We start from the raw sequence: 284,203 nt of genomic DNA, 5'->3' as shown, positions 1-284,203 counted from the left end.
AGGAATCCTGGTCCCTGGTCGTTCGTGTGACACCCATTGTACAGCTCCCCACTCATGATCCGTTCAGACTGAATACAACGTACATTTTAGAGGCTGCATTATTGAGGTGCTAATTGAGGCAGAGAGACTGCATCGCCACATCATACAGAAATAAGACGACAAGCTGAGGGGTCTGGAGGTCATTAACAAAAGAACTGAAGGTTCTGGTAAGTTTTGAGATCAGTCAGTCTGAGCTGGTTCATCTGTGTGGTTACTGGATTGGAACTCTGTGTGATCTTGACAAAACATATTTTTCGCATTTCTATCCAACATTCTGGCTGCCAACCTACTGAATCACACTTTGGATACCCATTTAAAATCAACTGCATGTACTTTGAGTCTTCCATACATTTTAATAGAATAACCGAATCATTTCCGTTATATTCCTGAAAAACAGAACATTTTCCCATGTAACATAAGGCGGCGGGCGCCCACTCACGATGTTTGTGTGCCACAGACGGCGTTACATTTCTTCAAAAAGAAGAAAAAAAGGTAATTCTAAAAACAAGAGGCGAAGATGTGCTGACCGGCTGACAATGCTGATGGGCGCCAACCAAAACACGAGGCCTTAGCTCGGGAGTTTGGTGTAAAAAGACCCGACCGTGCGCGTGAAGGGAAGACGTACCGATACCGAGCGGCGGGCCACACGGTGCAACCTTAAGTGTTTTTCCAGCTTGGTAAATACAGGACACAGATCTGACACCAGTGAAAGCATTAACAGGCACAAATTGAATTATGCTGTTAAGATTCCAACACGGCGCGTTCTGCCAGCTGGTCCTGAGGTCTGACTGATTGAAATCTCAGTTTTCGTTTGCTCACAGACAGGTTAAGGATTCTATACCGCAACATGCACAGAGGACTTCCCTTTACAGGGGCAGGAAGCTCTGGTGGAAACTCACTGCATGTTCTTAAACAAGCAAGCATGTCTGCTGTTTTTACTGTGAGGCAGAGGTGTAAAATAAGAGAGAGACGGGAAACAAGGTGACAGAAAGCGGGGTACAACATGCAACAGAAGGTCCTTGGCTGGAATCAAACCTACGGATATGTGGTTATGTGCCTCATTCGTTTACTGGTATGTACCACTTCTGTACATTTATCTGAAGCCTTTTCTCGTGGGGTGCTGACTCATCTCGAACTGAAAAAATAGAAAAAGAAAGATTGTATCATAATTGCTCGACCGCCACTGTCCTCCTTCAGAGGATTTTACAGTCAACATGAGATAAAACTCATATTGTTGTACTAGCTAAAATTACTAAAAAAGTTTATAAACATTCATATAGTAATTCTTCCTGGACAAGCTGTTTTAACTTTCTCTCCTTTGTCCTTCATCTTTTCTTTATCTTCCTTCCTCTTTTCCTAGGTTCCTTCTGTTCCAACCTCAACTGATCTGAGATCTTTCACCAGAAAGCCAAACTAAACTCTACTCTTCTTCACCGTTTGTGATATTGGAATTATGAGGTTAATCACTGTCCTCTCCAAAGTAGCCAGTCATATTAAATAAGTAACATTAATTAATGAACTGTGTAATTAAATAAATAACTCTAACAAGCTAGCATTCTAGCATTGCATCCAATGTTAAAACATAGCTTTTAGCCTTCTCTTGTCGGGCCACTAGGGCACCAAAGAACACCACAACCCGCTCACAGACATACAACCCTTACATGTTATAGTGTTTATAGCTAATGTGTTAACAAACAGTGGCCTTTTTACACAGCCAGCAGACAACGAGCAACATAAGCATTCATTTGGAGTCATGTCTCTGTCCATCTTAACCTAAGTCTAATATTCACACTCTTTTTGTTTTTTGGTCTCCAATAACTTCTGAAAAATATATCATTTAACTGCTTAACTGAACAGTAGTACACAGTGGATTTATTTGCAGTTTCCTGTTATTGCTGGAAGAGTTGGTGAGAGCACTGAAACTAAGTCATACAGAAGATATGCTGTAAAACCAAAACAATGAGCAACAATAGACTAAAAAACCCACACACTTCCATTGCCTGTTTCCAGATTTCCGAATAACACCTCGAACAATTGGTCAATCATAGCTTTGTAGGCGGAATACAGAATGATTACGCAACCTTCCTACATAGCTAGGTGGCTACCAAGCTACATCAACGAACCAGAATAACTGCCTCACAGGTGATGCCTCCGCCAACCAGCCATGTTGCAGTTCACATCCATGTCTGTCCAAAATGTCATCACTTCATCGGACATAGACATGGACAATTTTCATAATTAGCACATGAATTCCCCAGTTATGGCCAAAAACCTGTGATCACCAAATTCTAATTCCATTCAAATTCAAAGAAATGTGCTCAGGGCGTTCATGATGTAATCACCAGAATGCGACAGATGTAAGGTCACAGCGCCCTTGACCTTTGTCATTTGTCTAAAAATCTACCCAAGTAAGAGTATACCTATGCTGCATTAGAACTACGCTGACAAGTACAACTTACTATAAAAATTACAATTAACGTAACTCTTTAAGACCCAGCTCTGGGAAAATGCCCCCCTCAAATGAAAATAACCCTGGATGAGATTGATGCAGCTGTACATATTACTTCAAGTATAGTGAACAATGTAAGCTAATGTCACCTAGCAACCACTGCCACAGCCTCCATGTTAAATGAATCTAATGTTTTTTTCCTTACCTCTGGTTAGCACAAAGGAAAATTAACCCCTGTTGTGAACACTGGGCTGAAACACAATTGCAATTCAGACCGATTACGAGGCTACTCCTCTCACTTCATACAGAGCTTTTTGATCCACTGTTGAAATAATAATTATTGTTTATTGCTGTTTATTGCTGTATGTAAAGGATTGTATTTCCTTTCCTACTGCACGGAGGGAAGCTATAACACCAACTGTTTCCTCCTGGTTATTTTTCTTGGATCAGTTGCAGGGTCGTCACATGTTCCCTATGGGCATAATGGCCATGTCTAATCTGTGCTCTGAAGATGACAGCGATGGTACACGACTCCAGACACACCTTGAAGAGCCCAAAGATGAAAGCCAAACACTGCTTTTAGCCATTGGATGGCAGAGGGTGTCAGAGTTGGTCTGATGGTCAGGATGTGATTGCAGGGGAAGATGAAAGCAACAAGATGAAAACTGATCTTGGATCTGGTGCTACATCTCAGGGTGATTTGGCAAAAAAACACCAAGGGTATAGCGCTCCCACAGAAAAGTGACACCAAAGCAGACGGCCATGGGAGCTGCTTGCAACCGAGAGTCCAACACATTCAAATCTCATCAATATATCTGCAGAGATGCTGGTAGTCATGGAGATGGTTACTAACATGCAATCACAATGTGGTACAGAAATAGAAACATCGGGTCTCTGTGTGGAGACGGAGAGATGTGAACGAGTTTCTCTCAGCATCATGTTTTTCGACGGAGGGTGGAATAATGGACGGGAGAATTTGGAGAATCTGATCCCCATCAGTGACCACACATAAGCCACAATGTTAATGCTGTCTGGGGGGAAAGTTGCTCCGAGATGCTCCAAGACGTTTTAGGGATGATTTACTTGAAAAGCACCTCATGCACTTTTGCTCTGGGAATAAATCCAACATCTGGGTTATACGTGTATGTTTTTGCATTTATTGTTGTTGATTTATTCATTGCTGTTTTTTTTTGTATTCATCATCTGTGTGACTGCTGTCTATTCCTCTGCTTCACTCCACTCTTCTCTACACAGCTGTTGTTTCAACAACATTTCAAGGGCTGCATTTCAAAAGTGTTGCTAGACGCAGTTTGTATCTCATGATTACATTTGAGTCATAGATTAGCATTAACAACAAGGTCACTCACTGCCGTTAAACTACACAACTAGGAATCCTCTATCATGAAAGACTTTTAACCATGTACCGAACAACAGGGAAAATATCTTAGCCAAGCTGCAACTCTCTTTCCTCCCTTCAAACAAAGACATTACACATTTCCTTGCTCACTTTGCAAAATATAGACAGTTTGAGTATGAAATGATAATGAAAAGTAACATTAACATACAGATATAATGTGTACTATCACAGTTTTTTGTACAAATTGAGCAGGCAACCACAGCATGGCATTCCTGGCCACCATCTTTGTTTAGCTTAGGAAAGAGTTTGTATTATACATTGGATTTGTTTAATCTAGAAGGTTAGAAAGGTCTTCAGGATTCTGGATAAACCTTCAGAACAGCACTAAGTGTTGTTTAGCCTTCTGGACTTTTGGAATGGATAAGTATATTCATACTTATTTTTCAGAAATCGGATGCTTAACTCTATGACTACATGAGAGGCACAAAAAGTTCATGTATTTATTTTCCCTTAACATCTTGTTTAGGGTTAAATTTTTTCAAGAAAGAAAAAAAAGAACACATATAAAAAACAGAGACACACACAAGCGAAATTCAAGAGGGAAAAAAATAAAAACATTTAAAAAGTACAAATTTGCTCCAAGGCCTTGCGTTTCAGAGGAATATTGTGTTTCCTGTATCAGCCAATGATATAATAAAATATTTGGAAAGAAAAGCAGCATAAATATAAGCTAAAATTACTTGTCGCCATAGCTACCGCCTACTTATTCCTGCTGAAACCTTAGAAAGAATCTGCAGAGCCTGGAATTGTCCTCTGATTGACAGAACGCATGTGAATCTGTAGCATTCAGTGATTCCAACAACGTATTGTGTTTCACATCTGCATGCTGTAGGCCTGAGTGTCCGGTTCATTGTAAAGGAGGAGAAGCACTCTCTCTCTCTGTTTTCTGTCCTCATAGGTTTTCTTCATTTTCTTATTTTCTTCAAGGACAATAGCAAGATATTGATAGCAAGACACGAGGTGTAGGAAGAACGTGTGGCTTTCTCTTGCTTAGCATCATTTGGCTGCAGTGATAGGAGGTTGCAAAACACAACTAAGAAATGATAGAGAAAGATGAATAGAGATGGTAAAGAAAACAAGCTCCACAGTCAGGCAGAGGCAGGGTGAGGTAAACATTTTTTCCTGGCGAAGTAGTCAACTGGTTGCAGAGAGGACGAAACAAAAACACAAGTTGTTTTATCATTTCTGTCACTTTGGATTTAATCTGAAGATAATAGGATAACAGTGATATTTTGACCAGCTCTTATTTGAGCAATTTGGTCCAATTTAGCATATTCTTACTACTTCAGTGGTTGTCTTTTGGTGTTCGGAGCGTGTGGCCGGGTATTTCACATTGCACCTTTAAACATGAGGATTATCTGATGAAGAAAAAAGCATAACAAGATGGGGGAGGAGAATGAGGAGCAACGCAGCTACATCTCTTATTTTAGTTGTTGTTTATTGGTCTGCTCTGTGTGTCACTGTTGATGCTCTGGGTCACTACTGACCAGAGTTACATACAGAGCTGACTCATACACTAAAATAATCATCTTCAGAAGGAAAAACATTGCTCAATTAGAATCATAAATGTGCAAATATCTCAGTGTGTTTCATTAAGTTCAGAGATAGTTTGTCTGCTATAGAATTATCTTTATTTTTTTTTAAGGGCTGAAATGCTGCCCTGCCATTGCCTTCACTGTCCTCCACTACAGAAAATCCTGTACTTGTTTTCAGATTTGACGATGGCAGCTAATAACCGCCTTTGAGAATAACAATAACTTTTAAAATCGGACGCAGACATACCGTCTCAGTTATCGGGTGGGAGCTCGATTTCATCAAGCCGCTCACCGATTGGTGTGCTGAACAGGGCCGACTTCCTGAAATGTGTTTTCGGGATCTGTGTGGCTGTCACACCCTGTGACGCAAAAAACAACACGAGAATAGTTTTAAAACGTGATCCATTATTTTGTGAATCTTACTGCACATGTAATGTCATACTGCTGTGTCAAAGACTAAAGAATATCACTCAACATAATAAAAGGAGGACACTTCACTAAAATACTCCTCCTCTTAACCCATTAGTGACTGAATGTTATTTTTAAAGACGGGGAAAAAAACTGCAATCTAACTCAGAGATGAAGCTCAACCATACAGTGTTCAGCATCAAAGAGAACATTACTCTGATCTCATTTACATTTCATTTGGCCCATAAATAATACACTTACAATTAACTGAACAATCTGACACACCTGTATCCGCTGGCGATTTTCACTCCAAAACGTGATGGCCTGGTCAGCTTTATAATCATGAACCTGGAGGTCAGACAACAAGAGCACAATGTCAAAGGAACGGCAGCACTGTGAGCTTGATTTTCTACGTTCTGCTCCTATTTTTGAAGCCGTGTTGATATTCATAATTAATTTAGCTAAAAAATTAAATTGTATTTGAAAATGAAAACCATGAAACATGCCTTTCAGAAGTTCCCATAACTCAAAGTGAGGTTTTAAAAGTTCTTTTAGACCAATCAATGAATGCAAAACCCCAAATGATTCCATTTCCACTGATCGGAGACAGAACAAAAAGTAGATCTTCACATTTGAGAAGCTGGAACCAGTGATACATGACTTTAGACAATTAATGGACTATCACCTTTGTCATTGATTAGTGTTCTACAACCTAAACGGTGAACTCTTTAGCTTTTAGATACACCATATTCTGTGTCTTCTAGACGTGTTGACTTTGCCAGCTTTGCATTTGGCCGTCTACGGTCCAGCCAAAAATGACTATGTTTTGAAATCAGGCCGAGCCGTCACACAGACACACAAACAGCTACATCTGAACAAAATACAGCTATATCATCAAATCAGTCTGTGCACTGGCTGTTTGGGATGAATATACACATGCTGGGTACAACAGAACCTCTGACAGTCACACGGGTTATAGTTTATACTGACGGACTAATGATGATTATAGTTTACCACACTGACAGCCCAATAAGTGCAACAAGAGCATAGTAATTACTATTTCAGTGACGGTGCTGACAGCGTTTACACTCTGATTGCATTACTGCAGCTCAGTAGTATACTCATGGTTTTGATGATTTTGTCTGTGATTGGCCTGTGATGACTTCCAATCAGCTTCAGGTTATCGTGGAACACCAGTGTTTAGCTTAGTGTAGACAGACTGCTCAGATAGACGATCACACCGAGATGCGTCGCTACAAGTGAGGAACGTACGCAAGGAAAACAATGGTTGCAGGTGACATGTTTCTGGTGATGTGAACTTGCTTGGTGATGAAGGCCTCCAGTATTTTTAATGTCACACCTTAATGTAACGGGGCCATAATAAATGTTATAGTCACACAATTGATTTTCCTGCAAGTGAAAATGTCATCAGAAAGATTGACGGATTAATCATCTAAACTTTTCATAACTGTAACATAGTCAGGAACGTATTTCTTTAGTTCATCCCACAACTGGATCTGGAATCTAACGGCAATATTACAATATGATTAATGGTGCTGGTTTAGAGGCTATTGGCAGGAGGAAAACATATCAATCACTCTCTGTATTCAATTGGCAGCTAATTTGAAAAATATGCATGTGTTAATTGGTGAAAGCACATGCAAACAAACAAATAAATCACACAAATATACAATCGGTGCAACATATTAGCCACAATATACAGATGTTGTAGTTCTGGCACTTAACAATAAACAGCATATTGCTTTAGACTCAACTCGGGGGATTTGATCTCATCACTGTTTGTGACTTTGCAGAGACACATACTTTCAAGTACACATTCATAAACACACGTACTTGGGTTGTTTTAGGGGTGAGAGGCACAAATCCCTCAACACAGAAATCCTTCTTGGTGGTGGAGCAGAAGTCAGTTTTGGGACTCGGTGGGTTCAGTTCAGCATGAATCTTCTCTCTGTGAAAACAAGAACACATCAGCCTCACTATTTGGCAGTGTTTGAACAAGTACTCGGAAATACTCAAGAAAGTACAAATACCTCAAAACTGTACTTAAGTACTAAGTTACTTTCATTTGGCTATGAGTACCATGCTGGACATCTAATTCTAATTCACTAAAATTGTGTCTCCTCCCTTTCTCTCTCCTTGCATCTTTTCCATCTCTCCTTTGCCTAAAATGAGAAGGATTAATCCCACATTCACGTCACAGCATTCAGACCGTAATTACAAGCTGCAGAGTGGGAAAAAAGCAATCACATCAGCCTCCTAGTTTAATTTAATGTCTGAGATATTTTCTGCTACAATATATCTGACTTGGTATAAAGAACTATAGAAGAGTCAAATAAAAGTGTCTACAAACATTCTTACAATGACATTCCAGTCAATGTAAATACTCCACGTCAGAATAAAGGGAGGATTTTCTCGATCTTTGCATTCTGCTGCCATTGCCTGATTGCAGCAAGTGAAGGGAACAAAGATACAATTAAGTTAAATGGCATGTCCCCACAGAAATGGTAAAGTTGTAAGCTGTCTAGCACTAACAGGCGTAAAAAGACCACCAGAGGAGCGAGGCAGGTCTCAGTAAAGCACAGTCTGTTTGTGCCCACACAGTCCTGAGAAGAGCTCTCATACATGCAAACTGAGTGGCTGAATCAATGGTATACTGCCTTTAAGAACAGTAATGTAAGAAACCCATTATCCTTGCACATGTCATTTAATGTCACTCGGTGGATTGATGGTCATCCTATAGTTTGGAGTAGATTTTCCACGTTGTATCAATAGAGACTGCTTTGATATTTACAGTAAGTCATAAAAAAACAAAACCTATTATCCAAACCTCCAATTTGGATAACTTAATGTATCCAATGTATTCAAAATTACATTATATTAACATAACAACCAATAAGATGAAAAAAACTGGGAACTGCGTATGAATGAAGCAGTGTTGGTATGTACTTATGAAGTCCAGGATATTTAATGTATGGCTCAAGACCCAGTGATGAGACACTGTCTACTGCCGGATGAGTCGTTTTCATCAAAGACTTGATGCTTTTATTCTTTACGGGAAGTTAACTTGTGTGGCATATTAATAACCTCATCTGTGGTATAGACTATATAAACCCCATTAGGTTGACTGGCCTCCATGTATAATAACATCATAAAGTCTGATTTATAAGGTATTACAGCTGTGATTGAACAGTAAAACAAGCCCAGACGTGTAAATATTACATCACTTTCCTCAGACATGTTCCCCTCAAGACATGGTCAGGCAGTGTTCTCTCTCTCTCTCTCTCTCTCTCTCTCTTCACATAACACCACCAACACCACGTCCAGCAATAATTCATTTAGCATCAAAAGACTTGTGTCATTCTTGATTTACCTTATCGTCTGGGCGAGATGTTTTTCCAACAGCTCCCCTCTGATGCCTAAACCATGGGAATTTAAGAAGAGATGAAACAAGCATGCATAGCAAATCATCTGAAAACGATTTATTGAACAGTGAAGGGTTTTTTTTTTTAAATAACGGAAGGCAAATAAATAAAAGGGCAAAACAGCCGCTAGTGTCAATGCAAAGGCTGTAATCTGGTACTCTATAAAGACACCTCCACCTGAATAAAGTCTTGTCAAATCGGCCAAAATGCATGACTAGTCTGTACATGGGTTATACCGTAATGGTGGTTTTGCACTGTGGCTGGTGAAAGGCAGAGACACATACCCTGCAGCCTCACTCCTGGAGCTTTCGGTGGGATGTAAGCTGCTTTCATTGTGGTGACAGTCTCCATTTTAGACTCCTGGTCAATTGTGAGAATGTCTCTGTGTCCATTTTTCTGGATTTGTGACCTCGTCTCCTGAGTGTCAAGAGCAGAAACCGGCCTCTGTATAAATAGACATACAGGGTTTAGAAAAAATGTTTGGGCCTCAATCAAAGTTACTGTCTTGCTTTGACAGAAAACATCTTAATTTTGCTCCATGCTATGCTACCCATATTCTGCTGAAATTTGATGATGAAAAAAAACAAAACAATATCCAATATCTGAATATCTCAAGAAAACACTCCACATCAAGTAGAAGTAGACCAAAGTTATGTGTGTAAATATACCAGTGGGTCCACCAGATACAATCGATGGTGAGGTTTTGGAGGACTTCACATATTAAGCTCAGAAGCTTAACCAGTGACAATGGGGCCCAAAATGACATGGAGGCCAGGCTTCACAAAGCCAGAGATGCTTAGAGTCGTCTCATCTGGAAGCCCAAACAATGTAGCATCAAAACAACGATCAGGCTATAACAGCAATGGTGCAAAAGTCAGTGCTTCTATATAGCTTTGAGTGCTGGCGAGAGGTGCAGAAAGACACGAACAAGGTCAATGCCTTCCACAACAGCTGCCTCAGAAAGATCAGCAACATTTAAATAAGAAATTATCCTTTGAGGACATGTACAAGGAGACAGGCTGCAAGAACGTGGCCCTGAAGATAAAGATGAGAAGGATCAGCTGGCTCTGTCATTTCCTCAGGATGTCCAGTGATAGGATCCCTAAAGCTGCGCTGAGATGGACTCAAGCAAAAGAGGGGCAGGCCAAAGATATCCTGCTGGAGAACGGTAATGACTGAGCTAGAGATGGGTCTGTCATGGGACGAACCATCAGCCACGGCACAAGGCCAAGGAGGAAGCTTATTACAGCCATATGTCCCACAGGGGTCAACGTGTAAGTAAGTCAGAATATCTGTGCTTTTTTACCATTGTTTGCACAAGCACCTAATGAACCAATAGCTTGAATACCTTTCATAAGCAGCTTGAAAGCCACTCTATTTATAACTGATTTTTCAAGGTGAAGTATCACAGCCATTATGCCACATGCCAATGAAAAATAAACATGACTACACGTACACAATCACTGTATTGAAAGACATACCATTTGACAAAAACACACCACAAACTGCACTCACAACTCATCGCTGAGTCTACACATGATTTGAACATTGTGTTATAAATGTATGGTCTAGACTCTAGAGTGAGGACAGACACATATATTCACACATAAGTATTAGTTAAAAGACATTATTTTGTCTGCCACTTCTTAAATCTATCAAGAACTCTTTAGAATTATAAACACTGAATCGGTGGTAGAAATACAGTACAGACAGTAGAAATATGGAATATATCAACTTTCACCTTAATCCCAGACTATTTAAAATGAACAATTAATAATTATTGCAATAATTAACTTCTACATATAACGTTGACCCTGTCTTTGGCAAATTACATTCCGTGGTTGAAAACAAACAATCATCTTGGGCTGTGGAAATACACCTTGACTTGTCAAACACAGGTGTATCTAATTGCATTTATCGTGAATGACTTGGTGTGCTAATAACTGCTCGTTCACAGTCTATATGCGTTATGTAGTCATGGTACACTGCATAACACCGGAGGCCTTTAATAATAGTTATTAAAAACAAAATTAAAAAAAATACATATAGCTACATTTAGAAGTTATACACGCAGTCTGGAGTGACGTTTGGCGGCAGCTAGCTAACATTAGCGAGGCTAACTGCACTCACCTCTTCTTCTGCCCGCTGGTGCAACATATGACTTCCGGCTTTGTGCTGTTCGGCCATTGTAGCACACAGACTGCTAACCTTAACGAGAACGGGCCACGTGTTATGTTAACAACAAACACTGAAACGGGAAGTTTACCAGCCTATACGAAACCTTTTCTCTGAAGTAACGTCGCTGATGTCGCTTGGCAACGGGATTCTGTTGGCGGAAGTGTCGCCATGACAACAGAGCAGCGCCAGCCCTCGTTTCAAACAATGTACAAAGCCAAGACAGAGGAAACGTTGATAAAGATGAATAATCGATATAAACAGCAAAGGTGGAGATAACGTTTCAAAACGTGCATACACATAATGGAAAATGATAAGGATAACACTATAAATAAGAGGGAGAGATTCAAAATCATAAAGTAAACAAAAAAGACAAGACATGTCAAGACTTGTATGAAGGAAGGATTGGATTTGAAGAATTTTCTTGCTATTTCCAACAATTTCATACATTTCTTAAAGTGCAAAATCCAAATATTTTATACAAATATTCTCCTAAATATATTGCTGAAACTATAACAATAGTATTATTGCAACAATATTATTATAGTATTCTTTTTCTATTGCATGTTTTTTCTCCTTCCTTTTGCTGTGGTTCTAGTATTGTCTGGTTTGTCATTTTTCTGTGCATGTTAAAAATAAAAAATATGTTCCCCCTTTCTGAGTTTTAGTGGCTTATGTGAAATACCAGCCACAATTATAAAAGAGTTAAGAGGTTTCTTCGGATTGGAAAGTGATGAATAATCCTTCTCACATTCTTTCAGGTGAGCAGAAGCACATCCTCCGGTATTCGAGAGACAGCTGTAGCATTGTCCCCTGAGGTGCAATTAAAGTGAGAACGATGACACTCCTGTCCCTCGATCACCTGGTGATGAAATGTCTTTACAATCATGCACTGATTGATCCATCCAATCATCCTACTTTTACATCCATCCTGCTGTGGAGGAACATCGCAGATGTTTCTTTTTCTTTTCTTTTGCTTCTATTGAAAGTTCAGGTTCCTCCCTTACAAAACCATTTCAACCATTTGAAGGTGAATGTTATCTGCTGCCAGCTATAGGAACAACATCATCGTTTGGGGAGGGGGGGGGGGGGGGGGGGGGACTCAATTTGAGAATTTATATATTTGCTCAGTAACCTTGTGGAGTCACTTGTTCATTGAAAATCACATTTATTCATATCAATGCAAACCCTGCTAAATGTATCACTCAGTGCTTGTTACCGTGGATATGACAGACAGAAACAAACCACCGAGTCTGTTGCTGAGAAACAACAGAGGAGGTTTTCACTGTCAAACAGCCAGAGCGTCTGGAGCAGTATACAACCTCAGCATGAAGTATTACAGTAAGAAATCTAATCACTGGTTTATGGACGGTAGACGGACAAACAGCGCCGCGTCATGCAACAAACTATAGGTGTCCACCCATTATTTTATAGTCATCTGTGTTTACTTATATTTGCTGTAAATCACACATGCACCAGCGCCTGCAGGTCTAAGTTAGGGGTGGCTAAACATTTTTATTGTGGGCCACAAAGAGAAAACTATAAGGAGTCACGGGCCAAAAAAAGTGAATGTGTAGTTTGCATTGCAAGAAAACCACCAGAAAACCCATTCTATGTGCCATAGAATGGGTTTTCTATCAAAATAACTTTGACATTACAGTTTATTGGTGTGCCCACATATTACAAGGTATTGCTGTATTTGCTGTACGTAGATTTAATTTAATTCAATACTTTTAAACTCTAATACGGTTCATGTTGTTTTCTGTAAATCTCTCTAAAAAAAAAGTACATAATGTTTATGGCATAGGTTCTATGTTAAAACCTCATGATGCCATAAATGTATGACATAAATATGTTAGTCTGATATTAAGATGTAACAAACAGAACAGGGGGAGATGATAAAATATTGATATAAGACAGAAATCATTTCACTAAAAGGACATGACATGTACATACAGTGCAATTCATTAAAAAGATGCTCAAGCCATATTGTATTTTAAATCTGTTGAGAATGTCCTTAGTTTAGCATTTTGAACTGACGATGCTGTTGAATGAAAAGTGAGGGCATCATGAAATGTACTACAATTCATCCTGAGGGGAGCGTGAGAAGCTGGTACAGAGCGCTGCAGGAATGAGTCCTAAAACACACTGGAATCGGTGGTTTTTAGTTTTTAGGTTAGATGCCTGGAAGAGATTTCAACGTTCAGTTCTATGATATAAAATATTTCAGTGAATTATGCACTTGGGAATTTAAGCTTTTACATCTTTTAAAGGCGGTTGCTAACAAGCTGCTAAATGAGAATTCATAATTGTTTTAAATTTGAATCAACTACATAGTAAGACCACTTAATTAGCCCCTATTTAAATCATTAGGTTCTTAAAGTTGTAAAATGCAGTATTAGCCAAATCCATGGTTAATTTCCTTCCTTCAAACACGTGAACAAGTCTTGACCGAGGGAGGTGTTTGACCACGGATACAGAAGATTTTATACCCAGAAGTCAAACGTATTTTGGCAACGTTCATAGGAATGAATGGTGTAGAATATTGCAGGCACCTCAATCAAAGTCTTCCCAGCCAGAAGAAGAGCGTGTCTTCCATCGAGATCAGCCTTCATTGTTGTTCTTTCAATGAAGGAATCATCTCTCTCTTCACTGGTTGCTCATTGTCCTGATTCTGGATATCTTGCGACATTGCAAATCCAGCTGTCGAATTATAGCGTCAGATGTGTGCGTCAAATTTAATGGCCTGTCACTAAAAAGTATTGCCAAAAAAATACAGAAATGAGTTGGTAACTTAGTCCCTCCCAGCATTATTATTATGTTCCACCCAACATGATGTTCTGTCTCCTATCCTGTTTCACTCAGAAATACGCCACCACATGGAAATTTCAGCTCGATTAAAAGTCCATATATATAGCCTACACTTGGTTTTTAATTTCACGTAAATTATAACAGTAAAAACGGGAACAGTAAAAAAACAAAAGAAATGAAGGTTAAGTTAATAAATCTCAAACAAACCATCCATTTATAAACCCAACAATTTAAGATGTTCTGTTTATTTGAAAATTATTTTGAAAGTATTTGATGTATGAACATTTTTTTTTTTTGCAGTATGCTCAGAGGCTTTATTTATATACTTCAAGGTCATCAGCTGTATGAAAAATATAAAAAATATAAATCACAGAAGAGAAGGCGACAGCCAGCCAGGAGTGAGCGGGTCAGCGTGGGGTTCAGCAGGGACCGTCACTGGGGCTCGAAAAGGCGGTGGTGTGTCACTGTGAGTAGGTGGGTGGTAATTACAGCCGTGCAGAAAGGGGATGATGTTCTCCTGCAGAGATGAAAACGTACAAGCACACATAGCCGCACATAGCCACACATAGCGGCCATGCCTCCACAACTGGTAATGAGCATCTAATGAGCAGTGAAGTCATTACAGCAAACACACAGCTGCCTGCTACTCGCTTTTCTCTCCCCTCATCCGTCCACAACCGCTTGCAGTTAATTAGGCTGCACATACTTAATGCTCACTTTCTCCACGGCACACTTGTTATATATTTTTTTTAAATGATAATGTAATTATCCTGGCTGTGTTGTGAATTGTAAAGTGACAAGGCGATCATGTCGCCTACATCAGATAAACCGGATTTAATTGCCAGGTCTGGTGAGAGGGAAAGGGCAAAGCTGATGTCTAACACAAGATAAAAATAGAGAAGAAAATCTTCAAGGTGCAGCTTCTCTGCAACAGAAGTTCCTGAAAGGTTACACTGGGTAGACTTTCCCTCTGCTGGCTTCTACACCTGGGTTACCTGCCTTTTAAATGTGCATTTCTAGCGGGACAGCCAGTACTTTGGTAGGGGGGATGGAAACCTTTGGATGAGTATTGTTAGGAGAATAGAGCCTGGATACATTCAGAGAGTTCATATGAACACATTTACAGGTAATGCATAAAAAAATAACAGAATCATTGGGGTTCTCATGTTACACCCCTATATCAATAACTCACCACGCTCCAAATAGCAAGAGCATTAAAATACTGCTTGCTTCATCAGTGAAAAAGAAAAAGCAAGAGTGTTTTACTCAGTTTATTGAACAAAATATCTTACAGTATCTTGGATATACATATATACATATTATCTTGTACTGTGTAACGCAGCGTATGAGCCCCTGCAGTGACATCATTGTAACGCTGTGCCTCCAAACTTCAATGGATATTTCAAGGAAATATTAATACATCATTGACTTCCAAACACATTATACAAATCTTAATATAGAAAGCACAAAAAATAAGAATTTATCAGTGAAAAGTACTCAGGACAGAAAGGTTCTTTATACAAAAAAACAGCTTTTACAATATTTTGTCATTTTTTTTTCTCTCTTTTTTTTTTTTTGCAGTTCCAGTATGCAGGTAATAAATATACCTGGAATTCCCTCTGTTTTATGTCGTATGTTGATGTTCTCTTTTCCTCTGCGCGGAAATCACCAATAAGGACTTATTCTAGAACAAATAAAGTAGTGGCTCGGCCACCGGAGCTCCTGCTGTCGTCTCCACTGCTGCTGCCACATTATCAGCAGGCTTCTCAGATAACATACACATCAGTCTTCTCCCCAAGAAGCCAATACGTTCTCATTTTGCCTTTGCCCTGGAAAAACACAGAAATCAATAAGTTCATCAATGGAGATGAAGTTGGGGGTGGGAGGTGGGGGGTGGTATCTTCTATTAGGCTGCCCGTCATTTAAGGGTGACCCTGATGGCGACTGCAGCTCAGCTTACACCTCCACCGTTCCACATAAATGGAGCATTTACACATAATCATAGGAGAATTAAACACATCGTCACATTTGGCATTTCAAAATGCTAAAAGCTTATCGCTGTTGTTGAGAACCTTGATTCGGCAAAAGTTCACAATTTGTCTTAATCTAGATGTTATGCAGCTTTTTTTAAATTCATGTTTCACAAGTCGCACATTCTTTCTGTCCATGCAGGAAACTTTACTGGAGCGTTGTGATCCTGATCCACCCATGAACCTCATTGGAGCAACAAGCTCCTTATCTTCAGCTAGTATGTATGAAAAAGGGGCTGTTTTGTGTGGAATGGTGATTGCAAAAAAGTTAATTTTGTGATTGTGGATAATGGACTCTACCTACGTATGATTTGTGGTTGAAGGAAATTGCAAACACATTAAATCTGGAAAGGCTGAGACTTTATAACGAAGATAGAGGGGGTGTGTTCGATAAGATCTGGGACCCTGCCGAATATATTTCTGGGTGAAGACTAGTGTGTTGTGTCCAATATACAGCAATTTATACAGCAGAAAAATTGCTGTATATTTAATAACCGTGGTCTTGTTATTACCTAGAATGTGCTGTGTCCTTTTGTGTGTTTGTTTGTATTCCTGCTATGCTCTCATAAATAATAAACACATTAAACAAGAGTCGCAATCTGGCTGACAAAAATACTATTATTAAACTATTATACTATTACTTTCCAGTTATAGTTTGTGTAAATGTAATCTCCTTACATGATGATCTAAATTCTGTTCTAAAGAATATCAGAATCAGCCTTTAAATACCATGTCCAATGTGTGTAATTGCAAAATGTAAACTCCTTTTCAGGTTGTTAAAATCCTCCTGTTCCCAGAAACACTAGGACATAACCTTAATGTCCTCAGTGGTAGCTACAGCTAATTCATGGATTAATTAGAATAATACTCTTAGACTAAGATTGAAAATAATTTGTAGTTGCAGCTCAATCCATGAAGCAGGATTCTTCAAGTATAGTAGTAGTTCTTCAAGTATAAGTGATCACTAAAAGGCATAAAAATTAGATATGGTTTTCAAATGGCAATCCCATCATGCAGTAGGATGTTAGTTACACACTTAAAACTATAGAAAGTATTTTCTTAATATAAATCATTGTTCATTTTTAGTCTTAAATGAAAAGTCTCTTTTCTATTGGACACCAACGCTTGTCTTCTTCACCATCTGTGTGTGTCATCAAGTTGCTGACATAAAGAACCACAGAAGCTGTTAGGAGTTTTGCCAGGTGTTTATCTTTTGTCAGCACAATATAATGACGCAGTCAGGGAAACCTCACAGGTGTGTAGTTGAGATCCAAACGAAGGCTGAGTATGAGGATGGGTGTGGTTCACCGAGTCTGAGACCAAATAAGTCAACTGTCAGTGCTCTCTGTCTTGCTTCAGCTTGGTCAACTGTTAAAAAGCAAAGGAACTCTCACCTTCATTTCTACGTCTCCTCGTAGCTGCAGATCAAAGTAGCCAAACTCATCCAGCACTTCTTTGGTGGCCGAGGACAGGTGAATCTTTAAGGCTGTAAAAATACACGGAGAGCAGAACAAAGGTTGAAATTTCCACACTGTGAATGACAAACGACAACTCCAACATCAGCATCACCACCACGATGCTTTTATCGCCGGCCTCAAGATGTAAAGCAGACGAGGAAACTGAGGAGCGAGAAGAGCCAACGCATTCAGATGCTAACGGGGATGAAAATGGGTATTGTTTTGTCCAATAAATGCACACAATGCAGAGATGTGAGACGAGATTCCTGCCGGCGATGCTTCAGGCTGCATACTTTAATGCTGCCTAAGGGCCCTTAGCTGTAAGTGCTTTAAATTATTTACCAGTGGAGGCACAATACAGGAAGCGACTCAGTAGTTAATCAATACATCTTGTGATTCGCTGGCAAACTATCCAACCACAGTTTCATGACACTACTTCCTGTCCCTGCAGGTTGAGAACAGAACTCAGCAGGTCAATACGTCTTGTATTCAGATTTTTACAATCCTATTTTTACTGAAGATGTTTCAATCCAACCACATCAGAAATTAAATAACAAGTTCAATTCAATCACAAGCTGTTTTCTGAGTACAACATTTAATTAATTTAACTAGACGGCAGAGCTCTATCGTCCAAAAACTATAAACACACATCAATGAGCCTCACTGTGACACTGAGTGATATGTTCCTTCATTACTATGAACACACACAATGAGAACATCAGATGTCTAATAATCCGCAGTAAAAAATAGTCCCCAAAAAATGAACCTTAAAGCATGTAAACATGTTCTAGTAGAAAAACTAAAACACAAGTATGAACCTCTAAATGAACACGATATGTGCAGCAAAAGTTTGGAACCCTAATTTAGACTCTAAAATAGGAAATGTTATAAACACGTATGGCGTAAGTGAATGAAAAACATATAAAACACAGCAAAGTGACGACAAAAAGGATGAGCTGGAAGCTGTTGACGCTGAAGGAAGCATCTGACTCAGAATAAAAAAGTGTAACCAGAACTGAGACACTCACCCTCCCCGTTGGACTCCATACGGGATGCTGTGTTGACGGTATCCCCGAACAAACAGTATCTGGGCATTTTCAAACCGACCACGCCGGCACAGACTGGACCTTTAAACACAAGCCAAAATACAGTTGTATAATATGTTGAATGCTGGGAAGTGCAGTCATTATCACACAACCACCACGGCAGCGTAAATGTTTTTAAATAGGGCGACAGATGTATGAGTGAATTGATATTGTGCTCAGACGATGCTAAGCACTGGCCCGCCCACGCTGGTCCATTTCTGTTGCATGTCAAGTGTCTGATTAAGAATATAAACAGTGCGCATGAGCTAATACGGTCTAAATACTGTGTAGCCTCTCAATGCATCAGACTAAATGCTGCAGACAGGTCAAGATAAAACGTCCTGAGTGTTTATGTCCAGTACGTTGGTATCCGGAGGTGGGAAGTTACAAATCACAGCTGTCCTACAGTTGATATACACAGTTGCCAGTTTATCATGTACACTTAGCAAAAACTAATAGAGGATAATTCAAAATTCCTTAATAATAAATAAATAATTAATAAATCCTGCTTTTATGTTTCAGTTTTTGAGAGTAGAGTAAAAAAAAGAAAGAAAAGACAAGTTTTACTGGAAGCATTTTCACAAGCAATCTATCCATTATCTAGCTGTCGAGCACGTTCATTGTCACATTGTGTAATTAGAGTTTATCTGAGTCAAACATCCTCCTTTGACTCACAGGAACACAGACGTGTTGATAGCTAACATGAAAGAGGAGATGGAGCTTGAAGTCCTTTGGTTAGTCCAAAACAAAATACACACTTGGCAGGCTAACAGTTCCTCCTGATAATGGCAGCGACAACTGAATAAGTTCTCATAATTACAATGATCAAGGAGCCCGGTTCAGCCCTCTGAATCACTGCCTGCATCTTCGATTTGTTCAATAATTCAGAAAGGTCTGGCGCTGTGCTCATTACAGGCTGTTTTCTCACCGGGAGTCAATCAATTGTTGATAGATACGAGGCGGAATGGGCTAATCATCATCCTGTGCCAGAGTGAGAAACATAGCTTCACCCACGACAAACAGCAGAAAACAAACGACGAGGTTGACACAACAGTGTTTTCCCAAATCTGGGACCACCTCGGTGCACATGTGCCGAGATCCGGCTCAGACAGAGAGTTCAGACTCACCTGTGTGTATACCTATCCTGAGTCTCAGCTGGTCGTTGGGTCTGTGTCGGATCTTGAACGTTTTGACCTGCTCTAACAACGCCAGCGACATCCCGGCGATCTCTCTGGCGTGCAGTTTCCCGTTCCGCACTGGCAGCCCTGACACCACCATGTAGGCGTCGCCGATGGTCTCCACCTGAGGGTGAATCGCAACGAACGAGAGAGTAAAAATCAAACCTAGTTCATATCATTTTGCTGTTGTATTCCCAGGATTACTGTAGAGGACCAGAAGGCACGTTATTGCCCTCAAGCTATAACATGCATCTACTCAAGCAACAAACAATGTGCCATATTCTTACATTATAACCCATTCATACCAATCATCCTGACTTACCTTGTACACATCAAAGTTATCAATGATGGCATCAAAACAGGTGTACAGGTCATTGAGCAATGTGACGACCTGTAGAGAGAGACAGGAGAGATTTAATGATTTGACAACAGTTAACATCTGTAAATCCAACATTTAGCAGCAGACAGATTGTCTCCCACATAATCTCTGTTTTTCTGTCGCTCTACGTTTGCCCGCGAGTCTCACTGATGAAACACATTTACACAAACACAAATCAAATCCACAGATGGAATATTATAAACACAGCTTGCATTTGTGTGGCGCAATAGTAATGGAGCAGTAATGTCAGAGGTTGGACGTTTATTCAAAGAAAAATGTATTATTTCGTCTTCATCTTTAATGTTTTTTTTTTTATATAATTGTGTCTGAACAAAAAGAAACAACCTTCTGCCTCTTTATCTGTTCGGGAAATGTTGTGCTTTAAGAGCTTGCAGTGTTAAATTAATGAATCGTTTTAAATGTGATGGGCGAGCACAATGGACGTGCCTTGACATCTACATGAGTCTATGTTCTGTGGGTTGAAAAAAAACAAACATATTATCTGTATTGTAATTTAACAATTAGACAACATTTAACTAATTTTACCAATAAAAATACTTGAATCATTCATTAATACTAATCTAACCATGAAGCAAGAACCCCTGTCTGCATGTATGTGGGTGTGTACCTCCTCCACATATCTCAAGAACCGCTCATCTGCTTCACACATGGTGAGCGGCTGGGGATCCGAGGACGCGCAGTGTCTACGAGCATCACAACAATCACCCAAACTCAGCAAGTACTACAGAACAGTACAGCTAGTACTGGATAATTGTAACAGCAAGGTATATTTGTTTGTACTGTATGCATATCTGACCTCGTCTAGTACACTTGGCTGCTTCTCTCAACTTGAAAAGAGAAAAGAGTTCTTTACATCTGAAGGTCTAAACATTGTCCAACACTCAAGAGCCTCTGCTGGATGCGACATCCTGGGAATGTATTGCTCTAGAAAACCTCCCTTTGGAGTGAGAAGTGAGAGGAGATATGTGGCGGCTCAACGTGACTCAACTCTGTGTCGACACTCTGGTCCATCTCACAACTGTACTATTTTAATTTGCAGCTCATGTGTGGGAACACACACACGCACACTGAAGGAACTATGAGACACACTGTAGGTAGAGGGATGATACTGGCAGTGAGCACTTTCATGTATGAATAGAGAAAGAGAATTCACTGCGACTGTGATCATGAACATAGATTTCTTTCCCATTTTTGTACAAGCTTTTTAGACTACAGCTCAGCAGATGTTGAGGAAAGTCAGAAAACCCACAGTGAGTTGCAGAGTGGGAACCATTGACTGGAGGACTGGGCATACTGGTTGCTGCGTACCTGTAGTGGCGTACTCTCCGCAGACATGGACGTGAAGCCCACGATGTCGCTGAAGTAGATCGTGACACTGTCGAACGCTTCCGCCTGCACCGTCTCCCCTCGTTTTAGCTGCTCTGCTACTGAACTGCAGGGAGAGAGAGAGAGAGAGAGAGAGAGAGAGAGAGAGAGAGAGAGAGAGAGAGAGAGAGAGAGAGAGAGTGTTTTCTTGACACCATGTCCTCGAAGCTTCGTCTTTCTAAACACAGCCACACAATGCCTGGCAGCAGCTTCAATTATAACCGGATGATGAAGTTAATATTTGCTCATTCTGCTCACCTTAAGTTTTCTCTAAATCAAATAACACCAAAGGCAAAGACACACGTGGCAGAAGTCAGTTAGTCTAATTCACAAGTATTGTGAGAAATGATATCTCCCTGTTCTCTCAGGCTCCCTCTGTCTGGATTTTTCAGCGGGAAAGGAGGATGAATTGGTGAGAAAGAGGGGATTTGCTATGGTGGCGTTATCCAAATGCCTAAACTCACTATCATGTCGTCTCCTCTGTCTCCCTTAATGAGCAGTTTGCCCATCAGCTCTCTCTGTTGCCTTTCATCTACGGTGAGATCGCACCGTGGGGAAATGCGTATCAAAATGTGGTTTCGGGACGGATTTCAGTCTTTAATTAATACAGGGATTTAACACGTTTGACAGTGTCATTGAGCCATGTGGGTAACTCTCACCCTCATTCAAGTTAATTGGAGTTTCAAAATATACTTCTGGGTGGAGGGACAAAAGTGAAAATGTGATTGTGGTTTGTTCTTACTGTGGTAAAATTTGATAGAGGAGGTTTTCGGCTTTCCTTTTCTCCTCCAGGTAGGCTTGTGTTCGCTCCTCCACCAGGTTCTCCAGGTTGTTGGCGTACTGCTCCATCCTGGACAGCAGGTTGTTGAGAATACTGGTGCTGCCCTCCCTATGGAAAACACACAGAATGAGGAGATAATAAAATATATATTAAGTGTAACAGCACTGGCACCCGTACAGTTAGCATATCAATATTCTTGGTTGTTTTTCTTCAAGTAGAATCTGGTGAATGACATTTGAGGAACATGATTTCCTGTCCCGCTGGGATCGGCTCCAGCCCCCCCGTGACCCTCAATACAGGATAAGCGGTAGAAAATGGATGGATGGATGGATTTCCTGTCCCATGGCAGGATTTAGTGGCAGTTTGAAAATGTAAAAAAAGTAAATATATCAAGGTAAAAAATCAAAGTCAAACCCTCTAAATGTGAAAAGAGGCCAAGGATTGACCCTTGTTGAACGCCTTGTCCCCAAATTTAGTTGGACTCATCAGTATCAGTTGGTGTGGTGTAAAGTTAGTAACGTGTGTTTTTAACATTCAATACATGAAAAACAATGAATGATCCAGATCTATTTTTACTTTACTGCAACTCCTTCCTGCTGCTGTCAGACTGCACAATCAACACAGCCCCCAACAGACCGCACATACCAACAACTAATTATTCATCCATTCCTTCCCTGGCTCATTCATACAATAACAATGTCATTGTAAGCCACCGTGTACTACCAATATTCTACGCAATATCAACATTTCATATACCCTATTTAATTTGTCTATGTTTATATTTACAATTTTGTTTTATTATCATTACATATTTATAATATCTGTACAGTTTCTTATTCATCATAATTGTTGTTGCACTAACCCCTTTGCTGCTGTAATACTGTAAATGCCTCGCTGTGGGTTGGGTTAGGATTATCTTATCTTATTTTATGTGCCAAACTCCAAAAACTCAAGATCCCACGTTTCCCATAATGCAACAGCATGTATTAGTCAGACCTTTCCCATTAAAGGTCCAGTTTGTAACACAGCTTTCTATGAAAATATTTTCGGTGTCCATAGCCCAGGCTGAGATAACATGGATGACATCATCAGGATTACTTTCTCAGACTTGACAAATCTCCTCCAGACCCACAACTGTTTTCATAGGCTGAGTAGTATTAAGTCTGACGAGTAGAGTTCAGAGGTAGTGTAGATGATTGAGGTATAAAATCTACTCACTCAAAGTCCTCACATGGCCACCTATGACCACTGGCAACCACTTAAAAAAAACTCTCTTTGTGCGCCGTGGTAAAACTGAAAAAACACCAGGAATCCACTATGTTTTTATTAATCCATCCAGAAATGAGGTATTATGTTTTGTTGTATTCAGTAGGTCTCGTATATGAACACACAGATCAGCTGCTGTTTCCTTCCAACACGGAGGAAAAAATCAGGCTGTGAAAGGTCTCTTTTTACGTCTCCATTGCCGCGGTGGCAGCATTTCACATATTGTGTAATTACATAATACATGTGTTGTATAATGTGCGTGTCTCCGGAGATTTCTACATTCATATGCTTACGCACACACATGCACGGACACGCATTTACTCCGGCTGAGCAAGAAGGTGAGTCATCCACACCACCGTGGCGGCTCCGAGCATCAATGCCTGGCATCCTGCCATGTTCCTTGTGGGTCATGGATCCTACACACGCCCACATGTTGTTTAAGTTTAAAGAGCAAAAACATCAGAGGGAGACATGAAAGACGGTGATGAGTATCAACGCGGAGCACGCAGCCAGTTTCCCACCATTCATCCAAACCGAGAGCAACGGTGGAAACGGAGAACTGTCTCTTTGCTGAGCAGGACGTGATCGGGCATCCTGCTAATCCTCTTCAAGCAAATGGGAAAAACATCTCTGAGATGATCAGATTAAGACCGAACATTGTCACTGTGACGTCACCCTCAGGTGTGTGGACTGCCGTTTTGAAGCCTCCAGTGCGTCATCTTGGTTTTTGCCCACTGTGATTTTGTTTTTTTGGTCTTTGCCATCTTGCTTTTTCAGACCTCAAAGTCACACGAGAGGGTGAAGTTTAATAAGACATGTTTAGGCAAATAAACATTGCAATTAACTTTCATGAAGTGAAAACACACAGTGAAATGGATAGAATTTCACGGTAGAAGGTGGCCACGCCCTAAAGCATACCCTGCTAGTTGATTTGACGCTAAATGGACCATAATTTAGTAAATGAACAACTGCTGGATTGAAGAAGCTAGAGATTGAGACCATAAACTCATGTTTACAATGGTTACTGAGATAATAAATCTAAAATAGGGTCATTTTCTCATAGACTTGAACACAGTCAGACTTCTTTTGGCAACCAGAGGAGAGTGCAAGTTTAAGGCGCTTCAGCTTTGGCTTCACTATTCAGAACTAGAGGTTGCAGCCTGGTTGATAGAAGGACATGCTACAAGTTTGACCATTTTGCTCAATAATGGTCATATTAGTCTCTTAGACACAAAATCATGGGAAAATAGGATTCAGATTGAAAAATATGTCTAAGAGTGTCTAATAACTCGCTCAACTTTTGACCCCATTTCCCCTGAAGTTTGTCCCAAAGTCCTTTTCTATCCGGGACACTTCCTATTATGAGAATATTACTCACTGAATTCAACTGCTAGAGCTCTTGAACACATGCACGTATGAGATCTGAGTGATCCTGGCAACCTGATGAATATAAATAAAAAAAAACCCAGATCTCATGAGTCAGGGTTATTTGTAACTTTCCCAAAGAGGATTTACAGTTTGAGGGAATCATGTCGTCAGCCAGTCAGCATGTTTGTCTCTCACTGTGTATTTGTAGACGCAGGTCTGGATCCAGACGCTGATTAAAAATTAAAACATTTTCTACTATTTATAAAACAAATGTAGAGGGCTGTGCAGTCTTGGCGGACAGAAGCGCTCTCTGAGTGCTTTCTTGTTTACAAAGCGGCTAAACATCCAGGAAGTTACATTTTCCTCGGATTGATCTGCCAGTCGTTTCAGAAAAAAACAGTCGAGAATAAAAAGTATTTTATAATATGTAAATGAAAAAAGGAACATTTTGATGCTGAACACAAAGTGAAATAAATACATGGACAGTGAGAGACTTGATGGGCACGGGGAGAGGTCAGCTATTCATGGCGGGTGTCAGCTCCCTGTGTGGGATAAACCCAGCCGTTTAATGCTGAATGCCGCGCCCTTCAAGCCCAAGCTCATACACGCAGCAAAAATAACAGCCCATCCATCACGTCATGTCAACAAACATACATTTACCTAATGAAAATAACCGGCAAACAGAGCATTAAGGCACAGGCCTCAGTGGTGAAGGGCCCGGCACACAGGAGGAGGTGCTTTGCATGCCGCTGTCAAGAGCATCCTTGAGTGCTTCTGAGGATGTCAATCATCGGGGCTCTCTGCTCCGAGCCGCCACAAATGGAAAGCTATACATCACCGGGCTCGTCCTGCATTGACTTACACGGCCAACGGAGGAGAGGTCAGGCTGAGAGGAAAAACACACCAGCCACACGGACCTGTTTATAGAGTCCCTTCCACACCACCTGTTTCGTGATCGCTGCTCCAACAAAATACACACATGTGGAGTTTTGTACAGCTGTCATGCAAATTCTGCAGCGTTTCTAACTTAGTCCATTTATGTGCTCTAACTGTTTTGGAAACTCTTCCTCGTTTGTGAGGTGAAAGTCTGGCATCCACGACTCCACTGAGAACAGCAACCTTATCATGTAGAAAAAAAGACACTTCGCAGTCACATCTCTGTGTGAATATTGTTTGTCCTTGAGGTTCAAGGACCAACAGTCAACATGCAATACAGTATCTCACAAAGATATGCAGCATATGGTTATGTTGATTTAACAACAATGTAGCTCATGAATGGAAAGGTCTTTCACAAACAGCTCTCACAAACCTGACATCAGAGCGGCCTTGAACACGCCGACAAGGAGGCGACATTAATGTACTTCGATGAAAACAGTAAAGGCAATGAATGAAATCTTCACTGTGATGGATTACTTGTTTTAATCTCCTGGCAAATCTCTGCTAGCTGATTTGCTTCGAGACTCTGACTAAACAGCCCAGTTGAGTGTTGTCCTGTGCTGATTGAAAAGGGCCCTTAAAAGATAACAGTGAGTTCCTTTGAAATTATGAATAATAATTCAATTGCATAACAAGTTCCAGCAGGAATGAAATGTCTGGTGCATTTACAGGCTGAATCAAAGGTAACCATATGATCGAGGTCCAGTTTGGTCTCCTGCAGTCTCTACAATAGAGGTCGAGACTAAAGGAACTGTAATTGGTGATCTTGGGCTTCTTGTGATTTCTCCTACGGTCTCGGTGGAAGTTGTTGATTGTGAGGTCGACATCGGGCACGGCCATTTTCTCCTTTTCAATAACACACGTCTAGCAAAGCCATTCCACTGCACGCCTCCTGCTCACCGTGATTGTCTCTCTCTATGTCGAATGAAAGAATGTCAACATGATTGCTTTGGCTGTTGATTGAACTGCAAACGGTGTCCGACAATGCAAAACAATAACCATACAGAACCAAAGCTCAACATAGCCAGTATGGCACAACTGTCCAGTGTCAACGAGGGGAAAGCGGCACTAAAGTAAACAAGTATTATTACGTGATACAACCACACCATGTTGGCGGCAGAAAGCTCAGAGATGCTATTCAGTGTAATGGACTGTGAACAGTGTTTTGATGTGCATGTCTCAACTCAGGAAGTTACAGGAAGGTCTACTGCAGCTCGCAGAACATAACCTGTATTCTCAGCGCTCTGCTTTGCCTCCTCGACTCTGATTTTAACCTTTAAATGGGTTAAAATCAGGGTTCAAAAGGGTTAAAAAAAATGAACCCTTTTCCCCCAACATTGTATGTGTAATTGTACGTACAGTATGGCGTTGGCTCGTATGTCATAATTACATGAAAAGACCTCACAATTAAGAGGAAAGATATCATAATTATCAGTCACTGTTTCCATTGTGTCTGCCTGTGTTTGTTTGGTATTTTTACTAAATAATAAAACTGGGAATACATGACTTCTTTATTTTGGTATTTCTTCTGGGGTTTCCTAACACTTTTTATTATTACATCTGTACTTATATATCTGTATTTTACCCTTTCCCAACAGCTCCTACCAGCATCATGTGTTATACATTGTGTATTTCCATGTGGTGTCACTTTGCATCAGCAGATGCTTCATACAGTAACTCTTTCTGACAGAGCTGCCCTACTCCAGGGAAAACATGCCTCCCTTCCTGCGTCGGTCAATCTAAAAGTCAGAACCAAAATATGCAGGAGAATGATTCATGGTATCACTGAAAACAGTACCAGAAACATGGACTCACACGCTCCCTTTTCATAAGCAAACACACGGGGATGGAGAGGCAGCTAAGAGCACTTCCTGTCAAGAGCTGTCTGTCAGGAATTACAAACGGCCTTTTATCTTAAATTGCCTCTGCGGTTTCCAGAACATGATTCGTTCTCCTGTTTGTCTTTTTGAATCTCTCAAACATATCAACTTGCACGGCAGTCAGAGGGACATCAGGTCCTCAGCATGGTCTCCATGTTGAGATCTCAGGGAAGAGTCTGAGAAAGAACTCAACTGTCAAATTATTAAGGATGGAAGTGTTAAATTAATCCTGTGTGCTTCCAGCTCCCCATGTTTTGGAATAATTTAATTCGGTCACAAAACGGCCCATAAAAACGATCAAGGTCTTTCTGAGGTTGTTTCACCGACTCTGTAAGGAGAAGCACTATGAGCCTGTGTGGAGTCTCACTTGTTGAGTTTGGCCACGTAGATCTTGATGTGGCCGAAGTCGGCCCTCTCTGCAGGGTCCTCGGCCCAGCAGCCGTCCATCAGGATGGTCAGCTCCTCCGAGTGGCATCTGCTGTCTGTCGTCGGCCGAAAGTACGGCTTCTGACCGTTCCTCACCTTCTGTACGATCTCTGCGAGGAGAGAGGACATTCACGCTGTGTCAAATGCATGTATGTGAGGTGGACAAAATAACTGAAACACCAACATCCTCCATTGTATGTGCTTGAACTAATTACAATATAGTAATATAGTTTACAATATAAGTTTGTTCAGGGCCATGTGAAGTGGCAACATGTTACAATGAGGATGGGCCCTCCCAAACCAAACCCTGCTGAGGGCACCCAAAAGTCAAGTACTGGCTCTCCGGCCCATGTGTTGTGTTTCCTGCCACTGAAGAGGAATAAATCTGGTTCATGGACTATGCCGGCGGTTTTCAGGCTTGCTGATGCTAACGCAACCAGCAGCCATGTGTGAGAGGCACAGACGGGGCTACAGTTATCCGGTGTGCTGCTGTTTATACGAGGTGCAGCAGCTGACATATGGAATAGACTTCAGAGTCTATTTTGTTACCGTTACTGACGGGCCAGAGAACCAAACTGTCCAACTGTGAACAGAAAAGGCTGTTTTTACACACAATATATGTAAAAATACTTTCCAATAGGCTTTATCTCATCTTTTCTTTGTAATATTTTCAGTTTAGTTAGTTTAGTTTTGAGGTTTCTTCATACACAAATTAAAAGTCTGACTAAAAAGACATGAATGCTGATTACCAGCCGTGAGAGCGTGTTTCAGCGTGTGCGTGTGTGACTCAAGTGTTTCTATATTTACACAACATCTGCAGCTGAAAACAGTTAGTGAGCTTGTAGTTAACTAATAACTGCTAACTGGTCTCATGTTGCCATTACAGTGTTGCTTATTTCTCTGCAGGGAACTCTGCATGGCATCTGAATTTCCCTCAGGTTTTTGCTGTGCTATTCTCTGTGACTGCTGAACCCAGTAAATATTCAAACCGAGATTACTATTTTCAGTAATATTGATATACTTTCGAAAGCTCTGCATTTCTGTTAATGTGCTATTTCTGCAGGATGAGCATCATATAGTCAACATTGCAGATTTATCCTCTTTGATGCATTAAACATATACATTGAAAAGATTGAGAGTTTGCTTCAACATGCTCTCCTTTTCTGTTATTGGTATAATCAGAAAAGTAATTTTTAAACCACAAAATTACACATCCAGACCCTAGAGAACAGGTGCAGGCTTTCGCTGTGCTCAGCTTGTTAATGGATAATTATCAGGCCCTCGTACAATCAGGATCGAGCGTGACAGTGAATAAAAGGCTAATCAAAGGCATCACATGGAGCAAGCGCCCGGGGAGGGTTGAACTCCTGATTTTGCATCGCTTTAGAAGTTTTTCCCACTGTCACTAAGCAGAAACAGCAGTAAAAGTGCACGCTGGTGAAGAAACCACAACATGTGTGCAGGAAACTGAAGAGCCAAAGTGTCAGAACTGATTAAGCTTTAAGCTTTTTTTGTCTTAGTTAACTTCAGAAGATAACAATGTGTTGTCCAGAGAGAGAAAGCTACTGCAAATCATAAAATCTCTGAAGAAGGCTGTTGACCAAAGATATAACATTCAAAATAATTATGTCGTATTGGCATTAAGCCCTGAGCAATCATGAGCTACTGTCTGGCAGTGGGTTTTTTTAATCTCCACCAGGCATGAATCCTGGGGGGATCAAGAGTCTGTTTGTCTGTCTGTTCGAAGCTAATCTCGCATACTATTACACCCATCAGGCTAATATTTTATTTGCTCATTTATGACTGTATGCTCAAGATTCACAATGTTTGACTGATGACTCCTCTTAACCATCAATGTGTATAGAAGGCATCGTTGGTTTCAATCGTTCTTCAAGTCCACACACGTCAAAAACAGAGACATTTCTAAAGGGAATTTGATAACGAGGGACAAAATCCATTATTTCTGTGTAAAAAAATAAATTCAAAAGTTCATCTTAAGTCACTGTGATGCTTCAACAGTAAAATCACAAAAATCAAGAGGATATCTTTCAAATCATCATTTAATTGTCTTTATAGGACCAGATGTCCTTTTTGTGATGGGTGTTTTTTCCTCATTGCTGACAAGCAGAGGAGGGACAGCAATGAACGTTTTGGATGATACCCATTTGTCTAACTTAGACTGCTGAAGCCTCAAATTAGCTTTGGTCGACCTCTTGAATTCATATTTCATAGAACTATTTCGCTCCATTTTGTCCCCCAATCACTTGAACGTGCTTTAGGATGGGGAGTCTTTGCAGCCGAGGACAATAATCAAAGTGACCAACAGGGCTTTCTCTCTACATATATGGTGAGTTTTAATTTGCAAGATGAAAATGTGAACCTATCCTTTAAGGTAAAGTGGGCAAATACCTGGCGGCCAGACAAGCTGTCATGGAGGGCCTTGATGTGTCTGACCATACCAAGGTCCCCTTTGAAATCTCAGTGAAAAGCCAATGAATGAAGTTCCTATTATCCAGTCTCCGTCTGCACAAACACTTCTCAGACTGGGTTCTAATAAAGAAGCTTCATAATGTTACAGAGATATGGTTTACTCCGTGAATTTCTGACACAAAACATGTTTCTGCCGATTTATTGGTGTGATTAACTTTTCTTCAGTGTCGATGTTTTACATGTTAGTCAGCTGCATGTTTGATTTCCTTTAAATTGTGTTTACCTTTGGGGCTGAGGTCCATGCCTTCTACATAAAAAGGTCCATTCCTCAGGGCGATTTCCTGCAGTATGATGCCAAAACTGTACACGTCACCCTTCTGAGTTCCTTGAGGAGGATGGCGGTCGTATATGAGCAGCTCGGGAGCCGTCCAAAGCTTCTCTGATAAATCAACAGAGAGAAAGCACTCGTGAAATATCTGCAGCGCAACAGCCGACGTTTTGTGAATGATAAGATTCAGCGCTGGAACCGAATACATGAACTCCACTTACTAGCATAGAGTGCGTGCGAGTCGTCGTTTTCGCAGGACGAGCGGAAGCTGGCCAAGCCATAATCCGTGATTTTCAGAACAAATCGACTGTCCACCACGCAATTAGATGACTTCAGATTTCCATGGCAGCCAATGTAGCTGTTGTGGAGATAGTTCATTCCCTGGTGGAGAGGAGCGTAAGTCAGGCATTAAGGGGTGTTCTCTCTCTCTCCGATTTTTTTCCTCCACAGCAAATCATACATGAAAACACACAAATCCAGACATATGGAAATAATATGCTCTGACAAGTGGATGTATGCTGAAGGTTTAGAAAAGAGGCCGCGTTTCAAGGACGCCACGGTCACGGGGGAGTTTCTGTGAAATTACTGTTAATTCCTTTGGGAAAGGGACGGTGGGTAGTGAATGTACTCGTGTTCAATATTTAGTGGAAACGGTGACTCAAACATCCCTCAGAGCTCCACCACTGCCTCTTCTCTGCAGAGCGCTGCTATCTGCGTGGAGAAGTTTAGCCGGAGCGCTTCGTCACACACAGAGTTCAATATGGAATCCGTCCGAGAGACAATGAGCTTCTCTGTGAGGACGGATTGAAAATAATCTTCTGAAGTAAATCCATGATTAGTTTTGATTAATCTGGAAGGAAATGTTTACCAAAGTTTATGATTATGTTTCTCTCCTCCTTTAAACAGCAGTGTTTACTTCAAGCACTGTACTGTGTGTGTTGGTCCCTCTTAACACTGCCTCAACATGTGAAACCATGGCAACCGATTTTTAGTGTTAAAGGAAGCATCTTATTTAACATTGAAAAGGGACTTCCACCCACAACATTTCTATAAAATCATCATATGAATTGATCGCCACGCACCTTCACTATGTCATTGATCAGCGAGTAGCGGAACATCCAGTCCAGGTTGATGCTCTCATTCTCCAAAATGTCCTGAAAAAACAAATAAAAATACAGATAAAAAAGAGTACAAAATGTCAAATCTTTTCCAAGAGCCTCTCATCAGCCAGGACAGCCCCAATATTTATTTTGGGCCTGAACACAGATCCACCTCCAGATACCATTCTTTTTCACCCACGGGGTCACACATCTGGCCCGACAGGACGTTACCCTTGAATGCCCCGCAGCCGCACAGTTACTGGAATCCAGGTCCAGCTTTGACATGCAGCCACATCAGCTGCAGCTAGCGGCCTTTAACAGGCTCTCTTTAAGTGTGACTGATGAAGACCACGGCTGATTTTCCCATCGTTCTACAGCTCGTCCATTTTAAGAAGTCGCTGGCATGTCGGGAACACAGAGTGCAGGCCAACATCAAGTTCACTTAAGACATCAAGCGCTTTGTTTTGGAATTAAAATATATACAAATGGCAAAAGATTGAATGTGACACAAAGACAAAAATGTGCCACACTTTGAAGATGAGCTCCCCACGTTACTGTAAGCTAACTAGACTAAATACGGTGAGTTTCCTTTGGTGCTGCAGAGCTCGGGACAAACACTGCCAGGAATAGCACTTTGATGACATTCACTATGCTAAAAACAGTTCACTCTCAGTGTGCTGCAACAAGAAAAGTCCATTAGTTGGCTTATGTTAGAAACTTTTCTTTCAGTGATTAGTTAGGATGCACATTAATGTGTCAAACACTTAGCAACTTCAGTTTATTTCCAAGTACAAAACTCCCGCATGACAAAAGCAAAGCTAAGGACATTGTATTACGTCATTACAGAAGTTACATTATGAATGCTTCAAGTCAAAAACTGTTGAATGAAATTGAGTGGGAAGTTTGGTAATGAGCCACAAAATGTGCTCTTTGCTTGAATGTAAAAGCAATAAATATATATAGGGCTGCAAATAATTTTCATGACAGATTAATTCATTCTTTTGAATCTGTAAAATAGTGAAAATGATGTGACATTTAAATTGCTTGTTTTTTTCCCTGACAGTCCGTAACTCAAATATACTCTATTCTCATTCATATAAAACAAAGAGTTTATCCTCACATTGTTGATGACTTTCCTAAAATATCAAACTATTGCTTTCATTTTCTTTTAATTGACTGAATTCTAATCCGTTATTTAATCAACGTAGAAGAATGTGCAGCCGTTTGCAGAGGGAGGCTTTTAATTGGCTTTTATTTTTTTAAGGAGACGTTGCCTTGTCATTTATTTATCGCCTGATTAAGGCAGAATATCATTATATATACATATACAGATACTGTTGTTGTTTTCTTCACAAACACATTACCTGCAGGCTGCCTCTGGGACAGTACTCTGTTACGATGCAGATGTTGGGAGGGTCAATGCAGGCTCCGATGAACCTGGTTAGATGGTTGAACTGAACGTCTCTCATCTGAAAATAACCACACAAACACACTGCAACTGTGAGTGAAACTCTTTCCAAACATCACATTCCCAAACCCCATGGAAACAGAGGACGGGGGGGAGAGGACTGACGGTCCATTTATATACAAAGTTTTGAGAATAACGCTGCCAGGAGTTCATCAAAATAGTCTATTTGCAGTCGGCTAGCTGGCACGCTGTCTTTTTCTACGTGTTGAGGCGCATTCCTGCTTAGGGCACCCTGTTGAAACATGTGCATGTGCATAAATTGCCCTTGGAGGTTATGAATGAGCCTGTGTGCTAAGGATGATGAAAAAAAAAAAACACACGTTGAGGTGTTGAGAGGGTGTTCAGAGCAGGAATATCAGAGCGGAGCCGACAGAACGTGTAAAACTTGTCTACATGGAAAATAATCGCTAATCACACACTAGTTTAACGATACAAAACATGTTCGAGGCCAAGTGATTAAGACAGAACACTGTTTTATAGAAACAAGCTACACGGACGGCCTCCTCCGAGAGAATCTTTCTGCAGCCAGCAGGAAGCCTCAAACAGAGGTTTTCACAGTTAAACGGTGTACTTTCCTCCTTTGAGCACACACTGAGTGACAGCCGCTCTCACACCAACACCGGGCAGTTAGTCGCTCCTGTTTCATGGCTCCAGAGATGTTAGCCTACCCTTTGGCCTATATAATTTCCCCTGCTGCACACTGGGGTGGAGGGGGAGGAGACCCACCACGGGGGAGGAGAGAGCGCTGGAAGACAAGTGGTTAAGTTTCCACTGGCAGGCCCGTCTCTTCCCCCATCTGGTTGGCTTTTGAACGAGCTGAGGTTTGACAGCCGATCAGGCCCCCGGGGCGTCTGAGAGGCTGCCAGCTCAGACAGCAGCCCCTCTCCCATGTGAGCCTGCTGACTGACCAAAAGGCCACAGAGGCATCCAAGGAGCCCAAACTGCCCTCAATGGCCTGCAGCTCACACGAAGGAGCAAAAAACACAGCAAGAGATGTTAAAAGTGAAGAAATGGCCAAAACTCTTCACCACAAGCATCCATCTTGTTCATGAGCACCCATGTAATTTCCGAGTTATGGGTTTCCCTGTGCCACACTGTGTTTCCATCACCAAACCACAAGCATTTCTCTCTGTCAGCTTCCTTATCGCTCTCCCGTAAATATTTCAGACCTTTTCATCACCAGCTGCTGTCGATGATGTTGATGAGTTTAAAGACGTTTAAACTCATCCAACATGCTCATCAGGAGCTAGCCCCCACTTCCTGCACAAAGGTCTAAAATAAAAAGCTCTTATGTCCTCCTGAGTCAAAGGAGATATTGTATGCCAATATTGTGAGACTTTTTAAGAACATGTTGAGAAATCGAACCTCGTTGGAAGGTCTTCCCCCTGCAGGGTTAAGTACAATAATGGTGGTTTAAGTGAGTGAATAAATGATTTGCTGGATACAACTTGTTGAGATGGAGATGTTTTTTTTTTTTATAATTCATCCCCAAGGTCTCTGCACATGGCTCTCGTCACAGAAAACACGCATCAAGTATTTTGAGTGAAATGCCAGAAGTGGAGCTAAAAATAAAACGTTTGTCCCATAGACGAAAGTTCATGAGGTCATTCAAAGAAAAGTGTTCCTCCTCGGGGCTGCAGTAATGAGCTCTGCAAATGTAATTGCTTCCAATTAAATGCTGATGTTTGCTTTGTATTCACTGAAATCTGAATTCATCCTCTGGGGACCAGGATGCTCCGTCCTGATAAAAAATGCCGCTCTGGGCTTAGAGCAGTGTCAGTGCAGGGGACAGGGAGGGGGGCGGGGAGGGGGGACAACCGGGCCTCAGCACGGTACAGATCAACTAGCCCTAGTTTGAGTCCTAAACCTGTATTAACTGATCTTTTGGCCACTTGGGGGAAGCAACATATTGACATATCATCAAATTTTAAATTGAAATGGCGAACTTGTTAGCCTTTTTAATGTCAGTTCAATATGCATTCTCTTCTACCTCTGTTTTTGGTCTCCACCAACTTCCTTTAGCTGCTAAATGCTTCACTGTGTTTTTAGAGATTTAGAGAAGAGTTCTGTAACGTTGTGGGCCATAAAACCAAACCAATGAACTGAAAGATGCAGACATGCTTTGTAGGTCTGAGGGGAACTGAAGACTTGGGGGATAATTATTTTGGATTCAACAATCTTTTGCATACAAGTGATATTACTGATTATTGTAGATCTGAGTAAGCAGATGTATAAGCTGTCTGATGTCACAAATAGAGAAAGTGGCCAGTAGAGTGGTACTAACCATAATATGTAGAGGAATGGTAACAAAGTGGTGTAAATGTCTAAATGAAAATAGAGAAATAGCAGTGTGGATTGAACAGTCTAGTTGCCATGACAGTTTGCTCATCCTTGGTAGCAAATCTAGAAGAATCCATTTGATTCTTACGAGGAATTTGATCCATGTTGAACTGTAATTGTAAACCAGTGAAAGGATAATATAAAAAAGCCTTGCAGCTGCACATTGGACCTACTACAGATGATTTAACGATCAATATTAACTGACTGTAAACAGAGGATATTACTCCTTTAAAAACATTCATCAGTGGTCAAAAGTCTTGTTTGTTGTAAAGAATGTAATACTATATAAATGGCTATATAAATCAAATTAAGACAAGGTAATTAGTACAAAATATTTCACTCAACCCTGTAAAAGGATAAATATGGACACTTACATGTTTGAGTTCCAATAAAACCTGTCTGGTCAGCTCTATCCTCTTCTTGTTGACATGCTTGATGGCCACCAGGTTCCCCTGTGTGCAGAGAGAGCCATGAATCCAGTCTGAGGACTAACGTTCACTTTATACAAGGCTTTTTATGAAGACATTTTAGACCACGACAAGAATGCAATTGGCACTAGATGTAAATAAGGCATGAGAAAAAAAAAAGAAAATCAATAGCGACATAAATAGTGGAAACAAGGACCATTAAAATGCAGAGAGGGAATCAAGCATCATTCTGAGGAGAGAACAGCATCTTGCAGTACAGCCTCCAGGTACATTCGGGGCCTATTTCAGTCAGCTGCTGCAGAAGAAGAATCGTATCTGTCGCTTTGATATGTGAGGATCAGTAACGGAAGGAAGCAACGTGAATATCTCAGAGCAGCAGACGTGACGCTGTTGTCGCAACGATATGAAACCAGTTCACGTGTGAGTCAATGTGGCGGCTGTAACTTCTACTCAAAAGGAAATACACCATTGATGATGGTCGCCATATGTATGAGAGCACATCCATTTGCCTTCTGACTGAATAAAAAACATTTCAGAGGTGATTTTCCAGTATTTGGTTGTCGATGCTCTCTCTGTGTGAGGGTGTCAGATTTAATTACTTCGGCCAGTATTGAATTTGAGAAGTGTACCAGTACCCTTAATGATCCCTGAGGCATTCCAGCTGTACCGTGACATCAGCATTTATTAATAAAACCTGCATCATACAGCTAAACACAAAGACAGCTATCTCATTATTCAGCAGGCTTATTTGTCACATTCCCTCACAGCCCCTCCATCTTAAGCGGATAAATTAACCGCAGCAACAAGTTGATGGCCGTGTCCAGACTGCGAGGCGGGAGTGTAAAAAACAAAGAAAGAAAAAAATTGACGCATTCTACAGCTCACATTAAACTCAACTACCTAAACTCGCCCACACTCCCTCTTTCTCTCTCCTCTCCAGCTCTCCGGCTTTTCTCTGCGAGTGTGCACATGTGTGGGTGGGTAAGGAGTGCGCAGGAGTTGAAAATGTCAGAACTCACTAAGCCTTACCTTAAAATAGCCCGTTTTTGCAAATAGCTGATATTTTCCATGGGCAGTTATCAAGGAGCCATAGCTGGAGCCTCTCTGAGAAGGTGCAAAGGAGTGATGAGAAGAGAAAAAAGTCAGTTAGCGTCGGTTAGATTAAAGCAAAGAGGATTAAATATTTTACATTTGAGACCATTTCCACTTCACTGCAACACAGCTTCCTAAAAAGCATTCGTCCACTGACATCCTCCATCCAAAACACCTTCCTCTGTCAAACACAAAATTGCCTTTCACTTATGTTTGAGAAAATAAACGTGTTTCCAGTTTTTATAACACCAACTGAAGTCCTTGGGCAAATGTCTGCAGTGCAACACAGAGTGAATAAAAAAAAAATCAAGTGGGCGCAGTGTATAACAGACAGGCAGCACAGTCAACTACACATTTGTATAGAATGCTAATGTTGGCAACACATGGAGCTGGAAAATACATCGGTCTGGAAAATGACTGTGTTTTCCACGTGCACATGAGACCGGGAATCGGACGGAAAAGCAGTAATGAAAAAGGTGTGTGCATGTGCTTTTCATGAACGCTTGCACGTGTGGGATGAAAAACACAAGCCCGAAGGAGATGCATTAGCCCTCAGACAACAGAACCTGATACTGGAAGAACGTGATGAGGTATTATATATGTAGGGACCGGAGCCAGACGGGGGCTTATTTTAACAATCATTTAATATGTGTCTGCCACCGCCAAACCCAGCCACCTTCAATAAACCACTGGGAAAGCTTTCAGGAATGTGTGAACCAACAAAGGATTTGGACTCTTCTCAGGGCCGCAGCTTTGCTTCTTTTTTTTTTAAAAGAAAAATCTCCAACTGCATTTTGATACACAGCACACAGCGTGGCGTCAGGGTGAAGCTCTAAACTTCAAACACGACGTTGGCGTTCCTGGCGAGTCTGATTTTACAACAGCGACATCTCGGGACTGATAAACAGTCCCGTGTGAATGAAAGCTGAGGAGCCTGTTTTGAGTCTTTCCTGCTGGCAGACATGACAACGTCACCTGCCAGAAGAACAACAGCTTAGTCTCACGTCAAGCCAGCCGCACTGATGGAATAAAAGGAGATATAAAGCTCAGTGATGCCAGCTTTAATATGAGTCTTTAATTCTCTGAAGCCACTTTGGTACGTTTGTGTTCTGTCACCTCACCTGCACATTTGTATTATATTTGGTCTTGGAGTTTGAGAAGATAATCTACCTGCGACAGGGTGAGCCGACTGCCGGCTCGCTTGTGGTATTTATTGGGGCTCTCGAACTGAAGGTCCTCCCACCGAATCCTCCACAGCATTCCAGCCAGCTCTTTCTCCAGCTTCAGTTTCCTGCAAAAAAGGGGAAAAACCAGGTGGTGAGATCAACAAGGACAGCAGCACAAAGAACAGAGGAACAATCTCACATAAAGTGTATTGGGCTGACGGTTGTGGCGGAAGCGTGAGCGAGCTGATGTTTTTACCACAGAGTTGTGACTTTGGGGACTTGAATCTCAACCCTCTGCCGACAGCTGGGCCTTTCTCATTTCACTTTTTATACACACGGGATAAATGAATTAACATCGTTCAGAGGCGAGGTGGTCCGTTGCCTCATGGTTTTATTTTTGAGGAATAAGTAATAATTTGGATTTCATCTGGCAAGTCACCTCAAACCAAGAATGGATTGCTCTATTTGTGCGGTATCTCCATCTTTCGGGCAGCCCTTCCTGAGATAGCGGTCCGATAGCAGATCTGATTACAGAAGCGTTTACATGCAGTGACTGTACGTGTGTATATTTATGCAGACTTGTGTGTTTTAGATTTTAATTTCACTGGGCCGTGCTCTACTTGTTCAATTTTGATGTGTAAAAACACATTTTTTTGTAGTCCCAGACAAAGGGCTCTTTCCTTTTAAATACATGATGGAATATGCAACAACATTACACTGTAAACACCCATACTGGAATAAACAGATTTAAAATTTGTAACTTTATAAAAGAAAAAATCAAATACATTTTCAGTCTGAAATCATTATTGGAACTGAAATCAAGAGTAGATAGTAAAATCCTTCTTCCTTCTTCTACTTTAAATGAATAGTTTTTGAATCGGTGGTCTTTTCCTCCGACCAAAGTGAAAAACAATGAGGAAAATTAGAATCCACTCACACATTCTTTATTTTTAACAAACTCACTGGGAGCGGACTCAGATGTCCTAACATTATCTCCGTGCTGCGAACACTGGCACAAATATAACTCCCAACTCAATCACTGTAAAAATAATGTTTCCTTTAAAACTGAGAGATTGGAAGTTACTGCAGCAGTATGATCGGTCATCATAAATGTTTTAAATTTATTTTGCGGTATTCTTTCATTGTTTTATTGCAAAGAGCTTAAATGTGCAAAAACAAGCACAAAACAAAATAAATGTGGCAGAAATGTTTGGCTCTAAAACTCATATAGCATGAGATTGAATATAGAGGAAGTAATGCACCGTGTTTATCATTTATATGTGTTCGCCATTGAATTTGAATCCTTTTTCAAACAAATCGTTTCCAACGGCCGTTGCCTCAAAGATACAAATAGAATAGAAAAGAATGCATTTATTGTCATTGGAAAATGTACGACAGGATTTGCTGTGCATCACCAAAACGTAGACTCATACACATAAACACACACACACACACACACACACACACACACACACACACACACACACACACACTTTATAAATAATACAAATCTAATGACAGACAAATAAAGGGAACTGTGCACATAAAAGCTGATAAAAGCTGATACCAATGACACAACTGTGGAACTGACACAAAATTCAGTATTTCATGTTCAGACTTGAAGACATTGGGACTGAAAATACAATAAGTAAAATATGGTTAACCAAAGTTTTGACTACAGTAACACAAACCTTGGCATTTTGAAATGTATAGCAGTGGTGGAACACATGCTGCGTTGATTTATGAGTGCGTACGTCTTGTAAAAAGAACTTGAACTGTGTTTTTTATTCAGCGGCTTTACTGAGTGAGCAGGTGATTTAGTGTTTTGTATGTAAAGATGAGACACTTCTTTGTCAAAAGGCAAACATTTGGTGAGTCAGTGTGACTGTGTTTTTGTAGTTTTGTAGATTGAAATCTGTTGTGAGGCAAATAAATCGTAAAACAAACTTGTTGAGTGCAGAAATGTTTTAAAGCTATTCATGAACAAACTGCAGGAGGCTAAAGTTCACATAACACGGTTTAAAGTTTTTGTATTAAAGGAACTTTGTGTAGCATTTAGTGGGATTTTATTGACAGAAATTGAATATCACATTCATAACTATGTTGTCATTAGTGTATAATCACCTAAAACTAACAATTGCTGTGTTTTTGTTACAATACAACGAGCCAATAATAACTGAATAGGGAGCGGGTCCTCTTCATGGAGTTACCCTTTTGCATTCAACAACCGTGACAGTTGTGTTGTGTTATTTAACATAATATTGCATTGCTTACATTTCAAATTATTATTACAGTATGTTAGATAAGGTCATGGCGTGTTATAGAGCACTGCAGGAAGTAGTCCAACCCCCAGAAATTAGTTGAACTTCCTGTTCCATCGTCTTAAAGTCAATGTTTTTTTGGTTAGATTTCTGAAATAAAGGTCTGTGCCCAAGCTGAAGTGCTTTTATCATTTTGGGCTCCAATAAAATACGTGAGTAAAATCCCTTCTTGAAAACTTTGAATCTTTTACATTTCTTGGCTAAATAAGACGTCATCACAGCAAATACTTTAATTTTGGATCCAAATCCCACATTATTATTAACTCATGGAAAAGGCAGAGGTCTGTGAGTTTCTTACCCCGAATGTTTTTACAGTACGTTAATGCTATATCAGCATTATAATAATATTTTACGCTGAGTTAGGTTATATTATGTCATGTAAGGTCCCATCTTGTTTACAATGCATTGTCTAAGGTTTGCTATGTTATATTAAGTTGTGTTGTTAGGTTAGTTTAGTGAATGCTATGCTGAGGGTTATTAAAAAAACACAAAAAACAATAAATTAATTAATTTAGCCCAGTCAATTTTAATTTACCATATGAAGCAATATTATTATTAGATCCTTATCTCTCATTCACTCTGTTTTTCCCCGCTGATCACCGCTCTATGAATCAAAGTGGATAGGAACTGCTCCACAACTGCAAACAACCTCCAGCTGTCTGCACAGCCAAACCAGATGATTTAATCTAGTCATTGTCATTGTCTAGTCAGTGATATTTTCGACACTTTTCAAGTGTTTTTATTGTTTGTTTATCATCAGTCTGACTGGCAAACACAGAGCACCACAGAGGGGGAGAGGCGTTCTGGCAAATAAACATTTCAAAAAGGAGCTGCTGTGTCTGTAAAGCAAAATATTAATCTATTAGTACAGAGTCTGGACGTGTGTGTGTGTGTGTGTGTTTGAGGGGGGGGGGGGGGGGGGGATTTTCAGTTTTAAACACTTGAAATGAAAAACGAGCAGAGGCCATACATTCCAACCCAATCTAAAAGGTGTAAAACACTTCCAGATGGCTGCAGGAAATTATTGCAGCGTCCGCATATCACCGCATTTTAGCCTTTCCCCGAACCATCTCACTCGGCCTCAAAAGTGGCTCCTTTTTTTAAGAATTAGTTTTTCACCAGGGACAAACTGTGTAGTTGGACAGCCCTGGACGTTAAAGGGGATTCTGATGCTTGTTTGTTTCTACAAATACTCAATGCCATGCTGATGTGCAACCATTTTGAGGGCAGGAAACACCATTTAACCGCTGGTGCCCTCCAACCCCGTCCACCTCCACCACCAAAAAAAAGAAGGTATTTTTCTATTTAAGGAGCCTCGTTTAGAGACCTCTGGCAGCCAGAGGGGCAAAGTGTGGGGCTCCACACTGGGCCTATTGTTTCATAAGTCCCATATGTGAATACCTCAGCTGGACCAACCCCTCCATTAAAACAACAGAGCCACTGCTGCTCTGCTCAACATCCCCTCACACTGCTGCCGCACTCCAGACTGCAGACTCTCACTCAAGAAACGGAGAGCTGCCAAACATCCAGGTTAAATCTCCTGAGTGCTGCAGGTTGATATTTAGAAAAGGAGAGAATTATTTGTATTAGATGCACATGTACGCTGTACTTTTTTGCAGAGTAAATAGGCTGAGAAATCACCTGTTTGTCATTGAAATCAACGTTTTGCAACAACATGGTACGAATGCAGGTCACCTGCCTTCAGTTACATACTGGCACTCTTGAAAAGATAATTTTTTTGTCAGGAATTTTTTTTTCATTTTTAAGAAAAAAAAAGACATAAAGACTACAAGACGGAAGACATTCAAATAATTTGTTGCAGCACTTATCTTTTGTTTTTTTTAACCACAAAACAATAAAATGAAACTTTTTTGTTAAATTGTTTATTCATCAAATCTACTATTTTGTAAATTTTACACAGGCAATATTTAGAAGTTGTAGGTTATCATGTCAGAAGAGAGACATATCACCAAAACTACCCAACCAGCGACCCATTTCTGATACAAAACACACCAATAACTTCACAATGTTGGGCTGGCTGCCTCTTGTTATTGCAACTTCTGCCCTGTGAAATAGACTTAAAATATCCCTTCCCCCAGATATTACAAACTTAATTAATACGAGTATAAAATATTTCTCTTTATTACAAAACACATAAGCAGCAGCAAATATATCATGGATAGAACCAATTATATATCTTCTATTACATTTTTCCTATTAAAAATATATAAAATATATAATCATATATCATTCTTAGAAATTGCAACCCCCTATGCATATCAAGTTGAGCTCTGGGTGATCAGCTGATTGATCTGAGAATAACTATTAACAGTGACAAAACTCCAAAGGGTTTTAGTGGTGTTTTTACAGGTCAAGAGGTGAACATGGAGGCCTCTCAGCGGCTGGATGGTCTTAAAGACGGTGTAAACAGCTCTGCTGTCGGCCTCTCTGTCCATCAGCAAAGCTCCACTGGTGTCTGCAAAAACAGGAAGTGATTTGTTAGCCTTTGGTATCAAACAGAGCCGCCACAGAGATACTTCTAACTTCTAGCAATGGTGTATTTAATGCTTTTTACTTGAGAAATAGCTTTCCATATATAAAACTGTCATTTATGTAAATTATGAATCGTTAGACTAGATCGAGGTCAGAAGCAAATGTGCATCACAGAGTTTGCCTGTGTGGTTCCCATAGCAGAAATAGATGCTTGTTGTTGCATCGAATGTCAAACTTGGATACCAGATTTCATTTTAAAGAACTCAAAGAAAAGAAGAGAATATTTCACAAAACTTACTGGCCAAGAGTCCAGGAAAACTAGCTAGCTAGTTAGGAAATCATCCTGTGCTTGTTGAACTGGGAGCTGAAAAAAGAAACAGAGAAGAGAATGTCAGTGTTCAGAATTAAGTCTGCATATAATTATCTGGTAGTTTTATGATATTGCACATGATCATCTCAGATTCAGGTTAAGTGGATTTACCTCAGGCGAATAGCTGCTCCTCCGTCTTTCTTCCACCATTCCTCTGATCAAAATCCATTCTGATTGGCTGGTGATTAACACTTGTTTGTGTTAATAGTCAGTATTAGACAATTGATCAGATAATCGATGTGATTTGTTAGTTAGAGCTGTGTAGTGACACATAAATCATCTCCTCCTTACATAAAAATCATTGTTTACAAGTCATGAAGCTCAGTAACAGCCTATGAAAAGACACCTTTGAAGAATTGATGAAAAAGTGAAAAATAGAAACATGAATTATTTTAATTAGACGCCAATTTCACCCATGAAATTATCCAGAATAAAGTGATCCTTAGCTTAATTGCTAATGGCATGCATGATTAACTTCTTGTGTAATTAAATGAGGCTCAATCTAGCACTCGCAGTGATTTCCATAAACAACACGTAGACTGGGCCACTTGGGACGCAGTAACAACTTCATTTGAATTTGTTTTTACAGCTGAATGCAGAGCACAATGTTACAACCACTGGAAGTGAGGCAGGCAATTACTAATAACTCAAACCTACAACAAGGACAACAAACAATGACACTTTTAAACGCTGAATTACATATAGTACATTTATATTAAATGAAACATTCTAGCTAGAGACAATCTAGATACAGTGCCATAGTCTGTATGGCTTTCTATTAAAGATGAAGCCACCTATGTAGTTACAGTTCTCAACTGGATCTAACTAATGACTCCACTGCAAATCAAATCCATCTTATAACAGTAAGAAAAAGGTGAAAAATGTGATTATTTGAACCTGTCTTTGAATATGAATCTATATTTGCGAGGCTTTAACAAGGATTTAAAAAATACTGAGGTCATGAAGGGCAAATAGATACTAGACTCCAAACAACCTTTTTCCACGTTACATGAATTCTTAAAAGGCCCAGGATTTGTCAGGTGCGGTGTGTAAATATGGCCGAGGCCACCATTTCCATAGCTTCCTCTTGGATACGTCCTTACTATGTGGCGCCTGGACGCCCAACTTAAATGGAAGTTGACATCCAGAAACGTCCCAAACACAGTAATGACATAGTTAGAGGGATTCTTTTTGTATGAGTCAATGCATTGTTTCTCACATAAATCCTTCTCATAGTGCCTGTCATTGTTCGGTAAGATTTTGTAAGTCACATTTAAAAGATAATGAAAGAAAATCTAAAAAGACATGTACGACCTACATGTATTTGTAATTCTAGAATGTAGATAGGAAACAATTCATGACATGACCAAAGTGTCCACGGTCAAGTCGCATCAATTTGATTTTTATAGCTCCATATCACAAATTAGCCTCAGGGCTTTGCGATCTTCACAGCACATGGCACCGTCCATCCTTAAACCCTTATTTTGGATAAATCTCCCAATTCCGTCTTGTCAATATCAATCAGGAAACAACAGAATAAAACACTTGACATTTGATTGACCAAATGTTTGAAACAGTTGCTCTGCATTGGAAACACATTAAAATTACTTCACTTGTCACAAAAACTATGACTTTCAGGACATCAGTAGTGTGTGAATTATTGCAATAGATTGTAATAGTTAGATTAATAGATTGATAGTTTGAAGCCAGCACAAATAAAACGTAACTTAATGAATGTACCAATGATCATTAAGTGAGAATAGCCGAGGAGGTTGTTCTAGGCGTGTATATGAGCTCACTTGACAGCTTAAACACCCTTCGCTGCTGCTTTAACACCGTCACCTGCTGAGCCGTTGCTGTGGCAACAATTGAGTAAATACCACACTGGCACCTATAGCAGCACGACCCATAAATTCTGTTTCAAACATTTCTCTCTCTCGCACTCAGTCTCTCTCTCTCTTGAACTCGGTCTTCAAGAGGAATAAAAAAAAATATCTCTGGGTTTTCAGCTAAAAGTAGCACAGACAGGAAGCATCAGCTCGGCGAATCAAACTCACCTGTAAATGAGGAAACTGGAGATTCCAAAAATGATGAGCGCTAAGCCGGATCCCACAGCTACGATACCCAGAACAGGCAGATGACCTGGAAAACAAGAGTAGAGAGATTCCACACTCAGTTGTCTTTCATATGTTCAACAGATGTCCACATTCATATCTTTGAAAAGAGAGAGAAAAAAAAACAAAAAAAAAAGCACGGTGCTGTTATAAAACACAGCTGTGACTTCCTGAAGTACAGCTGCGGTGCTTCAGCAATCTGTAAACCAGAGTCACACATCTCTGACGTTCCTGAGATGTCGTTAAAACCCTAATGGAGACTATGGAGATTATTCCACCTGCTGAATATCACCGGATGATACTCTTCTGCCACTAATCAACACCTAAAGATCACTTCATTCATGAAATAGTGAAATGAAGGGTGGAATTTAGTCCACATTTTGTGTAGTTGTGTAAATCTATGTTTGTTGACAATAGATGACAATGTAGTTGTAGTTGTCAAATGATTCATTTGATCTTCTCTTACCTAAAATTCCTTAATAAAGCAACCACTAAAGGATTAGTTCAACAATTCTGAATGCACGTCTTTGCTTTCCTTCAAGGTTGAGAAGACTGATACCAACTGCAGTATCAACACAGCTGGAACCCGTTAATATTACATTCCCATACAGCTTAACAGAACATTTCTCTTAAAGAAGGCGACATCCAGGCTCTCAACTCTTCATGACCGAGTCACATTTATTGCTCATCCACTCATTATCCCTCCTTCCTACCAAAATACATTTTTAATTGCAATGGTTTTCCTCTCCAGTTTATCATCTGTGACATTTTCCTCTCAAACTGTCATTCTGTTCATGCAAGACTGTTTCCAGCACTTACTTTTCACGCCACTTGTCATTCAAGCAAATAGTACACCACATAAATTTGCTCTTTCACTTCATTGAGGGATAGAATCGGGATGAAATTGGAGAAAAACAACACATTTATCATCACAGCATCAATGAAAATATCACAAGCCCTGTAGAGATGACAGCGATTAGTGACATTAGTCCATTATAATGTCCATCTAATGCGCAATTCAATCTTACTCGAGTCAAGAGAAAAAAGTGTGCCATTAAGTGTGGCATAACGCTGTACGTGAACTTCCTGTCATAATTCTTTTCATGAAATTTCCAGGAATCGGCATCAGTCAACCTCATATAGCTTGTTTCTAGAGAATCTTTCACTTCAGAAATGGTCTCATCATCCGTAGGTAGGTTAAACTATTAAGTGTGCTGTTAAGACGGATGAGACGGAGTTGACGTACCATCATTGCAGGAGGGGTCGTCTGTGGAAAACACACAGGGGGGGTTATCCAGCGGTGGGCCACCATTGGGCCAGTGGATTCTCTCTGTCTGGGACCAGATGATGTCTTTGGTGGTGCCGTTGTAGTACGCAACAAGCTGCACACACAGAGGGAAATGCTCGTTTAAACAGGTGAAATAAAGCTCACTTCACCGCATGTTCTGAGCAATCTACTATTACTATACATGTATCCATTTATTGTTTAGCTATGATTTGTCGTGCAACCATATTGCCTGGTAACTTCAGAATAAAGACTAAACAAGAAAGTTCATGAACGTATTTCCCAAAAGGTCATGTAGGATATAACTACAGCAGTAATCAATTATCTCAAGATCTCAACTTAATTATGTTGTTACCTCACATTTAAATATTTTCTTGTAATCACAATATTTCGAGAGAGTCATTGAATTAACCCAAGATGATGTAGAGGTCAAAGGTCTTAAGTCTCCATCATTGCCCTTACTTCTACGACACAAGCAGAGTTTGACCAACATCCTGAATAGCTCGTATGTGTGCAAGTGAGCTTTATTTTGACGGTACAGCTTCACAAGCAGCATCTGTTGTCCTGCAGTGAAACACGACTCCTGTGTTTCTAACTAGCTGGAGGGGTTTTTAGGTTATCCAGCCATGCCCCCCCGTCTGTCGTCTCATCTCTGCTGAAACCTTGAAGGCTGTCACCTGACGGAGGGTCGAGGAAACAATGCAGAATGTGGCGGGTCAAGGGGAGCTCCTTCTGAAATAGCTGTAGCATCTCAGCATCTCAGCTCCTCCGTCTACTGCAGATCTCCCCCGACACCTCACTTCATGCTAGTGCTCACTCTTAAAACCTCTATTTCCTTTAAGTCTGTTAGCTTCATTATATACTGTAATATACAGTAACTCCACCAATTTACACACACGTTGTTTACAGGTCTTGAGGAGTTTAATTTTGGGGGGCTGTGGAATTAATATAGAGCATGTCCACATTTTGTAGGTTAACTTTCGTCCTCACAGAAATAAGATTTGTAAACTGAGATTACAGAATCGTCATGCCATGTGTACAGATGTGTAAAACACATGTTCATCCACTGTGGAACAATGTAGTAATGTCATAACATTTCATTGTGGTTATCATATTATTTAGCCATGTGTCATGATTGCAGATTTGTTTCCATCTCAGTTGTTATGATGTCCATAGTAATGTCAATCAAACAGCAACGTCTCCATTTTGAAAAGGAGCATGAAGGAGTGTCTTTCTTCTGTAAATGTTAACGTAAAATGGAGTCATGAATTTAACAATTAACATGACGAGGACAAACAAAACAAAATGTGTCTAGACAGTTTTCCATCAAAGTAATTTTGATATTGATATTCTATTCTATTCAGCAGTCTGAGATGCTGAAACCTGAAACCAACCTGCAATGTTTTCCTCTAAGCTGCCGGCTACTCGGGTCAATGGACCATATAAATGGACCAATTAAAAACCAAGGATAAATTAGACCAGGAAGTCACGCTGACAGCCTCTGAGGGCCGCTATGAAATTCTAACTGAAGTCTAAAACTAACCCACTTCGTCTACCCTCAGAGGTAAAAAAAAAAATACACACTGGTGCAGTTCACAGCAGTGTTTGCAGAGCGCAACATACACAAATATTTTCATTGGACTGTGAAGGAAATTTGAGGTTTTATGCATCTTATCATTAAAGAAGTCACGACCAACAGAATACGTCCCAGATAGTAATATCCATTTGCTTTCATTGCATCAAAGGCGAGCGAAAGCTGAGGTTTTAAACAAATATGCTGAAAAGAATTTAGACATTTAAATTAGTAAGTAGAGGCACATTAACTGATTGAGATCTGCATTGTTTTCCTGTAGCAGTGAGCACTGAAAACTGTCAAGCACCAAAAGCTGGCATTTAATGTTAAGATTTGTAGCCTTGTTACCTGTTCAAAATCAAAATCCTTCCACTTTTAGACAATTTTATTGAGGTAAAGTTCTCATATGACTGCTTGTGTTCTTTCTGCATCTATTATTGAGGACACCTCTTTTGAAAATGTTGTTTGTGGGTGTTTTATGCTTGAATTAGATAGTAAAAGTACAGAGATGACATGAAATGAGCGGGGAGGGAGACACACAACAAATGTTCCCCGACCAGACGCCAAATAGGGATGTTGTGGTTCCTGGTTAGCAGCCTTATCCCTTGCTCCTTCCTTTCGTAAAAAAAAAAAAAGCATTTCATATTTCTGTAAATTGGTGTTGATTGTGAAACTCCAGTAACCCCTATCAGCACACATGGTAGTAACTCTGGAAGAATAACATGGTATGTAAGACAGATCTGCTTATCAGCCACAGCTCTCTGTAACAATCTGTGTGCTCTGAAGTCCATTGTCTGACATTACAGTCCAAACACAGGTTTGAAAAAAAACAACAACACATAAATTGTACACACTTTTCTATTAAAATCCCATCACTTTCCAGCAAAATGTCCAAAATTTTGTCCATGACTCTTCTTGTACCCGTGTACAGTTCTGAACATCCAAACCAATAAAGTGTGAGGAGAGATTTTGACTTTCAGGTCTTTACCTATTCTATTTCATAGAATATTCTATTCTCTTTAGTTAATATCAGTGTTTATTCAGCAGCCTTTGACTCACTGACTTTGCTTTATTTAAATCATATTAGGCATTTTCCGAACTATCGGTATCTGCATTTATAATGGCCGATAAATGAATATTTTAAAAATAAAATAAAAACGGACGAAACACCCTTATAGAACTTAACAGAATTTGTCTCCAGTCTTGTTCGAAGTTATATTTATGAAGCTTACCAAGTCTTTTAATACTGGTAACTTTGTGTTTGGTTGTTGTTGTTATTGTTTTTGTTCAAAGGACTTTAAGTTTTATATCTTAAGTTTGTATTTTTATACATTTTATTCATCAGAACTTTAATATATTTTGATGTTCTGCTGTTCCGTTGTGACAATAAAATAAACAAGTTTATTTTTAAACTGCATTATCATATTATTTTAGTGAAGACTCATAAATAACTACAAATAACTAATGTTAGGGAAATCTGTTAATGTTTTGTTACGCGTTTCTGAAATAAAAAAAATATCGGCCGATATATCGGAATATCGGTATCGGCCTTCAAAATCCTTTATCGGTCAGGCTCTAAATCATATTGACATTAAATCCTCTACAAAACCTTTCCTCTGCAAAATAACTGTCAGTTCAATCATCTACTTACTTCCATATAAAACACTGCTGAAGATCACAAACACAATAAACACAAAGCAAATTATCGACGGTAACAGTGAATGTACGACTTACCCCATACTCTCCTGTCTCCTGGTTGGTCATCGCCCACAGGTTGACGTCTATATCTCTGGCATTTTTGTGGTCTGTGGTAACGAGTCCAGTCACTCCTAAAAACACAAACAATATCCACATTAAGGTTCTGATTCAACATCACATAGAGTATGACTGAGGACTTTTAAGTCACCATAAATGTGTTGTCATCCCGTCCATCAGTCCAGTGCTTTTGCTGTACTGACTTTAATAAAGCCTGCGTCTTTCAGTTCTGTTTAAGATCACTGTATCACCTCATAGCTCCGCTCTCTGCATCTTCTCGTCTCTTAACTACTGAATGTTGTAGTAAAAGTAGGAAAATAGTTGCAACGTGACCTCTAAGTAGAAAAAAGCCAGTATTGGATGAAAAAGTGTTTCCTTCAGTAAACCCAGTAACATTGTCAAAACATTCACACAAGTTTCCATTATTTTTTTCAACATTGGCCCTGTTTTCCTTGTTTTTTTCCGCCATCATGCTGAGCAAAACAACCCTCATCAACCCTTTTAATCTGAGGCAACAACATCCCATTGTTCTGCTACTTCCAATACGATGTGAACGCAGATCATCTGTCAGCCGGCAAAGTAAACAAGGAAGTGTGTGAGTGCCCACATCAAACATCAAATGGACTATTCACTGGAGTGCTGTGTGATAACTGTTCAATAACACTATATTTGTTGTGTTAATCACATTTTAGGTTCAGCGGTGCTTCCCAACAACAGCCAGCTGGGTCGGTCACTTGGCCTCACTGCGTGTTTATTGGAGAGCACCGCTGCCTGTTATCTGAGAGGCAGCAGCAGCTTCATGGAGAATGCCTCCAGCATTCATCAATGGCAAATTAACATTATGCATGAAGTCATGTTCATGTGCATCCAAGTGGAATTGCACATGAAAAAAAATAAAAAGTAGCAAATCTACCTAAAAGAGTAAAAATACAACAAACATTTTATAGTTTTTAAAAGTTAAAGCACATTCCCTCACCCCAGAATCGGCGGTTCTGCGTCCTCATGGTGATGTTGATGCCGTCGTTCTGGGCTCCTCCCTCTGCCAGCGTCTCCTCCAAGGCCATTGCGTAGAGCACAAAACCATCATAGAAGCCGCCGGCAATGTAGTCCATCTGCGGGGAGAGAAAGGTAATTTTCAACAACCGGCCACAATGGGAATTTTTTGAAAATGATACAATTTGGACCGCTAAAAGCGCTAAATACCAATATACACAATAAATTCTAATTGTTTTAAAAAGTACAGCCTAATATACTTTTGGGAAACTTAACAGCTGAGATGAAAGAAGCAATACAAGGAAAAGTATTAATTGCGAACATTGTTGTCAACATCATTCATCATTAAGTTTGGCCAATTACACAGCACAGTGGGGATTTCTTTTGGACTGAATAGCTTGTAAAAGATTAAAGTGTTTGCGCTGAGAAAGCATGCTGTTTTCATGGGCTGTAACCTACCAACGATGGTTCCAAATGCACACCGAAATCCCTCTGAGCTCTGGCGTGGAGTTTCCTCTGGAAGTCCTTGTACTCTGGATTATCAGGAGGCCGGTACGTTATGACGAAAACAGACTGGAGGAGACACAGATCAGGTGTTTGGATGGAGAAATTAAATATTAAGCAGCAAGCTTCAATCCAAACATGTGTTTCAATGACCTTTGATTCTGTTGATGTACTTGCTGCTATCACAAAAACAAGATAGACGTTTCTAGGAAATCCTCTCACATCATTTTTGCACGCTACAACACCACCACAAACTTCCACAAGCAAGTATTGCTCTGAAGAAAGCACGTTGCCATAATGAGCCCTGTAATGACTTGCAGACAAATTAACGGCTTGCATGATCGCAGAAATGGCAGCAGAAATGTAGTTCTGTAGCCAAGGTTAGAAGCAGTTCATATTGAGATAAACAGATATCACTGTGTTTGATGCCAAAGCTGTTTTATACACCATCATTGGTTTCAACAGTGCCATAAAAAAAAACACTGCAACCAGAAATCATGTCTCCGATCTTAAAATTACTCAATTCTTGAAATAAATTCAAGCTTTGTGAAAAGGCATAGGTATCATAGCACACAAACGGCAAGATATTGAATCTGTGTAGGCTAATTCAAGAAGCTATTTGAAGAATATTTCATAATGAAAAATGCTTTATGGGAAACGGTTTCCCCGTGTTTTTGTGTCTAAGTGACTAACAGAGAGACACATACAGACACATAAAATAACAATGTGGGTTCTTCAGTGGCAAAAACAAGAACTTTAAGTTGACATACATTGACAGTGAGGAGTTGCTCCTATACTGTTCACAAATAACACATTTCAGAAGGACAAATATTCATATATCCAAATAGAATAAAAGCTGTGAAGATGTGTGAGGAGTTACACATTAACACCTTTAGGTCCTGCAAATGGAAATCAAAGCATTTAATTGAATATGCAGACCATTATGACAGAAAGTGCCATAATCAATTCAATATTATGCTAGAACACTGAATTAATGAGAATTAAGAGAAGCCAGTGGGATATTTAGGGAGATAAATCTGACGAGCAACACATCAGTGTACACTCTATTAGGTCTCAGTGCACTAATTTGTAGTGCTAAATAGCTTCCTGTGAAAACACATCCCACCATTCACTCATGTCAAGTGAGAATTTCAAGCCTTATTATTGTCAAAAGGACCATAATGGGGAGATCCTTATCCTTTGGGAGAATCAATTTGCCCACATTTTGGCAGAAATAATAGTCTCCTAAGATCATCAGTTAGAGTGCACACATAAAAGTGTCATTTCCATAAAAACTTCCCATAATTTTGATTTGTTTTAAGAAACTTCTTGGAACAAGTGATATTTAATCTGAAACAATTGATTCTGAAAGTATTTGACCCAACTGTCAGGTTTCAGCTGGATTTAAGGACTTCATTCTGTGTAAATCAGTAAGTAGAGTAGAAATATGTGTTGTCAGAGACATCCATTTCTAATGCCCAATGCTGGTTTTGGTTTTTTTACATTTCCTGCCTCCAATTACAACTTTGAAACTGTGACAGCAGCACATTCAAAAACTCTACAAAGAATATGAACACGGCCTCATTTATCAGGAGACGCTACATACTGTTACGTGTACATATAAGCATTTATGAGTACTGTTGTGTGTTCACTGTACCTTAAAGACCTTGATGGGATCGGCCCAGTCAATGTCAGAGTTCTGCCAAGGTTTGCGATCCGCCAAGCTCTCCGCAAACACATCCAAGTAGAAGATGGCGTAGTTTTCTGGGTCCTGGATCTCGCTCTGAAACAGTTTCATGATGTTCAGGAAAGTCTCCAGGGGCCCGCAGATGTATACAACTGCAGACAGAACAACAACAGAAACACACACTGTTTATCGTGAGAACTTACTTGCTTCTCTGAAATATAACAAGTGTCTTTGGATTCAAGTGTAATTTTTCTTCATTCTTGTGCATTATTTTGTCTTTTTGATACAAAATAATCATTGGCACTACTCCATTTAGTGTTTGTCAAATCATGTTTGTCACATTTTCACCACAGGACTTGACACACTGTTTAGATTTTTGTGTACATCTGAATTTGTTTGGCCACCTGTTGATTTCTATTTTCATCGGTTAGCCATATTTGATTACTGACACTGAAAACTAGTGGTAAGCACACACAAATAAATCCCAGATGTAAGGCTGCGCAGAGCCAGAGCAGCATCTGCAACAACAGGCACAAACAAGACAGACATAATAAGCGAGGCTGGAGAGCAGGAGGTGGGCTAACAGCTTGGAGGTGCACTGGTCTGAGGCTGGAGGCTCCCCCACAGCAGTGGGAGGAGCCTGTAGCAGGTGGGCGGGCCTTTACAGACCCAAATCCCCAAATATCCTTTCAGCCAGCTCTGGGTTGAGGTTTTGAGCCTCAGCTGTAAACTGTGTTGAGTTTCTAAACATCCTCAGAGAGCTGAGAGGACATTTGAAGGTAATCTGTGACTTATTTCAGTTAGAATATTGTAATTTTGGCTGCTGTAAGACATTCAACTCTGCACATCGACTGTGGCTGGACTTGCTTCTATGTGTTTCAGTTTAATTGCTCACTAACTATTGATATACTTTATTCATCACAAAAACAAGCTTTAGACGTTTCTTGGAATACCTTTAGCTTTGTTCCTTGCTCTACAACTATTGCAATGTGTGATTCAAATAAATGTCAGGGTCTGATACAATCTTCTGTTACATGTGCAAAAATGAAAAAACAAAACAAAACAATATCAAACATAGTGGCAGGAAAGAGCCCGGAGTGGGGACAGAAATCATTTAAAGACGAGGGTGAATATTGGATCAGCTCATTTCTCACAGTGGAAACAACCAGGAAGGAAATTGATTCAAGCAACGCTGTCTTCCCAAGAAAATCATCCAGCAAATGCCCCAAAAAATATTATTATCTATGTATCTATGACATTATTACCTAGCAACAAAATCAGCAGAAAGAGAAGGTCGAATTAATGGATAAGCCAAAATGTTTAACTTAAACACAGGCCACCGCTGTTCATTTCCTGTTTCCAACTGCAATCACTGCTTCAGTCACTGTTTTGACGATGACCATGGTCGTTCCCCGACTGTAAACATGTAAGGATTATTACAACCAAGACAACAAAAATCCTAAAAGCCTAGCGATGTACTTATTTCAACTCAAGCCGTGTTCTCTCCCTAACCATAAGCCAGGTGTTTCTGTGCCTTTACCAAACATTAACCATGGCGGTGTAACATCAGAATACAGTGGTGTTGTCCTGCAGAAGCATGAGATCAGAAAACGCAGCATAATAAATGTTCTCTCAACACGAGCAGCCGTACTTGACTTTAACATTTCAGATCCTATTTTTGCCAACTTTACTTGACATTTTTGGATCCTTGGTACTACAGACACATTTTGGTTGGCAGCAAAAAATCATTTCAGCACCCACGCCTACTGAAACGTGAATAGAAAGTTAGACAGCAAACTAAAGTGAGCAGGCAGACACTACCTTGCTCAAAGACTCTGCGAAACTTAATTGTTTGCTGTTGCGGGAATCGAACCCGAGACCTCTGTTACAGGCTTGGACAGCATGTCCACCCACTACCTTTACCCTGACACCTCCACCCTTCTGCTGTTGAGTCATGAATAAAAAACGTAGCATTATTTCCATTCGTGGCATATGTCAGAGCGGCGGCTGCCAGCTGCAAGGCAGTCCTCCCAGTTAGCAGACATTTCCTCATGTGTTACACCAGAGTCGGCTGCTGCTTAGACCCCAACCCTCGTCTCTTCCAACATGCATCGCCATGCCAGGGAGTCCTGCTGTCTCCTGGACCGCTCCCAAAATAAATGTGCCGCACAGCCAGGGGAAAATGTCCTCCTGTGTTGTAGCAGTCGCACAGTGTAGAAGGGACCTACGAGGCTCCACTTCACACAAAAGCACATTAAATTGTTTGGTACAAGTTGTTCGTCTTCACACACAAGGATGGTAATCAGACCTGCTCCCGATCGCTGCGCCACAGAAAATATCCTCCTCATATAATTTAGCCTGTTATTAAATCCCATATACAAATTTCCATTTGCCATGTTTGAATATTTTTACATACACTCAACAAAAATATAAACGCAACACTTTTGTTTTTGCTCCCATTTTTCATGAGATGGACTTAAAGATCTAAAATTCATTCCAGATACACAATATTACCATTTCTCTCAAACATTGTTCACAAATCTGTCTAAATGTGTGATAGTGAGCACTTCTGCTTTGCTGAGATAATCCATCCCACCTCACAGGTGTGCCACATCAAGATGCTGATCTGACATCATGATTAGTGCACAGGTGTGCCTTAGACTGTCCACAATAAAAGGCCACCCTGAAATGTGCATTTTTTTGCTTTATTGGGGGTCTGGGGACTCAGAACCAGTCAGTATCTGGTGTGACCACCATTTGCCTCATGCAGTGCAACACATCTTCTTCGCATAGAGTTTATCAGATTGTCAATTGTGGCCTGTGGAATGTTGGTCCACTCCTCTTCAATGGCTGTGCGAAGTTGCTGGATATTAGTGGGAACTGGTACACGCTGTCGTATATGCCGGTCAAGCACATCCCAAACATGCTCAATGGGTGACATGTCCGGTGAGTATGCTGGCCATGCAAGAACTGGGACATTTTCAGCTTCCAAGAATTGTGTACAGATCCTTGCAACATGGGGCCGTGCATTATCTTGCTGAAACATGAGGTGATGTTCATGGATGTATGGCACAACAATGGGCCTCAGGATCTCATCACGGTATCTCTGTGCATTCAAAATGCCATCAATAAAATGCACCTGTGTTCTTCGTCCATAACAGATGCCTGCCCATACCATAACCCCACCACCACCATGGGCCACTCGATCCACAACATTGACATCAGCAAAGCGCTCACCCACACGACGCCACACACGCTGTCTGCCATCTGCCCTGAACAATGTAAACCGAGATTCATCCGTGAAGAGAACACCTCTCCAACGTGCCAGACGCCATCGAATGTGAGCATTTGCCCACTCAAGTCTGTTACGGCAACGAGCTGGAGTCAGGTCAAGACCCCGATGAGGACGACGAGCATGCAGTTGAGCTTCCCTGAGACGGTTTCTGACAGTTTGTGCAGAAATTGTTTGGTTATGCAAACCAATTGTTTCAGCAGCTGTCTGAGTGGCTGGTCTCAGACGATCTTGGAGGTGAACCTGCTGGATGTGGAGGTCCTGGGCTGGTGTGGTTACACGTGGTCTGCGGTTGTGAGGCCGGTTGGATGTACTGCCATATTCTCTGAAACGCCTTTGGAGACGGCTTATGGTGGAGAAATGAACATTCAATGCACGAGCAACAGATCTGGTTGACATTCCTGCTGTCAGCATGCCAATTGCACGCTCCCTCAATGCTTGTGGCATCTGTGGCATTTTGCTGTGAGACAAAACTGCACATTTCAGAGTGGCCTTTTATTGTGGGCAGTATAAGGTACACCTGTGCACTAATCATGATGTCAGATCAGCATCTTGATGTGGCACACCTGTGAGGTGGGATGGATTATCTCAGCAAAGCAGAAGTGCTCACTATCACACATTTAGACAGATTTGTGAACAGTGTTTGAGAGAAATGGTAATATTGTGTATCTGGAATGAATTTTAGATCTTTAAGTCCATCTCATGAAAAATGGGAGCAAAAACAAAAGTGTTGCGTTTATATTTTTGTTGAGTGTAGTTACGTTTCTTTTTTCCCTCCACTATCAATTCTGTTTGTTTTTCGGTCTGATTTGGCAAGATATCGACATCTTATTTCTCATGAACCGTTTCACAAATAAAATGGTGTCTGTATGATCAAGTGAGTTTCTGTATAAATATGTATTTTTGATGACCCAGATCTCAATACATCATGAACACTTTTAACTAAAGTAGCACTTAAGCACACAAAGATGACGGATATGTGAACTCTTTCGTTTCTCCTTGATAACAACGCAGTCTGCCATGTTTCAAGATAACAACACTCCAGAGTTGTGCCAAGGAGAACAAAAAACATAGTTTATCTCATCCCATGAGAACAATACTAACAAACCATATGACGTCAAAATAGGGATTTTTTCAGCCTTCCACTTGTTTTTCTTTTGTGAGGGGAAGGCCATAGCAATTTGCTGTTAGCCTAGCAGCTAACGTTAGCAGACCTTTCCTCACTGCTAGCTCCTTTAACTTACATTTGCTTAGTTTACGTGACTGCATCTCCGCACAGAACGCCATGGTTAAAGTTTTTTCCAAGTTTTTTATCCAGTTTCAAAACCTTTGAAACAGAGCTGCTATTATTTGTAGCACTTGAACAACGACTTGCCTGGCAACCATCGCTAACATCACTGCCACACTACCAATGCAGTTAGCTTGAAAGATTACTTTAATACTTAAATCTTGAGTAGGTGATTCGATTCAGAAACACTTTCTGTAATATTACTCGTAACGGTCAAAATGCCGTCAAAGCCGTAGTCCACAAACAACTACGTCCACTTTACAGGCACTTCTGGGGTACATGGGGTAGACAAACATTTCAGTACACAACACAATTAAGCAAGCCGCACAAACTACATACTCCATAATGATAGTTGTCTTAATCGATCCAACACGTCTCTCAACACTTTTCGTTAAAATCCTGAATATAATGAAGTTGCTGGACGGAGAACTGCTCTGCCTCAAATTGTGGTGTTCATATCCTCCAATTTGTCCATTATCTTCTACACCAGTCTCACTTATGCAACACACTACCCTCTTGTTTGTGGAAGTTAAGATTTTTGGAAAAAGGCAGATTTATTTTCACACATTTTACGAAAATATTAGTTGAAGAACAGCAAAATAATCACATGCAAGTGCACAAAGAGAAGGTAATTACTGCCCTCGACGTGTTTTTGTCACCTTCTTGATTGGATTGCGTAGGATTCTCTAATAAGACTCTGTCATGTTAATCTTGTCTGATTCAGTTTTTTCTTTTTCTTTAAAGATTATCCTCAAGCTCTTTGTTTCTTCATGCTCTAATCTGTCCGGGGGGCTTTTACAACAAAATAGACGACTTAATGCTAAATCTGTGAGAGCAACATAGAGTTTATCTCTCCGTCTGCTATTGTTGCATCCTCAGAGTGATTTCAGAGGAAACAGGATTCCTGTAATTACACAGAGGCACTACCTGAGCTTCACAATGAAGATACACACTTTTTATCACTCACTAGGAGATAGAAACTGCTGGCATTTTTACTTGAAAAACAGCCTGATATATTCTTCCACTCATGCAGCTGAAATGTCTCTCTTGTGTGCCATTAATGGACTGAGAAGTATCAAGGTGAGAGTGTCACCGGCCAATGTGATGGGAGCTGGAATATGCTGCCGCTTTCATCTCACGTTGCGCCACAGTGAGGAGAGGGGCTCCAAACCTTTACTTAAAGGATCAGACCACCACACAGACGGGTTTGGGGCTTCATCTGTCTCAGCTTATATCTGAGAGTTCTGCCTCCACACCATTATGATCCACTTGTGATGCTCACTGCATAGAAAAATTACATAAAGAAAAATATGGATAACCCTATTGCTCACATACACAGAATACAGGTTTCTTTTGTAAAAAAATGTGTATTAAAAAAAGGAATGAAGACTGTGAAAGTGAAAACTGGTCTCTGTCAGAGATGGGAGACAATGAGATAATAATGAAATAGATTTTCAGATCAGCTGAAAGGTTACGTTCTCCACTACGGGATGAGAAAACACTTTATATATGCCTAAAATGGATCCTGGTATCGACTTCAACGGCAGCTTTCTGAAATGTTGACATTTTGGCTGGATTAAGTGGTTAGGGGACCCCGCTGCACAAACTCCCTGTTGGGCCTCCCCACCAGGCACCGCCTACAATCCACTCTGCATTATGTATGCACCCTGCCAAATTCACATTAAAGGACAGGCTCACATGATTTAAGTCTCTCTTAACACAATATTCACTCATCCATACGTATTTTAAAGCATTATTGGTTGCTGTCCAAAGTTATGGTCACCTCAGTGCAAAATGTCCTCATTCTGAATTCCCGGACGGCGGTTCAAGAAATAGGCCAATTCAGGAGTTATTTCTGAAAGGGGACAATCATGAATGACATTCATGATTGTCCCCATTATTGTGTCAATTTTTCTGCTGCCATTTTTCTGACTCAGGAAGATAAAATCCTCAATCTTAACCCCTCCGAAGAAGCTGCGATTGGTTTGATTGTTTTGGGCACCTGACGTGTCCCTGGGGCCAGCAACACTGGTCATTAGATGGATTAGCAGGAGATTTCATGGCCCCAGAGGATGAATCCACCCACTGGTGATCCCTTGACTTTACTTTATAGCGTCACCATGAGGTTGTCCTGATTGCTTTCTAGTGAAATAGCTTTACAACTATCGGATGGATTGCTGTTGCAAATTCGCTTACAAATGTGCAATTAATCAGACCATACAACTAAACATGGACATAGGGAGAACCTGGGAGTTTGGGGGCCACAGAGGGCCTCGAGATGCAGGGTGTTTTATTATAATAAGCTCACTAATGCTGAATGCGAAATCAGCACTTCCAGCTGTTAGAAGCAGTAAACAGAATACTGTGGAGGAATATACAGTCTCACATCAGGGAAATACTTAACTCCTGAAAACTTCAGTAAGTGTACTTAGTTGCGTCCCACATCTGCATTTTCCAGGTATTGAAATGAGGAATTTGAGGAATTAGAGGTGGTGGAGGGAGAGGCGTTTAACTCGGCAACAGCACGCAATTACTTGGTCAGCTGTCAAAGCTCCAACGAGGTGTGCCTTCACATTAAACGCCCTAGATTTTCTTTCCCACCTCGGCTCAGCCTCTAGCCGTTCGATGGTGACATCACAGCGCTGATAGCTCGGAGGTTATCTGCTGGTATAAAAGGGCGCTGAATGCCGATCCGGGACAAGCCCTGACAAAACCATTAGCTTCCGTGACCTCCAGCTCACTGTGGCAGCTCCATAATTCATTTGGGGAGGCGGGGGGTTGCTTGGCGGCTTGAACCTTTCACCTCTCCCCCTTCCTGCACCGCCCTTTAATTACCTTTACGCTGTTTATTCCATTATTTGTTGACGCTGTTACTGTAACAACAGATTAAGCCGTTTAAACAGTTCTTGTTTCAAAGTGCCAGAAACTATATTACTCCAAGATTTAAGTTTTGAAAGCCAAATTTGAATTTGTGATGTTAAGCTGGTTCCAAAAATGATTCCCTCCAAACGTTCCCAGTATGGAAGATAAATATCTTTTCCACACGCCCATGCACTGCAGGCGAATATCAGGTTCAGCTACACGTTTCTGAATATTCTTACAAAAAACATTCAGATTTGACAACAAAAAAAAAGGTATTTGATTGACATAATTGTATGTAACAAAAATGGAAAGGTGGGAAGCGAAACACCTTTCATAGAGAAATATAATATCACCTGATGATTGCAGTTACTGGTTTTCTTTAAATATAGGGGCCAACGTGATCCGATTGCAAAATATTTTCATTTCTCGTTGCCCAGAGGTTTTTTTTTTTTCATCCAATTATTTTATTGACTCCTCAATTTGGGGATTTTCATTTTTGAGGGCAACACTAATGCTTATTTATCTGCAGGCTACTTCAATAAAAACTGATTGGAAGACTTACTTACATGTATTTTACCATAATAATAGTACTTTTTGGATTTAAGAAATCGTTTCAGGGCTGCAAACACATTTCTGACCCAGCGTACAACTTTTTGTTTGACACGTTGTGAAAAGGAATATTAAACGAAGGCATGTCTGTGCAAACATGGGGAAACTGCTGGCCTGGCTCTCCAAGTACAAGTATATTACCAACACCTCTTAAATAGCACATTGTATCCTGGTTGCATAATCTGTCAATGAACAGATTTGACTGTGTTTAGGGGGTGATGCTGAGACCATCTCATGACAAACAACGTTTTATCAGACTTTATGCAGCATCTCCGTCGGCAAGGTTGTCAGATTCGGCCTTGATCTCTTCTACACACACCATCATCACCAAATAGTTCCACTAAATTCCTCTTAAACATCACAGACATTTTTGCTTTGCTGTCCTTCAGACATGGAAGTGCGTGATCTCGTCAGATGTTTGGGTTTTTACTTTGATGGAAGCTGGTTACCCTGCCACCGGTCTTTATGCTGCTAATCAGTGCTGCAGGGATGAGGCCTAAAACTGGAAATTAGTTGCCTTTTTTTTTTTTACTTCTGGTACCCTCGTCTACATGTCAGTGTGTTTGATTAGATGCCTGAGATAATGACAACTATATTCCACCTCAACAGCCTCTGTATGGAGACCCCTGCTCATAAACCTGCCTACTTCGTTTATAGATTTTTGTTTCTGCTGATTGCAATTTGTGCTTTAAAAATCACAAAAAGTAATGATTTGTGAAGAGCATCTCGCAGAACAAAAAGCATGAGGCGCTTTAACACAATTTCCTCCAATAATCCAAAATCCAATGGAAATGTCCTTTTGGCTTTTTGTCAGGGAACCTTGACAACAATTCTAACAATGGAAACAGAAACCGGCAGGGACATTTAAAAAAGAGAAGAAGCCAAATGTTATTTTTCACAACCTGGAAACCCAAAAGCTGCTTCACCACTGATAAAACACTGGTCGCCAACAGTTACAAATGATTTTTTTTTAAAGGAGTCATCACCTGGTTTTATACGTATCCAGCCCCCCTTGGATCGCTTTGGATCAATTCGTAAAACTTATTAGAAAAAAAAAAAAAAATTTTAATCAAACATTGAGCTTGTTCTGACCCTTTTTCGTACCGCGATTTTATCACGCGAGATTACGCGCGAGGTTTTGACTGGTCCGGATGTGCATTGTATAATATGTAATGAGGCGCGCGTTGATTCGCCGCAGGAAGGACAGAGCCGGGGGGGCTTGCCTGCATGCAGACTCCAAAACATAATGGCGGCGCTTCGGCGATTTCAGGTAGCGGACGGGGCGGGGTTGGGTGGTGAAAGAGGGGTGGGCTTATGCAAGTAGCCGCCACGGTGACGTCACCGAAGGCGCAGAATCAAAATCTCGTGCTTTAGGAATGCACACCCTTGTGTGCTATTCCTGTTCGGAAAAAGAGCAGAAGCGAAAAAACGGCGCCACTTTCAAACTCCAGCCTTTCAGGCAAGTTTCAACTGAGGTCAAACACAGATATGCATGTTTTAACAAGAGAAATTGCGATTTCCGGGTGATGACTCCTTTAATACAAATTATGCACTTCACCAGCTCTGGTAGGCTATTCTCCTCGTGCACAAACAGACGTGCAGGTGCGCGCACGCACGAGCCACCATCCACGCCCTCAGTCACACAATTAACTTTTCACAGCAGCAGTGATGATGAAGTCGGCCTCGCAGCCTTTCCAGTCAATTACCCTTCAGACGAGTGATTTAACAGGCACGCTGCAGTGGGATTTACGCCTCATCAGCAGAAACAGCGGCGATGTTCACGTGTTGAAATGAAAATGACTGTTTTGCAACTTCATCAAACGTCTCAAAAATCAATTACATTGGCCTGTATCATCTTGTCAAACCCACGGTGAATGTCTGCATCATTACATCAAATATAGCCTACATCTTAAGGGTGTCGCGTGCGTCATGTTTACACACACGTCCCTCAAATTCATCCTGACACGCTTGGTATGTAACTTTGGCGTCTCCACTGAGACATTTAAAAGCAAACTGTGTGGTTTTGAGCGACGTGTGGCTTCACACCTTGAGGTTGTACTGACATACATCCAGAGGACTCCAGCAGCAGCCGCAAGAATGCGTAAAGGGAATCACACACTCACACGTACAATGCAGGCTTAGGCTGAGAAGGCACCCGTACAATCACAACCTCTCTCTCTCTCTCTCTCTCTCTCTCTCTGTAAAGAGCGCAGGTGGTGGTCCTCTGTAGGCAATAAACCAGCAGCAGACAGCCCACAGCCTAAACATTCCTCTGTAATAACTGCGGGATAAGCAGGCTTTCCCCTGCACGTATTCCAGCCCGTCTCTGTCTGACCTCATTGTGCAAGAGCGGAATCTCCCATTGCAACCTTTATCAAAACACCTCAAATCAAATTAACTATACTTTCCGATGTTTAAGGTCTACCTATGCACGCAGGTCATTTTCATCAAAGATATTTTATAACAACGTTAACTGTCTCCCAGACCATCCAGTTAGAGGGAATGTCCTTATCTATCTTTAGTGTAACCAGTTGGGCATCTGCTGTAGCCTATTTCTAAATAATGTCACACACTTCAAAGACTACCTTGTGCAAAAAGGAATCCGGATAAGAAATCACATTTGTTTCGTGCGCTACGCAGGATTTCAAACTTTCCAATCACACTTTGAATGACACTTTTCCCCTCAGCATCGACTTACTTCTCCCGCGCTCCTTCATGAAATTGATAAGTTCCTTGTAATACTTGAAGTCGTCCTCGTACGGCTGGGCCTCCACCGTGATGTTCATCTCCTCCTTCAGGTTCAGGTAGATCCCCTCCGACAGAAAGTAGTGCGGCCGGTCGTCCTGCCGCAGGTCGTGGAAGATCACCATGGCCCGGGACGTCCAGTTGAAGTGCGTGTGCAGGACGTTGGCGAAGTCCCCCAGCTTGGTGGTGGACGGCCCGCTGCGCACGATGGTCCGGTATTCGTCCCGCTTGTCGAAGCCGTACGCGGGTCCTCCGGCGGTGATCAGCGGGAGTTTCCAGTGGGACGCGAAGCGCCCCACGGAGGCCAGCGGGTACACGCACCCGGGTCCGAAGAAAGCGTCCGGCTGGATGTAAAGCTTGGCGTCCACGGCCACAACCTGCGCCCGGCTCTCGGCGCACGAGCCCGCGATGGGGTCCTCCGTGCTGTAGTTCAGGATGTTGATGAAGCGGCCGAGCAGCAGCCCGTGTTTGCCGTGCAGGTCCTCGTGCGCCATGAGGATGGCCGGGAGGACGCGCGGCAGAGCCCACGGGTACTTGTGGTGGTTGTCCGGGAGCATCACCGCCACGGTGATGTTACCTCCGCAGCCGGGCAGGAGGCAGCAGGACAGCGCCGCGAGCAGGCAGCATCCCAGCGCGCTTCTGCGTCCCATTTCGCGTCCCAGCCGCTTGGAAGTCCCAGAGAGGAGAGTACGGCCACGGAGAGCGCACCGTTTTTGGAGAGGAGACACGGCCGGCTGTGGCACCCTGACACCACACCATTAAGTATCCGTCCTCCTTACTCCCTGTCTCCTTCTGTCGTCCTCAAACGACAAACAAAGTCGGTAAAGGTATCATCCTGTCGTGCCAGCCCGGCGGTGCCATGCGTCTCCGCTGCGTAAATCCACGTTAAATGAAGTTCCCGTACTTCCCAAAGCGACTCGTGCAGCGCAGCGTGGTCCTCGCTGGTCGTCTCTCGGAGAGTGATAACATCCATCCAGATGACTGCAAGTTAAATCAGAGCAGCCCTCTGCTCGGCCCCCACACGTCACACACTGCAAGAAAAGGTCCACCTCCATTAATCAGTTGACCATTGGGTTTAAAACGTCTGTTTCTGAGGTAAATATGTTACCGAATGTGTTTCAGTGAACTTATATTATTTCAATGTAGATCATATTTGTGTGAATGTTGTTACCAAAGAAGAGTTTTTTTTGTTAATCGCACCTCCTTACATAATAAGGCACATCCGGACAGACATGTGTGTTTCTAAAAACAAACGCACAAATAAAACTGAACAAACTAAGAGAAGAAGAGCACGTGAGGACATGGAGCCAAGTCGTTGTAATGAAACACGTGAAAGTAAAGCAAAGAGCGACAGACTGAATCACGTGTTAAAATATTTGACAGGTCTACTTCTTTTGCAGTGTATGGTTAAAGTCCTCCAAACGGGCGTGAGTCGCCCCCTGCCGGCCGTTTCAGTGAGTGTAGTTTGGATCTGCTACAGTCTCTACTTCTCGCACGTGCAGGTGTAGTTAAGATAGGTGAAGCAGGTTGGATTGAATGGATATTGTTATCAGCTGCTGTAGTTAAAACGTGTGTGCCGGCGCTGTAGGCTGATTGATTGATTGGTTTGATTGCTACACATGGCAGCAAAGAGACTGAACAGCGCCCCCTGCTGGCCGAGCATCATGGCTGAAGTCTATCTTTGCTTTTTGTGAGTTTAGATGGATATTTGAACTTCACTGTGCAGATTTGAACTTTGTGACATCACAACTGGTTTAGAAGCCAGTTCAGGGATGAGATAAAAATAATCCTTTATTAGTTCCACGGTGGGGAAATTTACAGTAGGCCTATTACAACAGCAATGAGGGTTGGTGCAACAACAAGAGGCAAAACAGATAAAAAAAAAAAGAAATAAACATTAAAAACGAAATATATAAATATATAATCGTACAATTGTACTTATTGTAAGTCGCTTTGGACAAAAGAGTCTGCTAAATTACCTAAATGTAATGTAATGTAATGTACAATCAAGTGGTTGAGTTTACATTATTGCACATAAGAAATGGGATATATGAAATGTTGATATTGCATAGAATATTGGTCTTGCACATGGACCTTTATGGAGGATTTCATAGTAGTAGTCTGTCGTCTCAACAGTAGCTGACAGAATTCAGTCTCCAGAAAATACATAAAAATAAAAATGATCAAAACAATTCTCGTACTCCCGTGAATTATGGCTGTTCTTCCATGAAACTTCTCACAACAAGGTCTGCGGATGGTCTCGATTTCTGTATAGACATTGCTGTTGAGGTTTTTTTTATGTATTATTTTGGCGCTCTGAACGAATGAGTTGTGTCCTGTCATAAGATAAGGTAGATATCTCAACGGCCAATATCTTTAAAACTACTTGCACTAAAACAATCTAGATTGATAAATAGCAATACAGGTAAGAGGAAACATGTATTTTTGATTTGGGGATGAACCATCTCTTTACGCCTCTTTGTGAAAAAAGTCAACCGTCCGAGAGCAAAACGGGGACCCAACAGAGGTTATTCAGAGTTGTATAGGTGTTGCTAACAACATTGGTGGTAAGCCATGACAGTGTGACAGTGTGACAGTAAGCCACGGCAGCAGCTTATTTACACCTGTGCTTTACCAACTGTGACATGACAAAATATCTTCTTCAAACAGAGGCTTATTAATTTATTATAATTAATAGCCAAAGTCTGACACCATTTTTTGTTTGGTATATGAACCAAAATGGTGGACCAGCCTACCAGCATTTCCATCCTGCAAGAGTGGCTAATAAAAATAGTTGAGATGGAATGTCAATTTAGTTTTGTCCAATCCACAATGTGTCTTCAGAAAGGTCAGAGGACAGTTTGGGCATCAGTTGGTTACAAATCTGAAAGGATGTTTTGTAAAGATATGTGAAAGAATTCACTAATAAAAAATACCGTGTGCCTGGATGCTGCAGATTGTGTGTTTTTCTTTTCTGTCCAGCTGTAATTGCCTCTGCGCCCACACAGCAACACCTTGAAAAGGGCATTAGTGATTCATCGTATTAGAGATTTTCTAGAATCCTTCAGATGTCAGCAGTCACTGCAGAAGCGTCCACCTTGTAACTCATTAAGGTTCGCAATGAGTCATCTTGTTATCAACAGAGAAATAGTCCAAGGGAGTGTGGGAGTTCATCTATCTGCAGCATATAGATACAACTGACCCCATCAAAAATGAATAAATAAGTCTTAAATTATACGTATTGCTGTGGCAACATATATTCTTTTTAAAGGAAAAGGGTCTTGAGTTCCAGCACTACAAACACACTTACTTTTACTGCACTAAGTGCAGTTTAAATAATTAAATATTTATTATAATAATTTTATATTTAATTTTAAATAAGTAGATACAAAAGAAGTCATACTTTGATCTACATTAAGTCTATTTAAATACGGGAAAATATAACATAATGGTAGCACAATAGCAAAAGAGCCCTGCCAGTATATTTTAATTTGCACTGCATATCATTAATAATCTTAGAATGAAACAAGTACATCCGTAATAGCACTATATGAAAACAGTCCATTTGTAAGAGTGAATATTTTGTGGTAATATTTTCTGAGCACCACCTAAGATGTACAATGTTAACACTAATAGAGCAGAATCTAATATGAAAGCCAATTTCCATTTCACTTGATTTGAATCCAATAAAATTAGCCCGAGACATGCACAGCAGCAATGTTAATACTTCCATAACATACTTAATGAAATGACATTCAGGCTGTTCAGACTGCCACTCTGTGATGCTGCGTAACACACAGGAAGAGCAAAAAGCCTTTTAATTGGTAACATTGTTTTACACCTTAAAAAACACTCCCACACACTCGTAGCTCTGAATGAATGATTTTATTCCTTTGGGTCAATAAAAGCTTGTTAGGGGGTGACAGTGCTTAAGTTGAGGCAGCAACATATATATCAGATGTGTTCCCACGATTCATACAAACATAAATCCCATAATGCCGTTCGCGAAGAGAGAAGACAGACTTCATTTAATGCTGATCCCAATGACACACAGGAGACATTTCCTGGAAGGAAACACCGACAAGATCAACTTTCACATTCTTATGTTCAGCTTCATATTAGCCCTTTAAAGAAAGACATATAACTCTGATAAAAAAATAATCACTGCTGCACAGATAAAGAGGTGCGTACTGATATGTTAATTGTCATCACAAAACAGAACAACAAAAAGTAAGATAAAGGCAACAGCAGGTTTGTTGTTTTTAAAAGGAATCGGCCTGTTGCTCCGTCTCTAGGTCCATCCATCATTTAGCTTCAGATCTTCATTCTTTACTCCTTCAGCCAGCTGAGCAGCTGAGGTGTGTAGTAGGTGATGATGATGTCAGCACCTGCACCACAAGCATTCAAGTCAGATACAGTCAGTCACATATGGGGACAACACTGTTTTATCTTTTTAGACACTCATATATCAGATCAGGTGTGTTTTCATTCTGCCAGAAAGACACCGTAGTTCTGTGACACGCTTGGAAAGGGAGGGGTTTTCAGCCGGTTGCAACACACACGGCTGCTTTAAAGGACTTTATTAGGGCACCATGCTTTGGCAGAAATGTTCCATATGTTCCTGTCGAGCCGACTAAATATACAACACCTGTGTTAAACGATTCCTCCACTCTCACTTTTTGAATGTTTAAAAAAAAAAAAACTTTGCTCGGTGTGGAAGGTGAGCCAAAGATACGTTTCAAATTTTGCCTTTTTAGTGTTGGACATGATTTTTGTTCAGGTGATCTGAGCGTCAACTCTCACCCGCTCTGCGGAAGGCGGTCATGGCCTCCATCACGGCGGCCCGCAGGTCGAACGCCCCGGCCTGCGCTCCATGCCACATCATGGCAAACTCCCCCGACACATTGTACACGGCTAGAGGATGAGTGGGGAACTGAAGAAGGGGAAAAACAAAGATACACGACACAATGTGGACAATTTATCTAAAAGGAGCTGTGATTTGTAAAAAATGATGGGTGAATGCATTTCTTCTTGATAACTGATTACGTTACCTTGTCCTTGACTTCTCTCACGATGTCCAGATACGGCAGACCTGGTTTCACCATCAACATATCAGCTCCTTCTCTCACGTCTCGCTCCTGCGGCACAGAACAACAGTCACATCTCCCACAGCTGCTTCACCACAACACCTGAAACCTCAACGCACGCAAATCAACTGACCACGGCTCGAAGGGCGAGTCCCCTCGCTCCAGGAGGCAGCTGGTAGCATCGTCTGTCCCCAAACGCAGGCTTGGACTGAGCAGCATCTCTGCACACAAACGCAGCAGAAAGCTATTCAGTCTATTCTCACTTCAAAAGTGCCGTTTCACCGATCTGTTCACACCTGATCGTGGAGCGCTCACTTACCTGAAAGGACCATAATAACAAGAGGCAAACTTTGCACTGTAGCTCAGCACCGAAGCCTGGAAAAGAAGAGCAAAGAGCAAAATGCTAAGAACCTGTATCTTACAACAAGTGTGTGTGTCGTTAAAGCCTGATTTATATCGTTCCTCTGTGACACCAGATCACATGTTCTTTCATTATCATGGACACTCACTCTGTTGTTAAATTCAATCCCAAATATGTCATCCTGCTGCTGTAAAAACACGCTTAAGCACCAAATGTGTATTAATCCGCCACTGTAAATAGTCCCCAACAAATGCACGTTTTTCCTCCTATTGGAGGAAACCTAAAGTACCCAGCTCTAGAAAATTACAGAGCTTTGAAAAGAAGCTGTGATTTACATCTCATTTGGGCTTTTGTAAGAGTATGATCTCATTTGAGGTATGCTTGATTATAAATGTTTGTACATATGTCTTTTCTTCAAACTGCAGGAGTTTTAAGGCCATTACCTGGTTTCCCAAACCATTAGACATGAGGGCATGTTTTATGGCTCCGACTCTTCCATCCATCATATCAGAGGGAGCGATGATGTGACAGCCTGCAGAGCAACAGGTGACGGAATCAACACGATTAGGGACGCACCTATACACAGTCAGTCATTATTGTTAGCACTGTATTACACAAAGAATGTCTGAAAAGCTTTTTGTTCCACTTGCACGGACGCATAAAATCAGCTTTTCTATCAACGGATATGACTGAATGAAAATATTTTTAAAATAAAGGCTCATTAATTAATTAAGGTGCATTCCTAACGTTCATAGATCTTTAAAACCAAATTGGGTAGAACAATCGTGCGCATTTCTTAATGTTGTTCCCCAAAAGTGGAAAAACCTTGTTGAGAAACAGGATTTACCAGCTCGGGCGTAGGCCAGTGCCACTTCTGCCAGGCGCAGACAGCTGGCGTCATTGTTCAGAGCACCGTCATCGTTCAAGATACCTGCAGGAAAAAATAATAATGTGCTCATTATTTCAGTCCTTTAATGCTGCCGAGTTCAACAGAAGGTAAGTTGTTGTCGGAGGCACTGACCACAGTGTCCATGTGATGTGTAGGGACACAAGCAGACGTCGCACGCAACCAGCAGCTCCGGGAACAAAGATCGGATCTTCTTCACCGCCAGTATCGCCGGCGTGTCGTCTGCGTCGGCCCCTGAACCCCTGTCGTCCTAGCGGGGAAGAGACGAGCCCTCAGTGTCTTCGAGTTCATTTACAGGTGCAGCGTTAAGTAGAAAGCCAAACATTTGCTTATTTATGAGAGAAATTAACATTACAAAAATCTTTATTTGGCAATAATAGTCCCATTACTGCTTCATCTAAGTACATCAAGATAAACACTGAGCAAAAACAAACAAGACGCAAAAACACATTTCAGTTGGAGGATTAAATACGTCTTTTTTCATCCTCTTTTAAGTTTAAGTACCTTTTCTATTTTTGCAGGGACGCCGAATATCAGCACACATTTCAAACCGTTCTCCACAAGCGGCCGCAGCATTCCCTCCACCTTGTTCACCCCATATCTGTGGACGGGAAAACAAACAATATGAACGTAACATCAAAACACAAAAGGGCCTTTCAGGAAATGTCTTGAAAATGATTCCCCTTATCAGGTTTTATTTAATAAATGGAGACTATATCAATTATACATATTGACAGAAAACACATTTCCAACAGGACTGTGTGTCCCTGTGAAATTCAGGACAAAAACATGAAGGCGGGTTTGTTAGTTTGGTTTTGTTGCGTGTGAAATAAAGGGCTAACGGATTCTCTTCTTATCTTGGTCCAGGTCCAGCGTTTGGCTCTGGTTCCACCCTGCCTGACTACCTTTATCTTAAGACAACACCCTCAGTGCAGCTGCAGGGTGACACTGTGGGTGTGTGTGTCTCATGTGATTTTTGTTTAAATTAAAACCTCATTTATGTTGTTGTTGTAAAGACTTGAATGTGACTGCTCTGATTTGTGCTATGAATCCTACCTGGCCTGTCCCGGAAGGCTGCCAATGGGCTCCACGGCATCCGCACTGTCTCTGTAAACAAAAAGACCAAAGATTAAGGTCTAAGGTGTAGCATCAGAAATATTACTAAAGTACAATATTCCTCTCGTTGTTGACCCCTGACCCCATCAATCAAACTCCTGTACACTGGTTTTATTCGTCCTTTCACGCCATTGGAATTTGGATACATTTGTAAGAAACAGAGGCATTTCATTTACGTGATGAAGATCGGGTAGATGAGATTGTCCGGTCTTAAATCGGTGGCGCAGGTCTGCCAGTATCGGAGAGTGGGATGGAAATATCCACTGTGGAGGATGGACTGAACCGGTGTCTGCATCTTCACTCTGAGACAGAGAGACCGTTAGTGATCAAACACAGAAAGTAACACAGGAAAAGAGGTCAGACTTTGTTTGGACTTGAGTCTTTCAGATGGCTGCGCTTCATTAGAGCTCAGTCACCATTAAAACTGACCAGGCATGCGTGACACTGCTTCTCTAAACAGCAGCTTGGCTCTGTGCTGCCTCACGGCACAGGAGCCAGAATATATACAGGTTTTCAATCTTTCACATGCATTTTATGAGCATACTTTTTATTCCTTCATAGCAGGACAAAGATACTTTTCTTCAATTATAATTACATTTCATGAAAGCTATTTTAAGCCTGGTCAATAAACCAATAGTATATTTTATACAGTGTTGTTATAGTAGATCCTGCATTTTAACGTGATGTGATCTTACCCTTGCTGCAATAATGTAATTCACATAAATATATGACCTCGGATATGAAGCACGGTGGCAGCAGCAAATGCCAAAATGCAACTTTAAAAAGACAAGCCAACACACTACTGACTAGTGATCGTTAACAGGCACGTGTATGTGCTTTAAGCACAGCAGACTACGTTTAAATTATAATATGTCATTTGTCACCTTGGCTGGGAAAATCCCTTCATACTAACTGTAGAGTGTACGGGTCCGTTACGGCCGCAACCCACAGCAACTAATGTGTTACACGTGTCATAGTAATCCCGAAAAACTGTATTAATTCGGCAAAAACTCAGTGTACTTACCTGTCAGTGTAAGGTCCCGCGACTTCTCCACAGTTGAGCCAACTACCAGTGTTTCCTCTGTGGTGTTTCCGACAGTTCACTAGTGACGTGACGACACACTGCCGCCACCTAGTGACCGGAGTATTATCTATATTTAATCGCGCTAAACAAAGAATCCACCAAAATGGATAGTTATATTGATATCAAAACTATATTGTAAAAGAAAACATAAAGCGTCTTGTGATAATTACACGTGCGAACTGTTGGAAAACACACGGATATCTTAAATAAATAATTGCAAACTATCCAAAGACTAAATTAGTCCTTTCGGTCGCCGTACCATCCGGGTTTACTCTTCTCGCGATATTTGTCAGAGGGCGAGAAAAGAAGGCGAAGCTACGATGCTAACAGCTTGTTAGCCTTGTGTAGTGACACTTTCGCTTCCAGCTGGATGGAGGAGAAAACGCCTGACCGTTATTAAGGTGAAGTAATGTGTGGTCACAGTAAAATACATTTGGTTAAAGCCTAAATGTGCGTTGTGCTGGTAATTAGATGGTCTGTATCACCTCGGCTGTCTGTGGTTAGCTTATGAAGTGCAAGGCTCGGCTACTGTCTGTATCATCGAGGTAATTGTAGCTCGACTTGAGCTCTATCGTTAATATTACTCAGCATGTCATTTTAAACTCAGTCTGCCGGTATGAGCCGGTGTGTAACTGAGGTGAATCACTCTGAATATTGAACTGACAATGTGAGGAAATAATGGAGAAAGGTAACTGGAAGCACAGCCTATCTTCATTAGCTGTTTACTAATTTAGTGAGATGTGATTTTGGGCCCAGTCTAAACTACGTTATAGACAATGTGTGGGCGTATGCCTAGATGTTTTCCTAATCAGTTCTGTTAGATACAACACATTGCATCTTCTTTTCTAATGCTGTTTTTTCTTTATCATACATAAGGAAGGGTTTCCAGAGACTGGGAGCACTTCCTGCAATCCCCTTCCAGATCATCCTCCTCCTCCTCAGGGTGGATTTGAAGATGTAGCTAAGACTGAAGTGGGTCATCTCTGCAGTACCTCACTATTCCTGCCCAGGCATAATCAGTGACTTCTCACCTCCGCCCTGTGCTACCCTAATGCTGGAGCACTCTGGCCGCTAAGCAGGGCTGCCTAGTGCGTGACTCGGCCATCCTCATCAGTCCGTCCCTGGTTGAAGACCCTGCTGTCCTCAGCTATGCTGTTCTCCTTGAGGGAACTGGTCCAGTGGCTGGGCTTTGCCACCTTTGAACTTTTCCTCCACCTACTAGCTTTGCTGGTCTTCAGCATGATGGTTGCTCTGCGAGCTGACATGTTCACACCCACGCTGAGCTGGTGGCTGGTGTTTGTCCCACTGTTTGCTGCCGACGGCCTCAGCACCTACTTCACGGCCATCGTGTCCATCCGTCTTTATCAGGAGAATGAAAAGCGTCTTGCAGTGTTGCGGCTCCTCTGGGTGCTGACGGTGCTCAGCCTGAAGCTGGTGTGCGAGGTGCTGCTGTGCCAGAAGCTGGCGGAGCAGGAGCAAGCCAGAGACCTGATGTTTGGCCTCATCGTCTCCCCGCTGTTCATCCTGCTGCAGCTACTGATGATACGAGCATGCCGCGTCAACTGAGGAGAGAGACAGTTAGTGGTCGTTCACATCACCGACATACCAGGAACAGAGAGCAATCTTCATCTGCCATTAGAGATTTAAAGCATAACAATGGTGTTATTTTTGTTTTGGCTCATTGCTACATTTTTTTTGTTTACACATTCCCAGCATAGAGTTTGCATACTTTCTTTGTTTCCAATAGCTTTGAAATGAAGAAAACGTTTTATTGCTTGTTTGAGTTTTAATGCAGTATTTCTCTTTCCAGAAGAGCGGAGGCTGTTATAGCAGCACTATTATTTTGGTATGAGAACAATGATGTATGACAATAACGGAGGGACCACATACTTTTGGCTGTGTAGTGTAAACATTATTAATGGCACGAATAAGTGGATTTTAAGTTTATTTTGAAGACTGAATGGATCTAAATTGTAACTAGACAATAGTTCATATAAATTAATTCATCGCTTGTTCCAGTTTTTCTGAGTCCACTTTTCATCAGGGTGGATTTTAAACGTTTTTGATACTGTAAGGAATAAAAAGGTCAGATCTGTAAATGTGTGTTAAGGACATAGTGTGCCTTTACATTGTGCAATTAATGCTAGACAATGAGCCATAAAGAAAATGTATACCAGAGTTATGTTTTAATGCACATGTGCACAGAACACATGTACATTTACAATAAACAGGTGAAACCAGGCACCTTTTTCAGCAACTGTCATGGGTAATAGGGCTCAATGAGTTGCCGCAGCTTCGATGCGTTTTCTCCCAGAGGAAGACATTGCTTGCCTACACATTTTGGTTTATTGTCATGTGTCTCACGTTGTTGCCTGTACAAGGAGTGTTGCTCACACAATCTCACCCACCCTAAGGTGCCGAGCTTGTCAATTCCATCAGTGAGTATGATTTGAACGGTAAGAAGCTGGTTCTGAAACTTTGTTGTCAGCTCACAGTCTTGCTTCAATGTAGAAGAGCTGAATGTGATTTCTACAAGCAGTCCATTGTGTGCACATGTTTTACCCTGAATATTGCTGTTTATTTGTACAATATGTAATGTATTTGATCTGAGTTTGATCCTACCTTGTGTATGTACTGCATGTATTTAAGGCCTCATTTAAAGGTAATTCCTGATGTGAATTATGTGTAATATGTATGTTGATTTTTTTCAGAAAGAAATTCACAGAATCTTATTTATGTTCTTATGTTCTTGTTATGGCACCCATATTGTCATCTGTATATACATATACATGTAAATAAATCATCAACATTTATCCAGTGTTGTGTAATGAATATTTTATTTTAGTAGAGCTGTCTAGTAGTTACTGGACCTTGATCTCCCTGGCCACAAGGAGGCGCCACTGGCCTGGACCGGACAGAGATTTAGCTAATCTTAAAACATTAAAAAAAAAAAATGTTTGACTGTCACGTTTCTTGTGTTTTACATTATGAGTTGAGATCATACTGTATATCCAATACTTTTCTCTTGTGTGAAAGTTCTGTCAAAGATATCTGAAAGATTATATACAAATTCAAAGTCGTGGCCATGTAATAGTACAAATTAAAACTGGGAACACTTAAAATATTAGCCACAAAGAAATATGCTAAACTGTCAGAATGAGAGAGAGAGAGAGAGAGAGAGAGAGAGAGGGGGGGTGTGTGTGTGTGACGCAATGGAAACTCCTTTTGACGTTTCCACTAAAATTCACAGAATCATTACCGAGGAGGACGTGACTTATTTCTTTTATGCATTTGATTCTTTCCCTATACGTGATCTTTGCTGTTCTTAATTATGTCCCGGTGATAAATGTTTGATGAGGTACACTTATCGCTTGTAGTACCCAAGAATAGCCCTCTTGTGCTGATTCAACGTGCAGCAGGCTGCTTCTCAACGTTGTTTACTGCAGCCGGATTATCGCCAGGTGGCATCACCTGCAAATGCTGAATGAACACTCGTCGGCCTTAGAACCGGTACTGGATATTCCCTTCTTATCACACGAACAAAAATATGAACAGCTACAGTATCAACATACAGCAACACCGGTTACAGGAATGCTGTAGGAGGTTTTTAATATGATTTAAACATATACAAAGACCACTAGAAACAATATATTAGGAACATTAAGATCATTTGAAGCACAAAGAAACACAAAGAAGTAAGTCTTCAATAGGTCACATAGATACAATAGAGACAAATCAAGTGTTTATGGAATTTAGCAATAATAATTTGAACATTTGTAATGTGCTAGATTACCTCAGCAAGTCTCACTCGTTGTTAGGATTGCAATTAAATAATGATTGCTTATAATAATTAAATATTAAATGTAGCTGGATGAGTACAAACAATATCAGCAAGGCTATATTTAATCAACCAATTAAAGACTCCCTCCATTTATACTCTACTATCATTAATAGTAGGAAAAAAAGGGAGTGGCGAGTCGAACCTGAACGCAACACTTGTGATTGACACCCCTTGCTTACCCAGTCAACAATAGAAACGGGCGTGGTTTGCGTCAGCGTGCGGCGGTCCACAGAGAGAGAGGGGCGTGTCCGTAAGCAATGACGACCAATCAAGAAGCGGATGGGACTGCCGAAGCCGCTCGTGCTGCTGCGGATGGGCGGGGCCGCGTTCAGGGGCTGTGTGGAGCCAGGGAGCGAGATAGCGGAGGGAGAGGAGAGAGGAAAAAAATAGACGGCGGGGATGTCTGTGAGTGTGCGGTGATCGGTGCTGCAGGTACAGTCGGAGCCGGATCCAGGTTTCATAGTCGCACCGGACCGTGGCGTAGCGCCTCCGAGCCGGCCTCTCTCCTCTTCATCCCCTCAACAACCCTCCGCAATGTCTGGCGGAGGAGAGATCCGCGTCCTCCGCCAAGAGCCCGGGCAAGAGAGCCCGAGGATGCCGGCCTGGAAGCGAGAGATCTTGGAGAGGAGGAAGGCGAAGGGCGGCGGGTCTGGAGCAGCCGGTGTCGCGGAGACGAGCCCCGGCGGTACGGGCTCGCATACGCAGCGGGTTAACGGCGACCAACCGGGAAATGTGAACGGCAGCGGCGGCAGCGGACCCAAGAGAGACGGCGGACCGAGCGGCGGGTCCGGGCGGAGCTACACCATCACCACAGCCAGTCAACACTTCGCCAACAACAAAGAGCCGCGGCCGACGGACGCGGAGAGGACGACCCCGGCGGAGGACGACAGACGCGAGAGCCTGGTGCTGCAGGAAAGCCTGGGCCCGCTGGAGGAGAACCCGTTCATCAAGCTGGAGAAGGAGCGGAGGAGGCGACAGGACCGGGAAAACGCCGCTCGTCCTGTCCAGCACATCCTGGAGCTGTATGGAAGTGTACCCGGGATACGGACTATCCGCGCGGACAATATCATCATAATTGAGTCGGACCCGGATTACTTTCCGGAAGCTGGAGGGCTAAAAGCAGGGTCCAAATGGCAGCAGAACGGTGTGAGTACCTACAGCTCTCTGAACGACCTCCTGGACCGGAGAGGGAGTGCTATTACTGAGATAAGAGCCAAGGAAGTGGTCATTTATGACACCACGTTAAGCAAGAGCGAGGAGAACCTGAGCACCCTGGGCCGCCCTGATCATGAGGCCCCATCATATGAGACCGGTGAGGGCCAGGGCAGGGTCAGTCGGATGCTGCAGAAGTTTGACAGCAACTATGGGAAACTGCAGAAGAAGTCCCACAGCACGGAGAACCTGCTGGACCTGGACAGTGCCAGTTGCAGGCCACGACTCTGGTCCAGGCCACAGCCAGATCTGGTGCCAAAGGCCAGGCCAGGCCCGTCGGTCAGCAGCCAGCCATCGTCGCCCGTCTTCCAGAGTCCCTTGTCTTCCAAACCAAAGCCACAGCCTGCTGTCTCTGAGCTGGGCAGCCCCCAGCGCCTTGCCGGGGCCCCTCAGCCCGTGTCTTCCTTCCGTCAGCGGTTTGAGGAGGGCGGAGGTCACGGTGCAGCCGGCATCCCTGGAGATGAGCCAGACAGGGGGCAAACCAAACCCATCAGAGAGAGAGACTCCGAGGGCTCTGAGGTGCCACCCACACCCAAGGTGCCATGCTCTCCAGAGACTCGTCGTGTCTGTGCCGAGTCCCCCAACAGCCCCATCGTATTCAAGGTGTCACGCTCCTCGTCTGACTTTGAAATCCGTCCCTCCCCAAAGCCAGACCTCACCCGAATTCCTGAAGGTGACACCCAGGCACGGGCCATTGCGAACCTGCGCCTGCAGTCCCGGAACTCCTTCACAGTGATCCCCAAAACTCTTGCTGCCTCATCTGCAACAAGCAGCCCAGAACGGTCCAGCCCAGTCAAGTCTCCCCCTTCCCACAGAGTGGCAGAGGTGCCCACACCAGGAGTGCCAACCTCCCACAGCCCTATGCCCACCGTGACACCCTCAAAGAGGAACGAAGAGAAACTGCAGGAGGAGAAGGAAGTCGAGAGGCCAGAGAGGATATCCAAGCCTCAACCATCTCCTTCTATTGCCACAAGTCCTCCGATCTCAGAACCACTGTCTCCATCTCCTGCTCTAACCCCGGCTCCCGACTCTCCACCTGCTCTGTCTTCACCCCCCTCTTCTCCAGCTGTCCCATCTTCACCATCCTTCTCTCCGGCTCCTTCAGACTCTCCAGCCCCGTCTCCTGTCCCTTCTACCCTCTCCCCGACTCCAGAGCAACCCCCCGTGGACCAGCTGCCAGTAACAAACATAGACGACATTGAAGTTGAGGCCCAGCAGCGTGTCCCTGTTCCCAGCCCCATGGTGCAGAGGAAAAAGGGAAACACCTTCACTGTGGTCCCTAAAAAGCAGCCCAAGGGCCAGCCAAGCTCACCTGAGCCCCAGCAGGAAGCCTCAAGTGAGGCCCCACCGGGTTCCACGCCCCCGCAGGCCCCGTACGCTCAGCTGGGATCCCTGCTGAAGAAACGCTACCCTGCTGTGGAGGACATCGAGGTCGTCGGTGGGTACCTCTCCCTCGCCAAGTCCTGCCTCTCCAAGACGACCTCCATGGGCAAGAAGGTGAGAGCAAATACTGAACCAAACTGTGGCTTTGTTGTTTTACACACACACACACACACACACACACACACACACACACACACACACAGACTCCTGCTGAAAGATGATCAAGTGATCAGTCAAACCGTTTTAATTGTAGACTAATAACAGTTTTTTATCCAGCAAAAATGCCTAGCAGAAAAAACAAATCATGTGAGGATATTAACTTTGTCTGTGGTGGGCATTCTGTCATATTTTCATTTAAAAGATTGTTAATCAAAACCATTTTCTTGTGGCCCTCACTGTAATAATTCCATGGATATATACATGTATACCCTGCAGCAAATAGTAGGAATATTATTGTGTCCTGACAATCTTATGCATAATATATGCAAAACCTTCCCAGGGGGATAATGAAAGTTTCCTCTGATCTAAATTTAGTAGTCAGACGTCACACAGGAAAAGCTTTATCTATTTGTGTTAGATTTTTTTTTTTATCTCAGTGCATCTCTACCTGCACTTTATTGTCCTTTTGTAATCAAGCCAAGTGCTCTCCGGTCGCCTCTCCTCATGGATTCAAGCAGCATTTCCCCCTCACAGTTAAAACCTCCCAGTTATTTCCATGTGCTGGATGGGAGTGTATCTGCTACTCTAAATCCCCGTGTCCCATCACTTGACCTGCTCTTGGGCCCGGATGCCTAAGTGGATTAAAAGTGTGTGTTTACACAGCCACTTGGAGCGACACACAGCGTTTTTTTTCTCCTGCGGATTGCCACCCCACAAAGGCATGTTATTTGTCACAGAGCGCATTATTGGGTTAGGTGGCCCTCCAAGCCTATTGACTGAACAATCTCATCAAGGCTGTATTCAGTTCTCAGGATTTGCCTCGGGGATTTGGGCCAGCGCTGACCTGTCCCAGACTCTGAGGAGCACGTTTATTGGTTATTTTATGGGCAAACACATCTGTTATTTTGCCCAAAGCTGAGATATTCACCAGGCCTGGTCGAAAAATCAAAATTAAATGATAACAAAGTTTGTGTTGTTGGGCATTACAGTTATCTAACAATCATAATCAGATATCTGGTGCTTGCTCGGCGAAGGTCTTGCTGCAAATCGCTCCTGGATCTGGGATTAATTGGATATCAGAGAATGTTTCTAATTAATTTTAAGAGCTGCTACAGGCTTTTTTTCAAATTCTGCTTGAGATCAACCCGAGTGATGAGCAGTATTTTCAGAGCAAAACATCTCAGTCTGTCTGTGGCTTGAATTCTTACCTGTGAGGTAACGCATTATTAGGAGCACCGTGTTGGTTCAGATGCTCAGGATGTGGAGCATGGAACCGGTCCAGCCGAGGCGCATGCCGTCCCTCACCCTTCCTCTCCTGGCTACTGTACGCCGTCTGCCAAAGCGGAAATGTTTTAAGCATTCAATTGCATCACCGCCGTACCCTTTGTGGTTTACAAAGCACCGCATCACCTTTAATGCTGAATATTTCGAGCCTTTTGGCAGCTCTTCAATCTCGGCCGGTGTCTCAGCTTGTTGGCCTGCAGTCCGTTGTTTCCTTGACCCCGTAATCCTCTCCTCTCCAAGTAAATCCAACTAGCTCTTACAACTGGGGCAGAAAACTCGGGCTACTCAAGATTTTATCGAGTGGAAACAATGACCAGCAAATGGAAAGACCCTGCAGTACCATTATATCAACTATATCACGATTGTACTGTGCAGGGCGGGCTTATTGAACTTCATTACTATTTTATGTGGACAAATTATTCCAGAAATGTGTCTTCTTTTGTTAAATGGAGAAAAAAAAGCATTTTGGAGAAAAGCCTTTTTCTGTTTCTCAAAGTAAGACATCAGTTAAGTATTATAAAAGCTTCTGCATCAGGACTGAAACTCAGCTATCACATTGGCAGTTGTATTGAAACAATTAATGTTTTTATACAACAGCGACCGGCATCAGTAAACACTCAAACCCAGAATGCCATTGTTTTTATTGCTGCACCATTGCTTTCAATGGGAACACGGTTTCTTGTAATTCGGTTTCGTGTTTTTGGCAGAAGCTCTTGGATCTTCGCAAAACATTTCAAATAAAGTTCTGCGGGTTTGAGCGATGCTTGCTTGCAGATGATGGATTTATAATGACGGACATTTAGGCCGCCGACTTGTGTAAGCGAGCTAACACTCACAACCTGGTTGTGGTGTACAGTTTTCATTGCGTGCACACGACGTGCATGAAGATTACTGGCAGCCGTGAGACATCAACACATCCTGTCTTTTGTCCTTGTTGCTCACAAACCAAACACTTTCTCCTTTTGTCTGTCTGCTCTTCTTGGTCATTATCAAGGCCCACTTTTTCTCTCCTCCCTTTCTTTTCTGGGCAGGGCAGCGCATACAATTACAAAAGCATCGAGGCTTGGCCAGGCCTGTATAATTTGTGCGGAATTTTAGTTCAGCGCCGCTTCTGTGTGAGAGCAGCCTCCGAGAATGGCCTCGGCTCAGCGTTCTGGTTTGGGATTGGATTCTTTTTTGACCGCTCTTTTTCCAGCAAATCCAAACCAATTTCTTTTCTTTTTTTTTTACGAGGAACTTGGCTGAAAAAGAATGTTCCATTATGCACGTCGGTACTTGAGAACCGCAACAGATCATCAACTCTTCCTCTAGTTTTTCCAGAAAATATTCCAGCACATCCATCACACTCTCTTGCTGCATGTTCTGATTTTTTGAACCCTCTCATGACTTTGTATGAGTGCTCAATGCTGGACCACATCCAGCACCATCTCATATGCTCCCGTCTTCTTTATCGCTCCAGAAGCACCACTCTGCTTTGTCCCCCCCCCCCTCACCCACAGTGCACTGCTTTATTCCTGTGCAGTGGTGGTTAATAAGGCCTGTCCCCTTGCTTCCAGCTTCCTGTGATCTCCTCCTCTCTATTGGGGAAGGAATTGTGGATGAGCTATGTAGGTCAAGTGCAGCTTCTTGTACCGCATCACTCCTGCATTTGCATAAAACCCACTCTGGCTTTCTTGTGAAATACACAGGCCAGGATTGACTCTTCTGCAGTTTGATTGGATTGGGCTCTCTTGACTTGACCAATTTTGATTTATTTATTTATTTATTTCCTTGCGGTCGACGACGCCACTGTATCAATGAGAGATTCAGCTGGCAACAAGACACGGGAGGGAGGGTGGAGCGGTTTGTTTGTGAAGTCTCAGCTCCCTCTGGTTATTATGGGAAAAGGGAGGCGGACCCATGTGTTTGTCAGCGAAGCATCCAGAGAGATGCCAGAGAGCCTTTTTTTCCAGGGTTTGTTTGTGTGTATTCACACAGAGGAACCACTGATGACTAATTGGTGGAACTTAGCACTGAGCGATCAGGATATGTTTCATATCTGGATAGCTATATATATATATATATATTTACGGTATAAAAATTGTTCTTCATTCTGACCATTCTGGTGGTTTGGTGAAGAGGATTGTGTTTCATTCAGATGCTGTCCGTCTAATGGAAACTGGGATTTTATTAGATAATCTGTTAAGTTTTTCTTTTTAGATGTTTTCTCTCAGTCACATGCTGTAGATTCCATTAAGGAATTTGCGACTCATAATGCTCATAATCACGTGTTGGTTTTTAAACCCTTTATGACACATAAAGACACATAAACACAGTTAAGTCACTGGAATTCCTTGATTTTCTAATGTAGCACTTCAAAACCGTCCAACCGTTCAGTTACCTGATCATTCATATGACTTCATGTTTACTCTTCTGGGTTTGTCTGTAGTAAGTCAGGTGTGGAGGCACCTGCTTTTGTTTCACTCAATTCCTGAATGCCTGCAGGATAATGATTATGTTATTTGATCTCTCAACAGTTGAGCCAAGATAACCTGATACAGCTGTTTCACATAACTTCAGACTACACTGAATACACAAAAACGGTCTGTCCTAAGGCTTTTATTAGGTTTGGAGTCTGGGGAAGTGGGAAAAACAGTAAAATTAATTTAAATTAATTAAAACAAATCACACCCATTTAAGATATTCTATGTAAATGTAAAATTTATATATCCACATGTTGAGTCTCCCCTGACCCCTTGCAGCCTGCCCACCTTTGGATTAGAGAGAAAATTTAGCTCTTGTTTATGATTCTTATACATTTTCTTCAATAAAGAAAATCTTCACAAATGAACACTACTTTTGATTTTTGAAGCGTAAATATAATTGGCAGAAGTAACTACGTTGGGCTATAAATGAGCTGCACCACGGTCGCATGAGCACAAGTAAACACAATGAGGCGTTTTGTCTTCTCACGTAGCAACTTGTTAGCAACCGCCTTTCTCTGTGTTGACTGAATTATTTTATATTGTAGAACAAAACCACAGACCTTATTTCTGGCATACAAAGAAAAACCCACTGACTCAGAGACGATGGAACAGGAAGTGCAAACATCTAAGTACTAAGTACATATTGACACAATGTATTGATGCAACGTATTGGTGCAATATTGAAGATACAAGCGAGCTTCTCCTACGTGAATTATTCTTACAGAGTAAAAAAAAGCATGTGTGCTTTATGAGAAAGCACACATGCTTCTCTCCCTCTACACCAGTCATATCATAGTTATGTTTTTGCAGCATTGAGTCCCTTCCTCCACTATGTGCATGCATGTAAAGGACACTGTCTTCATTTATGTTGAGAGAACAGAGTTTTTTTTAAATGGTTAAACGGCATGCATACAGCAGGTTTAAAAATACCCAAACGCAAATGGTTAAAAGTTCTCTGTAACACAGGAAGGCCAATGAAAGGGCACACTCCTACATTTACATTGTGCGCCTGGACTACAGGTGTGAAAGTCCATTGTGTTTAATTATTTACCACCCAGTAGACATTCCCCATCTCTCCTCCCTTCTGCTTCCTGAAAACCAACCAACCAACCACCCCACCCCTTTTCCTTTTTAAAAAGAATTTCAAAATAAAAGCAGACTGGCCTCTATTGCACAGTTTGATTTCTGCATTGAGTCTGAGGTGAAGATTGCGAGTATCTCCAAAATGAACCTGTTTAGAAACAACAACAAACATACAGTCTATGAAACTTACGTGACTCTTAAGCTGCTTAAGGCTCAATCTTTTTGCCAGCTCCTTGCTCACATCTGGTGCCGGGCATGTAGTTTACAGTGGGTTCATTAGAGCTGTTGTGGCTAAAAATAAAGTTGATGAGATACTCAACCTGAACAGTAAACTTGTGACGTTAAATGAGCTGAAAGAGGCTAAAATATGTGGACCTGTGAGGAACTGCAGAAACCCGTGATTACATTACATAACATTAATTTGTATCCAAAGCGACTTACACACTATAATAATATCAATAAGTGCAGCTTCAACTGCAGTTTTTGAAGTCTTAAAATGATTCCGTTTCCATGTGTGCCGTTCTTCTTTTCTTCTTTTCAAACAACATACGGGCGATTGATCCTCTGGTGATTGTTTGAAGTTAAAGATGCTTTCATTTTTATTTGGTCCGAGGTGCTAATTTTCTTTTTATGACTTATGTCACCTATGGTGCAAACGTGGCTTCCTCTTAACAAGCTTGTCATTTCTTCTGAAGCCTCTGTGGCTGCTTGATGTGGACACACATACATATATATCACAAGCACACACACCCCAATGTCTAATTTCTGCCCCGCATGAACACAAACTCACCAGTTTCCCGCACAGGCCTCAGGCACATGTGCAACCCTGCAAAGTCAGTGTAATTAGAATTCAGCCAGCAAAGCCCCGCTATCATAATCATGTTTAATTCAGTGTGTGAGTGTATGTGTGTGTGTGTGTGTGTGTGAGTGTATCTTTGGAGTGCATGAGTAAGAAGATGAAGAGACAAAAAGCGGAGGACGTTAACAGAAGGGGCTTTTTGAAAGTTTATAAAAAGAACCAGAGTGGGCGAGTGACAGATGCAGGTAGAAACCACTGACTTTATATAGCTGTCATGTTTTATTTCCACCATCTGCTGTAACGTACATCTCACCTGGAACAATTTGTTTTGGTAGTATTGTCGGTAAACTTTCAAAAATGCATCTTTTAGTAAATACATCCAGCTCTCTCCCTCCTTGATTAAAAATGCAAAACAGTTGGGAAGCTGGGGCCGTTTGTGGCGCTTTTTGTGCGTTAATGTAAATTTTATTCAAATGCTCTCTCTATGGAGGCTGTGTGCGATCCACAGGACTCAACAGTTTTCCTGGTTAGCATTTCCTCGTTCCACGACTGAGATGTGCTGCATCATGTGAATCGCATTCCTTTTTTTGTGTGAAACATTTATGCACCTTAATAATTTGTTTCCCTGTTTACTTCATCAAAAGCCGCTTGTCTTACTGCCATAGTTGTCTCTCTCTCTCTCTGACTGTCTGTTTCTACGTCCACTCTCCCGTTTCCCTTTGTCACATATCCATGGCGCCTGTCGCCGGGGCAACATGAGTCAGGGCCATTCTATCCTGTCATTAGGATCTAGGATAAGGACACACACACACTGTTACATCAAGTGCTGGTTTTGTAGATTTTTTTAATTGGATATGTAGACGTCACAAGGAGTGTTTTGACCGGACGGAGACGCAGCATAAAAATTGAGACATCATCTAATAAAGATGTTTGAACGGGTTTCCTGGTGAGCGTGTTCTGTAATCAGCAAACTTAAACCAGTCGTTCTGTGGGTGGAGACACACACGGCCCTCTGATGTTTCAGAGACGACTGCTGTGTTTTCCTGAGGCCCAAGGTCAGTTATTTCAGTGCAGGGTTGGAAAAGTTTTCATTTGTACACTTACCAGATTGTTGGATGTTTTTATTAGAACCTGATGAATACTGGATTTGTAAAATAGTTACGTTTTTATTGATAACAATAAACATTTGAAACTTTATTACAAAGTATTTGTTTATATGAGGAAATAACAACAAAAGTAGTGTTTGCCAGTAATGCTTCAAGGCTATACTGTAGCGCAGACGGTGTTACTCATGAATGTTTATAGGAAGTGACTCGAAATGAACCATAATTTACTAAATGAACATCATGCTGTATTGAAGAAACTAGAGATTGAGACCAAAAACGTATGTTTAAATAAATCAAGCGAGAAGTAGGATCATTTTCTCATAGACCATTCCATGCAATCAGACTTCCTTTTGCAACTAGAGGAGTCGCCCCCTGATGGCCAGCAGAGAGAATGCAAGTTTAAGGCACCTCTTTATCAGCTACGAGGTTGCAGCGTTGCCTAAATTAAATTCTGATGCTAGCATGGCTGCATGCTAATAGTCACAATGCAACGTGCTTGCTGATATTTATCAGGTACACCTTGTTCACCATCTTAGTTTAACATGTTAGCATGCTAACATTTGCTGGTTTTTGAGGATCCCATAAATAGGTTTAAGAATTAACAATAACTTGCATCATTCTTCTTCTCTTCAACAACAAATGTCTTTGTTTCCCTAAATGTCACAGCGTATGTTTGACTTGGAAATTCTGGATTTTAGTTGGTCATTTAACAGTTTAACAGACAATAACACAAATCAGACGAACCTCGATATCAATGTTATGAGCTGTTTATTAGTTGTTTATTAGGCTGGTGGTTTTCAAAGGGTAGCCTGCAGACCCCGAGGGTCCTTGATTTAGGCTGTTTTAGGCTGACTTTGTTTCTGGAAGTTAAGCTAAAGCATTTTGAAATGGAAGGCCGTCGTCTAATCAACACTGTGCTTACATTATACCACCCTCCAAGAAAATATGTTATTTACGTTTGAACATTCAAAGGAAAAAGAAGTGGTCTACTCTGCATACAGAATATTGCAAGTGCAAGCCCCCCTCTTTATTGGTGCAACAGTTTGCGAGGGCTTCTTCCTGCTGCTGCTCATGTCCTGGAAGTGCACACTAGCCGCCTTATTTGGTATGTGACATCTTCACCATGTGCTGCCTTGAAACTGTGTCGATCATTGACTCATCTCCGTCCCAAAGTTCACTGAAACAATAGTCTTATCTCTGCCTGAAATCCAATTGACTGGACAGCCGTTCACCATCAGCTGAACTAAAGGGCAATGTGAGGCACACCCATTCTTTACTTCCTAAAGGTTAAAAAAACATACACTTTTATATGATAAACCCCAGAGAATATCTTTGATTCAGTCACGCCTGATGAGCTTCACTTTGATTCAGACCAGAAGTGAGCGTTTCTGTATTCAACGCCCTGAACGCTCTCATAATGACAGTGTGTGGATTGCTGACAGGTTTCGATCTCCACCCTGATGGTATCACCTTACATATACAATGTGTGCAGTCGTATTTGCTCAGTGCCAGGCCAGCTCATTCTTTATCAGCAGTAATGCTCTTAGATGGGACAAAAATATTGTTATTATTGGCTTTGCTGGTCTGGGGCAGATCAGTTTTGGGGCTCATGAAGTTTTTGCGATGTGTCTCCTCTCCCATCTATTTCTTATCAGTCAGATACTCCAGCCCTGATAGTGCAGGCAGACAAAACGCACACGTGGCTACAAAGGGCATACTCTTACACCGGTGACTCACAGTCCTGAGACACGGCCGTGTAAACACAGATTTTCACATGTTGCGCTGCTTGCTGCCCACACGCACCAGAACTACGAGCAGCGGCCTCCCACGCTCCAGAACCAGTTTCCATAGTTATATGAGTGTGGTCATTGATGGGTGGAGCCCGCTGAATGGTGACGGGGAGTCTCACAACATCCACACAAGCAGTGTGTAGGTTTGTGATGTTTTGGATGACTCACAGCTCCAGGCGTTTGCGGTCGGCGTGCCGTGGTTCTAGCTGCACTGACCTTTCACTGACGTATACTGATGGTCTGATTTTGGAGTTGGAGCTCGACACGGCAGGTTTTGATCATTGCATAAGTGATTTTGGTTGCAGTTTGTGTTGTTAGCCTACGGAGGACAATCTGCTGCTGAGGTGTGTCCGCGTAGCAGCTGGGTGTTGTTGACATTCAGCAGATTACTCATAAAAACTGTATAGAATGTGCTTACAGGTGTGATCACTATGTTGCACCAACAGAAGTTAATGATTGTAGACAAAATCTGTGCTCCAGTCTGGTTGAAATTCATCCTTCAGGAGAGCGTTGTGAGCTTATTGTGTTGTGGCATTATTGTACAAAAGTAAGGCCTATAAGCACTGTCGCCTCACAGCGAGAGGGTCCCGGGTTCGATTCCCGGGTCGGCCCCGGGTTCCTTCTGTGTGGAGTTTGCATGTTCTCCCCGTGTAAGTGTGGGTTCTCTCCGGGTTCTCCGGCTTCCTCCCACAGTCCAAAGACATGCAGGATGGGGATAGGTTAATTGGTGACTCTAAATTGCCCGTAGGTGTGAATGTGAGTGTGAATGGTTGTCTGTCTCTACATGTCAGCCCTGTGATAGACTGGCGACCTGTCCAGGGTGAACCCTGCCTTCGCCCAATGATAGCTGGGATCGGCTCCAGCCCCCCCATGACCTTAAATACAGGATAAGCGGTAGACAATGGATGGATGGATGGAAGTAAGGCCTATTTGTGGTGATATATGTTGTATTTAAGACACACCTGTTTTATATTGATGAGGATAGTTATTTACTGTGTTGGTTTATTAGTCACTCTCCTGCATCATCATTTCAACAACCACAATGTAAAAAAAAAGTATTTTACTTTATTATATAATCATAATCCTACCTAAGTATTGGGCCTATTTGAACATATAGAGATAATTGATACTGATAAAGAAAACAATCATGTATTATCTCAATGTGCGAATATTATTTTACACTTATTTTATTGTTGCAGCTGTTAAAAAAATAAATAATAATACACAAGTCATTTTATAAAAATAGATCAAGCTGTTTCTTAAAACTACAAATAGAAGTCTGATATAAAAAGTTTTTGGTGCAAGGGTTTTTTCTCATCTCTTAAATGTAGGTCACAATAAAAAATGGATAAAAGGAAGAGCAGACTTTTGGAATGTCACATGAATATGTTCTCCATCTGATCATTAATGATGCACCCACCACGTTGTCTCTCCAAATGAGGTCCTCTGGTTCACACTAGTTATCCCAATTTACCAGCACAGTGGAGAGAGGTACACCACACGCTTTGTTTGAGTACATGTAGGCTTTATTATCCCTTTACGGGCACTAATGCAGCTGCAGTTAAACTCCTCAGCCGGTTCATTGTGGTGCAGTTCTAATATTATCTACCTAGCTGGAGATTAGCTCTAATCAGCTGGTCAGTCTCCTCCGAGCAGGTACACACCGTTAGTGCTTTTAAAGGGGCAGTGTGTAGGATTAACAGGGATTTATTGGCAGAAATAGAACAGAATATTCATAATTCATTGGTTTTTATTAGTGCGTCATCCTCTAAAACTAAGAATCTGTGTTTTCATTCTGCCAGAAGGCCATCGTAGTTCTCTGACACGCTTGGAAAGGGAGGGGTGTTCAGGACTTGATTAGGCACCATGCTTTGACAGAAATGTTGAAATCAAGAGGGTTTTACAACAACCAGATGCTTTTCTACACATACTGTAAATGACCCAATACCAGCATGTCCGTCCACACCACGCCCCGGGGCTACCTGCCCCCACTTAGATAAATAGGCAAACACATTTTAAGGAGATGCACACCCAGTCACACACACACGCATCGTGTAAACACGAACGCTCACATGCTGCTTCACCCTCAGTCGTTAGCAAGAGTGGCGCTATTGTGTCGCAGCTCCACTGTAACTCAGCAGATTTGGAGTCCGACCTGATCAGCACTGCCAGGGAGCTGTGTGTGTGTGTGTGTGTGTGTGTGTGTGTGTGTGTGTGTGTGTGTGTGTGTGTGTGTGTGTGTGTGTGTGTGTGCGTGTGCGTGTGCGTGCGCGTGTGTGTGTTCATTCAACCACTTTTCACCAAACGAGGACACGCCATGCTGGGTGGCCTGGAAGAAATTCCTGGCACTGCTCCCATCTCACCGATTGGCCGAGGCACATTCATGAAGACATAATCTCATCTGCTGACTCTCTTCTTCCTCCCTCTCCCTCTGTCCCTCTCTCTGCCTCGCTCTCTCTCTTTTTCTCTTCTTCTTTTGTTTTCCCCGTGTCACTTTGTGCCTCATATACAACATGCAAACAAAAACAAAACAAAACAGCTGATGAAATTTGTGTGAAAACAACTTGTGGTCTAAATTTAATTTTCTCAGCTCCTCATCTGATGTCTCAGTCTGGTCTGCGGCAGCTTCAGACTCCACAGTCCTAACAAGTCTTTTTTTTATTTTGTTTTCAGCTTCAAAACACTCTTTTTTTTTTTGTCAAAGCAAGCAAAAAAGAGCTGAAATTATTCTAAAAGCTTCCCGAACAGTTTAACTCTGTCGCACGGATTCCTTTTATTTAATTTTATTTCATCCCTTTAATTCCTCTCTTACTTTTAACTCCTTTTTCGTATACAATATAAAAATTGAACTTTAAAATGTTATTTTAACCCAGACACTGAATGAAAGTTCAGGTCAATAAGTCACTTTGCCTGTAATAATCAATGAATGATGATTATTTTGCTCTCAGCTTAACATCTGCAGGCTTTTATGAATCACTTCCACAAGATTTTCTTTAATTATGCGCTAACATGCACAAGTCTCATATACATTTATTGAAATGAGTGATATGTTGTATATGAAGGTGCTGTCTGCTCATTTAAACTAGCTAAAACCAAAGCATACATTCAAGACCCCATTTAACATCTCCATCATTATGGAAACTACATTAAATGCTTTTAATGGTAATACCGACCTGATAGAAACCTACTAAAACAATGCAATGTTTTACCACACATATGCACACGCATACTGTTATACACAGTCAGTCTTTGATGGATATAAAACAAAGCCAGAATAATTAGTCAGTCGTTGGCGGCCTCAGCGTCCTGTCTGAGCGGCCTGTGGTGAATGAGAAGGACAGCAGGGCCGAGTCGGGCGCCTGTTGACCCGTCCCACAGCCTGAGGACAGAAGACGAATCACTTCTGCCTCCATGATGCGGGCTTTCATCACAGAGATGAAAAAGACCTACAACTGACTGGAGCTCAGACACGACCAGCAGCAGGCTGGGATAAATAAAGAACGCAGTTCTGTTTCTCCCCCGTTTTCTCTTTTAGCTCTAAGTTGGATCAGGGCCGCAGCGATAGCGTCAAGTCAGGCAGAGGACACGGACCGAGTCTCATCTAACAAGAGTCTCATGTGAGAAGAGTGCTGGTCGACCACAGCAAAAGAAAAGTGAAAGAGGAAGCGAGCCCAGCGGCTAGAATGATTTATTGATAGACTTGCTTTTGGCATCCAGAGACTTCCTCTAAGACAGGATGCCAGTTAAGCAAGGAAGCGTCTTTTATGGTGTAAGATTGAATACAGGAACTAAAAAAAGGAGGTTTAGGGGCTTAAAATAGGCGATGCCTGGGACTGAGGGGCCCTTTTAAAGACTAACATAGTGTCAATATATACACACACACACACACACACACAGGATGTGATTTGTTTCGTGGATTGTACCGTAGCTGAGTCCTGATGAAGAAACCTGGTCTGGCTGTCAGGAGGAAAAGATGCTGTTGTTTCGTTGAAATCTCCAGTGACTCTGTCCGGGGAAACATGATTGTTATTACTATGATTGTGTTCCTTACACCTTTTAATATTTTCTAATGGAAGTAATAGTGCGTGACAGGAGGACAGTCTCCCTCTTCATCATGATTATCTTCACTTCTTATCTTCTCAAACAACAAGCCCTCATCCCTGAATATTTGATATTTCTGACATCTTCATTTTCCAGCCTGCAGAAGGTTGATAATACGTTACCATGAACCCCTTGAGAAATTTGAGAAAAATATGTAAGACATCTGATGTAGCTGAATATTGTCATGTTGTAGGTAAGACCACATTAACACACTTCTCATTAAGTAAAATAAGTGATATTTGGTTGAACGTTACCACTGTAAAGGCTCCTTGTTTAGTTCACAGACTGAACCATGCACAAAGCCAACTCAAGTTTCAGGTTGTTTACAATCAAATGCACAACTATTACAGAGAAGGAGTCGTTAGCTATAACAATCTCGGAGCTCAGGCTCCCTCCAGTAATGCTCATTAAATATGTATAAGAGGAAAATCATGGTTGGAAAAAAGGGAAGCTAAGACGTTGAATAGTGCAAAAATAAATATATACAGATTAATATGAATTTGTGGCAATCTCGCGTTGTTAAAGGTGAAGCCAAGACTGTAGTGCCTTAAACTTTCATTCTCTCTGCTGGTTGCAAAAAGAAGAGAAAATGACCCTTTTCGTCTGGTTGGTTGGGGTGTCTGATAATCCGGTTGGCCTTCTTCCTCCATCGTCGGGTGTAGAAGTCCTCCATGGTTGGCAGCTCCGTCCTGTGATGCTCTGTGCAGTGTGAAAACAAAAGCATCCAGTCTCCTTTCTGATATCCTTATCTCAATAGTCTGATTATTTTTATGTATTTTCTTATCAGGCCTAATTATAGGCAATGATATGAGCAACAATTAAATCATAAAAACGTAACAAGGAAGTTCCTTGTTAAGTGAAATACATATTTCTTGAAATGTTCCAGGCAGTATAAACCAGTATTAAAGGTGGTGTCCCATAAGTGCATGTAATGATTCTAGGCTGAATCTATGGGTCTTTGTCCTCAATCTCTAGACCCCTAATCAGTCGTCTGTGGACCCTTGTGTTTAATGTTTAGTACTGAACCCAAGTACCCCAGTCCTGAATCTATAGGCCCTTGTTCTTGGTCTATAGACCATTTTCTTTAATCTGAAGACTCTATCCTGACCAGAGCCTTCATTTATAGGCCTTCAGACTTTGATCCTTAATTAATAGACCTTAATCTGTGATCAATTTATTCCCGAAAAATGTAGTATTGCTGTTAAAATGTGTGTTTTTATTGGTAGGTATTGTGTAAATAGTTACCCCAAGCCTTGAACAGTACAGCACTTGTTCTTTGTGCTAATCTTTTGACTCTATGATGTCTGTAACAGTGACAATGTTTTTGGCATGCTGACTCAATAACTCATTATGTTCCAAAAATGCCTCCACTATCACCATACTCTCCCAGATAGACCGTTAAGGAGTCGTTAAGGACAGAGGCAATGAGTGTGAACCCGGACTGGTCTGGAGTCGGGGGTGGCGTCGCTGGCTTGCGGCCTTGTGACGGAGATTAGGGCAGATTTAGATCATGGCCTGCAGAGTAGATGGAGCCAGGTACAACGCGTTAAGAGCAGTCAGCTGATGGCCTCTGGGTCAACGTGGACAGACGTTTTGAGTTTGCAACATCCACTTGTTGCCAGAATACAGGATTTAGAAACCATTTGTGGGTTTTGTTGTCATCATTTCGTATAGAAACGGATGCATGATGATTCCTCAGCATTTCAAAATGGAATTCAATTCCCTTCAAATGTACAGTTAACTTAAATCACATCCTGAGAATGCATTTGTGGCAGTACGTTCTCAGAGAGAACATCCTGTTGGTCTTCTAAAGGCGGCGAGAATCTCCTCTTTGAGAATACATGCCAGTCACCGACAGCTAAAACCGCTGGAGTCTCCGGTGGCAGAGTTGCCATTCATGTTGGATTACACGGCGCAGCAAAGTGCGAGGGGCCGTCTCACCCCACGGATCCATGTTTGCAGACCACTGAAGCGTCGCCAAACAGACATGTCTTACAGCGGGCGCTCTGAGACGATCCATCACGGGGGCCCGAGCTCATGCAGAGGCTGCCACCTGTCCCACTTAAAGGACACGTACAAGCTCACCAAGAATCCCAATTAAAAGCCCTGTTGAATAAGTTATGAGGTCGTTGGTCGGTGTTTAGCTGGCATTTTTGAAGTGTGATGAAAAGGGCTGAGACAACACGCAATAAGGAAGTAAGGACCTGTTAATGTTTACTGAGCTCGTAAAATGTAAAGAGGAGTGTGTCTTATGTTAGGAAATGTGAAGATATCATAGCATACCAAAATATGTTCAAAATCGCAATAAGATTGTATTGTGAATTGAGTACTGCGATAATATCGGACCGTGGGACCTCTGCCTAATGTTTATACACAGTATATATACTAAATAAACACCTGAGCCAATACCAGCCATTGATGAATACCATGAGAAGTGGTTGAGAGCCCTGGAAAAGGGCTTGAGCTGAGATCATTTTGTGAAACAGATAAATTAGAGGGGAATCTTGGAGTTACTCATACCAAGTTGGGGGATTTGGCATCATTTTGAGTAAACTGTTGCTGTGTACGCTGTGATGGTGAGGAGTTCAAGCTTTCATGGAGCCCTGTGTAAACTGATCAAAGTGGCTGAGCTGTAAACTGTTGCCTTTGGGAGTCAAATTCATTTTGTCGCTCCTGTCTGGAAAAACTTCACCTTCTTGTCTCCTTTTCTTATTTTCCAGCTAGTAACATAAACAAAAACCCTGTCTGTGTCTTTTGCAGCTCAACATCTCTTTCAACGAGTCGAGTCTCCATAGTACGTATGAGTATCCGTCAGAGAGCACCGCGTGGGACAGCGGGGATGAGGACGAGGAGGAGAAGGTGGCGGACGAGCAGCCGAGCATGGTGGGACGCATCCACATCCCTCGACCCAGTTTCACCAGTTCACCCACGCACACGAACAACGGTAACGGTGAGACAACGTGAAATGTGACGGAGGGGAGAAACACGGTGGTGAAAGAGTCCAGATTCATCCCCACTAGCAGCTTTAAAATGTCTTTATTTTGATGTCCATCACACTATTTGAAATGTACTGCTATGTGATTATTCATGGCCCCCAAAGGATGATCCCTCATGACTTTTTCTTTGAAACAAAAATCTAAGTTTCTCTCCGTCTAACACTCACAACAAGGTAGCTTGATATCTAACAGCCTAGTTTCTCTTTAATGTTGATTGTCATGGTCCCCAGAGGGTGAATCCCTTGTAATGTTTTAGCTGGTGAGCCCCATTAGGTCAAAAGTTGTACTTGTTATATGCAAATCTAAATTTGCTGGTCGCATCGTCATTCAATTGAAATGCTCCTCAGAGGATGAACCCCTTCCATTTTGGACACCCCATGTTCAGCGTTTCTCATTTGTATGGAAATAAATACAGCTCATGTAATGAAGTGTATTTATGAAGCACTTAAGTAAAAGCACATCTGGGACACATTAAAAACAAAATAAATAATGAGGGAATACAATCAGAAGCATTGGCTAGAGGAAAAAAAACCCCAGAACATAAAAAGGAGGACAATTTATGCAGAATAGATAAACAAGAACCAATATATTAATAGAGAGCAGGATCAACAGCAATTACTACTCATGAAAAAGTGCATTTGAATGACAACGAATGACATATTGTGTGTGTGCAAGTATCGAACCGTATCCAGTGGTATTTTTAGTCTGCATTTTAATAAGGAGAGGCTCCATTTCTTTGAGGGACGGAGTGAAGATCCCACTTTGCATTTCTATGATGGGCCATTGAGGACCAAATAAAGAGATCAGCGAGGCGGTAGAAACTTAATTTTGGTGAAAACAACTCAATTGTTTCACGTCAGAAATGTGTGAAAGGCCTTGGATGAGGGGAGCAGGGATACTGTATTACCTTATTATTTTATTTCTGAACAGTTTCCATCCCATAACACCTGCCTCATAACGTTGTTAACGTCTAACTCAAACTGAGGCTCAGTCACAGGGCCTTTAAGTTGTTTTTGAGTCTAGTTCTGTGGGAATTTTAAATGTCTTCAGACTTCTTCTGTGTTTTCTCTTCACAATGTCTTGAAGTAAATGAAGCATCAGCTCAGAAAATCAAGGGAAAAAATATATATATAATGGATGAATTTAAAGAAGAGACATTTTGATTGAAGCTACATAGTTGTCTGATCAGGTCTTTGCTTCTTGTTATTCAACATGAGTCCCCTCAGGGTGCAAGTGTAACGGATACATTAGGTATGATGACAGAGACCTCTACTGGACAGATTGTGGATCACATTTATGAAAAAATGTGTTTGTAGCAGTCGTCTCCCTTTTCCCGATTAGTTTAAGATGAACGTCACCGTTCCCCTGAGGTGATTGGAGGGTTGTTCAGGTCACCTGTTGTTCACGTTGTGGGTACAAGCTCCTTATTAAGAATTCAAGCAACTTTCTTGTCTTGGCCAATCAGGCTGCGACAACACACTTTCTATAGGGGTTGAAAAAGGTAAGGGACTGCACAGTCAGCACATACCGATCCTTTCTCAACTTAACGTAAAAGTAATTTTAGCACATTTAGCCAGAAACTCTGGCTTTAGGTCCTTTTCAGATTACTTTGCTGTCTTAACTTTTCTAATAGAGAGGGAGTTTGAGCTTCTGTTAACCTAGCGGGGTGGAATCAGGTTACCTGCATCAGGGCTTTGTGCTCTTAGCATAAGAGTTCATGCTCTCCTGACCGCCTCCTATTTAAAAAAAAACCTTTTATACACATTTTATGATTGAAGATTTGTTTTCATTGTCATTAAGGCATTATTTTGAAGGCATATTTCTGTGTTTGAGGACTGATCCTCGGGGAAATCAGTGACTCCACATGTTGCTCTTGGTTTACTGAAAACATTCAAAAAAGTATTGTCTCACGAATCATAAATGACTAAATAATGTCATCAACATGTTTCTTTTATTTACTGGAAAAGGGAAAGGTCAGTATACTGGATATAACATTAAAATGAATAACAAAGAAATACCAATGACATATTTGTTTATTGTCTGCAGATCTTTCCAGCTACATTCCCAAGCACTCTGTGGACTTCAATGCCTGGCAGGAGCACAAACATGAAGACAGTGTTTACCAGGAGGACGCCACTTCCCAACAGATGACGGAGGAAGTTATGGTGAGAGCAAAACGCCTCCATTCATCAAACTGTTTGTAAACCGTCGAGCACCAAATGTCTCCTTTTGCCCAAACAACATTTCAAAACCAAAATACATCCATTCATAATAATCTACAATGGAGAAAAGCAGCACATTTTACATCTGAGAAGATAATGGACAACATTTTATAAATAGATAAAGGCCGACTACTGAATGTTTTCTGTGAGGCCAATATGCTAAATCACATTTCCTAGGCAATGCACTTTTGGGAAATACTGTCATATTGGCTTTTATAGAGTTTAATATCTTACTTTTGGTTTTCACTCATTCTTAATGTACCTTAGTGACTTTGAGGCAACTCTGCATGAAAATATGACCATTTTGGGCGTATTTAGTCTCACTGAACATGACAGCAGATTCATTGACTGGCAGCAGGTTCCTGTCTTTTTTTATTTTGGGTGGTGGGGCATCTGTATCCTTTGCATTATGGATTATTTATTATGGGTTGTGCCTTTTAAGAGTGCAGTTTTATGTCTTAATTTTGTGGTGCAGTGTTCTGGTGATGAGAAATTAGGAAAAACATGCTTTTTACTGACATTAGCTTTTAAGTTGCAGAGCACGTACATTTTCAACATCTAAACATCTCTCCTCAGCTCACACCAGCAGACAGCTCCTCCCTGTCGGACTACAGCAGCGAGCCAGCTCTTTACTTCTGATCAGTCGGGCCAGTCAGCTGTACAGTAGCATCACACCTGTGGGACCAGAGGCCAGCGACGTCTGTCACCCCCGGGCCTGAACTGCCTCCAGCTCTACACTCCAGCCGTCTCTAAGCACATCTTCCTGAGCAGACAGGAAACAGTATTTTGTTTGTGTGTTTGTTTGTTGGCTGATTTCCTGCCACGGAACCGCCACACGCCACGTTATCAACCACAGATCAGCTTTTTTGCCAGGTGGCCGGTGTTTTTTTTTTTATTTCCACCTTCTTCCTGACCCGATGAAACCATTCCAAAAAGCAGCTGGACTGTGTTTCCCCCCACACGATCCCCGACAGTTGAGCTGTCGGCCACAAAATATCAGACAGAATCAAATCGATTGTCAACAATCGAGAGAGACGACTACCTTCCTCTCCAGCCTTGCTGGCTTCACGCCCCCCCCCTCCTGCTCCTGTCAGTCTCTGCTTCCAAGTCTTTCATTTGCTTCAGGGTTTTGGGGAGATGTTGACAAGCGAAGGAGCTTAAAAAGCGAGCGACCAAACTCCTTAAAAAGAACAGGAAGCCGCCAGTGCCCACATGAAGGAAACGCCACAGCGTCGGAGTTCAGTGTTAGCACGGAAACGTCATTAGGACGTCCAGAAAACGTAGGGCGCTTGTGTAGATCGCTGGCACACTCAAACACACAAAAACAAAAATGGTGAAAGGGTGCCACAATTTTAGTTTTCTTTTTTTTTTTTTGGACTTGCATGTTTTGATTTCAGCCAACGGCTTGGTTGGTTATTTTACTGTAAAAGCTTCTGTATGCCTTGTTAGTTTTTGTATGTTTTCTGGCAAACTATGCTGTATTGAAGCTGCTGGACGTTCAGTAGAAGTGTCTTGACAGCGAGCAAACTTCAACACACTTCCCTCCTTTTTGTGACAAGGGAGGGGAAATATGCAGCCCAGGGAAGATTTCTGTCAATCAGCAGCCACTCTGATTTCTGATTACACGCTTGAAAAAAGTGACCTTGGCCAATAATGTCTGTACGTCCGTATTGCTGGTGACAAAACAAAATCATACTGTAGAATGTTTCCGTATATCCACTATCAAGGTGTCTGTGTCACATTTATCAAAAGCTGTTAGACCGCCTGACACTCTTATTTTTCTTTCTTTCTTTCTGGCTTCTTGTGTATTTATTCCTGCTTAAAGTTGAAGTTTGCATGTCTGAGACCTGCTCATGTACAAAACAAAACCATTTTTGTAAAGACAAGTTTGCTGGTGTGGAAGGAACGGCCCCACCGGACGTTTTTTTGCTGTTGTTTTCCAGTCGGACCTCATGTACTTTCACATTCCACGGAGAAAGAAGCCGGTCCATCGACGCAATGAAGGAAACAATTATTATGATCATTCATAATATGCACGTTTGTGAGAGCGAATGAAAGATTGTGTGTTTTGAAAGAATATGTATTGATTTTTTTTTTAATTAAGATTGTTTTATATACAAGAATGCACCAAGTTTCCAGATTTTTTTAAAACTCATAAATGCCAAGTGATTAAAGTGTTGCTGTAACGGCCTCACATACATTCTTCACCTACCCGGTTTCCATCCTACGGCCAGTATTGTTGTACAGTTTCCACCATATTTTTCAGAAGTATGAAGATTTCTTTCTCACTCCTGTCATTTCTTTCACTTCTTCGATCAGATGAAAGTTGTTCGGTCCTCGAGGTTTGCTGTTAGGAGATGAGACGTTTTGTCTTTGTCTGATGAATTTAGGAATTATCTGTTTTTGTCTGGAGTCTTGGATGTTAAATGTCTTTGCACTGTCTTTGCTTTTAGCTTTGTTTTGCACCTCATGAGAAGGAACGGAGTAGGCGACAGAGGACATGTGCACTTGAGAACGAGAAGTCTAGTTGAAGAGTTTTGTTCGAAAACAACACCTGTTGTTATACAACCACTGATTGCCTGTCAGATACAGAAATGTGATTTTGGCGGAGTAAACACCCTTCGGACTGCAGGTTATGATTTTTTTTTTTTTTTAACTAAATGAATGAATACTATTTTGGAATTGAACGCTTCAACTGTACATGATGAATGCACTGCCCACGAATGCCATGTCGACATTTTCTTTGCCACAGCCTTGCATCAAGTCCTATGATTGTCAGCCATGTCGCTGTGACCACAAACCGTAGACCACGTGAAGTTTTCCACACGGGTCCAAGTCATCTTTGTCCTGAAGTTGCCTCCCAAAACAAATCCTTTTTATTATTGGCCAGTTGAGCTGTCGTGTCACTGATGTACAGTTGCTTTCAAGAACCATACTAGTGATTTTGCATGTTTTAGCCCATTTAGTACAAATCACATACTTTACTGCAACTCATTTTGCAAACCGTGCAACTGTGTTTTAGAATCGTATTTAACCTCTCCACATGGTTTCCACTCAATTTCTTGTGGTATGAACGTTAACTACTGTACAAGTCGCCAGCAGTGAACATCAGGTCCCATTATCATTGCATCATAATGCAAGAGCTGGGTATGATTTTAAGTAACCTGTCCTTGCTATAGTGATACTTTTCTTTAAATATGTAAACAAGATTATATTTACACAGATTATGTTCTTGACTCCACACTTTGCACTATGGCCACACTTTTCAATATCCTGCCCTATAATGTGCAGTGCTGACTTTTCAAATTAATCTGCCCTTAAACTACATACTATCATAACGTAAGGGTAACTATAATGGACCTGACAAAAGTAAACGCTGACGTGATATTCATGGTGATGTATGTCGCAACTCAGAGAGCCGATTGAACACATTTTCATACCATGAAGAAATGAACAGGAACCAATAGCCGCTTGAAACACTAGCACTGCAAAAATGTGAAGTACGCGTGATTTATAATTAAGAAGCTAAACATGCCCCCTCCCCCCCCAATTGGTATGGTTCTTTAAAGGGCCAGTGTGTAGTATTCCATGTGTATAATCACCTGAAACAAAGATTACTAGATGCCACCAAATCCTACACACTGTCCCTTTAAGTTGACTTTGGCCCGTAGACAGCTTCTCTTGGACCTGCTGTGGAGCCGTTGCTAACGGTCACACGACAACCCTGTGAATCCATCTGTGGTAACCGCTGCCTTCGATGTCCAAAACCCAAAACGGCATGTCTCCTCTTTGTGGGAATCTTAAGCTCTCTGTCCTGCTGTAAACTGGGGGACCAAAAAGGCAGAGTGAATTGTGGGACGCCCCACTAATTGTCTTAAATGACAGCGAGGACTTTTCTGATGGCCAATAGTGGGACATATGACTTGACTTCTCAAATGTAAATGCAGCCTCTCGCCACAGTGTTTTTCCCCATCTGCCTACTCCTGTTTGCGAAAGTGAGCGTTGGTCACACTGTAGCGACTCTGTGGTAGAAGCTCCATCTTGTTCGCCCTTTATTTCCCCCCCTTGTCTGTAAATCGACATCGCAGCAAATGTGCTTACTGTAAAATTATTGTCAATGACTTGGGCAAATAAAACAAACAAAAAAAACTAAGTGATGTCATACTTGTTCAAATGAAAGCTCAATAAATAGAAGACTTGAACAAATGTAAATATTGTATGTGTGTCATTCAATCGGAGAAACACCATTCTAAGCTTTCTTTATATTTGACAGGTTTGAGAACACTCAAATGTCATTTCCTCAACCTAATGTTTATATTAAAAATCTACACTGAAAAAGGAAGAGACACACCAGTGATAAGAAACATATTTATTAGAATAAGGAACTTAGAATAAATCAATCAAATGTATACCATTCATCCAGATTGGAGTATGAACTGTTAAAAGTGCTGAGTCAAGTGTTGCTGTTGTGGTCAAAATGAGTGCAGTGACCTTTCATTGCCGTTAGTGATCCTTCCTCCGGGGCTCTGTGGCTTTACTGAGGTTTCCTGCCTCCTGCTTCAGGACGCTCAGAAGAGACTGGGAACTCTCCAAGATCTATAGGAGGCAAAAACTCAGATCAAATATACTGCAGATACTTCAGAGTACAAGTAAAAACATTGCTGGATATACTGTATTGGCAATTTAAAAAAGGCGGACCAGGCCCTGCTGACTGTTGTTGTTCTTTAATAAGAACAGCTTTGGAGTGTTTGTGTGGGGGATGATTAGTGGGAGGGATCAGGGAATTCGGGAGTGGGATGTGCCTGCGTGAGACGAAACTGCTGCATCAGGACAACTTTATGGTTCGTCTCCAAAAAATAATATAATAAACTACAATCAAACCTCAAAAGCTGTTCCTTTCTAAGTCCTGTGGACTTGAAGATGTTGTTTGGTGCAACTATTAAGACACAACTCACTGAACTCGCTGCTGTTTTGGCTTGAAGCTGAAATCTAGCACGATTATCTGCCACTGAACAACCAGATAACTTGAACGTGTACACTAGAATATGATCCATCATACAGTATGTCATACGTTGAGGTTTAAACCCTTCATTTCAACATATGACTTATGTGCCTGCATGGACTACAGCCATGCTCTGTGGATGTGATTTAGCAACCATATACTTTAAATCTTTAAAACATGCATTTCATAAATCCCGTCTCTTGATTTGACTCTCTGCTTAACCCAATCAGGATTTATTTTATAGGGAAATATTATAAAATGAATTCTAAAAATGGTCCAAAAAAGGTTAAGTGTTACACAACTGACACATTTCAGTGAAGCTTCCACAATGACAACTGTTGGACAGTCAAGACACACACCTTGGTGTAGGCAGCCTCGGTCTCTGCGATGGTGCGGTCGAAGGTGGCGCGGGCGGCGAGTCTCTGTGTCAGGCTCTCGTGGACTCTGCTCAGCTTCTCTGAGAGGATGCGGATGTCATGCTGCAGCCGTTCCTTCTCCTCTTCCTCCTGCTGGATCTGCCGGTTCAACTCCTCTCGCTTGGAGCACAGGTCCTCAATACCTGATGGAGACAATAGGGTTTATTACACTGGAGGGTCACTGGATCAGCTCAGGCCAGTGATGGATCATTATTAAATCTGTAGTGCATGTACATTTCTTTTATGGAGGTACATTTGTTATTTGTATTAAACCGACTCCAGGTTTTATAAAGTAATGGTTTTTTAACAGCGCATCAGTTGCACTAATGGAGACTACTGTAGGTTAATCAGATTGTACAGTAGTGTCCTGTTTGCCTGTAAAAGTAGCATCTCAGGGAGAACAGAGACATCTCAACAACGATACTAAAGTTAGTTTGTACGTTTGGTCAAAAACACACCTGTCACCTGCAGTTAACGTTCATCACTAGCATCACACCATTTTCAATCACTTACACTTGACAAGTTCATTGTTGTAGGTCTGCAGGGCGGCAGCTTGCTGGGTCATGTTGGATTTGAACAACCGTCCGTCTCACTGGAAGCTTCACCCGCGGCTAGACGCGGCTAAAGCTAGCTAGTTGCTGTTCTCTCGAGTGCTCGCGAGCTTGTAGCTTAAGGTACGCGCGCCAGGGTTCAGACCTGTATCCAAAGATACGGACTACTTTCCCAGTTAATGCCTTTTAAGATAACATTAAGCGGATGTACAAGCCGGGTTTCCAGGACAACTGAGGCACCACCAGGTACGTTTCGGACCAGCCGCCCGTTCAATGAGTTTCTTCTTCTTCGTCTTCTGATTTTAGGCGCTGCTTCACATCTAATATGGTGCGCATGCGCCCTCTTCTGACCACTGAGGATTATCTTCTAGTCAGGTGTTAAGAGGACAAGGCGAGGCAAGATCTTTTACTTAAGCAAAAGAAACAATACAGCCATGTATAAATACTAAAAGTATTGCATTCCCCTTTACTTGAGTAAAAGGACAAAAGTATTAGTATTGAATGGCAGGCGAGTTAAATTCCAAAAGTAAAAGTACTCATTATGCAGAATGGCCCTTTTCAGAATTATTTGATCATTGATACATTAATGTGTACATGACTTTAATGCTGCAGTTGGTAAAGGTTTGACTCATTTTTATTTCTTTATGTACCAGTCCAAGTTCTGAGTTTTTTGTTCAATACATTTGTATCTGAATACGCAAAGTAACTCCAAAATAACAATATTTGCCACTAAATTGTAGAAGTATAAAGTAAAAGAAAATAGAAACACTCAAGTCAAGTACTGTAATCTGTAAGGAGCAAAAGTTCCTCTTACATGGTCAGGAGCAAATTCCCCCTTTTCTTTCCAATATGTCAATATGAATTTATATTTTACAGAGCACATCGAGTGTATTTTGAGTTATATTGGTGGCCACAGCCACATGTGTTTAAGTCTCATATCATTCAAGCTGTTTGTATGTTCTGCCTATATATGTCTTGTCCACATACGTTTTGTTCCAGTTGTGAAGAACTGAGCAAAAACACAAAATGAAACACGCATAGGGCATAAATACTGGGAAGTGGATGGACACGAAGTAAAAGGAGGACATCTGTTGGTGTAACCACACCAAATGTAACAGGAAAGAGGTGTGCTTCATGGAGCAAGATGACCAGTTAAACCAGATTAACCGCAGTAGGTCAGGCCATTTATCAGGAAATTTTGTTTTATGAAGCAGATTTAAATAAGCCAGACTTAAAAAACGTAATTTATCCCCTTAATAGCTCATGCCAGGGGGTTCGTTTTTTTAGTACAGATGCAAGTGTAATAACATTATGTCTTATCCATCCATCCATCCATTTTCTACCGCTTATCCTGTATTCAGGGTCACGGGGGGGCTGGAGCCGATCCCAGCTGTCATTGGGCGAAGGCAGGGTACACCCTGGACAGGACGCCAGTCTATCACAGGGCCGACATGTAGAGACAAACAACCATTCACACTCACATTCACACCTACGGGCAATTTAGAGTCATCAATCAACCTATCCCCATCCTGCATGTCTTTGGACTGTGGGAGGAAGCCGGAGAACCCGGAGAGAACCCACGCTTACACGGGGAGAACATGCAAACTCCACACAGAAGGAACCCGGGCCGACCCGGGAACCGAACCCAGGACCCTCTCGCTGTGAGGCGAGAGTGCTACCCACTACACCACCGTGCAGCCCATTATGTCTTATCATAAAAAGATTATTGTAGCCTAATAAAATAGAAGTTAAAGGAAAAATGTGTGCCCTAAAGGCAACGTAGCAGTTATTTTGATTTGCCATAGTAGAAGCAAAGATGTTATTAATGACATTACCTGGCTCTGCTCTAATCGAGTGTCATTTTTTTGCATTTGGATAATAGATTGTACCTTTAAATGAAAGATGACTGTGGCTCCATTATGCATCAGATGTATCTTATTCAGTGTGTTTGAATGCTATAGTCCGTTATCACAAAGTCCACTTCTCCGTGATCTTAGTCTCTAATGTTTTATTAATAATATTACTGTTATATTGACAATCAAATTCCCAGGTGTGAATTACACCGGCTGCAAATCAATATGTGTGACGTAAACGCGGGTGGGCGGAGTTTACGTTCAGGCACCATGGCTTCGGTTGGACCCGAGGTGAGTGTGTGAGCGTTATCTACGCTAAGCTGTTTTACTTTTACAGTTTTATGAGCCTTTGGAAACGTGTTACGCCCCGGCAGCCAGAAACCCGCTTGTAAACGGGTGAATAGTCGGTGTCGGGGTGTCGTTTTGTCGTAAATTGCCCGCTGCCAGCCCGCAGTCTCTTGCTTTTGTGCTGGACCGGAGGGCAACTGAATGTGCAGGAAGATGCTGCGCCCCGGAACCTGAATGGTCCCGTCCGGGCGCGCTGTTATCATTGCCCTGGCGTTTAGTTATACATGTTCCTGACTCACGTCACTGTCCTGCTTCTGTCCAGTTTTAGCGGTTCAAAAATAAATCGCAGATAAATATGCATGCGATTTTAGCCGACGCTATTCACGGTTTTAGCTGTATTGTCTGTAACCGGCTCACTGATGGCTAATTTGTACACACTGCTGTTTAGCTAGCTGCTAGCAACCGCGCTAGTTAGCACACAGTGCACACTTTCTCAAACCATCACACACAAAAACTGATTCTCGAGGTTAACATCGTTAAACGAAAGAGGCTCGTCTCTGTGTGATTCGGAACAACACGCATTGTGCCCGGCTGATGGTGTTATCTTCCCTCTAGTTGTGCGGTGTGTTAGCTAAATGATAATTGATGCAGTCAAATGAAGGCACCACTGGCAGTGCTGCCTACAGCCTCCCACTGTAAACATATGGCGCCAGCCCTGAAACCGGCTTCGGCTGTCTTTGCATGATTCTGTTTTCACATTAAACTTTTACTAGGAATGGTTCCACTGGTGCAGCCTTGTCTTTGTTAGCCATTTGCTGGTGTGGTCGTGGCTTTCAGTCGGCGTAAACCAGTCCAGGGTTGGCTTTAACAAGTTTTTGTTGTTTTATTGCGGTTTCATCGGTAAAGATGGGCTGCTTGGACTGATCTGTTTGCTGGAATGGCACAGAAGTGTGCAGATGTATGAGTCCTTCAGTCTTTGTTTCTTCTGGTTTTTTTTTTTTTTTTTGAGAGACAGGATCCAGTGTTGTTCGGCAGAGGTCGCTCGAGCAGCGTCCAGACATCTGCTCCTCAGTGCTTGGTGAAGAAAGAAAGGTGTGGGACGCTGAGCTATGCAGCGACTTCCGTTTGCACTCATATCTTGGGTCTGATAAGTTGATGTATTTGACAATAAATACAATGGCCTTAAACACATTCCTCCATCAACCTGGTCTTCCATAAAATTACGTTCTCATCCAAAATAATTCTAGTGGTATCTAGCCATGAAGGTAGTTTTGGATATATCTGCTATTTTCAGATATGGGTCCCTTTTTTTTAAACCATGTCCCTGAAATCAACAGACCTCATCATCATCAGTTTTCACTGGAACTACTTTTTATCAACAAAATTGTCCCAATGGAAGATGTTGACAAAGAAGTGGGGGGATGACGAGTCCTGCTGAATTAAAGGAATACTTCACCCATTTGCATTAAGCTTTCTATTGTTATAAACCCGGTAGTGTTTTTGAATGGTCGTGCTGCATTCCCTCATTTCCCCCAGAGCTGGGAGATATCCGTATCTCTATTCTGAAAAAGAGCCTCTAATGACGCAAATATTGTCATTTTGCTTCATCGGAGGCTGCTTTGGTTAGAGGGGGTAAGACTACAACCCGGTGGAACCCACTGAGGCTACAAACCTATTACAGATGGGACCTCACTTCGGCAGAAGCCGAACTGGACCGGCCCTTTTTATAATAAAAATGCTCTCTCTAAAATTCGTTGGACTCCCGGCGAGTAGCCTGGGCCGGCCGAGTGTTTACTAGAAATATGTGCAGACGTGACTTGTTGTTAAAGCTTCAGCCATGTTTTCTTGTTGATGACTTTGAGACGGTGCTGTTGTCTTCCATCCATATGCGGCAAAACACTTACATTTCGACTACATAAATGACCCACTTTCAATACAGATTCATCTTTCCACCCATGAAGTAGTCCTTTAATTGGTCAAGTTATAGATTAGTTATTTATGAATAATTATTTCACATTCCAGTTTTTCAAACGCTGAATTAAATGATTGTTTTGTCAGGGGCAAATGCCAACAGATTATCATATAATGCAAATCAGTTTAAAACTTACTTCTGGCTTGGCCTTCAAAATACCTCATCCCTCCAGAGGCACATTTGAAACACATTAACTGCAATTATTTCACAGTAAATTGACAGTACCATCCTCAGTGTTTAACAACACACCACCATGCAGATGCAACCATTTACCATAGCAGTAAATCATAATTTCACTTCAAACGGTAAGCAGCTTGAGTTAAGGTAGTATTAACTGCTGGGCTCCTCCTATAGCTTTTCACTACATCAGACAGGTGTTTCTGATTTCCTGTGTGTGTGTGTGTGTGTGTGTGTGTGTGTGTGTCTCTGTGTGTGGTGTGTGTGAGTGATAGAGAGCGAGTGTGTGACTGAGTGAGTGAGTGTGTCCTTCAGCATTCAGTTCATGTGTGCGTTCAGACAGAAACACAGCAGGAGAAAAGGGTTGGTGGAATGTCAAGCAGTTCTTTGGGCTCCTGTAGTTGAGTACATGAAGACGAAATGGCCATGATTGACCTTGTGACCGATATCCTGCTGATGTTGTCCCCTCTCGGACATCTCCTGAGAATTGTACCTGTATGATAATGCTGACACTTGACTTGTGCAACCAAACTACTGCCACAAGTTATTTGTGATAATTGCAAAAAAATCGGCATGAAGTTGCTAAAGGGAGAAATTCTCATAAGAATCACAATTCTTATTTTCTATGATTCTGAATCCACGCTCAGATTTAAAAAATGAGGGGCTGCTTGTATTATGAAATTGTGTAATTGTGACGTTTTAAGAATAGCTTTGCTTAAGCAACACACCTGTTAATATTCCAATATTGTTATTTGCATTATTGTTCACTTGCCACTAAAATAGGAAATTGTTGCTATTTCTAACTGCACACGTTGATGCTACTCTTCCCGTTTCTTTTCTCAATGATGACAAATTATTTCTTCTATTTCTTATTCAACTGTTGCTCTGAGGGATCTTTCTCTTTCTGCTCTTTCAATTCTCAGTCTGTAGAAACCCTCCATAACAAAATAGCATCTATTCGTAAAGAGTTTCCAGGATCCTAAAATCATGAAAGACGATTAAAGAATATAGCGTACTCCTGTCAGCCACCTCACTGTAACAAATCAAGCATTTTTCGCAGGTGACCCCCCAAAAAATCAACAATTAGTCTACATACAGAGAATGAATACGTATAATATAATCCTAACCGAGAAGGAGTTGCTGACATTTTGTTTTTTGCGCTGGTTAACATTACTGTGCATGGTGGAAGTAGCTAATGAATGAGGCATCTTGCTTCTTTCCCTATGAGTAACTTCATAATAGCAAAAAAAATATTTTTATGAATCTTAAATTTAACTTGGCTCTTGTTGTGCACTCAACCAAATATCATTTGTGAGGGAAGACTGTTAACACAACTGTACAATCAAGTGATTTTGTATGATTAGGAGTGTGAAAGTAGACATTCACAGATCGGTTCATTGCCAGGTTTAAGAGTTATGGTTTTGTGGTTTGGTACAAAACCCCCAAATGCATAAGGATATATTTATTTTCATTTACTTTACCTGTTGCACGCTGGCAACTTTGGTAAACTATTTTCATTAATAAACACCTATTCTACACATTAAGAACACTGACTAAACACTTTGCCAGAAGGCATCAGGTAAAACTGAATAGTATCTCTTTTGCTATTAAAAAATGCCAATAACATAGAATGATAAAAAATAATCTTGTGTGTTAGAAGTGTTTCAGTAAGTTATATTGTGGCTTTATTTAAAGATTCATATAGTGTCCAAACATTTGTCTTCCCGGTGATCGGCACATCTGGATAATGCTGTCGAATATGTGTTAGCATGTTCGATGTGTTTCCATGGAAGGGAATTGTGTTGTCTTCGTACTTGCACATGACTTTATCAGCCAAGTGGAGCAGCAACTTCACCGTTCACCTTTTTTGCTAGCATACACAGCGACGCTGGGGTTTGCGCATTAAAAAGATTTCACTCTGGAACTTGGTTTCAAACGTTTTTGTTTGCAGCCCCCCAAAACTCCTGTTGTCATGTAAAAGAAACCTAAAAATATTGAATATTAAGTTGAAAACGTTGTCATGTAATGGCCCCTAAGAGACGTAAGTGGTCAGTGTAAAAATGCAAACCTAAAGGGGCATTCACACCAAATCTCATGGTTTAAGGCAATATGGAAATTAACTTTTAAAATGCTTGATTTGGCAATGGCGTTTGACTTGCTCAGAGCAAGGCTATGCTAATACCATAGCTGTATGAAACGTAAGATACTATCGCAGAGCTCTGGGAGACCATAGACCGCTACGATGTTTTTCCTTCATTACTGATTCCCTGCCAGTGACGACATGAGGAGAATTTCAATCGCTGATTGGCTTTGCGTCACAGCGACGCACGCAAATTATGTCACTCGAGTTGAAATATTTAAATGAAAACTTTTCATTCACATCCAACGCGCCATTCGCCCAAAGAAGTCTCGTTGCACGAATATGCCACAGGCTGTGCATTGACTTTACATGTAATTTGGTCATGTGAAAAATCGCATTCGTTGTGAGCACCCCTTAAGAACAACAAAAATGATTTAGGGACTTTAAGCTTGAATGGAAATCTGATAGTTTTTGGTCTACAGAAGCTGCTGTATCTGTATCAAGGTTTCCTCTGAATAGCTGTCCACATGGAGACACGCTGTCCGTTCAGAGGGAAAACATTCAACCAATCACAGCTTTGTAGGTTTACTGTAAGTCATTTTCCTGTATAACTATCTAGCTACGCCCATGAAAAATAGTGATGAAAAATGTGTATAAGTGTGAATGTGGTTGACGAAGCTGTAAAGGTTTTTTAAGTTGACTAACGCAACAGGCTGAAGCTATATGCCACTTTTATATTGTCATTCATACTAGCGTTTAATCCTGGGAAACCAGATGCCTGGGCAAACACATCCATTTCCAGTTTCCCAGGACATATAATAACGTGAAATAGGGAACCACCAGCACACCAGGATTAGGGGTGTGAATCTTTGGCTTCACTTCGATTAACGATACACTAGTTGGTAACGATTCGATTCGATTCTGTAAACCACGATTCGATTCAGTAACTTGTAACCAAAAATCTATGTCCATGAATAAACATGCAATAATGCGAGTGAGACTATCTGTATTCTTCTGAAAGGTGAAAAAATAACATTTATTCTATAAAAAAGTAAACCTGCATAATATTTTATGCTGAATACAAAAATGTAATTAAACATTGCTCAGTTATTTTAAACATTTTCAGTAGACTACATGCTGGCAGGGGAGAGAGTGTCTTAAATGTATTAAAACATTAATCATAAGTAAGAATCACGATTCATCCGATTAAATGCATTTATATCAATTACTGGTGAAGCCAAAACGATTCATTCTATTTATTTATTTTAGCAGATCGATTTAGTTGAATCTATAGGACTGACAATCGATTAATCGATGAATTGAATGAATCATTACACCTCTAACCAGGATCCAACCAAGCCTTGGCAAAACATAGGACACCGCAGCTTAATCTAATGTTGACTAACATAAATGCCTAAAACGTAATTTGCATTACCAAATAATACACTGAAGTGATCAGGTTGGGAACCCATAGCTTTATGCATGTTTTTCCTTGTTGCATGACCAATGTGCTTTGACTACGGCAAAAGTTATCTTATAAACGGGTCAATATCCTGGGATTCCCGGGATGGTATGTCTAATTTTTGTGGAAAATTTGAATCTCTACTTGGTACAGAAGAATTGGCTCTGGTGATGTTCCTAGATGTTGAGACATTTCACTTAAACTTTGTATCTCAAACCCATGGTGGCGGCAGAGGAAATCCAGTCATTGGGTAAATTATCTGGGTGTCAGGGATGTTGAAATATTGTGTCAGTCCATATCATAGAGGCCAAGCTACTGTATTTCAAAGTAAGTGAAAACTGTGACCACCTGGGTGTGCTAGAAGAAAAATCAGGGGGATCATCATCATCTGGGGACATTGTCCTACAAGTTTCATGGAATCCATCCAATACTCCAATAGTAATTTCACTTCAAATAGAAAATGTTGACCTCATCTTGGGACAAGTCAGGAGATGACCAAAATCGGTAGGCTGTATCCTCTGGGGACAATGAATATCTTTAGCGATATGTAATGGAAATGTATCCAAAAGTTGTTGAATTATATCAGTGTGGACCAAATTAGTGGACCAACACACAGACCGTTTCTTTATTGTGTACTTTTTAATCTGTGCAATCATGATGCAATTCAACTTCATTACAGTGCATAATGTTTGAGTGCTGATGGAGGCTCAAATAGACACAAATGTGTTTTGCTCTAGTTAAAATGAGTTTCACATAATGGTATACAGGTGTTCTTTGCTTATCGGTGGCCTCGTTTTTCACCTCTATTTCATATACAGTATCTGATACTGATATCTATCTTTACTTTATTGCAATTCTGCCATTGTTGTAAGGATGCTCTTTTTTTGTGCGTTGAGACCTGAAAGTTGAGCCTGTATGTGAAGACGAGATTGTTTTTCATTGTTTAGTTGTGAAACGGGAGAAGCCACTTACATCTCTGCGTTTCTGAATACGTCCCCTGAGGAGAAAAGGCATGTCACTTTGCAAACTGACAATCTACTATTCTGATTATCAATTAGTTTGAAAAGAAAAGTAAATAATGAATGTGAGGGTTTGATGGGTTTTTCTTCTTCGCCTCTTTATGTTATTGGATTTTGGGTAGATGAAGTCAATCTAGGAACTTTTGACCGTTTTGACTGCTATTTAATGAAATGTTATAGACTAAAGTATTGAACAATAATCAACTGATTATTCTTTGGCAACAAGGACAACAGTAGAAATACTTAGTGATGTGAAATAATGCTTAGTTGGTACTGTACATTTATACTAATTTTGTTTGTACTGGGGACCAGAGCAGATAAACCAAATAAGGGCTCTGTTTTTACTTATTAAGTTGTTCTTTTCTGGTCATTTTTTGTGGTTGCTGTTGCTTTTTTCAAGCCTTTCCCCTCAATAGCAGCATGGTCCGTTATTTAATTTGTGACGTTGCAGGGTCTGGCAGCATCTGGGTTTTGCTGCCTTCACTGGCCCGGGGCTCAGTGAAGCTAAAAGACACTCCTGTTGAGAGGTTCGGATGTGGCCTGATGTCCACGATTAAAAATGCTTGGCTAACCAGGCTCCTCACTGACATCCGGTTTGCTCCTGTGGCTTTTACTCTTTTACCTTCTATCATTTTTTTCTCCTTCTTCTGTTGGTTGCTATGCATACAGTATCCCCCCCAAACATATTTCCATTTTACACAAAGAAAAAGAACATTTTAGGGTAAAGTTGCCATAAATAGTAGCATGTGTATAAAAACATCGTTGGGGTATATTATGGATCTGCAGTATTTGTAAGGTGAGCCTGTTCCAGTGGATCTCTTTAGTGGCCTCCAGGTCTTCAACTTTAAAGAAATGGTGTGGCGTTACAGTTTGAGCTGACTGAGCATGCTCTGTGAAGACCCTCTGTAGAGGAGGACCGACAGAGGGAGCCACCAGGTCACATGACCGGCGAGGTGAATGTGCATGCGGGGAAAGAAAAGGAAAGAGGAACAATCTGTTCGACACATTCTCGTGCTCGCGTTCGCTCTGTCCTCCCCCTTCTCTCTCTCTCTCTCCCTCTCTCTCTCTCTCTCTCTCTCTCTCTCTCTCTCTCGCTTCTCTCGCTTCTCTCTTTCTCTCACCCACACCCTCCCTCATGCACTGTCTCGCTCTCTCTCTCTGACGCCTTCTTCTCCTCAATGGAGGCCATGAGAAGAAAGCAGGTATGATGCTTCCTGGAGGCAGACTAGGGTAAAGACATGTTGGCTTTATTGTCTTCACCCTTGGTTGGCTTTGCTCTGAGGAGAAGCAGAGTCTCGCTTCTCAGTTCCTGTCAGCCATTTTCTTTTCTTTATACAAGTTACATTCTTTTGGTTTGATCTCCTGTTGTCTTCCCGTTGAGATGATTTCTCAGTTTGTAAGATGCGCTTCTCGAGACAGTTGCTGCTGCTTTATCAGCAGCTGATTGCATTTGATTCCTGAAATCAAGGGCTTAATCTTGAGGAGCAGCGGTTTCTATTTGTTGTTTTTGGTGGCAGTGCTGCTGTATCAAAGAGAGATTTAAGCGTGGCTTGCTGGATCCTGTTGTTGGAGGGAGCTTCTCTACTGGATTAGCACAACAGCTGTATTTAGAGCATCACGGCATGGGAAATATGATGTTACTTGATATATGAGAACGGCTGAAGTTCTGGAAACTATCCCTACAGTAGATTTTTAAATCTCCCTTTGTCATACCACTTCTACTATCCTGCCTCTTTGCTCTGTCCCTCATGGTTGGTATGTAATGAGGTCTCACAGGACTGGAGGTTTGTGCAGCTTAGGCTATGTTATCAGGAATATACTGGAACATCAAGCTGCCATCACTGCTTATCAACCCAAAATGCACGTTTGCCTGCGGTGTGAGCTTCAATGTTTACCGGCTTTGATCTCCTGAGCTGCTTTCTGGCTGAAGGCCCGGCCTTGCATGTCTTGATCAGTCAGTTTGCACTATTGGTCACTGGATGGGAGTTAATTTGAAATTTTAAGCTATTGTATTTAATGATTTTTAAATGAGCATTTTCCAATGTTTTTGCCTTCTATGTAGATAGTGGACTGTTGAGATGTGACAGGAAATGAGGGCGGAGAGGAAGGATGACATGTCAGATGCAGACTGGGATCAATGCGATTGCACATTCAGCATGTCAGTTCATTGGATAGGCAGGAAGCCCCATCTTAATGATGTTTGTGTTGAAAGAATGCCAAACCATGAATCTTTTTTTAATTTTTTTTAGCAAATTTCTTTAGAACAGTGGTCTATTTTGAGGTTGGGACTATTGAAGAGTGTTCTCAAGAAGAACATTTCTGCTGCACAAATTCAGTGTTATGTGGCAAAGAATGTTATGTGACTTTTCCCAGTCTTTGCTTTTTTTTCTTGTGAAATACTGGATAAATATACCTGATGAGGCCTCTGAAATTATCTGAGAAGGGGGAAAATCCCCCTTTAGTCAAACTGCACACAGTCAAAAGAAGAGGGTTCACAAATAGCTCTGCTAGATATCCTTTGACATTGCGGGGGCCATGCTTTAGAACTCATCCTCTCTGAGGCTGTGTGAAATTGTGTACCGTGATATAATTTTGGGTGTTGGCACCTCGCATGTGTCATTAAACCATCAGCTGATAGACTGCTAGTCTATCAGCTGATGGTTTAATATGTTTGTGCTTCGTGTTTAGGCAGCTCTCACTTGTTTTCAGGCCTCCTGCTGTCGATCTTAAGGTCACGCAGTGCGAATGTCCAGACCTTGTCACATACAAGGTCCACATTATGTTGAGGGTCAGCGAATGATTGATGCATGAGAAAATGGCAGTAGATACATTACATATAATATATTTATATTTTTTTAAAAGGTACTATCTGGAATATTAAGTCTGGAACATTGGATTATTATTTTTAACATCTTTCCATTTTTTCAATGTACTACTAAAGGTTCCTGATCAACACTCAGCCTTGGCTTCACATTTGGAGCTTCTTTTAGCAGCTCGCATTTCCCCATCCATGTGCCTCAGACCCCTACGTTCCCCATCTAGTGGAAAACCACTGCAATGGCCGCGTTGTGTCAGTAAACAATCTGGTTGCGAAATGGCGGAGATCTGCAGGCAGGCTTCTCTGCCTCCCTTCCCCCCCTTTCCTTTCTGTCTCCAGCGTGTATGTTCCACTATCCACCACTAGGAGGAGGATGAGGCTGGTGCTTTTTTTGTAACTGGCTGTCCTCAATCCGTGGAAAAAGGGAACTGAAGGATTCTTCTTCTCTTCGCCCTCACATGTGCTCATGCGATGCCTTGAGCTCATACACCACAGAGGATTGTCCCAGAGTAGATGTTCTTTGGGAAACACCTTCAGACATTGTGCTCACAGCCTGGCTCTTTGGCTGACCTGGTTGCTGTTTGACAAGGTGCATGTTCGTGTTCGGTTCAGGGACTCAGGAGCACGTGTTTGGAGAATGATTTGGGAAATCTCTCCTGGTGACTCATGTCGTTGAGGTCTCGGTTGTATGCAGGTTTCAGGGAATGTGCTGTCTTCTTAAATCGAAGGATTTGACTGTTCGAGCCCTGGATGTAGAGAATTTAACCGTCTGAATCAGTTTGTTAAAATGAAGCGCTCTGTGTCTCTAGCAGGTCTTGGGATTGGACTATTTTGGAGAGAAAATGTTTTCTCTATTTTCTTAAGACAATCAGACTCGGTACCTTCATTTATCACTCACTAGATATAACCCCAGGCCCTAGCAGCATGTGTCTGTATAGCTACCATTATTCTGCTCGGTATGAGCGTCGCATAACGTCGTGGAGACTATAAACCTTCCTGTTCTGTGCTTAAAGAATGCTGCTCTTCAGAGACAAACTGACCCAGGACCACTTCCCTTTGACATTTGGTCTAAGCAGGTCTACGTGTGAAGACAGACAGCGTGGCTTTGACAAGCAAAGGTGGACCCAAAGAGAATGCACAAGTGTGGATTCATGAGGTTTTACTCCTGGGCCTCTTGTGTATCCTGTCCCATTTTCCCAGAGTGAGCACGAGGTTGACGTTCGGCTCAGGAGGAAGAGAGCGTTTTACATTTCCTGGTGTTACCTCTTCAACTGTTTCTTTCTGTGAGATATAAAGATGAATCTGTGGGTGGCTGTGATTTCTTTTGAAGCCTCAGCCGTGCATCTACTGCATCTACTGCTCTCCTGGTTGGCTGGAGCAAAGAAAGAGACAAGACAGACGATGACAGTGCATGGGGGTCGCCCTCATTCTCTTGGCTTACTCTATAGTCTTTGACTCTGACAAAGGCACATTACTGAAAAGAGGTTTTTACCCGGCATTCCATATGTAGATGAGATATAGTTTTATTCAGATATGCATTTTTTTTTAAGATCAGGAATTCGTGAATTATTTGGTTTGTCAGTCAATAGATAATTAATGGACAGCGGTTTTGGCAGAAATACCAGATATTTTGGTGCTTTTCTCAGATTTCTTTATCGTTTACTCCTCCAACAATTCTTTTCATCATCAGTTAATCTGTCAACTATTTGTCCAACTAATGCATTGATTATTTATGTCTTAAAATGTCTTGTTTTGGTAGAGCAACAACATTTTCAGTTTACATTGATATAAAATGTACAAAAAAGGAAAATCCACACAGAGTATTTGGCATTTGTGCTTGATAAATGGATACCAGGACAATTAATTAATTATGAGAATGTTTAACTTTTCAGTCAAACGACTAATTAAATCAAGTAATTGTTTCTGTGCTGATATGAATTAAATGTCTTTGGGTTTTGGACTGTTGCTCAGATTAAACAATTCGTTTAAAGAGGATACCCCGAGCTTTGGGAACTTGCATGGAAATATTTAACTATTTTCTGACTAACCGATTAATTAAAAAGTTATTGATTGACAACAAAACAATATCATAGTTGTTAGTTGGCATTCTAAATTTGGTTTTCCTTGACATCTATGTGTTTTTTTTTTCATCAGCCCGCTGGTCTAGCCAAAGGCAGTGTGGATAAGGGTGCATTCACAAAGAAAGAGGAACTCAATGCAGCGAGCAACGGAGAGGAGAAACCAGGTATTAGTCAAATTAAACCATGCATCACTTCATTTCTGAAAAATAAACTTTGCACCTTGTAATTTGCATTATTTTCTTTCCCTTCCATTGATGGAGACAAAGAGCTAGCAGCCAGACTCTCCTCTTCCACTCCAGCAGAGACGATGCTAAACGGCACCGAGCCTGACGACACGAGGCACAAGAGCCTGACACACAGCTCTGTGACGGCCAACAATAAGACTTTACTGCTGGTGAATGAAAATGGCACGTCAGACATGGAGCCACCGCATGGTTCGGTTACCGGAAGCAATGGATTCATTCTCACGAAGCAGCAGCAGGATGGCGGCTCTGCATCGATGCAGGGTTTGGGAGTTTCCCCTCACAGGACTAACTGGTTGCCTTCGGGCTCACCGACAGGGGGACACACAGCAAAATCTCCCCCGGCCTCGGCGTCTGGGTGCTCACAGAGTTCAGGTGCACTAAGGACTGACTACAGTACAGGGACTACGTCGGGACAGGAGACACCAGACACTAAAAATGGCAAAGCCTCGTCTCCTGCCCCGGCTCCAGCACCCGTCACGATACACAGAGCACGCAAGACAATGTCCAGACCTGCTGTCAGCCCGGCACAAAAGGTAAACCTTCAGGTGTATTTTCAGCCGCTCATTGGTGGTTTTCTCATTGCTATCTGTTAGGGGGATGTAGGTGAAATCATCTTCATAAGACTGATATGAATATTTTTATACACACTAAAAGACATGAGACTCCTATTATAGTTGAACATGTCCTTACAAACCAAGGCCATTGATCTGTTTCTGTAACCCTGTTGCAGGAATTTGCTTCCATTCAGTCACAAGAGCATTAGTGGGATCCAGCACTAATTTGGTTCCAGTTCACTTTGAAAGTGCTGGACGGGGTCACGGCTCTGTGCAGGACAGTCCAGTTCTTTCTACATTCTTCCAAACTGGGAAAACCATCTCTTTATGGACTTGTCTTCCTGCACAGGGTCACTGTCATGTTGAAACAAGAACGTTGGACAAACACTGTGGTCTAGAACATTATTGTATCCTGCAGCATTAAGATTCAAACCATGGTAAACAACCCCAGATCAAAAGCACACAATTTGTCCACATTCTTTTATACATTGTTAATTGATGAGACAAGTGTGTGCAAAATCACTTACAAAATTATGAAATTATTACTTAATGCAGTGAACACGATGCATTGTTGAATCACAATACAATTCAGCTGAAACAATACTTGAATTACTGCATTTACTGCTGTGGGTTTTCTGAGCTGGTGTTGTTGCAGGAGGACCTTGTTTACTGTAACACACAGTGGTCATTGTCTTTTCACAGCTTGACACATGACACATGTGGGTGAAAATCAAAGGAATCGGTTCCCTTCTGTTAAAAGAAACAAATCGGGGCATTTTGTGGTGTCAACTGGTGCAAACCAACAGACAATGAAACTCCCAGTAACAGAAAGACTTAAAGCAAATCACTCTGTAACACAGTGATCATAACTAATTGTGAATCTTGTTACTTCCAGCTTCTGAACAGGGAATTAAGAGAAGCAAAGAGTGCCAAAATGGAGACTAATGCACCCGATGCCGTGAAATCTTTGCAGCAGTCCTCCACTCAGAACCATCTACCTCAGAGTCCACCGGATACGCTCGCTTCAGCACAAACCGCTTCGTCAGCCTCACCAGCACCTCCTGCGGCTCCCATGACAACTCCATCTCCTCCAGCTCCGGAGGCTCCTCCGGATCCTCAGGCTTCTGTGGCTCCTCCAGCTCCAGCCAAGCTCCAACTAGGTCAGACAGACTCCTGTCACACATGACAGAAACTGACCTACTGTTGAAGAACTTGACTTTGTTGTTTAGTTTGAGTGTAATCAGTGGGTCAGACCAGAGCCTCGTCTCTGTTGATAGTCTTGCTGTAAACAGGTGTGTTGTTCTCTCGTGCTGTAGGTCATTACTCAGGAGGGTTGTCATCCCGGAAGAAGAAGAGGAGGATGGGAATGTACAGTCTGGTTCCCAAGAAGAAAACCAAAGTGCTTAAGCAGAGAACTATGCTGGAAATGTTTAAGGAACTACAACAGTCTGCCAAGAGCCAGCAGGTCTGTGCTCCTCATATTTATCAAAACAAACACAATTTAAAGGCAGAATGAGCATTTTCCTAAAAAACTATGCCACGATTCATTGACATTTCGATCCTGCTTGGATGCAAAGTTAGCTTTTTCATCAACCTATAAAACCGTAGCGATCAGGTGGTATCGTTAGCACATATCCAAGAGGTTGCTGCAGAAATGGACATATCATCAAAAACTTGAATACAGCGAGGCCGAATGCCAAACAGACAACAAACAAGTGAGAATCTGGGGTTGGTTTTCACCCGCTGGCAAAGCACATTAACCCTTGTTGAGCTGGGGCCACAACGGACTAATCCTACTAATGAGCTTTTAGTTGATGTCTTCATTTAGCCACTTGAATGTCATCTAATTCTCATACAAAAGCAAATCAAAATCACTTCATATGCCAAGTTTAAAAGTGCTCTCTGGCAAACGTTTATTAGCACAAACACTTTCTACTCTCGCACATTTTGTGAACCTTGAATGTCACCCTGCCAATACTTCAATACTTCAATAATTCAAGACTTCGAGAGAAATAAACATATGTTTCATATAGATGTGGTACGTTTGCTACATTCCCCAAGCTCTCGTAGCATTTTATTCTAATAAGAAAAACTCAAAATGTAAAATCTGAATTCAAGTTTCTCTCTTTCACCAAACTAAGACTCACTTAATTGCCTTGTTTACTAATGTAAAACACACTTTACTTTACAGAAACAAAGTAAAACTCTTCCCACTGTTCCAACTCTGTTTTGGTCAAAATAAACCCCTAATTTACCAAATTAGATTTGAAAATATGCCATCTCTGCATGTTGTTTCTCCCCACTGTGCATTTTGTTTTAGCGCTTTGCCAGTCGCCGCTGAGCTGCTACTCACACTCGTTCTTCAGAGGCAGCTCATTAAATTAGCTAAATAAAGTTGCTCCAAAAAAAGCAATATCTGTTGAACTCAGCTAATCGCCAATATATTGGTCCAATCGCCTAACCACAACAAATCTATTTTACAGCATAGTTTGAGATTGCCATGATGATCCTCTGATCCTCTCTTGTCTCACAGAATACAGAGGCTGCAAACATAAACGGCGAGAAAGTTGAAAATGCTTCTGAAGAGGAAGAGTCCGAGGAGATGGAGTCTGAGGAAGAGGAGCGACAGCAATCACCAGAAGAACCTGTCGGTGCTGTCCAGGAAGCAACATCTCCACCCATCTCTCAGGTTCGGAACACAAAATAAACCATTACATTTTATGCAGAACGTAAAGGCCTGTTGATGTTGGTCCTGTTGTGTAAAATGTTCTAATTAAAGTAGAAGGAGCTTTTATATTTTTTGATAATAGGCGGGGAGCGACTGTGTTGGGTCGCCCTTTTGGGAAAGCGATAAATCACTTACAGATTTAATAGGATGTTAAAAGATATCAGCGTTGACAAGACGGACTAAAGTGAAACATTGAAGGTGAAAACAGTTGTTTTACGGGCTGTCTGTGAAAGCCAACTCCCCAGGTGAGTTAATTATTAGCTGAAAGGTTCCCGAGGCCGAGAATAGGAAACAGTTTTTTCCATCCAAGTATCACCGTGTGACTCTAATGTATTAGAATGAAGCCTGAATGTCATGTTAAACGCCGGTGATGAACTCTGTTTGCCGTTTCCGATGCAGACGGGAGATGAGCAGGAGTCCGAGGAGTCTGGAGAAGAGGAGGGAGAGGAGGAGAGCACAGAGTCCGACCTGGTAAGACCCATCATAATTACTCAGCCGAACGTCTACAGCGTATTACATCTCAGCTGGCATCATCTCTTTTGAGTGGAGACGGAACAGTTTGAAGTGTTCAAAATCATCTCTGTGTCCGTCTGCCTCAGAGCACTGAGTCCAGCCTGAAGAAGAAGTTGAAAAAGAATATGAAGAAAGACGGCCCGTGGCTCAGGCCGTCCAGGAAACGGAAGATTAGGATAAAGGCCAAAGGTGATGGCCGCTCTGTCACACGTACACCTCTGTCATACACTTGCTCACCTTACTGTTTTTTCAGTTCCCTTTCCCTTTGCTTGATGGTTCTCTCATTTTTTCTTCCTCTCTGCCCAGAACTGGAGGTGGTGGATGAGCCTCAGGCTGCAGCTCAGGCCCAGACAGGTGATGAGGAGAGCACACAGATCTCCCCACCCGAGTCTGTCAACCTCAACGAGCCCCAAGAGCCGGCAGTTCCCTCACAGAACAAAGGTGAGACTAGAAGAAATTAGGAAACTTGCTAATGATAATCCTTTCCATGTGGGTTGACCGTTCCAACACTAACCATAATTCTGTTTTGATTTGATTTATGATGTGATAATTGTTGTGGGTAGAAGAAAGTTTCCAGGCGTGCGTTACACAGTTACAGTTTTCTACATATTTTGTTTGTATTTAAAGTAAGGCTGAAAAAATTATCGTTTTAGTAACTGTACAATATATCAGGTATCACACTGGCAGTAGTATCAATTGAATCTCCTGGAGAGGTCCATTGCTACTTCATCCAGCCAAAGATTAAGGACAGTGATTCTTTTCCGCCGATTTATCTGAGATTATTTTAATCTGATATTGAGTTCAAGTCCAACTTTGTTCCTTTGCAGACGTTTCAGGGTCGGCGATCGAGGAGGCTCAGGAGCTTCCGCTCTGTAGCTGCCGCATGGAGACGCCCAAGAGCCGAGAGATTCTCACCCTGGCAGACCGGAAGTGCATGGCCACGGAGAGCGTTGACGGACAGCTGACCCGCTGCCAGGGCGCCATACTGAAACATGAAATGATGCGTCCCTCCAACTCTGTTCAGCTGCTGGTTCTGTGCGAGGACCACCGCAACAGCATGGTGAAGCACCAGTGCTGCCCCGGCTGTGGCTTCTTCTGCAGGGCTGTGAGTACACACTCACTTCATTGATGTCCGGCCTTCGGCTGCAGGATCACTAAGTGAGAATGTTATGTATGAATACATGTGGTGGTCTGTGGAATGTTTTACTGTAAACATCAAATTACGACTAAGAATTTTTACGATTTTTCTCTGAAAAAGTCCAGACGCTAGCACAGTGTGCAAACATCACCGCCCTTTTCACTATTTGTTACAAAATAAATAACTTATGCTGAGCTCCACAAAAGTGGTGCAGCGGCTCTTCATGGAATTTTGTGAACATGTTCATGTGCAGCTGCAGAGACGTGTCGCGCGTCCTCGTGAAAAACGGTGACAACCACAGAGGTTTGATTGGGCATTGGAGCTGAAACGTGGAATTTCTGGACGAAGTGCCTCAGATCTGTTTCAATAATAACCTTATTAATTCCAGGCAGAGGAGCTCCTCTTCATCTTCTTACACTTACGTGATTTTTTTTTTTCCAGCCATGGAGATGTGTGCAGACAAACTAAACTATTGAATCACGTCTAACTAATAAATCAAAGACGCGCAGCCACAGAATTGTAGATAAGCATTAATATAACATTTGAAATTGGTAAGTTTCAAGTTTGGAACATATCTGAAATATGGGATTGCCTCCTAATGGCTCTCAACATGGTGGTGTCTAAGCCACCAACTAGCAGCTAATGCTGCTAATGGTGCTAACAGTACTAACAGCACATACCATGGCAACAGAGCTAACAGTGTTAATCTGAATCAGAGAGTTGGCGCAACGCTTCCTTGATGAGGACGGCGATCGGGATGAGGTCATTAGCGTTAACCACCGTATGAGCACAGAGCACGCTGGGGCAAACACACTGGGACTCACATGCACTAACATGCAAGATGGGGTCTGCCCAGCTTTGTCAACAAAGCACAGAGAAACTCGGATCACAATACAAACAGAGGGAGAGTGACATCATTCTCTGCTCATGTTGACATTATGACACTATATATTTGCATAGCAAATTAATGTTTGTTGGTATTTGTATGGCTTCACCCTACATCAATAATGTGCAGTCCTTTTTTTTCATTTAATAATAAATAAAAAATAATGAACAAATTAATTGATAATACAACCAGTAATTACAGCCATAAAGTTGCGTTTTAGTAAAACCTGACTATTGCAGCATATATGAAGACGTTGTCTGCTTTCCTGACTTAACTTCTCACAGTATTCTACTTTCACGTGTGAACATGGTAGTCATTGGAGGCTTTTTGCTTTTCATTGTGTAGGGGACGTTCATGGAGTGCCAACCAGACCTCAGCATCTCTCACCGTTTCCACCGTGCTTGTGCCTCGGTGCTGAAAGGTCAAAGCTTCTGTCCCCACTGTGGAGAGGAGGCCAGCAAGGCCAAGGAGGTCACCATCGCCAAGGCCGACACCACCTCCACCGTGCCGCCCGTGCTTGCACACGGACCTGCCACACCTGGGGTCCCTGAGGGCCGAGCGGACACCACCACTGGCAGGTAAAGTACCACCTGATGTTGATCCAATGAAATGCATTCATGCACGGCACAGCTGAAATACTCTTTCCCTTTTGTTTTCCAGCTCTTCTCGTCTGGCTATGGGGGCTGATGTCAGCGGCAGGGCCGACAGCTCGCTGTCTATTCGTTCTGCACACGGACTCGACACCTCTGCTGTTCCTGGGTCCTCCAGGACCCCATCACTGCTCACTGGGTTGGGAACAATGGTGCCACCTACAGTCCCTCAAGGACCACCGAGAGAGACTCTAGAGAGCATCCTGGTGGCTCTCGACACAGAGAAGTACGTTCAACCATCAGCCATCTTGATTCTTGAATCTGAATTACCTAAAAGCCTGGAGCTTTTGACACAAACATAACCACTCACATTGTTTTTGTTTTTTTTGTTTGTGCTTGTTTTGATCAGGCCAAAAAAGCTGCGTTTTCACCCCAAACAACTTTACCTCTCAGCCAAACAGGGAGAACTCAAGAAGGTCTTGCTCATGTTGGGTATGTTAACCCCGGCTGTGCTGAACAGAAGTGTCTCTTCAATCCAGATCTGCATGAAAACTTTGTATGCACCTCACATTTGTTTTCATCCAAATGCTTTTTAATCCAATGGTTTCCTTCTCCCTTGACCCCCCAGTGGACGGTATCGACCCTAACTTTAAGATGGAGTCTCAGAACAAACGCACTCCGCTCCACGCTGCAGCCGAGGGAGGATACAAAGACATCTGCCACATGCTCGTACAGGTAAGAGTCCTTTACTGATTAACTTTCAGTCCTGCCCTCTACTTACTCCTGAGCTAATGGATGAGTTTGGTTTAAATCCCTAATTTCATGTTGAGAATGTCTGACTCACTTAAGATACTTAAGATGCTTAGGGATTTAAGGAGTTCTATAATGGCAGAATTTTACAACGGTTGTCTGATGTGTGCCACTTCAGGCCGGAGCAAACTTGGACATGTGTGACGAGGATCAGCGGACGCCACTGATGGAGGCCTGTGAAAACAACTACATGGAGACGGTCCAGTACCTGCTAAGAGCCGGAGCCAGCGCCACGCACAAGGTAAACCTGCATCTAGTTTTATTCTGGGTATCAGCTTTTCATCAGCCAGATTGAGTAAAATCAGAATGTAATTTGACTTTTACTTTTTTTGTCAACTTGTGCTTCGTTTGTATTGTTTTTTTGTCCAAATTGATAATTAATGATTGATCCTTTGCTGCTCTCAGGATGTTGAAGGATTCACGTGTCTCCATCTAGCAGCGAAGTCTGGCCATTACAACATCGTTGAGTACCTTCTTTCCACAGGATTAATCAACATCAACTGTCAGGTTGGTACAGTTTCACATTTTACATTCAGTCATTTTGATCCTCTCTGTGAATTCAGATGTGTTATAGGACTTTTTTCAGTAGTTATTGTGAGTTTTTACACAGTGATGTCATCGTGCGGCGGTCACCATCATTCAGCACATTCCATGCTGCTGTCCAGTCATGTTCTCGTCCAGCTGATCACATGTCTTGCTGTCTGACCATACATTCATAGATGCACATGTCTGATTAGGTTGTCGTACTACTGGTTATTGATAATACCTCAGCAGAGTTTAGCAGTTGTTGATATTTGCCCGTCAGGCTTATGACAGTACAGCTTTCATTCAAAGGGCTTAATTAATTCTTCATACACGATGAGCTAAAATACGGAATCATTTTACAATCAAAGTGATTGGCAAAAATGCCAGAAGATACTTGCATGAGTATAATTCATGTATACGACATATGATAGATAATATCATGACATCCATCCATCCATCAGTAACTTGAGCTCTGCAGAACTAGAGACGGCCATGAGGTTATCCTGTTTCACTTGGAAATACGTACGGAAGGTAGATACTCTTGAAATGCCGTTTCAAATCGACTTTAATCTTAAAACAATTTATTTCACTGAAATTGCTTTAATAATGAGTCCAACCTGGGTTAAAGATCTGAGATTTGTTATCATAAATGCTCTGCACGTAAAAGGTTAAAATCTTCTCAAAGTTGAGTTCATCACACATTATAAAAACACTTGGCTCCGAGGAAGGATCTCCAGTTGGACGGAACTGACTAAAAGAACGTAATTAGTTTGGAGAGTCACTTTTTCAGAAGCACTCAATGTTTTGTAAAGTTGTACAATGAGTACGGTTCCTTCAAATGCACAGTGGTGCCAGTAAATTAGATAAAGACAGAGCTGAAACAAAGGACTGCACTGTGTCTGATGCATCTTTGTTTGAAATGTCAGACCTTGCTGTGCCATGAGGGCAGCTGTGATGTAACGACATGGTCTCTCCTCGGATGAACCAAGTGTCTAACAGTGCTGCTTCCCGTTTCAGCTTTACTCAGCTGATTGGTTTGCTGAGCTTGAAAGTATTGTTTTCCCCTCAGGATGACGGCGGTTGGACAGCCATGATCTGGGCGACGGAGTACAAGCATGTGGACCAGGTGAAGCTGCTTCTGTGCAAAGGAGCCGACATCAGCATCAGGGACAAGGTTGGCGAAGGAGTCTGTCAACTCTTGTGTTTCACACGCTTCACAGAAGAATTAAGTATTGTTTATTTGCCGGTTTGCATTTTGTTTTCTAGGAAGAGAACATCTGCCTTCACTGGGCAGCGTTCTCAGGCAGTGTTGAGATCGCCGAGCTGCTCCTGAACGCCCGCTGTGACCTGCAGGCCGTCAACATCCACGGAGACTCTCCTCTACACATCGCTGCTCGGGAGAATCGCTTAGAATGTGTCACGTGAGTTTCTACCCGAACCGTAGTTAAAACAAGAGGACAGATTGAAAAGAGCAGTTTCACAAAGTTGTTCAGAAGTGGCTTGTTGTTGGTGATCAGAAGAATGTGTGGTCTCCTCAGGCTTTTCCTGACTCGAGGAGCAGATGTGTTCCTGATGAACCGCGAGGGAGAAACTCCTCCAGACTGCTGCAGCCACAACTCGAAGGTCTGGGCGGCCCTGCAGGCCAACAGGAGGGACAGGAACGCCAAGAACACCAGGCTCGCTCGAGTGGATGAAAAAGTCCTTCAGAGGTTTAAATGATACTGTGGAAATAGTGGCGTTTAAAAAAAAAAAAAAAAAAGGGGGCTGCTTTGGGGCGGGCATGTGGTGTTGGATACATATGGAAAGATAGAATACTATCCAAGAAGGCTAGGGTCAAAACACAGCAGTTTTGACCCTAGCCTTTCTTTTTTGCCACCACCTCATCAGAGTTGCTTGAAACCGTTGCCAGCCCCTGACCACTGTCTGCTCTGTCTACAGTGACATCGCCTTGGGGCAGGAGAGCGTTCCCCTTCCATGTGTCAACTCCGTCGACAGCGAACCTTACCCAGACGACTACAAATACATCCCCGAAAACTGTGTCACGTCCCCCATGAACATCGACAGGAACATAACACACTTACAGGCGAGTTATTGCAAACCATTTCATATTTTAAAGGAGACAGGGTTTGTCCCTTTCTCTGTGATTAGCAGTGTGAACTGACCAATGTGATCTTCTTAATCCACAGTACTGTGTTTGTAAAGAAGACTGTTCGACAAGTATCTGCATGTGTGGACAACTCAGTCTGCGCTGCTGGTACGACAAGGTAAGAACAGATCTCGACACACACACACACACACACACACACACACACACACACACACACACACACACACACACACACACACACACACGCATACACACGCACACACACACACACACACACATCTTCCTTTCATAAGGTGTATCAGAAAGCCATGAAAAACAACAGCAGACCATCAGTAGTATTATAAATCATGCAGTCTTGACGACCACACAGACTATACATGTGTATATTCATATATATGTATTTTGGGTTGTGTTTAGAGAGGTTGTCTTCTCCCTGAATTCTGCCGTGAGGAGCCTCCCCTCATCTTTGAGTGTAACCATGCGTGCTCCTGTTGGAAGACCTGCAAGAACCGCGTAGTGCAAAATGGAATAAGGTACGCAACGTTAATCTCAATGCGTATAAAACTGAGAAAAATCGAAATGAAACTGTTTTCAGCGGAGCAGATTAAAGGTTATCTGTGAGGTGTATAAAGGTAAACATCAACGGGATTAATAGTAAAACATGTTGTGCATCTTTCAGGACCAGGCTTCAGCTCTTCAGGACCAGTAAGAAGGGCTGGGGTGTCCGTGCAGTACAAGACATACCAAAGGGGACCTTTGTATGCGAGTAAGTCCCATTTACAAATCCAATCCTGTTTATATTCACACATCACCTTTCATTCATTTACATTTTCAGCCACAATATAATGCAGCCACAGCTTGCATCCTTGCTGATCTGTCAGCTGATGTTATTTTATTTTTTTTTTATTTGGTAATTGGGCACAACACAGAACAGGCATATTGTCACTTTTCCTCCCCGATTTGAAAACCCTGCTCCTCTCACACATGCAGCGTCGGCATCTCCTGCCAGATGGTAGCAGCTCAGACTGCGAGCGCAGCATACGTGAGAGATGCGTTCTGCTTTTTCACGTTCAGAGGTGCTGTCGGTGGCACCCAGGTGTTTTGCTGTCGTGCCAGTCACTATCCTGATAATGTATTGTAACTATTTTCGATAGCTTGTTTTTGTTTTAAATCACAACATTTAGGGTTCTGTGTGCCGTATTGAAAATGTGTACTAACACCAATAAAACATACCTCGGTTCAGTTACTGATGTAAACGCTGGTTGGATAAAATGTTGTCACTGCGAGCTCCAGACAGTATGCTGGACCTTTTCTTATATAAACTTGTACATGTCTGCAACAAAGTACAGTCACTTCAAATATAATTCTTGTCAACTTTTTTTATTTAACACAAAATTACAATTTTGCTTCAAGTGGCATTAAAGTGGTGTTCGACCACCAGTGGCACCAGTCTGTCTTTCACCCCAAATCCATAATTTCTGAAGACGTAAATCTTTTAAGCCTCCTAGTAATAAATAGTTTCAATAATACAAATTCTATTCAGTATATTTAAATAGCCCAATATCACAAATTTGTGTGAAATTGGTGGCTTGATAAACTGAATGTGAGAGTAAAGGATCTTTTAGTAAAAGGTAATACAGATGTTAGTTTGGGATTGTAAAATGATTATTAAAAAACACTAATGTGTGGTGTTATTTATTTGATAAAGAACAACCTTTTGGGTTAAACATTTTATAAGATTCTAAAATAAATCAAAGGTTTAGCAGAAGGAATATTAAATCTTTGAAGCTCAGTATCTCAGAGCTGCAGTCCTCCCGAATAAAACTTTCATGTAATGTTGACAAGCTGTAAACAACATGAGCATTAAAATGCTTCAGCGATGGCGTCTGCAGCTACTGACGGCTCACCTGCTTTTGAACAGGTATGTAGGTGAGATAATCTCCGAAGCAGAAGCAGAGATGAGGCAGAATGACACTTACCTGTTCAGCCTGGATGATAAGGTAAAGTACCAGCAATATCTTCTTCTAAAATGGAAGAAAAATAATTAAAACCATCACTCTTGACGATTTCCTAGTTACTACTTAAACATTATGTTTTCTTTATACACACTTTTTCTTCCCATGCAGAATTCTTTCAGCTTATTTTCTTGTTTGACTCTTTCACTTCTCTTCCCTCACCAGCCACAAGACCTATACTGCATCGATGCTCGTTTCTATGGAAACATCAGCCGCTTCCTCAATCACATGTGCGAGCCCAACTTGTTTGCCTGTCGAGTGTTCACGACGCACCAGGACCTTCGTTTCCCACACATTGCCTTCTTCGCCTGTGAAAACATCAAGGCTGGAGAGGAGCTTGGGTAACACTTGAATTTGTTAATAAATTAATTTATTACCGCTATAAGACATGTCTTTTGGACACAAGTTGCAAGAAGTTTTTATTTCCTTTTCCACTCTGGAAGATAAAAGGCCGGCTTTGATTAACTTTTATAATAATTTGCTTTCTCGTCCCCTCCCCCTCTCAGATTTAACTATGGCGACCACTTCTGGGAAGTCAAAAGCAAGCTGTTCAGCTGCGAATGCGGCTCCTCCAAGTGCAAGTACTCATCAGCGGCCATGGCGTCGCTGCAGGCGGACAGCACGCCGGAGGATCAGCAGCAGCCCAGTGCTTCACCGGACACCAGCTCTTCCAACAGCCCCTCCAGTCCTTCCTAAACCCCCTCCACACTAAGCTTCGCTAGTACGCACGACTGACAGACGCACAAGGACACTTGTGCAATGCACCCGTCTGAACTTTTATCAACAAACAAATCTTCACTTCTGATTAAATACATTCGTGAGAACCCGTAAAACGTTGTCACAGAGAACCACATGCACAATCAAATTCTGGACGAACTTACTGCTCCTCTTTTCCACCTTGTGTAACGTGAACAGCAGGGGGCAGCGACATCACGCACAGCAAATATCACAGGGACAGTAAAAACATGTCATACAGAACTTTACTGGGAAGGAGAACTGTGCATTTTGTCTTTTTTTAAGATTCATTGAAATTGTTAAATGGCTTTTCTTATTGAGTCATTATCAAGGAACTTTGGGGTCGGGGACGAGGGAATCATTTTCTTTTGAAAAGACAACCTCCGCATACATCTGGGTTTAACTTGTTTGACCTTTTGCGGTCATTAATCATGAACCATTCCAGCAAGACTAGCTGATAAATATTGAACTATGTTGCCACTTCTTTGTCACTTCATCTTTGTTGCAGTGTTTGAACACGGACATGTCTGACATTTGCCACTGTAGTTGACATGAGTTGATGAGAAAGATGAGGCAAGGCAGGGAGCAGAAAGTGGACTGTTTTTTTTTTTTATTTGCTACTCAAGTGAGTATCAATTGTCTGAGAGAAAGATGCTGTACCATTCCTCCAAAATGAGGCATATCATGAATAAATTGGTTGACCTTTTTATTAAGCATGTTGCCACAGTTGTGGGAGAATGGACTAAACTTAAATGGAGTTTAAAAAGTGACAAGAATATGGTGCTGACAAAGGTTTTTACTTTTGTTTTCATTTTTATTACCCAAGTGAAAATAGTTTGTAAGATAAGAGAACATTTTACGTTTTTTATGTTTTGATTTTAACTCCACTTTTCTAAGCGTAGTTACTGTAGTTGGGCTACTTTTGTTTAATGATTTTGCCGACAGAAGCCAACCCGTCTTTTTAAATGTTGTTAGTAAAGCAGTGACTGTTGTGCAAAGTCTTGAAAGGTATAAATGGAAAAAAAGGTTATAAAAATGCAATTCATAACTTTCTGTTACATATTTCTGGACAGTGAACCATCCATCTAATTGGTTGTATCTTTTTCAATAAATTTACTACTAATGCATTTATTCTGATATGCTTTAGTTGTTGTAGTTTCTCATGAAAGACAAGCCTGTTTGCTCAAATATTGCCTGAAAATGTTGTTGCCAGAATTTAAATATCCCATTGCCTCTTTCTCCATCTCCGGCATTTTGCAGATTTTCTTCAGGTTCAGTGAGAGATTGCTTTTTAGCTCCTTATCTTGTCAACCACACAAACATTACTGAAAGATTTTCAAACTGAAGCCCGCAGTCAGTTTGACCCTGCACGAACCGAGCAGCAGCACGGTTTTGACAGACGGGCCCAGGGCCCAACGTTGAAATACTGGAGCAGCTGTGGCCTCAAAGCTGCTGACACTTCCCACACTGTTTGCTTTAATGACTTTCACGTTTTCAAAGCTTCTCGTTTGTGCTGTGATTTTAGAGAGAAGAACTCATTTCAAATGGATACAAGCTACAACTAAAAACGATGGATTCACAACTCGGTTTCAATTCAAGACTAGGTTTTATGTTAAACTGCAGTTGTATCGAGCTTAACGCATCTGGATTTCAGAGTGCCTGAAAAGTCATGAAAGTCACTATTAAGTACAGCTGATGGAAAAATGTAGAGAAGTAAAAAGTACAATGTTTTCTCCAGAATCTGAAGAAGAGAATCCCTGGAACTACTCTGATGAAGTGCATTGCTGTTTAGCACAGTACCTAAGTAAATATACTTACACCCGTCTCTGAAACTGAGCTCGGTCAAGGAAGAAATTAGTAAAAACATGAATCCAATCAGCTGTTGTAGAAACAAACACCCAGTGGGTTTGGATTCTTAATATCCCCTGTGGCACCAATGTGAGAGAAACTCCAGCAGGAAGTGAGCAACTGTAACATCTGCAGGCCTTTTAGTGCTCATAAACTGGCCAGTGATTGCTCCCTTCCTGGTTACCAAGGGCGGACAGCGAACACGGAGCCGATAATTGATTCGGAGAGATTTCTCCTTGATCATTGAAGAGGTTTGGTCTGATAACGAGGTTCTTAAGTAGCAGGACAGGAAGCAGCCTTTCCGCATTCCAAGGTTGGAGAAACTTTTTCTTCTTGTTTGTCTTGGTGTCCCTGCAGGCAGACACACATGAAGCCTTATTCCACTGGTCAGCTGGATTTCTCTCAGTAATCCCGGAGAGCAATTATGAAGAGAAAGCTTCCTAACGACTCCAGATGGGCAGAGAAACAATCTACGTTGGTTTATGGTACGTTCATTCTGGTTCTTTACCACCATTGTTTGCGTTTCTTTAGCCTTTCAGTAACCCGAGTAAAGGCCGTCCCCCCAAACTGACGGTCATGGCCTCTCCTCAGGGGACAGAAAGCTACGTCTCAGGGGTGACGAGGTGATCAACAGGGTAGTAAAGCAGAATAAAATGCATGTCTGCAATACAATCTCTGTCTTTTAAATATTGTTTTAAATATTTTTTTCATGTGAATTCATGAGTTATAGAGGTGGATATTATAAATCACAGATTTACTTTTTAGTTGTTTTTTTAAAATCCAATTCCATCTCATCACTGTCATAACACATCAGTAAAAGTCTGTGAATAGCCTCTTATTTGACAGGTCTAAATGATCTATTTGAGAGGAATTGGCAGTAAAACAAAGTGCAGTGGTTAGCACTGTCGCTTCACAGGAAGAGGAGTCCGGGATGGAATTGTGATTACTAAAAGAGATTATAGAAACTTAAATATTTCTTTTTTCAGAGGAGATATTTAACTTGTCATAGCAGGAAAAGCATGTGTTGCTTATAATATTAATGATAGCTCTATTATTCAAATGACCCACTAGGCCTAAACCATGATCGTATGAGTGCAGCGAGCATACATTTTTTTTTATTTTTATTAATTACACCTGTGCTTTTCAACGTCAACAAGTCTGTAAAAAGGGCAGGGTAAACACGTGTAATTGATCTAATCAATTATGGCCCCATTCCATTTAGTGTGACAGGACAGCCAGTGAACCAGCATGCACAACACTTGGGCCCTGACGCACTTAAATGGAATGGGGCCATAATAACTCACGTTATACCTACACCTGTCTTTACATGCAGTGACGTGTCAAAAATGGCTGCTGGGAAAAAAAACCCAGAAGATTATATATATATATATATATATATATATATATATATATATATATATATATATATATATATATATATATATAGCCTATATAATCTATTATACTTGGACTTATCCCCTATGAATATGAAATCCCCCCTAACTGAAATTTGTTTGCGTATCAAACACCAACTGTCACAGGGTGGTGTGATGGCAGCTAACCATTATAGCATTTCAATACATTAAAACTCACTTAACACGTGTTGTCTGCAGGTAATGTGACTGTTTGTCACTGTTTATCCGTATTTGGCGCAGAGTTAGCGTAACTACTTTTATTTAGCACTGCTTTGTTTTGAGAACGGACTTATTGAAGTAGGCCTAATTGTTTTGTTTTGTAGTACAACAGTAGCTTAATTGGACATCCACAATCCATCACACATGTCACGGTGCCTCCTGCCTGCTTTACTGCTATCTTTGCCCCACCAGCGGTCCGGGCGGCCACGTTGGGCTCCTGGAGGATGCTCACCCTCGGGGCGGAGTACGAGGACACCTGGGCTCTGTCACCTGCCAGTCCGGGCCGCCCCGGCCCGCAGCGGGTGGAGGAGGAGCCGGAGTCTGTCGAGGAGGCAGACGCGGGCGCTGGAGACCCGGAGGAGTCGTCATGGAGGACCGTTGACGCCGACATGCAGAAGTATGACGCAGTGTTGCACCTGGACGGGCTGAGCAGAGCGGGAAGGAGAGACGGTGTGCGTCAGATCGTCAGGAAGCACGATGCTCTGGACGGCGCGCCGTGGCCCCCAGGGTGAGTCGGGCACAAACCTCCTTACGACGTATTAACACGCGGAAATGTTAATCCCCCTGTGGACAAACATGAAGAGTTGGTTAACTCCTCTTCTTCCTCTCCCCTTGCAGTGTGTTTCTGTGCTGAAGCAATACCTGGCCCCATATGAGCCTAGTTTGTACTGTTTGTGCAGTACATTAGTTGAACCACTAGATGGCTCCTCAGGCATATCAAGAGCATTAAATGTGTTGATGATTTAGCTGCAGATGTTAACAGAGAGCTACATTAGTTTTTTAATAAGAGGAAAGCATCACAAGACTGGATCCATTTATAATTGGCCTCTGGATGTGAATAAGTTAACAACTAGTCTCCTCTGCTGTGCAGTTGTTTAATTGGATTGAACATAGGCCAAACAAAAGCAATACAATAAGTCTGAAGTCATAAAGGTTGGACACATATCGTGCTCTTCATGAATAAAAGTATGTGGTATCATGTGTAATAAGCCCAAATAGAGACTTAAGTTTGAGTAAACTTTCTGGTCAAAAGTATGTGGACACCGTTGGTCTTTCATGTACATTTTGTGTACTGTTGTAATATTTGTGTGTCCACATACTTTTTTAACACGTGTTATTGAATGGAATAAAAAAGGAAGGGTTGCACGGTGGTGTAGTGGGTAGCACTGTCGCCTCACAGCAAGAGGGTCCCGGGTTCGATTCCCGGGTCGGCCCCGGGTTCCTTCTGTGTGGAGTTTGCATGTTCTCCCCGTGTAAGCGTGGGTTCTCTCCGGGTTCTCCGGCTTCCTCCCACAGTCCAAAGACATGCAGGATGGGGATAGGTTCATTGATGACTCTAAATTGCCCGTAGGTGTGAATGTGAGTGTGAATGGTTGTCTGTCTCTACATGTCGGCCCTGTGATAGACTGGCGTCCTGTCCAGGGTGAACCCTGCCTTCGCCCAATGACAGCTGGGATCGGCTCCAGCCCCCGCGACCCTGAATACAGGATAAGCGGTAGACAATGGATGGAATAAAAAAGAAATGTAGAACGATAGCCTATGATCTACTCATTGTTTATCTATAATCCCGCCCAATACACCATGTTGTAAATCTCTACATGCAAACAGGTTGTGCCTCACAAAGATGACTCGAAATGGAAACCTTTAATACTAATGGAAGCAACCAAGTGAAAAGTTTTGTTGTCACATCTTAATTCCTTAAATCTAATTTGAAAAGCATGACCATCATCTCCGGTAAGTGGCACGCACAAAATGTTCCCAATGGTAATTAACGTTCATCTCAACGGGCCATTACATAAATTTATATTGGTCTGTGATTCCTTTTAGCTGCCGTAAACATGGCTTGTTTATTTCCTTCCTGTGAAAAATACACAGACACAAATAGAGCAGAAATAGAATAGTCCTTTAAAACACACACACACACACACACACACACACACACACACACACACACACACACACACACACACACACACAGCGGTGTGAATTAAAATACAACAACAAAAATGGAATAGACAAACTAAGAATTAAAATTGAGCGTTCAATGGCCACCTTGCTGCTCTGTTTATGGACACCATCGCATACTGTGATACTGTTCAATCAGAGGGCATAAGATAAATAAAATAAGTCATCTAGAGGAACACATAGAACATAAGGGGGGTGATTGGCAGACATGGAATATAATATTAACAAGGGTGGTTTCTTTAGTGTATAATCACCTGAATTTAAGAAAAAAAGTTGTTTTCATTGGAATGACCTGTTTATATTGACCTATGACCCGGGTCTTCTTCATGGAGCCCAGAAACGGACAAAAACTGTCTCTAGATGTAGATAGTCTTCCACATTTTAGTATTGGCCAGCGCCGTTCTCCTCCATGCTGGGCACACAGGAGAAGTTGCAGTTGGTTGCATTCTGCAACCTCGCCCCTAGATGTCGCTAAATCCTGCACTGCATCATTTGAGGAAATAAATATGTTGCATGTGTTTATTTAAACATGATCAGCATTCACAGATACATAGAGGTTATAATGTGTGAATATTTCCAAATAATTAAGTTACCCGTTTAATCCTGTTTAGAGCAGATGATCGAGTTCAGTGCACTTTGCTGACACCAGGCCTGGAGAGCAGCCGCATGTTTCATAAAGGTCTGTGTTTTTGTCTTGTGTCTTTCTCCAAGTCAATTACAGAAGAGACACAACCCCTGAGAACCTTCTGTGCTAATTATGCGTTTCTCAGAGACGCACTGCTTTGTGCAGAGCTTCTGTTAGACAAGACTTGCTGTAGTCAATAATGACCCCAGTGTGCTGTCTGGGGTCCTGGAGAGCCCGGACATTTTTAACAACCCAAAAATCACGTTTTATCACCGCTGAGACTTCATGACTTTTATGAGTTCATAAACATGATTTTGAGGTCCACCATATAATATGTGACGCCTTGCCTTTTTGTTTTGGGACTCTGATACCTCCGCTGTAAAACATGGATAAATACAATGGATTTTGCACAATGGATCGACTCGGCACTTGCCCCCTCTAAAATCCTTAAAGGGACAGTTCAGAATTTTGGACATAAGACCTATTTTCCAAGTGAGCAGGTGTGTTTTGAGACGTTTTCAAGAATTTTCATTCAGTTCTTCTAGTTGCAGAGTTCGCTTATGCTATGGCTAGCGCAAGTCAATCGTTCTAGCTATCGACTATCGACGATGTACATGTGTGTTGATAGAATGTTTGAAATAAAACCAACCTTGCATTTTTAAGGATTTATGTCTCAGCAGCAGCGTGTCATACTTCCTAGTAGGTTATGGCAGCGGCGGAGTGATATCACCTAGCGCTTATAAGTTACCGGTTCTATAATAGTTTGTTTACCTGCTGTCATTGCTACAGACGCAGAGTAGCCTGCAGTGCTAGTTTCTTCAATCTCACAGAAATGGACACTTTTGGAGAATATACTGAAACTTTTGAAGACTCTGATGAGGAGTTTTTTTCCACCCAAACCCAACCGTACCTGTACGAGCCTGAATATACAGAGGAAGAATTGCGCGAGAGGGATGCTCAAAGGGCAGAACGTGAACGAGCGTCTGTGGAGACCGAGATAGCCCCCGCTGGAGCTGAGAACCGGGACCTGGTGGTGCCAGGAGGGAATCCCCCGCAACGCGTCCAAGTGTTTACGGTTCTCCGGACGGAGCAGAGGTTCGGGTTCGCGGTGCGTAATTGTGGCTTCGCATGGCCGTGGACTGGCCGGTGTTTGTGTGAGGTCCAAAGGTTTTTCAGACAGCCTTGGGGGCATAAGTGCCAACAGTTCGGCGGTGTTCAGCTGGGTATTTACCGGCTGGATTGCAAGCGGCGTGTCTTAGAGTTTTGAGTCCGACGGAGAGTCTGCATGTGTGGATTTGCGTGGTCCGAGCTCCAAGGGCTTTTAGCAGGTCTGAGAGCACGAGCCCCGACAATTCGGCGGTGTTCATGTGCCATTTACCGGCGGGATTCCCCGCAACGCGTCTTAGAGTTTTGAGTCCGACGGAGCAAAGTATAATTCCGCTGCTGCTGAGAAACTAGTCCCTCAAAAAATGGATGATTCATGCGATGCGAGGTTAGTTTTGTTGCAAATATTATTCTATCAACACAGATATGTACATCGACAGTCTAGTGTTTCAATTGATTTGCCTCGGGTGAGTCGGTATGAGTGTTTTTAATGCCATGCTAGCTGGAACGATTGACTTGCGCTAGCCATAGCACAAGCGAACTCAGCAACTAGAAGAACTGAATGAAATTTCTTAAAAACGTCTCCAGACGTCTCGAAAACACCGGCTCACTTGGAAAATAGGTCTTATGTCCAAAATTCCGAACTATCCCTTTAACATGTTTATTTCTGTCAAGTCTAACTGGGAGAGGTCTCCGAGGTATAACTGGCCAAAACCTTCACCATGTAGGATAAATATGTACATTTCTTTGTCTGTGGGTAGAGATCAGAAGATATTGGATTTAATCGCGGATCTGGATTAAAAAACACAATAAATTGGTGTGGTGAATTTCCATTATCGGGATAATCTTAAATATCAGGACTTGAAAAAGCTGTCTAGCTCTCTGTCATGGTAGGAAAGTGAAAAATGTACACTGATTTAAACAAAAAATGTTGGTATATATTTATCCTTTATTTATGCAGGGAGACCTTATGATTCATGATCATTTTATTTAAGATGATAGATTATCACACTTATTTTTGCCCTGTTAATCGTGAAAGGCTAATACTTATCTGTTGGTTACATTTTGCAAACCAAAGGAACATTGATGTATTCATGCGTAGCCAATATACAACATAAAACCTTATTTGGTCTAATTACAATGCTTTATGGCTTTTGAATATTTTGTAACCTTCATCAAATGTTGGTTTGTAAGGAGGGAATACATTGTTTATTATGATTTGTATTATTTGTATTATATTTAAATATATTATACATATTTACATATACAGGCAGTATGCACTGTGGGATCCAAATCAATGAAGAGGTAAAGCTAATTTTGCCAAAACTAAAAATGTGAACAAACTAAGACAATGTGAAGACTCTCCCTCTATTAGTGTCTTAAACGTGTCTGATACATGAATGTGACCACTTTCTAGAAAGATTGCTGGACGTCGATGTGTGAACTCTATTAGTTTTACAGTTTCTCATATTGGAACCAGCCAACAGACTGGTGAGCGCGTCTGTGCGCTCCAGTCACCGATAGGCCCGTTCTGGTCACATGCGCTCTTCCTTATTCCACCGAGGACTTGCTATATAGCCGTCAGCCCCCGTACAGCGAGCGATCAGACGGGGATCACGGGACGACCGCTCGCGTTGGATTGGCTCGTCTCATTGTTGCGTTCAGCTGGGGGAAGGAAACGCAGGAGCCCCGGTGTTCTCTGACGCCCTGCTTATTTCCACGGACGCCCTCCACGTTTCAACTGGTGTTTGGAGGCTGACACGATGCTGTCAGGGTTTTGGACAGAGACGGGGTGATCGGGTTTGATTTCAGCGTGATTTTTTTTTTTTGTTCTTTTCTTCCTCTCCACGGAGAGAGCGGCTTGTGAAGATGCAACAACCTCGGCGAAGTGAAGCATTTTCCAGCTGAAGTGCTTTATTGCTTTAAACTTTTCTCTTTTTTTTTAAATATCTCTGAAGATGAGTGAATTGAAGGGATCGAGAGAAGATGGTTTTCTATGAGGCCAGCTTGTTTTTTAATTTTCTCCCCAAAAAAAACGCAACGCTTTCTGTGCACACTAACGCTGAGCTGTGGTTTGGATGAAGTGTGTTTGTTGTGATGCGTCTCCCCTCCATCTCCACTGACACCAGTTTGGATTTACCCTTTTGGATCTGTGCGTTTCCAGGATGGCTCGCTTCGCAGAAGATCTGCCCACCCGCTATGGAGGAGGCGCAGGCGGCGGAGGGAGAGGCGGACCGGGCGCCGGGAGAGGGGGAGCCCGGGGTGGTGGCGCTCCGGGTGGCCAGAGGGTGTACAAGCAGTCGATGGCCCAGAGAGCCCGGACAATGGCCATTTACAACCCGAACCCTGTCAAACAAAGCTGCCTCACTGTCAACCGCTCCCTCTTCATCTTCCGCGAGGACAATTTCATCAGGAAGTACGCAAAGCGAATAACAGAGTGGCCATATCCTTCCCGAGCACGAGCCTCCCGCACCACGCACCCAGCAGGTGCATCTGTAACCTCTCTGTCCTCGCCTGGCAACCACACAGGCCTGTTGTCAAGCTCCAGTGTTTAGATACTGATGTATAGATTTATGTATATTATATATGCGCTTTCAGTTTCAGCAGTTATTCCCCTGTGTGGAGCGGCAACTAGAGTACATTGTGTTTATTGCTCTCCGCGCAACGCCGCCTGCACCTGTCGCTCCGCTTCTTATCTGCGTTCAACACAAAGATGTTTTCTCAGGCGGTGCGGGCAGTGAAAAGACTTCACACCCGCCTATTGTGTCGCGTCTCTGTCCCCAGCACACTTTAGAGCCTCTAGGCGTCCGCATAGACCGATAAGTTCTTTTGTCCAAATGTCAGCTGTAAACTGTCTGCCGGACATGGACGGCGATCCCGGCGTCGGTTGATGACGATCAAACATCGTTATTGATCGACGCAACCAGAAGTCAATAAAAAAAGAAGGGGGAGAAAAAAAGGAAAGCTGCGTGCGTAAAAGGGCAGTGGTTAGTCAGTGATGTGGCTGCGTACACTGACTGACCTCCTCATTGTGTCCAGTCATGTAATCGTGAGGAGAAGGCGCGGTGTGTTCTGGTCCAGGCTTGCAGCTCCGCCTCGGCGTCTTACTTGGGAGCTCTCCATGGTGCTGAAGTCGCCCACGCTCAACTCTCAACGCTGCAAAAAATGTCCACTGGTCACCGTTCAGATTCCAAGTCATTTACCTTTAAAAATAAGGGAAAGATGATTCCAATTCCATTATTGTCTGAGGCAGTTTCTCGTCTTTGGAGACAGGAAATAATAAAAAGTACGTTTAAATCCCATCTAACAATAGCACAATGACATAACATGTAATTTAGTCAACAAGTTAAATAATTTCTCAGTTTTCATGAAGAGAAACAAAATAGAGACTCGGTTGTACATTAAAATGGACTATCATTCAGCTCATACTGTCTTCTTATCGACCAGTAGATTATCCAAAAACATCCAGTCCCTGCATGCTTTTTGCCGTGAAATAACAAAGGCTTGAAAGCAGTTCACGCAGTCTTAAACAGGAGATTTGGATTGAAAATGAGTGAATTAATTTCAAGTGATCAGTATATCCACATTTTAACGCGAAGAACAGGAATAAACGACTCATTAAAATATCTTTTTAGCAGTGAAATGGCTGGAAAAGCAGAGCCTGTGTGACTAACACAAGAAGACAGCTGGATCTACACTGTGGGTGTGGGTGAGCATTAGCAGTAATAGAATAACAATAGCTTTAATTTATCTGTGCCATGAATGCGTTGAACCTCCCTACTACTCCACGGGTCCAAACAAATTAAAATAAAACCCCTCAGGAAACGGAAAATTGCAGCTGGAACGATGAAAGTAGCCATTATGCCCAATTCCTTTTTAAAAATTCACCGCCAGGAAAACAGTGTTCTGGTTGCATAATCAGGTTGTCTTATGGGTAATAATTCTACATCTTGGCTCTAATGGTCATAAGCTCCCTATTCCCTCTCGTTTCATAGGCTCTCAATAGGCCCTGACCCGCGGGCAATGACCCAGTGAAAATGGATTGCGGAATGGTCACCCATCTGGAAAGATCATGAGCATGTATAGGATGCTTTCTTTCTAGAAAGCCTTCAACCAGAGCCTGATGGACGGTTTATGCTTTAGTGGACAGAATGCGTCCACATTTGAGTGCATTGCTGTTTTTCATGCGGCAACATGCAGGATAATTTGCTTTTCTGTACAATTTTATATAGCTGTCTGCTAAGATCAGGGCCCCTTATTTTATTAGACTACGGAACAACATTGAGTGGTTAATCATACTCCTGGTAAACATTATACTGTTTGAATCGTAGGTCGTTAAACATCCCATAAGAAAATATATATGTGATGATTCAGCTGTAAAATGAAATGAATGCAACTTTCTCTCTGTATCCACTGCTCCTTAACTCTCTCACTCCATTTGAGTACATGATCCTAGCTACAATTATCGCCAACTGCATCGTCTTGGCCCTGGAGCAGCATCTGCCCGCCAGCGACAAGACGCCCATGTCAGAACGCCTGGTAAGTGCTTCAATAGCCTGAGGTCACTTCCTGCAGACAAAGGGCTTCTCAACAGCAAACAGCTAGTCACACATGGAGAGTAATCAGTTAACAGTATTTGTCTCCTGTAAGTCAGCTAGCCACAGTTCCTTCAGCAGAGAAACACCAGAATCAGAACCCAGATGCCTGCTGCACGGGGAGGTCAGGACGCATCTCACCCTCTGTACCAGGGAAAACAAACACTGAAAAGCACGTAGCTTCATGGTTCAGCACTTTGCTATGTTTTTGCTCTTGAGGGTGCTGTAGCTCAAGGGAGTTTGTCTTTAAATAGCAAGCCGGAGAGTGTTACAAAGAGCAACAGCTTGGTGCGAAGAAGCTAACGAATGAATCTCATATTCAACCACCTGCTCCGGGTTCTTCACATAAACCCAAAGGCCGTGATGCAAATTCACTGCCGATGACGTTACAACCACGACAAAAGAAAGGTAGCATTCAGCGCCTGAGAAAAGCGATTAGAGCGGCTACAGAAAGGAGAAAACAAGCCTCCGCTCGCTGCCTCCTCCACCTCGAGGATGTAATGCAACAAGAAGCCTTTTAATTAGAACAAGGGATCAGCTATTATTTATGAAGCTCTGTCAACAGAGTAGGTGGCGTGCTGTAAGTGGAGGCGATGATAGAAGGTATTCAGCGAGTGTTTCAGATCAGTTGCTGTTCTTTAGCACCGAGGTCCTTGGGGATTTCTCCTGCCGTTTTATGCAAGTGTATTTATAATTCAGGAGTATTTTAAATGTATGTATAATAGATGTTAACACACTGCTAATACAGACATTTATCCAGGCAGCCCTCGGCCCTATCATTACATAACTCGTTCAATTGTTTTGTTTATAAATCTTGTCTTTGTATAGCATGCTAAAATGGATATACTGTGTGATGCATTAAGTGCTTGTTGCAAGCACCTACTGCTTTTCTTATTGGCCACAAACAGTTTATCTGTTTCTCAAGACAACAGTGTCATTATTTAACCACCACAGCCTTCCCGACACCCCCTACATTCGTTATCTCTGGATGTTCACTGTAGTCAGCCAGCGCTATCGAAAAAAAGGTCACATTTCTTCTAGTGCTCAGGCCTGTCACACTGCTTTTACATGATTGTATATGTTGGAGGCTGGGTGATGCTGGGGGTTGGGGACACTGACTGTCAGGTTGTAGTATGCTGGGAGCGAAGGAGAAAAATGGAGGGGGAGCAAGGTTAGTGTAGGCGTGTGATATCTTCTGCTCATGCCCTGCACATCGCCCCAGGCACTTGCAGATATTAATGGAGGCAAAGGAAAAAGTGTCATGTCATACGCGCCTGATCCACCTCCCTTTACTTCCAGCAAGGCCCAGGGTTAACATAGCTACAGAGCGCAGATGATTAGTCCGTAGAGCGTTTGACACTTTTAGGGAGGAACGCCGAGTGCCAAAATCAATCGTGTCCAGTCATGTGTGTTGTGCATATGCTCTCAGTGCCAAAGTGCCCTTTCAAAACAGGAAGGTCTTTGTCCTATTGGGGTAATGTTGTGCTTTTAATTGCACACATTTCACACTTGAGCAGCACAACTCCCCCTCTGGCCACGGAAGGTAACGCCCAATTCCATTATTCCATGGCCCAAGTATCCCTTTGTTCTGGTTGGCCCAACTGCCTCATTTTTACCCGTGTGGTCGCCCTAATTCTGTGCTGGCCCTCGGACCGTCTTCTTCCACCCTTGTTCAGAAAATCAGATCAAAATTGTTTTCTCGTATTGAATGTTTTGTATGTATTAAATGAGCAGGCTTGAGGCTCCATTGCCCTTAAGATCACACTGTGTGTGTGAATATTTGTTTTCACTGTATTTACTCTCTTTTCATCCAAAGAAGAGGGCTTCACTTCTTGCACTTCTGTTCATGCTGCCACAAGAATTGAAAGGAGCTTTTTACCCCCCCCCCTCCCCCCCCTTTCACTTGGCGCTTCATTAACCACTCTCTTATCTCTTAACAAAAAGATCTTCCTCTGTCACCCTCATCCTCTCTCTGTCTTTCTGTAGGACGACACAGAGCCCTACTTTATTGGAATATTCTGTTTCGAGGCTGCCATTAAGATCATCGCCCTGGGCTTTGCGTTTCACAAAGGCTCCTACCTCCGCAACGGCTGGAATGTAATGGACTTCGTGGTCGTCCTCACCGGGTGAGTCCCTCGCCCGCTCAGCTTGAAATGGAAGTCGCAAGTGAGAGAGTGGTTTCTTTTGTGTGCATCTGTGAGCGCCTTGAGAGAGTGTGTGTGTCGTGGAATCACCTCCTTCCCGTTAGAGCATCTGCCTACAAGCATCTTTTTAAGTCATTCAACAAGTAACACAAGATGTGAAAAAGAGAGTCACAAGGCATTTGTTGCTTTGGCCTTCCCGGTACTGTCCTTGAGCTCAACGCTGTTGCAGTGTGGACACGTACCTTACAGCTTCCAGTATGATGTGGTTGAACTTGATGATGGTTTTAGAATGATCACCAATCACATTTAGGTGTTATGTTCGGGTGTCCACATGCTATATTACCCAGCTGTACCGCTTGATCGCTGCATGGCAAATGGAAAGGACAATTATAAAATATAAAGTTTTGTATTTGATGCGTGTTTCAGAAAATACGTATTAGCTAAGTGGACCACAGAGTTCTGTGACGGATGCTTTTATAGTTCTTCTTGAGCAGCATTTAGTGGGGCTCGGACAAGAGTGGTTGCCTGGCATGGAAGCTGTCACACTCTGGGTTTGGAGACATGTAATAGCTTGTGGTTCTTGTTATCAGAAAGGAGGAAAGACAGACAGACAGAGTAGCAGGCAGGTCAATGGGTCTGTGAGATTACTGCTGGATTTAAATGTATGTAGCACTGTAGCTTTGCCTGGAAGGTGGTGTGTTGTTCCTTTTCTGCTTTTAAATTGGCAGTCCGTAAAATTTGAGATGCGCTGCTTCTAGCGGCCACTTTGGTGGTAGATGGAACTGCAGGTGAGCCTCTGTGACATCATCTTCCCTCGTTGGCGGTCACTTTGCTTCTTGATGACTTTCCTTCTTCACTTCATTAGTTTGTTGTTTCTTTTTCTTGGGACTGGAAGTTCTTTCTCTCTCTGCCTGTTGATCCTCCATTGTGAGTCAGCAGTAATAAAGTGTACCTGGTCAAACACTTTAGACTAGAGGGAGCCTGACTCAGCAGCTGGAAGTTACCGATGTACGATTACAATGAAACGCAGCATACTTCCGTGAGTACCTCCACCTGGGCGGACCAACTGCTGCTGACTGACGTAAAAAGGGTCACTAAGATCGCCACAGACATGGAGAACCTATTCCTGGACAAAGCAGCAAGTACAAGCACTTTTTTAACATTGTTTTAACTCACTCTTTGATAGATCACTTAAAAGACAATTAAATACATGAAAATGTTACGGACTGCCACTTTCACAGTTGATGGCAATCAAGAGTTTGAATATTAATTCATGTTTTGGCTACACATTGCTAAGTTGGAAGAGGAAAGAGTTAATTTCAAGTGAGCTTTTCAACAGCTCCCCATGCAAACGTTAAGTTATTTCCTCTCCTATCCTTCTAACTGCACATTTAATGTGTCTCCTGCTTCTGGCTTCAGCACACGTCCATTTTCTTTCTATTTCCGTATGTCCTCTAAGAGGCAGGAATCAGTGTGTGTGTGTGTGTCTGTCTGTGTGTGTGTGGCTTTTAAAGGTGGTATCCATTATCATTAACATGACCATCCGTGAGTTGGAGTAAAAAGCATTTACATTTATATTGCAAAAGCATTGTGGTTAGAAATATTGATCTGCTTGTCAAGTTTCCTGTGTCCTTGTTGACAATAATTTACCTCGTTTTTAGTGCCAAAGTGCCTATAATTTAACCACAACTTGTCTCTGTCCACATGGGACACCATTTTTTCTTTTGCTGTATTATCCCACCAGAAAGGCAAGTATTTTTTTTTATCATACAGGCACCTAAGTACCATGGCAACCATACCCTTTTTCCTCTGAAGGTGCAGCCTGATGGGACGCTAGCTTTGTTTTTGCCTGAATGTCCCTACAATTTTTAAAATTTTCAATTTAAAAGTGAAAACGTTTCTTCTTCTGCTTCGAGTCATGGCCAGCACTTCAACAGTTCAGTGTTGCCTTTACCTTTTCTCTTGTTTGGAGCTGCGATCGGATCCAATGTTACCCTGCAATACCTACTCATGTGGAAAATGAAAGAAGGCGTTTGTTAAATGTAAGACTGAGTTCACGTAGAGGCATGTTGCTCGGAGCACTTGAGCACTTGAACTCTGCTATCTTCATGTAAAAAAGACACGCCAGCTGCTTTCAGGATGCAGGATGCATCTTCTGCGTCAAACAGCAGTGGTCCTAAGTGCTTAGCGTTTAGCTTTGCATCGTGGTTGCTTTATGAGGTCTAGACAAGAGGCTTCTTCATGTGTTAAAAGCACGAGTGTGTTCTGATTCATCCCAAGATATTTAATAAGCGATGTTCAGATAATGAAATTAAAGGAATATGTCCATTTTGTATTGTTCACACGGTGCCATGTATCTGATATCAGAGTTTTTCTAGAGAAATGGCTCTTCAGTTTTGGCTTCCCGTTGCTGACACAGCTGGATACAAATTAACCATCATGTTGCGTATGTGACCGTCTCTGCTTGGTTGCCAGGCAACCGCAGTTGATAATGTGCCTCTGCGTGATCGGGGGTTTCTGTGTGTATGACGCTGTGTTTGCATTGTGCTTGACATGCTCCTGTGGGAGTTGGTGGGGGTGGGGTGTAGGAGGGAGGGAGGGGGGGGGGGGCATCAATTCAAAATCAATCACATCATCTCTGGATGTGCTTTGGCTCACTGGGTCGCAGTATGAACACTATCTCATCCTTGGATAAAAGGCAGAGATGACACGTTGGGCATGTCCTGTACAAGTGAAGAGGTTTAAATGGACTCTACTGTTCACCCGGGTGTTGAAGTCTGTTTAACAACTACTGATCATAATTAGACTTAAGTATGGTATAAAACGGGGTTTCCCAAACCTTTTTTTCCTGGAGAACCACTTGTTTTAAAAATGATCAGCCATTTCAAAGGGATGCCTATTTTATAAACCACAACTTCCTTTTATGCATGTTGTTGAAATACATATACCTGTTAAATATTTTACAATTAAGACCAAATAATACTTTGTTTATACCTCTCATGACCAAAACAAACAAAATGCTAGCCGTTCATATTCAGTGTTATAATTATGCTACAATTTCCAGAACTATATGAACATTCAGGCTGCCTCGTGTGGCCCTAAGATATCTAAGATCTAAATGTTAAATAAAATAAATAAAAGACCTCATTCTCAGCAGTCATTCTTTTAATTTATTTGGCGACCTTATATTGTGAGTAGCAAAAGAATGAGACATTGGTTTGTCAGAAACCCACAGACGGACGTTAATACTACTACAGTAGGATATTATCGATCCGCGAATGATCGATTAAAAAAAATAAATAAAAATAAAATAATATATATATATATATATATATATATATATATATATATATAAATGCCGTAATCAATCAAAAGTGGGGTTTTTATCGATCTTGGTGGTCAGAAATCTAATTTAGGTTCTCTTAGAAGATGTGACTGTGGCTCTGCTAGGAAAGGGACAATAAATAGTCCTGCTTTTGCTTGAAATTAAAACCTATTCAGTTCTGCTCTGTTAATCATCTTATATTACATACGTCCATAACGTTTTTCCAATGAGCTCAGGAGCAGTATTAGTTCTCTGCCTGTTGTACAATTCCAGTGCTTAGTCCTTGGTTTAATGATGCCGATACACCCATCTGATCCTAATGAAAGGATCTAAATGATAGTGTAGCTGCAGGCAGCCGCAGACCTTTAATCTGTTCTGATCAGGCATTAGGAGCCCCTAATAAGAGTATAAATCTGCCCGAGTTGCCAAAGGCCTAATCAATAAAACACCAAGTCGGCCAGCCCAGAAACACAGAGCAGCCAGATACGTCCAATCACACGCTGAGCATCAGAGTGTCTGTGACATGAAGAGACTGGGTGAGAAGCCTGCTCTCCTTTTTTGAAAACCATTTTCCTTTCTGGAGCATTCATAACGTGAAGCATCGCTCTCACAGAAACCAGCGAGTCATGATTCGGTGGCTGAGAATAAAATGTAAAAAATCCCCCAAAAAAGGTATTAAATGACTCTTAGATTTAGTCTTATTTTAGAGGCCAAAGTCAATAGGAGTCAATTTAGTCTTTAACATGAAGATTTTCTCTCCTGAAACTGTGAGAATCCTTTCAGGTGACATCATCTTTAATACCAGGCAACGTGTAGAAAGTGGTTTCTCACATTCTGAAATGTAGCCGTTATCCAGCAAGTCAAGAAAGTGATGTACAATTATTTCAGGGCTGTGGGGAGCAATCAGTCCTGATTGGCAGTTTTTAATATCGTCTGTGGCTCTGGAGAAGCTTTGTCTGGGAAAAAAAAATGCTCAGTGAGAAAAACTGAAAGCTTGTTTGACAGTCTGAGGGGATAGAGTTGGAAAAATAGTGGAGTTTAAACTAGAGATGCAGGAGGCAGGGTCTAAATAAAAATGTTGAATTATGGTGGACTCAATTTAATAGAAAACAAGAATTTCCAATGTTTCAGTCCTCCAACGTTCATCCGATAAAGTTGCCTGATAAAGATCTGAGGAATGGAAACCATTTAATTTCACACAAATGTCTAATGGGATGAAATGATGAAGTGATTTAATTCTGGACAGAAATGAATGTCAGCTGCAGCATGACTGGTTGGTGGAGGCACACAACTGCAAGGCGGTAATTCCTTTATGCACATTAAACCCAAGGTGCATGTATTGTGTAAGCAGGTTATACAGGATCTCCTTCTCATTCCTTCTGCCTCCTGTGGTCAAAATGAGTATTACAACAGAAATACTTTCTAGGTTTTACTGAAGAAAAAGGTGGCGCTCAGAAAAAAACCCCCGCTGGGTGCAGCTCGTTCTCTCTCGCTGCGCTGCCTTTATTACATACGCCCTCTTTTCAATGGGAACCTATGTGGACACAGGCCTTTAGACCAGACTTCGAAAACAGATAATAGTTTTTCTCTCCCCACTAGCCTCTCAGGGCTTCTGTACAGGTATATTAGATCTACCTCAAGCCTATGTTTTGTTGTTGTGTGCCACTCACCTCTGAATGGTTCAGTGATGCTCCATTTAACCTCCCTTGCCTCTTTGATTGCTGTTATTGACCAAAGCCTCAAATGGCCTTTTACTGCCCGTGCAAACTCTATGGCAACCACAATCTCAGGCGGGTGAAGTCACAGAGAACAATAATCCCACTGTCATCTCCGGGGAAACAAAAGCTTTTATTTATTTATCTGTATGTTTGATTTGTGAGTCTCGGCTGTTAAGTGGTCGGGGCGAGAGTCGGCGCTTGTGTCGACTTCAAAGTTGTGCCGTCCTTTCATGTGCCTCTCAGACAACGGGGCCACCGCAATACGAGGCCTCAAAGAATAGTCACAGAGACTACAGAGGTTGGGTCACTTTAGCGTACGCCTGCACCCGGCAGCATGAATAAGTGTTCCCTTTGAACGTCTGCCAAAATGCTGCCGTCTGATCATGTAGGTCTGACGGTCCCGGCCTCGCTGAGGTTACAGAGGGGCTGGATCTGGGCTGCGGGCGGAGGCATGCAACCATGAGGCTGGGATTCTAGTTACTTTACTTTTCATTGCGATAAGCAAGGAACAGTTGTTGTTGTTGTTGTTTTTTGTAAATGCCACAATGCAGGTTTTTTGTCCATATTTGTGAAGTCTACAATGTTCTGCCAGTCTGGTAAACATCTGGATCTCTGAGTCTGCACATACCTGTTGCATGTCACCATGAGTGCGAAACACAAACTGTTCTGTTATCTATTTGTGATGATAACGTCGTATTGCCAAGTTAATGTGCTTAGATCTGGCTTCGCAGTAACGCACACCTTTTGTCAATATTCCGATTTTTGGCTGATTCTGACCAGTTGAGGTCAAGTTTGGAGCAGCGGGGTTTTGCAGTGCATGTTCACTCAGCTGCATCCTGAGTGCTGGCTGTGTGGTAGCAAGGAAGGATGGACGGACGATGCTTATTCACTTAGCGACATTAGGCCCGTCTCTTATTAACTTACTCCTCCCTTCCCTTTTCTTGAAGTTGTTTTGAATCCAGATGCTGGTTTTCTCCGAGGTATTTCAGTTTGATCCCAGAGCTTTCCTCTCTCTGATGTTATTGATCCCTTTTCTCAACATCTGCTCTAACTGACAGCCGTGGTCAGCGACCTGAGAGCTGTGAGGTTGTGTTGTTTTCTTCTGTGTGCATGCTGGGGGGTCGTGTTCTTCTCGGTACAGGCTGTGCTGTTTCAGGTCTCGGAGCCACTTGGCGACCCCTTCAGTGGGTGAACACTGCATGTTCTGTGAGGCTGGCTGAGTGCTGCTGCTGCCGATGCCATGTTGTCCACATCACAAGCAGACTGATAGCAGCTCTGCTCTGTCTGCCGGCGGCCACGTGAAATGGCCTGCTGCTTCTCTTCCCGCTCACGCTCACACGGGAATGTGGTCAGGAATACAAACATGGAAGAAGAGCTGGAACCAACAATTATTTTCATTATTCACTAAATAGATCGTGAAAAATGTTTTTTTTGCTCCATTAATGACTTTATTAAACCATTCCAACCTAGACCCATTTTCCATAAAGGGAAATAAATGTTATTAATTCATTAATTTGACATTATTTTTAGTTTTGCATTCGTTTGAATGTGCTTTGAATTCAACAGAAAATATATGAAATCAAAATAATTGAGCAGATCATTACTATTTTTCTTTTTGTGATGTTTCTGTCACAATGTTTTCATAACTTGCTTCATATAAATGTGAGAAGAGCTTTTTTAAATGAGCTAGGTCTGTCTGATGTGCATGTAGATGTCACTTACACACTTCATGAGTTGACATCTGGGATGAAGCTGTCTTCAGGTTATTTAAAGTGTTTGTGGAAACTGTCACTGTGGGCGCTTGACATAATCAATAGTTAAGATTGTTGTCGATCGACTGTCTGTCTACTGAATAATCCTCCGTGTACATTAACTGCAGAATAAAAGTAAAACGTCTCGGCTTCGGGCATCTCAAATGACACCAATACAGTATGAGGATAAGAAGATGTATCACGAGTAGATAAAAGGATTATTTTCACAGTAAAGGAACCTGCAGGAGTGTTTTCTTAGAGCAGTTAAGGCTTTGGCACGGACCAAAGACGCATCGAGATTTAACTGTTATTTCTGTTACAACATCTGTCCGTTGTACGGACGTCTGTCTTTCTAGTCTGTTCTTGAATCTCAGGAAGGCCTGGAGGGAAATCTTTCTTGGCACAAACATCCACTTGTACTCATGATTTAACCGATTAGGATTTTAGTGGTCAAAGGTCACTTTGAAAATACGTTCTTGGCCACAACTCAATAACTGATATGCTAATCCAACCCAAATGTTTTATAGGATAGAATGATGGAAGTGATGATGTTTTAGACAGACATGGATGTAAAATCCAACACGACTGGTTGGTAGAGGCATAAACACACGGGGGGAATTCTAGTTTTGGCTGTTTTTCTGTTGCCTTCCTCTGGCTCTGGCACAGAAAGATGACGTCTCCTGCTCTTATCCCCACAGAGCACCGCTGGGTGGTTTTTGCTATGTTGTTATTTTGTTAGCCAACCATGGCCATCAAACCCATCACCCTGTGTTTATCTCCTTCTTCACCTACTCTGCACCAGCAGTCAAAGATAAGAAATCAGCCCCAAAATAAACAGATTATTGTAATTATTATTTTTTAAATAATTATTTTATGGCTGATGACAGGAAAGGGAGAGAAATGTCCTGACTGACATTCATCAAATGATGCCAGCCTGACGTGAACGTTGCAGCCCCTGGTTAGTGCCTTGGTTACCCAGGATTACACCAGGGTATTTCTAACCTACTGCAGTCTATATGTGGATGTGGATATCACATTAGCATTAGCACGTTGCTAATGCACGGACATGACAACCGACTAATAGCAGACAAGCCCCAGCCCATGAATATGTATGAGAAGAGTAAGCCAAGGTGACTCAGTGTAACACCGGCTCGGTGTCTGCATCTGTCCCTTTGCCATCATGCCGATGTATGTAACAGTTATCACTACGACATAATATCTGGCAGGTTCTTGGTGAGGTGACTTTTTTTGCATCCTCTGAGCCAGTTATGACACAGAGCCTCCAGTAGGAAGTCATCATGGCGGCTCATAGTATAGAAGCTTTCCATGGAGAACGTGACTTCATTTGAGTGGAAGGTTGGCAAGGACACGGAGACACGCTATAGCACACATTAATCACTGATTTGTTGGCCCAATTGATGCACACACACACACACACACACACACACACACACACACACACACACACACACACACACACACACACACACACACTATCTCTGTTGGCTTGGCGCCAGTCTAGCGTGACTGAAAGTGATGCTTGTCATTTCCTGTAGGCAGAGGACCTGCACTACACCACAGCTGATGTGGCAGACTGGCAGGTTTCCCTCTTCACACATGAGTCATTCTAGAGCTAATTACAAGCAACGTGTTGTTTCCTGGCAAACATCAGTCGATCATCAGGTAATCCAACTGCATTTCGTAGGAAGGAGGATGTTACAGTGATGCACCGGGCCAAATGAAAAGGACATAAACAGTAGCTAGACCTATAAGTAATGGTTATTTTCACTATGGATTCATTGTTTTATATTATTAGCATATAAAATGTCAAAAAATGCTCACAAGTTCTCACGGTTATGGCTTCAGTTTGCTTGTTTTGTTGAAAAAAGAAAATGGAGAAAAGTAGTAAATCCTCATATTTAAGAGTGCAGTGCCATTACACATGATGTCCACCTCATTACGTTGCATGGAAACAACACACCTACACACACAAGACAAAGACCGGAGCCTTCTTTCCCACTTTTAAAACCTTGTTTTGCCTCCAGTTCAAGTTTTATTCTTCAATAGCCTAATGGTGCACACGCTGCTCATATGATGTATTTACAACATTACATACATAAGTTATGAATGAAATAGCGTCCTATTGATGTGATTATATTCACGACTACTGTTCAGTACGCGACCATGAACATGAAACCAGAACATTTTCTCTTGGATTTCTTTTTCGTACAGGAAGAAGATCTCCAGCAATGAGTTTAAGTGCAATTTCAAATCAGTCTAAGAATATATTGAAATAAGGAGAGATGCCTTTTTCATGCAATGTCTTCACAACAGTTTTATTGCTTTTGTTGTATTTCAACAGTTTAAAGCTTATGTGGTTAAATGACGGATATCTCATTGGGATATGAAAGTGCCAAACACACAAATACAGTGGTGATGAAATAGATGGAGGCAAATCCGATACATATGTTGACTGACTGGCTGACTCTAAAATAATTTAAAGGGATTTTCGGAGGCCTGGACGCCAAATACCTAATGGGACTTGAATATATATGTAAAATGTATCTTAAATATATAAAAGTGCGTGAAGCCCCTCCAGCAGCGACGGGGTCTGAACCTGGACACTGGGTTAGTGTCTCACGGTAAATAAGAGACCTTTAGTCTGCAGCACTGAAGAGAATGTCAGCGTTTATCACGTTGAACGTGTCAGGTCTCAAAGAAGTGAGGATGACACGTCGGCCCCGCAGGATGTTTACATGACTGGCACCTGTGACACAGACCCACGCACAAGTTACTCTCCAGTCTTGAATATTAGTAAGTACAACCTTTCTGCTTTCCAACCAGAATTTTCGGCGCAATTTAGCTTTAAATGTCAGCTTGGTTTAGTGAGTATTTCCTCTTCTTTTCCATTATGACCAGTGATCCTGCTTGACCTTATATTTCCCTTTCGGAGGTCAAATAGGTTGCCTCTCTTCTCAGTTAGAGATTTAAAGATATGATTTGTTTTGCTGTATGTTTTTCTCAATCTGAATATGACACAAAGAACTGATGGTTCTCTAAAAGCAGGATGTCTTCTCTAAGTCCATCGGCTCTTATGAGAATGTGACATATGACCAATATATACCTATATATATATATATACCAATAGATAAATCCATTTCTATATCCTTTTAATATTTCTGGTAACATAAGGCCATTGTGGGCAGTGGTAATCTGCAGGACATACAATGTGAAAGAAAACATATACACATGCATACATTCATGTAGTAGATACAAATGAACTGACCGACACAAAATACACAAAACCCCAAAACTAACATTTAAATGTCAGAACAGTTTGTCATAAAAACCAAAAGAATAACTTAAGGTTTTGTAGAAAGTTGTAACCTTAATTCCTAAAACGGACACCGATACAAAGACGTTAATGATGCGCTCTCTCCGTTATAAGAGTGGCTGCAATATTTTATATCAACTGCAGTTGATCAAATGTTGATTTAAAGTCCTGTGTCTATTTGATCCAACCGCCCACCTCCCGACAAAGACTTTGTCGCGCTTTATACTACGACGCCTGACTTCCTCCTTTGCTCTCGTCATAATTACTATGGCCACTAGAGGTCGTCGCCATCTTGTTGTATTGGTATGGATAATTAAGCGTGAATTGATGATAACGGCCTTCTGAACCTATTAAAGTGTAGCAGCTCACCTCTAACCCCTATTTATGAGGCTCATAACTCCTGATAAGGCCCATTCAATTGGTTGACATCATCGAAGCATGTGGAAATGTCCATATTGCAGGGCGGGCTGTTTTATTTGTCTTATGCAGCGTTGGACCCAAGGAACTCAAATCCAAAATGCAGGAATATTGCATTATCTAACAGCATTATCTCCCTCTATTCAGCCAGTCGGCATCACTCTCCTCATTCCCAGTTCACCTGCAAGAGCAGCAGCTACACCACAAAGTGGGACCCACTCGCTCATTTTGCCGGTGTAATTGATGGATTGGCACCCCTTGTTTTCTTCTGAGACGTATCGCTGGCTCTTAACAGGGTTGGAAAGTGGCTTTTTGCGGTGTCTGCCTCTCTTCCCAATCATCCGCGTTATGGAGCAAATTCTGGCACAGAGAGCATCAGAACGGCATTCCTCCTCCGATTTTTCTTCCCTCCGACTCATTAGATCGACCAGGAGTGTGCCGCTGGTGAAGCACTCACCGCCACCTCCTCCTCCCCCTCTGTTTGTTCAGCCTCCCGGCCCCCATGTAAGCTCTCTCACTGTGAAATAACCAGCGGAGTCACACACACAGAGGGATGCAGGGTGCAACAGAGAGGAGGGAAAAAGAGGGAGATAAGAGAGGCCGAGATCAAAGTGCTGAAGTATTAGCTACCACAATAAACAGAATACACAGCCTGGTGTACTTCATTCTCCGCGGACACCATTGAGCCTCAATGTGCATCGTTTCTGCATTTTTGTATAATCACCTCACTGGAAAGTGGACTTACGAGTCACTGATAAACAGCTTTACTGTCAGGCAGGGAACAGAAACTCTACTCTACTTCAGTGCCACTGTTGGTCATTATTCTGTTCATGTTTATTTCCTGTTAAGCACCTTATTACTCACATTATATGCCTGTCTGTGTTATTCTAATTGGAGCTCATCAAATTAGCCACTATACTGTCTACGTTTGATAATGGACATACTGCTTCCCTTAAAGCAATAGCACAACACGTTCATGCTTATTTGCTTGATTTCCAAGAGTGACATCACATGAGAAGATCTTTATCAATCTCATTTTGTTAGCATAGCTTAGCATAAAGACTGGATCCAGGTAAAAACAGCTGGCTTGTTTCTTTCCAAAGTTAAAAAATGCACCTGTCAACAACTCGAAAGCTCACTAATTAGAGTTTTAGAGGAAGTTACATGCCAGAGCTTTTTCTAGATCAACAAGTTATCCATGAGTACTGCTGCCTGACATTGGTCTAAAGTCTGTACAGAAACAATGGTGCCAAAACTCACTATGGTGACGAGCCTTCACCAAGCAACCAGCCAACCAAACAACCTGGGTCAAGTGTGTGACCCAGTTACTCCTTTCTTTCAAAGCGCCGGCTGTTTTTGGAGGATCCCTGTAACGTTCCAGGTCTAGTGTGTGTAGATCTACTTCTTCCCTCTGCTCCTCCTTTCTCTCTTGGCTTGTTATGCTCTTGAGTTATTGATCCTGGCAGTGGAGTCTAGTGATATGATGATCAGCTTGTGCTTCCTCTGAAGAATCCTTGTTATCCATACTTGAGGGACCCCATGGCCGATGGCTGAGGATGCATGGTGTGTTGTATATTATAATATTTAATATTAATATTTAGTTCCTTTGGTTGCTTGAACAACACATACTGTAGTAGGTGTGCCTGTAAACCCACCAAGCTATCCCTTTTGTCTGTTCAAATAATTAAAATCCAACCTGCAAACAGTGTTACCATTAACAAGCAGAGGTGTTGTTTCTGACGGTACCAGTGTAAATGATCTTCTCAAGTATGTTTTCCTTAGACTCATTAATTCAGTGGGCGTTTTCAGCTTTGCACAGCCATTATTGCTCTGAGTGTTAATGCTTTCCTGCTGCTAATTCGATGTTCTGTAGCACCGTAATTATCCCATCTCTTCTCCAAGCAAACAAAACAAAGCCTTTCGTGGCTGCACCTGAGCCCTATTTGACCACACGGGTGGTTGTCTGACAATTGACCAATTGACAATAAGTCAATATTGACTCTAGAGGGGTGAGAAGACCGGGTTATAGCAGGTGGGAGCAGATGATTGGCGTTACCCCTTGAGTATCTTCTGGATGAGCAACTCTTTCCCTTTATTGGTCCATATGATTGGGCAGGCACACGGGCTAAATGTCTACTCAGCAGCGTGGGCGACATAACAAGCATGTTAACACAGTGACAGTTGCGATGTTGGCGATCGACCAGGTCACGGACCCCGTTTGTGCTTTATAGTTCAAGGCCCACAAAGCTGGAAGCACTGAGCTCTTCACAAAGTCTGGCTGTTTGGATGACATGAATGCGAGCTCAGCACATTTCATGGCAATCTGCTCCCTAGATTATGAATTATTGTTGTACAAAGATGATATTCTCGTCTGATGGTGTTCCAACAGGGAGGCTCGCGATGAAAAGGTTTCATTTGAGGTTGATGTTGCGGTCCCCAGTGACTGAATTTGCAGCAGCTTTTCTAAATTTGCAACCATTTCTGTGTTATATCGTTGTGGAATAGCAATCAGCTGTAAAATATATCACTTTTAAGAACTTCCTGCCAGTCATAATCATTAGTTTTTGGATTTGGGCGGACCAGAAATGGTAAACTCAGACATAAGTGCTGCCTGAGAAGACAAGTTGAAGGGAAAAAAGTATTTTCATCTTCGTTAACTTTGGCAAGCATTGCCAACTGTTCTTCCAGTTTGAACTTTTTTTTAACCTGAAGTTGGGATCCAAAGATTGCTAATTCCTGGGGGCGATGTTGGAAATGTTATGCAGGAAATTGATTTTTTTGTAAATGAGCTGAATAAAACTCTGGTACCTTTCCCAGTCCTACACAGAGTTCATATGCTTATCTACAGCTAAAACAAATTAGCTGTATTAGCTAACAAAAGAAAAACCAACACAGAAAGCCTTTTACTTAAAGGATAACTTAACATAACATGGACCCTTTTCCCAGCTAAACAGACCGTAACGTGAACGCTTAGGAAACTGTCTCACTGTCAATTTACATCCACTACATGTTCTTATTTTTTTCCAGGCTGAGATTATTAGTTATTAGTGCCTGGCAACATTATGGAAAGGACCCCACAGAGAAATAAAACATTTTTCTTTTGCTTTCTGTTTATGTGACATTGAAAACGTGAGCGAGAGTTGAGAGAGGACTACCTCGGGACAATGGTGTCCTGTGTAAAGCGTATAGCTGCTGGGATCTTCGTCAGGTCAAAATATTTTAACAAAAGGAAAACACACCCATATTTATACATAATGAACACCGATCAGCAAACAAGCTCCATGGCAGGTGTGTTACATCAAAAGCACCAGCCTAATAAAATGTCCACACTGCAATAAAGTCAATAGAAAAAATATAGAGAAAGTACATATACAGCAATGCAAAGACTAAACTTCCAATTATCAAACCCAAGTCACTGACAACATATTGTCATTACATTATCATCACAAAGCAAACACGATCAGAAAAAAATCTGAAAATTATCAAATTGCATCAACTACAATCACAAATATATTGTATTCAGTTGGAAAAAATATATTTAGAGAAAGAGTTTGAACTCATACTCAGATTCAGACCTCTAGGTGTGGGAGTTTGAAGGGGAAGAATGTATGATAATTATCTCTTTGGACTAAAAGGTGATTTCAATCACCTCCTCCTCTTGGGGATTTGACGTTTACATTACAGCCCGTTGGCCAACTGTTGACATTCCCCCTCAATACTGGACTACTTTAAAGATTGTCGTCCCCATTCGTCACCACTAGGGGTGGGAATTGATACGTTTTTATCAATATCAATGCCATTGTCGATGCTGCCTATCGATCCAATTCCTTATCAATTCTGTTACTGATTCCTGAGTAGTTCAATAAATACTTATATACACTATAATAGGGGATAAAAATGAATAAAAAACGCACCTTGAATCTTTACACATTTTATTAAAAAAGCAACGCAAACCATTATAACGAAAGAAAAACTCAACATAGAAAGTTGCACACACTTGTTTGGATTGTGTGTGTGTGTGTGTGTCTCCTAGGGCTGCAGCTATCGATTCTTTTTGTAATCGATTAATTTAGCACTTTATCGATCGATTAATCGAGGAATCGGATAAAAAAAAATTGCGTTTTTAAACAACCAAAACAAATAATGCATAATGAAAATGATGTGGCTGTAAAATGATCAAGCATTTCTAAAAAAAATAAACAGAGGTATTCATTCCAACTCCAAAATTTGGCTCCAAAACTAAGCCCATTTATTAAGTGCCAGTGAGAATTTAACAATACAGTTAAATCAACTTGGATAAAACATGGATAACATTTAATTTACGTTTTGTTTTGCCAGCAATGGCCCTTTCCTCTCCCTGCCCTAAATATGTGTGTATATAGTGTACTTCTTCTGTGCCATTTATGTATTTAGCTTTCTCTATCACTACAGTAACTGTTTGACCGTTCTTTTCTCTGCTCTGAACTCCTCCGTGTCTCCCGTTTGGGCAAACACAACAACTCACAGCCAAGCGTAAATCAGGCTTTCCGATTGGCTGTAAAAGCCGCTACGGGAGCCAATACGAGCGTCCGATGCATAAACGTAACTCTATACGTCACTCGCAAGATGGCGGATGAGAAGTGATCGATATACATAAACAAAACGGATAAATGCGCCACGGAGACGAGGAGACATCTAGTCACATATGTTACAACTTTACGCATTCGTTTTGTTGTCAGAAATAAATCGCTCACATGGGCAAGCAGGGTACCGTTGTTTAGCCCCGATACTCTCTGTCGTTTACGGACATTCTGAGGCTGACTTTCCGCCATCGCGCCAACTAAATTCAGAATGAATGACCGTGTATGACGCGCTGGTGTGCTTCCTGAACAACGGTCCGTGTGGAACAATCGGATCCCTGCACATAGGCGCGTCATAGGAATTTAACGAGGCTTCGAGGCAGATGTTTTGCCTCGAGGAATTTTCATAATCGAGTTAATCGAGTAACTCGATGAATCGTTGCAGCCCTAGTGTCTCCCGTTTGGGCAAACACGGCCAAGCGTAAATCAGGCTTTCCGATTGGCTGTAAAAGCCGCTGCGGGAGCAAATACGAATGTCCGATGCATAAACGTAACTCTATACGTCACTAGCAAGACGGTGGATGAGAAGTTGATCGACAAACATAAACAAAAGGGAGAAATGCGCCACGGAGACAAGTAGACATCTAGTCACATCTTTACAACTATACGCATTCGTTTTGTTGTCAGAAATTAATCGCTCACATGGGCAAGCAGGGTACTGTTGTTTAGCCCCCTTTCTCTAGTTTAAGAGGAAAAAAACGCATGTTTAAAGCGCAAACCATTACGGAGTTATGACGCTCTAAAGACAACATGATCTTTTGTTGCGTATACGCTACAATGGGTCTATGCCTCCACTGATTACACACGGCAGCATTTTCATCGCGTTTGGTGAAATGTAGCCAGACTTTCGATCGCGTCTTCCTCTCCATGATGCTGCCTCGTTGTTTATAGGTTGTCGGCGCTCGCAGGGTCGTCGCAGAGAGTGACGCAATGTACCGCGACGCAAAATTTCGAGTAAACCAGAAAACGTGGTGCGGAATCGTTAAGAAGAATCGATCACGTTGGAGGCGTAGGATTCCGATGGATTTGGTTAGTTGGAGCCGGTTCTGAGTAGGAACCGGTTCTCGATTCCCACCCCTAGTCACCACGTAGAAAAACACAGAAGTTATCCTTTAACACTAACCGTTGTCGGGCACCGTGTTGGTTTCTGTTCATTTAGGTCTATAAATAGACACAGTGATGATTGTTATCATTAGTTATCAATCAGTTTCAACAAAGAGCCCCCCCCCCAGTGGCAACCAATTAAAATAAAAAATGATGAATGACTTCATCCTGCAACACAGTATTAATTAAAGGGATCTCTGCATAAAAGTTCAACAATGATATCAGAAATCTGGTCTAAAAATATCAAGACGCAGAAAGAGTGAATCCTTGCACATACATGATTGACTACCGCCTCCTTTGAGCCAGATAAAAATACTGATTTATATAGGTGAGACAAAAAAATAGAAATGCCAACACAGTGGCACATAAAGCCCAAGCCCCCATAGCCCAAGATGATAACTGTTAAATCTCCATCCCAACACCTCTCTGTACCAATCTCCACCATGCCTGACCTGTGCTGCCTCTGTTCCAAAGATAGACTGTTGAATAAGAGAAGAAAACTAGTTAGGAGTGGTTGTTGTTGTGCAAAGAGACTGAAAGTCCCGAGGGAAGCAGGTGAGCTGTGTGTTGTGTGACTCTCTGGAGTGCCACCATAACGCTGGAGTGTAAATGGGAAAGGAAGTGGTCCAACCCCTCTACGAAAAACAAGCTGGATGATGTTCGTCCTTCAAGATGTACATTCAAGGTCTTTGGACCTCATTACCAAAGAACCAGCACCACAACTCTCTGCATCACTATTACTGGATGTAAGAAATATCTTCACTGAGTCCCCTGAACATACAGACGGACCAGTAGAAGGTTGGGTATAGTCAACTGGAGGTGATTCCAGTAAGGGTGCTAAACAAATAGATACAAACATTTCATGTCATGATTATTCTGGCCAAAATAATTGCGATTCACGATATTATACTGGTAATCATCCAACTATGCTTATAATTCTTAACATACTGGAATCACTTTACCTTATGTTGAACACAAATCTTTCGTCAGTGAATACACTTTTCAGCGAACTAGCTTCAATAAGGTCAAGATTGTCTTCTTAATGGAAATGATCCTCATCAGCATCAAGTCTATTCTTCTTTTTAATGTGTTTTGTATATTTCTCCAGCACCTTAACGTGGTGGAGGGGTTTGTGTGTCCCAGTGAGGCCAGTGTCGTCAGGGGCGATAGCTCCTGGTGGGGTCTCCAAAGGCAGACTGGTCACAGGGGAGGAGCCAGACTAAGAGAGAGGTTACAACGATTCATGGGCCTTATATGATTCAACAAGAAAAGAGTTGTTACACCTCGCCCAGAAAAGGAAAGCCGGACAAACATTTAAAAAGACACTACGCCTCTTCAGAATGACCTGTTCAGAATGGGCCGATTGCTTGGTCTTGTTTTGCTCAAGAAACTGCTCATCCAAACATCTTCACACTCGAACACCGCATTGCCTTTGGTCCCAAGCAATACACAATCAATACACCTGCCAAGTGCGGACTCTATTGTGAAGAAAATTATGAATAAATATGTCCTTTAGATCTCGAGTCTCTGTTAATGTGTTCTTGAATGTACTGTAGCGAGTGTCAGAGGGTGAGCTATACCCAGCATGCTGTTCACCTGTTTTACCTACATAACGTACTACCTCTAATAAATGTGTTCCTGTAGATCTCAAGAGGTTGCGCTCAACACAGCACTTCATTGGGTCCTCAGCAATAACTCAGCCATGTATGAAGTCGATATGGATGAACTAATATGATCAAATGCTCCGTTCTCTCAGTGTGCTTGCGTTTAGTTCTTGTGAAAACATTAGAAAATATCATCTTTTGTATAAAGTAAAAAGATGATAAGAATCTCTACGCAAGCGTCTACCTCTCATTGGGGTAGATAAGGCATTGAGCATGGCACTCTTAAATGCCACGAGACAGGCAGGCAGACGACTGTGGGCGTGTGATGATTGAGATGCTTTTACCTTATCTCCATGCCAACAAGTGTGAACATTAGGTTTGATTTACCTCCTGAATATTTTTTTGTTTTTTTTAGTAGTCTTTCCTGGAAGACAGCAGCACACACAGCGTGCTGCCGACCACACCGTGTGCACTGATGCCGTTCAATCGATCTCTTCCTCCACCGCCTCCCCTTCCCACTCCTTCGCCACAATATCTCCCTCTTACCGTGTGAATGTAGATATTTAGGAATAACATTTGAGATTGTAAAGGGGCCTTTTAGCCACCGCAACCGATTTACTGCTGTGGTTCCATGCAACGTTAGAAAAGGCCATAAAAAGACAGATGGGAGACTCGCGTCAGTGATCAGCAGTAGATGGAGGGAGGAGAATGGTCACTAATGATCTGGAGATGAGTCTCACTGGTTCGCCAGATAGAATCCGGGACATCACGTAAAAAGGATGTGTGATTTAGCACGGACTTGTTCTTACTGATGCAGTGAATCTCTACTATTATACTGATTGTATAGGTAGAGTTGTCTGTATAAAGGTGTTGGTTCTGTATAAACCACTTGTGAGGTTGTAACTGAAGGTCAGTTTTTAGGTATTGTTACTTAACTTACATTTTTTAAAGTAATGTACATTTGTTTTCTCCACTGCATGTATTTGACAGCGTTAACCACTAGTGACTTTTATAGATTTACATTAAAAATGCATGATCCCTTAAACATTTGCATTAGCTACTCTTGCAAATTGACAAGTTAATATAAAAAATTGGTTGATGAAAATATGATGTTTAATATAAAGCAGGGAACTAAATCTCTCAAGAGAGCAGGTTTACAGCATAAACACAATCCAGATGAAGAGCAATATTACCTCATAAATATGTTCAGAATGACAGAAACATGAGTGGATATTCATCCATCTTACATGCTGCAGTCTATACAGTTCATATATAAATCATATATTAATGCGATGTCCATGTGGCTTTGCAGAAATGTTTAGGCCGAGAACGTTATCGGCTCGACCTGATTATATTCTCGGGCATAAATCACAGCACATGTTGTCAGAATGGCTCCTGCGGGGAAGTTTTTGTCTTCCGTTTTACTCAACGGTAACATACAACACGCCTTCTGTATCGCTGCTCATCAGCTTCTGTGATTCCTGCTCCGTACAAGCAGCGAAGAACATGCCGTTACGACAACTCTCATAATAACGTTTAGCTGTAACTGGCCTGTTATATCTGATACAAAGAGAGAAAATAAAAGAACGGCTCACTTATACATGTCTTTGAAAAGGAGACTTAAAGGGTGACCACGCCCATTTTCAAAATTCATGTTATTTTTATGGTCTCAGACAGTCCAAACTTTCTGTGGCTCCACAAAAATCCATCCCATTCATTGTCTATGGAGCAGCTCCAGACTTGATACCTGATGACATCATAGGTTTGAGGCTTTAAGAGGTACAGTATGTTCACAAATATGGATGAACTTAGTAGGAAAAAACGTGTTGTAATTCTTAATTTCAGAGGTGTCCCTCTTTAACAGCGAGACCCCTGGAAGCTATTTTACATAAACTGAAAATATCAGTGAGGTTGTTAGAGGCACCGCTATTCTTCCAGCTGGGTTTTGCATGAATATGCTGATGGTTTGTTTCTGAAATATGGCAGGTTACGCATTATGAAACAACAAATAGGTGAGTTTATCAGCAGACTTCAGTGGTGTCTGCCTTATTACTCCTATACTGATGATTTCCCCCCTAAGCTGTAGCTCTGGGGATGAGCGTGTCGGGCAGTCGGTCCACCACATTATGTCCAGACTGAAATATTTCATCTTTACGACCAATTACCTGCGAAACTAATGACGGCCTCGGCTGAACTTTAATGTTAATTGGCAGATGTTAGCGTGCTTAACTGAGATGGAGAGCATCAGCGTGTTAACACACTGAAATATGTAAGCTTGCTGATGTTAGCAATTAGCTAAAGCACCACTGTGCTCTGGTACGGCCTTATAGAGTCGCCGGCGTGGCTGCAGGATGTTAGTCTTGTTACTGTTGCGTCTTCATGCCGTACAGTCGGTCTCTGTTGTTTCTTTTTAAGTGGCTCCTGCTGTATGTTTCTCTTCTGTATCTCTGGTTCTTTCCTTCAGTCGCTCCCTTTATCTTTCCATGTGTTTCATTCCTTTCCTCTTGGCGATCACCCCGAGGTCACGAGCTGCCAACATGTCCTTCCGTCCCAGCCAGCGACATTTCAGATTTTAATTCCGTCTCGGAGGTCCTCAAACTTTGGCCCGTTTCATGGTTTCTGTGTGTTGCAGTAACGTACTGGTGTACAGTGTTTCTGCTTCCTGTTGCATCTGTCGCTGAGAGTATAGTCCTGTATCGCTTGTATCATTTTTAAGGCGTGTTCACACCAAATGCAAAGCAAATTTTCCTGCGTTAAATCCTGCAGGATTTAAAATGCTTGTTTTCTGAATGGAGTTCAGATCAATCAGCGGTAGGCTATGCTAACGCTGTAGCTGCTCCATCATCACTCGTATGAGAGCTGTGCAGAGCTGCAGCTATGAGCCAGTGGGACATGCTCATATGCATAAACATGCACTTAAAGGCATGTATGCCTACTTTGAGATCTCCTAGAGAAGCTTTTAAACAAACTAAATACATTGTGCCAGTGTTGTTGGTAGGCAGATTAGCTAAATGTCTCCCTGTGTTTCTAGTCTTTATTTAAAATATATTGATGTTCTCATCTCAGTCTTGGACTGGAAATGAGTATATTCCAAAGGGTTCCTTTAATCTTAAGCATCAAATATTTTACATAAGGTTGGGTTGTTAGTGAGTCCAATGTCTTGGTTCCCTTTTCATGTAATATCCGGATACATCCACTGTGATTTGAGCTACTGGGAATCCTTTTACATGAGATGAGATGAAATAAAAATCTCTTTTTATATGTTGTATATTGTCACATCCCCAGCTGACATGCTTTTTTTCACCAGCTACACTTGTTCATGGTGTCTCTTTTCCCTCTAGAGGATTATCTTTTTCTGCTCCATCCCTGTCGACGCACAGCAGGAACCACGGCAGCATCGATGCTTGGATTTGAGGGAGAGAGTGTGTTTTTCTGACTTAGGGACTCATGTTGCCTGTTAAAGCAGCTGATTTGCAACGGCTTGTCTAATTGGGTAAAGCATTTTTTAAAGGAGCCTTTATGCCAACGGTACCAGCGAGTCTTCATGGTTTCCTCAATCTGGTTTGTTTGTAATTAGGAATCAGCATGTTGTAAAATTCTCCCTCAGTTCCTGCGTTTCTATTTATCCATTATTGTTTTATAACTAGTCGCACTGTGATATGTTAGCTGACATATGGAAGAATTAATTATAAATAATCTTTCCCCTCCACCTAATTTCACAGTCAGCATCTGGACAGAAACTGCCTGAATGTAAACAGCGCCCCGGAGTGTCATTTATTCTTCCATGTCTCATATTGTATTCATTAAATGAACCCATATGTCCAGGCACGACGGCAGAGAGTGGAATTAACAAAACAAACAGAAATGTATGATTCATTCCACCGACTCCTCGCCTCTTTCCTCTCCCTCCCACCCACGTCACTTTCTGACTCCGGCTCTCGTACTCGTTCCCCCGCTGCCGCTGTGTCTTCCATGAGCCCAATAGAGCCATTGTCATGTCGCCTTCCTGTTTCTATGGTGACGAGGTGCGATCAGTCGCCAGCGAGTCTCTCGCCTCACCGATCCTCACTTGCCCCAGTGACTTTCAAGCATGTCCACTTTCTCATGAATGACAGCCGTGTCCAGTAGGCTCATGTGCTCGTCCCCTCACACGCCACACGGGCACATTCAAATTCCCTTTATCGGCTCGACCATAATAAGGTTATACAAGGCTTACCATGTGTGTAGTCATTTACAAGAAGGGTTAACGGTAATTACATTTTAAAGAGTGCTTTTTGTTTTGTTTTCAACAGTAATTTGATGCTTGGTTGTCTTTCTGTCTCTTATTAGAGTAAAACTGCTCAGATTGTATTCCTGGAGAACAGAAGGTTTCTCTTTGCAGCTGAGACATTAACAATGGACAAACCAACCATATCTGTGTTTAGGCTCTCCCTCCCAACTCAAAACTCACCAGAAACACTGTGATTCCCTCCAGTCTCTTTCCTTTCTCCTCATCTCCGTACACTTCTGATCCAAATGCGTAAAGCCTTGGGGATTCGCACAAATGTTTTCCTCTTCAATTCCCGCCGCCCTGGGCAAATTTATCGATTTGTATTTTTATTGACCTCGAATGCAATTGCGCCTCCTTTTGCAGAACACACCTTGTGTGCTGCAGGTCAACTTCCCTCAGTAGGTGTCAGTCAGGTGTTCAATCATCAAGGTGTAGCTCACGAAGTGTTAAGTAACACAGCCTTATTATTTAAGTGTGTGATCACTGTAAAATAAACTCATCTAAATGAGGAGGCCTCATGAAATTGTCTTTTAGGCCAAATCTTGTAAGAAGATAAAATGTAGTTTACCAATGTATATTATGGTAGAAGTCAGATTTTACAAGGATCTCAGTTTAATCATGTTCTGTTCTATTACAGTGTAGGAAGTGTTGCTCTCTCTCTACCTCTTCTTGGTGGCTAAACTGACACAGGCTCTGTTTGGAATCGCATGCTTATATGCTTTTCATGGAAAGTATAACAGAAAATGTATTGTGGTGCTTTCAAACTCCACTGGATTTTCTGTATGCGTCGAATGCTCGGATGTATCCTAAATTAGCAAGAATTTCCGAGCATGAGAAAAATGCATCTGTAGACTGTCCAGTGGTGGACGGTTAAATAATTAACGAGATAAAGTAATTACGAATGATGGCAAGTGACAGTGAATGGAAAAGTACGGGAGCTCACATATATAATGTACTGTAGAAAACATATTTCACACTAAAATATTTAAGACTTTTCATTTGTCCTTAAATAATACTGGAGTATTATTTAATTGCATGGAAGAGGTTAAATAGATTTACATGATGAACAATTTTCATCGCAGCTCGGCGCGGTAATGTGCTCGAGGTAACTCATGTGTGAACAGTCTTCTGGTAATGAGCAGTATGTTTGTACGCAGAATGTTTTGTGATTTGGAACACAACCACTTCCACCGGGTTGCCATGTTTGTCTGTGTCTAATCGTGTCTTTCTCAGAAGTGAAAAACAATATTTTAGTTGTGTAGTTCTGGTCCGGTTCATGTTCACACTGACTTTTTACAAACCAACCAAGAGGATTAAACGTGAAGTTCTACATACTGACAGATAAATCATTGGCTGGACAGTTTTGGCAGTTGTCATCCTGCAGCATCAGCGTGTCATCAGCAGGTCATTTGAATGCGTCTGATGTGTAATTATGTTCTCTGGTGTCACAAAGAGATCACTGAAGAAATAACTGATTATGAGCGTTATTCGTGTTATTAGACTGCATTATGAGAGATGGCAAACGGGTAGATACGAGGAGAAAGAAGAGACGTCTTGTACAAAGTATTACTGTTGGATCACCATGTCACGCACTTTTTAATGGACTTACTGAACCAGGATCCCAGCATATAGACTGTACTTTAAACTGCTTTAAACTGCCCGTTACCATGGTTACTAAATGATTAACATGAACGTATAAATGGCTTAAACAGCCTTCGCCCTATCTCCGCTGGGATCGGCTCCAGCGACTATGAATAGGATAAGCACTTACAGATAATGGATGGATGGTTGGCTTGAACAGGTTGATTATAAGATCACTTCATGAACAGTTCATAATCAGCTGATGGATTTATTAGATGTTTAGCTTTTGACACCATGCTTTAATCACTACCATGAAAGAAGACTTTGTGGTGTGGACTGTTCTTTTTCTTTCGCTCCTCAAACAAACCTCACCAGAGTCCGCGTGAAAGCGAAGTGGGACCCTCTTGATCCGGTTTCGAGTTCTCTCCATCTTCATCGTGGTTTCAACACAGGGGTGAGATGCTTGGGGCTGGGCTCACTTGCTTTCAGGTGTTTCTTGGATTTAGTTTCCCATTTTGGCAGTGAAATCTTGGCGTTGTCCTGTTTTATGGTTTATGTGGAAGCCTGACTTTTTTTTGCAAAATTTGCAATATTTTTAGATTGGCTTTTCCTGATATCTGTCTTTTTTTCTGCCTCCCTTTCTCTCTATCTCTCTCCGTCTCTCTGCCCATTACAAAGACACCAGAGAGCACGTCATGTCCAAACAGGCGTCTCTTTAGCTGGAGGTATGAGCCGAATACACACCTGCTCTCCCTCCTAGACAGGAAGCTGTGAAATTACTTTGGAGCATGTTACGCTGTCACTCGTCCAGCTGGTACTGGACCTCAGGCAGCTGCGAGCTGACATGATTGGCATCAGCACATTCGTACATGTTAGTATACCACCATGCAGGCGCGCAAACACACACATAAAGCCTCTAATGGAGGAGGACGCAACGCAGCATGATAAATTACATGTGCTTACGCATGCACACTTCAGACACGGCCAGCACACCGATACATCATCCATTTTATCTACTAAAGGACAGGTGTGTTTGGAGATGAGAGAGTATGAATGTTACTTATAGGATATCATAAATAAAACATGAGGTCTGTGAAGGCACAGGAGTGTCTGCAGGCTCCAGAGTACATACCTGCACCGAGAGAATAAACGTGCTATTTTAATGGAAGTAGACGTTTATAAAACGGCTCCACATTTCCCTCTGAAACCTTTTCATTGTACTATATCACAGTGAATCTTTCTTCGGTATGATATAGGACTCTAAAAAATAAATGTTTGTGCTGTCTTCAGTCCTTGTGACCTTTTGTTTCAAATGGTTTGATCAGATGCACCCAGTGAGGTTGTTTTGAGCTGTGATGCTGTCACAGAGGGTCTTAAAGGGGACATATCATGAAAAACTCACTTTGTTTTTGTTTGTGCACGTACATTTGGCTACCTGGAGTCTACCAACCTACAAACTGTAAAAAAAAAAAGAAAAGTAAAAGATAACCAAGTCAGATTTTGTAGGCTGCCTGGATCGCAAAACACGTGATTCAACAAGCCCCCTTCCTATGTCACATGTGAGTGACAGGAGCCTCCCTCACCTTCACTTACAAAAGAAAATGACTCCTTTAAAAAGGCCATGATCAGAATACAAATGGTGATGGATGATTGAAGGACACGTGTGCCAAGATTTTCCATTCAATTAAGCACAGTGCCTCACCAGAAAGTAGTAAACAACCAGGCTGCTTTACTCAACAATATTACTGATGCTTTTTCATCAGTACGCCTTATCTCACTTCTGAGAATACATTAGTCATGGCCTGTGCCCAATTACATTATAGTCCAATGTTCTTGCAGAACAGCCGCCCTACGCTACATTATAAATGTATGTAAATGCAAACAAAGTGTTTTCTTGTAAAAGGCTTCAAATGAAGTGCTTGTGGTCAAACCCCGTTTGCAATGTCAGTACAACCAATGCCTCTGAGCAGAGTGTCGGAAAGCGTGCGTTATTATTCCTATTAATATGATTCATCGCGGCTCGCCCCTCGCTACGATAACAGGCTTTACACCCAGCCTTCGAGTGTGGTCATTCTGAACACTTTTTTTAGCATACGCAGGCCTGAACACTCACATTTCAGCGCTGTGATGTAAACTATCACAGTCCACTGAAAAAAGAAAAACTATGTTTTGGTGCCTTTTTAGGATTTCTAAGCATATTTAGATGATTATCAGGAACATATTGTGAATCACAATTATTTTGGCAGGATAATTGTGACATGAAATGTTCATATCGTCCCACGCCCCCACACACGGGTCATGAGGTTCTTCTTTGGCGGAGAATGGTGGGGTTTTTTTTGTTTTTTTTGTTCAACTCAACACGCCTTTCTGTAACTCTTGTGATTAATTCTTAGAAAAAAAAGACACATTTTAGCAGCTTGACCAAAAAAAAAGACACCACAGCTTTCTGTTTGATTAACAACTCCATGGGGAAATCAGGTGCCGGACAAAAATGTGCGTATGGAAATGAGAAAGAGAAAATTGTCGAGGGAAAATATTGACAAGAAATCAGTGTGTTGAGAGTAATCAAATGAAGTTCATTATTCACAATCAATATTCCTTGTTGAGGGGAAAAAAACAGGATCAGGTTTGTAAAATATGGAATGATGATGATTTCTCATTTTGTAGTAAAATGAATCCACTCGATAATGAATGGCTCTGTGTGTTTTCAACGGCTGTGACGCTGGCAAACGGATTGAAACAAACACTCACATCAGCTCTCAGGCACACTGCCAGCTGTTAAACACGTCCAGCTGATTGATTTGATGAATTCCTGTGAACTCGTGTCGCGTTTCTATTCCGTTTCTTTCTCACCTCTGTCTCTGTCTCTGTCAGTCGGACCTCTTCTTGTTTCTCTCCTCATATATTTTGCCCCCTCTGTAATGAAATCAGAATTTTAATGGAAATAAAACGTAAATGTAAGAATCCCATCAGTGTGGTCTGGTCAGAGATGTCACTTTTAGATTTTGTGATTAACAACACTTGTGACTATAATAGTTAAAGTCCTAAGAAGCTTGGATTTAATTAAAAGGTACACTAAGTTGCCTGCTATGTAGCCCTGGAACTTGAAATACGGCACTTGAAATGATGTATCTAGACAGCTTTATGATGTCATGAAACCACATGTGAGTGGATTGTAGCCATAACACGCCCCATTATTATAGCTGTATAAAACCAAACTAAACAATTAACAAATCATTAATTAATTTCAATAAAAATATAAAGGTGATGCCACTTGGGTGCTCCATCAGAAATCAAAATATGTAATTTAGACAAATATGGCAGCGACATGGTCTGTGGTTTCGTCTGGTCTGGGTACAAATATGAGTTCTGGTTTCTGATTCAGCAACGTCAGGAAGCAAGGACACCAGTGACGACATTAGGAGAATCTCAACTTTGAGGATTTTGCAACACAGCGCGACATGGATGAGTACAAATATTTCAGCTCGTGCAAATTGGCACCTTTTCACGTCTTTGCATTGTCTTTGTATGCAATCCTACAGTACGAAAAAGTCGCTCTATATTTGGTGTGAACACACTATTAGGTTTATGTTAGATATGACTTGAAATTTGGCAGCCAATCAGAATGATAAATTATAACCTGTGTGAGCATGACAAATGACAGCTGCCTATCTACACATCCAGCAGACATAGTAGTGTTGAATGGGTCCAATATTCCCCCTCCTTTTACCTCTGGTTTGGTCTCCACCATATAACACATAAGCGGATGAGATAAGTGGAGCACGATTGAAATATCCATCCATTTTCGACCACAGCTCATCCTATTCAGGGTCGTGGGGGGCCTGGAGCTGATCCCAGCTCATGTTGGGTGGAGGCAGTGTTCACCTTGGGCAGGTCGCCAGACTATCACAGGGCTGAAATATACAACATTTATCATTAATTTGATTTTCTCCAGTAATGTCCACCTTCAATGGACTCCATAAGCTGTGTTGTGTTTGTATTGTATTGTGGTGGTGTTTGTAAGGCCACTCGGGTGCTATTAGAGTATGTGTCGAATGAAGTGCCAGTGCCATCTATCCCTCCATGGCCTGTAGATTTGGCCCCGGACCCTGAACACGACATGTTAGTGTTGCTGCTCTGCATTAGCAGCTCTGTGTCGAGGCTTCCCGCTTTCCCTTCAGCTCCAATTCACCAACATAATAGCGAGACATTAAGAGTGTATGAGCGGGGGGGAGGAGGGGGGGAGGGTTTGGCAAAAGGCGAGAAGATACAGCCGCTGACAAGTTGTTTGTGCACGTGTGGGCAATGTTTTTTTTTCGTGTGCCTGTCGCCCTCCGTGGCGTCGCCCTCGCTGCTTTTATAACTCCAAGCCCTCTCGGCTATCTGAAGATGGATAATGTATTGCTACGGTGCTGCCGCTGGAGTGTAACTAATGGAGAGATATTGAATGTAATTAATCAGGAAGGAACCTCCGTCAGAATGCAGAGAACATTATGACATGCAGCAGTCAGCGTGTGTGTGTGTTGCTGGTCCCCGGGCCTGGCGGCGTCTGTCTGGACCTGTTTGAGTGCAGACGAGGCACAGGTGTGAACTTCCCAGGACTCCCTCAAACATAACCTGCTCATTTTCCATCTCATTTATCACAACCTTGATCCCGGACCCTCCTGACGCCACCAGGACCGACTCACCGCCTCACGCTCTATATAATATTCAAGTCCAAAGCTGCTATTTGAATCATATTTATCATATTTCCTTTTAATGCTGATGTAAGGGCAAACACCTTCTTTTATTTTATAGGGAGCAGAAGCACAAACATACATGTGCTGTATTCTGTAAGAATGAATTTAAATGACCAGAGTATGGTCTTTGTGCACGTTTCCATTGTAGTATTTTTTACTGCATTTATTTACCTTAATGTGATTAAAAACAGTGACTCCAAACAACCTCCATATCTGAATGCTGAAGTGCCTTAAACTTGCATTCGTTTTTCCGTGAAAATACTAATAGGGAGCGACTCCTCTGGTCAGATTATATGGAAGTCTGTTTATTACTTTAAACATGAGTTTATGGTCTCAACCTTCTTCAATACAACATGATGTTCATTTAGTAAATTATGGTCCATTTAGAGTCAAATAGACCATAAAGCAGGGGATGGCATCTGGTTGCAAATAAACACATTTAGGTTTAAGGTTATAGGACTTGTGAGGTAATTGGATATTTATTTATGAGATAATTATATACAGACATTTTAAGGAATTTCAGTAGCTGTCCAGTTTAAACCACTGCTGCTATACCGTGTATATATACTGTATAGAAATGGATATAAACTGTATATCCATTGCTTTGTGGTCCTTATTAAAATAGGATCAATAGCCACTTTACCCGATGTTACAGTTTTGAAACCCCTCTGTTAATCAAAGCATTTTCTCTTCTTGTGAGATATTTTTTTGCACATTCTTACTTGTTAAAAGCAATAGTCAGTGGGTGGAAAACTGCTTCCGTTGTTTTCCTAAATGTATTGTAGTTACTATTGTTTGTGCCACTTTTAGCTCTGTAACGCCTTCCTCCACTGCCTCCGTGGCTGACTCGAGTTCCTGTGATAAGGTCTCCATTATGCACCAACCACTGTGTTGATTTATCTTCTCGTTGCTAATGAGTTGAAGGCTGATTACTGCGTAGTTAATAGCTCTCAGTAATGGTCTTGTATAGGCAAGGTGATTTATGGGTGATAGTGTTCAGAACAGAACTGGCCACACAGGTTCATTTTCGTCATTGATTGGTTATAGCTGCATCCATAACTTTATTTGTGTGTGTGTGTGTGTGTGTGTGTGTGTGTGTGTGTGTGTGTGTGTCTGTCTGTGTGTGTGTGAATGCCATTTTAACCGCTTAATGCATGCAATTATAGTTAATTATATTCATGTTATTTATATATTTAAGTCTCATCATAAAATATAGGTGGACATGAATGCTTAATACGTTTTTGCTTATTGTACAGTATATATAAAACATTTTTCAAATCTGATCTTGGTATGGTATGGCAATATATGGTATTGTTAAAAATGGTTTGTCCTGTCCTATATTGAACCAACCGCCATCTTTCTCAAATCTTAAGCAAGAGGTGGGACAACATGACTATAATAAAATAAAACAGTGGGCAGAGAACACATACAAACTATACAACTATACTACTTATTAGTTGAGTGTACTGTGTTCTTGGCAGACCGGATTCATGTTTTTTCTTTGGTCTTCCAGAGGATGTTGAAGATCCGGCCGCTCTGTTTTCTTTTCCTCTGTGATGTAAACCTTTGAGAACACATGTGAATCATAAACGGATAGCTGGAATGATTTATTGTTCAGTGCTGCTAAAATTAGCTTGTAAAATCGTATTATCCATTTTGTCGTGACAACTTTCCCCATATATTTAGCACCAGAAAGAGCAAGCAAGGCACGGCAGCTATTGATTATTTAGATGATGGAGTATTCTACCATTTATTTCATGCACAGGGTCCAATAATATCTATCAAAACTAATCCAATTTAGTGCACTTACAACAAGATTGAAATTGCATTTGGTGTTGGGCTAATCCTAAAGTAAAGGTACGACAACTTTAACTGCTGTGATGATGGGTTCAAAGTAAACATTTATATTGATTTATTAATATTAATTTCCCCATCCAAATAGATCAAATTGTGTGGGCACATAATCAACTACAGGAGTTACATCCACCATTACATTACATCTCGTCTGTCCTCTTATCAAGAAATGAGTGTGTTCCTTAGAAGAAGAGCTGCACAGTTAATGGAAATGTTACTGACATCACAACATCACCTCCTGCAGTTTTCAAATCACAGGAGTCAAAGGAAATATTGTCCTACGTGTCGTATTCAACACACTTACAAACATCACACCATAAATAATGTCTAATAATGTCTTTCAATGAACATTTTAATAATAATGTCAAAGTTAAAGTTGCATATAATCCCTCCATTTCTCTCATCGCTATAGAAATTAGATTTGAAGAGTTCTCACATCTCCCATCCAACAGTGGATGGAGAGAGTAATTATCTTCCCCATCCAGGCGTGATTGTGAATGGGCAATATGTAACCAGTACAGTCAATAATTCAATGCTTTTAAATCTCCCCTTGCCTTTTGAGAGGGGTGTGACATAGCAATACAGCTATAACGGCTTGCACATGTGCTGCAAAGCTTTGGCCTGCGGAGCACAGATGTTAAGACTGTTTTAAATAAAAATGTAAATAAATAACAGCTCACCGTTTAAACTGTGGCCTTTCCCTTCTTGCGCTGGATAATCGATGTTTGTCATGATAAACATCCTGAAGGCGGTCGGACATGAAATCGGCAGTAAAAGCATGTAAAGTGATTAGAGACGGGTAGAGCAGAGCGGTACTTCTTGCATCCAAAGAGGACTCATTCCTTGTTCCAGGTGATGTATGTTAGTGAGTGGTTAACAGATTAGCTGTAAAGACACAAATAGATGGGAGATTTAGTTAATGCCAGTGTAGTGGAGGCTGTGAGAGAAGGTGGAAGTGAGGAGCTCGGGCAGCGATGATGGGACTAGAATTGGGTGCGATGCAAGGGGCACCAGTTATCTTGGCTGTAGGGCACCAAACTGGTCTGAGCCGGTTCTGGGTGAGACCTTCATCTGTGCTTTTCCTTCAGGGATCAGTCAAAACGTCTGCTGTGATGAAGTTTAACGGAGCTCGTTGGTCGTTTGTCTGGCACAACATTCTTTTGTAATATATATACAGTTCACGGTCTCAGACAGTATTATTTCACTTGTGGACAGATTTGTATTACTTTCATATCTGCCGTGCTTTACCGTGATCGTTATGTTTGCTTAAAAACGTCATTTGTAAACAGAGAGTAAATTGATTAGCATAGATTAGATCGCCTGTCACCCATAAAAACCCCGGGCGCCTGCAGCACGGCAGATTTCATTTAGCTTCGCTCCACTTAATTCTCTTTTCTCAGTCAGATCCTATTGAGACTGAGTTGGTCCAACGTCTGGTTACCAGGGAACATGAGTTTCGGAGGCCCTCTGGTGAATGTGCAAACCAAACTGAACCTCCGAGCTGTTTATGTTCAGAGATCAGATCCTCTATGAAATCTGGCCTTCACTCACCTTGACCATGTAAGGTCACTCCCGTCTTATGCACTCTCCCTTAATGAATTGATAAATAATCAGGGAGAGCTCCAGCATTCACTGAAACTTGAAACCAACAAATGCATACATTATACTGAAATGTCAATTGAATTGAATTGAACTGTGCGTTTTTGCAATTTAGGCTTTTAGAAAGGAAATGTTCAGGGCGGTTCTTGCTGCTCATGTAGTGCTGTTGAAAATAAGATGAAGGCAGTGTCTGCTCCTCCGTTGTTTCTCTTGTTCCTTCCACATCCAGGACCTGTATTTGAAAGGTTTGATTCCCAAACCAACAATAATATATGTAATCTCTAACAGCAAAACAAGTGCATTGTCTGTTCAAAATGGGCCTGTATTTCTTGAGAACGGCGTATCTGTGCTTCCTTTGGCCCGAAAGCAATACACCTGCCACGCCACAGACCCGGCTGTTCTCAGTAAGGGTTCATACTTACACCTGCAGAGCGTAATGCACTGTGGTGTGTGAACACCTAACCTAACTGTGAGCCAGGCCTGCCATTGAGGAAATCTGGTGACGTTATATTAAAAAGCAAGAGAGTCAGCATGGGCAAGAAGTCAATGGCACACAGACAACACAGGACTTTCACCCAGGACATCATTGTTCGTGTCCTGGGTGAAACCAAATGGACAGTGGCTTATTTTTCCTTACTTTTAACTTACATATTTAACTTTAATGGACGTTCAGCACAAGTCGTTCTGTTGCCCTAAACGGGATCTGCTGTGCAGGTGCACTCATTGCTTGTGTCGCTGGATATCTGTAGGAGAACACATGTAAAATAAGAAATACATTCTGATAAGATATCCATACGTGGATGTATGAGGATGTATCTCATAGTTGTATCCCCTTTCTAGAGTATACCCATGGTTTGAATGGAAAAGATGACTGTTTTGAAGGCAAATTATAATTTTCCCCATAAGACAGCATTGCAAAAGAAAGATGTTGTCCTTTCTTCATTCTCCATAAGTCATAGTGGTTGTGATTACATTTCTGTCTGCGATGCATTTTTCCCTCTTAGTTCAGCTCAAAATGAACATGATCACATGTGCAGAAAGGCCAAATATTTGTAACGCCACACTACTGTAATACCCAAACATCACAACACAACAGTGTGCATGTCTCAGCCGTCAGCGGTGCCAAGATAAAGTATATTATCTCTGCATGTGAGTCATGCTTCCTCTGTTGGTGCAGGGCCCCGCCTGCATTTCGATTGGGCCTGTGCTTCTCTGTGGGCAGAGGAACACCAGTTGAAGTGAACAGCAGTCAGATGGTGCTGTGTATCATTTATATGCTGTAGATCACTTCTCCTTCATTCTCCTAATCGTTTGTCATCTTCCCTCTAATCTTTAGATATCAAAATCACCAACATTTTATGTGTTCATGTTTTAATATCCATCATTCCTTCTTTACTTCGTTGTATTTATGACTGCCTCAGGATCTGCATAAATTAATTACTATCCTGTCTCATGACATTTTACATACTTGCTGATAATACTAATCTTTCTTTTTTTAATTAGTTAACACCCAGCTGTTCTGATAAAAACATTATTAATGTTTAGCATAATTGTTGTAATTTATATTGTCACACTCGGTGCTTATTTGTCTGTGCCTTCACCTTTCCAGCTGCGTGACTAAAGAACCCAAAATATTTACAATTTACACATTTAATGAGCTTTAATCAGCGGTTACCTCCAAACTATTCTCTTAATATATATTAGCGGCGATTGGAACATTTATTACAAGCTAAGTTAATTGATCTTATATAACAACAAAAAAACTATAGTACTGTTGCTTTTTTGTCAAAATGATGAAGCTTACTGCAAATAAGAAAGAGGGACTGGTGACAGAGTGTGACAGTAATCCAAATTCAGCAACAGTGGCTGCATATTAGGGAGCTTCTCTTCCAAAAAAGACAGATCTCCCACTGATTACACTTCTGTGAGTGACAGCCTGGCTGTTCAGAGTTTCTGTTCCCCACAAAAATGTCAAAAGACATAAGATTAAAGGAGAAAATGAGAAATGTTTTTTAAACGTTCCGTAACCATATTTAGCTGATGCTGTTACAATGTGAGGATGTGTCTCGGTCAGCGATAATTCCAGATGGATGATGATTGCTGTTGTGACGAGTCGAGACTCTGGAACCACAAGGGGCCAAGGGATGAAAAACCAATCAGGACCAAAAACGTGAGAAGCAAATGCATTGCAATCAATATGGCAATCACAACTCTCAGTAAACAAAATTAGAATCTCAAGTTTCTTTTGTGTCGCAGCAGAATCATAAGTCATATTGCTATGAAAATAGACAGAAAGCCTCTCGCTGTAATCATCGTTCCATTATTCATTCCGTATTCTGCTGTCTTATAACTTACTCTATTGGGCATTCCCATTGATATGTGATTTACAGTATTGGCGTAAATTGTGGAACAACATAATTCAGTTTCATCTTAATCAAAACAGACATAATCTTAAGTTTCATCAGTTACAGGCCTTCGTCTGGCTGGGATAAACATTCTGTCAAATATTTCAACAATATATTTACTGTCTGGCTTTATATTAACCTTACCTTTTTATTAATGTTTGTGTCTGCTGCTCTTTCCCTCTGTTGTTCTTTATTAATGTTTTTTACTTACATGCAGTACAGACAGAAAACATTGTGTTATGTGTACCTAATGATCTGTACAATGGACGTCTACCCATGCAGCGGATGTGTTCCATAATGTCACGTTCATGCAGCTTTCCAGAAAGGATTCAGCTCTGGAGGCTGGCCTTGATTGGATTCCCACACATAAATCACAGCACATCATGTCAGGATGTCTCCTTGGGGGGAACTGTCCTCTAACAATAACGCTGCATACAGTGGAAATATGGTCTTCTCACTGGCTGGATTACTGTACGTCTATGATACTCTTGTTATGCTTCGATTACTACGACACTATTGATGACGATATTGATTCTCAGATTTGAGCATCAAAACTTGAGCTGAAACGTGTCCACAGGACGACAGATTGCCAGGCTTATCATCACTTTACTATTTGTGTCCTTTGCTGAATGCACAGTAAATCCGGTGGACATCTGCTTCCTGTTTGGACCCATGTGTGATGATGGGTTATCTGATCTGCTTTTAATGGAGCACCTGGACTTCATGTGTGAAGTTTTCCAAACACGATCACCAAAGTGAAGCAGGACTAAAGCTGTGTCCTTATTTCATACAGCATAGGAATACTCTGCAGAATGGCATGAATGCTGACAGTCACAGTGGTCTGTTTTAGGAGTTAGTGTACTCACAAGATCTTTAAATTGTCACATATGAATGCAGCTGTATGAAGGGAAAGCAGTCATTTTATTTTTCATCTTCTGAGATCTTCCAGCTGTCTTTCCACCTACTTCCGTTGCTTTGAGTAGCTCCTTGTTCTCTTGCTTTGGGGAACAAGCGTCCATCAACAGCATTCAGTATCCAAGCTGACGTCTTGTAGTATATCATGTAACAAAACGTACTTTACTTTTAGATTTGCATGGGACACAAATAGCAGTCTCCCTTTCACCACCCACTATAATGCTGCAAGTGCTTAATGTAATATATTACAATTTATGTAATAATATATTACATTTTGATATATTACAATACAAATTACTCCAATTTACAGTACGCCATTCCTGCTACCTGGGCATATCCACGGATAGCTACCAGGGAAAACAAAAGTGCTATCCATCTTCTGTTCCACAGTGGTTTACACACTTCCTTTGTGCTGTAAATCATGAGTTTGATCAATACTTTCCTAATAACAATGTATCAAATGACAGTTTGAATGGGAGAAGTATGAGCTGAATTTGCAGCTTCCCTTGGCTCTACTGTTCTTTATAGAGCCATTCAGTTCATTGTCATTCAATGCCTCATAGCGTTGTTTATGTTGTGTTCAATATGTTTCCCGAAGTGACCAAAAGCATCAGTTATTCCAAGGAGCCCTGTGGAGTTTCTGTTTGCAACGAGTAACTCACCAAAATACATTGCGTGTATTGAGTTCATGAATGTGTTGAATGCATTTGCTTCTATGAAACATTTGTAAAAGTTTGAAAACAGGATTTCTAATATCCATATATTGGTAGCAGCCTTCATCGTCCCTGTTTCTTGTTGAATTGCTGCTGTTCACCACTAGATTAGAACAGCACACACGGTAACTTTTAACGTTTTGTCATTTTTGGAGTGTGAACAGGCAACATATTACAGTCCTGAATTAGCATGAAGCACACTGACCACATTGATGGAGCAAAGAAAACCTCTGAGACGTTTTCATTCCAACATTGGCTAAATGTTTTATTGGGCACCATAACTACTTGAAAAAATCAGGTTTTTCCTTTTAAAAGTTTGATGATTTTAGGAAAACAGCCAACCAAACCAATTCTAATGAGAGCTCTCTCTATCACAGAGCCTCTAAATGAGGTCTTCATGGCTCCACTCGTCTCTTGTCTCACGCATTTCATCACAGGAGAGAAATATTCTGTTTGAGGCAGAGAGAATTGAAACTGTGGCATTCAGGAAAAAAAGTAACTTATTGCGGCTCACAGCTGCTCATTAATTGGTGGAGCCTCATGCTGCTGCTGGTGCTCTCTCTCTCTAAGTGGGTCTGTTTGGATCCACTACTTTTGGGACCTTTAATCATCCTCGGTTTCAAATCTTTACGCATTGACATCACGACGAAGGCTGAGTTCAAGATGGGCGCGGTCCGACCGCAGTACGCCCGGTTTGGCATTTATGTATTTATTTTATTTGTGAGGGACTATGTGACATTTTCTGCTGCGTTCGAATCAGACCTCTCATCTTTGTGTACACAAGGTAATTGCATGTTCTTGTAAAAATGTGAAGAATTAGTATTCAGTAGCTCTGCACAATGCTCATGTTGGTTTGAGTGGGAGGGAAGAAGAAAATAATGTTGTTTTCTGTGGTCATTGGTTGAGGCTCAGGTTGGGGGGCTAACACTGCAGCAGCCTCTCTCTCTCCCCTCCCTTTCACTGTGTTTCTCTTTCTAGCTCTGTCATTACTCACTTCAGACATCTACAGCGTGGAAAGTAACGACCATGTTTTGGCAACTTGGGATTCGTTACTGGGGTTAATTAGCAGTCAGATGTAGGAGGAGAAGGAGAGAACGGGGGAGGGGATTGGGGGAATACCTACTCTACACCTCCTGTGTTGTTTATAACACATCTTAAACCTCCACCCGAGCAGTCATTCTGCATTTCTTTTTTGCTTTAATGAACTAGGTTAAAAATTCCACAGTAATGTGTTGGTTGGCACTCGTCCAGAGATGTGCTTCCAACATTAATATTGACACACTGAATGCTGAAACGCTTTATATATACACACAAACACAGACACTGGGCTTTCGTCCACTCTAATATGGACCCAGGCAGTAAAACCTGGGTCGGTGTTTCAGTGTTCATCCCAAAGGTGAGAAAACAGTTTCTTCATGGAGCTGTCTTTGTGCACAGAGACAATGATGAAACATGAAAGCCATGAACCATGAGAGCCAACCCCATATTAAAGGGATATCAGTCTCCTGAATCCGACCAGACTGTGTCCAAGTATTAAACATGCTTTTATGATGTGAACTTCAACATCTGTTACACTAGCTAGAAGAGAGAGTGAAAGATGGGTGATGAAGAACGAGAAGTGGACTGTACATAATACCTGTTACTTCACATTATAGGTGGCGATTTTGAAGAATTATTTTTTTGTCTGATTTAAACATTTGGTCAGGAAAATGCTTTATATTGAAATAGATACCATCCATTTAAAAAACCATGTAGCAATGTTAAATGGAAGACTGTCCACCTTATGTCCTATCAGTGTTGATGAATGTAGTCAATTGGGATATATTGAATAAGAAAGCTTAGTTCACCTGCTGGTGGAGGCGTGCCGGTAGTACCTACATGTACCACAATGCATTGCATGCAAGTTCTCACACCTGGAATGTCCCTGCCGGCTACATCCTCTTGCACAGCTAACGCAGCCATTATGTCAGATGGCTTTTCCCCCTGGGGGATTTATGAGGTAATGTCAGTAATTACTGCCCCTGTTGAATAATTAATCAAGTCATTCAGTAACTTTCCATACGCGGCTCGCCATTTTGGCCATTTTTTTTCCAATTGTGTTGGCTGGAAGGGAATATGAGGTTGTCAGTCCTGAGCTGATCAGGATTGATCAAGAAAATCAGAGCTACATTAGATCCTAGCCTAAGGATGAGAGCTAGCTGTTTTTTTAAAGTCCTTTCCTCTGTCTTGTTTATGAGTCTAATAAGGAGGAAGCGTGTGTGTGTGTGTGTGTGTGTGTGTGTGTGTGTGTGTGTGTGTATATGTGTGTGCGTGCACAGCAACAACACTGCAGCCATGTTTGACAGCGAGCGGCTCTGGCAGCCCCGATGAGTCCATGAGTACCCCCTTCTGTCCTCATGTGCATTGTGGGAAATGCTTGCTCTCCTGACTCTGTCACAGCTGTCCACTCACATCATATAACGTCATGGCCATACGGCCCACCACCATGCACACGCACACACAGATGCACAGCGCACTTCTGTTCACAAACAGGATGTGACATGCTGACGCCCGTCTCGTGATTGGTCGCCTCATTTCCTATTTGATGAGATCTAATTGGCAAGAAATGGTCTGTGTCTAATGATGAGGTCTGTTTCCTATATTATGGGTGGTCTGCGTGTCTGCCTGCATATCAATGTACTCTTTTGAATAAAATAGAATAGAAATACATTCTTGACTTTGGAATTTTTGCTTTGACACCCAAGTTCTGAGACTCACACTGACAAAAAAAAAAAAAAAAACAGACAGGTAGGTGACTCATCTATCGGGTCTAATTATATATCACCATATATGTTCTAATCTAGGAAATGAATGTCAGACACAGTTTTAACCAGATGTGACTGCGCTTTGGATTAATCTGGTGAATTAAATCCCTGGAAAATCAGCTCAATTCAACACATTGAAATCCTGTAATTTGAATATTCTGTAAAATGACTGCTCCCTGATTTTGACACCATTAATGGCCCTAAACAAGCAGAGATATTGATAGATACCCTGGCATAAGCTGTGTAGCAAAATGATCTAATGGTATCTATGTCCAGATCACTTTATCCAGCCACAGCAAATGTTGCTGAAATCTTTTTTTTTTAAATGTCATGTCAGGATATGGTGACATACTTGACGATATACTTGACGATATGGACGTTTTTTCTTTTTTTTTTTACTAAATCAGTAGGAATCATCCCCTGGGCAACACGGATGTCAACACCAAAATCCATGGCAATCTGGACAGTCGTTGTGAAGAACCGATGGACCAACCAACCTTCAGGCTTACTGCTAAAAAGTGCCTAGAGAATGTCCTGTGGGTTTTGAGCAGATCAATAACGTTTGACAACACAGTGAACGTAATCCTCGAGACACTGATGCATATTTGTAGAGACAAACAGAAAGACAAGAGAAAAGTCATCAGGTTAGGGATGCTATAGAATAGTTATTCTGTTAAAGGGTCATTAACTGTAAACAGACAGGACTTGGGCCTTGCATACAGACGGTGCTGTAGTTAAAGTGATTAAAGGTGCGTTCACACCAAACTTGAAGCAGATTTTTGCCTTCTGTTGCACAAGTTTGACCGCTGGATCAGATGCGTTTATTTGCATCACTCGTGCACCTGGGGAGGAGAGGGGTCTACCTCCATGAAGACACCAACAATTCATCAATCATGGCTGAAACAAACACTCTTGCTGCTTTGTACATGATGTGAAGTCCCAGATACCATCTAGACATCATCCTGTCTGAGGGAGAAACACCCAGAGGTGCTTTGTGCATTTAAAAAGCTTTTTTTCACTGTGAATAGCATGACGCACTTCGGCTGGATTACTACAGCAGCATGAAGCACAACAAACAATTTTGTTGTGATCTAATTGCAATAAATGGATAAAAAGGACGCTGAAATAGTTGCATGAAGAGGATTTGTGAAAAGTCTGAAGTCATGGATTGTTAGGTGTGTCTGCAAGATAATAAATAAGCAAATCACTTTTAAAATGCTTGTTTTCTGATGGAGTTTGGATCGATTGGAGGAGGTCCATGCTAACACTGTAGCTGCTCTATCAACACTTACAATAACGTAATCTACACACATATACAGCAGCGTCCTTGTTTGTACCGGAGACAGTCTGGTTTATACACCTTGTTTTGTTCGGTCTCTGTACTTTTATGAGGTTCTATCGTAGACCTCTGGGAGACCACAGTAACTATTTCAACTTTCATGACTAAAAATGTTTTTTTTTTTTTTTTACAAATTTACAACAGTGATATTGTTCCATATCCCTACATTGCGTACACAGATATATTTGTCTTGCCTGTACTCGGTTACCAAACCAGCAGGAAGCAAACCGTGTGAAGTGAAGTGATTGCCCTAATGTGCTGCTTACTGCACCTTACTGCCTACTACCTTTCTTTTTTCAGTTAAAAATCTTCCTCCAGTGGCTCTCCCTCCCACTGCTATCTGCTTATATTGTAACTGTGTTTTCCAGTAAAGTCCTGCACTCTAAAAAGTCATTTTAGATCGCTGCCGTTGACTGTGACTAGATCAGTTAATTCTCACCCCTGAGCTGCACGAGAGCACCAGCTTGACGAGCACATATTGAACTAATATATTCACTATGCAGAGAGACAGACAGTCTGTGACCAGCTGGTAATGTTGAGACAGAGAGACAGGCTGTTTTTCAGTCAGGTTTTTAGCACCATGTTCTCTTGTGTCCTGTGGGAGCCTCCGTCTCTTCTTACAAGGATGTGTGAAGAACTCAATCACAGCCTCCGGCCCCCAGCTGGGCAGGGTCGCAGCAATTAAACTGCATCTCTCAGCCCCACGAGGAGGGCGCCTTTCTCCATTTGCCCCTCTTTTTCTCAGCTACATTCTCAGCCACCCCTTTAAGTAACTCTTAAGTTTAAAAAAATGAACCTCCTCCTAAAAATCACACACATCCACAACAATTCAATTTTATTTTATTTATATTTATGTATATATATATATATATATATATATATATATATATATATATATATATATATATTATACAACATCATCTGTCCAGGGAGTAAAAAAACCTTTTAACTGGTGTAAACCTCAACTGAGAGCAACAGAGGAGTGATCCCTCTCCCAGAATGGACAGAAGATGTTGTGTGCGTACAGAATAAACACCAAAATAATAATAAAATAGTCTGTTACGACAGAAATTATACACTTCATGAGAGTAGTAACAGCAGCTAATTATTATGATTAATAATGGTAACAGCAGTAGGGGTCGAGCAGGGCCACGGCAGCAGGTACGACGACGGTCCAGCTACACCTGAGAGGTGAGAAAGCACAAAGACTCCTGGGAAGAAGTCAAGTGAGTAAGATGCATTAATGAGACAGGAATGAGGCAGAGGGGGAGAGAGGAGGAGAGAGGAGCTCAGTGTGTCAGAGGCAGTCCAGGCCTATAGCAGCTTAATTAAAGGGCTGGTACAAGGCGAGCCTGAGCCGGCCCTCACTATGAGCGTTATCTAAAAGGAAACTCTTGAGTCTTTACAACATGGTGGTTTTATGCTTCAGTTTTTGTACAGATTAAACAGACTTGTTGATTGGTGAGCTTTAGAGGTGCAGGTAGATCTCCTTTACCTTTGGACAGAGCCAGGCTAGCTGTTTGCCCCTGCTTACCGTCTTTAGCTAAGTTTAAGCTAACTGGCTGCTGGCTGTAGCTTTACACTGAGCAATGAAAGTCACCTTTTGGCAAGAGAGCGAGCATTTGCCAAAATGTCATTCTATTCTTTCCAAGTTAAAGTAATATTCATGAATATAATTGTCGTTATTATTTATATAATATTGTTTTAAAGCTGCCAAACAAACAGCCCTGTCTTTGCCTTTGAACATTGCTAACTTGTTGGCAGACAGTTGCGTATTTACACACCCAGCTGCGACGTTAGCACTCTGAAAGCGTTATATTTAACAGGAAGTGCTGTGTTCAAATATTGTGTTCAGTCATCGGCTACGTTACACTTCATTGTTTTGCCATTGTGTCTTCAAGGTTAAGTTCTATTTTATTTTATTCCTGAATCACAGTCGCACACTAATGTGAAAATCCTCTGTGTGCATGGATGTCTTTGCAAATGCATTTTTGTTGTTTTGTTTTGTGGTCAGACCCTCAGGATGAGCAGAAACCTGCTCAGGCGTACTTTACCTGTGTTTGATAATACTGAGGAAGGTGGCAGGTGTGTGTGTGTGTGTGTGTGTGTGTGTGTGTGTGTGTGTGTGTGTGTGTGTGTGTGTGTGTGTGTGTGTGTGTGTGTGTGTGTGTGTGTGTGTGTGAGAGTGTGTGTGTGTGTGTGTGAGAGCAAGTGACAGACGATAGCATCACCCTCCATATTTCCTGTGCCGGTGTCTGGCGCCCACACGGATATATTGTTGTGATGATAAAGGGATATTAAAACTCATTGCTTTTTCTTCAGCCTGCTCCCGGCCAAACTGTCTGTCTACACAATTATCAAATCATCCCTTCACATGCAAACATGCACACACACATACACACACACACACACACACACACACACACACACACACACGCACACACACACACACACATACATGTGCACATTTAGCAGAACAAAGTGAGTTATTGATTGTGGAGGATATAAAAAAACAGCAGAAAGTGATGATGCATGTTTTTATATCCTGTTTTCGATTCATCAAATTTCAACTGTTACATGGTTGCATTTCAATGTGCAAATCATTTGAAATGCAACCATGTCAACTTAGTACCTTATGCATTTTTTCCAGCCACCAGAGTAGGATTATTTTTTCATGTATTTTAATTGAGATGAGCAAAAACTAATCCCGACCAGAAATGAGTATACAGTATTTAGATCATATAAAGCAGCTATAAAAAAAAGGAGTACTGCTATGGTTGTGTGTTTGCATAGTAACACAGTACAATTAGTGCAAGTAGTAGTTGCAGCTGTAGTAGAAGTCACAGAACTACTTGTTGTAGTATAATAATAAGTATTGAAATGTAGACCAAGAGGAAGACTAGGTGTGAAAGTGTCAGCACCATCGAGAGGGAGTGAAAAATGGTGGTGTATCATTAAAGTCACAGGAAATTTAAAATTGGGGATTTGTAGCTTTAATTGGTGTTAATTATGCATATGGTCTTGGCATCCGCTGTCAGAGATGTCACCAATCGCTGTAAATTGCTTTCATGTTGTTTTGTTTCTGTCATTTTTATTATCTTTATTTCCTGGTTCAGAGGAGGGTTTTTATGTTTGGCTCCGTTCGGTCCAAACAGGGAACATCGCTCCAACTGGGCGTCGTCTTTGATGTGCGATGAATGTCATCAGACTTATAAGTGCCAACATGAGGACACTACTTCTGTGAAGTGTTGGACAGTGCAGGACTATTACAGGTGGCATCTGGAGGATTTGCCGATGTGAACCTTCCACCAAGTTCATTCCAACTCAAGAGATTTCAGCAAAACCAAACAAACTGAGCCGTAAACTGTTCAGTTCAGTGGTTTTGTGTTTTCAGTTCTGGTGATTAGGAACTCATCTCAGTCAGACATGCACTGTTTGTCATGTTTGTGTATTGCCATAGCAACCTACGCCACTCTGTTTCGTTGTTTCCGCGGCCATCATTCATTTTATTTGCCTCTAATTGAAACGCCCATGCCATCCTGGCATCTGGACTTTGCTCTATTTAACAACTGATTTGGCACAATGAATTCTGGGATACTGAACGCTGCAGGAGATGTACACGTTTTCTCGACTGCAACAATCTAATTTTTAGTTTGATTCAGTTTTTATCGTGTAGGACTTTTATTTATATGTGGCGCTCCAACTGTAATTAGTTGTTTTATTTCATGTAGTGTTTAACAGCCAATCAAAGCGCTGCACAGAGAAGACAAAGACTTGATTGATTTAATATTTTTTGTCAGAAGAAATGCTAAAAGAGTAGATTTCAAATGTGAGCAGAGGAAGGGTTCATTTCTCAGCTGCATCTGGAGGAGCTTTGATTTGGAACAGCTTTATTGATCCACTATGTATTCTTTGGAAGATCCTGACCTGAGACCAGCTACTATGTGTGACTGTTTTAATACAACAGACATAAACACATGCTTGAGTGGGTTCAGCACCATTGAAAGAGACAGATTAAATGTTTATTTAAGTCTTAGTTGTAAAGTCTGTGTAAGTGTGAATGCATGTGTTGTTTGCATGAGCATACAGATGTTAATGTTTCCTCCACTATTTTGCAGTCGACATCAATATGTCTTCTTTAAGTCATCCTCAGCTCTGATATCTTTCATTTGGTCCTTCATCTCACCGCTCATTTCTAAATCAAGATTCCCTACTTGCAGCTATAAATGATAAAATGCTATAAAAAAGCTTAATGAGAAAATTATAATAAAAAAAGCAGCATTTGGAAATCCATCACTGTCCGACTATTTGATCAACTGCGATGCCTGTCTATGAAATATGCATCAAACAATATATTCTATATTACATAGCAGGCACTTTCACCCCCGCAGACGACGATAATTCCCATGAAGCACAAATGTGCTTTATCGGTTGCCATGCCAACTGGTAGCCAGGGAGCGATAAGCGACCTTTCTTGTTTTCTACTTTTTCTTTCTGTGTGTGTGTGTGTGTGTGTGTGTGTGCTGGATTTCTTTCATTCAGCCATGAGTGTATGTTACCCCCCATATAAAAGCTACTGTACCCTCAAGGATTTTGTGGCTGCTTAGGGGCTCCCGGTGGTACTTAACTAAGAGGTTTAAAAAAAACAAACCCTTTTGGGATGTTATAAATAATATAATTCATTCTCAGCTGTGGTTTTAAAACGTGCATCCTGAATCATCTCTATGTTTTCCAGCAAAGGGAAAACGAAATGGCAATTCAGATGATCAAACCTGATTATCAGGTTAGTTCTCTTTCCGTCAACAAACTAGGGCAGGCTTCTCTCGATCCATCATTGTGTCTCCGTCTTTGCTGGTCATATATGACAGCGAGAAAGCTGCACGGAACAGAAACCGGCATTACAAAGCTGATATCGAGTGACTCTGTGCATAATGACCTTTCCCCGACAGGGTGTGTCTGGAGCACACAGCATCAATTAGACAGAAACAATCCCCAAACCTGTTTCAGCAATGTGTTAACAAGTCAAAATCCATATCATCCCCATGGAAACCTATGAAGCGATGCTTTACCAGAGTAGGGGATGTGCAGGAATGTCTCCCTCTCAGAATCCAGAGCAAATTAATATTGTTCCTGGATGCAGTTCACTTAACCTTCATCTCTTTACAGTCACTCTTAATTTTTTATTTCTCCTCCTCTCTTTCTTGTTAGCCTCCCCCCCTCCCTCACTCTCTTCCTCTCCTTAGCCTTGAGCATGTTTCAGTGGAGCACTTACGTCTCTCCCTCTGTGTACAGCCTGTAATGAGGGCTGCCAGCTGTGTCTCAGTGGCTAGTGCACACACACACACACACACACACACACACACACACACACACACACACACACACACACACACACACACACACACACACACACACGTATGTCGCTACTTGGCTTGTAGGTAAGAGCAATGATGTCATCGGACATATGTGATCAAAGTATGCCTGCGTTGAAATGCTTTTCTCTGTATCTTTTGATGGTTCAATATATTTGGATTTTGGTGAGAGAAAAAGATGTCAGGTTTGGCTGTGGTTGGCATTTTTTCATTGACATTTGACACTTCTTAATAAATAAACAAGTCGCAAAAATAGTTTACACCCTATACAGTACTGTAAAGGTTTTATCAGCACCCAAGTGATATAATATTGCATCGTATTGCAGAGATATAAATTGTTTTTATTGATTGTGTGTGTGTGTGTGTGTACAGAATCCTGGCCACGGTGGGTTCGGACTTTGACCTGCGAACACTGCGAGCTGTGAGAGTGCTGAGACCCCTGAAACTCGTGTCAGGAATCCCCAGTAAGTCCTTCAATATATTGTCGTTTTCATTTACTATGAAGAAAGTGGCTTCAAACTCCAGGGAAGTTATTGTCCATTGTTGTTACCCATCTGTGATCTGAGCATGGAGATAAACAGGCAGGACTGCATCCATATCCTTTTTCCTACTTTCTCTTCTTGCTGTTGTTCTCTGTTTTACAGATGAAGGTACAGGTGTAAATGTTTTAAACTAGTCTTTAATTGTTCCACAATTCTCAATAGAACAATTAAAATGAGGAACAATCCACGATGGTTCACAGTTCAGCTTCAGTAAAGGTCTGATTTCAATTGTTAAAGCTAGTGTTTGTAATCTTGAGAAATGTATGCTGGATTTTAAAAATGATCCAATATAAAAACAAGTGTTGCCAATGCTTTTCTAATGAAAGTTGCTAAATCTAGCTAGAAAGTAACTCAGTCTGAAACACTGATCGTCCCTTCAGGCCGCCCTCCTAATCAATCACTATGAATGTAAACCAGGAAACACATTTCGGTGATGTTTAATCCTATGAGAGTCCGGCTGCAGCCACAAATACAACATTTTTTGATTGTGAACTGATTTATTGATGGCTGTTCGGAATATAAAAAGGATATCAATAAATACATATAAAAAATATTTTTGAAGATTTAAACCAACGCTAGCTTTGAAGGATAATTCCTTGTTATTATACGTTGTGTAGTGTGGACCATCATTCTTTATATTACAATCCGTTAATATTGCTAAAAAGAAGTTAGATGACACAAGCTGTCAGATGATCAGACAGTAAACATCCATCACAGTTTACAGACCAACTCCGACTTAATTGGAGTGGTTTTTTTTCCCAGATCTCTGCAGTGATTTACAGTGTTATCCTAACTGATGGAAATGACAAGCGAAACAACAAAAATAAGATGAGAGAGCTCCTGAGAGCTGGACGGAGCCCTGCTAACACCCTCCTCCCATCCTTCCCTGTCTCTCAGGTCTCCAGGTGGTGTTGAAGTCCATAATGAAAGCCATGGTTCCTCTGCTTCAGATCGGCCTGCTGCTTTTCTTCGCCATCGTCATGTTTGCCATCATCGGGGTGGAGTTTTACATGGGCAAATTCCACACCACCTGCTTCAGGATCGACACTGGTGAGAGCAGCCGCTCGGCCGCTTTGTTTGCACGACACAACACTAATTATCGGCCGAGTTGATGCCAGGAAAAAAAACCTTCTCTTCGCTCAGCTGTGTTCCCGCATTTGTCACGGCGTAGATCCTTATATTACATTGCATATGTATGCAGGCGTACATAAATTATTCATACGCCGCGTATGTTTGTGGCTTAGGAGTAGCCGCTCATTGGCAGCGCTGGCAGGCATTGTGCTTATATCAACGTAACAAACAAGTGCACAGCAGAATTTCTGACAGCCATTTTTCACATCTCGAATTTGATGAATGGTATTTTCACAGTCTTCAGGGTTTGATTGATGGCTTCTGCTGTACCTCAATAGGGATGCTTATGTACTCGGCCTCCTGATCGAATGCTACCTCAGATGGTGTTAATGAGGTTACAATTCACTAGTTCTTTCCTTGCTACATAAGAAGTGCATGCTCCTGAGCAGCAGTGATACCTAATTGGCTCAAAAGCAGTGTTTTAGTTTGATCCCTTTAAAGTCTGACACAGTGTCAGACTTTTGTTAATGTAAGAGTTGCATGGTGATGAAGTTTAATAGCAGGTGCAAAAGTCCATAATTCATAACCTCATAAGAAAAAATCTAACTTTGGGAAACATTATTTCATAGGTCTGAATTGTCTTTGTAAGGAGTTCAAATGTAAATGTTCTTTAGTCAGCTGAGCAGCAGGTCACATGGACAGTTGGAGATTTAACTTAATGCAAAGCATACAATCAAACAAATATAGGAATTATGTTTTCAAGAAAATAAATCACTATTAACATTAGTTTAAATGGATCTGTGTCTTTTCAAAAAAATTCCTCTGAAATTCAAATTTTAAAACTCCAACCATGTAATTATGAGAACTTTATTTTCCAAGTTTGCTTACTCGGCATGCTTGCTTGTAATTGAACTACACAGAAAAAAAAGACATACTGGTACCTAAAATCTGTCAAAAAAAGTCAAGTACCAACAGAAGTGGCTGAAAATGTAGCAACACATCTTAATTTTCAATGTAATTGTGATGAATCCTGATTAATTCCTTTCTATGAAACTACAGGAACAGGTTTGGGCCGACTGAAAACATCACGCCATCTTCAAATGAATGCTTGATAATTGCAATCAAACCAATTTCCAAGCATCTGCCCATATGTTTTTGTGCGTTTGAAAGGGAATGGAAAACCACTAAAACGACTTTAAGATTGCACATTGTGAGCTTCATTGCAAGTCCATCACACTTAAAACATGTTTCATCAGCGTGCTACGTGGAGGCCGATAGCTGCTGTTAGATGAACGAAGCCTTGTGTTTGTGATGTGTTTTCAAGTCTGTAGACACCTGGAACACATGCTTACCTTTAATGTAAAGTATATACTGTGCATGAGCACGAGCTCCACCAAAATCACTGCTGTGGTCTATGGAAATAAAAACAAGTAAAAAGCCCCCTCACTTGTGTGTGTAGCAACAAACCCATTTCTGATAAATCAGAGCCAGGCTACTATTAGGCTGTTATTATTATATGCAGCATTATAGTAATTATAGAAAACACAATCAGCCCGGCTGATATGGCCCATTGTGTGGAGCAGTGCTAAAAACCAGGAGAAGGCTTTATGTGCCCACTGCTGGTGTCAGATAGAGTGTGAAGACGTGACTTGAGGGTTATTGGCTGGCCCAGCTGTAAAATGTGTGTGCCAGGGTGTGCGTTTGTGCACATGTTTGAACCCAGTCAGGGTGCTCGTAGTGGTGTGAGCAGTTGTGACAGCCTGCTAATGTACAAGCACGTGTGTTATTGAGTTATTTTAGTCACAGAGTCGCAGCAGGGTTTGATTAAGCTGAGCTGCTCTGCTAACAGCTTTCTACATGAAGGCTGTCTGAATGTGTGTGTGTTTGAGGTGATTTGGTCTGAGTATGTTTGTATGTTAGTGTTTCTGTGATGTGCGTATTCACTGGCTGGCCCCTCCACTTGAGCTCAGTGTCATTCGAGTCTTGGCTTCTTTGACCTTCGTGTGGTGGAACATCGCCTCTCGTTCTCTTCAATTCTCTGACACTTTGCTTTAGATAAATAAACATCCAGTCGGGAGCCATTCATTCAGTTTCATTAAAGATAGATAAGCAAACAAAAAGTCAATTTTTTTTCAGCAGATTCATATTAACAATTAATGTTTCAATTACGGTGCTTTCAACTCGCCGACATCCTATTTCCACTCGCTCTGCTCGTTGGAATTCTGCACAAATACTCACCTAACTGTTCATGCCTGTGATTAGAAATCTCCTCACAAAGTTGATGGCAGCATGTTTACTAACCACATGACAATGGGAAAACCCAAAACACTATAGAAATAGTAAGATTATATCTATTTAACTTTTAACATATATATTGCCTCCACATGGCTCTCAACATGGCGACGGCTGAGCAGGCGGCTCACAGCTAACGTGCTCTGATAACAACACACACAGCGTTACATTACTCCACTATACATCCACTTATGTCTGACAGCAATTATTTGTTTGTGGCTATACGAATGCTCCCTACATCGCATAGAGACCCTTTAAAATAATAACCAATAAAATAAATTGCTTCCCCCCCAAATTAGAAAACTTAGATAATGAACCCCAATTATTTTGTCATTGTGTTGACTTCCATTAGGAACTGCATCCACTGGAAGAAACTAGAGAGCTGAGACGTTCCCGTACGGTCCGTGGACACCGAGTCCGGCTGACACAGCACCTGTCGGTGGGAAGCAAAGGGACACATTTTACTGGAGTGACACCAGAGGGATGTTGGCTGTGCAATCTGGCTCCGCAAATCATCGTTAAAAGTTGGCACGGCCTGTGATCATGGCGCTATCCTTCATGAAACTGGGTGCACATGGCATCTGTTATACTCAGCACATTTATTTATTTTTTTTTGTGTGTGCAAGCACATCCTTTGAACAAACTCTCAGCACCTTCCCTGTACTCTGGTGCCTCGTTCCCCTGTCACTTTGTTATCCCTGCAAACTCGAGCAAGGAGATGGGACACGCGTTGCTTTAGGCTGACTAAGCCTGGAAACACAGATTTGACAAATTCACAGCTATTTGAATGGTTCAACATTGCACATAAAACACATCCTGTGTGTCAAAATGACTGAAAACGTTTCTGTGCGTGTCACAGTTTGAGTGTCGATACGTTTTGATTCTCATCATTGCCTGAAGTGCAAATTCTCTGTGATGCTGCATCTCTGTGTAAGTAACGTGGCATAAGAGTTGAGACCAGTAAACATCCCTGAGTCCGTGGTCGGACCGTTACGCTGGTGAAGTCTACAGTGATCTGGCAGCTGTACATGCAGCTGTGGTGCAGAGCATGCACCAGTAGGTTTCACAAGTATGCTCCACTGGCTTGAATGAAAGATGTTAGGTATAGTGTGACTACAGAGATCTTAGTCTGATAGAGTCAGGGAGATACAAACCCAAAGTGTGACCTGGCTTCCAAATCTGAGGCTGCCTTATATATTGCAAGTTTTTCATTTTAGGAACTTTAAAAACCATCCATCCATTTTCCTCTGCTTATCTGGGGCCGGATTGCGGGGCCAGAAATCTGAGGAGGGAAATCCAGAGCCCCGGCATCACTTTCCAGCTCCTCTGGGGAGACCCCTAGCCCTTCCTCGGCTAGATGAGATATACAGTATAATCTCATCAGCATATTGTTATTTGCTCCGGATGTCTGAGCTCCTCACCTTATCTCTAAGTCTGAGCCCAGCCGTGCTACGGAGGAAGTTCATTTTGGTCGTTGCTGCTACCCAAAACTCATGACCATACGTGAAGGTTGGACTGTAGATGGACTGGTAAATCGAGAGCTGTTCCTTACGGTTTCCTGTCTTTGTGTTACTCCTTTGTTTCAAAAACAGGTCTGATCAGACATGATATCATTCTCAGGCTGTATCAGATCTCTGATTTATATTTTGTAAGTTGTTTGATTCCTTTTAAAAATCCTCATGCCTGCCAGCTCCGTCCCTCACATCCCTGCAGTTTTTTTGTTTTGCCTCTATTTGATAGCTGATAGTAGCGATGACAGGAAATGAGGGGAGAAAGATGTGGAATGACAGGCAATGAACCGGGGATGCCAGATGTGAACCAGGGATGTTGTGGATCACGGCCTGCACCTTAACGTTTAGGCCACCTGGGCACCCTGAGACCAGAAACACCTGCACATTTGACTAATATGGTATCTATTATTCTATCACTCACTGAGATGTCCGATTCAAACTTGGATGTGATTATTTTGTCCATCATTGTGGCACTGTGATTGAGTTGTGTTTTTTATAGGGTTTAATATTTAATGATGTAAAGGCACATTTTCTTGATCAGTCATGATGTTCAACACTGTTAGCATTATCTAAAAGTACCGGGACTTTCACCTACAACAAGGCTGGAAATGAGTTCAGAGAATTTTCCCCCAAAATATCCAGAGAACAATAGCAATCAAAAACCTATAAAAATGGCAGCAGTTAAAATAAAACAGTTATTTTATGTTTCGTTAAGTAGCTGTAAGGGAAAAGAGACATCTGACAAATGGAAAACTCCCAGATGTTCTGAATGGAGAAGAGAGGCTGTGATATTAGCTGCTGGCTAGCTGCCTTAGCTGCATAACTCTGTTGGAGCATCCTGCTGAAAAGTGATCCAAGCCACAGAGCAATGGTCTAAATTCACCCGTTCATCCTTGTACCGGCCTTCACCTGTGGTCCCGAGCTTTGTGCAAGACTGACAGAATGAGGTTGCAGCCACACTCTGCTTGAAAATGTTAGGAGGTCAATGGTCTTCATTGAGAGGAACCGGTAAAGGTGGGCGGTGAACCTGGGAGGTTGTCTCCTGGGTGTTTCCCTTTGGAAGGTGTACCAGCTTGACTGATGACTGATTGTTAGAGATCATGGGTCACATTAGAGCAGCATGAGGCTGCTGGAGAAAGTTTCAGTGGAAGAGGACACTGCTGCAGCCCTGACCCACATAAAACCTGTTAGCATTTGGGAGCACTCGAATCATTCCATGAAGTGGTGTAGAACAAGTCATTCAGTTACTATGAGCTCTATCTATCAATCTGTCCATCCAGAAGACACTTAAGAAGCAGTTTAAATAAAACCTGAGATATGCATATCAAAACTCACCCTCTCTTTATTTCTCTCTCGGCCAGGTGAGAAAGCAACACAATGGCCTTGTGGTCAAGAGCCCCCAGCCCGACTGTGTCCCAACGGCACCGAGTGCAGAGAGTACTGGACTGGACCCAACTTTGGCATCACCAACTTCGACAACATCCTGTTTGCAGTGCTTACTGTGTTCCAGTGCATCACCATGGAGGGTTGGGTGGAAATCCTCTACAGCGTGAGTCTATATGCACTAAAGAGTTCTGAATGTCGTTGTTTGCAGTGTAAGCTTGATACAAGGATGATTCAAGGATTCATGTATCGCCGTTGTGCAACACATGGATGCACAACCCAATGCACTTTTAGCCCGTTTGCCACACAGTAAAAAACATGATGAGCAAAACAGAGAAAAACAGTAGAGCTTTCCTGTAGTGCATTATTTATTTGCATTAGAAGGAATGTAAACAGTAAGTACAAAAATGATTCTCTTGGCAGATAGCATGGCTGGCATCATAACATTACAAATGTAACATCAGGGAACATTTTGTCTATCAACTTCGACTGTGTTTGAGCACCTCCTCTGAACCGCTCTCCTGAACTATTTGAACATCTTATTTCCTTCTGACCAGACACCAGTCAGCCAGGAGCATGCTGGGTAGTTGAGAAGCCATTGGTCTGAGGTGTGTTAGCTTAGCTTCTATCGAGGCTCTCCTCTATCTCATCCCTGGGTGGCCGCCTCCACTTTCTGTGGCGTTTGATCCGGCAGGCCTGGCTGGGTGATGGGCCGTGGGCGGAGTTTGTCTCAAGGTCCACTGCACTTCTGATGATGATGATGAGTGTATTCCGTGTTATACCCTTCAGTGCTCCACTAATAGACAAGAAAAAACAACACATGAAGACAGAAATGTATGAATGGGAGCTCCCGGCCACATCATATAAATGCCCAAATTTCCCCCTGAATCAACACTTTGGTCTACGACAAATTGTCTTGAAAAATAAGGACTGGGATTTGATGAAATTGGTTGTTGATATTCATGCTTCTCCAAGGATGAGCCCAACAAAATGAAATGTAAAGCCTCACATTCTTCTGAAGTTGAACCCTTTATTTTTGGCTATCTTTCTTTGCTGACATCCTCAAATGCCAGGGTATCTATTTATCTAATGAGAAGATTGTCTTTCATTCATTGATTTTCATGCTCCCATGGAGATAAACCATGCTGATCAAAATCTCCCCATGTCTCTTACTCTAGCAGCCCTCTCAGGACACACTGAATATTAGCCCTACCACTGAAGGTTACAGGTTAGACTAACAGAATAATGCTGTTTTGCCGTCCATCACTTTAATATTTTTGGGTGAAATGAATATTTCAGCCCTTGGGAACCACTAGGGGTGTTTTAAACTCATAAAACTGTGAATAATTCATTCAGTGGGGGCTTTCATTGAGCATACACCACCCATGCTTGACATTCATATAAAGACACATTCACACCTGGGAGCTGCCGACCATAAAACTGTGACCATGATTGGCTCCCCTGGAGAATTTGGAGGATCGGCTTGTTGCTCAAGGGCTCGAAGGAAGCTGGACACATTCATTCATTTCTCTCATTCAGATTTTTAATTTCTCACTCCCTGGGAAGGAAACATGGCTGCCGATGCTTATGAAACCACTTCATGAACATACAAATGAGAAGAAAATTGTTGCTTCTATTGTCTGGACATTTGCAAAATTAGCTGTTTTGGGGTTTGTTGTGGGTTTACTTTCCATATTGTGATGTAACGACGAGCGAAAACCTTGCATTATGTTTTCCAGAGAACGAGAGGAAACATGAAATTAGAGACACGTTCCTTAGTTTATCTGACTGTCACCAACCTAAACGGTTTTATTATCTAAATGCCAGCAGCTCTGTTTTTTCAGGGCATCCAAATACACGATAGTGCCTTTTAAAAACAGAATCCCAGGAGGACACAAAAAGAAAAATAAGACGTCCAACCAGGCAGAACAAAAGTGTGTCTGGGCTAATACCACAGTGGCTGTCTGACTTCGAGCTTCAACTGTTCTTTGTTTTTCCGTTGTTCAAAATTACACACAAGAAAAGATCCAGTCCAGCATTTGCATTGTGAAAGTTTAATGTGAAAGGCTCTGGTGCAGGGTCACCTTGAGATGGTTTTAATCAGCAAAAGGAGAACAGAGGAGATTTCAAAAACACTTTCTAATATGACTTCAAATTAGTCCTGACACAATATATGGCATCAGTGGGATGGGAACCTGCAAACACCAGACTTTTGTGTAGAAGCTAATTCAAAACACTCTTACTTAGGACATTCAGTATGCACTATGTAAATGTATATATCATTTTGATATTTTTTCAAAAGAGGTTGCTGTAATAATCGTCTCAAAGCAGCAGCTTCAAGCCTCGGTTATGCTTCCGCGTAATGATCACGCAATGGCCACGCAGTTGCTTGGAGACCGTGATGGTTCTGCGTGGGGTTTACGTGTCGAAATGCAATTTAATGCCACACCGGTAGAGGGCGCTATGTTTTTTTGTAAAGACTGACCGACCGACCGACCGAGACCCTTGTGACGTATATCGTCGTTAGCCTCGTTATAGCCTATTTGTTTCCCTTCGGCTTCAAACATCCACAATTTTTCAGAACTTGGCGTTTTATTTCTTTGTGCAAAAGCGACAAGGTGCAAACAATAAAACAAGGTGCAAACAATAAAAGTATTAAAAGTTTAAATGGCGGTGTTTATGAGTGGAAAGCTGAAAAGCGGTCTCCAGCGGATGTAGTTAGCGGACCAATCACAGCCAATGCCGCTGTGTTGGCGTTGCGTCGCCTCGATGCACGTCTAGGATTTTTGGGAGGTGCACGTCAGGCCCTTGCCGTGGACGTAAGGGGGGTCCGCAAGGACGTAAGGGGGGTCCGCAAGGACGTAAGGGGGGTCCGCAAGCCCCCTTGCATTTTGTCAACGCGGAAGCATAACTTGGGCTTCAGTCATCCTTCTGTGTCTACACAGGATGCATTCAGGCACAGTATTGAGATGCATAAACAACCTATACTGATTCAAATGTGAGTTTTTAAAGGTGTGACTTGAAAGTAAAGCCTCAAAAAATCGTTTTACTTTGCTTTTGTAATCTTCGCTAACTTCAAAACAACATTTTTAGATTACATTTGAACACATCCTGATGCTGTTATCATTTACTTTTGCTCAATTTTACTGAGTTTAAATTGATCATAATGCAAAGTAAAACCACCCTTCCAGCATTAGTATCTTTGTGCTGTCGGTTATTGTGTTTCCTCTGAGCACCATGCATGGCAATGAATTACATTTTACGTATCTGATTAAGTTAGTTGTTCCAAATGTTTTTATATTGGACATTTTATTAAGCAACTTATTTATTTGTTGCATAATTTGCTCATGTACTTCCTATGTATCTCTACCTCCTTTCATTTTTCTAGGTCGCTCCGTCTTCCTCTACATTAATCTTCTTTTCATCCCTAAACACCTCTCGTTTTCCTTTCCCTGCCTTCTTCCCTTTCCCCTCTACTCCATCTATTCCTTTCCCAGGAGATAGCAGCTAACTGTCACTACATCGTGAGCCATTAACAGAGCCATCTTTCCCCCAACTTGTTATTTTTCTTGCTCTTCATCCTCGTCTCACTCCAAGCATCTCCCGTAGCTTTTTCTGGCTCATTATCCTAAGTGATGCAGACCCATGCTGGTGTGATCGGAGAATGCCTTTTCTCTCAGTCGGTACTTTTTCTTTGCGTTTCACTCTTTTTCTTTTCCTTCTGCTCAGAATCATTACTTTTCATCCACCAGTTATTTTATTTACTACAGCCTTTTTATGTGGCTTGCTGTATGTCTTCCAATACATCTACTTAACCAGGTACTCCTCTATCTATTACAGTCATATAGAGATGTGAACATACATTTTAGTGTACCGTTAATGCAAGATTCAGTGAATTAATGCCACTACTTCTCAAGACTCATTTCAAAATTCACCACCTGCTGATTAAAGTCAAAGTTACCTGTGGTGAAGACTTTACACTGATATGGCGTTCAAAGTGAAACGCTTTTTACTTGTGATTTGCACAACTCTGTTTTCTTTAAACTTTGTTTTCGTTGTCTTTTCCCAGCCCTACTTGGTTGACTAGTTTATCCTAAGAGGTCAAATTTGCCCCCTTTATTCTCCCTCTGGGGGCCACATATGCTCTAGAAGCCACTCAAACACAGAACTTCCTAAGACTGTTGAGTTTCATTGTTTAAATACATAAAATAAAAAGAACATCCTTGCTCTCTTTGCTTACATTGCAAACTAGCTATTTTTCCAACAGCGACCGTGGCATCTGTACGAGGACATAAAGGCAAAAAGCTAATTTTCTCTTTAACCCAACCGAATGCTGTCATAGCCTGTTGAGGTTGTAGTAAATGGCAGTTATTGTGTTTTCCATATGAAGTGATTGTGTATTTCTTTGATTCATTGTGACTTTACAGCACCTCACGGAAGTAGCTGTAAAACTCCCAGTCAGTTTTTACCCAACGAATGCAGCTAACAAAGGAAATAAAAGGAGAAGCCATGACCGCTTTATTTAGTGGAAGAGAGCCATAGGTGTATTTGTGTGATTGCAGTGGAGCGTGCATGGGCATTGTGCATTTATATCTTGGGTATACAAATGTACTGTAGATTCACTGGTACAGAAGAAGGAGGGGGTGGAGGGTTTGTCTAAAGTCGACAACATCATGAGGCCAGAATAGCATCCAGGCTGTGGTTTTATTCTGTGGATTATATACTTTCCTGTAACCCAGCGTTAACCCCACAGATTGATGACTATTCTACCTCTGCCCCGGGGGGCTCAGACCTTCCTCTCTAATGGTGCAAAAGAAAATGCTGAGTACATCCCCCCTTCTTTCCTTATTGCTTCCTCTCTGACGTCCCTCCCCCTCTTGTCCCTCATAACTTCACCTCCCCCGGCGAGGCCATGGAGGTCCCAGGATCCGATGGTCTCCCAGCAGCTGCTACTGTACTGTATTCTCCAGCTGGAGGGAGTGGTGACAGTGAGGACACCACTCTGACTCTGATGCTGTTGTTACGGTTACCAGTGATGAGATGAAATACAAACCAAGTCCAGTTTGAAAGACGACCAGGAAGACCCTGTAATTATTAAGTAAAACAGAAAGATCGGTGACATTTGGATGAAACCAGAGTAAAAGTTACTTTGAGTAAATCCTAGTTGTTCTATATTCTGCCTCTTTATTTATGCGTTATGAATCCCAAACTTTGTGTCAGTTTCTCAGAGAACCTCACAGATTAAACTGGTTAGTTGGATTTCTGCTCTGTAATTACATATTTGACAACTTGAGTCTTCTAATGAACTCATTGAACCTAAATTCCACATGGAATTTAATTCATCATAAATCTTGAGTACAATTATTCAAATTGACCGAATATTAATTTTAAGATAGTGTTGATTCTGGAAAGAAATGCAATCCATCCATATTTGAAGCTAATGGGAGACATGCCAACTCTGCTGGCTGCATTTATGTAATGAAGTGCTGTTTTTGCTTTGATCTGTCATTAATGCGTTTTGGGCTGCACAGCTCAGAAACAAACTTGGACTAAACCATTCTGTGGTATGTGCTGGAAGCACAGCTTTCATTAGAGTGAATGGGTACCATACTAGCTACATTTGCATGTATTTGATTGGCAGGATTAAGGATTAGATTTTCTGGTGACTTCCCTCCCCATAATATTAACAGTGCTGTGTTTGAATCTTTCTGTACACTTAGTTGTAACCAAGTAGTTTCAGTTGTCTTTATCTAACCTTATCTACAGAGGTGGCAGATCAGGAAATCATATAACACGTTTCAGTAACCATCATACAGTAGGCCATTAGGAGCTGCATTTGGAAGGCATTAATAATGAATGAAGACGTTTTGCTTGTTGAGTAATGTTTTCTCAGCCGCCCTGCAGCACCCAAAACAATCTCATTGAAGTCAATGGGGATCTTACTGTTTTTGGACTAAGTGCTCTCGTGCTGAGGAAGCCAGCAAGCCAGCGTGTCCTGGTAAATGATCGAATCCAAGTGTTCACACCCGGCGAGAGCGCCGGGGAAGGAGAGAATGTCACCAAACCGAGTCGACGCTCCTCCTTGAATCACGAAAGGAGCAGAGGACGAGTGAAGGGAGTGCAAATGAAGAGAGATTTCACCTTATGCTAATGATCACAACGTTGCCAGGCGCTGCAGAGATTTTGATATCCTCCCATCAGTGTCGTCTTTAGCAGCTAAACCACATGGTGGATGTTCGAGAAGTGCAGCTCCGGAACGTTGGAGGCCTGATTATGGTGGAATACGCATCCAGAAGTTCATGCAGAGAAAAATAATGAGCATTATCCTTCCAAATATTCTCCCACTTGCTGGATTTTCCTTCATAATTCCTCCCTTCCCTACATCCACTAAGTTTCTCCTGTTTTCAGTTCAAGGTGAAAACTGATATTAATAAGACAAATTACCAAAGACATGAATGCACTTCCTCTCTCCGTCTCTGATCTCCATTACACTGTTGTTTTTTGACATTTGCACACGTTAGAGCTTCTGAATTGCTTCTGGCCCCAAACAGAACATATCGCACATCTCTTCAGCACGTTCACCTTCATTTTCACCTTCAGATCCCATTGTAGATAACGTTGCCATGTTATCAACAGCCGGCAGCAACTCGACCAGATCTAACTTGTTAAAGGGAGTAGTGTGGAGCATTTAGAGGGATCTTTTGGCAGATATGAAATATCATTTTAACAGGATTCTCTAGTTGCATAATGTGTTGTAGTGGTTTTTGGTTGCTTGAGAATGAGTGGTTTGGATCTACCTGACGGAGCCGACTGCCTTGTTTCTACTGTAGCCCAGAATGGACAAACCAAACACTGGCTTTTTATGGTGGCCACCTTAGTTCTCCGACACATTTGGCACATGGAAGATGTTTCATTTGGTTGCAATCTGCAACCTCACCACTAGATCCACACATCAGCTATTATTCTCTCATCAGAGTGCATTTTTGTCCTGCTTTGGATTGAACCTCACCATAACCTGTTCCTAATATTGGCCAAGCCGCACCTTAAAAGATAACTAAGACTCTCTCAAAGTCTATCTTGCGAGTTCTGAGAAAAGGAAAATTGTTCTCCCAGTATATTTACCAAAAAATTCTTCTTTTTTACACTTTCTCTGTCAAACATCAGCAGATGAATCCTGAGTCAGAAGGCTCACTGCATACATGAAAAACAATATCATGTTGAAATAAATATTTATTTAAATATAAATATAATTTTTCTTTTGTGATATTGTGTATGGATATAAGTCTATTCCCTTCCATTTTTCAATGATTTTCATAGCTTTTTTTAATATTTGAAATAAACACCTCAGCAAATTTTAGAAATAAGCATATCCGTTTAATAAAAATGTATTGATTTAGGCCCATTTATGTACAGTTTCTCTAAATAGTCTTAAGAAAATCTCAAAACTCAGGTACCATCTTGACATGATGATACCACTCTGCCCCTCTGTGTCCACCACACTCCTTTTTTCCTTTTTAGCAGAAATGTCAGGATGGTGGCACCAAAGGCTCTCACTGATTCACACTGTGAGTGCTGCTTTAGCTCTGAGACAGCGGGGAAGTGGCTCTGTTGTAGCAGCAGCACGATGTCTGGGTGCTTTCTCAGCATTGATAATGTTTGTCTCATGCCCTGTGATTTTATTACATTTCCTCCCGTCTCTCCTGGCGACCCAGTGGATCCCATCAAACAAGAGGCGGCTCTTATCACATCTGCTGTGTCATGTTTAGGCTACCAGATATGTAAACGTCACTTTATATTGCTTTTGAGCTCTTGTATTCAAATACGTTTTCTCAATCAGCCTCTTTGCTATAAGTGATATGCTTTTTTATAATATGGGTTATTATTTATTAACAAATTGGCTTGTTAATAAAGGTCTGTATGTGAGTTTTGTGTGGTTTAATGTGTGTATGAGTGTGATGCGAGGGGTCATAGGCACCCTAGCCTCTTGCTTCATTAGAGCCGTGAGAGTCACAGAGGAAGGTGCACCATGACCTTGTCAGGGTGACATCTTGTGCTTGTCAAATCCTCGAAATAATAGAACAGCACAGAGGAGAGAGTTAGACAGTCAGTGTGGACTTTCAGTCATAGCTGTGTGTGAATCCTTGAGCCTGAGCGGACGTACTGGATCTAACTGGAATATTGATGTCAAAGTGTGACAATCGACAGATCTGGCTGCACAAACTATGAGCACTTGCAACATTATCACTCATTTGAGATGGATTTGTGTCCAGCTGATACATTTAAGTTCTGTTACATTCTCCTTTCTGCAAAAGTTGTTCTCTAAAGCTGTTTGGAGCAGAGAGTATCAACTGAAGCGTTGAGGTAAAGGCAGGCGGCAACCTCCCGCTTTGAAAAGTGAAGCCAAGGCAATAGTGCCTTACACTTGCATTCTCTCGTCTGGCCATGAGGGGGTTATGGTCCATTTAGAGTAAAATAGACCATAAAGCAGTATGCTTTGGGCGTGGTTACCATGTGATTGACAGGTCACTAAAGCGACCTTGCTACCGTTGCTACCACAATGTAGTTAGCTGCTTTTTAAGATTACTTTAATTGGTCTGAATACCAGACTTCAGTACTCGTTGAGTACTTTAATTTCAAAGGAACATTTGATAAACTTGAAACCTAGGCCTCTGAAAAAATAATGAAAACATTAGTTTTTCTCTGCAACTACAAGGTCTATTTGAGGTAACACTTTTTCTGTAAAGGTTAAACATTTCTATAAATATTACTGAGTCACACTAAACGAAGATGGAACATTGCGTTTCTTTTGCGACGTCTCAATTCTTCAAGTCTTCAGCCTTTTTGAAGTCAAACTGGCTGATTCAATATGACTAAAATGAGCCTGCAGAAAATAAATGTGGCATCAACAGAGAAATAGTAGAATCAGAGAGAGATAATAAGAGACTCAAGTTCAATTCTAAACTGTTTGGATGTACTCTTCATCTTCAAGCAGCTTTCTGAGGACCTTTTGCACTCTGTGCCACCAGAGTTGTTGAACGGGGTCAACGCTGCTTGTTGTGAAAGTCTCAGGACTGTAAGGAGCTGCAGAATTGATTCACAGTGGCATCAGAGACTGTGTGTGTGTGTGTGTGTGTGTGTGTGTGTGTGTGTGTGTGTGTGTGTGTGTGGTAGTGAGAGTAGGAGTAGGCTACACTGTCACACCACTGCGTGATCCATGACTCCAAATTATGTGGCAGCGTTTGCTTTTTCCTCCCTGATCATTCAGAGCAGTCAGCCAGCGATGACTCATGGGAATAACAGAGGTGGAATAACGATATCAAGTGAACTCATATGAAAACATCAAGCTCACTGGATGTAAGTCACTGAACTTCGTTTTTAGATTTCAACAAAATGTAGGAGGCAACATTTAATGTCCGGCGTGGAGGCTGTTTTCAGTCCCACTTGTTTTTTATTTCTTCTACAGAATAGTTGCTATGTGGTTGCCAAAAGCACCAATTAGTTTTCTTTTGGGTTTATCAATAATTCAGCAGAATTGCCTTTGAACATTTCAGTGTTTGTGAATAAATAGACCGTATTATTCTCATAACGTTTTACTCTAGGATTTGTTTTCTTCTGCCATCACATTACACTTAAGCAACATATGGGGTGATTAGAAGTACTGCTAAAGGCTACGTAGTGCATCAGTAGTTCTGTAATGAACTAAATTAGTCTAGCCAGTGGCCTTGATTGCCATATGCCCTGTATTTGCTCTCTTGCTGTGCACGCTGTGTAGTTTAATCTCATTGCGTGGCTCCATATCCAGTGCACTTAAAGGTGGGGTCCAAAGCAGAGCTCGTCTCTTTGTACATTGTGTATTTGCTGATCTTTATATATAAAAATCTGTATGAAAACTGCTTTTTCAATCTTTAAATATGTTTTAATATGCTAAAAAAAAGTCTTAAAGGAATGAGCTAGAAACAATTATCTATAGGGGCATTTATTCGCTCCTTTAGTACTTGATTTTGAGTACATTTTGGTGAAATGTATATTACAAATATCAGTTGAGTAAAAGGACAAAATTATTATTTAGTGAGGCAAGAAACCTCTGCAAACACACAGCTCGGCCTGAGTTTATGAATTGAGTGTAGATGAAACCACAGATGTTTGCTAGTGCTAGAAGCAATTTTATTTTTGAAACGAAACAACCAAAATCAGCTTGAATGTGCTCAGTTGCGTTCAGCTTGTTCACATTCTTAAATCTGGGAAAAGAGACATTGCTGTGTTTCACAATCAGAAAAAACAACATTTGCACAGGCTCAACTGAACCCAGCTCGTCTGCCTGAGCAGTCAGCTGAAGAATTAAGGTCGCGTCAACAGGAGAGGAAAGTCTTCCCTCATCACCAGCTGACTCTGGGACTGAAAGCTGACGCAACCGAGTGCATTACCACTTCATTTCCTCCTCCACACCAGGCATCCAGAGTTCCCCAGAGAGAAGGTATCTGCTGCTCCTGCAAATACAAAAGAAAGCGGCATGTTACCTAATTCAGCACGGAAACCAAACATGCTAGATAGCTTATTTACGCGGATCGATCGAAGAAAAGGAAAACGTTAGACTTTTCTGTTCAGTTATTACAGGTTTAAACATAGAATGACATCACCATCTCAGAAGGTTGATATGATTATTTTTGAATTGTGTTTTGTCCAATATTCACTCTCCTTTTAGCTCTGTTTTGGTCTCCACCAACTCCTGAGGGAAATAAATAGTAGCCAGACATGACAGTTTTTCAGCTTTTCTCGCAGCTGGAAATGAAGCAAATGAAAACGATGGCACTGGACTAAAAAGTAAAAGTTGCAGGCTGCTAAGCCGAGCTTGTTAAGCCAGCTTGTTTTTTGCCCTAAAACATGTTATCAAGCTGAACGTACAAGATTTGCACCGGTGAGCTTTGGATGTGTTGGTAGGACAAGGAATTGATGGCGAGCCACAGAGGGAAGCTTGTGATAGCCATGTGTCCTGGTGCGTGGGCTGCTGCTCCTCTGACAGCTGAGACGGAGGGTGTGCTACTCTATATATATGTGTGTGTTCATCTCGCATACGCGGCTGCATAATATGGATCTCCTGCCTGCTGATTCAGCCGCCCTGAACCTCCCATCACAATTACAGGCAGCGTGTGGCAGCGCTCCCACACAGGCGTCTGCAGAATGTCACTGTGCTTCACACAGCCCATCAGTCGGCGGGTCTGCCCCCCCGCCAGCAGGCCGCTCTGTGGGAGCGCTCTCAGACATGGAGGGTGCTGACTCCCAGAACCCCCGGCGGCAAACAAGCCTGACTATCAGCCCTGCTGCTCAGTCAGTTATAGACAACACTGATATCAAAAGGTATCTAACCAAGTGCTTTAAATAAAATATGAGGCCTGGTGTTGTGCATGCCGGCTCACCGTCACACTGTCATGACTTACTGGGACACAGAAAACAGAGCTGGCGTTTATGTTATTAACGTCGCACCTGTGCTTTCAAAGTCAAAAGTCTTCAAAAGCTTCTGTGAGGCACTGATGATGTCATCAGTAAAAACTTTTACCCCAAACTCAATTCATGGATGAGTCCAAATACTGAGTATAGTTGCAATGAAGAGTTAACATCAGCAGTTTGTTGAAGACCTTTCCCTGTTTCAACATGATAGTGCCTCAGGCTTGAAGGCAAGTCCATAAAGAAATGGGTTTCCCAGTTTAGTGTGGAAGAGCTGGACTGGGCTGCAGAGAGCCCTGGAGACTGTTGTTAGTGTCGGTGTGAAACGTTGAATCATTTTACCGTAGTTTTCTTCCAAAGCTTCTGTACTCTACGTCAGTTATGTGACAAGTGTGGTTTACATAACAAACATCTTGATTTTATCACGACTAATAACTTTTCCTGAGCCTAACCAAGTAATGAGGATGTAAACCTGAATTTATTTTGAAAAGAGACTCTATGCATCTACATGTCGGCCCTGTGATAGACTGGCGTACCTGTCCAGGGTGTACCCTGCCTTCGCCCAATGATAGCTGGGATCGGCTCCAGCCCCCCCGTGACCCTGAATACAGGATAAGCGGTAGACAATGGATGGATGGATGGATGGACTCTATGCATGTAACAAGTGGAAGTTTATTTTGAAAAGACACTATGCACGTAGCAACCAGAAAGTGACACGTCGTCCCGTACACGTCCAAACCTGACACTAGAGGTGTAGTTTGACGCATAGAGCTGCTGATGAGTTGGGAGTAAGAAAATGTTCCAATAACTGTTATAGTAGCAGTTTAACGCCCACATGTACCAGCTAATAATCAGTGATTCAGCATAAATAATATGGTAAAAGAACCCGAGTCAATATGGCGTTAGTGGCAGGTGTGCATGCAGTGGTGTCATTGTAAGTCTCTGTGAGCACATGACGGCTCATATTGGAAGACTGAGGGGCCACCTCTTTGTCTCTGGAGAAGTTATTTGAATAAAACAGTTGTTTTGCCTCGATAGCAGACGGAGCTTCTTGTTACCAGGATATTTGTCAGTGGGTTTGTTTAGTATGAAGCTCACAGAGATGATGGACAGAATGTTTTTAATTGCTTTTTTTCCCCAGATTAAAAGTTTTCAGTTTTGTTCTAATGAGGCAAGTTGGCAAACTTGTTTTTGTTTAGTAAACCAAGTTTGTAAAAAAAAAAACATAGTTTACAGCTGTGGATGAGAAATGGGAAAATGAAACACAATCACTTGGACATTTCTTACAAAAACGACTCTTTAAAACATATACGATATAGAGTGTAAAGTAATGAAACTTTACACTGTGTGTGTTTGTGTGTCCAGACCAACGACGTAGCAGGAAACGCCTGGAACTGGCTCTACTTCATCCCTCTCATCATCATCGGCTCCTTCTTCATGCTCAACCTGGTGCTCGGCGTCCTTTCTGGGTGAGTCAACATTGAACACAAATAAACACATTCCAGGTACACTTAAAGCCAATATCATCCAGCATGTAGTAGAATCATGGCTGATTCTAAACTCAATTCAACCGACATGTTTTTTCATTTGTCAGTAAGAAAATACAGGATTTGTTTTGTATTCATAATAATGTAGCGTAAATAAGCAAGCAGATTTTATAACCAAGTCAAGGTTTACTTTGGTTTCACACGTGACCACTGGTCTCCAGGGTGATGGTCCTGTGTTTGTTAACTACAGAAGGTTGCTGATTTGAGTTGAGTAAATCAGCAGGTTCCTCCTCCTCCTCCTCATCTAGCGCTTCTCCTTTCACTCTCTGTCTGTCATCATCTGTCTCTGTCATCACTGTGGCATGAAAAGGCCTCGCTCTGTGGCTTTAATCATCCTGCTCCTGTGTGCTGCTGGATCTGACATCCATCCATCTCATTGTGTCTGCGGTGGCAAAGAGCCTCCTCTCACCTGCTGTGACTCACGGCCTCTTGTCTCCACTAATGTGGATGTGTGTGGTCACGGTGCTCAAGGAGCTGCCCTGTCATTGCATTGCCAGGAGAAGGAGTGGGTTTCCTTTGTGCTCCACGTCTGTACTGTCAACATCCACCACATGTTTCATCAGTAATGCTTTTTAGATAATGTGTTATGTAAATTATTTCATTCATGTCTTTGTTTCCTTTCTGGGTCACTTTCATTGTGTGGCCCTTCAGGAGTAGGGGATTTTATAATCTTTAATATGTTCAGCATTCAGATATGAGAGTGAAATCTTTACGTCACTCGTGGGATTTCTGTTCTCCGCTGTCAAAGCGAAACAACGTAGCCGCTTGTTTGGAGACTACTTCCTCTTATATCACAAAAATAGTTTGCCTTTCAGAAAACAATTTAGATCAGAAATAAACCATGCAGTTGCTGATTCTCCATTTTTGATCGCCCCTGATTTGCATAAAGTAGCCTAATACTCAACTTTATGCAAATGTGGAACGGCCAACGTGGCGGTCCGTCTCTCTAAACGCAGCTCTGTGTTACCAGAATGCATTTCATGGCTGTTAACAATGAAGGGGGAATCATGGATCCTGTTGACACGTTCCATAACTCTCACATTTCCTAACGAATGGTGCCCCAGACATTAAAGCATATCAGTGCAAACAGAGGCCGAAGGAAAGACAGCAACTGTGGTTATAAAATAAATAGTGTCATGAAAATAGTTGGTTTTCCATTCCCGTGTTTTCTCTTTCTTTTGGCTTGAGATTGTTTTATTTTTCCTGAACACATCACTTTATCACAATATACATTGCTATCTCGATATAAACTGACGTACAGTATGCTGTCATAAGTAAGTCCTACATGTGATGCATCACTGATCCATCACGTCAGCACATCACACTTCACTGCTTTTCCTCTGCATACACACATCTCAACACGAGTTTCATAAATACCTACTAGCACAGTTCCAACTTTGCCAACAGCACTTTTCCTCTCTTGCCGCCTCAACAGCTGCCCTGCTGTCGTCTGAACTCCACAGCTAATAATCCTTCAGATGAACTCTTCAACCCTGTTTGCTTCATTCCCATGATGCAGTATCCCACAAACCTGTTGGTTTTGTAAATCACATCATCCTGGCTGTTGCCGTACACGTGCAGGTTCCCGTTCTGGGAATTTAGCTTTAAATGCCAAACGTGATAACATTTCTATTTATTCTTTCTGTGTGTGGCAAATATGTGTTTGAACAGAGAATTTGCCAAAGAGAGAGAGCGCGTGGAGAAGAGACAGGAGTTCCTGAAGCTCCGGAGGCAGCAGCAGATCGAGAGAGAGCTCACCGGCTACCTGGAGTGGATCTGCAAAGCAGGTCAGACCCATCTCTGAAACAGTTTGAGAGCTGGCACGCATGTGTTTGTTGTGTTAGAAAAACATGACAAATTGATAGAAAGTCTCTCTCTCTCTCTCTCTCTCTCTCTCTCTCTCTCTCTCTCTCTCTCTCTCTCTCTCTCTGTCTCTCTCTCTCTCTCGCTGCAGAGGAGGTGTTGCTGGAGGAGGAGGATGAGATTGCAGAGGAGAAGTCCCCGCTGGACGGTGCGTGGTACAAGAGGAAACAAAACCTTCCAGGTAAAAAGAAAAAGGCCCAGTATCTGCCGCCTGCTTTGCCATAGGACGTCACCACAGGAGGTACATGTTATCATTTCCATACAGCATCGATGTGCTGTCCTATAAATCATCGGCCATGAATGGGATCTGGTTCTTTTACCTGTGTAGTGGAGCTGTAATTGGTTTTGAAGTGGGGTTGTACGAGGTACTTATCCGTAGTCAGTGTGTTACCTTCAGTTGACGGCGGTCGGCACGCCTCCAGTTTAGAGGAGTAGACAGGAGTACCAGCACTGAAGCAAAGCAAAGGAAGGAGGACAATCTATTTTAGACACCTGACACCTGTTGAGGTAATACACTGGCTATGGAGAAGTAACCTCACTTCAAAACACCCTGTCCTTTAATGACGCCTGTGTTTACCCACCAATGACTCCTTCTAATGGCTGCTGTGAGAATGGCCTATCTATGTTAATGTATAATTAGAAATTATGAGCTAATATTTCCAGGTTCTGTCAAGCCTTTTCATGTAAAACTGATACGCTTAAATCATCATAGTTTTCTACAAACTTGAACACCGAGTCTGGGCCGGGATTGCCTGCACACAGCTCTCGCCGTGGAGATGGCTAAGCTGGCAGCTAGCAGCTAACAGAAATAGTGCTAAAAGTGTTGGGACACACGGAGCAACATGTAGTTGCGGCCTGGAAACGAGACAAGATGCGATAACCACACACACAGAGGGAGATCAACTTCATCTCTGCTCAGAAAGACAAAACACCACTATATCTTTACATAACAATAGTAATCTTCTCAATATTATATATAGCCCCTTTAATGGAGTCAACATTATATTTATATATATGCAGTCCATTAGCCTGGTGTGAAGACAAGGGTTGATTAGTGGGATTTAAAGCCCTGTCTGATTGGGGTTTTTTTCCCAAATTTCACAAACTTCACGGAACACACTCTCTCTCTCTCTCTCTCTCTCACACACACACACACACACACACACACACACACTGAGATGCATTTGCAACACATCAGTGCTTAGGACTGCAGTAAAGTGACAGCACCCAGCTGCTGTATTTTCTCAATTAGTTACATATCAGGCTCTGGGATTAAAAAAGTCTGAGTCCACAGCCGTAGAAAACCACTAAGAGCAGAAAATCTGGAGTTGGCCTTCATCAGATGACTGACGGGTATGAATACGGGTGTGAAGTGCCAATCATAGCTGACCTACTCAGTATTTGTTTTAAAAAGATTTATCCATCACCTACCTAGTTTTTTTTGTATTTTCCAGGCTAAAAAATATAATTTAGAGATGAAAAAAAAAAGACAAACTTGTTGCAAGCACTCAATTACAGACAAAAATGATTTAGTTGGAAAGTTATTTCCAAAGTGAGGCTTAGCGTCGCAGCCTCATTCGTTCTGCTGTCAATCTCCCTACAGCGCACATACATGACTGTAGATCTGGAGAAGGAGCCCACCACTCCGGCGACACGGAGCTGGTCACATGACATCACGTTCAAGTGACAGTTTTTCATTCCAAGGCTGGCTTCAAGCAGGAAGGCAGAAAATCTCCAAATGAAAAACATGATTGATGCCTGCTATTCATAGTTTCCAATTAGCTCACCCCGCCACACACACACACACACACACACACACACACACACACACACACACACACACACACACACACACACACACACACAGACACGGACGTATAACCTGAGAGGGGATGAGGGTTGTTCCATTGAAATACAATTTGAAAAAGCTTGTTTCATAATTGACATCCTCGTTTCATAATTTACATCCTTTCGCATTTTAATGTAGAAGAATACAGTTTTGCATAACAGAGCAGCACCACTATATTATATTTTAAGACTCATATATGGGTATTTTTCACTTTCCTTGTCTTTACAGTCCTGAAACGAGCCAAAGCCAAGAAAGGTAAAAACGACCTGATCGGTGCCGAGGAGGGCGAGGATCCTTTTGCAGACATTTCCTCTGTTCGTAAGTCTTTCTATCCACGGTCACCAGCACCTCACCTCTGACCTTCACATGCTGTCTGTTCCCACAGTCGACCTTTACAATAAAAGCCAACATAAAAGCCTGTCTTCTACAATGAACATAACCGTGTGCTCTAAATCTCTGGTCTGCATTTATCAGATTAGTATGTCACGCCGCGACAGCGACAGTAGAGAAGCTGTTATTCAGACGCCTCACGCAGACTTGAAGATGTACATGAAGCAGAATACCGGTGCCATCTGGATTCACTTTCTCCTGGCTGCTGTAGATGCATATCACCTTGAGGGAAAAGAAGTATAATTAACTTTTCTAATTAAACTGTTACATTAAAATAGCAAGAGAATCACCTGCAGCAAATTAGAAAGAGACCATAGAAATAGAAAGGCGTAGAACAGACATTGAACTGTTTTTACTTGGACATTTGATGAGCAAAAGAATTGCGGTTGTTGTATTGAGACAAAATCAATAATTATACATATTGTGTTTGTCAATTTAAAAGATAATTTAAGCAAAGAGACATATTTTGTGGTAGGTTTTTCATAATATCTTTTGGTGTGGTGTGAAAAACAAACATGGCTCACCAGCTAGCTACGTGACTTAGCTACGTTCCATGTTACAAATGTAACGTCATCTTACCCGATGGGTTTTATTTATTGTTCAACATTTACTCTGGCTCCCTAAACTTTGTAACATTTCACCACTCGTTTTAGTTCCTGCAAAACGTCACCTCAGTGAGTTTGTGACACATAAAAATGGCCGCCGCTCTGACCATCCTACTGTGTTGATTTGAATGGGAATGTCTGTTCTACTTCTATTCTATTTCTATGCATGAAACGTCCTTATTATAATAAGAATGGACTTCATGGTCCCACACAAACATGTAATCGCTTGTCTGTGTGTTGGAAATGAGCACTGCAAGCTAAATACAATCGTTTGGTTGCCTTCGCTACTTCTATTCCAATCTCACGACTGTTTCTGTAAAATGAAGTGCCAAGGGAATAGACGCACTGCACAGTCAGATTTCATCTCTTCTCAGTGAAATTTCATCTTTCTTCCACACATGCCTGCAGTTCTGTTGCACACCACAAACATATAAAGTGCATATTTTTTAATGAGCAGCTGCAAGGAAAATTCTTCTTTCTGTCCCTTGGGTTGCTATTGTTACTTTTACCAGATAAAGTTTTGGCCACCAACATCTTTCAGTGCTTGTTAGCAGATGATAAATAGAATGGATCCCTACCCAAACATACTGTTGCACTTCTCTCTTTTTTTACAACACAAGTGTCCTGGTGACGCCAGGGAAAGCTGGCTGAAAAAGAGTCTGGAGCAGCATCGAGACATCATTATAAGTAGTAATACAGCATCAGCATGTGTTCTGTGTGAACAAATACATGTAGGGAAGCTTAAAGTGTATTATATTACAGTAATCCAAATATTAACTGAAAGGGAATGATGTGATTGTATGGATTTTACAAACACAATATAACATGCAAAATTGTATTTAGAGGTTTTTTCCCTTTGGACAGGTCCAGGCTAGTTGTTTCTCCCTGCTTCCAGTCTTTAGGCTAGGCTAGGCTAGGCTAAGCTAAGCTAAGCTAAGCCAATCATCTCCGTTTATCTGTACAGAAATAAGGCTGGTATCAAATCTCTTTTAAGAGCAACGTACCACAACCTCTTGTTGCTGGTTTTCTCATCCTCCTGCATCGATGTACTCAGTGTGGTGTTAAGTGTAATTTCAATCCAAAACAATGTTGGACTCCTGAACAAACCTTCAGCTGGAGTGCAAGCAGGTTCAATTAGAGTCTAGTGCACTTTGAACACAGAAGGACAAAAACATATATTTTTTAAAGGTATTTCATCAGAGTATGGTGACGTATGCATTCAACATTCATAACATACATTTAAATTATTATCTCGATGACTGTGGCTATGGTGGAGATGCTGCTCGTCCCAGTAGCAGGAAGAAAATACATGTTTCACTGTGAAAACTGTGACGAATATTTAACCGCTGCACACATTCCCTCTCTCACCTCTTCATCGCCGTTCTTCAGCTCCTCCCGGCTCTCCGTTCGGTCGAGCCAGCGTGAAAAGCAGCGGTAAGATCGACAGCTCCTCGTACTTCTGGCGTAAGGAGAAGAGGACCCGCTTCTTCATCCGCCGCATGGTGAAAGCTCAGAGTTTCTACTGGATCGTTCTGTGTCTGGTGGGCCTCAACACTCTGTGTGTGGCCATAGTCCACTACGACCAGCCTGATTGGCTTACAAGGGCCCTCTGTAAGTCACACGTCCAGATACACAGTCGTAACCCCACAGCCTCACTGATATCGATGGTCTATAATAACCAGGTTCTCTTTGTTTTCTTACTCCGTCCATCTTGGAAACAGATGCAGCAGAGTTTGTCTTCCTGGGTTTGTTTCTGACTGAGATGGGGTTGAAGATGTACGGCCTCGGCGTGAGGAATTATTTCCACTCATCCTTTAACTGCTTTGATTTTGGGGTAAGTGAATGTCGACTGTGACTCACAGGTGGTTATGTAACGCTAAATAGTGGTGCCAGTTCTCTTTGGACGAGTTCAGATGTTGGAACTTGTTAAGGAACCTTGTGGTTTCCCTCCTCATTTCTAAGTCCATCATCTCTCCTCTGCAGGTGATTGTTGGAAGTATTTTTGAGGTGATCTGGGACATGATTAAACCTGGAGCGTCGTTTGGAATCAGTGTGCTGAGAGCGCTGCGACTGCTCAGGATATTCAAAGTCACCAAGTGAGTTCAATTCTCCACACACGAGTGAAACTGCAGACACTTAGTTCAGACGGCTTCCTTTACAGAAAACAACTGTGGAGCTATTTGGGCTCTCTCTTAACTTCCCTGTGATGATATTAGCACTTACTGTATCATGCACAACAGAATGGCAATCCGTCTTCTAGGTGTCATGAATCAAGAAAACTGCAGCAAACACACACACACACACACACACTGAAGTCGGCAGACTTTTACAGTAGTATCGGCATCACTCTTCATGATAAACATCCATAAAGGCTTGATTATGCTTCCGCGTAGTGATAACGCAACGGCAACGCAACGGCCACGCAGTTGCTTGGAGACAGTGATGGTTCTGCGTTGGGTTTACGTGTCGAAATGCAATTCAAAGCCACACCGGTAAAGGGCGCTATGGTTTTTGTAAAGACTGACCGACCGACTGAGACTCTTGGCGTATATCGTCGTAGCCTCGTTATAGCGTATTTGTTTACTTTCCGGCTTTAAACGTCCACAATTTTTCAGAACTTGGTGTTTTATTTCTTTGTGCAAAAGCAAGAAGGTGCAAACAATAAAACGAGGTGAAAACAATAAAAGTAGCCTTTTAAAAGTTTAAATGGCGGTGTTTATGAGTGGAAACCGGATAGCGGTCTCCAGCGGATGTAGTTAGCGGACCAATCACAGCCAAAGCCGCTGCGTTGGCGTTGCGTCGCCTCGACGCGCGTCGAGGATTTTTGGGAGGCACACGTCAGGCCCTTGCGTTGACGTAAGGGGGGTCCGCAAGGACGTAAGGGGTCCGCAAGCTCCCTTGCGTTGTGTCGACGCGGAAGCATAATCCAGCCTTAAGTCTTCATATCTGGCGTCATAATTATGTTTTTTTTCTCCAGTTTCAAAAGCAATCCGGTTGATTGATATTAACTCCGCTATATACAGTAGATACTTGCAGCGCAAACATGAATGTAGGACTCCGTATTTTCATGTTTTTTTCAGAAAACGTCAATAACTTTCTGGCAGAAACCAGGATTTATTTGGAGCTTGTGCTCGATGGAAACTACATTTCCCATAACAACTGATTCACATCTTCCAATAAACTCTCCCTTCCTGCTGAATGTTATACATTTGTAGTCTCAAGCTAAGACAATCATGATGACATTTATAGTGTTGTACTTTTAATATGTTGGAAAGCTTCTCCAGAGCTACAGAAGACATTGGTACAGTTGTTTTCTCAGGTTGGGTCTCTCTCAGTCTGTGATTTGTTACTTTTCAACAGAAGGAATGGCTACCTCCCCTCCATAACCCCCTCTAGTTATATAGTTTAGAAAATATTCCAGATCCAAGACGAAACTGACAAAAGGACTCAGAAATAAGTTGACAAAGTTATTTCAGCACCATGGACAGTGCCGGATAGAGCCATGGTTGGGACCTTTCATTCTAACTTTCCCAAACCTCAGTCAGATAAAGGATCAGTGGGTCAGGAAGATCAACTAACATAATCAATTAAACAATGCTCTCCAGCTGCACTCTCTCTGCTTCTAGAGGAAGGCAGCTGAACAAGGGGAATGCATTTTGGTCATATTGCTAATAGCAGCCCTCACATCACCTGCAGGTTCTCCTCACGTAAACCTCTTGTCGACCCTGTTATTTCAGTAGACACAGTCCTGAATAAACGAACACATCTACGTCCAAAAACCAAATGTATTCTTTTTAAGTGCTGTGCATGTGCAGCGCTTCTTTTATAACATTACCTTTTGCAGTTTTGATGTACGAGCTGCACTTTTTCTAAGCGCTCAAATCTTAATTATTTTCTCAGTGGACTGACAATCCTGTTAGAGTTTGATGGCAATCCTTTTATTTCATTAGATTAGCTGTAATCCTGTGATTCACCGAAACTGGCAGCTGTAGACCCTGACGCATTGATTTGTTTCGTGCCACCTACGGCTGCTATTGCCATTTATTCCTCTCGTCCCTCCTCTGTTTTGGTTGTTGTTGTCTTTGTCTCAATCTGTTTGTCCTTCCAAAACAAAACAAAAAAGTATTTCTCTGTGTGTTTCGCTGTTTCCTCTCAGATATTGGAACTCGTTAAGGAACCTTGTGGTTTCCCTCCTCAATTCTATGAAGTCCATCATCAGTTTGCTCTTCCTCCTCTTCCTCTTCATCGTGGTGTTTGCTCTGCTGGGCATGCAGCTCTTCGGCGGACAGTGAGTACTCTCTCTCTCTCTCTAAGCTGTCGCGCTCTCTGATCACTCTTTCCTCCTCTCTCCCTCCATCCACTGAACACAGACACACACACACACACATCCTCTCCTCTTCTCCTCCATCCATCTCTTCACCTGACCCTGCTCCCTGTGTGTGATCCCCGGCCCGGTGTGGCGGCGTTGACGCAGCAGGTAGCTGGCGGGGCAGCAGCGGCGACTGCAGCCCTTTGATATCACTCTCCACAGGAGCGCCATGTCTTCTAATGGCAGCAACACCTCATGATTCTGGGCTGACTTCAGTTAATCAAAGGCCCGGCATCCTTCCCCCGTCTGACTCACACACACACACACACACACACACACACACACACACACACACACACACACACACACACACACACACACACACACACACACACACACACACACACACTTCCTGTCTCCTCACAACAACAGCCTTTATAAATCGGTTTAGTTTACAGCTTATTGGTGTATCTTTGCCATATTAAACCTGATCCGTTGTTTTAAGTTCACAAGGAAAGGAATCTTAATTATATATCTAAAGGTTAATTTAGGTGCCATTTATTCGTGACTAGAAGAGCCCTCAGCTTGTATCATTTTGTCTTGTTATTTTGGTGGAGGCTGGACTGCCATGCTTGGTAAATGCACCTTTTTTTGCTCTACTTTTCTTTTTTTTACCTTCACATGATGTGACTCACACACGTCACTTTCAACAAGACATTTTGAGATAATAGATGTGTTTCTACACGTGTAGCCTTTCAAAGGTCAGAATATGCACTTAAATCGATGACAGGCTCACAAATAAGCTTTTATTGAAAGCGTTGCCATCTGGCGGTTTGAGTGTCAATCACCAGCGTGTGATGTCACCGCTGTGGCAGGTCACGCACACTCTTAGATGGAAGGCCACTTTTACATGAAGTCACGTCTCTTTCGGACTGACGGCCTTCACAACACCACACCGACAACTGGATGCCTCTGAAGCAGCAGGCTGTTGCCATGGCGCCGAGCCTTACATCAGTCTGCGCCATCATTAGCATGGTATTATTCTCTGGTGATGGACAAGTGAGAGATGAGTGTGACGTCCACATGGTGCTTCCAGCCAGCCGAGCCCATCACAGCGAGCACACAGTCTGCATTTAAGTCTTGGAATGTACTCAGGGTGTCAAATGATTTCATTCTTTGGAGCCAAGTGCAGTCTACTATTTTTGCACTTGCAGATAAGCTCACTTTTTATATCAGAAAATTCGTAATTATACATAAAACACAACCGTTCTTGAGAAATATCACGCAATTGTTTACTGAAAAACAGGCTTTTAAACTAAATAGGAGTTTAAATGGCTTTTTAAGGAGACGGAGAGATGCTTGGTAATATTCTCACTTCATTTTCGGCACAGAGAATCAGTTCCTGCTCTCAAAACACCAAAAGTAATCTCCTGGTGAAATTGTGAGAATTGAAAGATAAACAGCTTGAGGCAGACGACCGTCTCCCTGCTGAGACTCACACGACATCACCGACTGTTTGGGGAAAAAAGGGATAAGCTCAAAGGAAACGTTCAGGATTTACTGTAATAGAATAATGACTTTCTTCTGGTTTCTGCTTTGTAGCTTTCCGTTTTAAAGGTGCAGACCTTCTTTGTTGATTAACTTTGTCAGACACTGGGAAAAATGGCATTTTATATTTTTAGCTCAACCCTTATGTGCCAGCTCAGTGCAACCTCTTGGTTAAAGGAATGATTCACTCTGATTGCCACCTACTTTACCTACCTTATGACATTTAAAAGATAAGAGAGAAGGGATTAATGTTTAAGGAAAACAGTCCATCCGGGAGTTTGTGATCTTGTAAAGCTTTAAAGCAAATGCACTATTGGACTATTGGAATTGTTTAAAGTATGCCATTACAATTGGTCTAACTGGAAGAATGTAAATTTCATGAGTCACTGCAGATTATGCATATGGATAATACAATTTGATACCACTTGTACAAGCCAAAGTGCAGACACACACGTAATCTGTATGCACTGGACTTCAGCTCTCTGTACCACCTACTGCTGTAACATAGTATGTCACAAGTGAAAGAAAATGTTATGTCAAGCGAAAAATGCAAAAGACAAGAAAAGACTATGATGTTGATTTTTATTTTTATTTTTTTATAATTTTTTCTTTCTTTTCCCCCCTGTGGGTAATGGGGACGGGACTAGATAAGCCTCGGCTTCTCCTGCTTTCCCTTTCGGCCATGTGTATTCATTTTTACTGTGTGAGCAAGATGTGTGATGATGACTTAACGGACATGCCCGAAATAAACAAATAAATAAATAAATAAATAAATAAATAAAGTCAATTAAAATACCTGTCTCAATCTCCACAAACAAACTTCAAACTATGAAGAGGAAAAACGACAAAATAACTCTTCCTATTCCTAATATAGTAAAGGCCAGTGTTATTTCTTGACGTCTTCATCAGGCTGAAGGAGTAATGTGGTTTCCTGATTCACGTCACAGTCCCATCGCTCAGCAGTATGTTTTTTTCTTTCAATACCGTTATCTCCAAACCACTTGCACATGCCTGTGTGTTCTCAGAGATGTGTGTTTTATTCACCTACACAACGTAGACCTGCTGCTATTGTCTGAAGGATTAGATATGGGGAAGGCTAGGACTCGAGCTTGTGGGGAGTTTGGCCTCACATGATTCTTGTTTTCAGGATTGATTTAATGAACTCCCCGTGGATGTGGCACGGAAGCCAAGCAGCACGCTCCCAATCCCTATTATCCGAGTAAACAGAGGTCGGCGAGCACGGGCGCAGCAGTAAACAGCCGCCGCTTCTTGTACCTCGCCCGCTAATCCTCCAGGAAGGAGGAAAAGAGGGAGGGAGGGAGGGAGGAAATGGTAGAGAGCAGGCAGGGAAGGAGGGGACGCGAAGAGGGGAGAGGAAGAGGCAAAATGGAGAAAGTGTCGGTGGAATGAGCGATGGCTGTTCAGCACGGAGGACTGGGTGAGGGAGGCTGCAGTAATGAGACGGAGAGGGACAAATGTAAGGAGAGAAGCATGGGGGGAGAGAATATGATGACATACCGAGGGAGAAAAGGCTTATTGAATTAGTTGCCCCTCCCCCTTCTCCTCCCTCTCTCCCCTCCCACGCCCATCTCCCTCTTGCATGTACACATTAGAGCCAGACTGATAAATGATGGTTGATATAATATCAGACACAAGAGCATTAGTGAGGTCCAACCAAGAGGCAACCTCTGGTGTGCCTTACACTTGCATTCTCTCTGCTGGCCATCAGGGGGCGACTCCTCTGGTTGCAAAAAGAAATCTGATTGCATAGAAGTCAATTAGAAAATTACCCTACTTCTCACTTGATTTATTATCTCAGTAAACATTGTAAACATGAGTTTATGGTCTCAGTTGTTTTTTTCAAGTCTTCTTCAATCCAGCATGATGTTCATTTAGTAAATTATGGTCCATTTAGAGTCAAATAGACGATAAAGCAGGTATGATTGAGGGCGGGGCTACCTTGTGATTGACAGGTTGCTGTCACGATGTCGCTACGTGACTAAAAATGCTATTAGCTACAATGTAGGAAGCACACCTACACACAGTTGTTCCATTGTTCAGCTGTAAAATATTTATATGTAGACAAACCTTCATCACTTTGTGTTTTTCTCACTCTTAAATATCGATATTGGTATCTGCTTCAACAGCCCAGGATGAGTCAGGATCTAGCATGCATGCACACACACACACACACACACACACACACACACACACACACACACACACACACACACACACACACACACACACACACACACACGCCACCAGATCTGCTCTGAGATGGAGAAACCAGCTGTCATTTGTGCAGATGGTCGCTGTGGTAACAATGTGCTGCACTTCCTCTCCTCACTTTTACAGACCCTTCTTCTTCATCGTCCTCTCCTCCTCCTCCTCCGTGTGTTTTTCTCACCTCTTGCTTCTCTGACTGCTTTTCGTGACACGTGACGTGATCTGAATCATACGGTCGATGGTGGAAGTGTGTGATAGGAGACATTAATTGGACACTAATTGGGTCAAGCATGTAAACAGTACTCACATCTGTCCTTGTTTGGTAAAAGGATTCGTTGGGCTCTATTTTTGTGACAGTGGAACATTCTGAGGATTGTTGTCAGCAAAGTGACACGAGCATGTTTTGTCATCTTTATTAATTATATGCCTATTTGGCATTTGCACTAGACAGTTTCCTCTGTTGTGAATAGCGAATGTGTAGAAGACTCAAAGAAAGGTGTGATAGACTGGATTTGAGTGATGCTGGGCCATTATGTCAGACCAGAATGTCTCCATAGTCTAGTAGTTCCCTTGGTGAAATGTTATGTATATCAGTGAGAGTGATATTGAGAATTTGAAGCAACAGCTCTTAGAAACACCATCAGTGATATTATCGACAGTTTTTAACCAATAGTGTAGCCAGATTATCATCAGCCAATTTATTATGGAGTAAAACTGAAAGTGAACCAACCGATAATCCCTCATTGCAGAGGGAAACTGTGTACAGTAACTGTGGGCTTGTTAACAACCTGTGATGGTCTGACTGCTCACGTTTCTCGCCCCGTTGGATTTCATTGTAGTGATGTTGCCATGTAGTTGATGTGTTCCCAGATCTCAGCAGACTTGATAACCACGGTGTTATTCAGGCGTTGAACGTGTACTGTTTTCTATAGTAAAACAGTTCCTTTATATAGATTTTACCCCTGAGTAAAATAACTACGTAACAAATAAAACTGTTCTCAGATATAAGTAAAAGGAACGTAAGTAAAATGTAAAAGTTATTGCATTATATTTTAGCTAAATGATGACAATGTTATATAATAGAAATGTTCAAATAAAGAACACCTTTGGACTACAAAATAAAGTACTTAAACATATCATCATAAACTAGTAAAACAACAACGCCACAGAGTCCTTATGTCCAAACCAGAATAGATTCCTTTTCTATTGATGGGTACTTTGCCACCTGCGAACATCAATTAGAAACAAACTGGCGTCCTCAGCGCAGCCTTATTAGAATGAAACACGAAAGAGGTCACGCAGCACTGTGGGTGTTTAATTTAGGTCTCTAAGCGTGCTCACCGTGTGCTGCATTCACTCAGTGATTAATTATGCAGCAACATTTTTTTTTAAATAATAATGACCTGACCTGAAATGTAGCGATGTGCAATACTTTAAATAAAAGTCAAGTTAAATTACAGAGAAGGTTACAGAGTAGAAATGGTGTCTGTTTCTGTGCTCAGTCATGTTTCTCTTCAGCAGAATCATGATGACAGTTCAGCAACAGGCTCCTTACATTATTAACCAGAGTGGTTTCTTGATATTTATTAAATATAATATATTCTTCTGGACGGCAGGTAGATGCCAGTAAGATCTGACTGGGTTAGATTATTCACCTTTCCTCTCTTTTCTAATGCCGTTCTGATTCTGATTCTTTCAGGTTTAACTTTGAAAATGAGACGCCAACAACAAACTTTGATACGTTCCCGGCAGCCATCCTCACTGTGTTTCAGGTGAGACCCCTTCTACACACACAGATCTGTACACACACACACACACACACACACACACACACACACACACACAAGGTGCACTCCATACAGTCTGAATATATGAAAGAATATTGACTTTATGTCAAAGGAAAGATTGTTATCGGGCATTTTAATTAGAGGGAATGGCTGGTCTGTGTTCCTTCTGTCCCCTAATGAGCTCGCTGATAATCCTTCAATTAGTCTGCGCTCATAACCCTTCACTCTGTAAAGTAATTTAATTCAAACAGTGAGATTTGCACGAGGCATTATAACCTATCTGCGTCCCCGCCGTTGTTCTGACTCTCTTGTCTTCTTCAGATTCTGACTGGCGAGGACTGGAACGCCGTGATGTACCACGGGATCGAGTCCCAAGGGGGCGTTCGCCGCGGCATGTTCTCCTCCGTCTACTTCATCGTCCTCACGCTCTTTGGAAACTGTATCCTCTTTGAGATCTCTGAATTAAAACAGCAGGATTAAAATGTGAAAATGGTTTGAAAACGGTAGAAAACTGTTCATCTTTCCAGGTGTGGTCGGCTCCTCCATCCCTACAGTTTTTCCTCATTTTGGAGCTTTTCGAATTCGCACCATAGAAACTCAGTAATTTGGTTTGAATGTTTTATGGAGCTCGGACACATCCCGAGTGGTTTAAACTACACTGGAGGCTGCAGTGGTCATTACACCCAATTTACAAACAGTTTTGAAACAACATACTGACAGTTATGTCCACCAGTTATGGGGCTGAAACCTGTTTTTCTATAGGGAGGCACAAGATTCTTTATCAAATAGAAGTTATTTCCCAAGTTGAGACAGCTGATAGAACTTTCTTTTTACTCCTACTTCAAACAGAAGGAACAAAAATGTCTCCCTTTTCTTCTGAGACGCTCAATAAACACCGATCCTATACTTCAGTTCTTGAAATATCCTGTTTGGGACTGAAATATTGGCCTGTCTCTGACGAGCAGACAGAACAAATAACCATTTTCAGGCCCTGCTCCTAGTATAATATTGCATATTTGATCACAGGATATAAATTGTCTTTCTCCTGAGCCCTGTTGTTATTCAGACACCCTTCTGAATGTCTTCTTGGCCATTGCTGTCGATAACCTCGCAAATGCACAGGAGCTTACTAAGGTAGGGCGGGTCAGACTGGCTGAGCCTCGTGTTAGAATACACATTAATAATACAGATCAATATAAATGTTGTAGTTATTCTTTCCACTTCAGGGTGAAACGTGTCAAATCAGCACGTGAGAATAGTCCTGCATGTTTATGCCCACGTTTATGTCTTTGCTCTGGTTGGCTAAAGGATGAAGAGGAGCAGGAGGAGGCGGCCAATAAGAAGCTTGCCCTGCAGAAGGCTTTGGAGGTGAAGGAAGTCAGCCCGATGTCGGCAGCCAACATCTCAATCACTGCGTAAGTTTTTCCCAGCGTCTCTTTCCTGTGATGCAGCTTCTGTTCAGCCCACGCTGGAGAGAAATGTCCCTTTGTCTTTCAGTGTGTTGTCCTTCTCTATGTTCAGTCTGAAATGTCTGCACTGTGTTTGATGTACTTCTCCTCATTAATTTACACTGTGGGAGCGTTGCCTGGTTTATTACCCCCATTGTCTGCCTTCTTTAACAGTAGAAGCCATTAAGGACGCTTCAATCAACAATACATGTTAGTTTCCACCAGCAGTTTCCACTTTATCTTTTTCTTGTTTTATTTATTATTGGAATAGAAAGTTTCCCAGACGTTCTCATTCCTACTAGTGCTTTGTCAGACCCCTTGCTGTGTCTTTCTAGCACACTAGGTAGCCCAGCTCGCATTAAACATGTGGTTAACTCCATGTTTTTGCCCTCTTTAGTGGCAAAATGTAATTGAAGTAGCAGAAAGATAATAGAACACCTTCATCTTCACACATCTTCCCTCACATGATAATGACAGGGATGACTTTATATACTCACATATTCGACCCCAGTCATGCAAAAACTTTTGGCCCGCCCCCTCTCCACTACCGGCCCGTGATTGACAGGTATGGGGTCTTGTGTCAATGTGGAAATTAACTGCGCTTCCAAATTCAAACTATTTTTAGAGCCTAGAGATGAACACTGAAATTATGAGTCTGTCAAGAGGAAACTAATGAAAAAACGGAGCATTTCCATCGGCGAGTTATGGCTGCAGAATGTAAAGCTGGAGGTTTAAATATGCCTCCTTTGACACCCGTCCGCTCGGGTAATGACATTGTCTGTGTGTTTTGCACACATAGATAGATTTGGTTGTGTGATGTATAATTCTGTGCAGTCCTTTGTGTGACGTTCTCTATTCATTTAGTGAAGTGATTAACTTCACACTCGCTCCTTAATTGCTGTCCTCCTCCAGTAAGAAATAGGTCAGTTAGACTGTTCAAAATGATCCACAGCTGATGGCACCAGCTGCTCATAAGTCCCAACACAGTGCATGTGTTTACAAAGTGAAGTTTGACACATGAGTAAATTAAAAAGAGTTAGAAATACAACAAAGTAATACCTTTATTTAAAAAAGATACATTTTTGCCTCTTAAAGTGTCACTTTTGTTTCCTCATTGCTCTCAGACAGCGTTATAGATGTTTCCTTCCAACCAATTTACACATTCCATAAGTTTTAATGGTGCAACCGGATTCAGGAAATCAGATAATACACTGCTGAGCTAGCTTTCCAATCTTCATGTGATCCTGGGAGAACTTTGATTTGTACATCAGTGACAACTGCTTTTATTGTTAATTAACTGTTTTATGTGCATTATGTGCTCTGTTTCAGAGAAACGCAGGGTTTCATTACAAAATGACCAGCATTTTTTTTAAATAAAAAATCTATTTAAATTATTTTACATTCCAAATAGATTTCAAACTCTGACATTTTTACTGTTAAAAGATCATTGTAATACGTATCTTATGCTTTTCTTGTTTTGGAATGAAACTCCTGAACGGTTTTCAGTTTCAGTTTTTTTGTCATTATAGAAATTTCTCTGCTGACCAACACCCTTTTGTTGCTGTTGTGTTATTGACGTATTGCACAGTTCAGTGCTTTACTGTAAGACAGAATGGGACGGGTGGACAAACAGACAGACTGGCCGTCCACCCGTCCCCTTCAGATTTGCGTCTCATTTTTTCTTTTGTTTTTGTTCTGCATGTACAGTTTTGTAAAGCAAAATCGAGATGCACTCTCTCGCAGGTCGTCCGTCAACAGCATTCAGTCACCGTGAGTTATCACTCTCTGTTACAATATCCTCCTCTCCTCTCCTCTCCTCTCCTCTCCTCTCCTCTCCTCTTCTCTCCCTTCCTTGTCTCTTATCCGTGATTCTCCTCATTTCCTCTCCCTCTCTCCTTTACTACTTTCTGGTTATCATATGCTCTTCTCCCCATTTTCCGTCCCAATGTTTCCTCTCATTATCTTCCCGTTCCTCTTCTCCTCTCCCCTCCTCTCACCTTGTTTCCTTTCCTCTCCTTTCTTCTTCTCTCCTCCCCTCGGCTCTCCTCTTCTCTCCTCTTCTTCCCTGGACCTCCATAAAAACTAACTGTCTCCATGGCTGCTGAAGTGATATGTATTTATGATCCTTGTATAAACAAACAAGCCATCACAAAGTGCCTCACAGAACAGAACGGCACAATTACATGTAAATGGCCCAATAACAGCACATTATGGCTGTGAGGCCAGTCTGGGTGTCATTCAAGTCGCTGATACATGAACACACTCGGGTCTTAACCAACCGTTGTGTACTTTGTCGACGGCTGCAGCTCGTCTGCGTTGACGCCTACAGTTACTCATCTACGGCTCCATGCTGTCTGATGATAATACTTTGTGTCGAATGTTTAATTCCTCTGAACGTTGCCGTCACCGCAGGCAGTTTGCCATTTCCAGTCTGTCTGATATCGTAGACTCCAGGACGTCACTTTTAAAAGACAATATGAGAGTCGAGGCCAAAACGTGCTCTCCCTCGTGGCGACCGGCCATCCCACCTGTTTGAGATAACACAAGTGTGACTGTGATTTCTTCCACACTGGTGCTTTCTTAATGTATCTCACAAAATAACACTCCTGTCATCTCAGTGTTACATCCCTCGCTTTCCTTCCTCTGAACGTATGAACACTACCTGTATGTCTGTAGCTCACCTGTCTGTGGACACCTGTCCTGTGTCCTCTGTGTCTCCTGTCTGTCTTTTAGGAGTTACTCTGTCTACTCTTCCCCAGCCAGACGAATCTTGAGGTACCAGATGGAACAAACTTAACTAACCCATAAAGCCCCATGTAAATAACCCATACTGCGCAGAAACAGTATGCAATGCCTTCACATGTGATTGATGGACACATCAAAGCACTTTTGATGGTGTTTTTGACGTGATTCACGTCTTTAGAAAAACACATGTTCAAAACACCAGCCCAGTCACCAGGAAACACATGTTTATTGTGTGTTTCTGCAAAAGACAGAAGCGTTGAATGTGGATGTTTTTGCATTCGGTCGGAACAAACGGGATAGTAAACCAAGCAACCTTTAATGAAAGTTACCTACGAGCAAAAAGTCCTCTAGGGTTGGGTAGTAGATGGTAAACACAGGACTTTCACCCAGGACTTCACACTAACAGACGTAACGTGAGAAAGTCTTCTCAGGGCGGTGGTTATTCATTTACACTAGCTACATTGTTGCGGTTTTGTTTAGTGTTTTTACATGGTGTTTTTCCCAAAGGTTGGATGTAAATTGCAATTTGACCGGTTAGCATAGGACAGCCGCGGACATCCACATTCAACGTATCCCATTGTTTGCAGGAACGTACAATGCCAAACAACTTTCTGACGTCTTGGTTGAAAAATTAAATCCCATTTCACCCATTAGTGTGAGTCACCATACTCTTCTCAACCCAAGATCCAGAAGTGACCATCACCCATAGCATGTTGGTCATACCGGCCCATTCACACATGACCTGAGTCAAACAGTATTTGATAAACAAGCAAGGTTTGTCAGGCAGTTCCCACTCTAGACAGCTGCTGTGAAGCTAAAAGAATAGAGATGTGTTGACTTACAAAATCTATTTCACATCAGTCTCTATTCCACTCACAATGTATAAATAAAGAGGACTAAAATCACTGCACTTCATCCATGCTAGTAGCTCCATATGCTATGATGAAGGCCACATTTCGAAACACGAGAGCAGATTTGTCCATTTTTCAACCTATTGATTGCAAATACATTTGCCCAAAAGATGAACACATGTTTCCATCCACTGGACTGCCGCCCTTTTTTCCTGACTTTTTTGGGGGATATTCAGACATGTAGCAGCTTTCATTCGTGCCGGCATATCCTTGTTTTTCCGTGGTCACACAGCCTCTGGCAGTTGGCTTCAGTTTTGTTCTGACAGTTTTCTCTGATAATTGGCATTTTAATGTGCCCTGTGATGGTCCGCCTTATTGACACCATCATTAATTAATTAAGGCTTTTTATAACTTCAACCTAAATGTAAAATCCATTTTTACACAGACAGACCATGGATTTTGTTCGGAATCTCCGATAATAAAATCACACTATGAAGGGAATTCTTTGGGGCCAGTAGTGATCAAACACTGCAGTATCTCCTTCACTGTAGGTCAGTGTTGTTGGACTTGGAATGTCACCTATCTTCTAAGTCTCCTCTAGAAATCATTAGGGGCTCACAAGGGTCCACCAAGGTCCAGGTGATCTGCTGTGAATTCAAACCTGGAATAAAATTATTTCCAGTCTTCAGGAGTTTTTAGAGATCATTTTGTTTTCAAGACTTACCTCTGATATAATTTAGAATTCAAATGTGCAAAGTGCATACATTCATTGTATCAACTCAAATGTTGAGAGAAACCTTTGATATTAATATTTCATTTTTGCTAAATGCAGTTTCCTCGACTAAATGAAACAGGCTTTAAACTGTTGTTTGCATCTGTTTCAGTCCCCGAGAAGCCAGATTTGCATCGTCTCTTAGACGTTTCTAACGGGTCATAGGTGGAAGCCTTGAAAAGCAATGTGTGAAAACTGCCGATAGGATTTGTCCTTCGGCTTTATACAAAGTAGTAACAAGCCATTCAGGGAAAAGACAGTAACTACAGATATTCTGACATTATTTTTATGACATCGAAACAGTATTTGACATTGCTTAAATTGTTGTTATAAGATCAGCACACTTGATCGTTCCAGTGAAATCAATTTCAAACATATTCATAAAATGAACTCACATTGATCCCACAAGAGAAGATTACATTTGTTTCCTGCCTGTATCAAAGACAATGGGCAGACTTCAGTATTGTGGACTCAAAATAAGTCGCAGACCTCCAGGCATGTAACAACCCTCAGCAACTAACTTTTATCAGTAGATGCTAACAAATAATCAGGTTTTGCTTTGGGGCATTTGAGCCACTTTCTCCATAAAAGCCTCAGGCATGGTAAGTGAAAGCTTTACCATGGTGAACATTTGTGCTGACGCATCCATAGACCACCTCGTGTGTGATACCTTATTTCTTACTTTACTTACTTTGTGACTTGATGACTAGATGAATTTAAAGGTTGAGTAGGTTATTTCATTCAGAAACACTTTCTGTTAACATACCGCATAACATACCGATAGCAAAAAATAAATGAAATGCTCTGACATAAAAACATTTAAAAATGATCATCTGTGGCCGTGGTAGGACTGTAAAAACCCGCTCCAATGCAAAATGTTGGGCCAGAGAAAATATGGGCGACCTGCCTGTCTATCATTGCTTACTTGCGCACTTTGGCGATCTCGAGCACTTGTTTGGCGTTCTGAGGGAGCGGCTTTGAACAGAGGTCTGAACGAAGGGGGCAGGACTTTTCCGGTTAGGCAATGCGTTCAAAGTCAAAGTTTCTGTGTTTTTTCCAAATTACCTTCCCAACCTTTCAATGCATTTAGTGTCATTGTGTGGCTATGGATGGAACTGGATGGTGAGGTTCACACAAATACCATATGAAAAGTAATAAGTAGAGAAAGTTATGAGTATTAAATGTTTCTGGGTCACTGTTGTTCCTTCTTAATCTCATTTTGTGGGTTTGATTCCTGTGTACAGTAAGGAGCAGCAGCGGTCAGCCAAATCCATGTCAGTGTGGGAGCAGAGGACCAACCAGCTGAGGAGACACAACATAAGGTCGAGCAACGAAGCTTTGTTCAACGAGCTGGACCCTGAGGAACGCCTCCAGAAGACCTCGGCCCTCCACCTACACCCAGACATGAAGACTCACCTGGACCGGCCGCTGGTGGTGGATGGCAAGAACGGCGACAAACCCATGGGCAGGTCTCCCGAAGGAGGACGGGAGGAGGCAGGGGATCCCCGTCAGGATGGACCGGGAGACAACTTCCACACGCACTCCAGGAAGCACCACCGGCACCGCGATAGGAACGGGGAGAGCAGGGATGGAGGCGAAGGCCGTGGAGGGAGGCACCACACCCATCACAGCCGGAGCAGAGATCACAACGGAGACGGTGCCCAGACGAGGGAGAGGAGAGGGGAGAGTAGCCACAGCCGCGATGGAGGCCAGGGACACAGGCACCATCACCAGGCCGGCTCCCCTGAGGAGGAGGCCAATGACTTCCGAGGAGGAGACGAAAGGGCACACCGCCACCATCACTCCCATCGTCCACCAAAAGAGGGAAACGGAATGATTATGAATGGTGCACAGGGAGAGCGCAGGGGGAGGGGAGGAGGAGGAGGGGATAGTAATGGAGAGAGGAAGGGACGCTGCTCTCGTATGGTCAGAGCTCAGTCTACTCTGGATGGAGACGACTGTAAGAGCAACAAGAATGGAACCAAAGGTCACAGGTAAAGACTTGCTCTTCATACACATTCTATAAGTCCAATGGTTTTTAGATATGTTTATGAAGATGCTAAAAAGACAGACAATTCCCTCAGGAGTTGGTAGAGACCAAAAACAGCTAAAAGAGAATGACTATTGGCTTTATACTTGTCAGCTGGACAGAAATGCAACTCTAAATGAATGATCGTGTTGCTATGTATCTGCTAGATGTGTAAATTGGCAACTGTTAGCTGACAAGGAGGCAGATTAAGTCAGTTGAAGGCTAATGTATCAGCCTTTACAGTATTTATCTGCAATCACATTTCTCTTCACTCTCCACAAAGTTCAATTCCTATCTTGCCTCATTTAATATCTTCTTTGTCTGTTTTTAATATGTCCGTGGGGTATAACAGTGGCATTTCAAAACATTATCTAAACACCCGCTACAGCTCTCTGATTGGCCTGTAATGCATCTGACTGGGCTTAATTAAATCACTTGTGGATCTTTTAGACCTCAATTTCATATTCTAAGATGCTGTTAAAAGAACATTTCCGATTTGCATCAGTTTGTCTTCATACATAAACATCATATAAGTGTGTGCTTGTACAGTAGGAACAACTACTACTACGACTACTAGTCTGCTGCCGTGAGGACAGAGAAACTTTCCCATATGGATCTCATTTAGCAGAAAAGGCCTCAAGCACCCTGAGAGCTGGATAATGATGCCTGTGATAAGACACATCTCTCTCCTCAGGGAGAGTCAGCCCGATGCTGAGGAGGACGGCCTCGCCCCCAGTCCTCTGCAGCAAAGGCGGAGTAGCCTGAGTCCTGGAGAGAAGCAAGAGGATGCTGACAACCAGAAGAACTCCACCAGGGCCAGCCAGGCCGGTCTCAACAGCAACGCCATCCACATCCCTGTCACCATCACTGCCCCGCCTGGAGAAACCACCATCATCCCCAGTGAGTGCATCAACACATACAATGAGCATGCAGGGTTGCACAAAGAAAATGTACAGTGCAATGTATGATGTAATTCTGTTCACAAATTAGTTTAGTAGCATGCTAAATTAAGCTATTTAGTACTAAACACACTGAGGGTGATGGGGATGTTATCAGTTTTGCAGGTATTCTATCGTAACTTCAGTTTATTATTTTTGTATTCTGAAAAAAGATTTACAATAAAACTATATTCCCAGTTTTGAAGAAACGTGGATGTTACTGAATGCTACTAATTCACACATGAACCCAAGAAGTGTGAGTTTGTTTTGGTAAATAGTTAATTTCTCCAAAAGTTCTGTCATAATAGTCTTGACCCTGCAGCCACCATCATATGAGAAATGTATGATTAGTCAAATTATTGATATATATTGTTCTAATTATACAGATTTATGGATGCAGAAAGTAAATACAATCGCAAAACAACTCTATAGACCAAAATCCAGAATTTGAATTCCTTAAAAAAAAAACCCTTATTTTGTTTACTAATGTTTGTGCTTGTTTGATCTACTGAGTGTGTTTATTTTTTTCCACACCAGTGAACAATATTGACTGTGACAACTTCCGACTCGGTGAGGAGAAGAAAGACCTGGAGGAGGATGAGGAGGCGACTAATGGGCCTCGGCAGATTCTTCCCTACAGCTCCATGTTCATCTTCGGGCAAACAAACCCGTAAGTCCTAACATTGATAGCTTGGGTTGAATTCAGGACAACAGAAAGTTCATAAAAGACACTCATTATTAGGATTTTACCATGCACAGTGAGAGAAACTACCCAAATGGTGAATTTAAATGATGCTCCAACATCATTGTGTTATCCTTGTTAACACAATCCTTGGAACTAGGAGCCATATTATACATCAGATTTACTATTGAACCTCATTTCCACAGGAATCGGACATACCAGCATACATAGGTAAAACCTATACTGTACAAACAAGAAAAAAGATGAGGTGCAATATTAAATTTGATCATGTATATTGATCTGAAAATACCACCTGCTTGGGTAGAGGGGTCAGGTGCCATGCCAAATCTGCTAGTCCACATGGTCTTGAACTCTTGCCTGTGTAAGAACTTTTCCCACATTCTGGGAGATGGTAGGAACATTTTGAACCCCTCCTTTTCAGAAGTACCGCCAGCCTTTCCTTGTATAACTGGAAAGAGAGCTGTGTCTGCTTTGTGTCTCTCCTTTATGCTGATGATGTAGTCCTGTTGCCTTTAGACCGTGACGTCCACTGGGGTGATTTGTAGTTAACTAGTACAAAATGAAGGGTTGGTGCACCAAGTGAGTATCTCAGGAGCTGATGCTGAAAGGGAAGCTCTATGTTTACCCGTCGATCAAAGTTGCAAAACGTATAACCATGAACTCTTGATGGGGACTAAATGACTGAAATTACATATACAAGCAGGGACCTAAAAGACGTGATACAACACCTTATTTTGATGAGGGCAAATTGTTTATCCTGTAATTGTTTAGTTCACTTATCGTGTGTTTTAAGTGTTTTATAGTAACATACGGTACAAATGAAATGTTTTTCACACAAAGGCAGCTCTTTCTTGGTTAGATATTGATTCCATTAAAAGATGTTGCAATCTCAGATGACCCTGTGTGTGTGTGTGTGTGTGTGTGTGTGTGTGTGTGTGTGTGTGTGTGTGTGTGTGTGTGTGTGTGTGTGTGTGTGTGTGTGTGTGTGTGTGTGTGTGTGTGTGTGTGTGTGTGTTTGTGTGGTCTCGCAGGGTGCGGCGGCTGTGTCACTACGTGGTCAACCTACGCTACTTTGAAATGTGCATCCTGATGGTCATCACCATGAGCAGCATCGCGCTGGCAGCCGAGGACCCCGTTCAATCCAACGCACCGCGCAACAACGTGAGTCAGACTGACATCCAAACGCCATGAAGGAACATCTGGAAGTACACAACAAACACACTGCTCGTCGGACGCATCGTCACACATGTTGACTCAACGCACAAACCCATTTCATTTGGACTGACTGGCTGATTCATTGAGACTGACGGAGCCCTTGCTAACGGGGCTCGACAGTTTGTACTTATTTAGGAACAAACTGCAGGAAGCACTTAAAGAAGCTTCTTCCAAGTTATTTTTGGTCAAACGTCATTCTGACTTTGCACACATGCAGTTCGGTAAAATGTGTCCATACACATTATGTATCTCTGCGTGATGCGTTAGCCCATGTGGAGAATGAACACGTAACACATGCACACGGATGTGACTTGAAATGTAACATCCTGACAGACAAGAACATCTGATTGTTATTCTAGTCAGGCGCACGGAGGGTATCTGAGGTGATGTTGTGCGTTTGTGTGTCGTATATTTGTGTGGGTGCTCAGGCAATGTGTGTTAGTGCAGGGGAGTGCAAAGCTGACAGAGCTTGAGACCTCTGACAGGGCAGTGGAACATGTTGTGCATAACTGGTCCGTTCACACCCCCACACACAAACAAACACACACACACACACACACACACACACACTGAAAATATGTCACTGTATCTGACAAGTCATCTCGCAGGATATGTGCTTATTTTCTCTCTGTTTTTGTAGGTTCTCAAGTATCTGGACTACGTCTTTACTGGGGTCTTCACTTTTGAGATGGTGATTAAGGTAAGGGGGCTGTCAAAATGGAGGTGTACTTTGATTTAAGCGCTAGAAAAAATCAGCCAAGCAAGGTTTTGGTAATTTGCAGGTCAAAAAACAGCGTACATTTTTAAATGTCAAGCTAACATATAACCATGGTTTCAACGGCATGTTTTCCATCTAAATAGGACTGGCTTCATATTGAGATTATAGTTATTTTCAACCAAATTAAGCATGCTTTTTTTTTGGGGGGGGGGGGGGGGTTGCACACTGCGGACAGCATTGTCATGTCTCTGGCATTACTAATTGGATTTGTGGTTTTACATTTCTTAGCTGTGATAACTATTCTATTTCCAAATGACTTAGATTATAATGCAGGACATTTACTGAATATTACAAAAAGAGATATTTTGAGGGGTTTTAGAAGAGGCCTTAAAACACACACAAAAAAGTGTCTGCTTGTATATTATATTTTGAATTCTTCTGTCATATTTATTCTCAAGATGATTGACTTGGGACTGCTCCTCCACCCTGGCGCTTATTTCCGTGACCTGTGGAACATCCTGGACTTCATCGTGGTCAGCGGAGCTCTGGTGGCCTTCGCCTGCTCGTAAGTCAACTTTTACTTCCTTACTTGCTTTTTACAGCAGGGCCCTGAATACAATGCCATCCAGGGATGGATACAACCACACCACAACAAATGATGGGTTGTTTTGTGTTACAGTATTTTCAGTTGATCTAGTATCCTTCCCTGGAGCATGCTAGCACCCTGAGGCTAGGTGCGCCTGTTTTTTTAACTCTAATTGTGTTCATCCGATTGCTTTTGTGGTGCCTGGGGAGATTTCACCGACACGACTATGTCAGACTCATCTTTCATTGTAACATTAAGTCTCCACAACTCCTACCTGCTTGCCAATGGGGCATGCACACTTTGGCTGATTGCTTTATGCTTCAGGAGGGGACAGAAGTCTCTAAGCTGGCATCTCATTGCAGACCTTCAATGCACTGCAGGAGTAATTGTTCTATAACCATAGTTTTAAAGGTGCGATGTGTAATACTTAGCCACATGCTTCAAACAATCAGGGGTCAGCATTTCAGCTCCAATTCTGGGTTTATCTAATCTAAATTTGCAGTCACCAGTGCTAAAAATATCAGCAGGGCTCTTCTTCTTCATCCTCTCATGTTGGATTGAGGGTTTCCAAGTGGCCGTACAAGACAGTAGATTTCAGGTGATATTCCTACAACACGCAGACATCTTTGACATAACATAACTTCTGGTGATTAAGATTCTGGCCAGATCTTACACATTGCACCTTTTAAGATACATTTACAAGTACTATTTTCCTGTCTTGTTGTTTTAATAATCATCACAACTAGTGTCATAATCCAGGATTGACATCTTGAAGTTTCAAATATTTTTGCTGCGTTTTTGCTACATCTACCTATTTTGTATTATATGTCCTGATATTTGGAAAATAACAGACAATGTGGGAGTGAATATTCTCCGCCAATTATTTTGTACATTGGGACACCTTTGAAGGCACCACTGTGCCATGCTTAATTTCCCACTGCCCACATTCAGACAGAATGCTGTTTTCTCATGAAACTACGCCACATGTTGTACCACACATGGCTGCACATTTTCACCTCCTCTCACAACCATGTTGAGCTGGAAAATTAGTAAGATTTAATGTTCTTTAATCACTAACAGCCACAAACTGTAATAATTAGTATCCGATGAACATAAAAAACATGCCAGTACTCCTTATGGGTGAGCACTGGTTAAGCATGTTAGGTTAACTAGTATCAAAATAGTGCTAGGGATCAGTCCTTAACCTTTAAAGTATAATAATATGTAGTTAATATCCGAGAGAGATCTAGAAAAAATTACAATTTGTATGGTTTAGGCCCATTAAAAGCTAACAGTGTTAACAGCGCTAACAACAGCTACAGTGCTGACAGAGCGTTTCCACGACAACGTGGTAACCGCTGTCTGAACACTGCATGAGCGGCGTGCTCTGCAGTGTGATTAGCCTGCAGTGGGACACACACACAGCTTCTATTCGTATGATGGTTATCAAATGGAGTACTGTTTAAATGATACACAGCTCTGTAGCAGCAGAGTTCGTAGCGTCGCTGCTATTACTTGCAGTTCTTTTACAAGTCAAGCTCCTACTAGTAAACTCCACAGGACCTCCCGTTTGAATTGTGCCATGAATTTCACGTATGATGTTTGTCCATTCAGAAAATAAGTTTGCAAGTCAAGAAAGACACATTTTGTTGTCGGTTTGTCATAATATAATTTTGTTTTGTGTGAAACCTCTCAGTGAACTTGTGTCATGGACGTTAGCTTGGCTAGCTAGCTAACGTTAACTTGCCTGATGTGTTTTACCCAGAGCCTGACTCAGAGGTGACTTTCTTCATGTGTTCTTCATGAATCAAAAAAATGCTGACTGCCATGCATCTGTTTTCCGAAATAACGTCCAATGAGCCTCTCTATGCCTTGCACACTGGTTAAGAATATTAAACTGACCAGATCAATGTTTGAGGGATCCTGTTATGTGCTGGGGAAGAAATGTTATCCATCGCCAGAGTATAAAGAGTTTATGAGCCTATTCGGGGTCTCTGGAGTAAGAAGGTGATTACATATTCTGTTTCAACCAGCATATTATATGAGCTGATATTATTTTATTTCACCAATGTGCCCTGCACATGCAGTATCGACTAGTCCGCCACCTGTGTATCTTTCTGTGTACTGCTTTCTGTCGCTCAGGTTTCTTCTCTTTGGCCAGCTGCAGATTGATGCTACTCTCTGTCTCTTATCTGTTGCTGACTCTGTCCGTCTTCTCTCTTTCACTTCTTCCCTTCCCTTTTTGGTTTTCTGGCTTGGATTGCTTTCAGGAGCCTCATGGGGTAATGCTGCCTGCTCTCTCCGTCTGTGCTATCTGTTTATGTGCTCCTTTGTTTGTTTTTCTGTTTGTGTCTTCTGTTGTCCTTCCTGTCCATCTAAGCCACTGTCATTTGCCGCGTTTATAGATGTTTCTGCAGCAGCATCCCTCCACAAGTGTTTTGAACAAAATGTCATATTTTCTTGTTTGCTCTTCTTATCATCACCGCCACAGTCGCGATCAAAGATGCTGGCATTTAGTCTGTTTGTGTTATATCTGCATTTGGGCTGCATAAGTCCAATTTTCCATGTATTGCTTATATTTTTTTACCTGTTCATAGGTATATTAAGGTAATATATTAACTGCAACTTCAGATTCCACCATTTTCAAAGGTTCGAGCTTTCATAAGAGTGAAAGGTGTTCCAGATATTCATGAACATAAAGGACCTGAGTTCTGCTGTCCATAATAAATGCATAAATATGAAGATGCTAATTGAAAAATATAAAACAAAGTGAATGGTAGATATAAAGCCCTTTTTTCCTCAGTTTTTAGGCACAAAAGAATTACAGTAGAATAAAGATGCAGAATGATGGAGCTTGCTGCATCAGTATCTTTCTAACTACTGATGCAACCACGATGCAGAGTCCGTGAGCACATAGAAGAGAGAGACTCATCCAGGGTTTATCAGATTCAACCACTTCCCCCTCATCCCTCCCTCCCTCCCACCTTCACATCCTGTCCAACCTTTTGTCCCCCCTATCACGTCTTTCATCGACTCACACTCATGGCCTGTAAGCGGGTTACATTCACACTGCCAGGCTTTTAGGATAAATCTGCTTTCTTAGTGCTTGGATCTTATTTGGATGTCTTCTTCTGTTATAATAAGATATTCACCAAGTTAACTGCTGTCAAGCCAACGGTCAGGCGACGGGTTTAAAAGAAAACAAAGGCAAACTGTAAAATGATTATTGTAAAACCCACATTGTCCATAGAGGCTCATGTCCTGCTTCAACTCTGCCATATATGTGGGTGTGCTGTCTTTTAGATTTACCTTCAAATAAAAGGCTTAACATAATTTAGTATTTGGTATAATGGTGGTATTTTTCCAATCAGGGAAACGGATGTCTACAAGGATAACACCAGAGATGTTCAGCCTGGTCCATTTTCATGATTACAATATCTCAGGAATAACTTATTTTTGGCCGTAACTCAAGAATTCATGCTTACTATGAAAATTTCACACAAACGTCTAATTGGATAAAATTGAAGTGACACCATTTTGGACAGACGTGGGTGTGAACTAGTTGGCGGAGGCAGTGTGGACGTAATCCTATTGTGCTCATCAACAGTGTCTTCTCATCTCTGCTTCTCTCCCTGTGAAAATCTGTCCGTGACTTCATTATCGTCCTCTCGCTATATACGTGTTTTATTCAGTAAGCATTGTAATATTTGATCAGACTTGCCTTTTGCTTTGCTCCTTCACAGGGTAATTACTGCTTCTCTCTGTCTATTCTCTTTGATTTCTTGTCAATATAAGTTTGAAAGGTGTTGATAATCGTATCTTCACCCCTGTTTGATATGAGCTTAAAATGTTTATTTTGCTCTGTCTCCTTTTCTATGCTTGTGTGCTCTATTTATGTGTGGTGTTTGTGTATCTTGTGTGTGTGTGTGTTTGTGTCATTGCTTTTTCTCATCAGATCGCAACAAAGCGTGGCCAGGTGGGAACTGTCCCTATCTACCTTTTCTTACTGACCCCCCCCCCCCCCGCCACAAGCCCATCCATGTCCCATTTCCTCCACATGTGAAACACAGAACGCTCCTCTTACCAACCTTTCAGAATAAACTGTGACGCCCTCCATCCCATGGTGCTTGGGATATAACCATGATTTCCCTCCCTCCCCCCCTCCTCTCTGACCTTTGGCCCCAATATTGGGACATCCAGACTAAACAGGCGATATTGGGAACTCCAACTCATAGCTTTCAGAAGACCAACAAATAGCTGCTGACATCCACCAGTATGAAGCTGCACTTAATAACATTTTTAGCTTTGATATCTGTTGTATCAAAGCTAAAACATCTTTAGCTGTTGTTTCTCCTTCGTGTAAATCTCCTTTAATCTTCACTAAAATGAGTTTAATTTGTTAAATCACGAGGAGATTAGAGGCTGCAGCCCGTTCACCTCCCTGCCCTTCACCTACATCTCTCCTTCGACTTAGAGGGAAAATCAATGAAGGCTTAAATCTTCTCACCTGTATTCACCTTGAGTGGTTATTAAATTGAAAAGCAAGGTTACAGCCTGTGTATTTAAGGCAAATAATACTTGATATCCATTTTTCCCCCATAATTGTTTAGATTTTTTGATGGGAAAAAAACATTGATATACAGAGTGCATGTTCGTGATTTTTAAAATCAGATTTTAACCCAAAATTTAAGATTGTTTTAATTTAATTATTCAATTTTTGTTGAATATATTTGCATATATGTTGCTATAGACTGGCGTCCTGTCCAGGGTGTACCCTGCCTTCGCCCAATGACAGCTGGGATCGGCTCCAGCCCCCCCGTGACCCTAAATGGACGGCGAATTTACCCTCAACACGACAAGAGTCATGATGACGAGGGATGACCTCCCTCACACACTTGGCTGCTGATCACATTAAAGTTAAATTGTGATTTTGTCTGCTGCAGCGTACATATCTGCTGTGAATCACTTGTTCGGTGTTCTCAGCCAAGAACAAATCTGAAACCATAGGGAAGAAGTTTTATGACGGCGCCCCCTAGATTTCCATCCTATGATGAACACTGTCAGATATCTGCGTATCGGTCCGAGCAGACGGGTTGAGTCAGCGTTGAGTCAGCGACAGATTGTTGAACAAGTGAGCAAGCAAAGCTTCGCCGGGGACAAGTGCACTGCTCACGTGGGTTTGCAGGCTGCTCAGCTGCAGCACATTAACCAGCACGTAAAAGTACCTGCAGATGTCACCTGGGTCCGGTTGGATGCTGCTGTGGTTCTTCCTCTTCAGCACCACTAACCACATGCCGTCGTCCCCCACGGTGTGACATCAGCACTCTGCCAGCTGCTGTCACTCAAACACAGTCACCGACACATCCTGCAGCCTGTTAGCAATACATTTACAAAACACCTTAATATGACTTTAGTCAGCAACCAATGACTTAATGTGATTTCAGATGGAATTAAAGTAATTAAAGTACACACAACCTTGTATCCACACACACACATCTTCCCTGCCCACGGCGCTTCTGAAAGCTATCGGAGACTGTTTCAATGTGTCCTTGAATAGTGAGGACTGGCATTGAGTTTGCAGATTGCATGCCGGTTTCACCGAGTCATCCAAGCATGAGAGCTGCATGCCATTTAGTTAGTTTTCCAATGAGAAAGGCAAAGGTGGAAAATGAATAGGACCATGCTTCTCTTCCTCACTATTTTACAAACTTTTACACGTTACAAATTGATTTATTTCATTATTAACAAAAAACCTACATTACCGTCCTCTGGCCAAACAGAGCATTAGAGAGTCTCTGTGTGTGTGAAATAAAACTAAACGAGTTACAGGTATCCACAGTACTTCCTAGAAAAAAGCTGATACCTTATTCTCCTGGAAGAGACTTTCTAATTTGGTATTTATAGAGAAATAATGTTCAATTACTCAGATTGATTTATTTGAGAGAAGGAACCAAGAAATGACCGGAGGTTGTTAAATAGAAAATAGAACCAGCTGGTTGAAGTTTATATTTCCAGGCTATTTTGCTGGATGGAACTGCAAAAGTCTTACTCTTAAGATCATTTTGGTAATCCAATATTCAGTGGTAATTAGAAACGTCATTCTTCTTATTTGTGTAATCGTATGTAGACTTCATTACTATCGTTGTCCCTCCTTTAGTATGTCCTGCTATACGCCTGTCCCCGGGTTTTCCATTCCAGCGTAGCTTATATGCAGTTTGCAGCTTTAATCAAAACAAAACAAAACAAAAGACATATCACTCGAGAGACCTGTAAAACATAGTTCATATATTCTTATACTTTTACAACTGCTAGCTTGAGTAGATAGCGTTGTTTTTACTGTAGGCGTTGTTCTTGGAAGGCTTGGCTGGTCCCACATGCTGGTGTAAGAAGCAACGGGGCCTCTGGAGGCCGGTAACTGGGCTTTTAGACTTATTTATTTCCTAGTATGCTTGTGTCCTTCTCTGCAACCTTCACACATGAGTTTTTTTTTGCTATGCGCACACACACAGATGGACGCACAATCTCACTTTCTACTACTCAGAATAAAGAAATGAACGAGGAACCCTTTTTATCGAGAGTTAAAGCCACGTTATGTTTACATGTGACTGATTAATTAAAAATCCCTCTCACACTGTACTTCGCCATGTCAGTCAGTGAGTTAATGATGGCTCAGCTGTCATACAGTCTATACCCCCTCCACACCCCCAAACAACACCACCGCCCACTCTGACCAGTTGACAAAGCCTCCAGCGTCTCCAATGACTGACAGCAGTGGTTCCTGCAAAGAAGCTGCTTCCTCAACCGGGGGCTGATTCTTTGTGCATTTACTCTAACAGTATGAAACGTCTGCATGTTATTCTACAGAAACGGCATGTTAGTGTTGCCTGGGTGCAAAGGTGGAAAATGCATCAGTTAAGTTTTGCAAAAGGTACACAAGTACTTGAACGAAGGAAAGATAGTTGGAAAGAGGGAAGGACTGAGAGACAGAAGAGAAGGATGTGAGATAGAACAGGAAACATTACAAGGAAGGAAAAATAAGTAAAGTAAGACAAAAGAGAAAGAAGAAAGTGAAGAAAATGACAAATGAAGCAACGATAGATGAAGTTTATGATGTTATAATTAACAGAGTTGCATGCTTCTGTAGAATAACAGTATAATAACTCACATGCATGTACTCTACTAACCGGATATAAAGAGGTTTCTATCCGTGTACAGTGTGTACCTGATGTGCTACCATCTGCTGGTGTGACTGTGGGGCGGGATGAAAGGGTTCACATGCTTGTCGGCGGCGCCGCATCCAAAGACTAACGGTACTCTCAATCTGCACAGAGGGACGAAGGGCAAGGACATCAACACCATCAAGTCCCTGAGGGTCCTCCGAGTCCTGCGGCCACTCAAAACCATTAAACGGCTCCCCAAGCTGAAGGTACAGTAATCCAATCTGTCATCCACCCAGTCCATTACGAGAAGAAAACGCAGAGCTGCCAGCTGGGGCCACGTCCGGCGTCAGTCACACACTATCATGAGTCAAAGGGCTTTTTAGTGTGCCATGGAGGAATGGTTATATCTGATTTAACACGGTTGCGTTTTTAATGATGTATACATTTTGTATCTAGCTCTCTAATGAAAGTGTTTGAGTGGTTTGACCTCCGGGTGCTCTGTGTTTTGGAGAGACGGGAGAAGGTAAAGCCTCACAAAATGGAATTAAGTGACTGGAAATTGCTTTTTCTACTGATGTGGTTGTCTGCAAGGAGGCTTATTGATTGATAGCCTCCATTTTCCAGAACATACGCTCCCCAAAATACTCAAAAGAGATTCAAAAGGTAGATAAAATCCTAAAACCTGTGTGTGGAGCATCAAACACAGGTTTGGAAATTACACTCTGAAAGGTTTCTACCTTTGTTGAAGGCAGCTGCTGCAGTTATCATGGACTCACAGCAGCTACAATGAATGCCAATAGAGCTGCTGTGGTATACAGAGCGAGTCCATACATTGTTGGTAATGTGAGTCGTCAATGTCGCACGTCTTGTGACCCACATTCCCTTTCGTCACCCACCAGTCCCATGAGCTGTTAGTCATGGATAAGTGAGTCGTAAGTCACTCAAGTGAAAGAGGATCTTTTATCTGTTCTGCTATTTCCTTTTTGGTCCATATACAGTAGGTATAGTAGAGTATGGTATAGTAGAAGGTCTCCAGAGTGTCAAAGCATAGTTCATGTCCAAAGGGAGTTACTCTCCCCCACAGAAAACTGCTTCACATCATATCTGCCCAACAGCTAGTTTGGCATGCCCTCAAATACAGCTAGTAAGAGCAGAGCTGAGTGTGGAGTCTCCATGTCGAGGAGATGCTGTGTATCTGCTGTGAAATCGTACATTCCTGTTTGCGTGGACTTCTAAGGGAAGAGGAGTTGAAGAACAAGTGGCTACAATTCATTTTCAGCATTGTATTTCTATTCCTCAGCAGTACAACTCCTCTTATCTGGTTATGCTAAGTGACATCTCTGACAAACACACTTAGTGGTTGACCAATCACAACAGTGTGCCAGCTGACCAATCAGAGCAGACTGGGCTTTTTGGGAGGGAGGGGCAGGAGATGGGTACACGGAGCATCATAGTGTGACAGCGGTCATGAAGGTCAAACACCAGCAGATATTCATGCCAATAAGCAGAGTGTTAACTCTTGTTTGGTGCATAGTGAACTTCCACACAAGCTGCTTTTGACCAGTTTATCTTTGCTTGGCTTGGTTGTCATGGGTTTTGTGACTGTTAATATATCAATACATTCAGAAGGCTTTTGAACCTGCAATTTGGATTTTGTGGATAACTTCACCTGCATTTATTCTACATTTGACCAGTTAGCACATCAGGATGCTCTGACTGACGCTGCTCTTTTATTGCGGACAAATTGGCATTCAGTTAAATATGAGTCGTAGAAATTAAAAGTAAGTTCTGTGGTAAAGTTACTTGAAGTGTGCTCAAAAAAGAAATATGAAGAAACATCACTTTCTCCATAATTTCTCTTTCAAATTATTCTGGTGGCTTCATTTTTGCATCATAGAAAGATGAGGCAATCCCAGTGAAAATCCTTTCAAAGCAAACTGTTAAATTTCTTCATAGTGGCTTTTCGTTGAAGAATCTCAAGCATTGTGTATGTTTGTGATCCTCATCAAGTCGAGACCCTCAACTGTTCCCTCTGATGCCGAAACGACAGCATCCCTCTGGTGCGTGAACGCAGCTGATCATCCAAAAGTAATGGAGCTGACAAAAGATGAAAGATCTAATTGGAGTAATAGAAGTGAGGAGATTGAGGCGGATCAGAGGTGGCAGACAGATGCTCATCCACAAACTCTTCTTGGATACTTTGCCCGAGCGGTTTGACAGACAGGCTGGTAGAGGAGGGGAGAAATATGTGCCGCCCGTGTCTCTGGAGACAGAAGCCTCGACGGCGATCATTCATGCAGCAGCGTTTTCATTGGTTAGATTGCGTACATGTCAGGATCGATAGACGGAGGACTTCATCTCTCAGCCGCAGATGACAGGAGGAAATAGCTGAGAAGAGAGTGTGACAGGCTTCTTGCAAAGGTGTATTCACGGACGAGACATCTGGGTCAAAACAGGGCTGCCATTGAGTTTTTGTCAGCTCTACCCACAGTTTCAACAGCGGTTAATGTACTCTGCTACTTCTTTGAAGCATTATGATTACAATTTAGCTTTTCAGCCAAGTTTTGCTCAGTTTTAAACGAGGCCATTAGACATCATTTGTTAGGAAAATGTAAACATAGCTCGCTTTAAATTGAAACTGGCACAGCCTTTTCAATCAGGGACAAAGGTTTTTAATCAAATAAGCAGACTTCCACTGCACTCAGACTAAGCTGCTGCACTTAGGGTGAGAGTTTGGATTAGAATCATGGATGTATAATAAGAACTAGATACCAGACCCCAAGATGGTCCCTACTCATCCAAGGGGAATCACTCGCCATATACATTAATTTCTAGAGAAAACTGGAGTCGGCCTGCTGTTCACATGTCAGCGTTGCTCAGCGGCGCATGAAGCTTAAAAAGTCCTGAATTCTGAGAGAACAATTACTTATAGAAAGTAAGAGTGACGGTTCATTACAGTTTGAATATTTCATTTTCCCCCAGAAATTTGAGTCTTGAATAAAGTGAGTGACAGCTCCAATACAAAATAAACAGTGGTTTATAATAATGCTAATAATGTCACGGACACAGCAAATAATAAGCCAGATTGGAGAGACTTTCCTCACATTCACTGGTCTGAACCTGTGTGTGTTAATGTGTTCCAGGCGGTGTTCGACTGTGTCGTGAACTCTCTGAAGAACGTTCTGAACATCCTCATCGTCTACATGCTCTTCATGTTCATCTTCGCTGTGATCGCCGTGCAGCTCTTTAAGGGCAAATTCTTCTACTGCACCGACGAGTCCAAGGGTCTGGAGAAAGACTGCAGGTACGCAAACTTCCACTTCTTCAGTGATGAACGTCTTAAATGAGCCATGAGACACTCAGCCATGGTTGCTATTCGCTAACACATTCAAAACTCAAATTCTCAGGAGATCTTGTTTATTCTCTTTCACCTCTTTTGATTAAACCTCCTTTCCCCTGACTTGTCTCTCCTCCCGTCTCGCTCTCAGAGGTCAGTTTCTGGAATACGACAGGGATGACGTGGCAGCTCAGCCCAGAGAGTGGAAGAAGTACGAGTTCCACTACGATAACGTCCTCTGGGCCTTCCTAACGCTGTTCACCGTGTCCACGGGGGAGGGCTGGCCACAGTAAGTCAGAACAACCTCCATATCACCTCCCATCCAGCCGTTTGTGTAGCACCTTGTGTATGAAATGCAACTTTAGAGAGCCGATGTGTTGCATTTCAGGGGATCAAATGGAATATAATGTTGTCTTCATGAGCGTATAATCACCTGAAACTGAGATTTGTGTTTATTAGCTTAGAAAAGCTCTTCAGCTACATACAGAGAAGGTCTTTTTCCATCTTGCACCACCATGTTTCTTCAGTAGTCCTGAATGGACAGACTAAACGCTGGCTGTAGGGTCTCAGTCCGTTACTAAAATAAAGAGCTTGGTGGGACATTTAACCCAATCTCTGCTTCAGCTACAATGCAACAAGATGTTCAATTGACTTCTCATTCTACGACTTCTAGTCTTTCTTCTCCCAGATATTTAAAAATAAATCGATACTTTAACAGAGATGTATAAACTCGAAATTATACATAAGATGTAACAGAATGTAGTGTTATTATGGTAAGCACGGCGTCACCACGGTTTTGCAAGAAGTGGCATATGTTAGTATTTGAACGGGAGCAGAGAGTTATTCATTTATATGCCACGTTGTCCTAAACACCGTCTTTAAATCGGCTGTGTCATACATAATATGAAACACATAACTCAAGTTGATTTAAATATCAATGCTTGAGTAGCGTTTTCATTTTCATGTGAGATTTTCCTTCCCCTCTTTTGACGTGAAATGCGCTCAGCACACCTGGAGGCCGATGCAGCGCAGATTAAACCCGACTGATCTCTCCGAGTCTTAATTACTGCATGTTCTCTAAAGATGCAATCAAGGCTCACTGCATAGACTCTTGAGTCTGCCATTCTGTCTGCCTGGGCTCAAGTACCAGATGCATTGTCATCATCATTGTCGTCATCTCCGTCAAGGACCGTTGATGGCTGTTTGCACTATATCTTCATTCACTGTACTGACCTGAGAGTGAAACGTAAGTTGTCAAACTGACTAAACTCGTCATGATCATCTAAAATCACACACTTCTACAGAAGAAGTGACAGCACAGTAACATTTCACATTCAAATATAAAGTATATAAAAAAGTAAAGGATATAACGTTTCTCATAATTTAGGATGTTCACGCCCAACAAGATTTGTTGCATGGCGATTTGAATCAACATGGCAGAATAATAATAATAATTCATCTTCAGAATACACTCTCTTAGCCTGAAATCAATCATGAAGCATTTCCTCCATCAAAATATGAAGTAAAAATAATCAAATCTGATCTCTAGCTCCACTTTTATCATATGACATTAGTTACCTCTTCTATGCTCTTTCTTGTAAACCGCAGCTGGTTGCTAGGCGACAGCAGCAGCAAAGGGTGGAGGCGGGAACAGCTGGTCACAGGAATCCTCTGTAGGGGCCGTCTCATCTCGGAGGCCGCTCAGTTCGGCATTTGCGGTCTCCAAAGGAAGCAGCAAACGTAGAGCGCGTCACCTTACATCCTCCTTTAAACAAGTCACTCCTGTGGCCTATCAGGGGCTCTGTCCCTCAGTAGTAAACACATGTCATGGGCTACGTGAAAACACTGATGCAGTCGTTCTTCTCAGGAGGACAGTTTCTCATCATCACCATCATTATTTACCTGCACTCTTTAAAAGTTACAAAATCATTTGCTCACACATTACAAACAAGTATAAACCAACTTATGTAGGAAAGTATGCTCAACAAGTATGTCAGAGGCTCATCAAGCACTTGCTGATTTCACAGCTGGAGAGTCGGGAGCATCATTAGTTCACCGGAGACAATAATAATAACATCTGTGAGCCTTAAAACTGGGGCTGCAACTGCATCCACTCAATTCAGTCATTCATAAACATCCTCTGTGAGGACTGTTAGAAACCCCTGCAGGCAGGTTGATTGGATATTTTGGGATGGGTTCCCTGGATATTTCCAGACAGATTGATGTCATTGTTATTTCACTGAGCTCCTTTCATGACACTTCCAGGATTCATTTCAGTGAAACGGAGTAAAGTTGGGGTGAAGGTAGAGGTGAGCAGATTTGCTGGTTCTCAGATAAGTCATCTCAGGGATTTGGCACGTTTGAAAGCTCCACTAGGACGATTAGAAGAGCCTGGATCGCTCTGCAATAGATCAGCAACGATTAATCATTTAGATGGATGGGTTAGATGGCAAGACAATTAAAATTTTTAATCAAGTCATTGTTTGGTCGTTGGACAATTTGCTGTTTTTCAAGTTAAAACAAAAACAAGCTAGTAAAATGTCACATTGTGATCTGCATTTTCCTTCATATATGATATTTTGTAGTCCAACGATTAATGATGATTAATTGAAAATAATTGTTAGTTGTTAGTTTCTCTGGAAAATACTGTAAATTGTTGAAATATTGTGACATAACTGGACAAAAGCCATGACTCAGAGCTTCCCAGCCGGCTGTGAAGCTCCACGTGGTTGTTTGAATGTCCTGCCGCTTCACGTTTTCCTTCTGTTCAGGGTCCTGAAGCACTCTGTGGACGCCACTTATGAGGACCAGGGCCCCAGCCCGGGCTTCCGCATGGAGACGTCCATCTTTTATGTGGTCTACTTCGTGGTGTTCCCCTTCTTCTTCGTCAACATCTTCGTGGCTTTGATCATCATCACCTTCCAGGAGCAGGGAGACAAGGCCATGTCGGAGTGCAGCCTGGAGAAGAACGAGGTGCGAGAGCGGCGGGGAAGTGATGCGCTGTGATAACAATGACAACCTCCCTCTCTCTCAACGTGCAATGAGAGCACACGCTGATTATTTCTGCAGAAGCACTCCTTTCTGAGAATGTTTGTCTCTTGCATCACAAATGTTTTGTTAGTTAGGAATCAGAGCACATGCGGATCCACTTCCAAACATCACTTCCAGTCAAATTATATCTAACATGACTTAGAATCTCCTCAAACAGAACAAAGCACTAAAAAGAAAGCAGCGGGGTTTATCCGCTCCACTCTCTTCATCTCCACTTCACACAGACTTTGTTAAAATCATGCTGTTTTAGTTCTCTGCAAAGTATTGGCTGGTGATCAGAGAGCCTAAATTTGTGGCCTCGTCTTTTGATATTATGAAACACTTAGGGGATTCTCTCGTGGCGTGCCAGCTGTCTTTTCCTCTTCCACGGTGAACAGTGTGAGTGTGTATCAGAGAGGATCCGTAAACAGCGTGTTTTTCTCTGTCTTTTCACCAAACAGAGGGCCTGTATTGACTTCGCCATCAACGCCAAGCCGCTGACGAGATACATGCCAGAGAACAAGCAGTCCTTCCAGTACAAGATGTGGAAGTTTGTGGTGTCGCCCCCGTTCGAGTACGCCATCATGACTTTAATCGCCCTCAACACAGTCGTGCTGATGATGAAGGTTGGTGATTCCTCCTGCCAATCTGAATCCCCTCCGCCAGAAACAAGTACTTGCTTTGGCTCAGTGATACTTCAGTTCCCACTGTTGGAATCGCAGCAGTTCCCATGAATCTGCATTTAATAATTTAGCTCTTAAGGCAGAGATGTAATTACGCGGTCTGGCCTTGAGACATGGTCAACAATGAGAGATCCAACGCCAGCGCAATCACAGAGGGACGAGCCCGTGTCTTGGCAGTATTCCTCTACTCACAGGAGAAGGGCTCTGTTCTCCTGGTGGTTGTGGTTTCATTTGTTTCTCTCAGGGCAATGGATTCACATGACAGTATATTTATTCAAACGGTTGTTTAATGTCATGAATACTTTCACACAGAACGTGAATATTTGTTAGTTTTTAACAAAACAATGACTTATATTTGGTCCAAACCGCCACAATTCACATACCACATGTATGTTACCAAGATCCACATTTCACTTTATTCATAGATTTTCAATATAACACAGGATTGTGTACACAAAAATGAACAATTGCTATTTCAAAAAGCAGACAGAAAGGAAAAGAAAAGTGTACCACTAATATTATTATGATTTCATTACAGATCATAATAATATTAATGGTAATAATTGAAGCAAACAAGATTAACAAAGAAAATACTAAATAAAACATCATGACAAGCATCCAAGCTTAATGGAGCTTGTGCAGACCGTGTAAATCTTGTGTAATTAATAATATCAAGGGAAGAGCAATTAATATTTGAGAGTACGTCATGTATTCTATCTCACACTGCAGATGTGAGTGACATTTCAGTCACTCAGTCATGCCGAAGTCATTGAGGAAGAATAATGAAGATACACAAAAATATGTCAGAGAGAGGAGTGTAAAGTACCATAAACAAACATTATTTTCACCATAAAAACTAATGCAAACCATGTAAAAGCAAAGATTGCACGAGTTACCTCCTTGCATGCTGACAGTGCCACCTCATCAGTGTTGCCCCTGGTGGCCAGAAGTTAAATTACCACAGCATTACAATAATACACGCTAATATGTTTTTTTTTCTTCTATTCAGCTCTCAGAGCTCTCAAAGACACAGAGCCTCCTGATGCTATATCAACATGTGTGTGTTCAGCTGAGATTTCACTCTTTAAACATCGTGCTGAAGTGCGTCTGAGCAATCAAACAGCTTTATTTGCATTCATACTGGTATCAGTATCATGAAGCTATGTGAGATGGAAGTGTACAGTACATGGGGGTCAAGGATGCAGCTTTTCACACCACTTCTGTTTTCTGTCCTCAGTTCTACGGCGCTCCGAGCTTCTACGAGTCCGTGCTGAAATACTTAAATATCGTCTTCACAGCCCTCTTCACACTGGAGTGCATCCTCAAGATTATTGCCTTCGGTCCACTGGTGAGACCATATGCTGCACTGTTCTCTGCAAACGCTAGACAATTATGCACTGTTGCATTTTGTTTCTGTTTACACACATGAGGGAAAATCTCTCTGAGGGTGACTTCTGCGTCGAGCGTCTCTCACTGTGCTCGCAGTGCTCAGTTAATTAAATCTTGTCCTTGTGAATGCTGGTGCATTATCATTAGGCCTTCCAGCTTTAGCGTTGAGAACAATGTATTTCTAATGAAGAAACTGAGTCACATTTGAAAGGGATGTTTGAAATATTGGGATTTTGTGTTTGCAAAATCCCAATAGTATATAGCCAAATTTGGACAGCCAAAATATCATGCAGTCTTCTGCAGCAGAATGTGAGTTTAGCTGTGGACAGACACAGAGGTGCACACTCACTCACGGACAAAGGGACAAACACATGACTAATCTCATGATCTTCCTAGCGGAGATAATAAGAGAAAAAGAAGGGATGAATGAAAGAGTACGTAAAGAGACTAAATCTTCCCCCAACGTGGGGCCGTCGGCCCCGCAGCGAGGCATTTCATCTCCGACTCCGTTCCATTTACGAGGCCCATTTATTAAATAGCTTTTCTCACACACCACTTGCCTCCACCTGTTTAGCTGTTAAGCCCAGATGGATGGGCTCACATCTGCTGGTGAAAACACTCGGCTGCTGCAGCGCTTCAGACTGCAGCTGCCGGCAGCCTCTGGCCCCCAGGAGCCGGATGATTGACCAGTCTGAGGGGAACCGGGCTCAGCTGTAGTTTATGCAGGGGATCGTGTTGTATATGCACATATAAATGGATGTGCCTTTTGGGGAATGTCTAGATTTCTGAGGATTTTGGTGTGTCTTTGTGTCTTGTTATAATATTCCATCTTTTTTAGACTACTGCATCTTTTGCACGTCCACATATCTGTTTAAGTTTCTGCACAGATTGTGATAAATTATTTTCAGGAAGTTATGCGACCATTCTGTTTTTTAATCAAACCTAAATCCATATTAAAAATCTGGAATAAGGTGATGAAAATAAAGGCTGGGGACCTTTATATCTATTAAAATATAAAATATTTCAAGTCTGATTTATTAAAAAATAATCTGAAAGTGACAGGCGGGCCTCCGCAGGGCAGCTGCAGACTGTTGTAGGGGAAGCTCAGTGAACATGAGAGGAACATTAGTACATTAGTTCAAAAAATATTTCATCTTTTGGGCTGGATGTGTGTGATTTGGTTAAAAGATACAGTAGTTTAGGGGAATTTAACTTACATTTTACTTTATGTATTGAGTGTAGTCTAGAGTTATGTCAAACAGGGATATTAGGTTATCTTGGAGTCCAAGGGATCAAATAATACAATCATGTTCATAAGCATCTTAAGTAAACTTAATAATCACAACTCCCAGAACTGTAGCAAAGAAGCTGAACATGTTAAAGTTTGAACTCTCTGTGTGGCGTCTTGGTCCTTCAGAACTACCTGAAAGCAGCCTGGAACGTGTTTGACTTTGTGACTGTACTCGGAAGCATCACAGACATCTTGGTCACGGAGATTAAGGTAAGCGCCGCCGCGATCCGGTTCTCCTTCGGGTCACGTCCTACTCGGGAAGTATGGATGTCAATACTCAATATTTGCTACATTATCAATACACGTGTAAGAGCTTTGCTTTCTGCTCACTCTTCTCTACAACAGCCAGTTGTGACACACACACCGATATTTTTTATCTTTTTATGCCCCTGAATGTTCTGTCAATCTCTCCCTGTAGTATTGGTCATTTTTATCACATATTAATATTTGTCATGGTATTGTATCGTAAGTGAGAAATTGTGACAGCATTGTGACATCACTGCTTCGTACAGGAGTATCAGCATTCAGTGCATTCTCTCCGGAAGTAGATTTACTCCAGTCAGGAGAACTGTGAGAATGCAAAAGTAGAATTTGGAAAGTACAAACATAGTTCATAAACACTAGTTGACTTATTCAGGGAATTTCATTTATAGTAGTTTGGCGAATAATAATTATTTTCATTATCTGATGATTTGTTGGACTGATTGATGAATTTTTTCGTCTAAAAAATATGGGAAAATTGTGGAAAATACCCATCAAGTTTTCAGGGCCCAATCTGACGTCTTCAAATTACTTAATTACGTAAAGTAGATACTTTACTTAATCACTTTACAATGAAGTAAAAATAGGAAAGCTGGAAATTGTCTTGATAGACCAATTATTAAAAATGTTGTAGTTCCATTTGACTAATTGACTGAACAATTAACTAATTGTTTTCACACTAATTGCCATGTAAGTGTGTTAATTAAAGATGGGTCTTTTTTACTTTTTTGTTTCAAAAAACAACACACTTGTTGCTTTGCAGTGCTCAGTCTCAGCCCTCCAATCAAATGCTCAGCCAAAAAATAAAATCATGAAAATCTATACAGGAAAGGGAAATTAAACTCAATACATGAAACACACGTAGCAGCGGGGCAACCGTGGGAGCGATGCTGCTGTTAACTGTTTGCAGCATTTCTTCTGTTGAACTGCTGCAGACGGAAAATGTGTATTATAGCGACGGAGGGCTGAGGCAGAGTACTGTTGCTTTCTGTGTGGCAAAGTCGGTCTCTTTCTTTGTGTGACTTTCTTTTCATGTGATCATTAGTCTTCTTTGTGTGTGTTTTGCTGTTCCCATCTTCTGCTGTGTCTCTCCTGGCGCCTGTGCCCTCACCCTGCCCCCTCTGTCACATCTGACGCCTCCAGACGGTAAGTGGCTTCTGGCTTTTGGCCGCTGATTTTGTCAAATCCCCCGTCAGTGTGTGCTCTTGTCTCCCACAGTCTTAATTTAAATTGCCTCCTTACTGAATCCTCAATGTGACGTGATGGTACAGGAAAAACACACCTATTAAACTCAATGTGGGGACACGATCGTCTGGAGCGGTTTCAGGTGGATGAGATCTGATGTCAAAATGGACGGCACGAACTGTCACAAGTCATAGTGTTATAATAAGCTTTGTATCAAGGTTACATTATGTCACCACACTGGTGTGCTTTTCTGCTTGTTACACACCATTTTAGACCCTCTACAGTCTAAATCTGGTTCTTCAACTTGAATAAAACATTTAAAGGAAAACCCTGATTGGGATCCAGTCCTTTAGTTGTCTGTGGAAACCAATGGGAAAATCTACTCATGTAGTCATTTTTTTAATAATATTTCTTTAAATTGTATATGCCATTTTCACAGCAGCCAGTTTCACATGTCATTTATTATGGCCATGTTCCATTTAGGTGTGCCAGGGCCCCGACATTATGCATGCTGGCTCAGTGGCACGGCTGTCACACTAAATAGAATGGGTCCGTAATTAACTTATTATCAATTACACCTGTGTTTATCCTGCAGTGCCGTGTCAAGATGGCTGCTGTGAAAAAAAGGCCCATTATCTCTGTTCAGTCCACACTTTTGTGTTTACATAATGATTCATTTCAAGGTCCAGTGATTTTAGGGGGATTTTTTTGGGCAGAGATGCAATATAATATTCATGAATATGTTTTGTTTGCTTAGAATACCTGCAAAGGGAGCAGGTTCTCTTCACATAGTCCATCGTGTTTCTACAGTAGCCCAGAAGGGACAAACCAAACACTGGCTTTTACATTACATAAGAGTTAGCACTTTGTCTCAGTGATGTCACTTCCATAGCAAAGGCTGTTATCTGTAGAAACCACAAGCTACTGGTCATACCAGACCAAGTGGAGCCGTAGAAGGAAACCCTAGAAGTGTAACAACTTGAGCAAGGGTGTGTTTGATTGAGAATGAATGTATGTGTAGCATGAAGCTACATGGCTTTAAATCCTTTTATCCTGGAATACCTCAAAGAGTCTCTGTCTACTCTCTCAGGACAAGATGATCAACCTGAGCTTCCTGAGGCTGTTCAGGGCGGCTCGTCTCATCAAGCTGCTGCGGCAGGGTTACACCATCCGCATCCTGCTGTGGACCTTTGTTCAGTCCTTTAAGGTGAGCTCACACACACACACACACACACACACACACACACACACACAAACTAAACTGGCAAATAAATTAGTAATTAGTTCATTCGTATTTGCCTCTAGACATAATTTAAAACACGTAAGTAAACTTGATTTATGTTGCAAATTTCAAAGCAAATATAATATAATGAAAGGGATGAAAGAAATTGAGTCAGGACGGACACAAGTGAATAAGAATGCAGATTTATTCAATGGAGATTTTAGCGTCGAATCAGTTAGATTGTTTACTTGAATAAAAGGATATCACCCAGAATACAGGCGGCGGAAGGCAGGGCAAACTAAATAGCTCTCAGCAGAAAGAGGTTCGGATGTTCAGCCAGTGCCGGTTCGCTCTCTAAATCCCCCGGGACAGGTTGAGTTAAATGCGGAGCGCTGGGCCGCGGCCGAGGGAATTTATAGCAGGTTTAATGTCAGTGGTGAGAGCTTTTAAGCCCAATGAAAATGGACAGTAGCTGAGTGTTAAAAGGTGGCTATTTAATTACAACAATGTTCGCCTCCACCTCGCAGCGATATAAATAGCTGGTTAGAAGAATCGACCGCGCAGGTCAGGCTGACTGCTCGGGTTCTTAAATACGACTGTACACTCATACAAGGGCGCTAGTCCTGCTCTGTGGTGTGCCAGATTTATGAGCGTGTGTGCAGAGGGAGACTCAGAGATCAAGTGTGTGTTTGTGTATGAGAGAGAGGTTGTAACGCGTAGCCTATCTGTTTGTGCTCTGAGTGTGTTTAACCTGTAGTGATGTGTGATTTCAGGCCCTGCCGTATGTCTGCCTGCTCATCGCCATGCTGTTCTTCATCTATGCTATCATTGGAATGCAGGTGAGTTGTGAAACGACCAGAATGTAACGAGTCGGTGATGGATGCCGACTAGAAAACACAACCACAAAACCCCTCCACACTTGTTTTTACCTATTTTCTAAACTATTATGTCATTTTGAGAGATATTGGCAAGCAACCTATTCTTTCATTTAGATATGAAGACGTGTTGGTCAGTGTAATATGACTGAGCTCAGGACAATGAACCTTAGTAAACCTTATAATGTCGGCAGTTCAACACTGTCTCTGTGAAAATGTCATATTATTGGTATTGCATGGCTTTTGTCTTGGATTGCATACGATGGTACGGGTGATTTTGAAGTGACTTTCTCATTTTAGAGGTAGCCAATATAAAGGACTACCTACCTTTTACATAGAAGCTCATTACTGTCTCGGTGATGAAAGTCAGTTGCTGTTGTGGTCCAGGGTCAAGATGCTCCACACACACTGACTGCTGTCAGAGTTCCCCCCGGGCCCAGCAGCCAGTGTTTATAGGCCAGCAGGAAGGACATGCCGAGGGGCAAATATATATATTTAAAAAGAGACCTCTGGCTTGTTGACTAGACTCACAGAGGGACATCACATGTTGTGGCAGTTATCCACTCTCAGTCTCTCTCTCTCTCTCTCACACCGTTAGGTAAGTACAGCATAATAGACTGACGGTAAGGGTGAATAATAAATACGTTCATACACAAAAGAATAGTAATATACAGTAAATAAAACAGCTAATTACAGATAACATGAGACATTTATTCAGAAAAGTAAAAAAAAACATTATCACGATGCTAATGTAATGAAGGATGGTGCAGCCAAAGCAGTTGTCCAATGGCTACCACTGACAACGTTTACTGAACTTAGGCAGTATTGAAAAGCAGGTAAGAGGGTCTCTGGTCTCAAATTTGTCAGGTTTTAAAGCCCATAATAACTTTTCTTTTACGATTTACAATCTGCTATAACATTAGATAGCTCTGACTAAATAAGCATCAATGAAATTACAAAGTTTAATTTCCCATTTAAGATAATCTGCTTCATCAGGGCTGTGTGGGTGTGCTTTGATCAGACGGTAACCAAGCAACCCACCAGCTGTCATCACATTCTGATTGAAACCTCCTGATTGGTGAACGGCAACTGTGTGACATCGTGTTTTTTCCAACACGAGACTTCAAATCAGAAATCCATGCTGCGAAATAATCAATCCGGTTTTGTTTTTGTGGTTTGCGTTGATAAACGGCGCCTGCTCTCCTGCGTACTCAGGTGTTTGGAAACATCGAGCTGAATGACGATACGGCGATAAGTCGACACAACAACTTCCAGACCTTTCTCCAGGCCTTGACTCTTCTCTTCAGGTAATTCCTCCTCCATGTTCTAAAAATGCTGGTGCCACGAATAATTCAGGACACTAACACCCTGCTCCTGTCACTGTGTGTGTGTGTGTGTGTGTGTTTTAGGAGTGCGACAGGCGAGGCGTGGCATGAGATCATGTTGTCGTGTCTCAGTAACCGGCCCTGTGATAGGCTCTCAGGAACCTTGGGGAAGGAGTGTGGAAGTGACTTTGCCTACTTCTACTTCGTCTCCTTCATCTTCCTCTGCTCCTTTCTGGTCAGTGTGAAGGCCGTCCCATCTCACCTCATTCTGACCGACAGAAATGAAACTGAATTTATTTTTTCATTTTTTACATCAAAAACATGCAACTCCACTTTTACACTTGTGACTTCACTTGGGCTTCAGTCTTTTGACTTGAAACCAAATTTAAATGGCATTCATGAATTCAGCCAATTTTTAGGTAAAGCTATTGACTTGACTTAGGACTTGCCAGTCTTGACTTGGGACTTGATTTGGGACTTGAAAACCAATGACTTGGTCCCCCCTCTGGTAGAAACAACTATTCTTATTCATTATTCATTTATTTTACTCCTCTAGATGCTGAACCTGTTTGTCGCCGTCATCATGGACAACTTTGAGTACCTGACGAGGGACGCCTCCATCCTCGGGCCTCATCACCTTGATGAATTCATCCGCGTGTGGGCGGAGTACGACCCGGCTGCCTGGTGAGTGCTCCGGCTGACCCCTGACCCGCTACAGTAGAGTTCCTGATGTCAGCCAGCAGTTAAAGGGGAGGGGGTTTGCTTGTAAACAGGGAACTCTAAGCCCTGAGTTCCAGCAGGATAACTCTGTGACGTGGACCTGGAGAAATCCCATCTTAGCAGCGGCGGGTGAGTGACATTAAGCCTGAGCCCAGAGTGGGCTGAGGCGGGCGACGAGCCCCCTGTCGGCCGGACTGATGCATATAAATCCAGCGTTCCGCTTGGCGTCCATGCACTCAGACCTCTAAGCCGGCGGTTTCCAAATCTCCTCAGCCTGTCACTGTGGTGAGAAGAGAAAGTAGTTCTCTGGCTCCAGCGGGGGAGTGCAGGTTGTTGCCCTCTCCGCCCCCCCTCACACTGACGGTGTTTAACTTGACTGAGGCACAATACTAGTTCTGCGTGAGACAGTGTGAAGCGTAATCTGTCTCAGATTATGTAAGGCTCATTAAGTTTTAACGAATGCTTCACAGGAGCCTTGTCAGTGAGTCAGGACTCCGGGAGAGGTGTGAGATGTGAAATATGAAATTGCCATCTCCTGACAGACATTACGGGGGAGGAATTATTATTTATTCCTTTGAATATAAATTAGCTGCTCTCAGAGATGTGTCTAAAGCAACATGCAGCAGCTCTTCAACTGCTTTTACTCATTTTTATGTCAGGTGGAAACAAGGAGTATATTTAAGGCTCATTGTTTTTTTCTTTACTTGTACTCACAGATTCTTTAAAAGGAACAGATCGGTTTAAACTGATTCAACAATTTCCTGCGTAGCCATTCCCTTGTTGTGGGTTTTAAGGAGGAAGTTCTCATTCTGCAATTAGGAACTTAGACGTTGTGGTTATTTAAAATTCTGATTCCAGTATTTTTAGACTTAATGGATTTAACTTTGAGTACTTCACCATGAACTAAAACACTTATAAATAAAGGATTTAGTACCTCTCCACCAGGAATGTATTCCTGACAGTGTGAAGCAGGCTTTCAAACAATATTTAGACCTTTACATTAGGGGGGATCATTTTTTTAGACTACATTCATTCATTACAAAAAATATATATATTTCTAAAAAATACTTCATAACTCAATATTTCTCAAATCCTGGCAAAAGCCCCTGAGACTTAAAAGTGAAAGTGAAAAGTGAAAAAACTGAACATAAAAGAATTAAATGGGGAGAAAGGAGAGAAGAGCCAGGGAATATGTTTGAGAAACACTTGAAGTAAGAAAAAAGTATTCAAAAAAGTTTAGATTTAGTCCGAAAAGTAACTAAAAAAGTTGTCTTTTGTCTTCATCTGCTGCTACTTGAGAACGTACCTCCGTGTTGATGCCTGCTAACAGATGATTCTACATGTAATGAAATAACCTGTGACTTAACCTCTTGAACATGTCTCATCTTTTACAGCGGGAGGATATGCTATCAGGATATGTACAAATTGTTGCGTTTTATCTCGCCTCCCCTGGGCCTGGGGAAGAAGTGCCCTAACAGGGTGGCTTACAAGGTTTGCACTCCCACACAGCCCTTTTGTCCTCAAAGGGGCCGTGGTGGTTTCGGACCGTAAATGTCTGTTCTCCTTCCCCGCGGTTCCAGACAATGACCCGAACACACATGCATACACGCGCATCGACTCTCCACTAACCCAGCCGGCAGGTAACCATGGCGAGTGCAGGAAACAATGCAGCAAGTCAGACTCCAACAAAAAAGGCATCCAAAGCGATGTCTAAGATATTTCCCCGCTTCTAAACGCAGGAGAGAGACGAGCGGGGAAGAGAGAGCATTGTGTGCTTTGTTTCCACTCTGGTTCCTGCTAACGTCCCTTAGCATGCAGAAACAGAAGGCATCTTAAAGGAGTGCTCCACTGAAAATCTATCTGTTGACTCAGAAATAAAAACCCCTTTAAAGGTGGCTCTGGAAAGCTTGTAGCCGCTCCTTCTGAGAAGGAGAAGATAATAATGGATTCCAACTATTCAGAGTCATGGTAACACATAAAGGAAGAGAACATCCTAGTTCTCAAACTGCTCCTGCATTCTCCTCTTGATCCATATGTCCGGTATCCATACAGCTTTCTGAACTGTGCACATTGTCTCAAGTGATGTCGCAGCTGTCGGCAGTTGAGTTGCATTGTGGGTAATGTAGGAGTCTGGTTTTAACAAAGAAGAAGAATTCGTGGAATATCTCTGGTTCTGTATTAGATATGTTTGGGCTCGAGCACATCACATGACTTGCAACTTTGGGTTCAACATCAACTCTAACTGTAGTTTTGAGAAAACAAATAAATTAATGAAACAATCCTTGAAACCTTTGTGGTTGGTGACTGGACTCGGTTTAATGGCTTTCACAGTTCAAACAGTTGAAATAATAATAATTATAATAATAATAATAATAATAATAATAATCATGTGTTTTTCATTTATAATCTAATCACCAATTAAAAGAAAAACGGCTGAGAACACTACTGTGTCATGCTCTTGCCTCGAAATAGCGATGTAACTCTTGAGTGTTTGTACTGTAGGGATCTATTGGGAACGTTGGAACACGTGTAAGGATCATTAGCAGAGATGGGGATTATGTTGCAGGAGTGGTTTGAGAAATTCTCAATGTTGCCATTGGAATCGGTTGTACAAACTTCCCAGAGCCTCCAGGTGGGGAATGTTTGAGTCTCAAAAGGTAGAGTTTTGAGTGTAGTAAGCCTTTATCACATCATGTTCCCAAATGCATATCTTTCTACCATGATCCTTCCATCCAGCATCTCTGCACAGGGAGCCCTCCAGAGGATCCTCCCCTCCCTCCCTCCCTCCTTCCTCCTGGGATTCACTCCTGAATCCTTAAATCCAACCAGGATGGCAACCCAGATCACGATTTCCTGGAAATCTTATTAACAAGGATTTCTGTGTTTTCCTCTTCTTTCCCCCTCCCATTCTCTATTTGGCATTTCACCACTTCCTCTCTTCATGTAACTCCCCCCACCCCTTTTTAATCCCGATATCTCCTCACCTGGGAAATCGTCATTCCTCCCTCCATGGCCTTCCACCATCTTTCCCCCGGGAAGCGGCCGCATGACTTTCCGTGATATGTACGAGATGCTTCGCGACATGTCCCCTCCGCTCGGTTTGGGGAAGAAATGCCCGCCCCGGGTCGCCTATAAGGTAGAATTCCTCCTTCCTCCTCCGTCCCCCTCCCTCCTGCAGTCACTGCTGGTTCCCCTGCTTCCACCCGTCACACATCTTCAGGCTTCTGTCAGTGTGTCACAGTCCGTATCTTCTGGCCTGCTGTTGTGTTCTTCTTTCTGTTCTTCTGTGAAGCTCTGTGGCCTCAGTCTACCGTAGGGAAGAACTTATGCTCAGCATCACATGACAGACAGACAAAGGTAGCAGATATGTGGAGAGGAAAATGGAGCATCCAGCAGCTAAAGAGCCAGACGGTCGGTGGGGCCCCATGTATGACGTCAGGAGTGCACATTACTCTGTGATTTGTATGTAAATGATCAAATGTTTGCCCGGAGCGAACCAATGTTCCTGCAGACTGCCAGGCCCGGCTCTGGCCTGCCATGTGCTCATGCACTGGACGTAATGTGCATCCAGTGAAGAGGAAGAGCAGAGTGGATTTAAAACCTTGCTCTCACCGCTGATACCTATTTTAATATTCTGGGCAGAATGAATATCTCTGAGATAATAAAATATATGTTCCTTAGAAGGTGCAACGCGCTGGATAACTGGTATAAAACCTTGTACAGTCATTCATGGTCCCCAGAGGACGACTTTTCATTTAGCGGCAACATCACATCAACCTATTTAGATAGATAGATTTAGATCATTTCATGTCTCGATAACAATACATCACAACATAACAAGTTGTCAGATATTTCAATACATAGTCCATATTAAATATTATACGTATACTCTTGACGAATGAAAAGTAAATACTTCAGTACCAAAATGTGACGAAGTCATTGTGTTTTGAATTGTGATAGTTTTAGTGATCTCTAAACTTCTTATAGTGCAAGCGTTTCCAATACTTCGGTTTATGACCATAATTGTTAGCTTAGAGCGGTCATTCCCATCAGCCCCTGATGTAAGTTTAGTGCTATTTACCTTGTCAGCATGCTAACACCGTAAACTAAGATGTTGAACATGGTAAACATTCCCCTTATCATGATGATGTTAGCATTTCTCTAAGAGCCCTGCCTCCTGTGCCTTTATTCTTGTTTGCCCTGTGAATTACTGAATTATGGATAACATGGTGGAGACCAAACCCAGAGTTAACAGAAGAGTGAATATCAATACAGACTTCACCTCTAAATAAAAGTAGCTCTTTATCTGCTGGATGTGAAAATCTAGGATAGTTTTAAAGTTCTTATGTGCCCTAGTGGCCAAATAATGCATTACAAATGCCGTACCAGGAATTCTGTAAAAACCTAAACGTGTTCACAGATTTAATTGAAATTATGTGTAAGATTTAGAAAAAGGAACAAGGTATTTCAGCCTGGATTCAGATGCTTATCAGGACTTATTGAGGGATTTTGAGTGAATGAGAACCCGGCACATTTATCCCATGATTCTATGTGAGACTGCAGTCGGCAATCCTCAGGTAGTCCCTGCACCAGCTGCTTACCTCTTAGCATGCAGACTTAATGTGAATGGTTTCAGAGCACGCACAGCTGTCCGAACGCATCACATTTCAAGCGAGCCCTGCCCTTGCCCCAGTTAAAATGTCTGGGTCTGACGTGGTCACACATCCAAATATAACTCCAGTTTTTGTGAATCGGCGGAGAAAGACATGAACAAAGACGCACAGAGAGGGAGCAGTACTGCACTTGAGAGCCAGGCTTCTTTCCCCATCTCTATTTTTACTTTTTTTTTTCCCACCTCACACTACTTTGCTGATCACACTCCTTGTTAACCTTCCTCCCTGATGAACACACCTTCCCCTGATAGTCACATTCGTCCCCGTTACCCTCTCGTTTCCTGTTCTTTGTTCTGTCTTCAGGCTTAGCTTCACTCTCTGTTGTGGATGATCTTTCGCTCACCATCTCTAGGGATCTCTTCCCTCTCTCCGCCTTCCTCTTACTTCACCATGTGTACCTGTGTTTGTGGGCATGTTAAGTCAAGCATTGCCTCCTATGTGCATCGCTGCTTTTCTTTTTTATGTGTTCCTTTATTTGTCTGATGCTCATTTTTGCAAGACTTCACATGCGTAAATTCTTTCCAGTTAAGGCACATCCTCCTCCTCCTCCTCTCATCTCTTCATCTGTACTGTTACGCATGCAGAGTGAATATACCTTCTCTTTTTGCCATCAGCTTCAGTTGAACTTTTCCCCCCACAAATGTTTCTGATGGTTTTTGCTTTTGCCTTTCAGTTCTTCTTCTTTTTTCTCTCTCCATTTAATTAGAAGACCACTGTACTAACTAAAGCATGCATGTGTGTGTATGAATCATTTCATTGCAGCAATGGCGTGGATTCATGCTGATTAGTTTCTACATTTTACAAGTGATACCAAGTGTATTTTAAGTTTCATAAGCTACTGTATAAATACTGATGAATTAATGATAATGTGCTGCCCAGTAATTGCTACGAATGATTACTAGATTTTAGTATGCAGCACAGTGCAACATGGGGCTGACAGCAACTGTTCTAACTATTCTGATTAACCCATGCATCATGTAGTCTATAAGATATCAGAAAATGGTGCAAATATACCAAAAGGGGATACATCAGATCATTGTTGTTCGGGGCAGCAGAAAACACAAAGACTCCTTTGACAAAACATGCATTTTACCTGGCAGAACATGGGAGCTGCTGCTTCGTATTATTGTGCGACTGATTCACCAACGACAGCAGGTCGACCAGCACCTCCCATGTTCTGCAAGTAAAATTACTGTTTTTGTCAAAGGAGTCTGGTAAGAGCTCCAGGGCTGTTTGACAGCAAGGTAAGTCAGTGAAAATATTCTACCACCACCTGTAGGTGACATACTGACCACTTATAAAATATCCAATGATTTCTAAATCGCTTGTTTTGACCAACCAACAGTCTGAACCCAACAGTCCAGTCGTTTGGAGAGGAGGAATGATTACAACCACAAATAACTCTTCTAATAACCATGAAGCAGGGTGAAGATAGCCTTGAGCTCACAGTGTGAAGCAGTAATAGTATTACATTTAATATCTCTGGGTAAAGGACTGGTGATCAGACAAAACAAGGCACAAATTGCATTCTGGGAAATTGTGAAGGGCTTCTATAACTATTTTCTGATAAGTTCTGAACCAAACGATTAAGAGGGGGATCAGAAAAATAATTGACTCATTGATGGTTAATAAAAATAATTATTAGCTGCAGCCCTAACATCTCACTGTGGATGTTCTCCACATCTGGCAAAGTTCCTCTGTATGCTGGACTGCAACAATACAAAATCATATTTAATATTTGGAGACATCAACTACATGATTTGTTTTTGTATACATTTGATTTGTAGTCACATCTTTAATTCAGCCTCCTTTCCCTCATTTGTTGTGTTTGTTCCTGATTCATTTGCTTCCATTCCTCTCAGCGGTTGGTGAGGATGAACATGCCTATTGCGGAAGACATGACGGTGCATTTCACTTCCACGCTGATGGCCTTGATTCGCACAGCCCTGGAGATCAAACTGGCATCTGGTGAGTGACTAAAAATGCCAAAAATCCACAACGCCCCCAACTGATGGCTCGGGTGTTAATGTAAATGGCTGTGATGGGCGTGGTGCAGATTTGACGTGATGTGTCTGTGGGCCCTTCCTCAGGGGTCCTGGCGCAGCATCTGTGTGACGCTGACCTGAAGAGGGAGATAAACCGAGTCTGGCCCAACCTGTCGCAGAAGATTGTTGACCTGCTGGTGACACCACCCAAATGTGAGTTACTTTTTGTATTGTTATTTATTTATGTTACTAATTAATTAATTTTCTTGAAACAATTTGATTTGTGTTGGACTTGAATGAAATACTGTCATTTCCTTGGTAAGATGTTGATTCTACTGTTACTTTTATTTGAGTTTCTTGTTATTTTAGGAAAACAAGTCAGAATCTCTGCCAGTGTGTTGAGATAATTTCAGCTGGTTTCTAATTGAAAATCAAGACATTTCACTTGTTTTCTAGATTTAAGAAGAGATTCTAGAGAATTGTCAGTTTTCTAGATGTTGTTGCATTGATATGCTTTATTCTCTTTCTTCCAATATAAGTACTTCTTCACACAATGATGCTGGTTCAATAGTAACATAGAAACTTGATAAGGTGAGATAGTTTACTGCTTAGTTCACAGCCACACCTGCGAGACATACTGTAATTTATCCACCTGCGTGAGTCGTATTTTGTTGCTCCTCTGGCTCCATCTACTGGCCATACATAGAGGGACCGTCTCTCACTCTGCTCTCTCCTCCAGACAATGAGCTGACTGTGGGGAAAGTCTACGCAGCTCTCATGATCTTTGACTACTATAAGCAGAATCGTGCTAAGAGACTCCAGCAGCAGCATCCAGGGGGAACTCAGGTACAGCATGTTGTAAATAAACATCTGTTTAAAGCTCATAGGGGGAAACACTAGCCACGATCATTCTGTATATAAAATGGATTCCTGTCTAAACAAGACATTACACCCATGATATAAGTGACACATGTATCAGCTGTCCACGTTATTTTTAGTCTTGTCTTAAGACTCTAATAATAATCTTGTGTTTAGCATCATTATCACAGTTGTATTCCTTCTATCAAACTCAAGCTTTCTAGTGGTCATATTTTCTCCATGAAATCCTGAAGTTGTTTTTATTAACCCATTTTATTTGGATTTTCTTATTACATTTCATTAGATAAGACAATATTTTTTTGTATTGTTTTTAGTATATTATGTTTTGGTCAGATGCTTTACACAAGATTGGGAGCATTAAGACTGCATCTCCACAGCACCCTATATGGTGTTTGCTGAGCCAGTGGCTTGCAGCTAACAGTGCCAACAACGGCAACAGTGCTGAGAGAGCTAACTGTGTTTACCTGAGGGGGAACCAAAGGGTGGGCGCTACGTTTCCGTGCCTGCGCTGTTGGTTGGGACGGCGTTGTCAGCTGTAACTGATAGTGACATTTGCTGTCCATCTGTCCTGCAGAGTAAACTGGGGGCGTTGTTCCGTCCTATGCTGCAACTCACTCACATACAGGAAGTAGAAGCACCGATCTGCAGCCCCAAACAGCCCCTCACACCTCAGCCTGAGCCAGAAGCCAAACCAGAGGCACTGCCCACGAGCACCATCACCTCGCTCAACAGGGACACAATGTGAGTGGAGCTGTTTAATTGATATGTAATATTACCTCATGTCACGTACCTCAAGACTTGGGCCTCATGCAGGAACAACTCGTATCAACAAATTCCATCTCATGTGACTTGTTTGAGAGATTTAGAAGAACTTACTGCATTCGCCAAGATTCTCATATTTGATATGCAATTAGTTGCTGTTAGCCAATCCTAAGTTTTTGACTAATGGATTCATGACTTTAAAATAAGAGAATCCTTTATAATTCCCAGAGTGGGTAAATTTAGCATATTTTAACAACAAGAGGCAACACAAAACAAATATGAACGAGTATGTAAAGATATGATGAATAACTAAGCATTAAAAAACGAAATATAAAACTTACATTGAAGCAGTGTTGAGTTGCTCATGAACAAATATTATTCTAAAATGTTACGTAGTCTTAACAATATCATCAGTCATTTATATTGCCTTTTAAACTTCATTAAACGAATATAAAAACATGCATGCAGGAACATGCTCTGCATTTGCTGTAAAGCTCACAGGGAGCAACTTGGGGTTCAGTGTGTGGCTCCGGGACACTTCGGCATTCAGACAGTAGGAACGACACTATATTATCAATATGAACATCTTAAATTATTTCACCGCCTCCGGTTGCAGTCATCGATCGCCTCGCTGTGGCAAGACATTTTTCAAATGGCACCGTTTCTTCTTTATTTCAGTGACAGCATGACCCTCAGGTGACACGGCATTTACAGCACTCATTATTTCCCCCCGTTCCTTGGCTTCAGCAGGTCCCTTAATTCTGACACTGTTAAGAATTATGGACTTTCCTTTATGGATCTCTGAAAGCAAGAAATTCAATATTGGACACGTGGGGCATACAAGCTCTATATGGTATCATCGGGGCGTTCTTAATGCTAATTTTCATTTCTGATAAAGGCTTATTGTGGCACAGATGGTCATTTACTGGCTGAATCTGACGTGGCACACTCTTACAAGCGTGAGTTAAGAGAAGAAAATGTTCTTGCATGAGGTCCGACGTGTTCTGTAATCTTTGAGTTGAAATTAAGAAAAACCCTTAAATCTAATTGGATTTTGAGTCCCTAAGGTTTATTTTTCATTTGACAAATAGCCTTAGAAATGAAAGTGAGGAAACTCTGCATTGACAGCACTTAGAAGCTTTCAATCTTCCAGTCAGAGCTTTTGTGTGTTCGTACACAGAATAAACCAGAGGAGCACCATAAAACATTCCCAGTCCGGAGATGTCTCTCAGGCTGCACAACAGAGGCCCAAAGGCCGGAGGAAACTGCAGAGAGGCCTATCAGAGGATGTGCCATTTTCCACCAGACCTCAGGTACACCCGCACCGAGGAGACGCCATCGTCTTGATAACATTTTACTTCCTCACATTCAGTGTCGCCTCCATACATGCTACCACTACTACTATATCTTTTTCATGCAGGAATCTGTTGAACTGAAGCAGGTGGAGAACATATCCGACACAGAGGAGTATCCGAGCCTGGAGAGCCACTGCAGAGCGGCCTCCCTGCCCCGACTTAATGCCGAGTACTACGTAAGCCCCTCAGCGCTCGTGACGCTGCGCATCTCGTTTTACTGCTCAGAGAAAATATCTCTTTGACTCACTCTCGTGGGGATTATCAGGATTGGAAAATGCACACACTGTGCAAACATTAGATTTTTCTTGATGAAATGTTCAGACAGTGTCTTCTGCAATGTAAGACAGGAAATAGATTAAGATAAAAGCCAGGGACATAATTATCTGTCACCATGAGTAAACCTTCTACTTTCACCTAAAAGCCGTCCAGTTACTGTGACACCATTAATGTCATTGGCTGATTCAAGATGTTCAATTTGTACCTTCTTGCCAAAGAAAGCAGGAATATCCAAATATATCCAACGTATCCAAATATATCCAAAGTTGAGCTGCAGTGAGAGTTCCTGAGCCTCTGTGTTCTTTTACCACATTCAGATCGATATTTTCTTAAAGAAACAGTTCGACATTTTGCTAAATATGCTTGTTTGCTGTCTTTCTGAGAGTCACGTGAGCAAACTGTTGGAGCTAGTGTTGTGAAGCAATTAGCTTAGCATCAGAAGTAGTTGAAAGAAATGGAAGTATTATAGTATCTTCATTTGTATTTATGTTTCATTTCTGTTTGTGTAGGGATTAAATGTATGACATATAAAGTGTTAATTAGTGAGCTAGATGTTTGTAGCTGTGTTTTTGAACTTAGGCTAGCTGATGATGCTAAGCTAACAGTCTACTCGCTGCTTAGTTAGCGCAAAGACATGAGAGTGATATATATTCATGCATAACTCTCAGAAAGAAATCAACTAAACATATTTCCCCAAAATGTTTAACCATTCCTTTAAGTTTATATCTCCTGCAGTCCAAAATTGAGATAATTTTAATGAATGGTGCATCTGGTTATGTGGACACACACAGTAAACCAGTTGCAAAAGGAGTTCTGTACAAACAAATCAATGATTCGGTGGTACTAAAATATTGTTCAAAAGTATAAATCCACACTGTTTGCTTTGTTGGCGTCTATAATTCCTCATATTTGATTGTCAGACAATAGAAATGATGAAATTCCACCAGTCCTTTTATATTGAGCCTTAAAATAGAAACTAGATTGTAATCAGATACTGTATTCACCTGTTACAGTGTTGACCTTTATCACACTAACCTCAATTTACTGTAAGATTAATTTCTTGGAAATCCTAAGGATGGTATTCTGGAAAAGTTTGAATGTATTTAGTTTAACTCAAGAATATTATCATCAGTCATCTTTTTGTATTTCACAAAATATGCACACTCACAGTTCAATCTAATCTTTTTTTATGAATTTCACTTATTTTCATCTGTTTATTTACTTTCATTCTGTGAGTAACAGTAGCTGCTCCTGTCTACTGCATATGGATTTCATGTCAAGATATGTTTTTTCCTATCCATCACTTCTCTGTTTCCTGGATTGTCTCAACTGTCTGATTTTATCTCTTTAGTTTTGCCTGTCGTCTCTGTTTTAGTCTCTCTCTGTCACCCTGCTCTCTCCCACAACACTTAACATGTGCTTTCCTTATGTTTATGTTGCATTTTGATCTCTCGCTCCTTCTTTATCTATCTTTAAAGTAAAAGGCTGGTGTTATCCAGTATTTTCCTTATTGTCAACAAATCCAATGAAAATCCTACAACTAACAATGCACTAATCCCACGTACACTTGTTCCGTTAAAAATGCTCCCATATACAGTTTTTCATAAAACAGCTGCACACTGTAGTTTGTAGCAAATGTTGCTCAAATAGGAGAGAGAAATGCATTTGTCTACAGATTAATACACATTTGGTGCTCTAGTGAGAATTTACAGCAGCAAGATGGTGATGAAGGAACATAAGACCCAATGAAACAGTAAGGCTCATTGATGTTTTTTAAATAGAGAGGCTAAGTCCCGCCCCTCCCGGTGTCCCCCATGGGACATTATTTGAGAAAAATAGATAGAATAGTTAACGTTGAGTGACAAATATTTTTTTGATCCTGTATGAATCGTGGCATGAATTACACATATGATTGTTTGTCGATTTAAAAGATAGTTTTACGTGTCATTAAAGTCACATTTGTAGTATAAAGTTGAGGAATAAGCCTGTGAAAGCACATCATTTGAAAGTACTTGTTAGTAGGATTGGCTTTGATTGGTTTTGGTCTCTTCATCCGGTTTATGGACTGTATAGAAAATACAGAATATCACCAGCCTAACGCCTACAAATCTCTTTTCTAATCTTCTGTCTTCCCGTTCTCCTGATTTCGATGCCCACTGCTAATGTTTTGCCCACCTTCCTCTTGTGTGTGCTGTCTAATAGCGGAGCCACCCTCGCCACGCCCCTGGGACCCACCTGGCAGTATGTACCACCTGTTGTGCCACCTCTCTCTCTCTCTTTCTCTCTTTCTCTCTCTCACTCTCTCTTTCCCTCTTCCTCCTCCTCCTCCTCCTCCTCCTCCTCTCGTCCTTTCCCTATTTTTCTTCTCCTCTCATCTCTCATGTCTGTGTTTGCCTCCATGTACTCCTCTCACCCTCCCGCCATCATGGACAAAGTGATCCCCTGCATATACAGTATACTCTGGTCATTCCATCAAATTGCTGATAGAAACATCACACACAAATCAACGTCGTGCACAAAACATACCCAGATCCATGGAGAAATACTTGTATGTGTATCCCGGGTATGTCGAGTACTCTGTCCTGCTTTAGAGCCATTAATAACAGCAGCACAGCGCCACACTTTGGTGAAAATGTGGTTATGTGTACTGTATGTGAGTTTCATGATGTAGTAATGTGGTAGTGTATAGTGTGTAGTGTTTTTTTTTTGGTTCGTCGGTGTGTGATTGTGGATCAAGGCGGGGCCAGTACTGCTGCTTTCTTGCTTTGAAATAACAAACTAAAAAACCCTGTCCAACTTTATCTGTCATTTGATGTTACTTTCAGTCTTAAAATCTTGTTCTTTACATGAAAACACAAGTTTAATTTATCCTGTCAACCCTTACTCACCCTCACATTGTAGTTGTTGGATGAAATGGAGAGTTTATTGTCTTTTAAATAGCACATCATGACATTTATCCCACAAGAAAGATTTTAAGACTGCATACTAGATAAAATGACTCGGTAATATGGGTATTTTCTGCAGTGTTGTGATATTGTTGTGACTGTAGCTACAGGTCAGGCTGTGGTAGAACAAGAGAACCAGCACAACCACCCAACGGCCGTCTGTGAACAAGCTATTCATGAAAATAGGAGTTCATTAATGAACCACGTGTCATCAAAGGTCCTCATAAGATCAGACACATTTTTAGCACCAGAGGCGTCCAGATACATATTGATTTGGAAACAGAATACTGAAAAACTGTTGATCAGAAATGATCTCGGCAGTGACCAGCAGGTGGGGTGGTAACGTAGCTGCTGGTTCAGTTCCCTATCACGTCAGTCTGTTACCTGGTAGCTGTGCCGGTCAGCGAGCTAAGAAGGAGTTGGGGTGAGTGTCAGAGTCCTCAAAGCATTAATTCAAGTATTAATCCCTGGAGAGAACTTGGTGAACGTAAGGTTTTAAAGGAAAACGCCACTGAATAATTAAAGCCACTAAAATCCTTATTTTATAATAACAATGTACCAGATGATAACGTTAAAACAATGTGGCAATGGTAAAGGTGCCTCTTTACAGAGCTTTATGGTGAGATTCAGTCACTTGTGATTTCATATTTGGCTGTAGTAGGCAGCTGTTTTTAGCTAAGTACACTACTTGCTCAGCACCAAACAGCAGAATAATACAGTTGGCAATAGCTGGTGGACATAGTGAAGTAATTAGCTGCTAAAGAGCCAGATATTTCCCTCTGGAGCGACCAAAGTCAGAGCTAAAAGAGAGAGAATACTGGACTATGAAGGTTGCCAGAAATCTGACTCAAAATGAAAGATGAATGTTGCTCCGTAACTGCTGGATGTGTAAATAAGCAACAAGTTTGTTATATCAGTTTTAAAAACGGGGCGGCTGTGACTCAGGGGTCGAGAGAGAGTCGTCCTCCAATCGGAAGATAGGCGTCTCGAATCCCATTTACCATTTAAAGGATGATGATGTGTCAATGTTGTGTTCACAAGTTGTTTAATATTTTAATACTATCAAACAGCAGTTTACTTCCTGCTTTGCAGAAGACAGGTGGGACACCGGTTTAAACAAGGAACAAGGTGTCATGGTTTTCAGTGGCGTATTCCTTGAGGTAAATATAAGGTGTTATTTAGCAAATATTAGCTACTTTAAGAAAGATTACACTTGTTTCTAAGGTTAGAAGTTGAAAAAGCCAAAAAATGCCACAAAGGCCAATGTCAACACCCCACCTCTTCTTTGTTCACTAGCAGGGACGCCTGCAAGCTTACACATGGTGTAAGTTCTATAACAGTAAGTATTTGAGTTCAGTCACAGATCAGTGTTCATTCTTCTCAAACGTTTCTTACATCTGTGCCTGGAGAAGAACGGGTAGAACGTCCGTAGATTGCCTTCCACTGGTTGTGTCGTTTGTGTGTCGTGGATATTTTGGTGGTTTGGTTAAAACTGCCACAGATGCCTGTCTGCTCCACTTTCTCCTGACGCCTCTCCACGTTTCTCTTGCCCTCTCAGCCAATTGTTGACCTCAGTCCTATCAGGCGCTCAGCATCTTCGCTGACACCGCAGCGCTACCAGGAGGTCGTTCTGAGGGAGTACGACCTGGAACGGCCCGACTTGGCCCAGTCCTCAATGGGGCCGGGGCAAGTGGAGGGCCAGGACAGAGCCCACCACCATCACCACCACCACCGCTGCCATCGACGCAGGGACAAGGACAAAGACAAGAAGCAGAAGTCCCTGGACAGAGCGGCGTCGATGCAGCCGTCAAGCACTGTTGGTGAGATGAAACAAACATGATGAGTTTAGATTTTTACAATGCAATGATAGGCTTGAAAAGTGAAGCCAATGCTAAAATGCCTTAAACTTACATTCTTTCTAATTACCAGCAGAGGGCAACTCTTCTGGTTGCCGAAAGGCAAGATTGTATAGAAGTGTATGAGAAAATGACCCTACTTCTCACTTCATTTATTACCTAAGCAAACTAAAAAAAAAAATTGTAAACATGAATTATTGTCCTAATCCATCTTCAGTTCTTTTTCATACAACATGATGTTCATTTATTAAATGATGCTCCATTTAGAGTCAAAACAGGTTATGCTTTAGGGCGGGGCGACCAATAACCAAGATGGCAACGGCCAAAATCCCGAACATGAGGCTTCAAAACCATAATCCACTTCTTCTACAGTCTGAGAACATAACACAGAACACAAGATAAACTGTAAAATTAGAAGCAGGAGACAACAAAAATATCATCCAACCCAAAAATTGAGCCTGGATCTAAGCACCCGTACTAAATCCAATACACTGTCATATGTTGGTTATCACAACAGTACAAATAGAAGTAAAACCACTTTGCTTGGCAGGAAAGGGTTTTCCCAGCATTAGAAACATTACTATTCCTGACTTGTGTCCACCCACAAGCATTTTTGGGAGCTTTCATCCACATTTTGTGGTATTTCTCAGCAGTTTCTCCATGACAACTGATTGTAAGGAGTTTGTTCTTGTCAAAAGACATTACTGCTTCTTCCTTAAAACTAACTGACAAGAAAAAGACTAGAAATGCACTCGGTCTCGCAATGTTAAAAGTTTCTCTGAAGGGTATTCAGAGTGATATTATAGCAACAATGATCTATTATCTATATTAATATATAGTGGTGTTGGGGATGTAGCAGGAGCAGATTTGGTTATCAACAGCTAATTATTAATGTCAATATGATTATCGATATTAATAATTATATTTAATATATTATCATGATATAATCATGAATAAACGGGGCACCACCCTGGGATCAGGGAAAAGATAACCTAAAACTGTATTCAGTCTCAATATAAAAGGTTTTATACTCACATGCCAATCATCGTGATCATTGGCATAGAAGTATAAGAACAATCGAACAATTAAAAAGGGCGTGAAATTCGAGCACTAGCCTTCACAACCTGCTGTTATCCAGTGACATATGCACTGTAATAATGATCACAATCAATAACACTGCAATTAACAAAGCCTTATTACCTTACTACCTAACACACACAGTTAAGCTAAACAAAGGGAGAGACACGTGGAGTGGGTGTGTGTGTGTGTGTAGAGAGAGAGAGAGCGAGATATGGCCGGGTGCGACCACCAGATGGAGCTATCCCTCACAGCGTTCAGGGGCGGAGCCACTGACGCCAGATGGAGTAGCGAGAGAGGGAGAGATGGCCGGGTGCAGCCACCAGATGGAGCTATTCCTCACAGCGTTCAGGGGCGGAGCCACTGAAGTCCGATAGGATCGCGAGAGAGAGAGAGAGCGAGCGAGAGATGGCCGGGTACAGCCACCGGATGGAGCTATGTCCTTAGCGTCAGGAGCCGGAAACAGCTGGCGTAGGACACGTGTGGGGCGGTGTATATGTGCGTGTGTGTTAGCGGGACACAAACAAAGAAAGGGGGAGAATGCGCACGCAATATTCTAAGGCTCAGGAGGCGTGTTACTATCACACGGGAGCTTGTGAATGAACTGGCGTTCATTCAGCGCCACCGCGGTCTTTTAAATGATAGTAGACGCTTACTGAGCTCGCGAATATGGCTGAGGTTAGTCAAAAACATCGTTACAGAAACCCAGCGGCGTGGGTATACAATCAGCATTCAACTACAACACAGAGAAAACAACGGACTCGGTGGTCCGTGATCAAAACTTAAAACACGTTAACAAGAATTACAAGCATATCCTACACTATCACTTATGTCTCTGCCCAGACTGATAGCCTCTTACTGGTGTCGTTGCGCAAGCTGCGAGTCCATCCTGGCGATGACGGCGTTCCTTACCGCGGTGGCGGTAGTTCGGGAGTCCCGGTGGCAGCGGGGGGTCGTGATGAGTCGGCTAAGTCCAGACGAGAGCGGAGCGTGTTTCCTCTCGTTGATCAAACTCGAATAAAGAAAACAGTTCGTGTTTCTTTCTTCCGCGGGCGACAATATGATCGCGGCTTGGCGATTTAGTCAGCTTACTTCAGACAGGAGCTGGTAGCTGGAATGCAGGAACCAGCTTGGTTCCTCTTGTTGCAGCGGTGTGCTGCGGGGGTCGCCCCCTGTTGCAACGTGGTGTTGCGATGGAAGGGCGTTGGAAGCCTTTTTGGAAGAGAGTGTTCTTAAGGCGGCACCGGTTTATAAAGCTCACGGCTGCTCCCGGGGACCCCCTGGGGTACCTGCGGTTGTCAGCCAATAGGGCACCAGTTGTGTGACATTGCACTTCGCACCTAGGTGAGAAGTGAAACTAAAATGGCGGTCTAGTTTTTTATCTCCTTTGTTCCTTTGTCCTGACCGCATGTGAGGGTTTTTGTAGGCCGCATTGTGTAGTCCTAATGGTGAGGTCCCAACAGTGGAGTAATGTCTCCCTGAGCAGAGAATGAAGTCACTCTTCATCTGTGTGTGTCGTAATACCAGATTTTTTTTTAATACAAGATATTTTTTTTAAAGTAAATTGTGGGGCATATTTTAGGTTGTTGAGAGATTAATTCATTTAACACAACGATATTAATTCATATAATACAGTGAGGTGAATATCCACATAGAAACTTGGCACCACTTTCATAGAGAGACAGCGATGGCAGGCCAGGCTTTCCTTGTAGATTATTGGATGTCTCAACATAGCTGCCAGAATTCTTGATAGGATTAAAGTTCCATGATCGGGTTATGTAGGTGAAGGGGTTTCTGCTGCGCTTCGACCAGGGATTTTACACGTCAAGCTTTCCATCTGATTAGCAGAGAGAGTTGTGAGCTTTCAGAGGAAAAGCTGCCGGGCTGAGAATTTTACTCCTTTTTTCTTTCAGTTGCTCGCTTTGTCCCCTCTGACCTTAAAAATTACATTCATGAAAACTAGCTCCACAGATTTCACACTTGATTTCACACTGGCGCACACTTGAGGAGCTGCAAACTATCCATGAAAAGGCTTGAATTTACATTTTCCTCATTTAAAAAACAGAAACAACTTTTTGTCACACTAGTGTTGCAACACTTGTGTTGCTTCACATACAGACACACTATTCATTTTTGACACACAAGCGACTTTGCCAAGATAATTAACGTTAAAAGAAAATAAAAAGAAATAAAACGGCATGGAGCAGTCATTGGTTATTTGGCATGAATAAGGTCACATCTCACACAGGTATGGATAAAATATATAGAAATCAAATAAAGTGCAAAGTGGGACTTTGGCTGTCTAGCCCAATATACAAGATGTGACACTTTAAATTTCAGTATTATTTGGTGTATAGATGGCAGGGATGCTAACTTGTTATGGGTTCTTAAGAATAAAACACATTTTGTCTTGTCAGCATTTACAAGTCTGAGATCATGCAGAGATGTTATTTTGTTATATTTTGAGTTGAAGAGACAAATGCATACAAGACTCTGTCATCTGCATATAAATTGATATTATATTATCGACAAAAGAAAGTTTTTGAGGCTGATTAATGCAACGTTATACAGTTGATAGAGAGTGGTGTAGGGATGAAGTATTTTTATAGGCCAACCCAGAAGTTAGAATCTCACTGGTTCCCTTGAAAAAAAGGGCTTTTTGAATATTAGAGAACAGATCGACTCTGTGGCAAACACAAGGAAATGGTACTTAAATGTTTTGTTCAGCAATACGATCTTCACAAACTTTTATGACTTTTTGAGTTAAAAGCTAACGTTAGCATGAAAAGCTGACATTAGCATGACCATACACAAACACTAGTTGATGACATTTTGCAATCTTATTTATCCACGTCAGCAACCCCTTTATTTATATAAAAGCTTTAAAATTCACGAACGGGGAATATACAGACGTCTTTTTTAGATCTTGGAACACAATGTTAAACCTTTAAACGTGCGTTAACCAATGTCCTTCTCTCAGGCATCGAACAAAAATACCTATTGAAAAAAGATTGACTTCAAGGGAACTGGAAGTGCAAAAATTGTAACTGGTTTCCAGGTTTTAGGACTCATCCCTGCAGCGCTCTATTATTTCTTCAGTATCGAGGGTCATGGTCAGGCTTTGTTTGCCACCGGGGGGCGTCTGCTGGAGCGATTACAGCCTGAGAGTTGGCGGCAGGGTGTTTTTTGTGTTAACACTGGAGGGCAGCAGCTGGGCTTTATTGCTGAGATAAAAGGCCACAGTGGACAGGTCCAGCACAGGGATTTATGGGTACCTCTGGGTGAGATAGCAAGACATCCAGCAGCCCCCTCTACGTCTATTGGATTGAGAGAAACAGCAAGGACAGATTCACTCCTCAAAGCTTGTCATTCTCAAGGTAGATCCGACACATCAGAATGATGAATAGGCTTCTGTGTCTCTGTCATCGCGGTTTTAATCTGAAAACTGGAGTTCTTCCAGCGCCAAAGAGAGTCATCCCACCACAGTGCTTTGCTTTATGCCACACACCCATGGGCTAGATAGAAACACACACACACACACGCTGTGTTAGAGGTGTAATGAAATCTCATGGAATAATAACTCATAGTACAAAATGAAGTGAACTTTTGCTTCTGTCCTCCTCTTTCCAGTTCAACTCAAATCATTAGAACCTTTATTCATCCCTGTCGGGGACATTACTTTATATGCAGCTGCTCCCTACCCAGAACCACACACAACAATATGCCAGGAATATGCTTGACAGTAAAACACAACAAAAATTGACTATGTTTGCATTTGTTCCGCAGGTAAATATTGGTTTGACACACACACACATTGGTTTGTACTCGCTGCCTGACAAACACGTTGGGAGAATGTTCAAGTTTAGAAGCTCTTACTCTAAGTGAAGGCATTAGAGTTTTTGCAAAAGGAATAAAGAATAAGGATTTTTTTTTACAGCCATATTTCATGTTCACTTGAAGCCCTTATGTGTAAACTTTGAAAATTGCTGACTCTGGCATCCCCCAATGGTAGGACCCTGAGAAGATTAGCTGAGGGCAACATAATATGTCTAACCAGTAAAAACCTTTATGCCACAATGACTTTTAAAAAAAAATCTAATTTGAATGAATGAATGTTGTCAAAACTAAGCGAAAAGTTTGTCAAAAAAGGTCCATGCATCATGAAAAAACAGGGACCCGTTCAAAAACTCCACGGAGCTGCTTTAATCTTAAACTCTTCTGACTGAATGTTTATTTGTTTCTGCATTCAGAAGAGATGATGAGATGATAAAAGTGACAGCTAAACCGTGCACTGTATTCCCTACCTACTCATTCTCATTTCATTGGATGATGCCGTCCTCCAGATTCGTTCACCGACCCTTCAGCTGAAGGATTGTCCAGAGAAAGAGCGAGGGAGCGGGACCGCAGCCGGCCTCACGAGAGGAGGCATCACTCCTCGGCCGGAGAGAAGCAGCGCTACTACTCCTGCGAGCGTTACGGCAGCAGGGAGCAGTGTCACACCAAGTCAGCCGGTCCCAGTCGATCCACGTCTCCCGGGGAGGTGAGTTACCTGCCATCCTGTACGTGTCTTAGTGATTGACGGCTAGCGGGTGGTGCATGTCCTGCAGCCTGCAAGTATCTAGGACAGTGACACATTCTTTTGGCTCTGCACTCCACATTGGATTTGACAGGAAAATAGTGACTATGAGGTTTTAGTGCTGACTCAGCTTTTATTTTAAGGTTTTCACATCCATACAGGGTGAACAGAGCAGAAATTGTCCCCAAGTTAAGTTACAACTTTGACTATATGTATCAACACTGCTCCAGTTATTTCACTGAACTGTTCAAATTGAAACTACAATTTGGGAGGTTAAAGAGTAACGTAACACCGTCCTCTCTCAGTGAAAGCTTTAAGCCCGTTTCACCTCTGAAACAGTAGTGATGAGGGGGGGTGTTGTGTGTATTGTAACCGAGCCCCCCAGTGATGTCACCGAGTACTGAGTCACCCTGGAGTACACTTCTACATCACTGTAGCAAGGTGAGGAGTTAAACCATTGGAGGTTAGGAAAAACAATATTTTCAGAAGGTTTGTGTTACTTTTTAACCTCCAGTGTGTTTTCTTACAGACCTCAATGACTTTAGCACTACAAATAATGAATTAACTGTCTATTCACCTGCTGGTACATTGATTAATGATTTGTTCCCTCAGCATGGAAGCAGTGTGGTCAAAGCTGTCCCTGTCACACTCCCCTCTGGTTCGAGCACTCCGGGCCGCAGTCGCAGGCAGCTCCCTCAGACGCCCCTCACCCCTCGCCCTGCCGTGGCCTACAAGACCGCCAACTCCTCGCCTCTCCAGTCCGGTGGCAGCGCCGCTACGACGGGGCACCAGACTCGCTTCAGCCGTGGCCTTTCAGAGCACGAACGCTTACACTGGGTTCACGACGAGTCCCCGATACCAGTCACCCGCATCGGTTCGGACCCTAATTTGAACCGGCAGCAGCAGGCCGCCTCTCGACAGGCCCTCCTCGACGAGGACTTCCAGGACACTGTGAGCAGCCACGGAGGGGGACGCTCTGCCAGAACCGCTGCCTCCACCACAGCCTCAGCTTCACACGGAACCGCCGCCGCGCCCGCCCCAGCCGCCTCCACGCAGGGTCGGGCGGGGGTGGTGCCCAACGGCTACCACTTCACCCTGGGCTTCAACTCTGCGTCTGGGCCTGGGAGCCGAGGAACAGGAAGTCTCAGGGAGAGGGAGGAGGAGGAGGACTGGTGCTAACGTGGCAGAAAACTGTTGCTGAGGACGGGCAGCTTATCAGTGTTGTACAGCGCTCATGTCAGGTCCAACGATCTGATAGGAAGCCAGCGGGTAAATACAGGAGGGAAGATATTGAGGAAAAAGCCAGTGGAAAGTGCTGTAAAAGGGGATCAGAAATCATTCCAACTTTGTAGAGTTACTCTTCTTTTTTATACAACAAACTTTTAAGGAAAAAAGAAACTGATCAACTTTTCTAACCCCTTTATTAGCACTGAAGTGATAGCACCTGTGAACACCCTCAAGTATTTTGCCTTGGCCAGTAAAATCAGTGATGGAGCAGAAGACAAATGTCAAAACCTCCTCGTTCTTTGAGCGAAACTATGAAGTGTGTTTTTTCAGACTGGTCCGAATGCCTCAGTGCTGGTATTAATATGGCTGCTCACAACACTGTTTTTATTTTTGTATGTTTCATTTGGTTTATGGGTGCCATGTTGGGAAGAGGGAAGAGTTGCAACTTGGTCTTATTGATGCTTCCACCAAATTATCCTTTCTACATTAGCTATTGCTTCGGGGGTTCACGCCAAATTCTGATCAGGACAGATATTAGGAACTATTCTATATCGATCATAAACTTCCACCGTGACACCTAAAGGATACAGTGAGTAATGTAGGAACCATTACACAATGGGACCAGGGCCCAGTTTTCATGATCACATTTTTGTAAATTGTACTCCATGTACATTTTTTGAGTGCACATAGGGACTAGATAACTCTTTTCTGACGTTATGTGGCTGAATACTAAGTGCCTCGTTTTCCAAGATGTATTAAGATGCAGCCTGGTCAGATGGACTTGAACATAGAGTAGATGAAAAGTGTTGAGAACAAAGTTTGAATCGGGTTTAATGGACGGAATGCAAAAACAAAGCAAACACTTTTTGTACTGAATCTTGTGGTAGGTATGTCTGAATCACAGATCCAAAGTGAGCAACATAGTGCATGCCGGGGTCTTGAACTTGTAAAAAAAAAAAAAAAAAAATAGTGTCTGTACTTTTGCTTAAGGGTGTGTGGTAAGCATTTGCCTTTCTCTTTAAAATATACTGCCAGCCAGTTGGTAGAAATGGTCTCTGAATGCAGAAAAGTGCCATTTTTTATTTTTATTTCTAATCAACAACAAAAAATTTGCCTCCTCAAGCATACAGTGTATATCGTATCTCTGCCATATTTGCCCACATTTCATGGGTTTATCCCGTTCCTCTGAGGGCAGAGTTGTGTGAGGGTTTGGAGGAGAGGTTAACTGTTTGTGTATTCAAAAGGTACAATAAAGAGTTGTGTTGTTGCTGCTGACTGTTGACTTGCTATGCAACAAGACGACACTTCATCTGCCCTGTAGCTTTACCCTCTGGAATCTCCAGGTTCAGGCTTTAGTGCGACTGCGACCAAATTTTACATTTATGTATGAAGAGTTGTAAATTGTAAACGTATTATATGATGTACAGCAAACACACACTTGGGGCACAAGCGGTATCGATGCTGATATATGTGAATCACGGGGCATTTTTGAGGTTGGCAAGTTGACTGCATGACGCCTCCCTTGGAGCCACCTAAAATATAAAACTGTGTCATTTCCAGACTTGGGTCAAGTTGTGTTTTCAAATAGTTTTAGTGGGTTTTTATTTGCTTGGAAAGCCAGATAAAAAGGATTGATGAAGTGAATTCAGTGCAAGATATTCTGCCATAACAGAAGGCTGAACATTTTTGTGTCATTACATAAGACTTTGGGACCAGTAGTACATCCTTAAGAGCTGAGCTGGCTGAACTGGGACTGCCAGATTCCAGACCAGAGGAAATATTCTGCTCAATTTTGATCCTTTTCTGATCAACACCCATTCCAATTCCCACTGGGCATGACACATGTACTTAAAGGAAGAGGCTTGCAACATGTTATCGTCAACAAATCCCACACCAGGACCAAAATCAACATTGTGTTTATCTGTTTTTTCAGATTTTCATGATTTCCCTACCCCGCCTGTCTCAGCCCCAATCCAATTAGTTCCTAATGAAAACGTTTTTCTTTCAAAATAAGAGTCACAAATATGTAAAAAAAAAAAAAAAAGGATTGGTTATTTCCTAAAACAGCTGTAGTTTTGAGCAAATGTTCCTAAAACAGGAGTAAGTTGAGAATTTGTCTTATTATTTTTTCATTGGTGCTTGAGTGAGGATTCATGGCAGGTGTATGTGCATTGAAACCACAGTGGCTGTATTCATGATCGACGTCCATCTTTGAAAACGGCCCACAAATTTATAGTTGAATTTTTCAAAACATGCTCAGTCATTTCCCAAAATGTTGAGTACTGTAGTTTTAAGCAAATATTACTCAGGGGCAAATCGTCTATTTGTTGGGGAGTTTTTTGGTCACGAAATTAGAATAAACTCCATTATTTTATGGGAAGTAGGATATTGTTTCAAGATAAACTACAGTTTATGTTTATGGTAATGAAGGGACATTGCAGCACAACAGTGTGTCCAATAACAGACTTGGGGGTTAGGACTAAGGACTTGACTCGACTTAACTTGATATATTTGGTGACTTTGTACCTGCTTGAGACACATTTGTGCTTTGTGTATATTGAATGAAAATCCTGCTGAGATCAACATAATGGACTTCTGGGTGTCTAAACCTCTTGGTGCTCTTTGTGTTGACTCCAAGCAAGTTTATGAACATGTCAATTATTTGCAAATATAATTTGATCCAAGTCCGATTATTTTCTTGTGTTTTAATTTTACTTCCTGTTGTCTCATATGTGTGCAATCTATTTGACGGATCATCTAAAAGGGGATATTTTAGACTTTAAAGCAATAAGGTCTAACTGCAGGCGTGGCCCTGTTCTTTGGAAAGGTAAAGGAATGCTTGTCGTCTTACAGGCTTTAAATGTTGCTGTACGTTGCCATATTGGAGCAGAGAGTTGTGTTCATCTCTACAGTAGATTTTTAAAAAGACCAACATTTTCGAGCCTCCACTGAGCCCGACATGAACAGGGTGCCAAGATGTTTCTCTTACAGTTTTACTATGATTGCCCCCTCTGGTCATGTCCTGTTTGCATGTTCTGAATTGAAAATGTGCATGTGCAAAAAAAAAAAAAAAAAAAAGGAATGAAGAAAAAAAAAAGAGGCATTGTTTGACTTAATTCAGTCCATGATTTGTACAATTTGTTTGCTGGATGTATCTGTTTCAGGTCAAGACAAAAAAAGGAGCTAGAATAACATTTCATCACAGAACCACCAAAGTGGAAACAAGGCTCTTTCTGAGAAAAGAGGTTCTGGAGTGGCTGAGTCCTTTGCTGCCTGATCTGTTAAATGGCTGTCTCTCCCACAGTCATTTCGACTGTACCCATAGATTTTATATGAATATAGTCCTTGAATAAAAAGGTATGATTATGAACTTGCAACATCTCTGATGAAAGATCTCTGAAGATTGCATTGAAATGTCTCGTGATTGGGTTTGGGTTGTGATAACATTTTATTGAATTTGAAATCCAGCATTGAACCTTAAACTCCACATTTATTATCAAATCTTGTAATATTTAGCTTTTTTGCTATTTCAGATTCAGATTTTACAAAAATCACTTAACTCCTGTTGTGGAGTGCTACTCCTACGAAAGTAGTTGTGTAATGTCTTCGGTGGTTCTGTATAATCCAGACAATTTTATCAAATTAAAATTTGTTTTCAGATAGAAATCTCCAAAAACCTGGTGGGCCTACTTTACCTGCTTTGCAACAAACTGCAAATAGACAAAGTCAGCAACTCACTAATGAACATAATGGAGACGGATATTTCTCAGGAGTTGTTGGAGATGGAAAACAGAGCATGGTATTTATATTTAAATAAATTATAATATTGCTTATTGTGTTGGCTGAATGTCTAAATTGATGGCCATGTAAGTGATGTCATTGTTTTCTTAGAAGCTCATAGCAGACTTAATGAAGACAACTTTGATCTGGAACCAATCAGCAGAGAGATCGTGATAATTTGACTCCTCATTGGCAATTTAGCTGCAGTGTGTTTTGTCTCACAATATCGTAATTAAAGGTCCAAATATCTCCTGGAGATTAATAATATCGATCTATCTTTCACATTTAGCAGATACATTGCATAAAGTCTTTTAAACACGCTGGGCGGAG

The 284,203-nt window shown here is 41.9% G+C and overlaps 8 protein-coding genes across 21 annotated transcripts; 4 read left to right on the top strand and 4 right to left on the bottom strand.

Moving 5' to 3' along the window:
* Positions 1 to 5,151: 5,151 nt before the first annotated feature.
* spag8 (sperm associated antigen 8) lies at positions 5,152 to 11,597 on the bottom strand. Of its 2 annotated transcripts, none has more exons than XM_084035095.1 (7): positions 11,422 to 11,597; positions 9,576 to 9,735; positions 9,240 to 9,285; positions 7,703 to 7,817; positions 6,134 to 6,196; positions 5,688 to 5,799; positions 5,152 to 5,263 (listed from the first exon to the last, which is right to left on the bottom strand). In XM_084035095.1, the coding sequence occupies exons 1-6, from the start codon at positions 11,476 to 11,478 to the stop codon at positions 5,692 to 5,694; spliced, it is 549 nt and encodes a 182-aa protein (XP_083891221.1). In that variant the 5' UTR covers positions 11,479 to 11,597; the 3' UTR covers positions 5,152 to 5,263; positions 5,688 to 5,691. The 2 variants fall into 2 exon arrangements, with proteins under 2 accessions (XP_083891221.1, XP_083891222.1); XM_084035096.1 differs by having other exon boundaries at positions 9,576 to 9,708.
* Positions 11,598 to 15,534: 3,937 nt separating this feature from the next.
* Positions 15,535 to 65,688, bottom strand: npr2 (natriuretic peptide receptor 2). The gene is given in 24 exon segments (XM_084035054.1): positions 15,535 to 16,054; positions 16,056 to 16,106; positions 17,702 to 17,793; positions 18,793 to 18,891; positions 19,977 to 20,151; positions 20,350 to 20,418; positions 21,736 to 21,859; positions 22,535 to 22,681; positions 28,391 to 28,559; positions 31,163 to 31,318; positions 31,429 to 31,588; positions 32,290 to 32,361; positions 33,672 to 33,776; positions 36,490 to 36,567; positions 37,573 to 37,647; positions 38,806 to 38,926; positions 46,043 to 46,127; positions 47,346 to 47,481; positions 50,692 to 50,786; positions 51,689 to 51,824; positions 52,165 to 52,278; positions 53,867 to 54,048; positions 64,646 to 65,357; positions 65,401 to 65,688. Coding segments are annotated over 24 exon segments (3,297 nt in total). The 5' UTR covers positions 65,452 to 65,688; the 3' UTR covers positions 15,535 to 15,961.
* A 2,874-nt stretch (positions 65,689 to 68,562) lies between these two features.
* alad (aminolevulinate dehydratase) lies at positions 68,563 to 73,261 on the bottom strand. Its single transcript, XM_084035087.1, has 12 exons — positions 73,188 to 73,261; positions 72,340 to 72,465; positions 72,104 to 72,154; positions 71,552 to 71,648; positions 71,162 to 71,297; positions 70,988 to 71,071; positions 70,584 to 70,672; positions 70,099 to 70,154; positions 69,913 to 70,000; positions 69,744 to 69,830; positions 69,496 to 69,625; positions 68,563 to 69,080 (listed from the first exon to the last, which is right to left on the bottom strand). The coding sequence occupies exons 2-12, from the start codon at positions 72,456 to 72,458 to the stop codon at positions 69,022 to 69,024; spliced, it is 996 nt and encodes a 331-aa protein (XP_083891213.1). The 5' UTR covers positions 72,459 to 72,465; positions 73,188 to 73,261; the 3' UTR covers positions 68,563 to 69,021.
* A 253-nt stretch (positions 73,262 to 73,514) lies between these two features.
* On the top strand, positions 73,515 to 76,060 carry tmem203 (transmembrane protein 203). The gene is made up of 2 exons (XM_084035097.1): positions 73,515 to 73,648; positions 74,124 to 76,060. The coding sequence occupies exon 2, from the start codon at positions 74,397 to 74,399 to the stop codon at positions 74,811 to 74,813; it is 417 nt and encodes a 138-aa protein (XP_083891223.1). The 5' UTR covers positions 73,515 to 73,648; positions 74,124 to 74,396; the 3' UTR covers positions 74,814 to 76,060.
* Positions 76,061 to 77,424: 1,364 nt separating this feature from the next.
* Positions 77,425 to 100,959, top strand: tprn (taperin). The gene is made up of 4 exons (XM_084035068.1): positions 77,425 to 79,797; positions 95,231 to 95,420; positions 97,513 to 97,631; positions 98,265 to 100,959. The coding sequence occupies exons 1-4, from the start codon at positions 77,623 to 77,625 to the stop codon at positions 98,325 to 98,327; spliced, it is 2,547 nt and encodes an 848-aa protein (XP_083891194.1). The 5' UTR covers positions 77,425 to 77,622; the 3' UTR covers positions 98,328 to 100,959.
* A 1,130-nt stretch (positions 100,960 to 102,089) lies between these two features.
* On the bottom strand, positions 102,090 to 103,958 carry ssna1 (Sjogren syndrome nuclear autoantigen 1). Its single transcript, XM_084035099.1, has 3 exons — positions 103,620 to 103,958; positions 103,050 to 103,249; positions 102,090 to 102,284 (listed from the first exon to the last, which is right to left on the bottom strand). Exons 1-3 carry the CDS (start codon positions 103,669 to 103,671, stop codon positions 102,192 to 102,194), a joined length of 345 nt encoding a protein of 114 aa, XP_083891225.1. The 5' UTR covers positions 103,672 to 103,958; the 3' UTR covers positions 102,090 to 102,191.
* A 1,802-nt stretch (positions 103,959 to 105,760) lies between these two features.
* Positions 105,761 to 131,384, top strand: ehmt1b (euchromatic histone-lysine N-methyltransferase 1b). 8 transcript variants are annotated; one of them, XM_084035046.1, is made up of 26 exons: positions 105,761 to 105,801; positions 117,481 to 117,571; positions 117,668 to 118,185; positions 119,102 to 119,366; positions 119,523 to 119,671; positions 120,740 to 120,895; positions 121,334 to 121,405; positions 121,534 to 121,636; positions 121,754 to 121,888; positions 122,275 to 122,552; positions 123,817 to 124,049; positions 124,132 to 124,347; positions 124,471 to 124,553; positions 124,690 to 124,796; positions 124,990 to 125,112; positions 125,277 to 125,378; positions 126,466 to 126,570; positions 126,663 to 126,817; positions 126,935 to 127,105; positions 127,335 to 127,479; positions 127,583 to 127,660; positions 127,921 to 128,036; positions 128,183 to 128,269; positions 129,425 to 129,503; positions 129,684 to 129,859; positions 130,025 to 131,384. In XM_084035046.1, exons 1-26 carry the CDS (start codon positions 105,781 to 105,783, stop codon positions 130,212 to 130,214), a joined length of 3,954 nt encoding a protein of 1,317 aa, XP_083891172.1. In that variant the 5' UTR covers positions 105,761 to 105,780; the 3' UTR covers positions 130,215 to 131,384. The 8 variants fall into 8 exon arrangements, with proteins under 8 accessions (XP_083891172.1, XP_083891173.1, XP_083891171.1 ...); XM_084035047.1 differs by having other exon boundaries at positions 105,763 to 105,801; positions 117,674 to 118,185; XM_084035045.1 differs by having other exon boundaries at positions 105,763 to 105,801; positions 117,662 to 118,185.
* A 682-nt stretch (positions 131,385 to 132,066) lies between these two features.
* cacna1bb (calcium channel, voltage-dependent, N type, alpha 1B subunit, b) lies at positions 132,067 to 283,175 on the top strand. Of its 6 annotated transcripts, none has more exons than XM_084035035.1 (51): positions 132,067 to 132,586; positions 133,928 to 134,243; positions 139,594 to 139,872; positions 141,863 to 141,968; positions 144,011 to 144,150; positions 190,004 to 190,095; positions 191,071 to 191,223; positions 196,409 to 196,596; positions 209,238 to 209,341; positions 211,091 to 211,206; positions 211,374 to 211,463; positions 213,360 to 213,449; positions 215,516 to 215,737; positions 215,848 to 215,960; positions 216,110 to 216,222; positions 218,283 to 218,414; positions 223,912 to 223,984; positions 224,321 to 224,438; positions 225,066 to 225,133; positions 225,308 to 225,414; positions 227,155 to 227,217; positions 228,181 to 228,222; positions 231,060 to 231,809; positions 232,539 to 232,744; positions 233,320 to 233,452; positions 234,517 to 234,646; positions 235,341 to 235,400; positions 235,877 to 235,983; positions 243,334 to 243,430; positions 246,308 to 246,468; positions 246,653 to 246,790; positions 249,273 to 249,474; positions 249,993 to 250,157; positions 251,452 to 251,562; positions 253,021 to 253,104; positions 255,431 to 255,547; positions 256,336 to 256,401; positions 257,653 to 257,744; positions 257,847 to 257,997; positions 258,319 to 258,446; positions 259,877 to 259,973; positions 265,018 to 265,123; positions 265,246 to 265,353; positions 265,880 to 265,986; positions 266,594 to 266,760; positions 267,962 to 268,094; positions 268,202 to 268,312; positions 270,615 to 270,653; positions 272,916 to 273,177; positions 278,634 to 278,830; positions 279,479 to 283,175. In XM_084035035.1, the coding sequence occupies exons 1-51, from the start codon at positions 132,526 to 132,528 to the stop codon at positions 280,043 to 280,045; spliced, it is 7,578 nt and encodes a 2,525-aa protein (XP_083891161.1). In that variant the 5' UTR covers positions 132,067 to 132,525; the 3' UTR covers positions 280,046 to 283,175. The 6 variants fall into 6 exon arrangements, with proteins under 6 accessions (XP_083891161.1, XP_083891164.1, XP_083891160.1 ...); XM_084035034.1 differs by lacking the exon at positions 259,877 to 259,973 and adding an exon at positions 261,522 to 261,618 and having other exon boundaries at positions 132,068 to 132,586; XM_084035038.1 differs by lacking the exon at positions 228,181 to 228,222.
* The last annotated feature ends 1,028 nt before the right edge of the window (positions 283,176 to 284,203 follow it).

Source organism: Eutrigla gurnardus (assembly GCF_963514095.1).
Source record: "Eutrigla gurnardus genome assembly, chromosome: 19".
NCBI lineage: Eukaryota > Metazoa > Chordata > Actinopteri > Perciformes > Triglidae > Eutrigla > Eutrigla gurnardus.
The sequence above is the reverse complement of the archived record's forward strand: the minus strand, read 5'-3'. Positions and strand labels throughout refer to the sequence as shown.

Bases quoted from the DNA above. Each gene is read 5' to 3' on its own strand.
- spag8 (XM_084035095.1), bottom strand. From the start codon at position 11,478: ATGGCCGAACAGCACAAAGCCGGAAGTCATATGTTGCACCAGCGGGCA. The intron at 9,286-9,575 runs GTATGTGTCTCT...CCCATGGTTTAG, and splicing joins TCCAGGAGTGAGGCTGCAGG to GCATCAGAGGGGAGCTGTTG. The intron at 5,800-6,133 runs GTGTGTCAGATT...TTTGCGTCACAG, and splicing joins AAAATCGCCAGCGGATACAG to GGTGTGACAGCCACACAGAT.
- alad (XM_084035087.1), bottom strand. From the start codon at position 72,458: ATGCAGACACCGGTTCAGTCCATCCTCCACAGTGGATATTTCCATCCC. The intron at 70,673-70,987 runs GTAAATCCTGTT...GTTGCTCTGCAG, and splicing joins ACTGGCCTACGCCCGAGCTG to GCTGTCACATCATCGCTCCC. The intron at 69,831-69,912 runs GTCAGTTGATTT...TCTGTGCCGCAG, and splicing joins GACTCGCCCTTCGAGCCGTG to GAGCGAGACGTGAGAGAAGG.
- tmem203 (XM_084035097.1), top strand. From the start codon at position 74,397: ATGCTGTTCTCCTTGAGGGAACTGGTCCAGTGGCTGGGCTTTGCCACC.
- tprn (XM_084035068.1), top strand. From the start codon at position 77,623: ATGTCTGGCGGAGGAGAGATCCGCGTCCTCCGCCAAGAGCCCGGGCAA. The intron at 95,421-97,512 runs GTGAGACAACGT...TATTGTCTGCAG, and splicing joins GCACACGAACAACGGTAACG to ATCTTTCCAGCTACATTCCC. The intron at 97,632-98,264 runs GTGAGAGCAAAA...ATCTCTCCTCAG, and splicing joins AGATGACGGAGGAAGTTATG to CTCACACCAGCAGACAGCTC.
- ssna1 (XM_084035099.1), bottom strand. From the start codon at position 103,671: ATGACCCAGCAAGCTGCCGCCCTGCAGACCTACAACAATGAACTTGTC. The intron at 103,250-103,619 runs GTAAGTGATTGA...TGTCTCCATCAG, and splicing joins CAACAATGAACTTGTCAAGT to GTATTGAGGACCTGTGCTCC. The intron at 102,285-103,049 runs GTGTGTGTCTTG...TGCCTCCTATAG, and splicing joins CCGAGGCTGCCTACACCAAG to ATCTTGGAGAGTTCCCAGTC.
- ehmt1b (XM_084035041.1), top strand. From the start codon at position 113,687: ATGGAGGCCATGAGAAGAAAGCAG. The intron at 120,896-121,333 runs GTTCGGAACACA...TTTCCGATGCAG, and splicing joins CATCTCCACCCATCTCTCAG to ACGGGAGATGAGCAGGAGTC. The intron at 128,037-128,182 runs GTACGCAACGTT...TGCATCTTTCAG, and splicing joins GTAGTGCAAAATGGAATAAG to GACCAGGCTTCAGCTCTTCA.
- cacna1bb (XM_084035035.1), top strand. From the start codon at position 132,526: ATGAAGAGAAAGCTTCCTAACGACTCCAGATGGGCAGAGAAACAATCT. The intron at 141,969-144,010 runs GTAAGTGCTTCA...GTCTTTCTGTAG, and splicing joins CGCCCATGTCAGAACGCCTG to GACGACACAGAGCCCTACTT. The intron at 211,207-211,373 runs GTCAGACCCATC...CTCTCGCTGCAG, and splicing joins GGAGTGGATCTGCAAAGCAG to AGGAGGTGTTGCTGGAGGAG.